The sequence below is a fragment of the Stegostoma tigrinum genome, chromosome 12 (genome assembly GCF_030684315.1).
Source record: "Stegostoma tigrinum isolate sSteTig4 chromosome 12, sSteTig4.hap1, whole genome shotgun sequence".
In the NCBI taxonomy this organism is placed as follows: Eukaryota; Metazoa; Chordata; class Chondrichthyes; order Orectolobiformes; family Stegostomatidae; genus Stegostoma; species Stegostoma tigrinum.
The window spans coordinates 7686280-7974637 of NC_081365.1; the positions used below are offsets into that span (position 1 = coordinate 7686280).

The 288358-nt window shown below is 44.6% G+C and overlaps 4 protein-coding genes across 12 annotated transcripts in view; 1 reads left to right on the forward strand and 3 right to left on the reverse strand.

Annotated features, from left to right (window-relative positions):
- The window catches only part of LOC125457284 (lysozyme C, milk isozyme-like), a 9801-nt gene extending 1986 nt beyond the window's left edge, over positions 1–7815 (forward strand). Inside the window, exons 2-4 of the mRNA XM_048541282.2 lie at positions 1316–1492; positions 5702–5783; positions 7596–7815. Of these exons, the coding sequence (XP_048397239.1) occupies positions 1316–1492; positions 5702–5783; positions 7596–7662 (326 nt within the window). The 3' untranslated portion in view covers positions 7663–7815. The remainder of the gene's footprint in view (positions 1–1315; positions 1493–5701; positions 5784–7595) is intronic.
- Positions 7816–14719: 6904 nt separating this feature from the next.
- On the reverse strand, positions 14720–30040 carry hspa13 (heat shock protein 70 family, member 13). Its single transcript, XM_048540786.2, has 5 exons — positions 29807–30040; positions 25513–25853; positions 24266–24479; positions 20960–21127; positions 14720–19266 (listed from the first exon to the last, which is right to left on the reverse strand). The coding sequence occupies exons 1-5, from the start codon at positions 29829–29831 to the stop codon at positions 18686–18688; spliced, it is 1329 nt and encodes a 442-aa protein (XP_048396743.1). The 5' UTR covers positions 29832–30040; the 3' UTR covers positions 14720–18685.
- Positions 30041–48875: 18835 nt separating this feature from the next.
- Positions 48876–210298, reverse strand: LOC125457358 (SAM domain-containing protein SAMSN-1-like). Of its 2 annotated transcripts, none has more exons than XM_048541515.2 (14): positions 210190–210298; positions 200029–200169; positions 189371–189420; positions 188760–188800; positions 186111–186172; positions 185069–185189; positions 153588–153952; positions 76453–76533; positions 74037–74195; positions 68542–68668; positions 60654–60805; positions 56926–57132; positions 54605–54749; positions 48876–51722 (listed from the first exon to the last, which is right to left on the reverse strand). In XM_048541515.2, the coding sequence occupies exons 1-14, from the start codon at positions 210211–210213 to the stop codon at positions 51523–51525; spliced, it is 1875 nt and encodes a 624-aa protein (XP_048397472.1). In that variant the 5' UTR covers positions 210214–210298; the 3' UTR covers positions 48876–51522. The 2 variants fall into 2 exon arrangements, with proteins under 2 accessions (XP_048397472.1, XP_048397471.1); XM_048541514.2 differs by having other exon boundaries at positions 60654–60808.
- Positions 210299–254617: 44319 nt separating this feature from the next.
- LOC125457153 (nuclear receptor-interacting protein 1-like) overlaps positions 254618–288358 on the reverse strand; it is a 117477-nt gene continuing 83736 nt past the window's right edge. For 7 of the 8 annotated variants that reach the window (XM_059650130.1, XM_048540982.2, XM_048540980.2 and 4 more), the window contains one exon: positions 254618–261771. In XM_059650130.1, the coding sequence (XP_059506113.1) occupies positions 257605–261342 (3738 nt within the window). In that variant the 5' untranslated portion in view covers positions 261343–261771 and the 3' untranslated portion in view covers positions 254618–257604. Of the gene's footprint in view, positions 261772–264497; positions 264566–288358 lie in introns of those variants that run through there. The other variant, XM_048540984.2, reaches the window with a different exon arrangement.

The window sequence follows — 288358 nt, forward strand, 5'->3', positions numbered from 1 at the left end:
CACACTCCAAAGATGTGCACGTTAGGGTGGATTGGCCATAGGAAATTGCCCATCGTGTTCAGGGATACGCAGGCTAAGTGGGTTATCCGTGGGAAATGCAAGGTTAAACGGATAGGGTGTGGGCGTTGGTTTGGTTTGCTCTTCAGAGGGTCAGGGTGTGGAGTCAATGAGACACGAATGGCCTGCTCCCACACTACCGGGATTTGATGGGAATAACATCGAATTTGAACATGTTTAAACGTGCAGTAGTTCTGGAGCACAAGTCCTCAGTATTATTGATGGAATGATATTTTATTCCTTCATGGGGTGTGGGCAGCGCTGGCTGGGCTATTATTCATTTCCCATTCCTAGCTGCTTTGAATATGTTCTGCAACTCCAGTCAAGATGTCCTGGAGCTGAGATGACTGACCTCCAACTACCACGACCACTTTCCTTTGTACTTGAGACTTGGGCATTGTCTATAAGGTATGATACTGATGATTATTTCAGATTGCTGGTGACTCATCTGTAAGTTAGGAGCATGGAATGCATTGCTGGAGAGGGTAGTGGAGTCGGCCTCATTAGGGGCATTTAAGCAGCTATCAGGTAGATAGTATAAGGTAGGGGTGGAGGTCAGATAAAAGTACAGCACAACATCATGGGCCGAAGGGCCTGTACTGTGCTGTACTGTTCTATGTTCTATACCTCTGCCAATTTTAACACACCTGGGACTTCATCAGGTCAGCAGGGCTGGGTTTGCCATTGCCTTTTCCAGACCCTACTCGGAAGCCAGGTTCATTCCTTTTCTTTGTATGATTGGATACAATTGAGCGTCTTGTTGCCTCTTCAGAGCACATTTAAGAATAAACAACATGTCTGTGATGCTGGAGTCACATGTAGGCCAGAGGAGGGAAGGATGGCAGATTTCCTTTCCTAAAGAGATATTAATGAACCAGAGATAATGGGAACTGCAGATGCTGGAGAATCCAAGATAACAAAGTGTGAAGCTGGATGAACACAGCAGGCCAAGCAGCATCTCAGGAGCACAATGGGTTTTTAATGTCAATGTACAATGGTTTCATGGCTGTTATTAGACTAGATTTTTAACTCTATGGTTATTAATTTAATTCAAATCTCACCATCTGTCATGGTAAAATCAAAAGCTATGGGGTGAAAGTGGGCAAAAGGGTCTGAGTTGGAAAATCAGCCGTGATTATATTGAATGGTGAAGCCAACTCAAAGGCCCATTCTTGCTCTTATTTGCCATCTTTCAACATGAGGCTTGCACCCATGTACCCAGAGTATTAGCTTCTTCTTTCATTTATTTTTATTCTAGGGGTGTGCATGGCCCACTACGAGAGTCGATACAACACACTTGCAAAATACTATGAGAGAGGAAGTAATGGAGAAATCCAGTCAGGAGACTATGGGATCTTTCAGATCAGCAGTAATTGGTGGTGCTCAGATGTAATGTTTCCAAATGGTCCCAATAGCTGTAACATGAACTGTAACAGTAAGTGAGCCGACAAACTGTTAATCTCAACTTTAATTTTTCATTCCTTTGCAAATAGAGAATATGCAGTTGGAAAGCTCTATTTTCCTCAGGCAACTGTCCCTCAAAACTGACTTTGAGACAATGAAGTGGGTGGAAAAAATTCAAAGGTGACAGCCAAACTGCAAAGCTACAATCATCATGAAAAGATAAATAGATTGGGTCCCTGTTCTCCCTTGAAAATGGCTAAGAGGCAGACTATCAACAATTTGTTGACTATCAACAAATTAACTGAGGATAAGATAACAAAGTGTGGGGCTGGATGAACGCAACAGGCCAAGCAGCATCTCAGGAGCACAAAAGCTGACGTTTCAGGCCTAGACCCTTCATCAGAAAAGGGGGATGGGGAGAGGGAACTGGAATAAATAGGGAGAGAAGGGGAGGCAGATCAAAGATAGATAGAGGAGAAAATAGGTGCAGAGGAGAGTATGGGTGGGGATAGGTCAGTCCGGGGAGGACGGACAGGTCAAGGGGGCGGGATGAGGTTAGTAGGGAGAAAATGGAGGTGCAGCTTGAGGTGGGAGGAGGGGATGGGTAAGACGAAGAACAGGTTAGGGAGGCGGGGATGAGCTGGGCTGGTTTTGGGATGCAGTGGGGGGAGGGGAGGTGTTGAAGCTGGTGAAATCCACATTGATGCCATTGGGCTGCAGGGTTCCCAAGCGGAATATGAGTTGCTGTTCCTGCAACCTACAGGTGGCATCATTATGGCACTGCAGGAGGCCCAGGATGGGCACGTCGTCCAAGGAATGGGAGGAGGAGTTAAAATGGTTCGTGACTGGGAGGTGTTTATTGTCAACCAAGTGGAGGTGTTCTGCAAAGCGGTCCCCAAGCGTCCGTTTGGTTTCCCCGATGTAGAGGAAGCCACAACATGTACAGCGGATGCAGTATGCCTCATTAGCGGATGTGCAGGTGAACATCTGCTTGATGTGGAAAGTCATCTTGGGGCCTGGGATGGGGGTGAGGGAGGAGGTATAGGGGCAAGTGTAGCACTTCCTGTGGTTGCAGGGGTAAGTGCCGGGTGTGGTGGGGTTGGAGGGGACTGTGGAGTGGGCAAGGGAGTTGCAGAGGGAGTGGTCTCTTCGGAAGGCAGACAAGGGTGGGGTGGGAAAAATATCTTTGGTGGTGGGGTCGGATTGTAGATGGCAGAAGTGTCAGAGGATGATGCGTTGTATCCAGAGGTTGGTGGGGTGGTATGTGAGGACTAGGAGGATTCTCTCTTGGCGATTATTGCAAGGGTGGTGTGTGAGGGATGATGTGCGAGAAATGCGGGAGACACGATCGAGGGCATTCTCGACCACTGTGGGGGGGACGTTGTGGCCCTTGAAGAACGAGGACATCTGGGATGTGCGGGAGTGAAATGCCTCATCCTGGGAGCAGATGTGGTGGAAGCGAAGGAATTGGGAATAGGGGATGGAATTTTTGCAAGAAGGTAGCTGGGAGGAGGTGTATTCCAGGTAGCTGTGGGAGTTGGTGGGCTTGAAATGGGCATCGGTTTGTAGGTGGTTGCCTGAGATGGAGACAGAAAGGTCCAAGAAGGTAAGGGATGTGTTGGAGATGGCCCAGGTGAACTTGAGGTTGAGGTGGAAGGCGTTGGTGAAATGGATGAACTGTTCAAGCTCCTCTTGAGAGCATGAGGTGGCGCCGATACAGTCATCAATGTACGGGAGGAATACCTACTAACCTCATCCTGCCCCCTTGACCTGTCCGTCCTCCCCAGACTGACCTATCTCCTCCCTACCTCCCCAACCATACTCTCCTCTGCACCTATCTTCTCCTCTATCTATCTTCGGTCTGCCTCCCCCTCTCTCCCTAGTTATTTCAGAATCCTCTCCCCATCCCCCTCTCTGATGAAGGGTCTAGGCCCGAAACGTCAGCTTTCCTGCTCCTGAGATGCTGCTTGGCCTGCTGTGTTCATCCAGCTCCACACTTTGTTATCTTGGATTCTCCAGCATCTGCAGTTCCCATTATCCCTGATCACAATTCTAACCTCACATTAACTGAGGCTCCTGTGTTGGTGTTTCCACTTATTGTGAAAAGTAACTCTAAAACCCACGATGTTCACCAAGCAATCAAATTTCCTTTGTGTTAATTTGTGGGAAAGGGCATCACCAGTCAGGCCAGTGTTTTTGCTAATGAGGAGGTGTTTGTCACATTACTCGCCTCTATTGGGAGTGGGCCACATTGCTGTGGCTCCGGAGTCACATGTAGACCAGACCATGTAAGGGCAACAGATTTCCTTCCCTGAAGGACATTGCTGAATCAGATGAGTTTTATGTCAATCCATTTGCACCATTATTGACACCAGTCCTTTTTTGTTCAGACTTCGTGGAAGTAATTCATTTTAAATGGCCCAGTAGCCAGGGTGCAATTTGAATCAAATCCTTTGATTACTAATCCCAGTTTCTGGATAACTAGATCACCATTTGACACTAAACTCAGGAATTCCATAATTAGCAGCTCACCTGGAGAATGATGAGAATGCTGAACACTCTCATCATAAGATGCCTGATGTTCAATTGTACAGGCAGGCGTATGTAACAGTCACAAGATCAGTGTAAGAGTGGGAAGACAGTTACACAGGGAGAGTTAGATGAAAGCAGCTGGGAGGAGTGGTGCATAAACCTCAGAATGACTTGTTGAGATGAATGGCCTGTCTCTGTGCAATTAATATAAATATTAATTAATTTATACAAATTCTGTGCAATTCCTTGTAATATTCCACTTTCTAATGGTGGACCCATTCTGGAAGGACATGATCTGCCTCACAGCACCAGGGACGCAGGTTCAATCCCACACTTGGGCAACTGTCTGTGTGGAGTTTGCACATTCTCCCAGTGTCTGCATGGATTTCCTCCCACAGTCCAATGATGTGCAGGTTAGGTGGATTGGTCATGCTAAATTGCCTGTAGTGTTCAGGGAAATAGCGGGTATATATTAAGTGGATCATAGGGGAATGGGCTTGGGTGGGATGCCCTGAAATTTAGTGTGGACTTGTTGGGCTAAAGGGCCTGTTTCCACACTGTAGGGATTCTATGATTCTATGACAGTCTCTCTCACCTTGTGATTGTGACAAACGGAAGTTTGACCCCATTGTTAATTTTCTCCAGATTGGAAGATAGAAGGCCCACTCCAGGACTTGAGGGAATGTCGCACTGTCAGAGAAACTGTCCTCAGAATGAGCTGGTTCAGGAGGATGGTACAGTGTCCATGTTACCATTTGGTACAGAGTGACATTTTCACCTCAGCTAATAGGAAAAGATTGGGTGATGGTCAAAAAGGAAGATTATTTGACCCCTTGTCCAATAAACTTTAACCATTGCTTTGAACAGGTAAAGGAATCTCTCACTCGGTGTAAGATGTGCTGCAGATTCAGAATGAACCGGAATGTGCCATTTGGGGCGGCACAGTGGTTAGCATGGCTGGCACGCAGTACCAGGGACCCAGATTCGATTCCACTCTCAGGCCAGCCCTTAAAGGTTGCTAGCATGTAGGTGATACATTTGCTATAGTTGCAGGCAACAATTCTCTTCCCTATTTTGAGGCAGCATGGTGGCTCAGTGGTCAGCACTGCTGCCTCACAGCACCAGGGACTCGGGTTCCAGTCCACCCTCAGGCAACTGTCTGTGCGGAGTTTGCACATTCTCCCCGTGTCCGCGTGGGTTTCCTCCCACAGTCCAAAGATGTGCAGACTAGGTGGATTGGCCATGCTAAATTGCCTGTAGTGTTCAGGGATGCATAGATTAGGTGGGTAATAGGGGGATGGGTCAGTATGGACTTCCTGGGCAGAAGGACCTGTTCCCACACTGTTGGGATTCTATGATCTATGACCTAATAAAAGTGAGAATGAGCCTGCCTTGGCGCCCTGGCCAGCTTTCTTTACCCCAAACCCCACACCCCCATCCTCCAACCCAATGAGAATAGGCAGGTTCACTGCCCATCCATCTCATTCGTGATTGTGGAACCTTGTTGAGGGGGAAAGGCCTGATATTTTCTACAGATGTTCATGTTATCTCCACTCACTGCTGAGCTGCTGAATGCAGACCCTCATTACACCACAGCATGGCATCTAGAACAGCAAACACCATCCATTCTCAGTATTTGCAACCCTGGCCTATACAACAGCTCGGAAATATATAGTTACTAATTTTCACATTTTTTTTATTGTTGTAGTTTTCCTCCACAATGATGCAAACATAGAAGCTGACATCAATTGTGCAGCAATAATAGCGAATCAACAAGGAATGGAGGCCTGGTATGTTAAAGTCTGAATCTTTTTTTTTCTCTCTTTTAAAGTGTTTAAACATTGAGGTCATAATTGAGTGATGAAACGCTACAGTTTCCTATAATCAGATTTTCAATATTGCAATGATGCTGTGGGTACACACAGACACCTCAACAATAAACAGAGATCAGTGAGAGTGTTATCAAACCCTTCTGAGTGGTTTAGTTGGCTATCTTTTGGGTGGTTAAAAATAAGCCACATTTCTGTGGGTCACATGTAAGCCATACTAGGTAAGGATGGCAAGTTTCTTTCCCTGAAGGATATTTATGACAACAGATAATAATTGACATACATGTCATTAGCGGGTCAGATAGGATCCACAGAGAGAGAGCAAGCTAACGTTTCAAGTTTAGGTGTCTCTTCATCAGCTTCCGCTCTGATGAAGAGTCATCGAGACCCAAAACGTTAGCTTTTTCTCTCCATGGAAGCTGTCTGACCCACTGTGATCTCCAGCTTTTGTTATTTTCAGTACAGATTCCAGTATCTGTAGTAATTTGTCCCTACATATCATTAAATTAGTTTTTAATTCCAGATTTTTATTAAAGTGAATTCAAATTTCATCATTTGCCACAGTGTGATTCAAACCCGATTCCCTAGAATATTAGTCTCGGTGCTTCTGAATTGCTATTCTAGAAGCATTACCTCCACATCCCTGTCAGAGTTATGGAGAGAGATGTGGTAAGCAACATCATAGAGGGTGTGACAGTGATCAGTATGTGTTACTGAAATTGTTAAGAGTGAGATGTGCGTTACAGATCGTGACACTGTCTGGGTGTGTTATAGTAAGGGGTGTGTTTTAGTAAGGCTGTATTAGAGATAGCAGTAGAGTGAGGGAGTGTTATGGAATTGTTCCAGCACGTAAATCAATTTTAGTCATATGCAATTCTGGAAGCCACATTACTGGAGGGGTGTGATAGCACTGGTGAGGATGCAGAGATTTACCAAGACATTGATTGGACTGCAGAGTTTCAGTGATGATGAGAGATTAGACAAACATATTTCGTTTCCTTGAAGCAGAGGAGAGGGGACATGATTGAGATGTATAAAATATTGACAGCTATAGATAGAGTAGACAGGAAGAAATATTTCCCCCTGATGGAGGGATCAATGACCAGGGGACATAAATTTAAGTTAAGGAGAAGGTCTAGAGGAGACATGAGGAAAATCTTTTTCACCCAGCGGGTGGTGGGAATCTGAAACTCACTGCCTGTAAGGGTGGGAGAGGCAGAAACCCTTATAACATTTGAAAAGTATTTAGATGTATATTTGCAATGTCAAGGTGCAGGAGGCTATGGGCCAAGTGCTAGGAAATGGGATTAGAACAGTTAGGTGGTTATTTCTGACCTGCACAGACTCAATGGGCTAAAGTGCATTTTCTGTGCTGTGCATAAATCTATTACTCTATTTGGCGATTAAAACACAAGCAAAGATTCTGTAAATTGGCTCCATCCAATATCACAGCAGAGCTCTTTGTGGCCTCCTTGTGCCCAATATTATTTGACAACTACTGTTGGTCCACTTGTTTTATAATGAGAATTTGGTGAAACACAACAAAGGAAATCTGTCAGTCATCGGCATTCTCACAAGGAGTGCTGCCGCTGTGTATTAAGTCTTAATTTTAGTGGGCACTAGAAACAATCATAATTTCATGAGAGATGATGAGAAAACTGTGAAGGAAAGAGCGGTGCTTCATAGTTGTCATCTCACATCAATAAACAGGTTCCAAGAGCTCTTGCAATTCTCTCCGGCTAATCTCTCATTTCTGATGTTTTGCTTTTGCAGGAAAGGGTGGGCTGCGAACTGCAAGGGGAAATGGATCGATTATTACACATATTTTTGCTTCTGGTAAAAGGAGGAAGAAATCCAGCCAAACAAAACCAGTCACTGCTGATATATCAAAGCATGGAGCACCTTCTGCCGTTAAATGTGCATTACTGAGATCACAAGAATAAGGGAAGGCCCAGTTCTCAGTCACAACTCATTAAAACGAAATGCAAACAAATATTGAATCTTTAGTGTTTCAATGCTGTTGTGCAATTGAGATGAAATTCGAAAAAATGTGGGGAGAAAAATTGAAACTAAAGAATAAAGCCATCCATTAAGAACATGGTCAGCAAAGGGAGCAGAAGACTAAAGGGAATGTGAAGAGTTCAGGGAAGAAGTAAATCAAAATAATTTTTTGTTTTATAAGCAGTTCCCATTGAATCTGTTCCACCTCATGTTCTAAATATTAGGCATGGCCTTTTTTGGCACAGCCGGAAAGTGGCAGATGGAGTAAGGGCAGAATTTATGTGATTAAAAGCAGGGCTTTGGTTAATATTGTAGAACGGAGGGATACCTAGGGGTCCAGGTATGTAATTCGTTTAAATTTGCATCGCATATAGATAGGGTGGCTAAGAAGGCATTTTGCACACTTGCCTTCATTGCTCAGAATTTTTGAGTATGAGAGTTGGGCAGTCATATTGAGTTTGGACAGGAGGTTGGTAAGGTCTCTTCTGGAGCAGTGTATCCAGCTCTGGTGTCCCAGTTACAGGAAGGGTATTTTCAAGCTAGAGCGTGAGGATGTTGCTCAAAATGGAGGGTTTGAGTTATAAGGTGAGGCTGGATAGGCTGGGACTTTTTTCCCCGCTGGAACATAGACGGTTGTGAGGTGACCTCATGTAGGGGGCAATTTTTTTTGCCCTGGGAATGGTTTGTGCATGGAACGTGCTTCCAGAGGAAGTAGTGGAGGCAGGTATAGTTACAACATTTAAACTACAGTTAGATAAGTACATGACTAAGAAATATTTGGAGGGGTATGGGCCAAGAACAGGCAGGAGGAACTAGTTTAGTTTTGAGATTATGGTCAGCATGGACTGATTGGAACTCAGGGTCTGTTTCCGTGCTGTATGATTGTGTTCTCGCACATAACTGAGTTTTTTTTTTCTCATTACCAAATTACTCATGGTGTTGCTATTTTTGCTATCTTTTAACCATCACCAGTAAATCAGCCATGTTCTCTATTTGATTACTTTACATGCGAAGACCAAAAGGAGAGGGAGAAGTAGGGAAGTGAAAATTAACTGTTGAAACTAGATGAACGAGGCATGGCCTTTTAGGAATATTTAAATTCAACTCAAGTGGTTTGAAACTTAAACAAAGATTGTCAGTTAACTGTCGATCATCATTAATTGGTTCACTCTCCAAGGCAATTTCTCGACCAGGGACCATTTGCCAACCATTAACTCTCTACCTTTATGAAGTATGAATGTTCGTTCACCTCTTGAATTGGTATTACTCACAAATAGTTGCATGTAAGAAGTGTAATTCTTACGCAAAGTCTTTTACTTTCAAGCAATTCTAACATTTTTCACAGTACTTCTACAAAGTTACCTTATGTAAACCTTTCTGTTAACTGTTGAAAGAATTCAATGATATTGGTAAAGCAATGCTATCCCATTTGTCAACCAAACAGCTGACTGAGGATTTCTGTTCTCTTTTTGGTTGATTATCTTTCAAACAATCAATGTTAACCTAAAGGTCTCCAGTTCTCTGGAATTGATTCTTATATACAAGCAGAGAGATAAGAACATCAGCTGTCCACCTCTCCTACGGCATCTTTCCGTTTGCTAAACAATTCTTTAATCCACATGAAATTATGCCTGTAGTACCTCTGTTGTAAACTCATTCAATATGCATGGATGCTTTATCCTTTCTAACTTTGCTTAACATTAAATCCCCTCCTCTTTCCATCTTATATATTTTATATTATTTCTGATCACACTTCTATCATGTCCCAGGTTCCCCCTAGAACAATATGTCAGTGATCCAACCCGAGACTGGTCTATTTCAGATCTGGTGATATGCAATGATGCAGATTTAAAGAATGATATCAGAGTAAATGATCCTCATAGAAAACAGTGAGTGAAATAAGGTATTATTTGGCATTGAGTCTGAGACAGGAATCCGGGTCAGAAATATCTGTGCTAAACTTTAAGATAATTACAAAGGAATAAGAGCAGAGCTGGATAGAGTGGACTGGATTTGAAGATTATAAGCAAAGATGGAGGAACGATGGCAGATATTTAAGAAAATAGCTCATGGCTCACAGCAAAGATACATCCCAATGAGGAACAAGGTTTCCAGGAAGGGGATAAATCATTCACTGTTAACCAGGAAAATATAGAGAAAACTATACGATATGATAAAGATTAGTAGTGAGAGAAGATTGAAAATATTTTAAAAAAAGAAAAAAGAACAAAGAGGAAAAAGATAAACTTTGAAGGTAAATTTGCAATTAATACCAAGCTAGAAAAGAGCTTGGTCAAAGATATAAAAATAGAGCTGCCAAAGTGAACACAGGCTCCCAGCTCCACAATTTTTTTTACAACATAACTTTTCACTTTTCATTAGCTGTGGGCACGTGGAATGCGTTGCCAGCTGTGTTAGTAGAATCAAATACATCAGGGACATTTAAGCGACTCTTGGATCGGCACATGGATGATAGTAAAATGTAGGGTATGCAGGTTAGTTTGATCTAAGAGTAGGATAATAGGTCGGCACAACATCGTGGGCCAAAGGGCCTGTACTGTGCTGTACTGTTCTATGTTCTAATGATAAACTTTTATAGGGAATGTATTGCAGCCAACTTTGCAGATGACACAAAAATAGGTAAGAAAGCAAGTGCTGAGGATGTCACGAAGCATCTGCAGTGGGCTATTAGTAGATTAAGTGAGTGAGCAAAAACTTGACAGATGGAACACAATGTAGAGAAATGTGAGATAATGCACTTTTGCAGGAAGAAGAGGAGCTGAATATCACTAAATAATGACTGCTAATAATTCACACAAAGGGATGCAGGAGTCATTGTACATAAATCACAAGATGGTGCTGTACAATTTTAAACAGGCAATGTGGAAGGTAAATGGAATGTTGTCCTTTGTTTCAAAGGGAATGAGTCCAAAAGTAGGGAGACCTTGCTAAAACCCAAAAAACCCACGAAAATGCAACGCACCAGTCAGATCAGAGATGGAATACTGGCATGTGATCCCTTTTTGTAAGGAACAATACACTGGCATTGGAGGTAGTCCAGAAGATTTGAGGTAATGGGAACTGCATATGCTGGAGAATCCGAGATAACAAAGTGTGGGGCTGGACGAACACAGCAGGCCAAGCAGCATCACAGGAGGACAAAAGCTGACGTTTTGGGCCTAGCCCCTTCATCAGAGAGGGGGATTGGGAGAGGGTTCTGAAATAAATAGGGAGAAAGGGAGAGGCAGACCGAAGATGAATAGAGGAGAAGACAGGTGGAGAGAAGAGTATAGGTGGGGAGGGCAGTTAGGTCAAGGAGGCAGGAAGAGGTTAGTAGGTAGGGAAATGGAGATGCGGCTTGAGGTGGGAGGAGGGGATAGGTGAGAGGAAGAACAGGTTAGGGAGGCGGGGGCGAGCTGGGCTGGTTTGGGGATGCAGTGGGGGAAGGGGTGATTTTGAAGCTTGAGAAGATTTATTTGGTCGATCTCTGGGTATGGACGGGCAAGCTTTTGAGACAGTAGTTGTGGGAGTTTAGAAGAATGGAAGGTAATCATACAAAAACGTACAAGATTCTAATCCAGCCTCACATTTTATTATCTCGGATTCTCCAGCATCTGCAGTTCCCATTATCATTGATACAATTTTAACCTCACTGCGAAGCCTCTTCCAGGGATGCCTAACCTGAAAAAGTTACCCTCCTCCCTCCGGACCAACCTCAGGGAATCTCTCTCCCACTGCAACTCTCTTGTAATCTATTCAGCCTTGATACTGCTTGACCATGTCCCTGGACTGACCTATCCCCTCCCTACTTCCCCACCTATACTCTCCTCTCCACCTATCTTCTTTTCTCGCCATCTTCGGTCTGCCTCCCCCTCTCTCCCTATTTATTCTAGAACCCTCACTCCATCCCCCTCTCTGATGAAGGGTCTAGGCCCGAAACGTCAGCTTTCCAGCTCCTAAGATGCTGCTGGGCCTGCTGTGTTCATCCAGCTCCACACTTTGGTATCTTGGATTCTCCAGCATCTGCAGTTCCCATTATCACTCAAGATTCTAATTGAGCTGGACAGGATACATGTGGAAAGATTATTACCTCTTGTGGGAGAGTCCAGGTCTACACAGTATAATCTCATAACGGGATTGTATATTTAAAACAAGGATGAGAAGGAGTTTCTTCTTTCAGAGGTTAGAGAATGTGGAATTCTTTACTGCCAAGGGCTTCAAAGGCTGGGTTGTTAAGTATGTCCAAGATGAGATTAAAATTCTGCCAATCAGTAAAAGGAACAAAGGGCTCTGGCGAAACAGCAGAAAAGTAGAGTTGAGGAATAATCAGATCAGCCATGCCCTCTTTGAATGGGAGAGCAGGCTCAAGGGGCTGAACAGCCCACTTCTGCTTCTATATTACATGGTTCACCACAATAAATTCCCTGATTAAATACTTCAGTATTTAGAGTTGTAGAGATATGCAGCACAGAAACAGACCTTTGATGCAACTCGTCTATGCTGACCAGGTATCCTAAATAAATCTAGTCCCATTTGCCAGCTTGTGTCCCATACCTGTTTAAAGCCTTCCTATTCATACACCCATCCAGATATCTTTTAAATGTTGTAATGGTACTAGCTTCCACTACTTCATCTGGCAGCTCATTCCATACATGCACCACTCTCTGGGTTAAAGTTTCCTCTCAGGTCCTTTTTAAATCTTTTCCCTCTCACCTTAAACCTATGCCCACTAGTTTTGCACTACCCTACCCCAGGGAAAAGGCCTTGTCTACTCACCTTATCCATATACCTCATGAATTTATAAACCTCATCATTCCTATAGCAGGGAGAGCAGAATTGGATGCGGTATTCCAACAGTGGCTGAACCAATGTCCTGTATATCCACAATATGACTTCCCAACTCCGATACTCAATGCACTGACCAATAAAGGCAAGTATACCAAACACCTTCTTCACTACCCTATCTACTTGGGACTCCACTTTCAAGGAACTATGAGCCTGCATTCCAAGGTCTTTTTTTTCAAGCAACACTCCCCAGGACCTTACCATTAAGTGTACAAGTCCTGCCCTGATTTGCCTTTCCAAAATACAGCACGTCACATTTATCTAAATTAAACTCCATCTGCCACTCCTCAGTCCATTGACCCATCTGATCAAGATCTTCTTGTAGTCTCAGGTAACCTTCGCTGTGCACTCTCTCTTCAATTTTGGTGCAATCTGCAAATGTACTAATCATACCTTCATTTGATTCGTTATTGCCTGTAAATATAAAGTACATAGCTGAGTAAATACATTAGCATACATATCTCTTCATGGCCCTACTCTGGAATGGGACAGTCACGTACTAGATTAGTAATTCAGAGATCCATGCGAATGCTGTGGGGGCAGGTTCAAATCACACTCAGACCAACGTGCTGAATTATTTAGTCCAATAACATGTGGAACTGAAAACTAGGCTCAGTAACAGCGACTTGGAAGCAACAATTTTTGTGAATATCCATCTGGTTCATAAGTGACCTTCGGAGAAGGAAATCTACAGTTCTTAGCTGATCTGGTCTGTGCAAATCCATGCCCTCAGCAATGTAATCAAGCCTGAAATGGTCAAGTAAGCCACCCAGTTCAAGCCCAATTCAGACTGGCAACAAACACTGACCCTTGTATGACAACATTTGTCTGTCCACACAAACAATACACCCAGGAAGAGAGAAAAACAATTTAATGTTGTGAATTGTTAACCCTTTACCATACAGATGAGGCCACAGATTTTAGTTTTGTAAGGGCACCAAGGGATATGCAGCATCAGCAGGTAAATGGAATTGAAATAACTAAATAACAAGTTCAAGGGGCTGAATGGCCTGCTCCTTCCTAATAGGATCAACTTTTGCTCATGCATATGGTCTCCAAGCTGACACTTCATTGCATATGCCATTAAAGCCTATTAGCAGCCCTGTCTTTTAGGTGTGCTAGTTCTTCGGTAGGGCATATACTCTCATCAGGGCTCTTCAGATCTCAGTTAGTGCTCAGCTTATGATCTTGACAAACTCCCATTCAAGCCCAGACAGAGAGAATAAAGGTAAAATTCGCCACGGTTCTCAGGGGCATAGGGCTACACTGTCATTAGAAGCAGACAAAGAGAGACAAGTGGTAGTTTAACCTGAGGGTCACCATGTCTCAGGTAAGGGCAGAGTCCTTCATGGTAACCTCAGACAGTGCAGGAATAGAAGCCACGCTGTTGGCATCACTGTATTACAAACCAGACTTCCAAGCTAACCAGGCCCGACAACAATAATGGAGTTCTTCACAAACCATGATAACACACACTTCCAATACATATAGAACAGGCTCAAGCATGAAGTGAGAAACCATGGGTTCAATGTCACCTGTTTCCCCACACCTCTAACCCCAGCATGTTCCCCTTATTACTATGTCACATTTCACGTTCTTTGGAGTCACCATTGGCACTCTATAGTCTTTGAAGAGCAAGGGCAGAGCTGGGTTGCCTTTTAACTGCATCTCCATTCACTACATCTAATTCCTGAGACTTCTTCTCTGACTGGACTTGATCATGGCCACAAGGGGCAGGAAATAAAACAAATAAAAGTAAAATTGGATAGGCACATGCGCATTGTTGGCCACATTTACATGGTGAGAAGAGGCAGGATGAAATTCATGTAGCACTGTCTTTGCACACCATCCAGGTAATGAGAAAGTTTAATTACTTTTTGCCTTTCAAGTCTGTTTAACTCTAGCACAAGTTGTTTGTCTTGCTCGGAGTGAAGTGTTTCAGAATGAGAGAGATCACTCTTCAGAAGAGACAATCACCTGGCCATAAGACGACGACAAAATTGCTGTAAAGTGAGACATGCACATCAGGAGTCAGTTCCAATAGAGGCACATTTTAATTTATTCTTCAGTCAAGGCTTCAGAAACGTACAAAGGCAATACTAGTAATCGTACAAAGTACAATAAATTAAACCTTACAGTATTTTCTCATACAGATACTGTATAACATGTTCCAGACAACTGGAGGAACCTCAGATCTTGATCAAATCAGCTTCTAGGTGCTTGGGTCTTTGTAACTAATTTCAACCCTGTAGATGCCTTGAAGTGGTGGTTGTGAAGGCAGGACAGCTACTACACTTTGGCAGAAGATCAGCAGAAATTCCATCAGTGGAGAACTGGGTGGGCTGGCATTTTTGACCATACCAAGTTAACGTAAATTCCCAATATGTGAGGCCAAATAGCATCACATGCCCACAGGATGGAGACACACCAACTGAGCCTTCAGTAGGATACAGGACACTTGAATGACAATCAGCTGGGGAGGGGGTGGGGTAGAATGACAACAGTGGTCTTAATTCTTCCCACAGGGCTAGACCACTCCAATGGACTGTATTCACTAAAGCGAAACAGAGGAAAAAAATTTATAAAACATACAAAAGACACTGCTTCCTTAGATGTAGGACAATGTTGACGTTACCCACCACAACTGCTGGTGAGGGGAATCTGGAAAGGCAAAGCAGGGAGTGGGAGGAGGAGGAAATCAAATGTCACTGAGATTTCACTGAATGATAAATTACACTTTCCAGAACTTACTTAAAGTGTGAACTAGGATTTCGAAATAGAATTGCTGGAATCATCCGTCTGGAAAGCATGGTGGAAGCAGATACAAGAGAAACTTTCGATAAAAGAAAGATTAGAAAAACACTAGAGGGCAAAACAAACATCTGCAGGGCTAGGAGGGAAGGAGTGCAACTAATTAAACAATTCTTTCAAAAAGAGTCGACATGGACTTGATGGGCTGAATGGCCTCATTCACTGCTGCACAATTCGATGTAAAATACTATTACTTCACAAGGTGGCTTTAATGGAGGCAGTACTTCATTCTCTTCAACAGCAATAAACACAAATGAGGGATTCAGGAGAAAACTTCTTTCAGCAGAATGGCAAGAATGTGGAATTTGTTACCACTTGAGGCTGATTGGCCAAGTGGCCACTTTCTGGGCCCAGTTATTGTGGAATTGTGATGATTACAGAATCAACACTTGGAGGCCTCGGGAGGGAACAGGTTCTCCTGTGAAGATTGGCACCGGAACAAAACTGAAATTTATTCTCATCCCTTTGCAGCTGTGGAACACCTTAAATGATCAAATTAAATTGTTTTAAGTGAAGCAACACTCCAAACCCTGAACAATAAGAGCCCCAAAACATTTCTCTCAGCCTTAGCGTTGTTAAAATTTTTGAAGAAATATTCATGAATGCAAACATATTACAAAAGGACACAGCTCCTACCTCCTGTTATTGCTATAATCACATTACGTTGTGTGGTATCAACTTGTACAACTAGATGTCATGTCAAACATCAAGATGTCATGGCCAGAGTGTAGACTGGAATTCAGCGAGCAGGAAGACCAGTTACAGCAATGGTACACATCTCTCAACGGGGCTTTGAGAGTTTCTCCCCCTCCTTCTTGGTCTGTCTCTCTCCCCTCCTGGTGCCTGCTGTTCCACGATTTTCCAAGTACTGAGGACCACGGACAGACAGTGAGGACAGACAGAGATTACAGCGAGGTGTGAAAGATAATTACACAGAGACGAGTGCGCAAGAGGTTTCCAAAACAAATGCCGTGTGGCAAGCAGTAACTGCATTTAGAGTTAGTCCTGTACCGTTTGCCTCAGAAGCAGACTAGAATATTGTGGGGTGTATATGCACAGGCATATGCTTTGAACCTAGTATCTCTATCACCTAGAAAGAGAAGGGCAGAAGATGCATAGGGAACAATCACATCATTCCAACTTGGAACTTCATTCACCATTACTTCACTGTACCAGTTCAAAATTCTTCAACTCCCCTCCTAACAGCACTTACAGCAGACAGACTGCAGCAGTCAAGAAAGCAGCTCACCTGCATCTTCTCAAGAGCAACTATAAACAGGGAATAAATGCTGGCCAAACAGACAAGCCCACATTCCACAAATGATTTTTTTTTAAAAAGTGATTTTTCATCATGTTATTTATACTTACTTAACCGACAAGAACATCATCTCTATTTTGTAAAATTTTACAAAGCATAACCCATTCTCAAGCCTTTTCCCCAGCCCTGCTCAACAGCAACTGTGGCTCCCAGCTGCAGACAGCGCTTCTGAATGTCAAAGTGTTGCTGTGACACAATAACCCCACAGATATCCCGGATCTGTGAAAACTACATTCCTACCAATGTGAACAAAGCAGATTAGGGAATATGATGGAATAATCTCCACTTGTCTGAAAGTGTGCAGTTGCATACTGAAGTAACTAGCTACCATCCAGGGCAAAGCAGTTTCATTGATTAACAGCCTATACACCACTCGAGATAACTGCTCCCTCCACCATCATCTACAAAGTGCATTTTACCAACTTGCTCGGGCAAATAGGAACACTACCACATGCAAATTATCTTCCCTAACAAACACATCAAGGGTTGGGACTATATCACCGTCTCTTCACTGGTAACAGGTCAAAATCCTTTGAAATTCTCACCCAAAGGGCAATGTGTATTTGCTTACTCACAAGAACTGCAATGGATCAAATAGCCAGCTTACCACCATGAGGGTAATTAGGGACGGACAATAAATACTGAGCTCCCAGTTATAGTCACATTCCAAGAATAAATTAAAACAAAATATCTAAGCATGACTGCCCTAGACTGACTATCCCAGAGCAGAACACAGGGGATAATTTATTAAATGTTTACCCATTGCAATGATTTTCTGAAGCAGATCTGCACCAAAGACAAAAATGGTCTTCAATTCAGGTTTGATTCATAAAGACAATTTGCTTTGTGTATAAAATTTTAAGAATATATATAAATATATATTTAATAAAATCAATTTACCTTCACATTTCTTGATTACGGCACTGTTTTTAACAAGTAAAACAACACAAGTATAAAAATTATTTTTAAATAAACAAACCTTCTTTCAGGTAGAATCACTGATCTTTTGTTCCCACTTCCCCTGTCTGTTGGGTGAATCCTTAGAAGATGATCCTTTTTGGCCCTCTCAAAACTTCCACTCAGTTCCTTCATTAGCCAACTCACTGTCAATCTATTTACTGAACCTTCTTTCTTAAATCCTCTATCTTTTACTACCAACATTCCTCCCTCTTGCAGACATCTCCAATCAAGAAGCAACTTCCTGCTTCCGTACCCTCTCTGAAGGTTGCTCATTCTTTGACAGCCAGTTTAATAAATCTGTTGGCAGGTCAAGGTCAGCGCTGCTCTTCACCATGCATCCAGTGTCCAGAGCAGGGGCACACACAGCCAATCTTTTCCTGTCACCAGGACCGGTGGCAGTCGAGCCCAATTCTACGAGGAAGCTGAGATTGGTTCAGAACAGGAACAGCATGGGTAGTGGCAGAAGTCCAGGAGGGTCTCTTGGCTAGATGCCAGGGAATAGAATGAGTCAGTGTGATACAGGGAGTCATTAGTGAGAACAAAAGGGGAAATAAAAATGGTGCAAATCGTTAAAGGCTGCAAGGATTTCAACAGGCAGCAAAACCTGGTGACTAACCTAATAGTATGTGAACGCTGTCCTCGCATAAATAAGATCCAGTTCGATCATGAAGTGCTTCTTTTTCTAAAAAAAAGGAATGCGGAATGCAGAACTCCAAAGAGCTGAAAAAGCAAAACTCTCAAAATTTACAGTAATCAGCTTTGCGGAATGATTTAACAGAAGCTTGGGAGGGTCTTCTGCAGAGATGGGTTATTGTTTTAAAAATAACTGCTCACTCATCCACCTCCAATCCAGAGAGGGAGACAGAATAAAAAGTTGCCTTCCAATCCATTAGGACTAACATTGAGGGGGGAAAAAAAAGGAATCCATTTAGTTGAAGTTCACTTTCTGTAAATGCCTGTTGGGTATCTCCAGCGCACTGACCTGCAGCGGCCAAGAGCCACCCATGATCCCTGCCTGTAAGGCAACACCAATCACCACCGCCAGGTCTGGGTCCACTGAAGTGTTTGGCTCCTTGCCAAAGAACTCACGGATGACCTGGCGTATCCGCGGGATACGGGTGGAGCCACCAACTAGGACAATCTCGTCCACCTCGTACCGGCCCAAGTGACCACGGGACAGCACGTCCTCCACTGGGTCCAGGATCTTCTTGAACAGGTCCTGGTTCAGTGCTTCAAACAGGTCCCTGGTCACCGTTTCTTCGAACAAAACTTTACTGCTGCCACCTCCAGGCTCACCTCCTGCCTCACGGGACCCTGGCAGTGACAGTGGTACCCGGATCAGCACTGAGTCGTACAGGGTCAGGTTTAGTTTAGCCGCTTCAACAGCCTGGCGCAGATGGTGCACATCTTGCTTGTCAGTTGGCACAGTACCATATCTCTGATGTATCTGGTTAAACAGGAACTGCAGCAACCTCTGATTGAAATCTTGGCCGCCCAACTGGTTATTACCTGCAAGAATATATGAAGGAAATCACAACTTTGGACAGATGAGAATCTTAATATCACTATGCAAGGGCAGCCAGCCCACTGTGCCTGTGCTATCTTCAATAGATGTTTTGATGGCCAGCTATCACGTTCCGCTCACAACTCTTTTTCCATAATCCTAAAATTTAACATAAAACAAAACTTTATCCTGTACTTAACCCCATGTTGTATTTGTCCTGTGAGTGTTTCAAGGAGACAGTATGAACAGAGCTTTTCTTTTGGCTTAAAAGAGTTCAAGAAACTTAACTCTGTATCTCACACTGTGCTGTCTCTGTCCTCGGCATGTTTGATAGGGACAATCCCATTATCACCAGTGCAGAGTTTGCTCTACTTTCAGTTTAAAACAGCAGAGGGAGCTTTAAGCTTACCTTCAAATGTTAAAAGAATGAATATTTACACTGTATTTAGCACAGCGCTGTACACATCCTAGTTTTTCTTCTTGAGGAAAGAGAAAGGCTATGGGTCATGTAACAGCTCTGTATCCCAGTTGTCTCTGAAACTGAACTGACTATTCATCTTCATATTCATTGATGTGACCTAGTTGCAGATGGCATTGGTGCTGATGATATTAGGAACAGAACTGGAAGCAGTCCATTCCACTATATGAGCATCCTTCATCCTAAGAAGAAGCAAATGCTTGGGCTGGTGTTTTGCCTATTATTACACAGGGACTGGAAAATAGAATAGAATCACTATTGTGTGGAAACAGGCCCTTTGGCCCAACAAGTCCACACTGATCCTTGGAGCATCCCACCCCTATAACCCACCTAATCTACACACCCCTGAACACTGCGGGTAATTTGGCATGGCCAATCCACATAACCTGCACATCTTTGGACTGTGGGAGGAAACCGGAGCTCCCGGAGGAAACCCACGCAGACACGGGGAGAATGTGCAAACTCCATGCAGACAGTCACCCAAGGGTGGAATGGAACCTGGGTCCCTGGTGATGTGAGGCAGCAGTGCTGGCCACTGAGCCACTGTGCTGGAGGAGATGATTCCTACCTCTAAGTTAATGGCTGATTTGTATCCTAAATCACCTACTTTTAATTTTTTTTAAGCAGTTATTAACCCTGCTTTCACACTTCCGTCCACATGCTGGAAGGACGGCAAGTTATTGATGAAGCAGCTTAAGAGATACTAGGACACCAGAGTGAGGAATTCCTGCAGAAATGTCCTGAGATGACTGATCATTAGCATCTTCCTTTGTCTTCTCCCGTTCTAAGGTTTTGTCTCCTTACTCTAGAATTCCTAACTCCTGCACGTTGTAGATGCCCAATCACTGAGCATGCTCAGAACAGAAATGATTGCTTACTTCCCTGATTGACCAAAAGACAATCAGGCGATCATGCAGGATGGTTCAGTTAAAAGCAGGATCAAAGGGCTGACTGGTCTTCCAATTCCTATTTTACGCACTGATTTTCCCAATAAGCACAAAAGGTTTGTCCCTATTTCCTCGATAAATTCAGATCAAACTCAACCCTTAACATTTCAGGTTTGACGAAATACAAATCCCATTCATTTAATTTCTCCTCAGAATCTTACCCCAGGACCTAGATCAAACTCTACTTCAAATCTATGCCGTATCCCTACCAAGGTCAGCATATCCCTCCTGAAATTAAAATGTGACAATGACCATATGGCATGGTTCCTTTACCTGCCATTGCTCTGGTGAGGAACATTCCACCCTGTTTGTTCAGCAGGGATACGTCCAAGGTGCCACCCCCCAAGTCCACCACCAGCACATTGAAAACATCCACCTTGTGAAGGCCATACGCCATGGCCGCTGCAGTCGGCTCATTTATCACCCGCAGAATATCCAGTCCTATCACACAAACAAAAAAAGTCTCACTCAACTGGTTAACAGCGCTCTGGGCGCTAAGTGTGATATCAACAATGTGCCACTTTCAGGGAGAAAATTAGAACACAAAGCATTTTCAAAAGGAAGCCCTGGTGGAATTTACCATCCCGATTCCAAACTCCCAACTTGCCCCCAGAAACCCGCAACCCACCAATGATCCCCCCCCCACCAGCTCAACCCAACCAAGAGAAATCAACATGTTGATTACAATCAAAGGAGATACAGTACAAATGGATGCTAAAGGGATAACTGGGTGAACTAATGACTAATGATTATGAGAAGGTGGCAGGCCAAAGAGATACGTGAAGGCGGCCTGACTGAGGAATACGAGGCAATGGCTAAAGCAGAGGCACAAACGGAGTTGACAAGATTGAGGTGTACGCAGAAGCATTGGGGTAAAGTGATAGGACAATGTGGTGGGATAGAAGGAAAGAGGTAGTGAAGGGATAAAACGCCACATGGAGGTAGCATGGCTGATGGAGTAAAGTGATAGGAGGAGCCTATGGAGTAATGAGATTGGAGGAGCTTGTGGGATAAAGAGGTATGAGCCAGTAAAGGGGATAGAGGGACACAGGTGGTTCCAGGATTGAAGGATATGCAAAAGCAGTAGGATAAAAGGGGTAGGAGGAGGTTGTGGGAAAGACTTCATTCAGGAGGCTGTGTACGAGGCAGAGAAGAAATAGAGATATATGAGGTGGTGGCAGGTGAGATAATGTGAGCAACAGATTGTTGGGAATGAGGAATAAGGAAAAATGATGATAGGAAGCACTTAAGAATGTGGCAAGAAGATAGGTAACTTGTGTTGATCTGTGGAAAAGGAAATTGAACTTTTTTCCTGTTCCAAACACACAATGCTCACCACAAATCCTTTCCTCAATTCACTTCTGTAGCAGGGACGGGTGCTGTTCACAGACAAATCCAGAAATTGTCACAGTGAAATCGCCTTGTGTATTATGGTCATAACCTCTCCTCCTTCATTACTACATAACGCATTACTCACCTCATGACAGTGAGCTGTCCAAGAGGAGGATTAATCTCTATATCTGCATTTACTGTACCCATCTAGACAGATGCACACATAAAAGCATCAAATGCATCCTCCTGAAAGCACTGAACCAGCGACATCGGAGGCTTCATCTCCCATGCAGGTCTGAGTACCGTTCAGGCAAAAAGATGAGTCATCACTGACTGCAAGGTTGACATATGATACGACTTCAGGTTGTCACGAACCCATTTCTGGGGGAATGGAACTTTGCGGAACAAAGCTGCCTGAAGTTTGACAGTAAATGCCACAGAGTCGATGATGTTTTTGCTGTATGAGGAGTATGGAATATACTGAATGGATGTAAGTAAAGACACAAATGAAAGGTTAGACAGTCTAACTCTACAGTTTAAGCAATTTCAGAGAGCAAGTCAGTCTATTTGCCCCTGGCAGTGTTTGATGTTGATTGATTCACATTTCCTACTTTGACAAACACAGTGATTATTGAAAGGAGTTGATGTCAGGACTGTTTGTCTGTAAATAATGAAGAGAACCTGAGAAATAGCTAACATTGCCTCACCATTGAATCCAAGTTCTGATCAAATCAATAAATCACAAAACCAATTTCAGCTTGGCTTACTGAGCATAACAAATCAGCATTTATGGTTTGAAGCACTGCTGAAGGACCTTTTTATTAAATTCAGTGGGTGTGGGTGCCCTTGGCTGGCCCAGCATTTATTGTCCAGCAAGTGGGCAATATTGTTCAGAAGGTTTGGGGGCTATCACTATGGAGGTGGTGCTGTGTAACTAAATGTGGATAAACCACACGGATCAGGTGGACTGCACCCCAGAGTTCCGAAGGAGATAGCGGAGGAGATTGTGGAGGCATTGGTGGTAATCTTTTAGGAATCACTGCAGTCAGGGAGGAAAAATTACTGATGTAACACTCCTGTTTCAGAAGGGAGGAAGGCAGAAGACAGAAAACCATAAATTGGTTAGCCTGGTATCGGTAATGAGGGAGATTTTAGAGTCAATAATTAAAAATGAGATTGCGGAGTATTTGGAAGTGTGTGCATAAATACGGCTGAATCAGCAAGACTTCACTGTCCAACAAATCTGTTAAAATTCTTTGAGGAGTTAACAAGCAATTTAGACAAAGGAGAACCAGTGGATGTCATCAATTTGGATTTCCAGAAGGCCTTCGATGTTACACATAAAGCTGCTAAATAAGAGGTCATGAGAGTGGACAGAGAAGTGGTAAATGGAATAATATATAGGAAAGTGTGAGGCTTTGCACTTTGGTTGGAAGACTAATGGTGCAAGCAGTTTTTTAAAAATGGTGAAAGGCTTTGGAAATCTAAAGCACAAAGGGACTTAGGAGTCCCCATACAGGATTGTCTTAAGTTTAGCATGCAGGTTCAGTTGGCAGTTAGAAAGACAAATATAATGTTACCTTTCATTTCAACAGGACTAGAATTCAAGAGCAGAGATGTACTGCTGAGGCTATAAAATGCTCTGGTCAAACCACATTTGGAATATGTGAGCAGTTTTAAGCCCTGTATCGAAGGAAGGATGTGCTGGCCTTGGAGGGGCTCCAGAGGAGGTTTACAGATATGATCCAAGGCTTTTCATACAAAGAGTGGTTGAGGACCCTGTGTCTGTACTTAATGCAGTTTAGAGGATAAGGGGAATCTTACAGAATGCAGAGAAGCCTGGACATACTGGGCATGGAGAAAATGTTTCCACTATTAGGAGGGATCAGGACCCAATTCTGCTCCTATAAATGAGTACAGGGCTGTCATTGTAGCGTTTGAGGTTGAAGTGAGGTTATTCCACTGCAGATTTAAGCATATCATTCAAAGTGACATTCCCAGTACAGCTCTGATTGATTGCTGCACGACAGGTGATGTGATTTTTCACTGAGAGTTTACGTAGTGGACCCATCTTTACTTTGTGGGGGGAAGACATTGGATCCTATAGTTTCGAATTCACAAAAGGGAATTTCCTACAGAGCCTTGAACATGAATTGGGTGAAGGTGTCTATCGTTGATGAAGGTTAGTAAGCAGGTTGCCACCATAAAGTCAGAAAGCGCTGCCCATCGCCTCCGCTCCCAGCTTACCCGCTAGCTGTGCAGCTTTCACCGTGTAGTTCCTCTGCCTCTCATCAAACTCTGCTGGTACTGAGATGACAGCTTTGCTCACTGGTACCCCCAGATAGCCCTCTGCCATCTTCTTCAGTTCAAACAGCAACCGAGAGCCGATGTACTCAGGTGTGATGCTCAGCGATTCGTTAGCAGTAATTGAGAACTCAGCATTCCCCTTATTGTAGAGGATCTGTAAAACAAAGGTATACAAGCCATGCAATACCCACAGACAGTAAGAATACCAAGATACTCCTTGCACGATATTCTTAATTCAACCGCTAAAAATTTCTATACTATTGCCACATGAAGTACATAAACCTCTAAGAGAAGGCATGGTAATGGTTGACTGCAAATTAATACCTCCACAAAATATAATACACTAGTGCCAGTATTCTGTCTTTGAGCAGCAGGACAAGCTGTAAGACGTGCGCATACAACAGTCTCTCAGTTTAACTATGTAGTCTCATGTTCCAAAAAAAAAATCAACCCACCACCAAGTTGCATTCATCGTTATTCAGCAGAAGCATACCTACCACACTCTACGAATTGATAAATGACAGGACGAGTAGTTTAGTTCAAGGCAGAAACAGACTTGTCCCAACCAGCACTGTACCACAATAATATAGTGACAGGCCTGCCCACACCAGTACCATAACCCAACGTTATATGACAATTGGCCGGCTTCCACTGGGTCTGTACTCCAGTGATACACAGCGACAGACCTGGCCCCACCAGTAATATTCTCTAGCCTTATAGTGACAGGCCTGTCTGCAATAGTGACAGATCTGTCCCTACCATTTCTGAACTCATGTTATATAGTGACAGGCCTGACCATCTCAAATAAAGCAACTGCTACTGCAAAAGTTTTTAATCCTTCACTCTATTAAAATATTTATCATTTTAAATATCACTGTCAAATTTAATTTGCCTGTCCTCGTTCTTTATTCCAAAATGATTCACTTCACATTTCTCGGTTGTGAGTTTAAACACAGATGTCTTACAAGTCTACATCCTCCTGAAGCTTCTTCTGAACTATTTCTGTTCCAATTTGAATAATCCCATTTTCTCTGCATTCCTAAATCCTGAGATTCTCCGATGCCCTTCTGGTAAATCTATTTGCATATCTTTCCAAGTCATTTTCCAATCCTACCTGCTCACCCTCCCAAAAGATATGCCTGTGTCCAAAAACTGAAATTAATGATTAACAAGAGCTGTGTTGTTACCTTAAACTGGTAGCGGCTGCTTTCGGCTCTGAGCTCCTCTGGCGTGAACTGCTTCCCTATGAAGCGTTTGGCATCGTACACAGTGTTCAGTGGGTTGGCATCTGCAAGTTCCTGCGCATCGTACCCGACCAGTACCTCTTGGTTGGTGAACAACACCATGCTAGGCAGGCTCTTCCGCCCAGCCTTGTCCGCAATCACCTCCACATTGCCAGTGCCCGGGTGGAACACACCAACTGAGCAGTAGGTGGTGCCAAGATCCACGCCGATCACCTTTGGTTTGGGTGGGGGAAGGTACTGCTGAGCCAAATACCCAGCCAGCAGGAGGGCCAGAATCGAGGAGCCTGTGGAAACACAACAACCCAAGTGAGAGATTGCTTCATACCACCATACAGGACAAAGCTTGAGGGAAGCACCTGTCTTTTCCATCAGTTATTTTCCTACTCGCTTAGCGGGAATGCCACAGAAACCGATCTGTCAATGTAAAAGCTACATGGATAATACTCTCCCTCTTAGGTCAGACGGTTCTACGTTTATGCCCTGCTCCACAGTCTTGTCCACAAAATCTAGATCAACACTCCAGTGCCATACTGTGTGGATGCTGCACTGACAGAGGCCATCTCGCTCCAAAGGGGCATGAAACTTAGATCCCTCCTGCCTTTTCAGCTGAATGCTAAAGTTTCCATGCTACATTTGCAATCAAAGTAGGAGAATCCTCCCAGCTACCCTGGTCAATATTTTTTAAAAAAAACTGGTCATCTCATTGTTAGTTGCAGCTAGAACCTTGCAAGTAAGGAACTGGTCCACCTGGTAAATGTACAAAGCATAACTGCAGGAACTAGTTTGGCTGTGATCCTTCGGAGTCAGCCACAGCAGTTCCATCTGTATCAGATACATGGGAACAACACCACCTTCAAGCTCCCCTCCAAGCAATTCACCATCCTGATTCAGAAAAATATCACTCTTCCTTCACCATTCCTGGGTCAAAATCCTGGAATTTCCTCCTTAATTGCATCATAGGTCTAGCTACAGCACATGAACTGCAGAAGTTCAAGAAGGAAGCTGACTATCACCTTCCTGTAAAAGCACATCTTTTTAGTCCTTTCACGATCTGCACAATTCTCACATTGATGAAAGAGGTCATCAACAATATTATTAAAGTGGCATTTACATAGTATTAATCAGCTCACTGACACTCAAGTTTGGTTGCTGACAGAGCCACTTGGTCCTTGACCCAATTAAAGGCTCGGTTCAAACATGGTCAAAGAGCTGGAATTACTGCCCCTAGTGTCAAGACAGCATTTGACCGAGTGCAACATCAAGAAGCCCTAATAAAATCAAAGCGCATAATAGTCAGGTGGAATGCCCTCCACCAGCTGGTGTCTTATTTTGTAGAAAGAAAGATGATTGTGGCGGAGGGACACAGATGACTGCCACAACTCTCCAAGTCTGCTTTGATACCACCTTGTGAAGCTGAATCACATCCACCTAGAAGGGCATTGGCAGAACTTCTTGCCAGTTAAGCTTTTCGCCAATTTAACTGCACCACAATCATTTCTAATGATACCAGGTTTTTGTTTGCAGGTTTGTTTTTTAAACTGAATCTAAATTTGAAGTACAGGAGGTTTGAAGCCTTGCCCCCCACACCCCCCTCCAAGGTAACAGTGGCACCACCTCTCTCTCTTCAATAGATACTGTTTGGCACAGTAAGCCATACTGATGTTCAATATCCTGTGCAGTGACACTGGTATGCAATTGAGTAACACACATTCTTGCAAGTTCAAGCTGAACCATCATTTTTTGTCTCTCACAAGCTTTTGTGCTTAATCAACAACCACCAGCCCTCCAGAAAACACCTCCGGTACCAAACACCTTGGATCTATCTTATCAATACAAAAACATATGTAATATTTGATTTGTTATCAGGAGCAAAGAATACAATTGCAAACACTCAGTGCAATTAAAAATACCATAACGTTCCGTGTCTGAATCACACAATGGTGCGTACTTAATGGCCTTTCAGTATGCATTATAACAACATCAACTCTTCTCTTGCTGAAGGTTCTAATAAACCAGTAGGCTTCATCCCTTTCCACAGCTAGCTGCCTTTCAGTCCTTCTCCCAAGTGGCTTCAATGTTTGTGTCAGCAGGTTATTTAACAGTGGGGGCATCACAGCTCAATCAGATGCACCACTCATCTAAGAATATATCTTCACAGATAAATAAATGGTATTTATTGAGTAGACAAGAGCAAACGATAGAAATAACAGACAAGGGAGCAAAATTAGGTCATTTAGTTTTATACATACATTTACATCTACATTGTACACTGAAATAAATATGACACATTTAAATAAACCCTAGCTGTATGATACAAATATCTCACTGAGATGCATTTATTGAAATCAGATATCGGCAAAGAATTACTGCTCCTGAAATACAAAGTTGCCAGCAGGATACTTAAGCGATAATGGGAACTGCAGATGCTGGAGAATCCAAGATAACAAAGCATGAAGCTGGATGAACACAGCAGGCCAAGCAGCATCTCAGGAGCACAAAAGCTGACGTTTCGGGCCTAGAGCCTTCATCAGAGGGATTAGCTCTGGTGAAGGGTCTAGGCCCGAAACATCAGCTTTTGCGCTCCTGCGATGCTGCTTGGCCTGCTGTGTTCATCCAGCTTCACATTTTGTTATCTTAGTAGGATACTTAAACCTGATGACAGACAAACAGACAGCATTATCTTGCTCTGTATATAGTGTCACTTTGGAAACATACGACAGACACTATATCATGCTCCATAAAAGTTGAAAGAGCTACACAGGTGACAGACATACAGAAACACACTTAAGAGATACAGTCAGACAAGCAGAATAGTCATCCACAGAAGGCCAGTTGGCTTACCATATTTATGCTGGTTATCCATAGCAGCAATTCAGCTAATCCTATACAATCCTACCATTGGCTTTCCTTTGCAGCCTCGTAACTTTTCCTATCCAGTTCCCTTTTTGAAAGGTACAATGGAATCTGCCTCCAGCAGCCTTCAACACAATTATTCCAGATCCTAACCACTTGTTGTTACTTAATGGTGTCTTTCTTTATGTCAGTTCCTGCTCTTTTAAGCCAATATCCTTTGGAATTTGATCCTTTTTCAAAAGGCAGCAGATTATCTCCACCTATTCCGTGCAAACCCCCTTCTGAACACCTCGATCCAATCCCCTCTCAACTGTCTCTTCTCCAAGGAAAACAGTCCCATGGTCTCCAAACTATCTTCATACTTCATTCCTGTAACATTCTACCACCAATGTCTTCATATTCTTCCTTAAATGTGGCTACCACAGATGATGGTGCGCACTGAAGAGTTGGGAGCCACGAAGCACATTGATAATATCCCATCTCTGAGTCAGAGGATCTGTCTTCAAGTCCTACCTCCAACAGAGGCGTGTCATGTTGTACCTGAAGAGGCTGATTTTCAAATTTTGTTTTAATTTTAAACCGAAGCTGTATTGTTTCGGAGGTGGTGTTACAATAGGGATACATGATGAAAATACCCGCAACATCAGCTTTTGTGCTCCTAAGATGTTGCTTGGCCTGCTGTGTTCATCCAGCTCTACACTTTGTTATTTCGGCTTCTCCAGCATCTGCAGTTCCTATTACCTCTCTTACACAATAGGGAATGTCATCGTTCGACAGGTAATGTTCCTGTACAGATAGATGACCAGTGTTCACAACAAGGGCTGTAGAGATCTATAAATCAGTGTTACAAAAGAATATATGATCACTGTAGACCACAGTGGCCGTTACATTCTCTAGACTAGTGTTACTACAGTGATACACAATTAATGCATATGATAGAGCTGTGTAGGTCTATACATCAGAGGCACCACAAGGATATATGATTAATATATATGATAGGGGATGTGAAGCTCTATAGGTTGGTGTCACCACTGGCATATGATTAATGTATATTATAAGGGCTATATAGCTTTGTAGATCAGTGTCACTATAAGTAACTATGATAGGGGGCCATACAGTTCTACAGATCAGAGGCACCATAAGGATATGTGATAGTGATAATAAGAACTGCGGATGCTGGAGAATCCAAGATAACAGAGTGTGAGGCTGGATGAACACAGCAGGCCAAGCAGCATCTCAGGAGTAGAAAAGCTGATGTTTTGGGCCTAGACCCTTCAGAGAGGGGGACGGGGAGAGGGTCTGTGCAGCTCGATAGATCGTGGTCACCATTAGACTATATGATTAATGTATACAATGCTCTATAGGATTCCATATGGACACTTACCCAGAATGGCCATCGCCCCAGCCATGGTCAGGGTTAGGCAGTTCGCTCCGGTCTCTGTTTGTCTCTCGCCGGTTTCTGAACCCGGAATCACTCTCTCTCCCCCGGTCCCACTGGCCTCACTCTCTTACCCCCGGTCTCTCCCTTCCCCCGGGTTTCTGATTCTCCTCCGATACCGCCGACACTCCACACTCCGCACCGCACGCCTCCGCTCCCACAAACGCTGACGATCCCTTAGTGACGCCCAACGGCCGCCGGGACTTGTAGTCTTCTTACCTTCCGGTTCCGCCTGTTCCCGAGACGTCGCCGGGGCTTTGTGGACTACAGATCCCGGCAGGCTCTGCGCCAAAGGGCGGCGCCAACAATTCGCAGAAGGCAAGAGCTGTCACCTCCCTGGCATAGAGGAATGAGAGCGCCACCATCAGATCGGAGGATGAAGATACGCGCCTGACCTAAATTCTCAACAAAGCTCTCACCATGTGATCACAGATAATAAAATGTGAGACTGGATGAACACAGCAGGCCCAGCAGCATCAAGCTTTTGTGCTCCTAAGATGCTGCTGGGCCTGCTGTGTTCATCCAGCCTCACATTTTATTATCTTGGATTCTCCAGCATCTGCAGTTCCCATTATCTCTGATACCATGTGATCACCTCAGGTTTTGACTGAGTCAGACATCTGTATATTTATCCACATTAATGTTGACTTAACTTATAAAGTTAAATGCAAAGTCACCCTAGGCTTTAATCACAAGGACATGAAACTTGTTAAAGGGGAGGCAGGGCTCAGAAAATAGCAAGTCAGAGTCAATACAGTGTGGAGTTGGAAGAACACAGGCAGCATCCAGGGAGCAGGAAAGTCAATGTTTTGGGTCCTGATATCCCCTTTTTGCCCTCCTGAATGCAATGTGAGAAAATGTGACGTGATGGGCTTTGCTAGGGAGATGCTAGGAAGACCCTCTGATGAAGGGTCTAGGCCCGAAACGTCAGCTTTTGTGCTCCTGAGATGCTGCTGGGCCTGCTGTGTTCATCCAGCCTCATGTTTCATTATCTAGAATAGAGATATAGGCTGTTTTCAAATTGGGGAAAGGCTTCTGGAATCTGAAGTACAAAGGGACGTGGCAGTTCAGTATTTTCTTAAGTTTCGGGGATCATCCGTGTGAATCTCTGCTGGACACGCTGCAGCACCAGTATGTCCTTCCTGAGGTGTGGGGCCCAAAATTGGACACAGTATTCTAAACGGGGCCTAACTAGAGCATTATAAAGTCTCAGAAGCACATCGCTGCTTTTATATTCCAACCCTCTTGAGATAAACGACAACATTACATTTGCTTTCTTAATCACGGACTCTACCTGCAAGTTAACCTTTAGAGAATCCTGGACCAACACTCCCAGATCCCTTTGTACTTCTGCTTTACGAATTTTCTCACCGTTTAGAAAATAGTCCATGCCTGTATTTTTTCCAAAGTGCAAAACCTCACATTTGCTCACATTGAATTTTATCAGCCGTTTCCTGGACCACTCTCCTAAACTGTCTAAATCTTTCTGCAGCTTCCCCACCTCCTCAGTACTACCTGCCTATCCACCTATCTTCGTATCATCGGCAAACTTCGCCAGAATGCCCCCAGTCCCTTCATCCAGATCGTTAATATATAAAGTGAACAGCTGCGGCCCCAACAGTGAACCCTGCGGGACACCACTCGTCACTGGTTGCCATTTTGAAAAAGAGCCTTTTATCCCAACTCTCAATCCTCAATCCAAGCCAGTAGCTCACCTCGAACGCCATGGGCCCTCACCTTACTCAGCAGCCTCCCGTGAGGCACCTTATCAAAGGCCTTTTGGAAGTCTAGATAGATAATATCCACTGGGTTTCCCTGGTCTAACCTACTTGTTATGTCTTCAAAGAATTCTAACAGGTTTGTCAGGCATGACCTCCCCTTATTAAGTCCATGCTGACTTGTTCTAACCCGACCCTGCACTTCCAAGTGTCAGGTTCATTTTCGGAGACCCTCACAGACTTGATGCAATAACAAGACACTGACCTGTTTAGAAAAACACAAATCCTTTTATTACCAAGCAAGTACAAACTGTGGAGAATCACTACTTAACCCGGCACAGAGTGCAGAGCCTCGCAAGTAATTCTCCCCGAGCAGCGGAGAGTCCCCATTTTTTATACTTTACCAAGTACATAATACATAAAACAATTTCATATCTCACAATGACATGATACATGAAACAATTATTACAACAGACAAAGACAGGATACCAAACAATTATTACATCAAGAACATAAAAGACCAGGATATGGTATCGATTGCTAGTGAAGTGGCTGCTAATGGCAGGGGGCGATTTCAAGTTGTTATCGGGACAGATTGTGATTTCAAGTTGTCGGTGTGTCTGGCTGGAACAAAGTCAGCGACAGAAGTTACATGCTTTAGAAGTCTCACATCTTTACAAATGTTCCCCACCGAACCCTATTTGAGACAGTTTAATTCTAACTTTATTCAGTCAGGAAGCTTAAGACAGTGTCTGCATACCGATGTGTGGGAAGACAAGGAGTTACAAAAGTTTTACACTGAATTCCTAGCTGGGCAGGAAGCTCCAGGGCAGTGCCTGCATACCTCCGTGCGGGTAGATAAAAGACTTTAATTTACAGAAGTATAGGAATCAAATGCAGATAAAAGACTTTATTCCATAGAAGTAAAGAAATCAATGGGATGTTATCACATTAACATCTCACAAGAATTTAGAAATCTCGTCCTTAACAATGGATTCTAGAATTTTACCAACTACTGCGGTTAGGCTAATCGGCCTATAATTTTCCATCTTTTGTCTTGATCCTTTCTTAAACAAGGGGGTTACAACAGTAATTTTTCAATCATCTGGGACTTTCCCTGACTCCAGTGACTTTTGAAAGATCACAACCAAAGCTTCCACTATTTCCTCAGCCACCTCCCTCAGAACTCTAGGATGTAGCCCATTGAGGCCAGGAGATTGATCAATTTTTAGACCTTTTAGCTTTTCTAGCCCTTTCTCTTTTGTAATGCCTACCGTACTCAACTCTGTCCCCGACTCTCCTTAATTGTTGGGATACTACTCATGTCTTCCACTGTGAAGACTGATGCAAAGTACTTATTAAGTTCTTCAGCTATTTCCTTATCTCCCATCACTCGCTTTCCAGCATCCGTTTGGAGTGGCCGATGTGTACTTTTGCCTCTCGTTTCTTTCTTATGTATTGAAAGAAGCTTTTACTATCATTTCTAATATTACTAGCTAGCCTACCTTCATATTTGATCCTCTCCTTCCTTATTGCTCTCTTTGTTATCCTCTGTTTGTTTTTGTAGCCTTCCCAATCTTCTGATTTCCCAGTGCTCTTGGCCACTTTATAGGCTCTCTCTTTTTCTTTGATATATTTCCTGACTTCCTTTGTCAGCCGTAGCTGTCTAATCCCACCCCGGATAATCTTTCTTTTCTTTGGCATGAACCTCTGTACTGTGTCCTCAATTACACCCAGAAACTCCTGCCATTGTTGGTCTACTATCTTCCCCACTAGGCTCTGCTTCCAGTCGATTTTCGTCAATTCCTCTCTCATGCCCCTGTAATTACCTTTATTTAACTGTAATACCATTACATCCGATTTTGCCTTCTCTCTTTCAAACTGCAGACTGAACTCTACCATATTATGATTGCTGCCTCCTAAGTGTTCCCTTACTTTAAGGTCTTTTATAAAGTCTGGCTCATTACATAGCACTAAGTCCAGAATAGCCTGCTCCCTTGTGGGCTCCATCACAAGCTGTTCCAAAAAGCCATCCTGCAAACATTCCATGAATTCCCTTTCTTTGGATCCACCGGCAACATTATTCACCCAATCCACCTGCATATTGAGGTCCCCCATGATCACCGTGACCTATGATAGAGCTGTGTAGGTCTATACATCAGTAATACCTCAAGGATGTACGATTAATATATATGATAGGGGACGTGTCGCTCTATAGATTGGTGTCACCGTTGGGATATGATTAATGTGTATGATAGGAGCTGTATGATCTGATTGATCACAAGGAGGAGCATGTGAGCTACCTTTGCAGATTGTGTACCCTGCTTCAGTGGGAAGTGTATCAGAGATAATGGGAATTGCAGATGCTGGAGAATCTGAGATAACAAAGTGTGGAGCTGGATGAACACAGCAGGCCAAGCAGCTTGTTAAGAGCATAAAAGCTGCTGTTTCGGGCCTAGGCCCTTCATCAGGTTTTTCTGATGAATGGTCTAGGCCCGAAACACCAGCTTTTGTGCTCCTAAGATGCTGCTTGGCCTGCTGTGTGATCTTTTTTGTCAATGCAAGGAGCTGTTGAAGTCTCAAAACCACTACCCAAGAGGAAAGCAGGCTCAACAGCAACTTTCAAAAGTGAAATGGATAAAATCTGGTAAAGGAAATAATAAGCCACTCAGTGATAGCAAGAACTGCAGATGCCGGAGCTAGAGAAAACACAGTGTGGAGCTGGAGGAACACAGTGGGCCAGGCAGCTTCAGAGAAGCAGGAAAGTCGAGGTTTTGAATTGGGGCTCTCCTGAAGAACTTACCTGCTCCTCTGATGCTGCCTGAGCTGCTGTGCTCCACACTGTGTTATCTCTAAAGGAAACAATAACATGGAGGATGTGAGGAAACAGCAGGACAACAGGACGAATGAGGTAGGTATTTTCAAAGCAATAGGAAAGGCAAAATGGCTGAATGTGTACTCGGAAGCTGTTTCACTATATGTTCATGTGAATCTTTTCGAAAGGTGAAAGCTCTTGTTCCATCTTGCAGTGCTGCCACATTGCGTGATCCTAGAAACAGCAGATGAGGTAAACAGCCTGGTGACATTAATCAAAAGCGAAACAGTGCAGATGGTGGAAATCCCCAGTTGAAAGACACAAAAGATCCTAGAAAACACCCAGCAGGCCTGGCAAGAGTTTTAGAGACAGAATCAGTCAATGCCGGAGTCTTAGAGATCTATAGCTCAGAAAACGGCCCTTTGGCCCATCGACTCTGCACCCAGGCAAAAACAGCCCCCTAACCATTCTAATCCCAATCTCCAGCACCTGGCCCGTAGCCTTGTCTGCTTTGACATTGCAAGTGCACATCGAAATACGTCTTCGATGTTGTGAGAGTTTCTTCCTCATCCAGCCCTACAGGGAGTGAAATCCAGATTCCCACTACCCTCTGGGTGAAAGTATGTTTTCTCACACTCCCTCTAAACCTCCTGCCCTTTACCATAAGTCCATGCACCCGAACATGGATCCCAACAAAAAGGGGGAAAAGATCCTTCCTCCTTACCCTACCTATGCACCTCATACTCTTACACATGTCAATCATGTCACCCCTGTCAGTCTCCTCTGCTCTAAGGAAAACTACCCCAGTCTGTCCAATCTCTCTTCATCACTGAAACTCTCCAGCCCAGATAATATCCAGTGACACTGAAGGAACGGTGATATATTTCCAAGTCAGGATGGTGAGTGGTTTGGGTGGGAACTTGCAGGGTATGGTGGTTCCCATGTAGCTGCTGCCCCAGATCATGCGTTTGAAATGTGCTGTCTTCAGAAGCTTTGCAGACCTTCTACACACATCTTGCAGAATCATACAATCCCTGCAATGTAGAAACAGGTCATTCAGCCCATTGAGTCCATACCGACCCTGCCAAATCATCCCACCAACCCTTCCTATCTCTGTGATCCTGCATTTACTATGGCTAATTCACCTAGCCTGCACACCCCTGAACACTATGGGCAATTTGGCATGGCCAATCCACCTAACTTGCACATCTTGGGGCTGTGGGAGGAAACCCACACAGACACAGAAGGAATGTACAAATTCCACACATACAGTCGCGAGAGGGTGAAACAGAACCTGGGTCCCTGGTGCTGTGAGGCAGCAGTGCTAGCCACTGAGCCACTGTGCCAGTAGCTAAGAGTAATAGAATGTGGATAATACATACTGCTACTACTGAGCATCAGTGGAGGGCTAAGTGAATGTATACAGTTGTGATGCCAATCAAACAGGCTGCGTAGTGCTGGATGGTGTCAAACTTCTTGGCTGTTGTTGGAGCTGCACTCATCCAGGCAAGTGGGGAATATTCCATGGCATCTCAGGAGCTTTTGTGCTCCTGAGATGCTGCTGGGCCTGCTGTGTTCACCCAGCCTCACATTTTATTATCTTGGATTCTCCAGCATCTGCAGTTCCCATTATCACTGATAATATTCCATGACATTCCTGCTTTGTGCCTCGTAGATAGTGGACAGGCTTTGGGGACTGGCGTCAGCCCCCTATCCTGTGCTGTCCACAAACAAGAGCTCATTCAAAACTCTGCGACAAATGCCCACCAATCATGTTCACCCGAGATCCCTGTTTTGGCTGATTTGCTTTGGCTCTGGGTTTTCTAAAGCTTCAACTTTACCAGTCTTATTGAATGGGCCCAATTCCCCCCATGATTTCACCCACCCAGCCCCTCCACCCTCAACCGGTTCTGTAACCTCTTTCATGTCTAAAATCCACTGTGAGATGCACACCCTTTCAGTTTCACCCACGATGAGCTTGCCTTCATTTTCGTCAGCCCTGAACTCTGTAACTACCTCCCAAAACCTCTCCCTCCCTTTTTCAAACCTACCTCTCTCTAACGTTTTCACTTGTCTCTGCTCTGATAGCCTCAGCTGGCTTGGTGTCAAAGTCGAATTGATCATTTTGGGATGATTTACTAAACGAAAGGCGCAAAGTACATGCAGATTGCAGTTGTGGCTGCAAGAGATAAAATCTCTTTAAAGGGGATGAGCAGAGTAAAACAGAGCCCAGTGAGAGCTGTGCCTCGACAGGAAGGAGTTTTAAACACTGAAATACCAAATATTGCAGATACTGGAAATGTATTTTTGTTCATTTGCTGCATATGGTTAGAGCAACATTTGTTGCCCATTGCTAATTGCCCTTGAGAGCACTACAGTCCTTTGTTAGTTACACCTGATTCATTGTTTTAGATTAGATTAGATTCCCTACAGTGTGGAAACAGGCCCTGTTGGTTTAGTTACTGTTGGTTGAAAGAGGGTCTGCCCCCTATTTGGACATCTTGTACGCCTGAGCGGCCCTCAATTAACCCTCTTCCACAGCACCGCCGCCCCCCCCCCCCCCCCCCCCCCAACCAACCATTCACCCATCCGGCATATCTACTCCCTATATTTCCTATTGATCACACTCAATCCTTCCATGCTGCACACTCCCCCGCCATTCCTCTTGCCTCCCACCCCCCAATAGCCACAGTGAGATACCAGGCTTATTTTCATCCAGTATCAATGGCTCCTCTACTTCAGGGAGCTCCTTCCACTCCCACCAGTGGCTACCACTGCCACTGACTCATCGAAACTGACAGCGCAAAGATGCCTATTCAACCCACTGTCTGCACTAGTCAATGAATCTTGCAATGAATGAAAGGGCAGCTGCTTTAGGGGATACACTGAGGTTGTGAAAAGCAAGGTGTGTCTTTTCTGAAAAAGGGTCCTGACCCAAAATGTCAACTTTCCTGATCCTCTGATGCTGCCTGGCCTGCTGTCGTCCTCCAGCTCCCACTGTGTTATCTCAGATTCCAGCATCGGCAGTTCTTACAATCTCAGAGTGTGCAGGAATATGGGGAAATGGTAACAGATTGGAACTAGGGAATATAACTAACTCCAGCCCTGCCATGATGGGCTAATGTGCTCCTTCTGCGCTATAACAATACTGTAGCTCTGGAAACGTAATGTCTTAGACCCAACCTTTGACCTTCAACCTCCCCAGTCTCATTTCGTTAACATATACATTCTCATTCTATTGCCCACCTCAGCTCTGGAATTCAGCTCCATCACCCATATCTGGGCCAAGGTGCAATGAGGGCAGGAGCTGACTGACCCTGGAGGAATTGGCAGTGAGCATGTTATTGTTATTGTGTGTCTCTCGATAAATGTTGACAACAGCTTCTATCACTGTTGATCAAGAGCAGACTGATGGTGCGATTATCTGCTGGATTGAATTCTTCTGATGTGTACCACACCTACCTTGGCAATTTTCCACCTTGATGATCAGATAGAGGAATATAGAAGCAGGAGTAGGCCATTCATCCTCTCGCGTCTGTTCTATCATTCAATCAGGTCAAGGCCATACATCTGTCTTTGGCCCATATTCCTTAACGCCTTCACTTAACAAAAAAATTACCGACTTAAACTTAACAAATGATCTACTATCCGTTGCTTTCTTGTGGAAGAGAGTTGTAAACATCCACCACCCTTTGTGTGTACAAGTGCTTCCTAGTATCTCTCGTGAATGTTCTGGCCCTCATTCTCCGAATATGTCCCTAGTTCGAGAATTTCCAACGGTGGAAGTAGTTTATCTGTCCTGTCTTTTCCTGATAATATCTTGAAGACTTTGATCTGATCACCCCTTTACCTTATAAATTCTAGAAAAAACAGGCCTAATTTGTGTAATCTCGCCTCATGACTTAACCCCTGAAGTCCAAGTATCGTTTTTGTCATCCTTTGTTGTGCTCCCTCCAAGTCCAGTCTGACCTTCCCAAGGCATGGTGCCCAGACCTGCTCACAGTGCTCCAATTAGGATCTAATCCATAGTCTTACCAGACTGTGTGTTTCATTTGAGAGAGCAAAACAACTGTTGGTTGTTTAGTTAAAGGGCCATCACTCCTCGGGTGAGGGAAGAGGTTGCGAAGCACAGCCCGTCATGGTATTATCACCCAGTGTAGGATTTGAGCCCATACTGTTGGCGTCACTCTGCATTGCAAACCAACCAGCCAGCTGCTGAAGATTGGGTACTTTTTTATCGGGTAGACTTGGGTAAAATTGGAATTTATTATTGTAAATGTTTTGTTTTGACTTGAATGGAAGCTATCATCCTCTGACTTTACACAGCAGTGCGATAGGAAGAGGAAGCCTCTAACACCTCGCAAAGTACAGTGTTTACCCAGTCATACCACAAAAAATGTTCTTTTCTGAAAATAAAACCTTGTAAAAATGTTCTTAAGTTTTCAAAAGAACCAAGTTTAAAGATTGCAATGGAACCAGAACTAGGATGGCCCAGTGGGTCAGTGCTCAGCAGAGCTGCCTCACACTGACAGGGACCCAGGGTGAATTCCACCCTTGGGCAGACTGTCTGAATGGAGTTTGCATATTCTCCCTGCGTGGGGCTTCCTCATGCTGTCTGGAGATATGCAGATTAGGTGGGGTTAGGCATGCTAAATGGCCTATAGTGTCCAGAGATGGGCTGGTTAGGTGGCTTAGCCATGGGAAATGCAGGATTACACGACAGGGTAGGGGAGTGCTATGATCTTCAGAGAGTCGATGAATCTCAATGGGCTGAATGGCCTGTTTCCATACTGTACAGACTCTGTGATTCAGAAGGGAAATAATGTGTTGTCGGTTTTCTGACCGGTGAGGAGGATGATGAGAGACTTCAAGAAGACTTGGACAGGCTGGCGTTGTGGACAACTGAGGACTGGCAGATGAAATTTTATGTAGAGAAATATGCAGGTTGGATGAATACAGAATAACATAAAGAATACAGTTCTTAGAGGAGATGATGGACCAAAAGGAATTGTTGCAGCAAACCTGATGGGCTGAACGGTCTACTTCAGTTGCCATTGGTCTATGATCTTTGTGTGCATTCATTGAGCAATGGCAGACAGATAAAGATCCTCTGCTGCATTCGCTATGATGCCCATCGCAATGTATGCACTGTGCAACTTACCTGAGATGAATGAACTAAAACTGATTTTTTAAAAAATCTCAGTGCAGTTTGAGGGAGAGTGATTTGGGGAACTCCTCTCCAACCTATCCGGGAGTTAGAAACTGAACCAAGAGATCCCTCTAATTCTGTCATTCCTGAAGTGCTCGGTTTTTATCCGAGTGGGTGTCTGTCTCATTGGCAAAGGTGTTTTATTTTATCATTTGCTCATGAGATGTGGGCATAACTGGTTGGGCCTGCACTTATTGCCCGTCACGAATTGCCCCTTGATTAGAGAAGCTGCTGGCTCATTTCGGACCATCTTTAGCAATCAGCTGTGCCGCTGTGTGCCTGGTGTCACACATAGGTAGAGCAAGTAAAATCAGGATTTTCCCTTCCCTGAAAGTTCAGATGGGGTTTGATGACAATCAACCCAGGTTACTTGGTAACCATCAGACTGGCTCTTAACTCCAGATATTTTTTCTTTAATTGTTTGAAGACAGGTTTCACCAGCTGCTGTGGGAAGATTTAAACCCCATGTCCCCAGAACATTAGCCTGGAGCTCCAATGTGCTGGATCAGTGACGTTACCACGACATCACCACCTCTCCAGTTCAGAGGTGGTTCGCTGGATTGATTCTACAGATGAGGGGCTTGTCTTATGAGGAGAGGTTGAGCGGTTTAGGCCCGTATTCTCTGGAGTTTAGAAGAATGAGAGGAAATCTAATTGAGGTATATCAGATGCCAAAGGGGATTGACAAAGTAGATGTAGAGAGGATATTTCTCCTTGCGGGCCTATCAAGAACGAGAGGCCTTGTTTCGGGCTAAAGAGTGGAATTCACTAACCCAGAGTGCAGTGGAGGCCAGGACACTGAGTAAATGTAAGGAGGAACTGGTCATATTGAACAGAAGAATAGGCTTGAGAAGGCTGAATGGCCTACTCCTGCTCCTATTGTTCCTACATTCTCCACTCACACAACTTAAATTATGAACCCAATGTTTCATTAACTGTTTAATTGGAATAAATTGTCTACAGAGTGCGTTATGTTCCAAAGAACAAAGAACAAAAGAACAAAGAAAATTACAGCACAGGATCAGGCCCTTCGGCCCTCCAAGCCTGCACCGATCCAGATCCTCTGTCTAACCTGTCACCTATTTTCTAACGGTCTGTGTCCATTTGCTCCCTGCCCATCCATGTACCTGTCCAAATATATCTTAAAAGACGCTAACGTGTCTGCGTCTACCACCTCTGCTGGCGACGCGTTCCAGGCACCCACCACCCTCCGTGTAAAGACCTTTCCATGCATATCTCCCTTAAACTTTCCTCCTCTCACTTTGAACTCATGACCCCCTAGTAATTGAGCCCCCCACTCTGGGAAAAAGCTCTTTGCTATCCACCCTGTCTATACCCCTCATGATTTTGTAGACCTCGATCAAGTCCCCCCTCAATCTCCATCTTTCTAATGAAAATAATCCTCATCTATTCAACCTCTCTTCATAGCTAGCTCCCTCCATACCAGGCAACATCCTGGTGACCCTCCTCTGCACCCTGTCCAAAGCATCCACATCCTTTTGGTAATGTGGCGACCAGAACTGCACACAGTACTCCAAATGTGGCCGAACCAAAGTCCTATACAACTGCAACATGACCTGCCAACTCTTGTACTCAATACCCCGCCAATGAAGGAAAGCATGCCATATGCCTTCTTGACCACCCTATTGACCTGCGTTGTCACCTTCAGGGAACAATGGACCTGAACACCCAGATCTCTCTGTTCATCAATTTTCCCTAGGACTTTTCCATTTAATGTATAGTTCGCCCTTGAATTTGATCTTCCAAAATGCATCACCTCGCATTTGCCCAGATTGAACTCCATCTGCCATTTATCTGCCCAATTCTCCAGTCTATCTATATTCTGCTGTAATCTCTGACAGTCCCCTTCACTATCTGCTACTCCACCAATCTTAGTGTCATCTGAAAACTTGCTGATCAGACCACCTACACCTTCCTCCAAATCATTTACATATATCACAAACAACAGTGTCCCAGCACAGATCCCTGTGGAACACCACTGGTCACAGGTCTCCAATTTGAGAAACTCCCTTCTACTAGTACTCTCTGTCTCCTGTTGCCTAGCCAGTTTTTTATCCATCTAGCTAGCACACCCTGGACTCCATGTGACTTCACTTTCTCCATCTGCCTGCCATGGGGAACCTTATCAAACGCCTTCCTGAAGTCCATGTACATGACACCTACAGCTTTTCCCTCATCAATCAACTTTGTCACGTCCTCAAAGAATTCTATTAAGCTGGTAAGACATGACCTTCCCTGCACAAAACCATGTTGCCTATCACTGATAAGCCCATTTTCTTCCAAATGGGAATAGATCCTATCCCTCAGTATCTTCTTCAGTAGCTTCCCTACCACTGACGTCAGGCTCACTGGTCGATAATTACCTGGATTATCCTTGCCGCCCTTCTTAAACAAGGGGACAACATTAGCAAGTCTCCAGTCCTCTGGGACCTCACCCGTGTCTAAGGATGCTGCAAAGATATCTGTTAAGGCCCTCGCTATTTCCTCTCTCGCTTCCCTCAGTACCCTGGGATAGATCCCATCCGGACCTGGGGACTTGTCCACCTTAATGTCTTTTAGGATACCCAACACTTCCTCCTTCCTTATGTCAACTTGACCTAGACTAAGCAAACATCTATCCCTAACCTCAACATCCATCATGTCCCTCTCCTTGGTGAATACCGATGCAAAGTACTCGTTAAGAATGTCACCCATTTTCTCTGAATCAGCGCATAACTTTCTTCTTTGTCCTTAAGTGGGCCAATCCTTTCTCTAGTTACCCTCTTGCTCTTTATATATGAATAAAAGGCTTTGGGATTTTCCTTAACCATGTTTAGCAGTAATATCTCATGTCCTCTCTTAGCCCTCTTAATCCCTCATTTATTCCCTTTGTTTTACATGTCTCAATCAGATCCTTCATTGAGTGTACAATATCGTCTTGCCAGTAGGAGTACCTTTTCCTACCACAGTGCCTTGTGAAGGCTTCATTGAGCAGCCAATCAGAATTAAATATTAGAACTTAAACCAGGCTCCTATCTCCCAAGTCGGGATCCAGATCCAAACTGGGATGGCACGGTGGCTCAGTGGTTAGCACTGCAGCCTCACAGTGCCAGGGACCCAGGTTCAATTCCCGCCTTGGGCGACCGTCTGTGTGGAGTTTGCACGTTCTCCCCATGTCTGCGTGGGTTTCCTCCGGATGCTCCGGTTCCCTCCCACAGTCCACAGATGTGCAGGCTAGGTGCATTGGCCATGCTGAATTGCCTGTAGTGTTCAGGGGTGTGTGGGTTATAGGGAGATGGGTCTGCTTGGGACGCTGCAAGGAGCGGTGTGGACTTGTTGAGCCAAAACGCCTGTTTCCGCACTTTAGGGAATCTAATCTAATCTAATCAAACTTCAGATGGAAGAAGGAGTTGAATTCCAGAGGTGAGGTGGGCAATAGAATGGTTGGTTAGGATCTGTATGATGTGGGAGCTGGCTGATCTCATTGTGAATGGTAGTGACCACATCTGCAGCAAGTGTTGGTTGCTGGAAGAACTCTGGCTCAGAGTTGATGATCTGGAATCTGAGCTTCAAACACTGCGGTGCATTGGGAGGCAGGAGAGTTACCTGGACGCTTTGTTTCAGGAGGCAGTCACACCCAGTGGATTATGTAATTCAGATTCAGTTAGTGATCAGGGACAACAGGGTGTGACTGTAAGTGAGACAGGTAGAGGGATCCTGAGTTTAGGAATGGAGGAGCCTCAGCTTTTGACTTTATCCAACAGGCACGAGATACCTGCTCCCTGTGTGGATGAGGAAAAGGGCTGCGGGGAAGATTAGCCAGCTCACCACTGCACCGTGGTGCAGAAAGCCATTCAAGAGGGGGGAACAAAACGACTGGTGGTAGTTATAGGGGATTCTGTTATTAGGGGGATAGATAGTATCCTATGCAAGCCGGATCGGGAGTCCTGCATGGTGTGTTGCCTGCCCAGTGCCAGGGTGCAGGACATCGCTGACCAGCTTGAAAGGATATTGGAGCGGGAGGGGGAGGATCCAGTTGTTGTGGCCCATGTTGGGACTAACAGCATAGGCAAGGCTAGGGTGGGGGACCTGTTTGGGGATTGTCAAGCACTAGGAACGAAATTAAGTAACAGCTCCTCGAGGGTCATAATCTCTGGATTACTGCCCGAGCCACGTGCAAATTGGTGTAGGGATAGGAAAATTAGGGAAGTAAACATGTGGCTAAGGGAGTGGTGTGGGAAAGAGGGGCTTCATTTCATGGGACATTGGCATCAGTTTTGGAACCGGGGGGATCTGTACCAATGGGATGGTCTCCACCTGCTCCGATCTGGATAAATAGGATGGTCACTAGGGCTTTAAGCTAGTGAGTCGGGGGGGAAGGGAAAGGGAAAACGACAGGAAGTATGATGTTAAATAAAAAGCTAAGCAGCAGGTTAGCATGTGTGTAGGAGGGTTTAAATTCAAGCCATGCTATGAAAGAAGCAAAAAGGAAGGATGATTCAGGAGATATTATTAGAGATGCTGGAATTTGTAAGGGTAAGAAAGCTAGCATAAAGGCACTTCACCTGAATTCTCGTAGCATTAGTAACAAGGTTGATGAGTTAACGGCACAAATCATTGTGAATGAATATGATTTGGTAGCCATTACGGAGACATGATTACCGGATGGTCACGACTGGAAGTTAAATATCCAGGGGTGCCAGACTATTCCGAAGGGCAGACAGGAAGGTCAGGGAGGTGGTATAGCTCTGATATTCAAGGACGACATCAGGGTGGTGCTGGGAGATGATATAGGGTTCTACGGAGAATGAGGTTGAAACCATTTGGGTGGAAATTAGAAAGTTTACGTGGAAAAAGTCACTGATTGGCATCGTCTATAGGCCACCAAATAATAACATCATAGGCAAGGCTAGGATGGGGGACCTGTTTGAGGATTGTCAAGCACTAGGAACGAAATTAAGTAACAGGTCCTCGAGGGTCACAATCTCTGGATTACTGCCCGAGCCACGTGCAAATTGGTGTAGGGATAGGAAAATTAGGGAAGTAAACATGTGGCTAAGGGAGTGGTGTGGGAAAGAGGGGCTTCATTTCATGGGACATTGGCATCAGTTTTGGAACCGGGGGGGATCTGTACCAATGGGATGGTCTCCACCTGCTCCGATCTGGATAAATAGGATGGTCTCTAGGACTTTAAGCTAGTGAGTCGGGGGGAAGGGGCGGACATTAAACAAACAAATAACTCATGCCACAAAAAATAGCACAGCAATTATCATAGGGATTTTAATCTACATGTAGATTGGTTAAACCGGATTGGTTAGGGTAGCCTTGAGGAAGAGTCGTTGAGTGTAACCGTGAGTTTTCTTGAACAATAGGTAATGGAACTGACAAGGGAGCAAGCTATCCTAGATCTGGTCCTGTGTAATGAGATAGGAATAATTAATGATCTCATAGTTAGGGATCTTCTTGGAAGGAGTGATCACAGTGTGATTGAATTTAGAAAATAGATGGAGAGTGTGCAGATAAAATCCAATACCAGGGGGACTACAATGGAGTGAGGGAGGACTTGGTTAAAGTAGAGTGGAAACAAAGATTTTATGGTGGGACAGTTGACGAGTAGTGAAGGACTTTCAAAGTAATTTTTCAGTGTTCAGCAAAAGTATATTCCAGTGAAAAGGAAGGACTGTAAGAAAAGGAGTAATCTGCCATGGGTGTCTCAGGAAATAAGGGAGTCTATCAAATTGAAGGAGAAGACACAGCATGAAACTAGAAGGCTGGGAAAACTTTAAAGGTCAACAGAAAGCCATGAAAAAGAGCTATAAAGAAAAGCAAGATAGAACATGAGAAAAAAAACTAGCACAGAATATAAAGACAGATAGCAAAAGTTTCTATAAAGATATAAAACGAAAAAGAGTGGCTAAAGTAAACATTGGTCCTTTAGAGGATGAGAAGGGGAATTTAGTTGTGGGATATGATGAAATGGCCGAGGTATTTTGTATCGGTCTTCACAGTGGAGGACACAATAACATGCCAGTAATTGACACAGAGATGAAGGTAGGTGAGGACCTGGAAACAATCATTATTACGGAAGAGGTAGTGTTGGGCAAGCTAATGGAGCTAGGGATTGATAAGTCTCCTGGCCCTAATGGAATGCATCCCAGGGTATTAAAAGAGATGGCGGGAGAAAGAACAGGTACACTGGTGGTAATTTTCTAAAATTCGCTAGAATCTGGGGCAGTTCCAGCAGATTAGAAAACAGCAAATGTGACGCCACTGTTTATAAAGGGGGGCAGACAAAAGATAGGGAACTATAGACCGGTTAGCTTAACCTGTGCAGTGGGAAGGATGCTTGAGTCTATTATCAAGGAAGAAATAGCAAGGCATCTAGATAGAAATTGTCCCATTGGGCAGACGCAGCATGGGCTCATGAAGGGCAGATCATGCTTGACAAATCCTTTGAAATTCTATGCAGACATTATGAGCAATGTGGACAATGGGGACCCAGTGGATGCGGTGTACCTAGATTTCCAAATGGCCTTCGACAAGGAGCCACACAAGAGGCTGCTGCATAAGATAAGGATGCATGGTGTTAGAGGTAAAGTATTAGCATGGATAGAGGATTGGTTGACTAACAGGAAGCAAAGAGTGGGCATAAATGAGGGCTATTCTGGCTGGCAATCAGTGACTAGTGGTGTGCCTCAGGGATCTGTGTTGGGACCACAGTTATTCACAATTTATGCAGATGATTTGGAGTTGGGGATCACGTGTAAGGTGTCAAAGTTTGCAGATGACATAAGATGAGTGGCAGAGCAAAGTGTGCAGAGGACTGTGAAACTTTGCAGAGGAACATAGATACATTGAAGGAGTAGGCAAAGGTCTGGCAGATGGAATACAGTGTAAATAAATGTGAAGTCCTACATTTTGGTAGGAGTAATAGTAAAAAGGATTATTACTTGAATGGTAAAAAGTTGCAGCATGCTGCTATGCAGAGGGACCTGGGCGTCCTTGTGCATGAATCACAGAGGTTGGTCTGCTGGTACGACAATTAGGAAGGCAAATGGAATTTTGTCCTTCAATGCTAAAGGATTGAGTTTAAAAGAGGTTATGTTGCAGCTGTACAAGGTGCTGGTGAGGCCACATCTGGAGTACTGTGTGCAGTTTTGGCCTCCTTACTTGAGGAAGGAGGTACTGGCACTGGAGGGGGTGCAGAGGAGGTTCACTAGGTTGATTCCGGAGTTGAGGGCGTTTGCTTGTGAGGAGAGACTGAGTAGATTGGGATTATATTCATTGGAATTCCGAAGATTGAGAGGGGATCTTAGAGAAACATATAAAATTATGAAGGGAATAGATAAGATAAAGGTAGAGAGGATGTTCCCACTGGCGGGTGAAGCTAGGACAAGAGGGCATAGCCTCAAGATTAGAGGGAGCAGATTTAGGACTGAATTGAGAAGGAACTTCTTCACCTAGAGGGTTGTTAATCTATGGAACTCCTTGCCCAGTGAAGTAGTTGACGCTACATCAGTAAACATTTTTAAAGCTAAGGTAGATATGTATCAAACAATAAAGGAATTAAGGGATATGGTGAGAGCATGGGTAACTGGATCTGAGTCCATGAAAAGATCAGCCACGATCTTATTGAATGGCAGAGCAGGATCGAAGGGCTGAGCGGCCTACTCCTGCTCCTAGTTCTTATGTTCTTGTCCCAATACAAGACTCCACCCACATATTCCATCACAGATCCTACCCAACCCCTAAGTCCCACTTCCTGTTATCCCAAGCTGGGATCACATTGTTTTAACCGGCAGTTTCCATGAGGTTTTTGTTCCTTCTCCTCACATTTCCAGATGTAAAGTTTACACCAAGTTGGCAATGAGGACTGTTTAGTTCATTTCCACGATGTTGGCATTAGTCACAAAGCTAGTATAAATATTGCCAAGTTGTTATCACAATGTGTTGGCTCGTTGGTCACTCGGAAGTAGTCCAATTAATCATGCCAGTGGCTATGCCTTAAGCTACCTTAGACCTCCGCTCTGGAAACATATACAGAAGTAACGGTATTGTGTTTCAGTTATGCAGGGTACCAGAGAGATGGCATCTGGAATACTGTGTACAGTATTGGCCACTTTATTGAAGGAAGGATTGAAATGGATTGGAAACAGGCCAGAGAAAATTTACTGGACTAATACCTGGAATTAGTGGGTTGCCTTACGGGGAAAGGTTGGACGGGCTTGACTTTTATCATTGGGTTAGTGAGATGGCTTGATTGAAATGTAAGATCCTAAAGAATCTTTACAGGTTGGAAAGGGAGAGGATGTTTCCTTACTGGGAGGATCTAGAAGTGGGAGGCCTCTTAAAAATATATTAAGACAGATATAAGGCAATTTTTTTTCTCACTCAAAGGATGTGGAGTTTTTGAGATTTTCTTCTTGAGAAGATGGTGGAAGCAGAGGCTTTGAACATTTTAAAGGCAGAGGTAGATAGATCATCGTGGGTATGCAGGAAGTAGAACTGAGGTTAAATATCAGCCAGGATGTAACTGAGCAGTAAAACAGACTTGCAGGGCTGAATAAGGAGCAGGAAAGCTGGCGTTTCGGGTCTGGAACTTTCATCATTTTCTGAAGAAGAGTACAGACCTGAATCGTCAGCTTTCCTGCTCTTCTGATGTTGCTTAGCCTGCAGTGTTCATCCAGCTCTACACCTTGTTATCTCAGATTCTCCAGCATTGGCAGTTTCTACTATCTCTGCAGGGCTGAATGGCCTCCTTTTGTTTCATGTTGATATATTCATACATGTGTTTCTGTGCACATCAGGAAAGGAGCGATTAACTGGATGTCCTTCTCTCGAAATAGAGATTGGATGACCTAATTTGAATCTTTCAAATTATGGAAGATCTTGTTCGAGAGAAAGAGAGAGAGTGGCCTCTGATTTTCACAGAAATGAAAGGGCTGCATGCCTCAGTCAGAACCAAGGCAAGGAAAGGGAGATGAGGTACACCATTAGACATGATTCAATCAAATGTTGAAATAATCTCAAGGGGCCCAATGACCTCCTGTAATCGCTATGTTCCTGTGAGGTAAACCATCCATCTCCTTCTCAAACAAGGATAAATGTTAGTGTGAACATTCCTCCAACAGGAATCAATTTAACACAGTCAAAAAGACACATTGGTTTCTAAACGCAAGATGGTTGTTTTTATGATAGTTTATTAGTCAAATATGCAAATATAACATTCTAAAAAGGTTTTAAACATTTGTATAACTTATTCACTGAGCCACATTTAAAGAGCGTGAAATGTCTGCCAGTAAATGAAGTACAAAACACAACAGTACAAGGGAACAATTAATGCAGAAATGTCATAAAGAAAGGAATTTCAGAAACAATCATGTCAAAGCTAACTGGGTAAAATTCAAAAATCTAATAAATAGTGGCGAATAAAATAAGCCTAAAACATGGTGTGATGCAAAACATGCAATCGTCATGGAAACTGTGCAACGGAGGGAGGGAGCAAAAGGGGATTTTTCTGACACAGTTAAAAGCCACATATTTGACCAAGCTAGCTACACCAAAATGCTTCTATTTGCATTCATCATTAAAACACCTTTTTTTAATTAAAAAAGACAGCAGTGGTCACATGCATTTATGTTGGTGTTATGTAGTTAAACGACCATGTCTGCATTACAATGCCAATATGTACATATTTGTTTGTTTACATGTGTGTTCATGTATTTTGAGGTCTCTATATGTATGTACATTAATGTGCATATGCCAAAAGTCCCTGCACCTCTGCAAATGTGCAAAAGAGATTTTAAAGGGACCACATACACCACTTTATGAACTGTGAAGTCTGAAAAATGAGAATGATATTTAACGTTACTTTAATGAACTCTGTATGATTGTGTGACTATATGTGATCAATAAGGAGAAAATTAAACCTGACAAACCTCTCCTTTTTCACACGGATCACTTACCTTCTTTCCTGAACCCTCACACAGTTCTTTTTCTCACCAGATACTTGCCTAATTTTCTCTTGAACACATTCACATTCCTTGCAAGGGAAATTTCTCTTGACTTTTCACCATTTTCTGCCAGTAACTTTGGTGAAATCTTCTAAGAATGCAACCAGTTTGAGTTGGTGATCTTATTTTCATCGCTAACAAACATAGTATCTGGGGTAACTCACTTCTTGCCCCATGGTGCTTCAATCAAATGGAACAGATTTATCAAAATAACTTCTCTTCAAAACCACAAGTGCCATTGGTGACATAGTCCCAGTGTTCAAAAGGGACATCCATTTCCACCATTTTAATTAATGGCCCTTGTTACATTCCCTTATTCCCAGAGAATCACAGAATGGCTATGGCGTAGTAGGCCCATCATGTCTGAAATAACACAATGTGAAGCTGGAGGAGCACAGCAGGCCAGGCAACATCAGAAGAAGGGTCCCGACCCAAAACATCAACCCTCCTGCTCCTCTGATGCTGCCTGGCCTGCTGTCCTCCAGCTTGACACTGTGTTATCTCTGACTCCAACATTGGCAGTTACTACTATCTCTGAGTGAATTATAACCCCGTCATGTCTGAACATGTCTTTCCCTGGCTTAGGGAAAAGAAGAAATCAGACATGACCCAGCAATTTGGGAAACTGGAGAAAATGGAGATGCTGAGATTTTCTACCCAATCTTTGGGGCATGGTGGAAAGAACCAAAATGGTGACAATATCTGGCTCCTCTTGGTTTTCATCCCTGTGGAGCTCAACCTGATTCAGGACATAGTCCAGCTTTTATCAGCTGGTCAACTGGTTTTCCCAATGTGTAGTTCATCGAACCAGCCATGAGTCCATTCTGGTTTCGGCACAGTCAATTTGTTCAGCTAATCTTTGCTGTGGATCATGGGCTCATCCATTGTAGTGGAGGAGTGATCTTACTCTGGGGGCCTCGAAGGAGATCACAGTACGAAAGAAATCCACTTGGCCAGTCTAGCCTGCACTAATTATTTGGCAGCACCAAACAACTAATCCCACTCTCTTCCTATGCCCCTGCAAATTGCACTTATTTATGTACTCATCTGAGTCCCTTTTGAAATACAAATAAAACAAAGAAACAAGGTCAAATGCAATGCTGTTTAAAAAGAACCACAGGGGGTTTACTGGGTTGATTTATCCTTGCCCTGTGGAATAAGCTAAAGTAGTCTGCAAGAGTCAGGAAATTTAGAGGTAATAATCTTGGGGACAGCTTCCCAACCTCTTCCCCTTCCTTGTGAGTTTTGCAGAGGAGGCTTCAGGGAAGTGACTCAGCAGTGGTGAAACACCAGAAGAAAATAATCGTTGAGCCGATCAGTTCCACTTTCACAAGGGATTGGAATTTCCTGGTGGTTGTATTGGTTCCCCACTCTGTCTAAGGTTCACGGAGGACAGTGGGAGGTCTGGGGCCTTTGACTGGACAGTCAGAGTATTGGCAGCAGTAACACGCTGAAAGTCCAAGTCATCAATCCTCGAAGCATTCCTCTTTCAAATCGATACAGTTCACCTGCAGATGGCTCCAATAGACAGTGCTGGCTGAGTAATTGAATACTGGACCCATCATCTGTATCATGCCTCCATCTTCTGCTTGGACATCAGACATGGAGGCAATCCATTAACTGACCGCTCCCACAAAATTCAGTCTCTGAATCGAGTGGAGTACTGGGGATACAGCTTCCTGGAGTTTCATTTCATTGAGTTGAAATAATTTGCCAATCAACATAGTTATTTTTGGGAGATCTAATGGTGAATCCTAATCAGTATCCCTTTCTTTCTCTTGTAAATTCAGATTAAATAAAGGGAACTCGGCTCAATATTAATGCAACAAGAATGAAAACACTCTCCAGTATCCATCGGCTCATACTGTCTGAATCAAAACTGTACAATGTGATTATTCCCTCCGCAATCAGTCAGCAAGGGAAGCACCTTCAACCATTTCCGGCAAATTCTCCAGATCCAAGTCTTCTTTCCCATTGTCTGAGATTTCAGAGGTAGCATAACATCCAGAATCTCGGGGACATTCCTTCAAGTGTGCTTGATCGAGCTTGAGGTCAGAGGGTTGGCTCTCAGTTATAACATCACTTTCCTCTTCCTGGTCACTCAAAGCTGTAAAACAGAAGGGCAAATGTAAAATTCCCTTTATCCTTTACAACCTGTTACCTATTAAATAAGAAAGGATAATTGAGAAGCCATGAGACAGCTGGTTGGGAGTTTCATATCCCGTGTGCTTGTTCTTTGTCAAATGCTAGACAGAATTCAACATGTGAAGCTGGTGTTAAAAGCACTTGTGGCTAATCACCCTCTCCCTGTATATCTGAGATTTAAATAAAACATTCTAACCAGTGTCAGTTAATATTCAGTGATGTTTCCCTTACTATCAACATCCTAGAGGTTACCATTAACCAAAAACTCAACTAGACTCACCATATTGAATACAATGGCTACAAGAGCAGGTCAGAGGCTAGGACTACTGCAGCATGTAACTCACTTCCTGACTCCCCAAATCCTGTCCACCATCTACAAGGCACAAGTCAGGAGTGTGATGGAATGCTCCCCACTTGCCTGGATGAGTGCAGCCCCAACAACACTCAAGAAGCTTGACACCATCCAGGACAAAGCAGCCGCTTGATTGGCACCACATCCACAAGGATCCACTCCCTCCACCACCGACGCTCAATAGCAGCAGTGTGTACTATCTACAAGACGGACTGCAGAAATTCACCAAAGATCCTCAGGCAGTGCTTTCCAAACCCATGACCACTTCCATCTAGAAGGACAAGGGCAGCAGAAACACCATCACCTCTCAGATCCCCTCCAAGCTATTCGCCATCCTGACTTGAAAATATACTTCTATTCCTTTACTGTCACTGGGTCAAAATCCTTGAATTCCCTCCCTAGTAGCATTGTGGGTCAACCAACAGCAGGTGGACTACAGCGGTTCAAGAAGGCAGCTCATCACCATCACTGATTGTGGATGATCAGCCATGATCATAATGAATGGTGCTGCTGGCTAGAAGGGCCGAATGGCCTACTCCTGAGTCTATTATCTATTCTCAAGGGGCAACTAAGGACAGGCAATAAATGCTGCCCAGCTCACGATGCCCATGCCTCACATCCCATGAATGTGTTTTAAAAAGGAGCTGATTTAGAAGCTGTTGCAGGGATGGAAATCCAATAGTATTCATTCAGATATGGAGTTCCAGTAAAGATATACAAGCACTAGGAGGCAACAAGTTTCCTGACTTTGGAGAGGAAACGGAGGAGGAAAACATTGAAACATAGAAGCTAGAAGCAGAAGTAGGCCATTCGGCCCTTTGAGCCCGCTCCATCATTCAATATGTTCATGGCTGATGATCCATCTCAGCATTCTTCTTCCCATATCCTATGATCACTTTAGGCCTAAAATCTATACCTAACTCCTTCTTTAAAGCATTAAATGTTTTCTGTGGCAGAGAATTCCACACCACTCTATGGGTGAAGAAAGCGGGAACAGGGAATGAGTTGGATGATCAACCATGATCATACTGAATGATATAGCAGGCTTAAAGGGCCAAATGACCTTCTCTTGCTCCTTTTTTTGTGCTTCTACAGCAGTTCATCCCACTTAGTATCAACTGCCCATTTTTGCTTAAGCCCTTTGATACTTTTAGCGCTAAGAACTATATCTAACTCCTGGTTGAAAACATTTTTCTTCCATGTTTCTATGGGCGGGGATGAAGCATTATAAAAAATATTGTCATATGGGCTAGTGTAAGTTAGAGAAATGCACAGGATGATCAGATGCCTTTGATCTTAGTCACATTGCGTCGATGAGTTTCTCATGTTCGTGGAGCCAAAGGAGAGATGCTCAAGGAGTTTTAAGGTTGTATAAGGTTTTAAGGTTGGTGAGGCCTCTTCTTGAGTACTGTGTCCAGTTCTGTTTGCCCTGTTTTAGGAAGGATATTATTAAATTGGAGAGGGTTCAGAAAAGATTTACCAGGACATTGTCAGGAATAAAGGGGTTGAGTTAAATGCGAGGCTGGATAGGCTGGGACCTTTTTCATTGGAGCACTGGAGGTTGAGAGGTGACCTCACAGAGGTTAATAATATCATAAAGGAAGTAGATAAGGTGTCTTTTCCCTAGGGTGAGGGATTTCATTGTAGCGTGGGAGGTTGAGAGGTGACTTTGTAGCAGTTTATAAAATCATGAAGGACATAGATAAGGTGAGTGGCAGGTGCCTGTTCCCCAGGGTGGGGTATTTCAAAATTAACAAGCCATAGTTTAAGGTGAGAGGAGAAAGTTTTATAAAAGACAAATTTTTTACACATGGAGTGGTTTGTGTGTGGAGTGAGCTCCCAGAGGAAGTGGTGGATGTGAGTATGATCACAACATTTAAAAGGCATTTGGATGAGTCCATGAATAGGAAAGGTTTGGAGGGATATAGGCCGAGCGCAAACGGGTGGGACTAGTTTAGTTTGCGATTATGGTCAGCCCAAAGGATCTGGTTCCATGCTGTATGACTCGATGACGCTATGAGATGGTTTGAAATGGAGAAAAGATGCTGGAGCTCATCTTTGCATTCCAGCATGTCTCCGGAAGACTGAGGAGATGACCGTTTCAAATGACAAATCGATCTCCAGGGACCAAACGGCCCACAACTTCTCCTATTTCTTACGTTTATCACATTAAGAACCACCCAGCTGCAAGTTAAAGCCTTAACCTCAAAAGCACCCACCCGTTCCACACCTTTCTCCACACTGTATCTTTACTCACTTTGAATATCCTTTTCATTCAGGAGAGACCAGAAGAGAAACTTCAAAATGCTAACGTTTTGAGACAAAGAAAATACACAAGGAATTAAACTGAAACAGTAGACCTGGAAAACAGCCTGGAATATTTCTGTGCAATAAAATATTTGCAATGGAGTGATGATAAATCTGCTGCTGGTGAATTAAGGACTTATTCACCTTCATTACAGCATGAAGGAAATGTGTCATATTATCCTCACCATTGTAATCCTGTTGAGCAGCAGTCAGGAGCAGTGCCCTCTGTTCTGCGTCTGTGATGTTAAGTTCAATCAGGTGACTCTCCTTGAGATCCTTGAGGTCTTCCAGACTCTGGTAGCCATTGAGAAGGAACGCAGAATAAAGATCCTACACAGGCCAAAGAACAAGCATACCAGAGACATTACATGTGGATAGGTACAAGGAAGAGAGCAGTGTCTTAAACGTGCAGCTTCTCTATACCTATTTCTTCCAGCCTAAACATTTTTTTCAGTGACCGTTGAGAGGGAGGCAATGGTTTAGCGATATTAAGACTAGATTATTAACCCAGCTACTTGTGTCGTGGTCTGGAAAACTGAATTCAAATCCTGCCATGAGTAACAGCATTTGAATTCAATGGAGGAAAAAAATAATTGGGGAAATAAGAGTCTAACGGTGATCATGAAACCATTTTTGATTGTTGGAACCCACCTGGTTCATTAATGTCCTTCAGGGAAGTAAGCTGCCATCCTTACCTGGATCTAGTCTACATGTGACTGTAGACCCACAGCAATGTAGTTGACTCTCAACTGCCCATCTGGGTTAATAAACGGCTTTGCCAGCAATGCCCACTTCTCAAAAAAGGGAAAGAGGAAAGTGAGTAATGGGGAGAATGAGCTGGCTGTGATGAAAATAACGTGTGTGAAGGCAACGCCTTGAATGTTGGGTTATGTATAGAACTTAAGAGAAGGTGGCTAGTCCCTAAAATTATTGAATTCGGTATTGCTTCCTGAGGCTGCAGGGTCCCAAAGCAGATGATAAGATGCTGTTCTTCCAGCTTGTGCTGAACATCGACCAGGGGCATAGGTTGAATGTAAGGGCAGAAGGTTTACGTGAGATGTGAGGAATTTTTTTTTCACCCGGGGGTGGTAGGGAATGTGGAAAACCCTGTCTGTAAGGGTGGGAGAGACAGAAGCCCTCATGACATTTAAGAAGTATTCAGATGAACACTTGTGATGCCAAAACACAGAAGACAATTGGCCAAGTGCTGAAAAATGGGATTAGAAAATTTTGGTTGTTGTTTTTGATTGGTGCAGTCTCAATGGGATGAAGGTCTTTATCTGTGTTTGAGGTCTCTATGACTCTTCCCTAAAGAACATTCATGATCAATGTTAGTAGTAAACTTGCGAGAATCCTCACACACACTCAATCATCCTGAGCTGTCTGATTTCCATGCTGTTTTGGATATACTGTATGCAAGAGTCTACAGAGGAACAGTTACAATTAGAGGGATCATTGTTAGTGATATAGTCAACAATGTCATGGTCACTTTTCTGAGATAATTTTCAGGATTTTTAAAGAAACAGTTGTTTGGCAGTACAGAACATAAACATTGCAAGAAAGACACAGAACTGAGATGGAAGAAATCCAAACCGTTAACAGGAAAGAACAATTTATATAGCATGGGAAAACAGAGCTGATTGTTTGGTGTCAGGTTGACATAGAGATAATACAGGAGGACTGTTAAGAGTCGGTTTTCTTGTCTTTCAGTCCTGGTGAGATAAAAGATGAAATCTTCAACTTCATCTTCAACTGTGGGTCTACAGTCCCTTTTTAGCAATATTTGTTTGAAAAATGTATATGTTTCACATCCTCAGACAACCCACTCGTTCTTTCTGGATTATTAGCATAAACCTTTGTACTACTCGAAGGATCTCCAACCTGGATAATAGCAAATCATTCCAGAAAATGCTTACATAGATCATCAAGGTCTACAGCACAAAAAAGCCCTTCTATTCTAATCATTGTGATCTTATCTGCTAACAATCAGCAGCTGTCCCTTCATTCACCGCCTTTCTCAGTGTGGTTCAAATGGTTTCTCAATAATAAGCATCAGGGTGGTAAAGTGGCTAAGTGGTTATCAGTGCCACCTCACAGTGCCAGGGACCTGGGTTCAATCCCACTCTCAGGCGACTATCTGTGTGGAGTTTGCACATTCTCCCCGTGTCTGCGTGGGTTTCCTCCGGGTGCTCCGGTTTCCTCCCACAGTCCACAGATTAGATGGATTGACCGTGCGAAATTACCCATGGTAACAGCGGATGTACAGTTTAACTTGGTTAGCCATGGGAAATTCAGGGTTATGGGGATAGTGTGAGGGTCTGGGCAGGATGCTGTTCAGAGGGTCAGTGCAAACGCAGTTGGCTCAATGGACTCTTTCTGCACTTTAGGGATTTGATTCTACGATCAAGGCCCATAATTGAAGAATGGGGAAGATGTCAAGGAGTCTTTGGGTCCTCAACCAAAAGCCAGCAGAATGAGGAGAAAGCATCGAAGGGAGCAAACAAACCTGCAGTTGGAATCTTTCCAGTAGCTCCTGTAAGGAATTGGGAACTGGCTGCCTGCTCCTCCTGTCTGTCTTTAGTTTCTTGGGCACATCTTCCTCATTGGGCAGGATATCCACGTAAATGAACTTGAAATTTCCCACCTTGCCATTTAGCATTCCCGTCCAAGTGCCCATGGTTGGCTTGTTAATGATGTTGATGATGTCGCCTTTCTGAAAGAAAACGTCAAGGTTGGCATTACTTAGCCTTTGCCCTTTGAACACAAATGACCCAATGAGATGGAGCCAAAGACGAGGAGAAGGGTTGACTTCATCTGAAGGGGGATAATAGGTACTGGATGGTTAACACTCAGTAAATAGTACTCCTACCCTCTCCTACTGTATGCTGTCTTCCTCTGACTTGGTTGAAATGTCTAAGATTATGAGGGGTATGGACATTGTGAGTAGGCAGCAGCTGTTCCCCTTGGTTGAGGGGTCAGTTACGAGAGGGCATAGTTTTAGGGTAAGGTGCAGGGGATTCAGAGACGGTTTCAGAAATAACTTTATTGCTCAGAGTGTAGTGAGAACCTGGAATGTACTGCCTGAGGAGGTAGGGAAGGACAGAAATCTGACGACAATTAAAAAATGTTTGGATGAACACTTGAAATATCATGACATCAAGGATTTGGGACAAGTGCCGGTAATTGGGAATACCAAGCCTCTAGTGGTAGTTACTGTCAATGCAGACCTGATGGATCGAATGGCCTTTGTCTCCACTCCCCTTCACCTCCACCTCCCTAATCCCACTTCTTCTCTCACACACCCTCCTCTTCCTACCCTTATCAGTCCTTACCCTTCCTCCTCTCCTCCTTAATCCAATCCCTCCCCAATCTTCTCTCTTCCCTTCCTCTCTCCCCTCTCTGCTCTCTCTCTCTTCTCATGCTTCACTCTCTTGTCTTCATGGCCCATCTCTCTTCTTTCATCACCATCCCCCTTCCATTGTCACCTCTCCTTTCCGCATCCATTTTCTCAGCCCTCTTTCCCTCTTGTCTCCTCTCCACCTCCATTTGGGCAATTAATACTTGAAACTAAATGTATCGGTTGTAGATGAGCTCCATTTTGAAGCACAGAGGATGCATTGGACTGGCATGTGTCACATCTTTGATTGTCTCTGTGTAGTTGGTTCCTTGCCCAGAGACTGTATGAGGGACATGCCATTTAGAGGGTGATGGGGGACACACTGAGAACGTGGGCTTGTAACAGACTTGGATTTCTGCATTGAACACTTCTACTCACCGCTCTCAAGTTATTGGAGTCTTGGAGAATGAAATTGCAGGTGGAGACTCCTGGGCCATACTGAGGGGATGAAGCTCTGCCAGATGGGCTGCTTTCTAGCAAAAGGAAAGCACTGTGTATACTGGAAATCTTACATAAAATCAGAAAATGCTGGAAATATTCATTAGTTCGGGCATAATTGGGAAGGAAGTTAATGTTTCAGGTCATTAGGATAAGGTCAATGATGTTTTTTTTAGTGATGTTCATCGATGAATAAATATTCTTCAGGACAGCAGGGAAAATTTCCCTTGTGCCTCACCAAAATAGTGCTTTGCGACTTTTTTACATCGATCTGGGAGGGCAAGCTGGGCCTTGGTTAAAGATCTCACCTTTAGTCAGACAACACTCTGCCAGTTCTACAGTGGAAGCTCTATCATAGAATCCCTACAATATAGAAACAGCCATTTCAGCCCAACGAGTCTGCACTGACCCTCCAAGGTACATCCCACCCAACCCCATCCCATCTCTATAACCCCACATGGGGTTTTTTCTATGATTAATCCACTTAAATTGCACACCCCCAGACACTATGGGCAATGGGTTTTTTTATTTATTCACAGGATGATGGCATTTTTGGGCCAGCATTTATTGCCCTACCCTAGTTGCCCAGAGGGCAATTTATGAGTCAACCACATTGCTGTGGGTCTGGAAGCATTGAAGGCCATGCCAGGTAAGGATTGAAAGTTCCTTCCCTAAAGGACATTAGTGAACCAGATGGGTTTTTCCAACAATTGACAATGGATTCATGGTCATCATTAGATTGTTAATTCCAGATGTTGTTTTTCTCATTTAATTCAAATTCCACCAAGGTGGGATTCAAACCCTGATTCCCAGGACATTACTTAGGTCTCTGGATTAATATTGTGCTAATAATGCCAGTGAGCCATCACATCCTCAATTTAGAATTGCTAATCCACCTAGTCTGTATATTTTTGGATTGTGGGACGAATCTGGAGCACCTGGAGAAAACCCACACAGACACGGGGAGAATGTGCAAACTCCACACAGACAGTCGCCCAAAGCTGGAATTAAACATATGACACTAAAACCGTATCCTGTATTTTCCTGTATTTTAGACTGTGGACTGAATTGGGAAAGGCCACTTTAAAAAACCTGAGATTGTGGAATAGACTGATGTAGTTTTTAAAAGTGAGTTACCTGATTGTCAGCGTAAGTGGTGTTTGCACTGCTGTTTTCTGAAGTAAGGAGGGAGATTACAGCAGAGGAGCTGGAGCCAGGGTTAGGGGATGCAGGGTCCAGAGGAGGTGGGGTTATGCACTGAGGGAGTTTTGGGCAGCAACAAGTAGCTGATTGGTCTATGGATTGGTGACCAGTTGTCAATGATAAAGACTTTCTGCCTACCAACAGCCATGTGATTGGCTCCCAGGTGGCTGAAGAGCTTATGGGTATGAAAGTCTGGTCAGAATCCATCAAACCTCCCAAAGGCAAGGAGTGGACCTTTTCTATGTAATAAAATTACTTCAAGCCTGAAGAAAGCCAATTTATCTCCCCTCATCAGCTGCTGCCAACTGTAACTCTTAATCAATAAATCAGAGATTTTATAATGTGTGAACCAGTCACCCTGTGTCTGCAGCAAACAACTGAAAGTACCTAGGGAGGGAAGATTGAGGAACAGCAAGTCCTGACAAACGAAAGGATCATCTCAGTGAGCCCTGTGAACTGGCACAGTTAAGTTGCCTCCCCCAGGTGTGTGTGTGTGTGTGTGTGTGTGTGTGTGTGTGTGTGTGTGTGTGTGTGTGTGTGTGTGTGTGTGTGTGTGTGTGTGTGTGTGTGTGTGTGTTGAGATGAGTTTTGTAAGGGAGTTTAGACTTTTAACTAGTACAGTTATATATCAATGGTTCATAACTGTTTACTTCATAGCTTGAGTAGCAATCCTTGTTAAGTACCAAAGCCCTGTCCATGATTTCTACCAGCCCAAAAAAAATTGGAGAATTTTGCTACTTTATAAAATTTTAAACTTTTGAGATAACCCCAGCAATAGTCGGGCTTGATTTCCAGTACGCTCCTCCAGTGAGGAGTAACAATGCCTAAATGGAAAAATTAGGGGAAAAGGTAGACCATTTAGCTCCTTGGGCCTGTTCTGTCATTCAGGAAGAATAGCTGAACACAATCGTGGATAATCTGTTTATGATTCACATTCTACAATCCCGTCTATCCTAAATAACTTTTGATTCCCCTATCTGTCAAGAATCTGTCAATCTATGCCTTAAAAAATATTCAATGCCTTCTGAAGCAGAGTTCCAAAATCACGCTACCATCTGGGAGAAAAGAAATCCTCATTGCTTCTTAATTATCACATAATATCCTGGATTGTGTTCCTGAATGGGACTTGAATCTAAAATCTTTTGACTCGGGCAGGTCTCAGATGCCCTAGCCCAAATAAATCAGCATGTTCTTACCTTTAGCTTGAGGGAGTCGGTATCATAGGGGCTTGGGGTGAAGTCAGTGTGAACCCTTGCCCTTCCACAGAATGGGCCGCTGTAAGGAGCCTCCTCATCCAGCCTGAGACTGTCCCGGTTACTTGCTGCGTCTGAGCCACTTGCAATGCCGCCTGCTTAGGAGAAAAGGAAGCATCAGGATTGCTAAAGCCAGCTCAGTCAACAAGTCTTCCCAAACCATACCTCCCTCCCTCTTCACAAGAGCATTCTCAAAACTCTGCAGTGCCTTTGTCTTTCAGCCTCCCGTCATCTACCTTTTTCTTACTTCCCTTTCAATCACAGAATCAGAGTCATACAGCACAGAAAAGACCCCTCAGCCCTTTAGTGTTACCTTCTCTCAAACACATCCTTCTTCGTGAGCTAACTGCTACTTACATCAACAGTTGTTTAGCAACTTTGGAGGCCAATCACAACCTCCCACTGTCAATATGTAGAACTGTACAGCTCAGAAATGGGCTTTTCGGCCCTCACTTTTGTGCTGAATGTCACGCTAGATGAAACTAATCCCACCTGTCTGCCACTGGTCCATATCCTTCCATTCCTTGCATGTTCATATGCTTATCCAAAAGTCCCTTCAAATGCCCCTAAAATGTCTGCCTCCACCACCATCTCTGGCAGTTCATTCCATGCTCCTAACTCCAGGTAAAAAGCTTGTCCCTCGCATCACCTTTCAACTTCCCACCTCTCACCGTAAATGTATGGCCCTTCGTATTAAACATTCCAACTCTACCCTGTTGATGCATCTCATAATTTTACTGATTTCTGTCAAGTCTCAGCCTTCGTCGCTCCTTAGAAAACAACCTGAGTTTTTTCTAGCTTCTCCTTATAGCTCGTGACCTCTAACCCAGGCAGCATCCTGGTAAGAGATAGTAGGAACTGCAGATGCTGGAGAATCTGAAGATAATAAGGTGTGAAGCTGAATGAACACAGCAGGCCAAGCAGCATCAGAGGAGCAGGAAAGCTGGCATTTTTGGTCTAGACCCTTCTTCAGAAATTCAGATCCTTCTGGACATTAATTTTATTCAGAGTCCTGCCATTAACTGCATACTTTTACTTAACATTTGATTGCCCAAAGTGCAGCACCTCACTCTTACCCAGATTAAACTCCATCTGTCATTTCTCCACCCATATAGCTGTATCCTTTGACAACCTTCCACAGTATACACAAATGCCATTTCTGAAGAACGGTCTAGACCCGAAACATCAGCCTTCCTGCTCCTCTGATGCTGCTTGGCCTGCTGTGTTCATCCAGCTATACACTGTGTTATCTCAGCAGCCTGGTAAACCTCTTCTTCACCCTCTCCAAAGCCTCCACATCCTTCCAGTAATATAGTGACCAGAACTGAATGCAATACTCTAAGTGTGGCCTAAAGAAAGCTTACAAAGCTGCAACATGACATCCTGACTCTTGTACTCAATTCCCCAACCAATAAAGGCAAGCATGCCATATGCCTTCTTTACCACCCTATCTACTTGTATGGCTACTTCAAGGGAGCTATGGACTTGAACTCCAAGATCCTTCTGTACATTAATTTTACTCAGAATCCTGCCATTAATTGTATACTTTTCCTTAACATTTGATCGTCCAAAGTGCAGCACCTCATTCTTACCCAGATTAAACTCCATCTGACATTTCTCCACCCATATCAGCAACTGATTTATATCTGCTGTATCCTTTGACAACATTCCACACTATCCACAAATCTACCAATATTTTTATTGTCTGTGAACTTGCTAACCCACCCGTCTACATTTTCATCCAAGTCATTTATACACATCACAAAGAGCAGAGGCCCCAGTACGGATCCCTGCAGAACACCACTAGCCATGGACCTTCAACCAGAAAAACACCGTTCCACCGATACCTTTTATCTTCTATGGGCAAGCCAATTCTGAACACCAATTTGGTGCAGAATTTAAATAAATTACGTTAGAGAAAGAATTGCATTTATGTAGAGCCCTTTAACAACCCCAGGACTTTAAAGCTAGTAAAACTCTTTTGAAATATGGCCTTAAAACAAAAGAGCCTCTTGAGGCTGCTGTCCCAGTCAACAAGATCACTGCTGATGTGACCGTAGCTACACTTTTCTCCTTACCACTGACCTTCCTCACCAAAAAACCTTTCATTCCCCTTTCAAACAGAAATCAAACTCAGCCATGAATATATCCAATAGTCAGCTCCAACAGCTCCCTGGAGCAAGACTAACAAACACAATAACCCTCTCAGAGGAGAAATTGCTTCTCAACTACATCTTAAATGGAATATTACAAAATCAGAAATTGATGGAGAAACTCAACAGGTCTGCTGCCAGAACAACTGAATCTCTCCAGCAATATCTGTTTTTCTTTCAGATCTCCAGTGTCTGCAATTTTTTTGTTTCATTTATATGAAACATTTATATTTATAAATTATGCTTCCTAAATCTAGATTTCCCAGGAGGATACATAACACTTTAGCATCTACCCTGTCAGAATCTCATCTTTACAGCAGTGGTTCAAGAATGCAGTTCATCACCACCTTCTCAAGGCCAGTAGGAACAGGCAATAATTCTACTCATGAGTGAATGAAAAGAAAAATGTGTCAATAAATAACTTCTCAGTGCTTGATTGGCAATACATCCACAAACATCCATTCCCTCCATCACTGATGCAGCAGTGTGTGCTCTCTATAAGATGCACTGCAGAAATTCACCAAAGTTCCTCAGACAACACCTTCCAAACCCACGATCACTTTCATCTGTGTGGAGAAAGCAGCAGATATATGGGAACACCACTGCCTTCAAGTTCCCTTCCAAAACTCACCATCCTGACTTGGAAATATATCGCCATTCCTTCATTTTGGCAGGGTCAAAATCCTGGAATTCCCTCCCTAATAGCATTCTGGGTCTATCCACATCAGGTGGATTGCAGACAATCAGGAAGGCAGCTCACCACCACATTCTCAAGGGGCAACTAGGGACAGGCAATAAATGCTGGGCCCAGCCAGCGATGGCCACATTCCCACAAATGTGAATACATTTTTGAAAATTTCTACTAATGTCAATTAAAAGAACCAACCTGGTCAACCTTCCCTCATGAAACATTTCCCAAGAATCTGTCAAGTGTATCTTCTCTAAACTACTTCCAAAGCAAGTTTGAAAATCCTTACCAGTAAGCTGACTGAAACTACATGCAGCCCTCTAGGTGTGGGTTCACCAATCTCCAGGACAGTTGTAACAAGAGCTTCTTACTGTTATATTCCATGTCCATCACTAAAGACCATTGTTGTGGTTGATGTTGTTGCTTTCCTCGCGAACTGGCTTGTTATTGTTCTGATGTTTCAATGCAACATCATCGGCGAGGTCTCGGATGAAGCGATGTTGTTCTATTCTGTGCGGAATTCATCCTGTCTCATCCGTTATGGTGAGCAGTGTCATTTCCTGTTTTGCCCTGTATGGGTCTGTATGCGGGGTCTAATTCTATATGTTTGTCGATTGCATTAAGGGTTGAGACCACGCCTCTAGAAATGTCTATGTTCGGCTTGATCTACTATGGTTACCTTGTCCCAGTTAAATGGATGGTCTTGTGTCCAAATGTACTGATGTTGAGGAAAGTTTGTTCTGTCCTTTGGCTGCTAGCTGATGTTTGTGTTTTCTGAACTGCACATTCATTTGGCCCAGCAAATAACTCATTTCATGGGTAATTAGAGTCTATTTCCATGCTGTTTGTAAGATCTGGCAAGCAGGGGTCAGAATTTAAAAATCAAGTCATTTCTGGACTGGGACCTATGCTGAGTGAATGGAGAAAGCAGATATTGAATAATTTATTCCTTGGGGCACGGTCAGGGCAGCATTTGCATCCCATCCATAATTACCCCTGAAATTAGTGACTTGCTGGGCCACCTTAATGCGCAGTTCAGAGTCAAACATATTGCTGTGGGCCTGGAGTGTCATGTCAGTCAGACCAGTTAAGAATGGCAGGTTTCATTCGCTAAAGGACAGAGGTGAAACTGATGGGTTTTGACAATGATTAGCAATGGCTTTACTTAAAAACAGAAAGTGCCAGAGAAACTGTGCAAGTCTTGCAGCATCTGTGGAGAGACAACTAAACAGACTAAATCCAAGTTGACCCTTGTTCAGAACTGTGATAATAATTTCATGGCCTCATTTTTAGTCCTGATTTTACTAATTAAATTGAAATGCCACCAAGAGCTGTAGTGGGACTTGCATCCATTCTGTTAGAGCATTGTCCTGGGCTTTGGGCTATTAGCTCACCAACATTATCACAATTTCACTCTCCCTACAATTTCTCAATGTTCTTACTGCTATACATTTTAAAGCTAGATGTACCCATTGTCTTATGCAACATCTCACTGTCATATTGGCTGTTCTAGACTAATACTTTGCAATTCCTGACTACAACAGATTGTATCAATTGCATTATTTCCATTCAATATGATCATGGCTGATTATCCAACACAGTAGTCTGTACTTACCTGTTCCCCCATGCCAAAGAGTCATACAGCATGGTAACAGACCCTTCAGTCCAACCAGTCCATGCCAAACATAATCTCAATCCAAACTAGTCCCACCTGTCTATGCTTGGCCCATTCCCTTAAAACATTTCTCATTCATGTGTTTATCTAAATGTCTTTGAAAGGTTGTAATTGTACCCACATCCACCACTTCCTCTGGAAGTTCATCACACACATCAACCACGTACACTTTCGGTGTAAAAATATTGCCCCTCATACCTCTTTAAATCTTTCTCCACTCACCTTACAAAGTGCCCCCTAGTCTTGAAATCTCCCACCCTAGGGAAAAGACGCCTGTTATTCACCTTATCTAAACTGCTCATTATTTTGTTTTCCTCTACACAGTCACCTCTCAACCCCCTACATTCCAGTGAAAAACTTCCCAGCGTATGCAGCCTCTCCTTATAACTCCAACCCTCCATTCCCAGCAACATCCTTGTAAATCTCTTCTGAACCCTCTCCAGCTAAATCATATCCTTAATAATGCCCTCTAATCCCTTTAGCCCCAAGTGCTATATCTAACTTCTTCTTGAACTTATACAACACTTTGGCCTTGACTGCTCTCCGTTAAAAATAATTCCACAGGCTCATCCCTCTCTGGGTGAAGAAATTTCTGCTCAGTCGTAAATGATTTACCCATATCCTTCAGCTGTGACACCTGGCTCTGGGCTCCCTGTCAATGGGAACTTTCTTCTTACATCTACCCCTGTCTAGTCCTGTCACAATTTTCTAGGTTTCTATTCTTCTGAACTTCAGCAGATACAATCCTAACTGTTTCAGTATCTCTTCAAACATCAGTCCCGCTTTCCCTGGAATCAGCCTGGTAAACCTTCGCTGCACTCACTCAATAGCAAGAGCATTCTTCCTCAGACAAGGAGACAGTACGCCAGGCGTGCTCTCACCAAAGCCCCGTACAATTGCAACAAGACATCACAGCTCCTCTCGCTATGAAGGCCAGCGTACTATTTGCCTTCTTAACCACCTGCAGCACCTACATGCTTAGTTTCAGTGAATGCTGCACAAAAACACTCAGGTCTCATTCACTTTTGCCTCAGTTTTATTGTCACTAAAATAATAATCCAACTTCCTGTTTTTGCTATCGAAATGGACAGCCTCATACTCATCATCAGCATTCTGCACCTGCCATTTATTTGCCCACTCCTTCAGACCCCCCAAAGGGGCGGTGATGAACTAGGGGTATTATTGCTGGACTGCTGATCCAGAGACCCAGGTTAAGTTCTGGGGACCAGGGTTTGAATCCCACCACGGCAAATGGTAGAATTTGAATTCAATAAAATATCTGGAATTAAGAATCTAATGGTGACCATGATTCCATTGCCGATTGTTGGAAAAATGTCCTTTAGGGAGAGAAATTGCTGTCCTTAACTGGTCTGGTCTACATGTGACTCCAGACCCACAACAATGCAATTGACTCTTAACTGCCCTCTGGGCAATTGGGGGTGGGCAATAAATGCTTCATTGACAGTGATGCCCTCATCCCGTGAATGAATTTTTAAAAATCACACCGAAGCATTTTTGTATCCTCACCGCTCACCCTCCCACCCAGCAAATGTGGAGATATTACATTTAGTTCCCTCGTCTAAATCAATAACATAAATTGTGAATAGCTGGGGTCCTAGCACGACCTGCTATCTCTTGATTTCCTGAGTCCTTGATTATAATTTAAGTTTGAATCTGTTATGATGCCTTGGCTGTTGTACTTTTCAAATGTGGTGCAGTGTAACATATGATGTAAAAGCTGATAAAAAGGACATTTTTTTTTACCCTGGCCACAGCTAGTGAGTATGCTGGGCTTAACCCACCTCAGCTGATTCAGGTGATAAACACCTCAAACAAAGTCTGTTAGAACTCACAATGTGGTTACCTGTCTGTCATAAAAACAACAGCCCACGCTTTCTTATCAGCGATTCGATGTTTTAGGTGCTGATGAATTATTAATTTATTCCGTTTCCCCTTCATTTGAAAGGGCACAGTTCAGATCATCTGAGCTGTTATAATTTTGCATTGCGGAGGCAAGCTCACTCTGTGTAGATATTATCCCTCGACTAACGTTGATAATGGATCCCGCAGTTATTTCTTTCCTCAAGGCTTTTGGTTCCCGTATTTCCTATGTTGCAACAGTGATCATACTTTCATTGTCCTTCATTTGACTGTAAACTGCTTTGATATAAACGCTAAAACAATGCAAGTCTTTAAAGGAGGCTTCACATGGGCCAACACACAGGCTGTTCCCTGAAGGTGTATTGGATGTAGCAGCCTGATCTTTACCCCCATTTGGCAGAGGACGATGTGGATGGTGGTAAGGACTAGATTTGATCCTAGCCTCTCACTTCCGTGTACATTTTTGCCGGAAATCACCAATTCTGTTTGGCCATATTCCTGGAGATTTCAATGCATGGATTCCTGCCTGCAACCACGTTACGCAAATCAAACAGCCCTTACTCCCCAGCCACCCCCCTTTTCAATATCATACTAATTAATAGACATCTAAAAAGTACATAGGCATATTGAACATGTGAAGGCTATTCAGCCCCTCAAACCTGGTTCACAATTCAGTGAGATCATGGCTGATCGATGACCATATCCTCTCCTTTTTCCCATATTGCTTAATAGCTGTGCTGAAGAAAAATCTGTCTCGGATTTAACATGACCAACCAATCGCGTATTCATTGCCATTTGTGGAAAAAGAGTTACGAACCTCTCCCCCTCTCTGTGTGTAGAACTGTTTCCTAACATCTCTCCTGAACGGTCTGGCCCTCATGGTCAGACTATGTCCCCAAGTTCTAAATCCCCAACTGGTGGAAATGATTTATTTTTCTCTACCCTGTCATTTCCTGCTAATATCTTGAAAACTTGAATCAGACCACTCTTTAACATTCTAAATTCAAGAGAAAACAGGCCTAATTTGTATAATCTCTCTTCATAACTGAACGCCTGAAGTCTTAGGCATCGTTCTTGTAAGCCTATGTTGCATTCTCTTCAAAGGCAATGTATCTTTCTCAAGGTGTACTACCCAGGTCTGCTCAGTACTCCAAGCGCGTTGTAACTAGGGTTTTGTATAACTGCAGCATAACTTCTGTGTCCTTATTCTCCAGTCACCTAAATATGAAGACTTGCATTCCAGTAACTTTCTTGATTATTTTCTACACTTATTTGTAGTAACAGAAATTTCCATGCACCTGAATCCCCAGGTCTCTCTGGACAGTCATTATAATTAATTTCACACTATCTAGAAAGTAGGCTGATTTATCCTCTATCACTGTGGTCATGCAGTTTCTGACCTTTCACCTTGGCCAGCCTACTCAGCTAACTTACTGGATGAGCTCTGCCCACTGTTCAGACTATAGAGACTCTCCATTGACTCGCAAGCTCTCAGAGTACCATCCTCTGCATCGTGCTCTCCTGTGGTTTCGTTTGCCACTTCTTCTGCATTGGCCTCGGGCTGGAAGACACAAGTTTTCTCTTAAAAACCTTGAACAATTGCAGCCATTACTGATTCTCTCTCAGAAACGTAGATAATGTAGAACTATTGAAGTAAGAATTGGTTGTGTAGTCACTTAAGCATGTTCTGCCATTCAATGGCTGATCTGTAACACAACTCAACACTTACCACCTATCCTCACATTTAGCAAAAATGTATTAATTGCAGTTTTAACATTATCCAACATCAATTATTATTAGTGGAAGAAATCCTCAAACTTTGACCAACTTTGCATCTAGAAGTTTGAGTTATAAGGAGAGGCTGGATAGGCTGGGACTTTTTTCCCTGGAGCGTAGGAGACTGAGGAGTGACCTTATAAAGGTTTATAAAATCATGAGAGGCATAGATAAGGTAAAATAGCCATCAACTGTTCCCCATGGTAGGGGAGTCTTAAAACTAGAGGGCATAGGTTTAAGGTGAGGTACAGAAGGATCTGGTGGTCAATTTTTTTTCACATGTGGGTGGTGAGTGTCTGAAATGGGCTGCCAGAGATAGTGGTGAAAGTGAGTACAATTTTATCATTTAAGAAACATTTGGACAGGTAATTGGATGGGATAGGTACAGAGGAATATGGACCAAATGCCGGCAAACAGGACTAATTTAATTGTGAAAACTGGGCTGTATGGGTAAGTTTTCATGCGGTAGACCTCTGTGACTCTATGACTCTAAGTGTTTCCCAGTTATAATCCTGAACATTCTGGGTCTCATGCTTTTAGGTTAACTACCCCAATTATAGATAGAGCCATACCACACAGAAAAAGACCTTTCGGTCCAAATCGTTCATTCTGACCAGATATCCTAAACTGACCTGGTCCCATTTGCCAGCATTTGGCCCATATTCCTCTTAACCCTTCCTATCCAAGCACCTGTCCAAAAGTCTTTTAATGCTTTAATTGTACTTCTTCCACTTCCTCTGATAGCTCATTCTATACATACACCACACTCTGTGAGAAAAATTGTCCCTGAGGTCACTTTTAAATCTTTGCCCTCTCATCTATTACAAACCTCTGGATCAGGTGGGACATGAACCTGGGCCTCGTGGCTCAGTGTTAGGTGCACTGTCACTGCACTACAACACCCCTGCAGTTCCCTTGTTGTAGACTTTCCAACTTATTTCTCTGCATCCACCCTATCTTTGGGCCTTAACATTGTGAAAGCTTTGACCTAACAATCCATGGAATTTAGGCTCTCAAGTGTTCCTCAGATTGTTGTACCATTTCGGACTAAGTAAAAGGTTGCCTGTATTGGACCTGATTGCCAGAGCAGTAACTCAGAGTGATAAAACTGAAACATTGCACTAATAATTGGAGGCTCACTCAATATTGGCCAACGTGGGAGGCTCCTCATCTGGCTTGGCACAACATCACCTTGTATAGCATCCACTGAGAAACCAAAGTGGTACCACACAAATATTTAAATGAATACTGCCTATTTAAATTCACATCCCTTGGGATTTGGCCTGCTGTTGAAATGGCTTGTATTAACCTAGCATTGTGACTTCCTTCCAACAAGAATGCTTCTGCGGTGTTGTGACCTCTAACAAAGTTGTCTTTAGCGAAATATTAGCTGGTCAGTGTTCGATGTAAACTGTACGCTGCGCTTGGAGAGGCTAAGTGAACAGTTGCAAGGTATTTGTAACACAGCAGCAAGCCATTTGACTCAGCCAATTCAATGTGCTAATTCCCCTGTACACCAGCATCTCTCACATTTCTTCATCAAACGCTGTTCTTTTCCTTCATGCCTTTATCAAGCTTCCACTCAAAACGCACCTTTACCATTCACCTCAAACATTCTCTATGGGAGCAGGTTTCATATTCTCACCCCCTTTTGCATACAGATGTCTATCCTGATCTTGATATAATGACAACAGTCGTTTTTTTTAAGGCCTCATTCATAAGCTATGAGACAGAGGTACTTTGTTGGACTGGGGTGGACAAGATCAAATATCACACAGCACCAGTTTATAATCCAACAGGTTTATTTGAAGATACAAGCTTTCAGAGTCTCACTCCTTCTTCAGGTGTTAGTGAGAGAGGTGGTATCAGACACAGAATTTATAATCAAAAGACCAAAGGATCAGAGAACTGGTGTGAATGTGTTGAACAAACCCAAGACTGCTGTTAAATCTTTAATCAGTTAGAAAGGATTAATATGCAAATTCCTGAATTTGCTCATAAACAGAAGCATCTACTCTGTATTGATCCCATCAAATTTCTCAACAGTTTCAAACACCGCGATCAAGTCAACAGGCTAAAAATTGGCTTCTCGTCTCTTAACAGTTTTTTATGATAAGGATCATGATATTGTATCATTCCTGTAAATCTATCTTTTGGCATCTTCAGCGCTGTGCCTGTATAATTTTAGTAATATGGTGACTAGCACTGTCTACAGCACTCCAGTAGGTCTAACTGATGTTTGATACAAGTTAATTTTAATACAGAAATAGAGTTAGAGGGGTTCAGTATTTAAACTGTAATGGAACATCAACACTGTGGTGTTTAGTTACATTTGTTCTTGTATGTGGAGTACTGAAACTTTAAAACAAATCAAGCGAATCAGCCTGATTATTTCTTTCTAATAAACAGAGTGCTGGAAGTGTTACACCCAGCAATTTTCAAACTGATCTTGATGTGAATAAAGCACACTTGTTATGTTCAACAAACGTAAGCATAGGAGCAGAAGTGGACCATTTGGCCCATTGAATCCGTTCCACCATTCAATGAGGTCATGGCTGAGATGATGATTTTCAACTCCACTCCCCTGCCTTTTCCCCATAACCTTGACTCCCTTACTAATTGAAAATTGTCTCTCAGACTTGAAAGTGCTCTGCAGCAAAGAATTAGACAGATTCACTACCCTCTGAGAGAAGAAATTCCTGCACGTCTCTCCCTTAAGTGGACGATCCCATATTCTGAGATGATGTCGTTCAGTAGTAGACTCTCTCACAAAGCGGAAACAACCTTTCCCCACCTACCCTGTGAAGTCTCCTAAGAATCTTATATGTTTCACTAAAGTTGCCTGTCATTCTTCTACATTCTAATAATTACAAGCTACTCAGCCTCACTTTATAAAACATTCTCTCTATACCAGGGATCAAACCAAGTGAACCTTCTCTGGGCTGCCTCCGAGCTAATATATCTTTCCTAGAGAAAAGGCTTAAAACTGTTTCAGCTCAGGTCTGACATGTGCCTTGTATAATTTAAGCAAAATCTCTTTATTTATTGAAATAAAAGCCACTGTTCTGTTTGCTTTCTTCATTATCTCTTGACCTTGGCTGCTAGCTTTTTGTGGTTTATTCTCAAGGACTCGCAAGTACCTCTGTTCTGGAGTGTACTGCAGTCTTTCTTCATTTAAATAATATTCAGCTCCTCTAAATTTCCTGCCAAAGTGCATAGCTCACGTTTTCCCACTTTTCATCTGCCAAGTTTCTACCCATTCTCTTGTCATCGTCCCTTGTAGACTTTTTGTTTAATCCTCACCATTTGCCTTTCCATCTATTTGTGTATCTTCCACATAGTTGGCCAGAGTACATTCACTTTCCTCATCAATGTGATTAGTGTACATTGTAAATAATTGTGGCCAAGCACCGATCCCTGTGGCACTCTGTTCATTTTAGATTGCCGCCCTGAAAGTGCCCCCCTTATCCCAAATCTCTGTCTTCTATTTGTTAGCCAATCCTCCATCCATATTAATCGACTCTATCCAACACAATGGGCTCTAATTGTTTTAAGTAGCTTAATGTTTCATACCTTATAATAATGTCTTCTGAAAATCCAATTCTATCACAGCCTCTACCTTCCCATTATCTATCCTGCTTAATACCTGTTCAAAGAGCTCTAATAAATTTGTCAGCCATTATTCTGTCTTCATGAAGTCATGCCAAATCTGTTTGACCATTTTATCCATTTCTAAATGCTCTGCACCTTTATAACATTTGCTAACATGTCCTAATTGCCCACATTAAGCTAACTAGCCTACAGTTATTTTTTTTTGGTCCCTTCTCTCTTGAAATAAAGGTGTTACATTAGCAATTTTCCAATACTCTGGGATGTTTCGAGAATCTTGGAAGATTGCTACCAGTGCATGCATTATCTTTGTTAAAGCTACTTCTTTTAATATCCTCAGATGCATCCTGTGAGGCTCAGGAGATTTATCAGCTTTTAGCCCCATTAGATTTCCTAACACTTTTTGTCCAGTCATAGTTATTGTACTCGTTATCTCTCTTCCTCTTGCCTTTTGATTATTTAGTCATTTTGGAATTCTGTTGTGTCTTCTACTGCAAAGGTTGGCATTGAGTATTGACTCAACCCCTCTGCCATTTCCTGGCTCTCCATTGTTATTCCCTCAGCCTCATTCTCTAAAGGCTCTGTGTTAACTTTGGCCACTGTCTTCCTTTTAAATATTTAAAGAAGCTCTTGCTGTCTGTCTTTCCATTACTTGTTTATTCCTGAGTTCAAGTCCAAGATGGTGACAAAGTAGGATGCTCCGGTCAGGGATCTTCTGCTCATCAGGGCCTTTACCCCTTTTCCATCATTTTATTTCTCTCCTTTTCCCTTTCTCAACACCCCGACCCCCAACCCGGAGTGGGGAGTTATGGATGACCGGGGCGAGTGGGCTGAGACCCAATGAGGGCCAGTGCGAGCACAGGCCGAGGCCCACTGAGGGCCAGAGAGTGCATAGGCCGAGGCCCACGGAGAACCGGAGGGAGAAGCGTGGGCTTGCGCTCGGGGGCCTGCAGGCATGCCCCATGAGCCCCTGTGCTCCTGTGAGCCCGGAGCAGCATATGTGAAGCAGCTCCCAGAGCAGTGCACAGGTCACAAGTTCTGGGCAGAGACCAGTGTGAGGGGACAATCCTTACTTTGGAACACTGTAATGTCAACGCCGTAATATACCCCTAAGTACTCCTACTTTAAACTTACTTTCAACTCTGTAACTAAGCAACTACTTTTATCCCTCTGCTGTATCCAAGAGTTGTACTTTGGTACTTGTATCTGAGAGGTCGCCATAAGAAGGCAGACCTTGTAAAAGTTTTTTCACTGTACTCATACAATGGGGCGCATTGACAATAAAAGTATATTATATTGTACTGTAACTTCAAAGCTTTTCTTCTCTCTCATATTTACTTTTTTGGTCATCTTTTGTTGGTTTTTGGAACTTTCTCAGTCTTCTGGCTTACCATTACTTTTTGGCACACATATTTTTCCTGATAGAGGCACGTATACACATACTGGGGCTGAACTGCTGTATTTGTAATATTGTCACCTGGATTAGAGAACAGTTCTGTTGTAAACAGGTCAGGACTAGCAATGGATACAATGCTGCAACTCACCATCCCTTCTGACAGTGCATTGGCATATCTGCGTGCCATCTTTTTCCTCATGGTTTTGGAAATGGCACGCATGGTTTTCCCCAACCCGCTCTCATTCTGTCCAGACTTTGGCGGATTCTGCTCCCCGGCAGCTTCTGATCCATGTTCTGCTTCGCCAGCCTAGCAGATCAAAAGAAATCCCTTGTTACCCAGCTTGCAAAGCATCCAGCGTTTCGTCTTCACAATAACATGGTTAAAAACAATAAGTTCGAACAGTTCAAGCAGGACTTAGAAACTCATCACAACTAATTAGCCAGAGACTATTTCCCAAGGCAGAAATGGCTAACACGAGGGGTCATAGTTTTAAGCTGGTTGGTGGAAAGTATAGAGGGGATGTCAGAGGCGGGTTCTTTACACAGAGAGTTGTGAGAGCATGGAATGCGTTGCCAGCAGCAGTTGTGGAAGCAAGGTCATTGGGGTCATTTAAGAGACTGCTGGACATGCATACGGTCACAGAAATTTGAGGGTGCATGCATGAGGATCAATGGTCGGCACAACATCGTGGGCTGAAGGGCCTGTTCTGTGCTGTACTGTTCTATGTTCTATGTTCTAATAGGATGTTGTCGATATTTGACACTTCCTGCTTTGTCCAATGTGTACACAACAGTCACTGGGTGGTTTGATACCAAAAGTGGCCTATACCTCCAGATGATACCTCATTGAGGGCCATCAGGAAAAAGAGGGGAAACAAACGTAGAGTTTACAACCCTCCAGCGTTGTAAAGGAGTTTGCAGGGATTAAAGTTAATGGAAAAAATAACTCTACTCTAAGCTGACCGCTCCTCCTTCAGGAACATCCTTAAAACCTCACTGTGTGCAAATTAGCTTCCCTGCTTAGATGGATTCCCTACAGTGTGGGAACAGGCCCTTCAGCTCAACAAGTCCACACTGACCATTGGAGCATCCCACCCAAACCCATCCCCTATAACCCACACACCCCTGAACACTACGGGCAATTTCAGCATGGCCAATCCACCTAGCCTGCACATCTTTGGACTGTGGGAGGAAACCCGAGCACCCGGAGGAAACCCATGCAGACACGGGGAGAATGTGCAAACTCCACACAGACAGTCACCCGAGGCTGGAATTGAACCTGGGTCCCTGGTGCTGTGAGGCTGCAGTGCTAACCACTGAGCCACCGTGCTGCCCACCCCACCCCCATATGCTTCCCATATGACAACTGAGACTGTATCTCAAATGCACTTCACTGGCTGTGATGGGCTTTGGAAACATCACAAGGTGCTATATAAATGAAAATGCCTATGAAAGTTCTTATGATAAAATTCTTTCCCGGAAGCAAACAGTGGTCCAAGTGTCATGTGTTTGTAGATTGGAGAAATTTTCCTTGGAGAAGAGAAGGTTCAGCAATGGTTTGAAAGTGGTGGTCAAACCACCACTGAGGGTCTGATCAGAGCAGGTAGTGAGAAACTGCTTTCACTGCTGGAAGGGACAAGAAAGAGAGCACACCGTCTTAAGGCGAAACAAGCAATAGCGATATGGGGAGGAACCTTTTCACACATACACACATGGCCACTCACATTAACAACTAAAGGCACACACAGGTGGACACACACATGTGGTCATGCTCACAAATATATGCACGCATTCAAAAACATGGGCACAGGTGCATGCATGCACACAAACACGCATGCACGGTCATTCACACAAACAACACATACATAGGCAAATACAACTAGTAACACATGCAAACAGACACATGGACACATTCATATGTGTTTGCACATGCACACAACAGATACACACGCACCTCACACATGCACACAGATTCACACAAAGACAGAGGCACACATAGATAGACATGGAGAGACAAGTACACACCATAGAGAAAGTGAGATAAACGTGGAAGAAGATGAAGTGTGTGTGTAGAGAGGTATCTGTATTCAGACAGTTGCAGGGATGAAAAGGATGTAGTAGTGGAGCATTTAAAAATGCACAATTTAGTTAACAGAAGCAAGGATGACCTTGGACACGGCCTCCATGTAGTGCAGGATGATTGAGCAGGACAGACGACATCTGCAAAACCAAAGGCCCACAAAAAGGCTACAACTAAACTCCCACCCACTCGCTGCCTCTGGCAAAATACCAGAGACGTGAAAGGAGGCCCTGAGGTACCCATTAATTTAACACGAAAAGGCCTGACTTGGCCCTAGAATGGGGTGGCTGCTCATTCCAGGATGTTGCTGGTAACATCCTCAGGTTTTCCAGGAGTTCTCAGTGTTCGCCATTGAGAGAACAATACACACACGGGCACTTTACAATTTGAAGAATAGGTCAGTGGTTAAATGTGATCCAGTTTGCACAGAGGGCTAATCCCATTCACACTCTTCAAACTTGACCCTAAAAGCAAGAACACTTACACTGTCGTCAGCCTTCTCCTCTGGTTTGGGTGTATGTGGATGATGTCTGAATCTATCAAAGTTCCCGAAGCTGCTGGTGCGCTGTAACACAGTGAGAAGAAACAGTACTTATGAGTCATAACCATCCACTATGTGGTACACATGACTGACAACTTTGAGCTTGCACCCAAACCTTACTCTTTTCTGATATTTCTCTGTAACAATTTGCTCCCCCTTCAGATCAGCAGGCGATGCCTCAGCCTGGGGAATAGCTCCACGTATACTGGTCACTCTCTGGTCAGCTCACCTCACTTTCCGTATCTCCAGTTTACATCAAAACAGTAGTTAAGGTCAGGATAGGAACACAGGAGCAGGAATAGGCCATTCAGCCCCTTGAACCTGCCCTGTCATTCTACGCTACAGCTGATCCATCCACCTTAATGCTATTTTACAGTGTTATCCCCATATCCCTTGATGTATCGAGAAACCTTTCGATCTCCTCATTAAACATACTCAATGACTGAGATTCTATATCTTTCTGAGGTAGAGAATTCCAAAAATTCACAAGCCTCTGAATGAAGAGACTCCTCCTCATCTTGGTCCTGGATGGAGACCAGTGTTAGGGTACAATCCTTACCTTTGAACTTACCTTAGAACAGTACAATGTTAACCCCTTAATATTTTCCTATTATTAACGTATTATCAAGTCTGTAATTAAACAACTGCTTCAAAAGTAGATAGGGGAAGCTATTCCCACCGTAGAAAAGAACAAGAGGGACATAAATTTAAACTGATTTGCACACAAAGCAAGGGTGACATTGGGAAAACAAAATTCACCTAGCAAGTAGTTAGGGTCTAGAATGTGAGAGATAATGGGAACTGCAGATGCTGGAGAATCTGAGATTAAAAAAGTGTAGTGCTGGGTGAACACAGCAGGCCAAGCAGCATCTTAGGTGCTGCTTGGCCTGCTGTGTTCATCCAACTCTACACTTTGTTATCTCAGAGTCTGGAATGTAGTGTCTAGAAATGAGGCAGGTTCATTTGAAGCATTCAGAAGGAGCATTGGATGATTATTTGGATAGAAATGCCATGCAAGGAAATGGAAAAAGAGCAGGGGATTAGTGCTGAGGATTAGAACCGGTTTTGATACAAGGGAGTGAATGGCCTCCTTCTATACTGTGATAATTCTGTGATACCACTATCCTGAGAATCAGTCTGGTGGCTGTCTTGTGCATTTCTTCTATGGCAAGTATATACTTCCTTACAGTAGGCAACTAAATCAGCATGCAGGTTTCCAAATGTGCTTTCAGCAAGGATTGGTACTGTTGGAACCATATCTCTCTCTCCGTGCTCAGATCCTCTCGTGGTAAAGGCCAACATACCATTTGTTTCATGGTGCACAAACATTTGAGCTTTTACTGACTCATGAACAAAGATGGCCAGATCCCTTTGGACATTAGCACTCCCCACAACCTCTAACAAAATAAGTTATTCCCTGTGGCCCAGTTTTACGCGCATGCTGTAATGGTCACAACTGAGGCAAAATGCCAAAATTACAAGTCCTGTCCCTGAACCTTTCATTGATGGGTGGGGCATGAAATTGAAGGCAGGTGGCCATTAACTGGCCCACTGTCTCCCCTGTAATGGGATTTTGGAGTCCACAGTGTTTAGAACCCAATGCATGGAAAACAGACTGGTAAGAGCAGAACTATTCTCTTTTTGACAGCCAGGGTACCATGCAGAAACCTGGGATATTCTTGTAAATATGGCTATAAGACCATAAGAGGTAGGAGCAGAAATTAGGCCATTTGGCTCATCAAGTCTGCTCTGCCATTCAATCATGGCTGATAAGTTCCTCAAGCCCATTCCCCCATTTTCTCCCAGTAACCCTTGATCCCCTTGATAATCAAGAACCTATCTATCTCTGTCTTAAATGTACTCAATGACCTGGCCTCCGCAGCCTTCTGTGGCACTGAATTCCATAGATTCACCACTCTCTGCCTGAAGAAGTTTCTCCTTATTTCCATTCTAAAAGGTCTTCCCTTTACTCTAAGGCTGCGGCCTTGGGTCCTCGTCTCTCCTCCCAACGGGAACATCTTACCAACTTCCACTCTATCCGCCCATTCAGTATTCTGTAAGTTTCAATTAGATGCCCCCCATCCTTCTAAACTCCAATGAGTATAGTCCCAAAGTCCTCAAACGTTCTTCATATATTAAGCTTTTCATTCCTGGGACCATCCTTGTGAACCTCCTCTGAACCGGCTCCAGGGCTAGTAGATCCTTCTTGAGATATGGGGCCCAAAACTGCACACAATACTCCAAATGTGGCCTGACCAGAGCCTTATAAAGCCTCAGTAGTACATCCCTGCTTTTATATTCTAGTCCTCTCAAAATAAATGCCAACATTGCATTTGCCTTCCTGACTACTGACTCAACCTGCAAGCTTACCTTGAGAGAATCCTGGACCAGATCTCCCAAGTCTCTTTGCATTTCAGGTTCCAGGACACCTTGGGGTTGCGGGGTTCAGGAATCCTTTGGTTGGGGGCAATGGAGTCAGTCACCATTTTGTGCAGTTAGCTGCGTTAATGATTGTGCACAAATGTAGCATAAGCCCCTTGAGATTGCCCAACTTGTCCAGTACTGTCAACACATGTCAATAAGTTTTGGACTTGTCAAGAATTGTTTGGAAGTATAAAAATGTGGACATTAAAATTGATCAGAAACTGAATGGGACTCACTATATAAATACATACAAGAGCAGGTCAGAGACTAAGAATCCTATAATGAGTAACTCCCCAAAACCTGTGCAACACCTACAGGACAGGAGTGTGATGGAATACTCATCTATTTCCTGGATGGGTGCAGTTCCAACAACACTCAAAAAACTCAACACATTCCAGGACAAAGTAGCCTTAGCAGAAGTCGACTGAAAATCCAAATATGAGTCATTCTGCAACTCCCCTTATTAATTTTGTTAATAATATTCTCAAAAACGCTCCAAGGCTGTCAAACACAATTTCCAATCACAAATCCATAAGACCATAAGACATAGGAGTGGAAGTAAGGCCATTCGGCCCATCGAGCCCACTCCGCCATTTAAATCATGGCTGATGGGCATTTCAACACCACTTCCCTGCACTCTCCCCATAGCCCTTGATTCCTTGTGAGATCAAGAATTTATCGATCTCCGCCTTGAAGATATTTAACGTCCCGGCCTCCATTGCGCTCCGTGGCAATGAATTCCACAAGCCCACCACTCTCTGGCTGAAGAAATATCTCCTCATTTCCGTTTTTAAATTTACCCCCTCTAATTCTAAGGTTGTGCCCACAGGCCCTAGTCTCCCCACCTAACGGAAACAACTTCCCAGCGTCCACCCTTCCTAACCATACATTACCTTGTAAGTTACTATTAGATCTCCCCTCAATCTTCTAAACTGTAATGAATACAATCCCAGGATCCTCAGCCGTTCATCGTATGTTAAACCTACCATTCCAGGGATCATCCGTGTGAATCTCCGCTGGACACGCTCCAGGGCTAATATGTCCTTCCTGAGGTGTGGGGCCCAAAATTGGACACAGTATTCTAAATGGGGCCTAACTAGAGCTTTATAAAGCCTCAGAAGCACATCACTGCTTTTATATTCCAACCCTCTTGAGATAAACGACAACATTACATTCGCTTTCTTAATCACGGACTCTACCTGCAAGTTAACCTTTAGGGAATCCTGGACCAACACTCCCTTTGTACTTCTGCTTTACGGATTTTCTCACTATTTAGAAAATCCGTGCTGACTATGCTCTATCAGAGTTTTTTTATCCAAATATCTATTTTATTAAGTCCCTTCTGACAGATTCTAGCATTTTCCTTCCCCTGATGTAAGCCTGATAGGTGTGTAGCTCCTCGTGCTTTTTCTTTTGATCAATTCTTAAATAATAGGGTGACATCTACAACATTCCAATCTACAGGAATCATTCTGGAATCTGTAGAAACTTGGAAGATAATCGTCAATGCATTGATTATTTCCATAGTCACCTCCTTCAAAACTTTGGGATATGGACTAACAGGTCCTAGGGATTTATCAACTTTCAGCTGCATTAATTTCTCAAGACAGCTTTCTTACTGATACAAATTTCCTTCACCATTTCACTCTCCCATTACCAGGTCCTCAGGATTTGTCAATTTCAATCCAATTACTTTATTCGGTACTAATTTTTCACCAAGGTCCTATTCTTTCAGCTTCTCATTTTTACTAATGCCTTGGGTCTCTCGTATTTCTCAGAAATTTCTTGCGTCTTCCACCAGGACCAAAAATTACTTATTTAGTTTCTCTGCGATTTCCCTATTTTCCATTATAAACTCTCTTGTCAGTGCCTGGAATGGAGCCACATGGGTCTTCATTGTTTCATTTGCTGCAAAGCACTTGAGACTTCCTGAAGGCAGCTTTATAAATGAGTTTATACTTTCTTTACATCATAAGGCTTTTCCATTACAATAGACATCACAAGTAACCTAGACTTGGATCATAGAATCCATACAGATTGTAAACAGGCCATTCGGCACAACAATTCCACACCGAATCTCCGAAGAGCAAACCCACCCAGACTTGCCCCTGTCCAATCTCTATAGCCCTGCACTTCCCATTGCCAATCCACCTAACCTACACATCCCTAGATACTATGGGCAATTTAGCTTAGCCAATAAACCTAACCTGTGCATTTTTGGACTGTGGGAGGAATCCAGAGCACCCGGCTGAAAGGCACATAGACACAGGGAGAATGTGCAAACTCCACACAGACAGTCACCTGAGGCTGGAATCGAACCTGGGCCCCAGTGCTCTGAGGCAGCAGTGTTAACCACTGAGCCACCCTATTGCATAAGATGTGAGATTCAGTCTGACCCGTCAAGTGTAAATCTATATTAACAGTGGAAGATGGTCTGGGGTGCTCTATCCATTCTTGGTTTCTCCAGTATCACTCAAAGTTGTGACAAAAGTTTGATCAATATATGTGTGTGAGTAACATTTTTGGAATTTAGGTTTGAACAAAGTGGCATATAGGTTTGGTTACTTTTCCAAAAAATAATCAAGTTCAGACAGTCTTCCCAGAACAGCACCAAATCCAGAAGTTGCTGGAAAAGCTCTAGCAACATCAGTGAAGAAAAAGATCAGAGCTAACGTTTCAGGCCCGGTGACCAGCCCCCAGAACCGTTCTGGTTTTTTTTCCTTCACAGGTGCTGCCAGAGCTGCTGAGGTTTTCCAGCAGCTTCTGTTTTTGTTCCTGATTTACAGCATCCGCAGTTCTTTTGGTTTTTACCGAATCCAGCATGTGTCAAAGAGCAGGAAGCCCCCGGGAGCGCAAATGAAAATTTGTTTTTACTGAGGCAGGTTATAGCAGGTGGAGAGAACAGTTAAGCTTGTTTTTGGTTCAGGGTAATCAAAGATTGATTTTTACCTAAAATCCCAGAAATTCTAGGTTTTTAGGGCAGTTTGGATGAGATCTGCTGGGTTCAGAAACAAATATTCATTAAAAGGAAGGCAGTACACCTCAGGGAAAGTGTAGTGACTTCAGTGCATGTGCTTTTCTTCAAAGAAATTTTCTAACCAGTGTTTGGCTGGAAATCAGCAAGATATTAAAAGCTGAGAAGGTCTCCATTTTGTGAGTATTTTTGCAGGAAAAGTTCATAGTTCTGGAACAGATCAGTTAAGTCAAACTTAGATATTTTATACAGAGGGGTAATTTCACTGGGTTTTAATCTCTGTAATGGATAATGTCAGGAAATGGGATGAGACTTTGTTTTTCTATAAGTTTCAGGGTCTTTCGATCTGCGCTCTAAATTTAGAGTTTGATTTGTTTTTTTTTATCGAAGTAAACTTCTTTTCTGTTGTTAAAAAAACTCTGCATCTGTGTGTGACTCCGTAACAGTGAATAACCATTCATGTTAACCAAAGCAAAAAGAAATGATCAAACCACGTTTCATTATGACATTTGACTTGTCCAGTAGTAACATCAGTTGGAATTGTAACAATATCAATAAACAGACAATTGGTTCATTGTCACATGGTGTAGGCGGGATCTTGCTGTGTATAATTGCGAATGAATTTTCTACATTGCAACAGATATAGAATTGAATCACCTTCTTTCAAATGAGCTTTGACTTACTTCTTACCCATCCCAATTCAAGAATCATTTCATTCATCTTATGGTTTAAACATTGGTTATGTTTATTCTCCTATACAACCACCGTTAGCAATTAATCAGATGGAATTATTGAGGCTAGGCAATGAGATAGCGTTCATGCCCCAGGGCTAGAATCCAGGGCCCCAGGCTAATATTCTGGCAATGTGTCCAAATCTCACTGGGACACATGGAGAAATTTGAATTCAATGCAAAATAAATCTGGAATTTTTAAATCTGCTAGTCACTTACAAACGTAATCATGACTGGTGTTGCAAGAACTCATCATCCTGACCCGTCCAGACTACATGTGACTCCAGACCCACAGTGATGGGGTTGACTCTTAACAGTTCTCTGGTAGACAGGAATAGGTAGTAAGAGCACACCTAGCCAGTGACACTCACATTCTAAGGAGGAATATACAATATCTACTTACTCACTAACAATACAATGCTCAACCTGAGCCATGAAATGAACAACATCAGCATGAAATGCTCCCAGGACATGGACAGCACAGGGTTAGATGCAGAGTAAATCTTCCTCTACACTGTCCCCATCAATCTATCTCGGTTACGGCTTTATGCTATTTAAATTAGGAAGATTAAAAACTATAAGAGACGTAGGTGATATAGCATCCTTTCACCGTGACCTACAAAACATAGACAAGGTGTCATCTGTCTGTTGATTTGATCCCCAGAGGATGAGGTTTGGTGTTTATATCTGTGTTCATATCTGTGTTTGATATGAACAGATGAAGAGATATAGTGTCTCCTAGCCTGCTTGCAATAAAGAGACAGTTTGGTTTCTCAGATCCTCAGCAGACACCACACAAGATCTGGTAGGAGCAGGAACACTGTTCTGCCTGAAACTGGGTTATGGCGGTGGCGTCACGGGGATCTTTCAGAAGACTTTGCAAATGGACAACCATCCGCATATGCTGAGTTCAGAGGATCGGATTGGCTGGCATCGAATTTAAAGAGCTGACTAGTTGGCTAATTAATGGCCAAGAGGGTCCACTGGCCATAGACAGGCTGAGCTGATGTTTCCCATTGCTGGTAAATTACCATCAGGGTAGGGAGATAACAGGCACTGTCCCAGGCCAGCCAGCCCTCTCCTAAGAAGGCTGTACAATTGTACCATTGACTCCAATCTCCCCTCCAAGATTCAACATCACTCTTTGATCTTCTCTTCGTAAGTCCAAAGATGTGCAAGCTAGGTGGATTGGCCATGCTAAATTGCCTGTAGTGTTCAGTGATATATAGATTAGGTGGGTAATAGGAGGAATGGGTCTGGGGGAGACGTGTTAAGGGCCGAAGGGTCTGTTTCCACACTGTAGGGATTCTATGATCTATGAACATTACTTCTTTGATTCCCACAGTGATGCTGTGGCTCCATGAGTCACACTCTGAGCTCTGTGCCTGGAGGTCCAACCCCAGCTACACCAGACCTAATCCAGGCCAACGCTCTCAATAAAAACCGAAAGAACTGCAGAGGCTGTAAATCAGGAAAAAAAAGTTGCTGGGAAAGTTCAGCAGTTCTGAGGAAGGGTCACTGAACCCAAATCGTTACCTCTGATTTTTTTCTTCACAGATGCTTTGCCAGCATAACACAATGTGGAGCTAGAGGAACACAGCAGGCCAGGCAGCGTCAAAGGAGCAGGATAGCTGACATTTTGGCCTGAAACGTCAGCTTTCCTGCTCCCCTGATGCTGCCTGGCCTGCTGTGCTCCTCCAGTGCCACACTGTATTATCTCAGACTCCAGCATTGGCAGTTCCTACTGTCTCTGAGCTTTTCCAGCATTTATTTCAACTCTGTCAGTGCAGCGTTGAGGGAGGGAGTGCTGTTATGTCGGGGTTCACTCAGTTCACGTCAGATGTTACATTAAGATCCAAGCTTCATCACAGAATCCCTACAGTGTGGAAGTAGGCCATTCAGCCCATCGAGTCCATAGTGATCTCTGAAAAGCAGCCCACCCAGACCCATCCCCCTACCCTATCCCTGTAATCTGACATTTCCCATTGGCCGATCCACCTAACTGCACATCTTTGGACGGTGGGAGGAAACCCCTACAGACACAGGAAGAACGTCGACCAAGGGTGGAATTGAACCTGGGTCCCTGGTGCTGTGAGGCAGCAGCTTTAACCACTGAGCCACCGTGCCACTCTTTGCCACTCCTAAGGGCGGCATGGTGGCTCAGTGGTCAGCACTGCAGCCTCACAGCACCAGGGACCCAGGTTCGATTCCAGCCTCAGGTGACTGTCTGTGTGGAGTTTGCACATTCTCCCCGTGTCTGCGTGGGGTTCCTCCGGGAGATCCAGTTTCCTCCCACAGTCCAAAGATGTGCAGGCTAGGTGGATCGGCCATGCTGAAATTGCCTGTGGTAGCGAGTTTTGAGAAGATTTGTAGCTCAGGTTGAGGTTCTGGATGTGAGTTTGCTCGCTGAGCTGGAAGGTTAGTTTTCAGACGTTTCGTCACCATTCTAGGTAACATCATCAGTGAGCCTCCGACGAAGCGCTGGTGTTATGTCCTGCTTTCTATTTATCTGGTTAGGTTTCCTTGGGTTGGTGATGTCATTTCCTGACATCATTTCCACAAATGACATCACCAACGCAAGGAAACCTAAACAGATAACTAGAAAGCGGGACATAACACCAGCGCTTCGTCGGAGGCTCACTGATGATGTTACCTAGGATGGTGACGAAACGTCTGAAAACTAACCTTCCAGCTCAGTGAGCAAACTCACATCCATTGCCTGTGGTGTTCAGGGGTATGTGGGTTTTGGGGGATGGATCTGGGTGGGATGCTTCGAAGGGCGGTGTGGACTTGTTGGGCCAAAGGGCCTGTTTCCGCACTCTAGGGAATCTAATCTAAAAAATATCCTGAGGTCATGAGAGGTGCTATAGCTATGCATGTCTTGCATTCCTTATTAGAAGCATTTGTGATGTTCTCTGAACCTTTATTGCATTTTCAATATCTATTGAATGACTCAAATATCTTTTCAATTCTTTCCACGCCGCTACCTCATGGAGAAAAGTATCGCTTCTAATTTGGGAAACTGTTGTTGAAGCAAATTATTTGAAAAATTATTTTAACATGTTTCATGTTTCACTTCCAGTTTTTAAAAAAACTATGGTATTTTTGAGGTTCCTCCTCAATTTTCCAGGAATAAATCAGTTTCATCTAAAACTTCTACTCTTTAGCTTGCAATTTTTGCATTCACAAAGTCACTCCCCTCCAGATAATTTGTTTGTTGAACATGTTAAGGTTGAAAGTTAGGAAGACTCTAGATTCATTTTGCAACTTTCTGGGTTCAAAATTGAGTTCAACATCTTCAGACAGTGAATCCATTCCTTCCTTTTCTTTTAGCTTTACTTGTTGCATTCTTTGTCACCATGCCATCTCTCCCACCCCTAACCGATCCCCACTCCGCTGGTCATGTCTGTTCTTTCCACTCACATTCTGACATTCCAATCATTTAATCTGTCCTATCAGTCCCCTTTCTCCCCAGCACTCCACCTCTCAAAAACAATCACAGCACAAATGCTGCCCTCTCTACGCTTCACTGATGAAGAGCAATTGAGACTCGAAATTTAGCTTGCTGTCTCTACATGCATGTTGCCTGTCCCACGGTGATCTCCAGCAATTTTGTTTTCTCTCAGCTCTAGATTTACTTGGCTATGTTTGCTGTGTTTACTGAGGTCAGGGACACTGTGATTGATACTGAGTGGAGTGGATGGGGTGCTAGAATGAGGTCAAATTTTGGAAGGGGTAAGATACGGGAGCGCCAAATCCTGATTCCTACCCAGAGTTTGTGTTCCAGCGAGAATGGGTTTGCCTTTCCCTGTAATGGCTTCACAGTCGAATAGCTGCTGCAGTAGAGTGTCTGAGTTCATATGTGAAAATTGGCCACCTGAAGGCTGTATTGGAGGTCTGTCTCATTCATTGAGGTTTACATAATGACAGAAAAGAACAGCAAATCTGACAAGCAGCTAAAAAGGCACATTGACCTAAATTGCAAGATGCCTTTGCGTTCAGGTCCATTGTTCCCTGAAGGTGGCAATGCAGGTCAATAGGGTGGTCAAGATGGAATGAGGCTTGCTTTCCTTCATTGGACCGGGTATTGAGTACAAGATTTGGCAGGTCATGTTGCAGTTGTATAGGACTTTGGTTCGGCCACATTTGGAGTACTGTGTACATTTCTGGTCGCCACATTACCAAAAGGATGTGGATGCTTTGGAGAGGGTGCAGAGGAGGTTCACCAGGATGTTGCCTGGTGTGGAGGGTGCTAGCCATGAAGAAAGGTTGAGTAGATTAGGATTATTTTCATTAGAAAGACGGAGATTGAGGGGGGACCTGCTTGAGGTCCACAAAATCATGAGGGGTATAGTCAGGGTGGACAGCAAAAAGCTTTTCCCCAGAGTGGAGGACTCAATTACTAGGGGTCATGAGTTCAAAGTGAGAGGAGGAAAGTTTAAGGGAGATATGCGTGGAAAGTTCTTTACACAGAGGGTGGTGGGTGCCTGGAACGCGTTGCCAGCGGAGGTGGTAAACACAGACACAATAGTGTCTTTTAAGATGTATCTGGACAGGTACATGGAAGGACAGGGAGCAAAGGGTTACAGACCCTTAGGAAATAGATGACAGGTTTAGACAGAGGATCTTGATCGGCGCAGGCTTGGAGGGCCAAAGGCCCTGTTCCTGGCCTGTAACTTTCTTTGTTCTTTGTTCTTTGTACAGGAGCATGGAAGTCTTGCCACGGTAGTACCAGGCCTTGGTGAGACCACATCTGGGGCACAACGTGCAGTTTTGGTCTCCTTAGCAAAGAAAATATAGACATGTCACAGAGGGAATACAGTGAAGTTTCAGCATACTGACTCCTTGGATGGCTGACATGTCCCAGGAGGAAAATGTGGGTCGACTGGACCTGTATTCAGTGGAATTTAGAAATCTAAGAGGGCATCTGATGGAAATATTAAAAATTCTGGCAGGTTTAGGCAGACTGGAAGCAAGAACCATATTTACTCTGGCTGGGAGCTCCACAATCAGGGGTCACAGTCTCAGAATGTGCCATAGACCATTGTAGACTGAAAGCAAGAGAAATTCCTTCACTCAGGGGATAACGAGCCTGTGGAATTGGCTACCGCAGAGTACCACAGAGGAAAAGTCACAGAATAATTTAAGAAATAAATCCATAGATTTCTACATGTTAAAACTAAGAAGGGGTAAGGGAAGAGAATGGGACTATGGTACTGAGGTGGGTGAATTGGTATGATCATATTGAATGGCAGAAGCAGTCACAATGGGCTGAATGGCCTACTCCTGTTCCTATTTTTCGATGTTTCTCTGTTTTCCTTCTGGAAGAAAGTTACTATTTGCTTCTGTGACCTGTCACAGCTCTCCACACTGTCCTCAGTTCAAGGGGAATGAACAATCCAACGTCCAACATCGACACAGCAACAGTACTGAGGACAGTCCATATCACAGTACTGGCCCAGCGGAGAGAGGGAGGGGCAGCTCACCCTTCAGCACTGGCCCCAGCAGAGACAGTGAGCTCCTCACTTTTGTTGTTGAAGAATCAGAAATTATCCACATCCCCCAGTTTTACTGGACAGGCCATGCTTTGATACAGCAATGGTAGATCTAGGTAGGTCTCACTAGGTAGGATGATCGATCAGTTAACCATTGAGCCCCATATGTGTTCTTTAACATTACAGAATCATTTGATTGGCTAGATATGGAGGAGATATTAGACAGTCACTAATAAATCCATCAAGGAATGCAGGAGGAACTTGTTTACTGAAAAAGGTAGTGTCAACGTGGAGCTCCAAATTTCAGAATTATATCAGGAATGATGGATAGAACGTCTTTAATACCATGAGGCAGATGTTCCAAAGAAATGAATTAGCCTCTAAACATCCTGCCTTAGTATTTCTCCTCTCTACTGCCACTGAACTACCCCCAAGAGGTGGCAAACCCATTTCGATCCTCTTCCTGCTACCCAGAATGTAAACATAGTGAGCAGGGCTTCCTGTGAAGGAGGACAATCTCTCTGATTTGGTTCAGAAAAGATTTACAAGGATGTTGCCAGGGTTGGACGCCTTGAGCTTTAAGGAAAAGCTGAATAGGGCTATTTTCTCTGGAGCTGTGAAGGCTGAGGGGTGGCCTTATAGAGGTTTATATGATCATGAGGGACATGGATAGGATGAATAGCCAAGGTCTATTCCCCAGAGTAGGGGAATCCAAAACTAGAGGGTATGGATTTGAGGTGAGAGGGGAAAGAATTAAAGTGGACCTAAGGAGCAACATTTTCGTGCAGAAGGTGGTGTGTGTATGGAATGAGCTGCCAGAAGAGGTGGTGGAGGCTGGTACAATTACAACATTTAAAAGGCATTTGGATTGATGCATAAACAGGAAGGGTTAAGAGGGATATGGGCCAAATGTTGGCAAATGGGACTAGATTAATATAGGATATGTGGTCAGCATGGACGGGATAGACTGTAGCACCTGTGTCCATGTTGGACAGCTCGATGATTCAATGGCTCTAAATAGCCCAACACCACCTTCCCAAAATGCCAATGAAAATCCATGCCTAAATGTTTAACTGAGATCAAGGGCAATAGACATGGACAAAGGGCACAAGAGACAAGTTCATTGCCAGCTGCAGAACTTTGCGGCAAAGTGGAGGATCAAGGGTTGGATGACTGGCCCCTGCCCAAGTTATCAGCCATCTCAGAGCCTGTCAAGCCAAGTTACCCTTGCTTTAGAGGGACTGCCCAGAAAGTTAAAGAAATTGGTGATTGGGGAAATGCTGTGTGACTGGTGGGAAGACTTTTCTGACTTCGTTAGTTCTAACCAGTAATTAACGCAGCAAAGTTGTCAGTGTCAAAATAATCCAGTTACTTTCCAGAGACAAGTCCAACACTGGACATTAGCATCCTTCAAATGGGGTTGGGAACCAGAGAAATGGAAACAGCAGAACAAATAACACTTTGGAAAAAAAGACTCAATCACTCATCAGCGTTAACTTTTACGGCCCACTTTGCAGACAGTAAATGTTGCAATCAGACTTCATTATACGGCCAAGATAATAAAATGTGAGGCTGGATGAACACAGCAGGCCAAGCAGCATCTCAGGAGCACAAAAGCTGACGTTTCGGGCCTAGACCCTTCATCAGAGAGGGGGATGGGGGGAGGGAACTGGAATAAATAGGGAGAGAGGGGGAGGCGGACCGAAGATGGAGAGTAAAGAAGATAGGTGGAGAGGGTGTAGGTGGGGAGGTAGGGAGGGGATAGGTCAGTCCAGGGAAGACGGACAGGTCAAGGAGGTGGGATGAGGTTAGTAGGTAGCTGGGGGTGCGGCTTGGGGTGGGAGGAAGGGATGGGTGAGAGGAAGAACCGGTTAGGGAGGCAGAGACAGGTTGGACTGGTTTTGGGATGCAGTGGGTGGGGGGGAAGAGCTGGGCTGGTTGTGTGGTGCAGTGGGGGGAGGGGATGAACTGGGCTGGTTGAGGGATGCAGTGGGGGAAGGGGAGATTTTGAAACTGGTGAAGTCCACATTGATACCATATGGCTGCAGGGTTCCCAGGCGGAATATGAGTTGCTGTTCCTGCAACCTTCGGGTGGCATCATTGTGGCAGTGCAGGAGGCCCATGATGGACATGTCATCAAGAGAATGGGAGGGGGAGTGGAAATGGTTTGCGACTGGGAGGTGCAGTTGTTTGTTGCGAACTGAGCGGAGGTGTTCTGCAAAGCGGTCCCCAAGCCTCCGCTTGGTTTCCCCAATGTAGAGAAAGCCGCACCGGGTACAGTGGATGCAGTATACCACATTGGCAGATGTGCAGGTGAACCTCTGCTTAATGTGGAATGTCATCTTGGGGCCTGGGATGGGGGTGAGGGAGGAGGTGTGGGGACAAGTGTAGCATTTCCTGCGGTTGCAGGGGAAGGTGCCGGGTGTGGTGGGGTTGGAGGGCAGTGTGGAGCGAACAAGGGAGTCACGGAGAGAGTGGTCTCTCCGGAAAGCAGACAGGGGTGGGAATGGAAAAATGTCTTGGGTGGTGGGGTCGGATTGTAAATGGCGGAAGTGTCGGAGGATAATGCGTTGTATCCGGAGGTTGGTAGGGTGGTGTGTGAGAACGAGGGGGATCCTCTTGGGGCGGTTGTGGCGGGGGCGGGGTGTGAGGGATGTGTCGCGGGAAATGCGGGAGACGCGGTCAAGGGCGTTCTCAATCACCGTGGGGGGGAAGTTGCGGTCCTTAAAGAACTTGGACATCTGGGATGTGCGGGAGTGGAATGTCTTATCGTGGGAGCAGATGCGGCGGAGGCGGAGGAATTGGGAATAGGGGATGGAATTTTTGCAGGAGGGTGGGTGGGAGGAGGTGTATTCTAGGTAGCTGTGGGAGTCGGTGGGCTTGTAATGGACATCAGTTACAAGCTGGTTGCCTGAGATGGAGACTGAGAGGTCCAGGAAGGTGAGGGATGTGCTGGAGATGGCCCAGGTGAACTGAAGGTTGGGGTGGAAGGTGTTGGTGAAGTGGATGAACTGTTCGAGCTCCTCTGGGGAGCAAGAGGCGGCGCCGATACAGTCATCAATGTACCGGAGGAAGAGGTGGGGTTTGGGGCCTGTGTAGGTGCGGAAGATGGACTGTTCCACGTAACCTACAAAGAGGCAGGCATAGCTGGGGCCCATGCGGGTGCCCATGGCCACCCCCTTAGTCTGTAGGAAGTGGGAGGAGTCAAAAGAGAAGTTGTTGAGTGTGAGGACGAGTTCCGCTAGGCGGATGAGAGTGTCGGTGGAGGGGGCCTGGTCGGGCCTGCGGGACAGGAAGAAGCGGAGGGCCTTGAGGCCATCTCCATGCGGAATGCAGGTGTACAGGGACTGGACGTCCATGGTGAATATGAGGTGTTGGGGGCCAGGGAATTGGAAGTCCTGGAGGAGGTGGAGGGCGTGGGTGGTGTCACGGACATAGGTGGGGAGTTCCTGGACCAAAGGGGAGAAAATGGAGTCCAGATAGGTGGAGATGAGTTCGGTGGGGCAGGAGCAGGCTGAGACGATGGGTCGACCAGGGCAGGCAGGTTTGTGGATTTTGGGAAGGAGATAGAAACGGGCCGTGCGGGGTTTGGGAACAATGAGGTTGGAGGCTGTGGGTGGGAGGTCCCCTGAGGTGATGAGTTCACCTGGGCCATCTCCAGCACATCCCTCACCTTCCTGGACCTCTCAGTCTCCATCTCAGGCAACCAGCTTGTAACTGATGTCCATTACAAGCCCACCGACTCCCACAGCTACCTAGAATACACCTCCTCCCACCCACCCTCCTGCAAAAATTCCATCCCCTATTCCCAATTCCTCCGCCTCCGCCGCATCTGCTCCCACGATAAGACATTCCACTCCCGCACATCCCAGATGTCCAAGTTCTTTAAGGACCGCAACTTCCCCCCCACGGTGATTGAGAACGCCCTTGACCGCGTCTCCCGCATTTCCCGCGACACATCCCTCACACCCCGCCCCCGCCACAACCGCCCCAAGAGGATCCCCCTCGTTCTCACACACCACCCTACCAACCTCCGGATACAACGCATTATCCTCCGACACTTCCGCCATTTACAATCCGACCCCACCACCCAAGACATTTTTCCATTCCCACCCCTGTCTGCTTTCCGGAGAGACCACTCTCTCCGTGACTCCCTTGTTCGCTCCACACTGCCCTCCAACCCCACCACACCCGGCACCTTCCCCTGCAACCGCAGGAAATGCTACACTTGTCCCCACACCTCCTCCCTCACCCCCATCCCAGGCCCCAAGATGACATTCCACATTAAGCAGAGGTTCACCTGCACATCTGCCAATGTGGTATACTGCATCCACTGTACCCGGTGCGGCTTTCTCTACATTGGGGAAACCAAGCGGAGGCTTGGGGACCGCTTTGCAGAACACCTCCGCTCAGTTCGCAACAAACAACTGCACCTCCCAGTCGCAAACCATTTCCACTCCCCCTCCCATTCTCTTGATGACATGTCCATCATGGGCCTCCTGCACTGCCACAATGATGCCACCCGAAGGTTGCAGGAACAGCAACTCATATTCCGCCTGGGAACCCTGCAGCCATATGGTATCAATGTGGACTTCACCAGTTTCAAAATCTCCCCTTCCCCCACTGCATCCCTCAACCAGCCCAGTTCATCCCCTCCCCCCACTGCACCACACAACCAGCCCAGCTCTTCCCCCCCACCCACTGCATCCCAAAACCAGTCCAACCTGTCTCTGCCTCCCTAACCGGTTCTTCCTCTCACCCATCCCTTCCTCCCACCCCAAGCCGCACCCCCAGCTACCTACTAACCTCATCCCACCTCCTTGACCTGTCCGTCTTCCCTGGACTGACCTATCCCCTCCCTACCTCCCCACCTACACCCTCTCCACCTATCTTCTTTACTCTCCATCTTCGGTCCGCCTCCCCCTCTCTCCCTATTTATTCCAGTTCCCTCCCCCCATCCCCCTCTCTGATGAAGGGTCTAGGCCCGAAACGTCAGCTTTTGTGCTCCTGAGATGCTGCTTGGCCTGCTGTGTTCATCCAGCCTCACATTTTATTATCTTGGAATCTCCAGCATCTGCAGTTCCCATTATCTCTGATACTACTTCATTATACGGCCAACTGGCTCAGATGAGGTAATCCCTGGTAGAGAACAGGATTGTCTCAGTAAGGAGTCAGTCTCTCCAACACTTCAATTCTCTTTTTTTAATCTTTCCTTTTGTTGTAGGAACAAAGGCCTTTGGCTGCTGTGTGTGTCACTGGGTGTGTCAGCCTAAATGACAAGTTAATATCTCTAGCTAGAGTGAGATAACCAAGTGCAGAGCTGGAAGAACACAGCAGCCCAAGCAGCATCAGAGGAGCAGGAAGGCTGACATTTCAGGTCTGGACCCTTCTTCAGAAATGGGGGAGGAGAAGGGGGCTTTGAAATAAATAGAGAGGGGGGAGGCGATGATAGAGGGTAGATAGAGGAGCAGATAGGTGGAGAGAAGACAGGCAGGTCAAGGAGGCAGGGATGGAGCCAGTGAAGGTGAGTGCAGGTAGAGAGTTGGTATGGGGGTTGGTCAGTGAGGAGGGAGGGGCAGGTAGGTGGGAGGGAAGACGGACAGGTCAAGGAGGCAGGGCTAAGGCTAGTAGGTACAAAATGGAGGTGGGGGTTGGTCAATGAGGTGGGAGGAGCGGTTAGGTGGGAGAGAAGACAGACAGGTCAAGGAGGTGGAGACGAGCTAGAGTGAGACATAAGTTCTGTCACAAGAACAAGAGTGGGTGACCCAGGAAAATGCATAAAACACCTGAACATTTTCGAAAAACTGGAGGCACATGTAGAACTTGGCAGGGCAAATGTTGGAGATTCTCAGATTTCTTGCTTACTTTGACAATTGCAATGTCCATTTATTTTTTGAGCCAATGTATACGATTTATTTAAATAGTCACTGGTCACCCTGCTATACTAAGGATGCTATTAAGTCGGAAAGGGTTCAGAAAAGATTTACAAAGATGTTAGTGTAACTGGAGGGTTTCAGCTACAGGTACAGGTTGGAGAGCTGAGATTTTCTTTTCCTGGAGCATCAGAGACTGAGGGGTGGCCTTATAGAGGTTTATAAAATTATGAGGGGCATGGATAAGATGAATAGCTAAGGCCTTTTTCCCAGGGTAGAATGTCCAAAACTCGATAGGTTTAAGGTGAGAGGGAAAGATCCAAAAGGGACCTGAGGGGCAACATTTTCACACAGAGGGTGGTGCGTGTATGGAATGAGCTGCCAGAGGAAGCAGTAGAGACAGGTGCAATTACAACATTTGAAAGGCATCTGAAAAATATATGGACAGGAAAGGTTTAAAGGTAACAGAAACAGAAGTTGCTGGAACAGCTCAGCAGGTCTGGCAGCATCTGTGAAGAGAAATCAGAGTTAACATTTCAGGTCCTTTTTCTGATGAAGGGTCTAGGTCCGAAACGTCAGCTTTTGTGCCCCTAAGATGCTGCTTGGCCTGCTGTGATCATCCAGCTCCACACTTTGTTATATTGGTTACAGGAGTTAGTTTAATTATTAAAATTGCCTTTTCTCCTCCTCAACCCCCACAAAAACAGGAACAATCTGGCAATGTCCAGATTAACCTGATGGTTCATGCGAAACTATTCCTGTCAAATCACGAGCCTAGCCAGCTGGCATACCTTGTGCCATCATTTTCAATTGTGTCCTGTTCGGACTTCATGGTGGTTCAGAAAGATTGTTCACCCCACAGCTGTTAAATCTTAAATCGGGACACCCAGACCCGTTAGTATCTACTACCTGAGAAAAATAGAGAAATAACATACATTTCTCATCCCTGGTGCATTCCAAAGTGATTTGCTTCTGACAAAACACGACTGAAATGGAGTTACTGTTGCAACGCAGGACATGCAGTAGCCAATCTGCACACAGCGAGCTCCAAAAATAGCCAGCAAAGCTAGCTACGGTTTTCTTCTGCACTTCAAGTTTCTATGGGTTTGGGCAGTTCCTATCTCCATAGTAACTGCAACAACTTGCATTTGTATACTGCCTGTCATGTTGGGAAGCATCCCAAGGACATCCTGCAGCAATGTAATCAGAAATAATGATTTCTGCTGAAAATGCTGCATTTTTTTAAAAAAACCATTCACCTGTTCAGGGTGTTCCTGGCGAGGCCAGTGTGTATTTCCCCTCCCCCGTTCCCCAGGAGAAGGGATGATGAGCCACCATTTTAAATCTTGGGGTGGAGGGAGCCCACAATTTTGCAAATAATCATACTGCGCTTGAAATGTTAACTCGGTTTCCCTGTCTACTCATGCTGCCAGACCTGCTGAATTTTTCTAGCACTTTTTTTTCAATGTCGGGAACTTACTGGGCTGTGATACCTGCCAAAGTTGAACAATGTTACCATCTAAACTCATAAACTTTGAGACTGCCAGGGACTGTCCTGAGCAGCACACTAGTACACAGTGTTCGGCACTTTGTACATCAGCATTGATTCAGCAATGACTGCTTCAGGACTGGAGATCTTTTTTTAAATTAAGTCATCTCAGCCCAATCTAAAATGTTCTCAGAAACACTCCCTAAACAGATACCAGTGATGGGCAGTAAGAGCTGACTCATCCCTGACCATCATTTAACCACTATTTCAGTTTCCTTATGTCACCATCGTACTCTTGCGATTGCATGACATTCAACTATTGTGTTTCCAGAAATTAGCGACACGTTAAAGGAGCAAAAACAGAAGTTGTTGGAATAATTCAGCAGGCCAGGCGGCATCTGTGAAGAAAAACTGGAGCTAATATTTTGGATGTCGTGACCTTTACTCAGATGCTGCCAGACCTACTGAGTTTTTCCAGCAACTTCTGTTTTTGTTCCTGATTTACAGCATCTGCCCTTCTCTCCGTTTCTATTAACAAATTAAGGAGGTCCAGTTCCACAGACCCCCTCTAAGACCCTGTTACACAAATGCAGAAGTCACACACACCAGCTTATCGCCCAATAGGTTTATTTGAAATCACAAGCTTTTGGAGTATAGCCCCGTCATCAGGTGAAGTGAGAGAGCAGCATGCTGACAGAGAATTTGTAGGCAGGGAGATCAAAACATCATTCAAATGGTGCGAGTGGAGTTTCGAATATTAACTCTCTGCAGGTGATCAAAAGTGAGTAAAGTGTCAACAGCTGAATAACAAGTGAAGGGATGACCTGTATTCTGATTAAATGAGGCAGAGAGATAATTACAAAAATTTAAAACTAACATAGTGCTCTAGACAAATCAAACGACTGGGATAACATGCTCGGAAGTATAACGGTTGCATGCCAAGGGTTTAACCAAAGTAACAAGTAATTCAAATGTACAAACTAATTAAGCTTCATAGCCACGAAGACGGCCTCAACTATGATCTTAAGTTCATGTCGTGCTACATGTGACGCCACCGCACTGTTCTGTATCTATAAAATCTTCCTTACTTGTTTTGACAGCATCACCTGGATAAATTGTTACAATCTCTCTACCTTAATTAGTTTGTACATTTTTGGAATACTTATTACTTTGGTTAGATCCTTGGCATGTGACTCTTATACCCCCCATGTTATTCCAGCCGTTTGCTTTGTCTCCAGCACTACATTAGTTTCAATTTGTTGTAATTATGTCTCTGCCTCATTTAATCGGATTATTGATCATCCCTTCGCTTGTTATTCAGCTGCTGACATTTTACTCACTGTCTAACACTCCTGGTCACCTGCAGAGACTTACTATCTGACACTCCACTTACACCACTTATATGATCTCTCAGCCCTTGATCTCTCTGCCAATAAATTTGGTGCCTGTGTGCTTTTTTCTCACTTTATCTGACAACGGGGCTGCGCTCTGAAAGCTCGTGATTTCAAATAAACCTGTTGGCCTACAACCTGGTGTCATGTGATTTCTGACTTTGCCGACCCCAGGCACGTCCTAATATACAAAACACACACACTCAGGGACCCCTGAAATACAGACACCAATCCCAAAGATCCCTGTAACTACAGGCTGGCATTCACAGACTCCTGTAAATACGAACACACACCCCAGAGAGCCTTTCATCTACAGCCTCACCTCAAGAGACCCTGTACATAGGGATATAATCTCAAAGATCCCTGTAAATACCGGAACACACTCCCGCAGGCTCCTATAAATATAGGCACAATCCCAAAGACCCCTGTAAATGCAGACATATTCCCAGCGACTTTGCAGAGAAAAGTATATCACCAGAGACCTTGTAAACACAAACACACTCCACTTATCCTTGTAAATACAGACACCCTCCATGGAGTCCTGTAAGTACAAACACATTCCATTAATCCCTGTAAATACAGACACACGCCATAGATTCCTGTAACACAGACACACTCCATAGATTCCTGTAAATACAGACACACTCCACAGATCTCTATAAATACAGATACACTCTGCATTTGGATTTATAATCAAATGAGTACACACATCCTTCCTTGTCTGCATAGTCATGCGATCTCTCCCATGAGGCACGCACGCTACAGGCAGCCTTCTTGGTGGTTGATATCTGGTAGAAGACTACTTTGACTAGAAAGGTGACTTGCGCACACAGAATGTGATGCCAGAAGTGAGCCTGAAATTGAGTAATGAGAAGCCATTGAGAAGAAGCAGCAGCTGACAGAGTAACAGCATGTGACTTTTCCAATGGGGAGTTTGCAGATATTTCAATGCTGGGATAGAACATCAGAGTTTGCGATCACATCGAAAACCATGCATAACTTTCAGGAAGATCACTAGACAAAGCAGCAACTTATCATATCGATCACCTACGGAAGGATGGATGTAAACATGAAATGATCCTTGCAAGTCAACAAAAAATTAACAGATCTTAAATATAAACCTGTAGCACAATCAATAGAACATCGAAGGGCACAAAGACATGTTGGCGGTGTGCCCTCTTGCATGCACCAAGGATATGGTTTTACAAGATATGTGGCAGGAAAGGCTGTTGGCAGAGAAGGTTCTCTACAACAAAGGCAGTTGTAGCAACAAGGGGAAGAATGCCAAACCAAACAGATTGTGCATGAGGTGTGTCTTCAAGTTATAACAGAGACCACTTGCCATTCTACCAATGATGTATACGTGACAAGTGCAAACAAACCAGAATCTAATGATATACACTATGAGACAAAAAGTGATCAACAAACATTTCATACCAGCAGCCTTGTGGAAATGATCAACATCATCAGACTATTTAAAGTTTTTGAAAATCTTCAAAACAACTGTCCTCAGAAAACTGGTGACACAGGTCCTAGTATACTACCACCATGAATTCCATAAGGCATACATCACAGCTAGGGAAAGCCATAGCAAAACACAGTCATATCAAATATTTGGTGTATACTGGGCCACTTGTTGCATGTGCGTGATCAATAGGTTCAATTATGAGTAGGATCAGTCTGCCTGGACTTCATTGATGTTCTACATCATAGACACACCCAGTTGCGGGTATACAACCTTGCACCAGTCACAGCCCGTGAAATCAGTTCAATATCAGAGACACCACAGAAACTGTAACCGATTATTCAAGCAGTACTGAATACAAATTGAGAACAGACGATTTCATCATCTTCCAAATTCACCAAACTAAAGTCTCAATGCTCTTCTCTAGAGAAAATTGGAAGCTCAAGAGGAAAAGGCTGAACTATTATCTCAGGATCAATCCAAAATTGAGAATACCATCTCTGAGATGATGAAGTCTCTGAGCCACATCTCTGCTCAGCTCACAACGATGAGTGGACAGCTGAAAGAGAATAAGAAAATTAAGCAGGATGAACTACAAGTTCTTGGTCACTGACACAATGAAAAGAGTGCTGGTCCTGAGGAAGAACTTGAGAAACCTGCACATATTCGAAATCATGCGGATCCTGGACAGAGTAGGTATGGACAAATCGGGGGGCACAGTTTTACGCTATTTGGTGAAAGAACCAAAAACGACATGAAAAAACCACTTCATGCAATGAATGGTTGAGAACTGGAATGCAAGCATCTGAGAGAATGGTTGAGGTTTTGAAATGGTATTAGCCTGTTATCTGAAAATGAGGAATGCTCAGGGATACAGGCAAGTGGCATGAAGTGAATCATTCACACAGAGAGCCAGTGCAGACATGGATTGGGACACTCTGCTTCTTAGTGACCACCTGGATAAATATTGACAAAAGCATCTGCCCTTCCTTGAAATTGTGCCATTAGAATTGTTACATTTCTGACTGACAGGACAGATGGGCTTTTTATTTATTGTCTTATCTAAAGTACGGAATCTTGACAGAATCTGTAGTGCTGCACTGGGATCATTGGTCTGGATTGTACTTCCAAATCTCGGGGAGTGATAGTCATATCTGTACTGTTCAGGTTTCAAGGTAAGAGCTCCTGTTGACACCAGCATCCAACGAAATTAAAGAACCTTCCAGCACCTTTCATTGCAGAGATAAGACTCTCAATTTTCTATGAAGTGAACTGTCAAAGTTTCATTTTCTTTCTCCCACAACCACTTCAGAAATTACTGTACTGATCCTGGAGTGTGCCCATCAACAGATCTTTGGCTAGCATCATGACAATTTTCCAATGGGAGGCAGGCAGTAGGATCAGTCATGGTCACAATGCCACACCAGCTATGGGCTTCTACCCTTTTAAACCTGGTTGGATAGTCCATGATGAAGTGAATTAAAGCCAGGCATGGAAGCCGCAGAAACTTTAACCAGTGCAGGAACTGAACCCATAAACGTGGCAGTATTAGCACCACACTCCAACCATCTGAGCTAACTGGCCTCTATTGGAGCAATTCATCAGGATAATTACAGGCCAACCAGTTTAATGTTTACAATAACAACAGCAACATGCATTCGGATTGCACATTTAATGTGTAAAATGTCTCTAGGTGCTCAACAGGAAAGTAATCATGCCAGAATTGGCACCAAGAAAATTTTCAGAATGATAACCAAATCTTTGGGGAAATTGGCACAGCTTAAGGAAAAGATGGCAACATGCAAACATACGAAATAGAACAGATGTCGGCCATTCAGCCCCTCAAGCCACTTCTGCCATTCAATAAGATCGTGATTGATCTGTTTGTGTTTCAAACTTCACATTCCCACCTACCATTGATTATCCTTAGTTCCACTTCCTAACAAGACTCTATTCATCTCCACTTTGAAAATATTGGAATACTCTACCTCTAATTGTGTCTGAGGCAGAGAGTTCCACAATTGCACAACATTCTGAGAGAAAAACAATCTCCTCATCTCTGCCCTGAAAGGCCAAAACAGTGGCTCCTAGTTCTGGAGTGATCCCAAAGAGGAAACATTATTCTCACGTCCATTCCCTTAATCCCATTCAGGATCTTATACATTTCAATCAACTCACCCTTCAGTCTTCTAAACTCCAGTGGAAACAAGCCCAATCTGTCCAACATTTCTTCATAAGACAACCCACTCATTCCAGATAACAGTGGGGTAAATCTTCTCTGGACTACCTCTTACTATATTTACATCCTTTCTTAAATAAGGAGATCAGAAATACACAGTCTCTTTGCAATGTGGTCTCACCCATGTATAATATAAATGAACCTTAACATTCTTAAAAATGAGTTGCTGCATTTTGGAAAGGCAAATCAGGGCAGGACTTATACACTTAATGGTAAGGTCCTGCGGACTGTTGCTGAACAAAGAAGCTTCAGGGTACATGTTCATAATTCCTGGAGAGTGCAGTCACAGGTAGATAGACTGGTGAAGTAGACATTTGGGTATGCTTGCCTTTGTTGGTCAGTGCATTGAGTATAGGAGTTGGGAGGCCACATTACAGCTGTACAGGACATTGCTTAGGCCACTTTTGGAAAACTATGTGCAATTCCAGTCTCCCTGCTGAAGGAAGGATGTTGTGAAACTTGAAAGGGTTCAGGAAAGATTTACAAGGATGTTGCCAGGGTTGGACGGTTTGAGCTATAGTGAGAGGCTGAATAGACTGGAGTTATTTTCCCTGGAGTATTGGAGGTTGAGGGATGACCTTGCAGAGGCTTATAAAATCATGAGGGGCATGGATACAGTAAATAGACAAGGTCTTTTTCCTGGGTTGGGGGGTGCAAAACTAGACCGCATAGGCTCAATGTGAGGGAGAAAGGTTTAAAAGGGACCCATGGGGCAAGATTTTTACACAGTGGGTGGAGTGAGTATGAATGAACTGTTAGAGGAAGTGGTAGAGGTGGGTACAATTACAAGATTTAAAAGATATCTGGATGTGTATATGAATAGGATCAGTTTAGAGGAATATGAGCTAAATGTCAGCAAATAGGACTAGATTTATTCGGAATATCTGGTCAGCATGGACAAGTTGGACCAAACAGTCTGTTTAAGGATAGCATCACATCAGCCATTCTGGTTACATAAACAGCTACAAACTAAATATTTGTGATGCATGCAATTGGCTCAGTGCTTAGCGCAGCTGCCTCACAGCACCAGGGACCCGGGTTCAATTCTGGCCTTGGGTGTCTGTCTGTGTGGACTTTGCAGATTCTCACCATGTCTGCATGGGTTTCCTCCGGGTGCGCCGGTTACCTCCCACAGTCCAAAGATGTGCAGGTTAGGTGATTTGGCCATGCTAAATTGCCCACAGTGTCCAGGGATGTGTAACTTAGGTCAGTTATTGGGGGATTGGGTCTGGGTGGGATGCACTGAGGTTCAGTGTGGACTTGTTGGGTCGATGGGCCTGTTTCCACACTGTAGGGATTCTAAAATAAACACCATGCTCCGTTTGCAATTCAGAATTCCAGAGTCATTCTCCACTTAAGTAATACTCTGCTTTCTCATTCTTCCTACCAACTAGACATTTTCCCACAGTATATTCCATCTTCCAGATTTTGTCCACTTGGTCAACCTATCAATATCTGTCTACCAGTTCCTTTAGTCTTCTTCACAACATACTTTCTACCTATTTTGGTGTCACCTGTGAACTTAGCTCCCATGCCTCAGCTCCCCTAATGTAACCTGTTGATAGAAATTGTATAAAGCTGAGGCCCCAGCACAGACCCCTGCGGGATCCCACTTAACACGTCCTGCCAGTCAGATGAAGCATTTGTTCACATTCTCTGTTATCTGCTAGCCTACCAAGCTTCTATGCATGTTTGTATCCTATCCACTCAACCATAGGCTTTTGTTTTTCACTGCAATCTTTGATTGACTTCTGGAAATTCAAATACAGTGCCTTTACAGACCCATCTATACCCACAATGCATCGTATTCCTTCAAAGAACTCCAAAAAATTGGTTAAGCATACTTTCCCTTGGGTGAAGACATGCTGACCACTCCTGAAACCTTGAGTTTTTGAAGGTGTACAGCAATGATCTCTTTAATGGTCAGTTCTAACACCTTCCCTACCACAGACATCAAGGAAACTAGTCCATAGCTTCCTGTTCTCTGCCTCCCTCCCTTCCTGAACACAGAGGTTATGTTTCCTACTTTACAGTTCAATGGAACCTTTCCTGAACGTAGGGGATTTTAAACAATTAGCCTCACTGTGTATATGACCTTATTAAATGTCTATTTTAAGAACCTAGGATGAATCGATCGGCAATAGGCTTGTCGTCTCACAGATCCATCTGTTTGTCTAGTACCACTTCCCTTGTGATTGTAATGCTGCTCAGTTCCTTACTCCCATCCAACTCCTGGTTTACAGTTATCATCAGAATGTATTTTGTATCCTCTGCGGGTCTAGGCCCTTCCTGAAACGTCAAAATTTGTGCTCCTAAGATGCTGCTTGCCCTGCTGTATTCATCCAGCTCCACACTTTGTTATCTAGAAGCCAAACATTTGTTCATTTCATCCATCATTTTCTTGTTATCTCCTATTAACTCTCTATTCCCACTCTTGAGAAGAGCAAGACTCATTTTTACTTCCTCTTTTCCTTTTTAAATACCCAAACTAACTCCTGCTAATTGTTATCACATTCCCAGTTAGCTTTGTCTATTTTTCTTCCTCCTGATTAACCTTCCATTCATTTTAGGCCTGGAACAATTCTTATGAGGAGAGGTTAGACAGGCTGCATCCTATGGAGTTTAAAAGAATCAAAGATGATTTAATTGAAACATGTAACATCCTGAGGGGGCTTGACCGGACAGATGTCGAAAGGATGCTTCCTCTTGTGGATGAATCTAGAACTGGGGCCATAGTTTAAAAATAAGGCGCACCCATTTAAAACAGAGATGAGGAAGTATAAAAGAAAAAATTCTCCAATTGGTTTTCAGTCTTTGGAATTCCCTTCCTCAAAAGGTAGTTGATGCAGAATCTTTAACTACGCAAAAGTCAATTGATTCTTGATTCCCAAGAGGATGTACGTTTATCAGGGGTATGCAGGAGTTGAGTTTAAAGTTAGATCAGCCATGATTTTATTGAATGGAGAAGCAGGCTCGAAGGGCCGAGTGGCCTCCTCTTGTTCTTTGTATGTCATTCTCTGCTGTTCTATATGATCTGACCAATCATCTGGCCTAACATTCATGTTTGGAAAGTTATACACTTTCTTCTTCAGCTTCATGCTTTCCCTAGCTTCTTTTGTTTGCTGTAGATTGGAGGAGCTCCCTTCAGAAAGATTCTTTATAGCAGAAAGTAACTGTTCTGAATATTCTGAAACAGCCCCATGAATATCTCCCACTGTGTTTCTGTCAATCCATATCCAAAAGCTAAAGTTCACCTCAGCTTTCTCAACTTATATGCCCAAGCATTGCCCTTTAGCAAGTTTAAAATAATAGGTTTGGACCCAACCTTCTACCTTTCAAACTGGATGCAGGATTCAATCATAAGGTGGTCAGTGCTATCTAGGGATGCCTTAACGTTGAGAGCACAAAGTAACCGCGTCACATTTCACATTATACAAGACCATGTCTATTATAAGATGAAAGAGAATGACTTAGGGAGGGAATTCCATCAGAGAATGGAGCAGAGAGTTGAAGGGGGAACTGATAGAGGTGCATAGGATAATGAGGGGAATGGACAGGATGGATGGAGGGCAACTGTTCCCCTCAGTCAACCAGTTAAAAACAAGGGTGGCATCATTTTAAAATGAAAAGCAGGAGGCTTAGGTAGGATTTAGGGAAATATCTTTCCACCCAGAGGATGGCAGGAACCTGGAATGCACTGCCTAGGAGGGTAGTTGAGGCAGAAAACCTCACATGCGATAAAAAGTGCTTGGAAGTGCACTTGAAATATCATAACATTCAAGTCTATGGGTCTAGTTCAATAAGTGGGAATAGTGTAGGTGGTATATATGTTTGGCAGCATTGACTCAACGTGCTGCAGGAACTCTGCTGTACTGAATGATTCTATGATTCTAATGAATCAAGGACCCAGAGAGCTGACACCACGCTGCCAATGGCTACAGTGATCATGGATGTGATAGGGAGGAACACAAAGATCTTGAAGGGTTAAGTGGGGCCTAGAGAAACTTACAGAGATTGATTTGGGGGCATTATCACAAGACCATGAGGGAACTTAGACACAAGGGTGATAGTTTTGAATAAAAGTATTGCTGGACTATGAGCCAGTATAGATAAGGTTGAGTTACTGGAATAAAGTTTATGATGGTTATAACTTGAATGTGAAATGCAGGAACCTATTGAAGAATGCATTGAAATAGCTGAGTCTGGAGGAAGCTACCCCATGGGATAGGGTGACAAACTGTGGAGCTGGAGGAACACAGGCAGCATCAGAGGAGCAGGAAAGTTGGCGTTTTGGGTCTGGGCTCTTCTTCAGAAATGGGGGAGGGGAAGGGTGCTCTGAAATAAATAAAGAGAGGGGGAGGCAATGATAGAAGGAGGATGGTGGAGCCAAATTGGGAATGGCCTGAATGTAGAGTCCAGTAGGGATGATCCAGTTCCACAGGCAGGTACCGAGAAAGGCAATGTGGCTGTAGTACCTGGTTTGCTTCAGTATGTGGCCGAGCAGTTTCAGGGCTGAAAAGATTACCAGAGGGTTGCAGTGGGAGAGAGATTCACTGAGGTCTTTCCAGAGGGAGGACGGTAGGGTGAGATAGGAATTGTGACAACTGGTGAGATGAGTTATCAGAGGAAATATCTGATGTTAAGAGGGTGGAAAAGACACAGCGTTAGAGCTCTTTAAACATTTAGCTGCATGAAGAGGGAAAAACAGGCTTTGCTGACAAGGAATTCTTTCAATAGCCTCACAATCCACAAAGAAATCTTGAGGAGGTACGAGATATGTTGGTGAAGGAAAACATAATATGTACAGACTTCAGGAAATCTCTTACGAATTGACATTCATAGAAATGATCATGGAATTGGGGGAGGATAGAAAACAGGGTTAGAAATTGGTTAGAAGGGAGAGAGAACAGAGCGTAGGAATTAAATATTACACTCGTGCTCCCCAGAGTTTAGTCCTGTGGCCAATGCAGAGTCAATTTGGCAGATGAACAATTTAAACAGCACATAATGTAAGAAATTTGCTGATAAGATCAAAGTGGGAAGTTGTGTTATTTCTGCAGAAAACCAAAGGAAGAGGTTGATAATTCTGAAAAATTGTGGGTGTGTTCAAAATTGACAAGATGTAAGTATGGTGTAACAAGAAACACTAAAAACAGTAATGGCTCTGTGAATTGAAGTGGGTTCATTGCTGTGGATAGGCAGAGGCATTTAGGAATTTAAGATCACTTAACATTTAAGCAGCTTGACAAAGATGTAAAAGATTCCTCCCACTTCCTACAGACTAAGGGGGTGGCCATGGGCACCCGCATGGGCCCCAGCTATCCCTGCCTCTTTGTAGCTTACGTGGAACAGTCCCTCTTCTGCACCTACACAGGCCCCAAACCCCACCTCTTCCTCCGTTACATTGATGACTGTATGGGCGCCGCCTCTTGCTCCCCAGAGGAGCTCGAACAGTTCATCCACTTCACCAACACCTTCCACCCCAACCTTCAGTTCACCTGGGCCATCTCCAGCACATCCCTCACCTTCCTGGACCTCTCAGTCTCCATCTCAGGCAACCAGCTTGTAACTGATGTCCATTTCAAGCCCACCGACTCCCACAGCTACCTAGAATACACCTCCTCCCACCCACCCTCCTGCAAAAATTCCATCCCCTATTCCCAATTCCTCCGCCTCCGCCGCATCTACTCCCACGATGAGGCATTCCACTCCTGCACATCCCAGATGTCCAAGTTCGTCAAGGACCGCAACTTTCCCCCCACAGTGGTCGAGAACGCCCTTGACCGCGTCTCCCGTATTTCTCGCAACACATCCCTCACACCCCGCCCCCGCCACAACCGCCCAAAGAGGATCCCCCTCATTCTCACACACCACCCCACCAACCTCCGGATACAATGCATCATCCTCCGACACTTCCGCCATCTACAATCCGACCCCACCACCCAAGACATTTTTCCATCCCCACCCCTGTCTGCTTTCCGGAGCGACCACTCTCTCCGTGACTCGCTTGTTCGTTCCACACTGCCCTCCAACCCCACCACACCCGGCACCTTCCCCTGCAACCACAGGAAGTGCTACACTTGCCCCCACACCTCCTCCCTCACCCCCATCCCAGGCCCCAAGATGACTTTCCACATTAAGCAGAGGTTCACTTGCACATCTGCCAATGTGGTATACTGCATCTACTGTACCCAGTGTGGCTTCCTCTACATTGGGGAAACCAAGCGGAGGCTTGGGGACCGCTTTGCAGAACACCTCCGCTCGGTTCGCAATAAACAACTGCACCTCCCAGTCGCAAACCATTTCCACTCCCCCTCCCATTCTTTAGATGACACGTCCATCATGGGCCTCCTGCACTGCCACAATGATGCCACCCGGAGGTTGCAGGAACAGCAACTCATATTCCAGTTGGGAATCCTGCAGCCCAATGGTATCAATGTGGACTTCACCAGCTTCAAAATCTCCCCTTCCCCCACCGCATCCCTAAACCAGCCCAGTTCGTCCCCTCCCCCCACTGCACCACACAACCAGCCCAGCTCTTCCCCTCCACCCACTGCATCTCAAAACCAGTCCAACCTGTCTCTGCCTCCCTAACCTGTTCTTCCTCTCACCCATCGCTTCCTCCCTCCCACCTCAAGCTGCACCTCCATCTCCTACCTACTAACCTCATCCCACCTCCTTGACCTGCCCATCTTCCCTGGACTGACCTATCCCCTCCCTACCTCCCCACCTCTACTCTCCTCTCCACCTATCTTCTTTACTCTCCATCTTCAGTCCGCCTCCCCCTCTCTCCCTATTTATTCCAGTTCCCTCTCCCCATCCCCCTCTCTGATGAAGGGTCTAGGCCCGAAACGTCAGCTTTTGTGCTCCTGACATGCTGCTTGGCCTGCTGTGTTCATCCAGCCTCACATTTTATTATCTTAAAGTAATTTTCTTGTTCCCTTTCTCTTGACTTGATACTGCCAAAGTGCAACAACTTTGTTTCAGAGATAGTAGGAACTGCAGATGCTGGAGAATCTGAGATAACAAGGTGTAGAGCTGGATGAACACAGCAAGCCAAGCAGCATCAGAGGAACAGGAAGGCTGATGTTTTGGGCCTTCTTCAGAAAAAAACCAAAACGTCAGCTTTCCTGCTCCTCTGATGCTGCTTGGCTGCTGTGTTCATCCAGCTCCACACCTTGTTATCACAATGGCTATGGTGAAGTTTTAAGTCGGACTTTGGAATCAAGAGCAATGTAGTGTACTGTCTACTGTCTAGTAACTGTTGGCCTTCATTGAGGTAGCTCACAGGAAATCAAACATTGCTATTACTGGAGTCATCACAAAAATTTAAGGTTTTAAAATAAGTCCACAAAATTCCCTAATTTATCTGATTTTCAGACACAGGCTTTTTTTTTCTCTTTATCCATTCACAGGATGAGGGTATTGCTGGCCAAGTGGCATTTATTGCCCATCCCTAATTGCCCACAGGGCAGTTAAGAGTCAAGCACACTGCTCTGGGTCTGGAGCCACATGCAGACCAGAACAGGTAATGATACCGTCAGAGATAATGGGAACTGCAGATGCTGGAGAATCCGAGATAACAAAGTATGGAGCTGGATGAACACAGGAGGCCAAGCAGCAACTTAGCTGAAGGGTCTAGGCCCAAAACATCAGCTTTTGTGCTCCTCTGACGCTGCTTGGCCTGCTGTGTTCATCAGCTCCACACTTTGTTATCTCGGGTAATGATAGTGGTTTTCTAAGGGACATTACTGAACCAGATGGGATTCATAGTCATCATTAGACTCTTAACTCCAGATATTTATTGAATTCAAGTTCCACCACCTGGAATGATGGGATTCAAACCTGGGTCCCCAGACCATTATCTGGATCTCTGAATTAACAGTCCAGCAATAATATCGTTAGGCCAACGCCTCTCCTTTAGAACACGTAGGTGATGTTTCTGGACTGAACAAGAATCATAATTTATTAAAGTAATCAGAGTCTAGCTACAAATAAACAATTATAAACTACCAGCATATAACACCACCAACTAAAACTCTAATCCTCAAATAAACTTCCCTTTACACATACAAACATCAAAAAATAGGTTATAAGTGAATGAAAGCTGGAAAACAGTTCAGGAGTTCATATTCATATGTTGCTGAGATTATGATTCTTATGGTGGCCAGAAAGCTGCCTTTCAGTAAACTTTCTACAGAAACAGAACAAGAAATTGCTTCAGAAACTCAGCAGATCTGGCAGCATCAGTGGCGAGAGAAAGCAGAGTTTACATTTCGGGTCCAGTGACCCTTCTTTCTTTGGCTCTTTCTCTTAAGCTTCTAACCGTTTGCAAAAGCCACAAGGGTGGCTAGTTTACTTCTGAGAGGCCTCTGACTTATCAATTAAATGTTTCGGCTTGCAGCAAGCGCTGAGTTATTTTTATTCATTCACCACATGCGAGCATTGTTGACTAGACTAGCATTTATTGCCTAGAGGACCATTCAGAGTTAACCACATTGCTGTGAGTCTGGAGTCACATGTAAGCCAGACCAGATAAGGATAGCCGTTTCCTTCTCTAAAAAGATGTCAGTGCACTGGATGGGTGTTTTCCTGATAATAGGCAATGGTCATCATTAGACTCTCATTTCCAGATTATTATGAAGGTCAAATTACACCAGCTACCAAGGCAGGACTTGAACCCATGTCCCTAGAACATTATTTGGGTCTCTGGAAAAACAATCCAGCGATAATGCTACCAGGCCCTTGCTTCCCATCGCCTTTGCTGAAGGAAAGATAAACTGGTTTTCTTCAGGTTGAAAATGGGTTTTGACTGCAGAGAACAGGAAAACCACTGCTGAGCAGATGGAGATCAAAACAACACTGTATTTTGTTACAAGCCTGAAGCTATTCATTTATTAGAGAACCAATCACATAGTTGCTGACAGCCAAAAAGGCTTTAGTCGTTGATAATTGGTCACTAGTCCAGAGACCAATCAACAACATATGGCCACCCAGCTGCATCTGTACATAGATCTCAACTCCATTCATCAGTAGAAGTTGCTGGAAAAGCTCAGCAGGTCTGGCTGCATCTGTGAAGAGAAAATCAGTGTTAACATTTGGGTCTGCTGACCCTTCCTCAGTTCTGACCAGAAACATGAACGCTGATATTTTCTTCGTAGATGCTGCCAGACCTGCTGAGCTTTTCCAGCAACTTCTGTTTTTGTTCCTGATTTACAGCATCCACAGTTCTTTTGCTTTTCATTCATTAGCAGCCCAATATTCAAGTACTGCTTTTTAAACATTGTTTACATGATGCTCACCATGATTGTCAGGTTATTTGCTTTATAAAACATGCAGCTATCCCTTAAAACATATATTTTAAGACGCTTTTCCCACACTCTGTTATGAAGGGGGGTATTCATTAATTGGGATGTTCTTCCCATTACCCTCTCTAATATTTATCTCTCAATCAACATTATCTTAATGATCATTAGTGGGATCTTGCTGTGCACAATTTAGTTGCCAGGTTCCTATATGAGAACAGAGACTACAAAGCAGCTCAATAGGTGAAAAGCATTTTAGAGTGTCTTTTGGGGCCAGAAAGCACACAATCTAGTTTTCATTAAACCAGAAATGTTTGCATTGGCCAGAAAGTTTGCATTAGCATGCTCCTCTGGGCATCCAGCAGTGAGAAGTGTTTCTTCATTTGTCCTGACTGGATGTGGGTCACAGAGAGCTGGGTTGTAAGGCTTAGAGGTAAGTTGCAGATATTTGATTTCAGGGACCATCCCCTTGACAATTGTTACCCCAAAATTGCTTTCTCAGTTAGGAAACCGTTTGCCTTTGTAACCAACTAGGAAGCCGGTAATTGGAAAGCAGTGGGTTTAGGCCCACATGTGGCCATTAACTGAGGGCATCGATTTATGGTGAAAGGGGAAAGATTAAAAAGGGGCCTAACTTTTTCAGAAGTGGCAGAATCATACAGTCACTGTAGTGTGGAAGGAGGACATTAACCCATAGTCAAGTCCGTAGCAATGTTCCAAAGTGCACCTTACCCAGGCCCACCTCCTAAACTATCCTGATAAACCCACATTTCCCATAGCTAATCCGCCTAGCCTACACATCCCGGAACAATGCAAGGAAACTGGAGCACCCAGAGGAGACCCATGCAGACACGAGGAGAATGTGCAAACTCCACACAGACAGTCGCCTAAGGCTGGAATCAAACCCTGGTCCCTGGCACTGTGAGGCAGCAGTGCTAACCACTGAGCCACTGAGCAACCGTGTACAGGTATGTCCAGTTCCAATATTTAAAAGATATTTGAACAGGTATATGAATAGCAAGTGTTTGGAGGGATACATGCTAAACACAAGCAAATGGGACAAGTTCACTTCAGGAAACCTGGTCAGCACGGATGAGTTGGCCCAAAGGGTATGTTTCTGGGCTGTACAGCTCTATTGTTTCCATTCTCAGTCGGGTTAAAAATTAGCAACATGAAACTAGTTAGCTGGACGAGGGCTGATGAGTTGAAGGGAGATGGGAAGTGTACTTGTAAACAAGAGAGAGTCAACTAATTGTGGTCAATAGGGTGGTCAAGAAGGCATATGGCATGCTTTCCTTCATTGGGCGGGGTATTGAGTACAAGAGTTGGCAGGTCATGTTGCAGTTGTATAGAACTTTGGTTCGGCCACATTTGGAGTACTGTGTGCAGTTCTGGTCGCCACATTACCAAAAGGATGTGGATGCTTTGGAAACGGTGCAGAGGAGGTTCACCAGGATGTTGCCTGGTATGGAGGGCGCTAGCTATGAAGAGAGGTTGAATAGATTAGGATTATTTTCATTAGAAAGACGGAGATTGAGGGGGGACTTGATCGAGGTCTACAAAATCATGAGGGGTATAGACAGGGTGAATAGCAAAAAGCTTTTTCCCAGAGTGGGGTCTCAATTACTAGGGGGTCATGAGTTCAAAGTGAGAGGAGGAAAGTTTAAGGGAGATATGTGTGGAAAGTTCTTTACACAGAGGGTGGTGGGTGCCTGGAACACGTTGCCAGCGGAGGTGGTAGACGCAGACACGTTAGCGTCTTTTAAGATATATTCGGACAGGTACATGGATGGGCAGGGAGCAAATGGACACAGGCCGTTAGAAAATAGATGACAGGTTAGACAGAGGATCTTGATCGGCGCAGGCTTGGAGGGTCGAAGGGCCTGTTCCTGTGCTGTAGGTTTCTTTGTTTCTTTGTTTCTTTTTTATAAACGCTCATACCAGTGTAATGGTCTGAATGTGTTGTTTTTGCGGTGTAACATCATCAAGGAGCTGGCTGCCCATTGTCTGATATCTTGCTGATGTGACAACTCCCTGGCTGTCTGTAGCTGACCCCTTTTGGAGAGATTCGTTTTGTACGAGCTCGTGTGACAGTTTTTATTTGCATAACATGCGAAGACACTTTGATGAATCAAGGATCGCAATCGCAAGCCCTGGCAGATGTGTGAATCCCTTCCAACAGCTCACTCGCTGGACAAAGATAGCTGATATTTTGACCAAAGTGAGTTGCTAATTTTGTGAACCAATGCACCTTCACACTCACACTTCCTCTTGGTGCATTTCCCTGTGTACGTGCAAGTCTATTGTCATAATTGTGACTGCCCAATTACAGAAAAAAATGCAGCTAGGGTCAGACACTAAACACGTTAAGTCCGATGTGTGTGAATGAGAGTAAATGATTACAGACCAAATGATAAAGCACTCCATATAGTGTTCAGAGCTGTTGGAATTTTACTCCCGAACACACTTACTTGTTTCCAGCTGTGACTCACATCTGGAATGTTTCGGATCCACCCCATAGATCTAAGGTCAGGTTCTCGGTGGTTAAATGGAGATACTCTATGTCTTGGCTGAGATATTAAGCTCAGGCCCTGTGTGTTCTGTGAAGGTACTAGAAAACATCCCATCTCACTATTTGTAGAAGGAATTGTGGTCCAGCAGGTCCATTGATGGTTTGAGACTGAGGTCGACACATTTCTGTTTGTAGGTGTATCGAAGGATGTGAGCAAATAAGGAAATATGTAGTTGAGATTCAGATCTGATAGGATCTAATTGATCATTAGAGCGTGCCAAGGGGCTGAATGGCCCCCTCTATTTCTTAGATGTTGTCCCTTAGGAAAGCTGAAAAAAGTCTGTACATTTCCTCCATCTCCTTCCACACCATCACTGAAGACTATACAACCACCTTACCCTCACCCTCTTAGAGTTCTCTGTCTTAAGCCCCTTTGTCCTAATTGTTCTCATTGCGAGCTGTTTGAAGGGAATGTTTAAGTTTCTCTCCTTGTTGCTGTCCTGAAGAGTGCCTATTCCATAGAAACATAGGAAATTTATCCTAGGTTGCTCTGGGAAGCGAGAAAGGAGATTGCTAAGACGCTGGCGAAGATCTTTGCTTCCTCACTCTCCACGGGAGTCCTACCGGAAGATTGGAGGGAGGCAAATGTTGTTCCTCTTTTCAAGAAAGGGAATAGGGAAATCCCTGGAAATTACAGACCAGTCAGTCTTACATCTGTGGTCAGCAAGGTTTTGGAAAGAATTCTGAGGGATAGGATTTATGACTATTTGGAAAAGCATAGTGTGATTAAAGGGAGTCAGCATGGCTTTGTGAGGGGCAGGTCATGCCTCACAAATCTCATTGAGTTCTTTGCGGAGGTCACGAGACAGTTTGACAAGGGTAGAGCAGTGGATGTGGTGTACATGGACTTCAGCAAGGCATTTGATAAGGTTCCCCACGGCAGGCTCATTTATAAAGTCAGGAGGTATGGGATACAGGGTGATTTGGCTGTCTGGATTCAGAATTGGTTGGCTGACAGGAGGCAGAGAGTGGTTGTAGATGGTAAGTATTCTCCCTGGCGGTCAGTGCTGAGTGGTGTCCCGCAGGGCTCCATTCTTGGACCTCTGCTCTTTGTAGTTTCTATAAATGACTTGAATGAGGAGGTTGAGGGGTGGGTTAGTATGTTTGCTGATGACACAAAGGTTGGAGGTGCCGTTGATAGTATCGAGGGCTATTGCAGGCTTCAGTGAGACATTGACAGAATGCAGAGCTGGTCTGAGAAATGGCAGATGGAGTTCAATCTGGATAAATGTGAAGTGATGCATTTTTGGAAGGTCAAACTTAAATGCTGAATATAGGATTAAAGGCAGGATTCGCAGCAGTGTGGAGGAACAGCGGGATCTTGGTGTTCAAGTGCATAGCTCCCTCAAAGTTGCCACCCAGGTGGATAAGGTTGTTAAGAAAGCATATGGTGTTTTGGCTTTCATTAACAGGGGGATTGAGTTTAAGAGCCGTGAGGTTATGCTGCAGCTCTACAAAACCCTGGTGAGACCACACTTGGAATATTATGTCCAGTTCTGGTCACCCTATTATAGGAAAGATATGGAGGCTTTGGAGAGGGTGCAAAGGAGGTTTACCAGGATGCTGCCTGGACTGGAGGGCTTGTCTTACGAGGAGAGGGTGACTGAGCTCGGACTTTTCTCTCTGGAGAGAAGGAGGAAGAGAGGTGACCTGATCGAGGTGTACAAGGTAATGAGAGGCATGGATAGAGTCAAAAGCCAGAAACTTTTCCCTGGGCAGGATTGATTGCCACGAGGGGTCATAGTTTTAAGGTGTTAGGAGGAAGGTATAGAGGAGTCGTCAGAGGGAGGTTCTTCACCCAGAGAGTTGTGAGCGCGTGGAATAGTTTACCCGTGGTAGTCGTGGAAGCGGAGTCATTACTGACATTTAAGCGACTGCTGGACATGTACATGGACAGCAGTGAATTGAGGGGAATGTAGGTTAGGTTATTTTATTTTTGGATTAGGATTATTCCACGGCACAACATCGTGGGCCGAAGGGCCTGTACTGTGCTGTACTTTTCTATGTTCTATGTTCTATGAAATAGGAGCAGGTGTAGGCCATTCATACCTGCTCTGCAATTCGATACTATCATGGCTGATCATCCAACTCAGAGTCCTGTTCCGTCTTTCTCTCTATTCCCTTCAATCAGTTTTTCCCTAAGAACTATATCTAACTTGTTTGTTGAAAACATTCAAAGATATTCTTTCAACTCTGGTAAACAATTCTACGGGTTCACCACTCTCTGGATGGAGAAATTTCTCTTCCTCTCAGTCTTAAATGGCCTACCACACACCATTGTACTGTGAGCCCTGGTTGTGAACTCACTGGTCATTTGGAACATTCTTGCTATGATTACCCTGTCTAGTCTTGTTAGGACTTCAGAGATAGTAGGAGCTGCAGATGCTGGAGAATCTGAGATAACAAGGTGTAGAGCTGGGTGAACACAGCAGGCCAAGCAGCATCAGAGGAGCAGGAAGGCTGACGTTTCAGGCCTGGACCCTTCTTCAGAAATGGGGTAGTGGAAGGGGGTTCTGAAATAAATAGGGAGAGAGGGGAGGTGGATAGAAGATGGAAAGAGGACAAGATAAGTGGACAGGAGGCAGACAGGTCAAAGAGGTGGGGATGAAGCCAGTAAAGGTGAGTGTAGGTGGGAAGGTAGGGAGGAGGTAGGTCAGTCCAGGGAGGATGGACAGGTCAAGGGGGAGGGATGAGGTTACTAGGTAGGAAATGGGGTGGGGCTTGAGGTGGGAGGGAGGGATAGTGGGAGGAAGGACAAGTTAGGGAGGCGGGGATAAGCTGGGCTGGTTTTGTGATGCGGTCAGGGGAGGGGAGATTTTGAAGCTTGTGAAGTCCACATTGATACCATTGGCTGCAGGGTTCCCAAGTGGAATATGAGTTTTTGTTTCTGCAACCTTCGAGTGGCATCGTTGTGGCACTGCACGAGGCCCAGGATGGACATGTCGTCTGAGGAGTGGGAGGGGGAGTTGAAATGGTTCGCGACTTGGGAGGTGCAGTTGTTTATTGCGAACCGCGCTTAGGTGTTCTGCAAAGCGGTCCCCAAGCCTCTGCTTGGTTCCCCGATGTAGAGGATGCCACAACGGGAACAGGGATGTCCCCCCTCACCTCCATCCTAGGCCCCAACAAGACTTCCCACATCAAGCAGATGTTCACTTGTACATCTACTAATGTGGTAAAGTGCAACCGCTGATTCCTCTACAAAGGGGAAAACCCCATGTGGTTTATAAATGTCCTTTAAGGAAGGAAATTTTCCATCCTTACCTGGTCTGGCCTACATGTGACTCCAGACCTATAGCAATGTGGTTGATTCTTAATTGCCCTCTGCGCAATTCGGGATGGGCAATAAATGCTGGCCTATCCAGTGATATCCACAACTAGTGAATTAAAATAAAAATATTCCTGACTTTAACAAGAGACAATGATTGCGCTTATATCCATTGAAGTTAAGTCCTAGCAAGAGCCCCACTGATGATAATCCCACTGCTGCTGTTACAGGCCAAATCAGCCTCCCATCTGCAATCTGACTTGATTGTTTTTTTTGTTTGTTTTTAACTGAAACCACATCAATGCAACGTTACAGATTTGGTTTTGACACTCAAGTAGAAGTTTATCATACAAAAGAAGAAAGGAAAATAAAGAGAAAAGCAAATTAAGTACATATTGTGGAAGTTTAAAAATGTTGTAACATATCATAAAATAAACTCCCATTAATCCCAACAGCACTCCTTTAGCATACTCTCAGCAGAGAGAATTTCCTCCTCTATAACATCTATAGATCTCAGTTTAATTTGGGATTCAAAACCTGTCTGAAGAATCTGATAGCATGTTCCTCGAATTTTCGCACAACAGGCTTTCGCAGATTCAACCTCTCAGGATTTTAACCAAACACTTCTGGTCTGAAATGTTTAAACTAAACTCTTTACACTGCAGTAAATTATTTTTTAACAGTTCTAACCTACCTCCTTTCTTTAGCAGCCACTGTCTTACACTTCAGGCTTCAGTTAAAGTGCCTAAAAACATGAGGCAAAAGGCCTTCTTAAAGCTATGGGTCTCTCCTAAAAGTCAGGAATTATCCCAGAATTTTCTAATTTAGGCTTAATGCACATCACTGTTTGTTCTATTCACATAGAGAACTCTTCCAATGCAAACAAAATGCCATGACTGTCCAGAAAGTCTCTTTCTCTCTCTATCTCTCTCACTCACTCATTCACTCACTCACTCACACACTCACGCACTCACACACTCACGCACTCACTCACTCACGCACACACACACACACACACACACACACACACACACACACACACACACACACACACACACACACAAATCTAATATAAAATTGAATAGAACACTGCCAATGTCAAAGGGTAAATGCGTCAAACTCTTCAGAGGGTCCTTCTTGAAGTGGATAATGATTTGAGAAAAGGGGTTAATGCAACTGGTGGATTTTGATGGGCAGTGCAACCGACTGCAGCCAGGGATATATGGGCACCCACTGTATGGACTCAGCCCTGTGCTGATAGTGAGGACTGGCGGCAGGAACCAGTAACACCAGGAATGAGAAGCTCATGGCACAATCCTGACTTAGAGCTATACCGCTGTTCCTTCACTGTCGCTCAGTCAAAATTGAAGAACACACTCCTTTACTGCATTTTGGGTCTACATACAGTAAATGGACTGTAGCAGTTGAAAAGGTAGCTCACTAACACCTTCTCATGGGCCACCAGGCATGGGTATTAAATGCTGGCCAGCCAGTGATGCCAATATCTCAAGACTTATAAATTTAAGTCAAAGAAAAAAAGTTCTGGGGGCGGAGAGATGAGTAACTCTGAGCCTAAATTTCTACAACGGTAGTTTGACAGTAACATAAGTGCATAATGGAAACAGATTAAGTGCCTCATGGCAGCGTGAGTCAGATTGTAGAGATGGCATTGATCCGAGAGCACAGTAGCTGCTATTGTAGGATCTTATCTGAAACATCCTCCCACCCTCTGAGATCTTTATCTTTCCCCAATTCCATTCTCCGTCTTCTTCCATTGACCTCTATGTTCCAGTAAAACTTGGCCAAGCTTTCAACCAGCTTTTCCGATTCCCACGTCAGCAGTCAGCGTCAAATTCAATTCAACGTTGCTCCTGTGAAGCACCTTGGAATAGTTCATGGCTTCAATGGTGCTACATAAATGCAACTTGTTGTTCTTGCACTTGCATAATTGGGCACGCAATCATTTTCCCACCACAAGATTAGTGGCTATTATACATTTCAGTCAGTATCTCTACCACATGCACAAATAACACAGGAAATGGGAGCAGCGGGAGGCCATTTAGTCCTTTCAGCTGGTTTCATCATTCACACTATTCAGTGCAATCATGGCTGACCTTCTACCTTAGCACCGTTTTCCTGCACCATCCCCATATCCAGTCATATATTTACTATCTAGGAATCTATCAGAAGCAGCCTTGAATATACCCAATGATTGAGCTTCTCCAGTCCTCTGCAGTAGAAAATTCCAAAGATTCTCCCACCTCTGAATAAAGACGTTCCTCCTCATCTCAGTCCTAATCAGTTTGCTATCTATTTGGAGACTGTATCTCATGGTTCTCCCCACAGTACCAAAGCGGACCTGGAAGAACTTTGTACATAAGTGGAATTAAGCTGTAAAAACGCGTCAGAGTCATAGTGCTTTTATAGAATAGAGAGTCTCTTCAGCCCATTATGTCCATGCTGGTCATCAACCATCCATCTATTCTAATCCCATTTCCTAGCACTTGGCCACTATCCCTGCGTGTTGTGGCATTCCAAATGCTCATCTAAATAGTTATTAAATATCTCAATTATTCATGCTCTTACCACCCTTTTCTAAATTTTAAGGACATCAAGGGAATGGGAAGAAAGCAGGAATATGGCACTAGCCGTGATCATATTGGATGGTGATGTGGGCTTGAGGCCCAAATGGCCCACCCTGTTCCGAGCTCTATTTGTTTAGGTAGTGAATTCCTGTCTACTGTATACTAGCTTTCATTTTAAAAAATTTATTCATGGGCTGTGGGCATTGATGCCTGGCCCAGCATTTCTTGCCCATTCCCAGTTACCCTTGAGAAGATGGTGGTGAGCTGCCTTCTTGAACCGCTGCAGCCTGGTTTAGGTACATCTGCCACACTGTTAGGGAGGGACCTCCCAGACGTTGATCCTGTGACATTAAAACTGAATTGGGAGCAACCACCTAGAAAATGACCTCCCACCATAACTTCAAAGGGAGGACTCTCAGGAAGATGGTTCCAAATCATTATGCACTGAAGATCAGAAGAAGACTAAATCATTTCAGGCCCATCAAATCCAAAATAAAAACTGCCTTGAATATTCCACACACTTTGACTTTCCAAAACTGTTTGGTAAGGTTTATTTATTATTGCTATAGTCCTAGAGGACCATAGGGCTGCCCTCTCATTAGAGAGAGAGAGACAGCTGGTGGCAGTTTGACCTGAGGGTCTCCATGCCTCCGGCCGGGGGTGAGATTGAGAAAGACAGTCCTTCATGGAAGCCTCAGCTTGTGTGAGAATTTTTCAAATGGGGATGCCAAACTGAATGCAAGCATAAAGGCGCATTACAGAATTCATAGAGTGTGATGCATAAAAGTGATGGGTGCCTTAAGCAGTTCGGCTGGGTGACCATCCTTGGTGCTTGGAAGTTCAATATTTTCTACAAATCCAAATTGGGTTCAGTATGTTTCGAGGATGACTTACTCAAACCTAACTCCATGGAGGGAAGGCAATGGCCGAGTGGTATTATCACAGCACTGGTAATCCAGAGGCCCAATTCTGGGGACAGAATGGTGGAATGGCAGATGGTGGAATTTGAATTTGGAATTAAGAGTCTAATGATGACCACAAATCCATTGAGAATTGTCAGAAAAAAAATCCCATCTGGTTCACTAATGCCCTTTAGGGAAGGAAACTGCAATCCTCACCTGGCCTGGCCTACATGTGACTCCAGACCCACAGCAATGTGATGAACTCATAACTGCCCTCTGGGAGATTAAGGGTGGGCAATAAATGCTGCCTGGCCAGCAGCACCCTCTTCCTGTGAATGAATAAAGAAAAGAAAACCCCAAATGCCAATGACATGAATGATAGCCAGTTCTGAAAATCTCCTGACCAATCCCTATCAATGTGATCCACTCAGAGGATGGTGAATCATTGAAATTCATTGTCCAGTGACATGTGGGTACTTAATCACTGAGCAGATTCAAGACAGGGACAATAGATTTTGGCAATATTAACAACGTAAAGAATAATGTGAATAGTGGGGAAAATGACAGATATGGCAGACAGTTAGCTGATCACTATGATCTGTTTGAATATCGGAGCAGGCTCCTAAGCTCACTGGTCCTATTTACCTCTATCCCTATACAATATTTGGACCCTTTAGTTAGGACACGACCCCAAAAAGGTGATGATGTTTTTCGCGATTAGACATACTCCAACAATAAGGAGTTTACCATGAATGCGAAGCATTAGCACCTATCGCAAACAGTTCTAGACACCCAATTATAGGAAGGATATTAGTCATGGAAAGATAGCAATAAAGATTCTCTCGATTAGCACCAGAAGGTGAGAAAGAAACCATATCACCACAGGTCTGAGGTAAATGGCAAAGTGCTTCACATGAGGAATTATTGTAATTCACAGTCTTGGGATATAAGGGAAGGGAAAGAAAGTGTGCTTATATAACACCTTTCCCATCATTAGGAGGTAGAACACAGAACATGGAACTGTACAACACAGGAATAGAACATTCGGCCCATGATGTTGTGCCGAACGTGACGCCAAATTAAACTAATTCCTTCTGCCTGCCATTGGTCAATTTCCCTCAGTTCCTTGCTTATTCATGCCATTATTTAAAGGCTCCCTTAAACATCCCTATCGTATCTACCTCCACCACCACCCCCAGCAGTGCATTCCACTCTCCTACCACCCTCTGTGTAAAAAGCCTGCCCCTCGCATTTCCTTTGAACGTTCCCCCTCTCACCTTAAATGCGTGTCCTCTATTATTAGACATTTCTACTCTGGGAAAAAGATTCTGACAGTCAACCCTATCTATGCATCTCATAATTTTATAGATTCCTGTCAGGTCTCCCCTCAGCTTCTGCCACTGCAAGGAATAAAATCTGAGTTTTTCTAGCCTCTCCTTATAGCCCATACCCTCTAATCCAGGCAGCACCCCTGTAACGTCTTCTGCACCCTCTCCTCATCCTTCCTGTAATATGGTGACCAGAACTGAATGCAACTCTAAGAGTGGGATAGCCAAAGTCTTGTAAAGCTATCACTTGACAAACTGACTCTCGTACTCTAATGTACCAACTAATAAAGCCAAGCATGCCATATGCCTTCTTTACCACCCAATCGGCCTGTATAGACACTCTTAGGAAGATATGCACTAGGTCTCCAAGATTCCTCTGCACATCAATGCTATTCAGGGTCCTGCCATTGACTGTATACTTTTCATTAACATTTGCAGCACCTCATACATACCCGGATTAAATTCCATCTGCTATTTCTCCACCCATATCTGCAACTGATCTGTTACCTGTTGTATCCCTTGCCAACCTCCTTCACTATCCACATATTGTGTTGTCTGCAAACGTATTAAGCCACCCATCCAAGTTTTCATCCAAATCATTTAGATATACCACGAACGGTAGTGGTCCCTGTATGGATCCCTGTGGAACATCATTATTCACAAACCTCCAGCCTGAAAAACACCCTTCCACAACTATTCTCTGTCTTCTATGTGCAAACCAATTCTGAAGCCATGCAGCCAAGTCACTATGGATCCCATGCATCTTAATCTTCTGATGAGCTGACCGTAAGGGACCTTGTTGAAAGCCTTACTAAAATCCATATGCACAACATCCACTGCTCTCCCCTCTTTCATCACCCTCGCCAACTCCTTGAAAAATTTAGACAAGTTAGTAAGACATGACATGCCATGCACAAAGCCATGCTGACTAACCCTAATGGCCATGCTTTCTGAAATGCGAATAAGTCCTATCCCTAAGAAACTTCTCCAGTAGCTTCCCAACCACTGATGCGATATTCAACGGTCTGTAGTTTTCTGTTTTATGCCTATTTCCCCTCTTGAACAGAGGAGAAACATTAGCTAAGGACCAGACCTCAAGGACCTCTTCATTGGCTAGAGAAGATATATTTCTCACAGCACTTCATAAGCAATGAACTACTTTTGAAATATATTCCCTCTTCTGATGGAACGTATTCATCAGCACACAATCCGCACCAGGGAAATCACACAAAAAGCAAAGATGTCAATTTACTTTATTCTTTTGGTGAACATAAATCTCCCAACCTTTGAATCATAACATAACATCAATTGGAGTTATCTGATCTAGTTGGTCAGGTCTTTATTTAACATATAAAAAGGCAGTACTTCTGGCAGTGTAACACTCCTATGCACTCACTACACTGAACATGGCTTGGGCACAAACCCAAATCCAGGTGGGGTCATCACCATGGACCAGGTGGGCTGAATGGCTACCTTCCGTGCTGTTAATTCTCTGCAGTTCTATGTAATTGACCAGCAGCTCTGAGTGTGTAGCAGACAGAGCTCAAATAGGATAACAACGTATAGAGCTGGATGAACACATCAGGCCAACCAGCATCATAGAGCTCAGTATGGAGATTGTTTACATTTGATTTCCATGTCAATAAGACACAGAAGGCCAGAGCTCATGGAGAAGAAGAGAGAATATGTGGCAGAGGAGAGGAGCATTGGTCAGCTAAGAGTCTGTGTGAAAGCAGAGTGTTGTTTCAAAATTCTTTCACAAGATTTGGCTTTTCTTGGCTAGACCATAATTTGTTGCCTATCCCTGAATACCCTTGAAAAGGATAGCAAGGATACGAAGACAGTAAAACAAGTGAAAGAGATTATTAAATCCCTCCGGCTAATAACTGTTCTGGTTTGACCTCCTGTATAGTAAATGTGTTTAGTTAGCTCTGGGATCACTCAGCATGAAAGATATATTAGTCCTGACCCATACTAAAAGGAGTCAGTAAATGGATTGGATAGGTTAGGCTTTATTTATTATTCATTCATGGGATGTGGGTATCATTGGTTAAGCCAGCATTATTCCCCATCTCTAGTTGCTCCTTGAGAAGTTGGTGGTGTGCTGTCTTCTTGAACCGCTGCTGTCAATGTGATGTGGGTTGACCCACTATGCCCTTAGGGAGGGAATTCCAGGATTCTTACCCAGCAACACTGAAGGAATGGCAAGGTATTTCTAAGTCAGGATGGTGAGTGGCTTCACGGTGGGGGGAGTTTACAATTGGTGGTGTTCCCATGTATCTGCTGTCCTTTCCCTTCTAACTGGAAATGGTTCTGGGCTTGAAAGGTGCTGTCTCAGGATATTTGATGAAGTTTTACAGTTCATCTTGTAGATGGCACACATTGTTGCTACTGGGGGTCAGTGGTGGAGGGTGTAGATTTAGAATGATAGAATCCCTTCAGTGCAAATAGAAGTCATTCGGCCCATTAAGTCTGCACTGACCATCGAAAGAGAATCCTGTCCAGTCCCACTCCAACCCCATAACCCTACGTTCACTATGGCTAATCCACCTAGCCTCCACATCCCTGTACCCTACAGGGCAATTTAGCATGGCCAATCCACTTAACCTACACATCTTTGGATGCTTGTGGATGTCATGCTAATCAAGCGGCTGCTTTATCCTGGATGATGTCAAGCTTCTTGAGTGTTGTTGGGGCTGCACTCATCCAGGCAAGTGGGGAGTGTTTCATCACACTCCTGACTTGTGCCTTGTAGATGTTGGGCAAGCTTTGGGGAGTCAGGAGGTGGGTTTTGTGCTGTGACAATCAATTGTTGTGTGTGACATTATTGAAGGTTTCGATTGGGTAGACAGAGGGGGCTTATTTCCTCCAGTGTGGTGCGTGTGAAGCCTGGTCGGGGGGCAGCGGTGTTGGTGGATGGATCTGGATTGAAATTAGAGACAGTTCACTCAAGGGTGGCCAAGGACCACCTGTTCTCACAAAGACGGAGTGGAAAATGGAACTTTCTCCCCAAAAAGGAGCTGGGAGCATATTGAAGGCTTCAGAGTAGAAAGGGATACATATTTCTTGGGTCATGATTTTAAGAGTTATAGAATGAAAGCAGGTAAATTGTACTAAAACACCATTCAGTCATAACCGACTGCAATTGACTGTAGAGGAATCTTTCATTAGAGTATGAAGTAACCCATTCTTGCTCCTCTGCTATTGCATTTGTAATACTATGGACTCTACAAATTCTAACTTGTGCAAAACCTGAATTGCTCATAGTCTTGTCACTTCCACCCTGGGTTTCTTTTGCTTCAAATCTATATCCTCCTGTTCCTGACTGTCCTGCTACCTGAAACAGTTTCTCCCTGTTTACTCCAAGGCGCCTCTATTAAATCTCCTCTGAGCTTTCCTCTGTGTTCTGAGAAGGCCACTTGCTGTCTCTCCAGTCTGTCTGTGGGATAGTTCACTTTGATAGCCAAGGTATGGAGTTTAAGAGCAGGGTGGTTATGCTTGAACTGTATGAAACATTGGTTAGGCCACGGCTAGATTATTCCAGCAATTCTGGAATCAACATTCTAGGAGGGATGCGATAGCACTGGACGGGCTACAGCGGAGATTTACCAGGATGTTGCCCTGGGCTGGTGAGTTTCACTGACAAAGAGAGATTGGACAGGCTGGGTTTGTTTTTCTTGGAGCAAAGGAGACTAATGGGAAACATGATGTGAGATTATACAATTATGAGGGGCATTGAGAGAGTAGATGGGAAGAAACATTTTTCCTTGATCATTGACTAAGCGACATAGATTTAAGATAAAGGACAGATGTTTAGAGGGGATGTGAGGAAAAATCTTCTTTTATCCAAAGGCTGGCGGAAATCTGGGACTCACTCTCTGAAGAAGAAACCATCCTAACATTGAAGAACCATTTATAAGTTCACTTGCATTTACAAGACATTACAAGTCTTTGGGCCAGGTGTTGGAAGATGGGATTAGAGGAGTTAGGTAATTGTTTTGGACCAGAATTTGGACTTGATAGACTGAAGGACCTTTCCCTGTGCTGTAAATCTCTATGACTTTGTGATTGTTTCCACTTCACTGGTACCATGCTAAACAGTTTTCGCATTATAATAACAGTGGCTATCGCTCACATAATGGCCTATAGGTGGCCATAAGGCAACAAATGACATTGCTTTTTTCAGTTTCAGTAAATGTGCTTACAAGAAAGCAAATAAATATGGGTTAGATTGAAAGGAGGTGATGGGAAGTCTCACCTACTGGTCAGAAAGCTGACAGGAGCCCAGCAGGACCCTTTATTAGGGAAAAACCTGTCACCCAGTACCACTCAGGCTCTTGTATGGAGCAGGATTTGGTCTTTCTTGGGATCAGGGACCCTGATATTGGAGGCTCCGTCCATGAGAGCCAAAGACCAATCAGGAAGCTGAGGGCATCTGTCTGTGTCATTTGCCAGAAGGCTTGGAAATTGTAAAACTTACAGCTTCGTTCAAAACCAGGCTGTAAAGATTAGGCCAGCAAAACCAGGCCAGTCAGTTTAACATCAATGATGAGGAATCTTTCAGAAACAGGGAGTTGGTCACATAAATGTCAGCACACTAACACTCCAGAACACCAGGTTAGTGATCTAGGGGTCATGAGTTCGAATCCCACCGTGAAACATGGTGAAGTTTGAATTCAATAAAAATGTAGCTTAAAAAAATCTATCCCAATGGAAGCCACATAAATTATTATAAAAACCTATTTGGTTCACTAATGCCCTTTAGGGAAGGAAATCAGCCAACTTTACCTGGTCTGGCCAAATGTGACGGCAAACGCACAACAATGTGGTTGACTGTTAACGTCCCTTACAGTAATTAGGGATGGCAATAAATGTTATTCTGACACAGTGATAACAACATCCCATGAACAAATAAATAAAAACCGAATTTGTAGTGACATGGAGAAAGACGGGTTGATGAGAAAGTATCAGCATGGATTTCTGAAGGGGAAATTGTGTGTGACTAACTTGCTGGGGTGTTTGAAGACTGCGTAACAAAAAGGGTCGGTGAGGGTAGCTTAGTGTACATGGACTTCCAGATAGAATTCAACGCTCATTAGACTGGTGGGCAAACCTACAACTCTAAAGGGGACAGTAGCCACAAGGATGCACATTTGGCTGATTGCTAGGAAACAGAGAGCAATGAGAGAGATTTAATAAACAGAGTCATTGGGTATTTTTCACTGTGGAGGAAGATGGATAGTGAAATTCCTCCTGGGATCACAAATGGGATCCTTTCTTTCCCTGCTATACATTTAATGGTCAAGAATGTTGGTCCGCACGGGACAATGTCAAAGTTTGTGGATGGTTTGAAACTTGTAATCTGTGAGGTGGCGTGTGCAGAGCTTCAAAGGACAAAAACAAGTTGGTGGAGTGGGTGGTTAGGTGGTAAATGTAGCTCAATGAAGAGAAGTGTGAGGTGATGCATATTGGGAGGAAATACATTGACAGGCAATATAAAATAAGACACAATTCTACAGGGGTTGCAAGAGCAGAGGGACTGGGTGTATATGTGACAGATCACAAAAAGTGGCAGGGCAGTTGGAGAAAGCAGTAAGGAAAGTATATGGTGTTATTGACTTTGTACTAGCAGGAGCATTGAGTACAAGAGCAAGGAGGTGAGGCTGAATTTGTGCAAGAGCTCAGATGGAGTGTAGTACACAGTTCTGGTGTCAGAAAAGGTGTAAATGTTTGGAGAGAGTGCAGAAGAGGTTTTTCAACAAGATACCATCGCCCTTGTAATAAATGACAGTATTCCATTTGCATTTCTATTCACTTGCTGTATTTGCATACCAACATGTGACTCATGGCTAATTAAACCAATGCAGTTTGACAGCCAGTTTTGTAACACTGATAACTGTGATATGATTCCTACCCTCTCGCTCATTGTTGTAAAAAAGCTTCAGCTCACACATTCTCGACAGGACACAGGTTTGTAGTAAAGTTACAGTGAGTGTTGGACATTTCAAATGTTTCAGATTGACCCTATGCAGTATTTGCAGTTACAAGCACATGAGTGCTCACATAGACACTCTCAAATTCACAAACATGCACACACTCACACAGACACACCTGCTCACACTCACTCTACACTCTGAGCATGTACATACACACTCACATGTACACACACACACACACACACACACACACACAGACACAGACACACAGACACACACACACACACACACACACAGACACACACACACACACACACCTCAATAATCACACAAACATGAAATTGTACAGACTGGTAGGTGTACCGACATTAATGTGATACATATACACCTTCATACACACACAGGAATATATATGTATAAAGATGAGCACACACAAACACATACCTACACACAAGCACATACAAAGATGCAGATATCCACATTTTAAAGATATAAATCCTGCATATGCACAGAAATTCATTTAGAGAAGACCACATAAATATCCCCATGGAGACACACTCTGGAATATACATATCTCTTTATACACACCATGTATGAACACAAGTACAAATGTATACTTAAAAATCCTCACATAGCTCAAGCCTACATTGTTTAGATACTACAATTAATCCTTGTTCCCACATTCTACTTATTTGTTTCTTCATGTATCTCACAGGATTGGTACAGTGCAGAAGGAAACCATTCAGCCCATCACTCCTGCCTGTTTCTGTTACCTGGTGCCAATTTCCTGCTTTTTCCCCATCTCCCTGCACATCACTTCCATCCAAGTAGCCATCCAATGCCCCTCATGAATGTCTCAGTCAAATCTGTTTCCGTCACAGTTCCAGGCAGTACATTCCAGAACCTAACTACTCGCCTTGTGAAAACATTTATTCTCACATCATCCTTGCTTCTTTCGTAATCACTTTTAAATTTATGCCCATCTTGTTCTTTGTTTCTTTATGAGCAGGAACAGTTTCTCACTCTCCACGCTATCCAGCCCACTTGAGATTTTCAAAATCTAATCATTTGCACTGTAGTTCTGCCTGGCATTTTAAAATCCATGCCTGCTTCAAAACCCTTCACACATCACAGGTTGCATTAGCACCAAGCAGCAGCAAGAGGTATCATTGCAAAGAGATCGCTTAGAAACCTTGACCTAATCCATTGACTTCCACAGATGGCTGACATCTATTAAAAAATTGAGGTAGTTGCTTCATCAGAACCTTTTGAGTCACAAAAAGGAAATTTCACAAGACAGTTCCAAGTGGTCATTTTATTTCTTGACTTCTGTTAGTTGCAATCACTTATTCTGGGTGCTGTACGATTATTTTAGGAGGTCATCCTGCAAACACACTTAATGGTTCTTGTTTTTTAGTTCTGTAGAATTGGCTATTCAGATTGTTAGCTATATTGAACATGGAGACTGGTGGAGAACTATCTGTGGGGGGAGATAGAGAGAGAGAGACAGAGTTAACTTTTCAAGTTCAGTATAACAGCTCTTCAGGACTTCTTCAAGTCAGACCACATTCATTATGTTAGCTCTGTCTCCCCGTATCTCTTTCTCTCTCCACAAATGCTGCAAGATCTGTTGAAATTCTCTAGTATTCTCCACGTTTGTTTCAGATTTCCAGCATCCTCAGTATTTTGCCTTTGTTTGACTTGCTGCAACTGTTTCCAGGAATTACATAAACCAAGATGCTGGGAGTCTGAAACGAAAGCAGAAATTGCTGGAGAAACTCAGCAAGCCTGGCACCATCTTGGGGGGACAGAAAGCAGAGTTAATGCTTCATTTTCTTCAGTCCTGCTGAGTTTCTCCAGCAATGTCTGTTTTTGTTCTAGGAAATATGTTCACTCACATTTTCCCTTACCCCCCCCCAACCCCCACCCCCAATCACTCTCTTTACATCTTTCACCCCTACTTTCTAACTCTGTCTTGTCCCCTGTCTAAAGGTGTTAAATCACACTAAATTCAGATCTTAATGTGATCAAAATCCAATGGTTCCTCAGCAAAGTGGTCATTCCTGAAGATGGAGCCTAGAAAACAACATGTGTTATGTTACAACAACTTATGTGGAGAGCCCTCTAATATGGAGAGACATCCAAAGCCACTTCACAGAACAGTAAGCAAACAAGATTTAGCAGTGATGCACATTAGGACAGAAATAGAGACAAGTAACTGATAGCTTACTTGAGGAGGCATAAGGTGCTCCTTAAAGAATGAGTGGCAGGTAAGAAGTGGAGAGCTTTCCAATGGGCAGCCCAGAGGTTAGAGACTGTTAGAATGGTGGCACGGTGGCTCAGTGGTTAGCACTGCTGGCTCATAGTGCCAGGGACCCGGGTTCAATTCCAACCTCAGCTGACTGTCTGTGCGGAGTTTGCACATTCTCCCCGTGTCTGTGTTTTCTCCGGGATCTCCGGTTTCCTCCCACAGTCCAAAGCTGTGCATTGAAGTGGATTGACTATGCTAAGTAGCCCATAGTGTCCGGGGATATGCAGGCTAGGTGGGTTAACCATGGGAAATGTAGAGTTAAAGAGATGGGGTGGGTCTGGGCGGGATGCTTGTTCGAGGGTTGGTGCTGACTCGATGGGCCGAGTGGCTTCTTTCAGCACTGTAGGGATCTGATGATTTGGCAGCTGACAGTTAACAATAAGAAGTTATTTGACTACATGAGCCATTCACTGGATCTTGATTTCACTCTGCATCTGTTTCTGTGTATTTTCGACACGGGGTCAGTGAAGAATGTTCAGGAGTGAGAATTGCTTACTGTTCTGTGAAGTGGCTTTGGATGTCTCTCCATATTAGAGGGCTCTCCACATAAGTTGTTGTAACATAACACATGTTGTTTTCAAGGCTCCATCTTCAGGAATGACCACTTTGCTGAGGAACCATTGGGTTTTGATCACATTTAGATCTGAATTTTAAGTGCCTTAAATCCAATAACATGACTGGCACACCAGGTCTCTATGCCTTAGAACAATTCCCCACAGTAGTTTCACCCATCGAGTCAATGGAGAGCTCTGCAGGTAAAATTCTGCATAAACCCCCTCCATTTTCACTCTCATTATACAGAATGCAAATAGCCATCATACTTACTCCTGTTCTACAAGAATTCCAATGCCTCCCATTGAAGTGAGTCCAAAGTGATTGAATTCCTTCCCATTTAGTCTATTACACTGTGCCATAGACAGCCTCTCTCATTAGAGAGAGAGAGAGATAGAGAAATGTACAACCTCAGGTGAGGGGAGAAGTTGAGAAGGAGAGTTCACAGCTGATGCAGGAATTGAACCCACACTGTTGGCATCGCTGTACATTACAAACCAGCCATCCAGCCAACCACGCACACCAGTGGAGACATACAACCCCATTTATTCCTGCAGAATGCCAAACTATCAAATGAGATCTTTTTCCTCACACCCTGCCATTACACAGAACCTAAATATAAAACTTCCCTAGTTATCCAAGTTTAAATGTTTATTAAATACCATAATCCCAGAGAGATGGTTTAACCAGAGGGTGGCCACATCTCAGGTGAGGGCAAGCGGTTGAGAAGGAGAGACTTTCATGGTAACTTCAGGTGGTGTTGGGATTAAACCCACACTGTTGGTGCTACCCAGCATTGCCAAGCAGTTAGCCAGTCACTCGGTCAACTGACCACAGTCTATTAAGACACATTAATGTTGTCATGTTTATTACACCAAAAACCCAATAAACTAATTCATGAGTTGAAGTGGTTCCAACACTCAAAACACTGTAAACTCACGATTACTGACTGGCAAATTCCACAATTCAGACATGACATTATGCTCTCCCAACAGAGTAAGGGCATTTCACAATTCCTCAAAGCTCAACATACCTTCGGTTTTAAGCATTTTTTGTCTTTATCCGAAGCATTCGAAGCTTTTCGGCGTATCATTTTTCCAAACTTTGATTAAACGCCTGATGCGAAGGGAACAGAAAAGATGCTCTGGTTAAACGACAGCTGAAGAAGCAACTGTGGTGAAACCACAAAGTTTCAGAAGATTTGAGCTTAACTTCCTCACAGAAGCCGGAAGCATTATCAGCAGAGATCAGACACAGGAACATTTCTGAAAACCTCTGAACCAGAACTAGAGTACAAAAGTGACACAGTGTCAGCAAAAAGATGCCCTGATTGCTTGCACGAATCTGTCTCCCATCAAATATTAGCAGTGTCTATGTGACAAATCATTAGATTTTCTCTACTTTCTGTCTTCGCGATTACCTTGTGTCACTGAGTTAATCACCTTTTTTTTGCAGGTTACAGGTTACTCACAGCCAAAGATATTGAGCTGCCGTGATCATTTTCCGATTGGATTGCAGTATTCAGAGCTGAGTTGCGTCATCTCCACAGGATACCTGGAAACTCTAATGGTCCGATAGACACGTAATTCTTCTGTCTCAACTCTAGCCTTCAACCTCTCTTTCTTCACTGTGGATTTTCCCATCTCCCTGCTCCATTTCAAAAGACATCAGGAGCAGAGTTCAAAGATCAATGCTATCTGCGACCTGGGAATGTTTGATGGGAACAATGCAGAGGAGCTTTCCTTTCAGTTAAAGAGTATAGGTTGCTTTACTCTATCTAGTCCATGCTGCACATGTCTAGTTATTTGTTGATGGGAACAGTCACTTTTTATTTTATAGAGTAGAGAGCACTTTACTCCGCACCTGTAGTAGAAGCATTTGATGGGGACAGTGTAGAGAAAGCTTTACTCTGTATCTAACCCCATGCCTTCTCTGCCCTGGGAACGTTTGATGAGGCCAGTGTGGAAGAAGCTTTACTCTGTATCTAACCCTGTGTTCACTGTTCTGGGAGTGTTTGATAGGTACAGTGTAGAGGAAGCTTTACTCTGTATCTAACCCTGTGCTGTATCTGACCTGGGAGTGTTAGAAGTGAACAGCGCAGATGAAGTTTTATTCTGCATCTAACCCCGTGCTGTCTCTGCCTTCGGAGTATTCAGTAAAACAGTGTAAAGGGAGCTTTACTTCATATCTAACCCCATTCTGTCCCTACTTTGAGGCCATTTCAGGGTCCTGAATAATCCTCCTTAAGCATTGTTTCATCATTTAATTTGACATTATGCTCTAAAGTACTCAGGAAAGCCACATAGGTCATTGAGAAAAAAAACTGATTCTTTTTTCCCATTTGAACATATTTATTGATGAATGATTTAAATGATTGGAAATGGAGCTATTTGCTACTTGAAAGAGCTGGAGCACGCGATGATGAAATTGACGAATACATAGAAAAGCTTAGAATTAGCAAGAACTGCCAATGTTGGAGTCAGAGATGCCACACAATGTGGAGCTGGATGAACACTGTAGGCCAGGCAGCATCAGGGGAGCAGGAAAGTTGACATTTCAGGTCAGGACCCTTCTTCAGAAAATCAGAGAAGTTTGTTCTGCATTTGACCACAATCTGTTCTTGTTCCTATCTTGCTCTGTTCAGTGCCTGAATGCTGTATCAGTTTTCAATTTGTGTTTATCTGTTGTTATCTCAGTCACTCGCCCCCACTCCTGTCCCTCCATTCCAATCAAAATCCATGAATGATCCGTGACAAACTTTAAAAGGTTATTTTGTCTTTTTTTAAAGAGAGGCTGTAAGGCACAAGTACCGAATTGAATATTGCGAATGACTTAAGTAAGCAACATTTTTTTTTAAAGTTGGAACGATGGAAATAGCCTCAGTGTGGCCAGCCCTCAGAGACGCAGCATTTTAGTTTTTGCTTTAGCTTTAAGCAGCAGAAGCTGTTTGGGGTCTCAAAAGAGTTGGAAGTTTCAGTGAATGACTCATGGCTGCTACACTCTCTGAATTTTCTCTTGATGTTTTTTTCCTCCTGGATTGGAGAACTGCATGTGAGAATCTGCTTCTGAATTTGCCATTTTGCGTAGGGGTGTGTTTATGGGATGTTATATATTAGAATGGTTAATTAGTAATAGGTACTGCATGTATTACATGGTTAAGTTTTCCAGTAGATAAGTTATTCTAAGTTTGTCTTTCTTTTGTTTGTATTTTAACTATAGTGTTTAAATAAATTGTGTTTTGCTTAACGTTGAATAGTTTGACTGGTTGCTTGGCACTTCACATTTACCTTTAAATTAAAAAAAAGTTTAGTGTCTCTTAAAATATATTGAGGGGGTCTGGTCTGGTCCATAACAAATCAAACTGATGCATTCACTTACCTCTACATCCTGTAGCTGTAAAAATTAGTTAACAAAATAAATCAGCAGCAGTTTTATAAGTCGAGGCATTGTTTACGAAACTAAGGATTACATTAAACATTAAATATATGCCTTAGTCCCAGCTAGAACATTTGCCCAATGACTGACTTTATTTTGTGCCTCAACAGTAGGGGGAGCAATTCCTGCACATGATCAGTGTGAATATCAATGCGTCAGCTGCTGCGTTACAATGAATAAGTTGGCTGGACACAGACTAACAATACTGTGCAATTGCAACATCCCATATCCATCACAAATATCATTTACAAATTTAATATTATATAAAATACTCTTCTAATGATTCAGCAAATAATGAAGAGAATCAATCATGCGGCTTCAGTAAAAGGAATTTCCAATGAACCCAGAGACAGTGAAGAATGAATTTTAATATTTTTCATTAAAATCACTTTGAATTAAACATTTAAGCAGATAGTCATTATCAGATGTATAGTTCTGAGCAATGATCTTTGAATTAAGAGTCTAATTATCTAACCAAGACACCTAGTCCATGAGATATTCTCTACTCAAAGGCTTAAAAGTTGTAGTAATAATACCATTTGAATCAACGTATTTACTTTGTTAATTTTCATGGCAAGTTAAGCAGTATTCCATATAGTACAGGCAGCGTTGTTTGCGCTTTCGAAGATGCTATAATTTTTCAATCTTAACATCATTGCAGAGTTTTAACAATGCAGCCAATGTTTCTACAGTTATATAAATACACCATCACACTGTAGTGATTGGAACAAAGGCCAGGTAGATCTCATGAACAATGAGATCTTTGATTGCCATTGTTAATCTAGGCCAATCAGGAATCCTTGGCTGACAGATGTAAATAGGAAATTCAGAGAGTGTCCTCAGTCTAGAGACTGGCTCTGAGCTGGCTGGTCAGAGCTCATGTACTGTGCACATGTCTATAAAGGATGACTTGCTGTCAGGATACCATCCACTGTGCAGTTATCTCATTTACAAAAATGAATACCATAGAGTAAGGTGTTTATGGAAAATTCCTCTCCTATGCCTGGCATCAGGAACTGTCCCTCAGTGGTGACACTTATGGCTGGTGCTTCCTTCACTCACCTCCTATCCAATTTTTTCTTCTTCATAATGTGATGCTTAAGAGATGGATAACGAGAGTTTGTGAGAAAGCCAGAGTGTGAAAGAGAGTGAGCCAGAGCATCAGATTGATTGAAAGAGAGAGACTGTTTGTAAGGGAGGGAAAGAAAGATGGATCATAAGAATGAGCGAGAGAAATTGAGTGAGAGAGAAAGGTGGTGAGGTGAAGATAGAGGGAACCCTGAAACAGAGATGGAGGCTATTCATATGGATGCACGTTCTTGCCCCCTTCTCCTCCTCCTCCCTCCTCTGACATACCCTGACTCTGGGCCAGATGAGGAAGAATAATCAGTCTCAAAGGCAACCTGCTTCCAACCGCTACCCTCATAACAAATTCCACAAAGGTCAGTTTAGAATATTCAGCACTGGAGGTGAAAACGAGTGAAACCCACTCCTTCTCATGGTTCCAGTTACCTCCGATTCCTTGGTGATCAATATTTGAGACTCAGTGTGTCTTTATCCAGCTGTGTTTCTTAAACAAAAAAGCCGAAGTAAGTATTAATTAGGCCATTCAGCCGATTGCGTCTGCTTAGCCAGTTGATCAGATAATCCTCAACTCCACTTTTCTGCCTGTTCTTTATAATCCTCGATTCCCTTCCTGAGCAAAAAATCTGCCTGTTTCAGCCTTGAATATACTTTGTGGCCCAGTCTATTTTTATTGATTAACTCTTCAGTATAGACATGATGGGCTGAAGGCCCTGTTCCTGATCTGTGTTCTATAAGTCTAGATTCTGCTAAACATTGCTGGTAGCCATTTTTATGAATTAGTCGTTTCGAAAATGGTCAATTTGTTCATTACTTTGACTGATTTTTTAAAATTTGTGTTATGGGCTATGTATGGTCTCTCCACATCTTTAATTTTGTTTCAAAATCGATGCTCAACATTTTGCCAGGGTTTCTTGCTGAACGGGAATGACAGACGCAAAATGAGTCTGATTGCTTTTTGGACAGGCAAGAAAGATTTGAAAGCGTTGGTAATACTCAGCAAATCTTGGAGCTTCTGTACAGGTAGAGTCAGAGGTCAGTGACTGTTTGCCAGAACAAGTGCAGATTACGGGGCTTGAAGAATTAACAGTTTCTCTCCCAACAGTGCTGCCCCACCTGCTGAGTATTTCCAAGATTTTCTGTTTCTATTTCAGATTTCTGCCATCTGCGGTGCCTTGCTGTGTTATGAAATGTTCAATTCTGGGCTTTTGAATGATCAGTTCATTTCAGTTCAAAACGAGAAAATATTTATCACTCAAACCAAAGTATATTTTTTCTGTGAAAAAAGCCAAAGTGATTTGGATATTGCTGCCTGAATATTGCATAGGGTTAGATTTAAAGAAGTGAAGATCTTTGCATGATGTAAATGAATAGGTTGTGTGTAATTGTCTGACAAAGCAATGGTTATAAGGTTTATCATGCAAAAATTTTGATTGACTTTGAAAATAAAGGCGCAGGGCAGAAAAGCCAAAATATTTTGCTAAATGTAGATGAAACATGTGAATTTGTTGTGTCTACAGTTACTAATACTGGTCACCCGAAGGAAGTGAGGGGGATGGTTAATGTGGAATACTCAGGCGAATAAGAGCCTCAGAAACAGGGAAAGCACCAGGGCCCACGCTTTCTCTCCCTAACATGTGACGAAGTTGAGAAAAACGTGCATCAGAGGGAAGACCAGGCATGAGTGGAGGGGCCAGGATTTGAAAGGATGGGGAATCTCACAGCAACAGATAGATTAAGGGGATAGAAGGGGCAAGGAGAAATGTATGCATGCAGGATAGAAGGGAAATATAAGTTGGAGATATGCTTGTTTTAGGAGAAGGAAGGACAGATATTTTGAGGGCATGTTTGCAGATACCTTTTTGTAGATACGTGTGCAATGTGCATTATTGCACATGTTGTTTCGAGTTTGTTCACCGGAAGCCAATGTTTATTGCCCATCTTTAATTGCCATTCAGAAGGCGGTGGTGAGCCATGATCTTGAACCTCTGCAGTCCTTGGGGTACAGAGACATTCGCAATGCTGCAAGTGAGATCATTTCACTTAAGCAACAACGAGATATTTTCATGGCAGGACAGTGAGTGGCTTGGAGGGGAACTTGCAGGGGGTGGTGTTCCCATGTATCCGTTGCCCTTGTCTTTCTGGATATGGGAAGGTGCAGTTTGGAGGAGCTGTCCATATCTTTATATGTTTCTATATGTTTCAGTATGTATTTCAGTAATCTTTATTTGTACATATGTATGTGATCATGTGTATCTTCATTCGAGATTGTATTTGTGAGAAATTGTGTGTGTGTTTGTGTGAGTGTGAGATTGTGTGAACATGTGTGTAATATTGCATGTGTACTTGTGTTTGTGTGTATATGAAGTTTGAATGTATGCACGTGTCAGATTGTGTTTTCAACGTGTTCATAAGCAATTCTGTCTGAGATTGTGTGTGAGACCATGTGTGTGAGACTGTGTGTGTGAGACCATGTGTGTGAGACTGTGTGTGTGCGAGTGATTGTGTGTGTGTGAGACTGTGTGTGTATGAGATTATGTGAATATGTGCTCATGTATGTGAATGAGACTGCATGTGGTATACAGCAGAAGAGCTGCTTTTAATGATTTCAGTAATATCACACTTCCTCAGCATCACCACATTTCCATTCATTTCCTTACTCCAAAAATGAATCAACATCCCAATAGAGAAATGATGACTGTGTAGACACCAACTACATTAACTTGGTGGCGAAATACCTTCAAATGTACACACAATCTCATGCGCACACACACAGACACACAGACACTCACACACACACACACACACACACACACACAGACACACACACACACACACACACACACCATGCAGTATTGGACCCTGCACCTGAGAAAATCTCAAGGATGTAACAGAGACGGCTTGGCCACTTAGTTTAAAGTAATGTGGATATCAAGAATGACTGACAAAACAATCTAGTACGAATATGGACATTTGGCCAGCCATTAAAATGAGCTACCCAGATAATCCGACTCCCTTTGCCATTTTCCCACAGCCCTTCATAGTTTCACCTTTAATTAATTCAATTAACCTGTGATTGCTCTGATTGACAGAGATAATGGGAACTGCAGATGCTGGAGAATTCCAAGATAATAAAATGTGAGGCTGGATGAACACAGCAGGCCAAGCAGCATCTCAGGAGCACAAAAGCTGACGTTTCGGGCCTAGACCCTCTCTGATGAAGGGTCTAGGCCCGAAACGTCAGCTTTTGTGCTCCTGAGATGCTGCTTGGCCTGCTGTGTTCATCCAGCCTCACATTTTATTATCTTGGAATTGCTCTGATTATATCTGCTTTCCCCATATTTGCAGACAGCATATTCCAGATCACAACTCACTGCAAAAAATGCTCTCCTCTTGTCTCTGCTTCCTTTGTCAAATGCCTTAAGGCTGAATCTAAAGGTTACTGGTCTTTCTGTCATAAGAAATCATTTTTTTCTTGATTACTCTATCAGAGCCCTTCCCTCCTCGCAACTATTCTGGTACATCTCCTCTGTAAGGCTTCCATTCTAAAGCAACAAAAACAAAGTTGCTGGAAAAGCACAGCAGGCCTGGCAGCACCTGTGAAGGAGAAAACAAAGGTAATGTTTCGGGTCCAGTGACCCTTCCTCGGGAGCTGAGCTTTTCCAGTGACTTTGTTTTTGTTCCAGATCTACAGCATCCGCAGTTCTTTCGGTTTTTATTTTCTAAAGCCTTTGCATTCAGTCTAAAAAGCAATCCCTAGCTTTGTTCGCTGTGCTCCAGCTGAGGCCATACCTACAAATTAATGTTTGACGTTTCAGCTATCAGGATAGACAGATCCTTCTATACCGCATTGCTTTGCAGTCTGTCTCTTTTTGAAGTGGGGGATAACAAAGTCTAGAGCTGGATGAACACAGCAGGCCAAGCAGCATCTTAGGAGCAGAAAAGCTGACGTTTCAAGACTAGACCCTTCATCAGAAATCTGAAATGTCAGCTTTTCTGCTCCTAAGATGCTGCTTGGCCTGCTGTGTTCATCCAGCTCCACACCTTGTTATTTCAGATTCTCCAGCATCTGCAGTTCCTATTAGTGATAATGGGAACTGCAGATGCTGGAGAATCCAAGATAACAAAGTGTGGGGCTGGATGAACACAGCAGGCCAAGCAGCATCTCAGGAGCACAAAAGCAGACGTTTCAGGCCTAAACGTCAGCTTTTGTGCTCCTGAGATGCTGCTTGGCCTGCTGTGTTCATCCAGCTCCACACTTTGTTATCTGCAGTTCCTATTATCTCTCTTTTGGAAATGGCTTCGTTATTCTTCTTGCCAATGTGGACACATTCACTTTTTGTCACATTACACTCTGCCAAAGTTTGGTGCACTCACTTCATCTACATATGTAACTTCCTATTGTTATGATGCCAATTGGTCGTATTACTGGGCAAATCAGATCCACAAATAAATCCTGGCCTTTGTTTTTAGCTTAGTTAGTTAACATGGTGGTTAGTCACTGAAACATAATACATGAGGCTGCAGATTTTCTTTAACAACAGAACAGAAGTTTGTTACATAAAAGAAGAAATTTAAAAAAAAAAACAAGGCAGATTATTTCAAAATAATGTAAAATTACCACAGTATTACTCGTCCATAGGGCTGTTCTCTCATTAGAGAGAGACAACTGTTAGTGGTTTAACAGTATGCCTCAGGCTAGGGGAGAGGTTGAGAAGGACAGTGCTTTGTGGTAATGTCAGCAGCTGTAGGAATTGAATCCATAGAAGTGGAATCATGTTGCATTGCAAACTAGCTGTCCAGTCAACTGAACAAACCAACATAGAAAGCAGCTAGCAGGATCTAAATCACAGAGCAAACTCCCACCCCATTTCCCAACTCTCTCTATGACAGACACTCAAGGCCAGAGAGATTAATCTTTCGCTTTCTACTTAACTGGCTCTTAGCAATTTCCTCGCTGTGCCCACTAAGACAATTCAATGAGTCTAGTCCAACTCTGCTAAAATAAACTTTCTCACAAATCTGAGAGGTGGAACATTTTTGGTACTAATAATGTGCATACTTTGATCCAAGCTCCATTAGTTTGGAATTTTCACCAACCAAACCATCCTACTGAGGTGGCTTGTGCCCTGAACAATTGTCAGCTCCTTTTAGGAGATAAAATAAACTGCATCTAAACTCACCTCTGAGGTCTTAGTCTTTATGATCTTTTACATGGTTTCTTTAAATTTGATACTATCTTTAGCTTCCATAGTTAGCCACAAATGTACCTCCTGCCCATAGAGACTTTAATTATTAGTAATATATCTGAATATCATGAGATCTATGCAATGGTTGCTTAAAAATCTACAATGATCCTCAACTGTCCTACCTTTTAAGATAACAAAGTGTGAAGCTGGATGAACACAGCAGGCCAAGCAGCATCTCGGGAGCACAAAAGCTGACGTTTCGGGCCTAGATGCTTTTCCCAGCTCACACAAGCAATCTCCATCTTTACATCCTGGTAATTGCCTTCAGTTAAGTTTAATACACTTATCTTCAACCTACACTTCTCACCTGCAAACTGTCTGTGACATCCTATTGTGCTATAACTGTTGCTTATAGCCTCTTGGCTATGAATTTACTAATTACTTCTGTTTCATTATGTGTTATCAGGTCTAATACAGCCAGTTTTCTTATTTGATCTGAAATGCACTACTCAAAAAGAATGTCCTGAATTAACACTATGACCTTAATTTTAAGGATAGCTATACCAATGTTTCATTCAATCCACATGAATACCAGAATCATGCATGATTTTTGCAGTATCATTCTTGCAATCATTAAAATATTCTTGGGATTTAGGTCCTAGCTTTAGTCATTTTGCAACAGCATTCCTGCAATGGCTATTTCCATTTGTGTTATTAGCTTATCAGCTTTGTAATGAAAGCTGTGCACATTTCTCCCAAGTCAACTTTTGACCAACACGATCAAGTCTCTAATGTTACTTGGCCTACAACAATTCTCTCATGGCTTCCAGAGATTATTACATTCGTGGTTCTACTTATTAATTTAACATTTAGCAGCTCTAATCTCAAAACAGAACTCCTTTCCCTGAATTGTGTATGCCGTTGGTATGTGTATATACTACGACATATCAATCCTCCCATTCCCATTGTGCGCTCCTCTCTAAGCAGATGCCCCAAACCCTGGCACTGAGCAAGCAAGTAACCTTCTGAATTCACATTCCTGCTTGCACAGAAATGTACCAATCTCCTTGACGATGCTGTCCCCTATTGTATTTCTATCTATCCCCTTCTTGAATGGCTTCTTGTGTCACGGTGCTATGGTCCATTCCCGCAATCAATTTACAACCATCCCTTCAAACTATGTACGATGCAAAATCCTTGGATATGTTGCAGAATTCCAAGATGTGTGCCCCTCAATTCTAGAATTTTTGTTTCTTACATTTATGTTGATAGCTTTTTATTTTTCTTCGTATTTATGATGTCTGGATGAATAAGACTTTTTTTAATTAAATTCATTCCCAACACCTCTCCACGGCATCTTCCTGTGCAACCACAGAAGGTATAGCACCTGCCTATTTACTTCCTCCCTCCTCATGACCCAAGGCTCTGGACACACCTTTGCTCAATCTAGTCTACTATATTTGCTGCTTATGGTGCGGCCTTCTCTACAGTGGGGAATCGAAGCACACATTGGGTGACCACTTCGTAGAACATTATGTTTTGTCATCAAAAATGGTCCTGAGCTTCCAGTTCCCGGCCACTTCAACACACCATCTTTGGGGGAAATATAGGAGCAATAAGTTCAGGGATCCCTGGATGTCCAGGACCATTCAGGACTAGATGAGGAGGAAAAGAAAGGTTTTTAGCAAGAGCAAAGGAAGCAATTCAGCTTGACCATAGAGAAAGATAAGAAGTGCAAGAGGGAACTGAATATTAGAAGACCAAATAGGGACATGGAAAAGGACTCACAAACAGGATTAGGGAGAACCCTAAAATCATAGAATCATAGAATTCCTAAATTATGAAAGCAGGCCATTCAACTCATCAACTCCACACCAATCTTCTGAAGAGAATCCCACCCACAGCCACCCAGTACTGCTATTGGAAGAGTCTGTAATGGTTTTAAATTATCTGGAGACACTTCCAATCACCGCTGAAAATATCAGACGCAGAAAGATCCGATCCTGACAAAACTGAAACTAAAGGACCAAAGGACCAGCACAATGAGAATTGAAACCTTTTTGGACTCGGAAAGACGACATCACAGAAGGGGATGGCGTATTGTTATGGGGAGTAACTGTCCCGGTCAAAAGTCGTTGCCAGATGCTGGCTGAACTCCACCAGGGTCACCCAGGGATGTCCAAAATGAAGATGTTAATGAGAAATTATATCTGCTGGCCAGATTGGATGCAGACATAACTGCATTGGTGGGGCAGTGTCCAAAGTGCCAACAAGGACAAACATTACCTCCAGCAGCTCCCCCACATTCATGGGAATGGCTGGCTAAACCTTGGACCCGGTTACACATCAACAATGCAGGCCCTTTCATGGTTTCAATATCTTTAGTCATTATGGACGCCCACTTAAAGTGGCTGGACGTCCATAGAGTTTGTTCATCAAAAACGGGGCGCTGATAGAAAAACTGCGGGCATCTTTTGCAATGTACTGACTCCTGGACGTGTTGGTCACAGATAAGGGGAGATCATTTACCAGCAAGGAATTTGAGTATTTCCTAAAGTCAAATGGCATTCATCATCAGGGGAGGTGATGGCCTAGTGGTATTATTGCTGAACTGTTACTCCAGAGACCCAGATAATGTTCTCAGGTCTGGGGTTTGAATGCAGCCACAGCAAATGGTGGAATTTGTATTCAATTAATATAAAAAACGCAGAAGAGTACAGGGCCTTCGGCCCATGATGTTGGGCTGATCTATTATTCTACTCTAAGATTAAAACTACCCTACATTTTACCATCATCCATATGAGTTGCTTAAATGTCCCTAAAGTATCTGACTCCATTACCACTGTTGGCAGCACATTCCACACACCCACCACTCTCTCTGTGTAAAGAACCTACCTCTAACATCTTCCCTATACCTTCCATCAATCACCCTAAAATTATGCCCCCTCATAATAATCATTTCCACCCTGGAAAAATGCCTCTGACTATCCACTCTACCGGTGCCACTCATCATCTTGGATACCTCTATCAAGTCACCCCTCATCCTTCTTCACTCCAAGAAAAACCCTAGCTCCTTCAACCTTTCCTCATAAGACCTACCCTCCAGTCCAGGCAGCATCCTGGTAAATCTTCTCTGCACCCTCTCCAAAGCGTCCACATTCTTCTTACAATGTGGTGACCAGAACTGAATGCAATATTCCAAGTGTGATCTAACCAGAGTTTTATAGAGCTGCAGCGTAACCTCGTGGCTCTTAAACTCAATTCCCCTGCCAATGAAAGCCAACACACCATACGCCTTCTTAACAATCCTATCAACTACGGACATGGATCTCAAGAGCCCGCAGTTCCTCCACACTGCTGAGAATCCTGCCATTAAGTCTGTATTCTGCATTGAAATTTGACCTTCCAAAATTAATCAGTGCAAACATTTCTGGGTTGAATTTCATCTGCCACTTCTTTGCCCAGATCTGCATCCTGTCAATGTCCCGTTGCAACCTACAACAGCCCTCCACACTAACCACAACTCCACCAACCTTCGTGCTATCGGCAAACTTTCTCACCCATCTTTCCACTTCCTCATCCAAGTCATTTATAAACTTCACAAAAGCAGAGGCCCCAGAACTGATCCCTATGGAACACCACTGGTCACTGAGCTCCGGGCTGAATACTTTCCGTCTACTACCACACTCTGTCTTCTATTTGACAGCCATTTCAGTATCCAGGCAACCATATTTTCCTGAGTCCCATGCCTCCTTACTTTCTGAATGGGCTTACCATGGGGAACCTTATCAAATGCCTTGCAAAAACCATATCCACTGCCCTGCCTTCATTAATGTGTTTTGTCACATCCTCAAAGAATTCAATAAGGCTTGTGAGGCATGATTTACCCCTCACAAAGCCATGCTGACTGTTTCTAATCAAACTGTGCTTTTCCAAATAATCATAAATGCTATCTTTCAGAATTCTCTCCAATAATTTATCCACCACAGAAGTAAGACTGACTAGTTTATAATTCCCAGGATTATCCCTATTGCCTTTTTTGTACAAGGGAATAACATTTACCACCTCTAATCACCTGGTACTACTCCTGTGGACAGTAAGGATGTAAAGATCACTGCCAAATGCGCAGTAATCTCCTCCCTCACTTCCCATCGTGACCTTGGGTAGATAACGTCTGGCCCAGGGGACTTATCTATCCTCATGTTTTTCAAAATTTCTAGCACATCCTCTTTCCTAACATCAACCTGTTCGAGCATATCTGCCTGTTTCATGCTGTCCTCAAAAACTGCAAGGTCCCTCTCACTGGTGAATACTGAAGCAACATATTCATTAAGGACCTCCCCTACCTCCTCTGACTCCAGGCACAATTTCCCTCCACTATCCTTGATTGACCCTACCCTCACTCTGCCCATCCTTTTGTTCCTCACATAAAATGCTTTGGGGTTTTCCTTAATCCTACCCGCCATGGCCTTTTCATGCCCCCTTCTAGCTCTCCTAAGCCCATTCTTCAGTCCCTTCCTGGCTACCTCTTAACCCTCTACAGCTCCATCCAATCCTTGTTTCCTTATCCTTAAGTAAGCTTCCTTCTTCCTCTTGACTAGGTGTTCCGCACGTCTTGTCGTCCAAGGTTCCTTCACCTTACCAACCCTTCCTTGCGTCAGTGGGACAAACCTATCTAGTATCTATGGCAAGTGCTCCCTAAACAACCTCCACATTTCTATCTTACATTTCCCTGAAAACATCTGTTCCCAATTTATGCTCCATAGTTCCTGACCAATAGCGTTGTAATTCCCCCTCCCCCAGATAAATACTTTCTCATACCGTCTGCTCCCATCCCTCTCCATAACAACAACAAATGTCCGGAATTAAGAATCTAATGATAACCATGAATCTATTGTTGATTGTCGGAAAAACCCATCCGGTTTACTGATGTCCTTTACGGAAGGAAACTGCCGTCCTTACCAGTTCTGGACTACGTGACTCCAGACCCAGAGCAATGTGGTTGACTCTTAACTCCCCTCTGGATAATTAGGGATGGGCAATAAGTACTGCTTGACCAGCAACACCCTCATCCCATGAATGAACAAAGGATATAATGACAGCTCTATACCATCCATCATCCAATGGTCTGGTGGAAAGAGCAGCCCAAAGTTTGAAGGCAGGTTTAAAGAAACAGCCTACAGCTTCACTAGATACCAAACTGTCCCAGTTCCTATTTGATTATATGATCACACCTCATGCAACCAAAGGGATAGCTCCAGCAGAGTTGCCAATGGGGTGGATAAACCTGATCTTCCTAAACCTTGGGGGAAGGGGTGAAATGGCATCAGGAATTCCAAAGCTAGACACAAGACTTCCCTAAGTGAGTGAGACAGTTATGTCAGGGGGTGAAGTTTGGTGCAGGAGCCACGGGAATGGTCCTGAATGGGTAAGAGGCATGGTCAACACGAGACCAGTTCCAGCGACGGACAAAGTTCAGGTAGTGCAATGATCCTGAACAACTACACAGACCATATGAAAGCTGAAAATTCGCAAATGTTGCAGGAGAAAAATGCCCCAGGTTCTCAACTGCTTTTCCAACTGTTGCAGAATACATGGGTTCTCCCTCTCCATCAAGCATTGAAGATACCTCAGAATCCGAGATAGGCATGGTGGATGTCGCTGCTTCATTGCCTTTGCTGCCTGAAGAGGAGACTATATCTCTACGGAGACACTCCAGATGCAAGAGACAAGCTTCCATGTTCCATGCCACCCATATCAGAGGCAGAATTAGAGGAACCTGACCCAGATGTAAAATGCCACGGGGGGAGCAGCAAAAAAAGGCCAGCCATTGTTCTTAGACTCAGAGAGGGAGAGATATAATGATTATAATATGGTCAGCTGTGTGGGCCACATAGAATATGAGCTCCCTGATTGGGGCTGTTAATCTGGTACAATCAGGGAGCCTTGGCTGACAGATATAAACAGAGATAATAAAATGTGAGGCTGGATGAACACAGCAGGCCAAGCAGCATCTCAGGAGCACAAAAGCTGACGTTTCGGGCCTAGACCCTTCATCAGAGAGGGGGATGGGGGGAGGGAACTGGAATAAATAGGGAGAGAGGGGGAGGCGGACCGAAGATGGAGAGTAAAGAAGATAGGTGGAGAAGGTGTGGGTGGGGAGGTAGGGAGGGGATAGGTCAGTCCAGGGAAGACGGACAGGTCAAGGAGGTGGGATGAGGTTAGTAGGTAGCTGGGGGTGCGGCTTGGGGTGGGAGGAAGGGATGGGTGAGAGGAAGAACCGGTTAGGGAGGCAGAGACAGGTTGGACTGGTTTTGGGATGCAGTGGGTGGGGGGGAAGAGCTGGGCTGGTTGTGTGGTGCAGTGGGGGGAGGGGATGAACTGGGCTGGTTTAGGGATGCAGTGGGGGAAGGGGAGATTTTGAAACTGGTGAAGTCCACATTGATACCATATGGCTGCAGGGTTCCCAGGCGGAATATGAGTTGCTGTTCCTGCAACCTTCGGGTGGCATCATTGTGGCAGTGCAGGAGGCCCATGATGGACATGTCATCAAGAGAATGGGAGGGGGAGTGGAAATGGTTTGCGACTGGGAGGTGCAGTTGTTTGTTGCGAACTGAGCGGAGGTGTTCTGCAAAGCGGTCCCCAAGCCTCCGCTTGGTTTCCCCAATGTAGAGGAAGCCGCACCGGGTACAGTGGATGCAGTATACCACATTGGCAGATGTGCAGGTGAACCTCTGCTTAATGTGGAATGTCATCTTGGGGCCTGGGATGGGGGTGAGGGAGGAGGTGTGGGGACAAGTGTAGCATTTCCTGCGGTTGCAGGGGAAGGTGCCGGGTGTGGTGGGGTTGGAGGGCAGTGTGGAGCGAACAAGGGAGTCACGGAGAGAGTGGTCTCTCCGGAAAGCAGACAGGGGTGGGGATGGAAAAATGTCTTGGGTGGTGGGGTCGGATTGTAAATGGCAGAAGTGTCGGAGGATAATGCGTTGTATCCGGAGGTTGGTAGGGTGGTGTGTGAGAACGAGGGGGATCCTCTTGGGGCGGTTGTGGCGGGGGCGGGGTGTGAGGGATGTGTCGCGGGAAATGCGGGAGACGCGGTCAAGGGCGTTCTCAATCACCGTGGGGGGGAAGTTGCGGTCCTTAAAGAACTTGGACATCTGGGATGTGCGGGAGTGGAATGTCTTATCGTGGGAGCAGATGCGGCGGAGGCGGAGGAATTGGGAATAGGGGATGGAATTTTTGCAGGAGGGTGGGTGGGAGGAGGTGTATTCTAGGTAGCTGTGGGAGTCGGTGGGCTTGAAATGGACATCAGTTACAAGCTGGTTGCCTGAGATGGAAATGCTACACTTGTCCCCACACCTCCTCCCTCACCCCCATCCCAGGGGAAATGCTACACTTGTCCCCACACCTCCTCCCTCACCCCCATCCCAGGCCCCAAGATGACATTCCACATTAAGCAGAGGTTCACCTGCACATCTGCCAATGTGGTATACTGCATCCACTGTACCCGGTGCGGCTTCCTCTACATTGGGGAAACCAAGCGGAGGCTTGGGGACCGCTTTGCAGAACACCTCCGCTCAGTTCGCAACAAACAACTGCACCTCCCAGTCGCAAACCATTTCCACTCCCCCTCCCATTCTCTTGATGACATGTCCATCATGGGCCTCCTGCACTGCCACAATGATGCCACCCGAAGGTTGCAGGAACAGCAACTCATATTCCGCCTGGGAACCCTGCAGCCATATGGTATCAATGTGGACTTCACCAGTTTCAAAATCTCCCCTTCCCCCACTGCATCCCTAAACCAGCCCAGTTCATCCCCTCCCCCCACTGCACCACACAACCAGCCCAGCTCTTCCCCCCCACCCACTGCATCCCAAAACCAGTCCAACCTGTCTCTGCCTCCCTAACCGGTTCTTCCTCTCACCCATCCCTTCCTCCCACCCCAAGCCGCACCCCCAGCTACCTACTAACCTCATCCCACCTCCTTGACCTGTCCGTCTTCCCTGGACTGACCTATCCCCTCCCTACCTCCCCACCCACACCTTCTCCACCTATCTTCTTTACTCTCCATCTTCGGTCCGCCTCCCCCTCTCTCCCTATTTATTCCAGTTCCCTCCCCCCATCCCCCTCTCTGATGAAGGGTCTAGGCCCGAAACGTCAGCTTTTGTGCTCCTGAGATGCTGCTTGGCCTGCTGTGTTCATCCAGCCTCACATTTTATTATCTTGGAATCTCCAGCATCTGCAGTTCCCATTATCTCAGATATAAACAGAGGTTTTGTTCACTCTGAGAGCTGGCTCCGAGGGAGCTGGATCAGTGTCGAGGACTCTCCAAATGTAAATAAAATTTGACTTGGTGACAGGATACCAGCCTCTGAGGAGTTATTTATTTTTTATTTATGCATGGGATGAGGGCTTCGTTGACCAGGCAGCATTTATTGCCTGTCCCTAATTGCCCAGAGGGCAGTTCAGAGTCAACCACATTGCTGTGGGTCTGGAGTTACATGTAGGCCAGACCAGGTAAGGATGGCAGTTTCCTTCCCTCAAGGACATTAGTGAGCCAAATAGGTTTTTCCAACAATCATCATTAGACTCTCAATTCCAGAAACTTTATTGAATTCAATTCCACTATCTGCCAATGCAGGATTTGAACCTGGGTCCCCAGAATATCACCTGGGTCTCTGGATTAACAGTCCAGTGATAATACCAGTTGGCCATTGCCTCCCAGATGGTAACGATTGAGTTGGGGAATATGCTGGGCCATGAGATTATAGCTTGTTCTGGAGCACCATTCTGCTGTTGTTGAAGGCTGACAGCACATACTTGCATGCACAGTTCTGAGTTTCTAGATCTGTCTGATTTAGCACTGTGATAGTGCCACAGGACATGATGTAAGGTGTCATTAATGTGAAGATGGGGCTTTGTAATACGTCCTGTGACTTATCTCCTGTACATCAATCTCACTTAACGCCAGCCTGCTGTCTACCGTCAGGAGGCAGAAATGAATTCAGTTAGGAGCAAGCCAAGTGGCAATAATGATAAGATCCAGGCACTGCTGTGTTCACTCTTTCACCATTTCCTTCTCCCCGTCAGTTGGCTAATCATTATCATGTCAACAGTGAGAGAGATTGCACAAACTTGCAGCATGGACAGCGCCAGTGAAGTTAAGTAGACACATGTCCCCATCTGTACAGACGTAGTGTAGCTGTGACTTCAAGGAGGTTCTAAACGTTCCTATTACCAAAAATTTCTGTTACGTTGATTCCTTTTCAAGCCGTCGTCAGTGCCAGCTTATTTTCAGTTTCCGAAATTACAGTGTGTAATTTACAGTTGTGGTGACGCATCCCAACGTGCCTCATGATAGAAATTTGGCAAATAAGTTTTGATACTGAGCCATGTCAGAAAATAAGACAAAGAAGTGGCAGAATTAAAAGAGCAATTTTTTTTAAAACAAGATGCAACGAGGTTTTGGGTAAAGTGGACTTTCAATATTCTTTCGAGAGACAACAACAAGACCAACATCTATTTTTCACCCCTAGTTGTCCTCAAGTCACTATTCAAGCCATTTTGGGGTCAACCACATTGGGTCTGGAGATGCATGTCCGCCAGACCAAGTAAGGATGGTAGCCTCCTTCCCTAATGGGGAAGAAGGGTCTCGACCCAAAACGTCAGCCTTCCTGCTCCTCTGATGCTGCCTGGCCTGCTGTGTTCATCCAGCTCTACACCCTGTTATCTCATGAGTAAACCAGTTAGGTTTTACATCAATTGATGATAGTTTCATGGTCACCATCACTGAGACTAATTTTATTTTCCAGATATGTGAACTGAATTTAAATTCTACAAGCTTCCTTAATAGGATTTCAACTTATACCCTGAAAGCATTCATTTTAGTATGGGCTTCTGGATTTTTATCGATTGTGCCATTATGCCACCTCCTCCATATTCTAGGAACCTTGGGTCAAGACATCAGAAAGTGTAACTGCAGATAATGGTGTAAGTAATATTAGGGATAAATAAAAGACAACAATTCAACAAATCTAAAGCCCTGCAATGCACTCCATGCTAGGGGAGATTACAGTGACAAGGAATGTAAGGTCATGGAGGGAATAAGTGACAAACGTATGAACTTTAACACTGGGCTGTGAGCTTCATGTACATGGCTATGCTTAGTTTATCCAGTGATGTGGATTCAGCAGCAACATTTGGAGGACATAGGGGTGGTGGAATGTGTTGAAAGAAATGCATTTGGACAAAGATTAATGCTGCTGTCACTTGACATACTTTTGTTGTCAGTGACTTCAACTTTAGTTTATGATAACCATCAAACATGTGACTTGTAACATGAAGTTAGAGGTGCCCTGCTACAATTGAGCAAATTTTCACACAGCAAGCTTCCATCTTTAAAAAAGTGCCAAGGAACAAAGGAGAGAAAAATCTATCACTTTGATGTGTTGTTAGATAGGTCAGAGGGAATGTCAATTTTCCACTCTCTGCACCTGTGAAAATGAAAGGAGAACTCAGATAGAATTTGAACTGTGTTCCACTTGCAGTGATCAAACAATGAAATAGCTATAGAATGAATTAATAAACCCCGAACAAATGAATATGGCTACGTGACAGTCTCTGCTAGGATAGAAGGAATGTAAGCTACAATGCTGTCTAAGCCTCACAAGACAAATTTTGCAGGCTGGTATACCTTATGTGATAACCAATAATAACTTATATGCTAGCTTTCTCTAATCAATGCATGAGGTCTTCCAAATATATTTATGATGCAGCTTTCTGCAGGCTTTCCCCAATGAAATAATAATCAGCTCTTCTTTCCTTCCTGCCAAAGTGCAAAACTTCATATTTTCCCACATGATGTTCTATTGTTCAGGTCTTTGCCCAAGGCCTTATCCTGTCTATATCACTCAAGATATTCTCTCACAGTCTTCCACAGCCACTTCAAAGCAGCCTCATCAAACTGCTTTCATCTGGTCCAAAGTGCCTGCAAAGAATGTTACTTTGTATAAACATCATCTGGCGATGAAATGCAAACAAGGGAAATAGATGCACATTGCAGACATGCTGTCAAGAGCAGCACTCCCTATGAATTAAGTAGATGATATTGAAGCAGACTATGAAATCTTCCAGATTCAATCAGAGTCAATGCCAAAGCCCTTCTCTACAAGTCATCAACGCAGCAGACACTTTCTGACTGAAAAACGAGTATTTTGCTCAAATCAACTACATATCATAATGCAACTGCAGGAAGGACGGCTGCAATGATGGCCTACGAAGGGAGTATATGGAACAAACAGATGCTCATAGCCTAAGATGGCATCTTTGTACAAAGGTGTTGTGTCAATACATCCTCGCAGATGAGAAAAGAGATGATCCACGCAAGCCATCAAGGAGTTGTGTCGAGTCTGAGGAGGGCAACCAAAGTGCACTAGTAGGGAGACATGAGCAGTGAAATTATGGGCCACATCAGGCAGTGCGGTGCTTATATTTTCTCAGCTTGATATTTGTTAAAAGATTTACTTATGATGCAAGAAGTCCCAGAGAGACCACAGACGAAGCTTAGAACGGACCTCTTACCTCCCAAAGGAACTTACTATCTTGTCACTAACAGCTGTGGTTCTGACTACCAAGAGTTAGATATTCAGAACTACTAAAGAGATTGTACAAAGTGTGAAATAATGCTTTGGTTGTTGACAGCATTCTGCAGCTGTACATCCCGTTTACAAGATGCACTTCACCAACTTATCAAGGCATCTTAGCCCGTGCTTTCCAAACCCACAATTACATCCATTAGAAGGATAAGGGCAGCAGATACATGGGAACACCACCCTCTGCAAGTTCCCCTCTAAGCCACGCACCATGCTGACTTGGAAATATTTCACTGTTCCTTCACTGTCACTGGGTCAGAATCCTAGAATTACCCTCCTAAGGGCATTGTGGTTAACCTACAGCACATGGACTGCAGTGGTTCAAGAAGGCTGCTCACCAGGGCAACTGGGGCCGGGGACTAACAGCAAAGCCAACATCCCTCAAAACAAAACAAAACCTTGACATTGAGACAAGTGATAATGGATCTCAATTTACAAGCAGGGAATTGAGGTGCTACATGAGTGAATAGGATATTCAGGTCCATACATCATCTCCAACTATCCCCAGGGTAAAAGGGAAAGCTGAGGCAGACATGGGAATTATCAAAGAGATCATAAAGAAATTGAACAATTTCTGCCCAGGCTTGTACAAGGTCATCCTTCCGTGGTGAAACATTCTCACTGAATTCATGGAAACAGGTCCAGTGCAGAGATCAAAGTCACACTGCAACCAAACTGTTCTCCCATTCCCTGAAGAAAGCTGACTGAAGCTAAAAGTATCAGAAGGCATGAACAACAGAGTGAAGGTGGAATGACAGAAAACCACATTTCACTTTGATAAAAGTGCCAAGTCATTGCCAGAACTAAGCAATGGGAGTAAAGTAAATTCTAACCATTCTTGGTTAGACCTGGTTAGTGCAGTTCTTATCTCAAACATAGGCATTAAATATGAAAGACCAGACATATCATTGTGATGGCAGACATAGCCAGCTAACTAGATAAGTTGCTCCTTCTAGAGGTACAACATTCTGCAAAAACAGCAACGGCTCAGTAACAACAGCAACCACCATGGGAATTATGCCCTCTGGAAAAGGAATACCACCCTTGGAATGAGCCGATATCTGACAAACAGCTAATAGCTGCATTCATACATACTCTTAAAACACTTGCATATGGATGATATACAAAATACATGTGCAGAAACTGGCGAATGTGGGACTGACAAGAATTGACATGCAGTTTCGTATATGAGAGGTAATTTACCATAGCAATTAGAAGAGGGAGGAGGCAATTCAGCCCTTCAAGACTGTTGTACCATTTAACACAATCATAGCTGACCCAATCTCAGTCTGAACTCTACTTTCCTGCCAGATCACTGTAGTCTTTTATCCTGCTTTCATCGGAAACAGATTGATTTCTTTCTTGAATCTGTTGATTAATTCTGCCTTCATTACATGCTGGGGCAGCAAGTTCCACAGATTCACAACCCTCTAAGAGAAGTAGTTTCACCCCATCTCAGTTTTGAACCTACCTCCTCTCACTCTACCTCTACGACCTCTTGTCCCACAAGGGGGAGCATCTGTTCTATGTTCACAATGCCATTTAGCATTGTTTCTTTCCTCCACCAGATCCCCCTTCATTCTTCTGAACTCCAGAGAGTACAATGCCAAATTATCCAATCGCTCCTGTACAACAGCCCTTTCATCCCTGGAATCAAACTGGCAAACCTCCTCTGAACTGCCTCCAGTGCCACCACATCCTTCCTCAAGTCAGGATACCAAAACTGGACACAATGTTCCAGCTGTGGTCTCACCATTGCCTTATATAATTGTAACAAACTTCGTTATTTTTATAACTGCCCTTTTACAATAAATACCCGGATTCCATTTGTTTTACTTATACTGCAACTACTTACCCACTTTCTGTGATTCTTACACAAGGATGCCCAGATCCCTCTGCACTGACACACTTTCCATCTACTCCCATTTAAATAATAACTTTCCCCATCATTTTTTCTGCCAAAATGGAAACCTTGTACATATCCACATTAAACTCCATCTGCCAGATTGTTTCCCTATCTCCGAGCCTATCAATCTCCATCTGTAAATTATTTATATCCTTATCAGTGCCTGCATTCCCACTGACTTTAGTATCATCCACGAACTTTGCTATGTTACACTCTGTCTGTGTTTGTAGATCATTTATATCAATTGTAAATAGTTGAGGTCCAAGCACTGAATCCTGCAGCACCCCATTCATTGCAGTTTGCCCTCCAGAGAAGGAACCATTTATCACAATTTCTGCTTTCTGTCAGTCCGCCAATCCTCTATCCAAGCCAGTACTCTACCCCTAATCCCCTGGGATCTAACCTTCTGGGTCAACATTTAATGCAGTATCTTGTCAAATATCACATGGAAGTCTAGATATACCACATCCAGTGGATCGCCTTTATCTACCCTGCTGGTCACGTCCTCAAAGAACTCCAACAAATCTGTCAAGCAAGATTTGCCCTTCATGAAGCTGTGCTGTGGCACTGGTGAATTGAGCTTTGTTTTTCCAAGCGTTCAGCTATCTCCTCCTTTGTGAGTGACTCCAGTAACCTCCCCACTACAGAGGTCAAACTAAATGTCTACTGTTTCCCACTTCTTCCCAGCTCCTTTTTCGAATATGGGTGTTACATGAGCAAGTTTCTAATCCACTGATATCTTTCCAGATACAAGGCATTTTGGAAAATCATAATTGATGCTTCTGCTATCTTTGCCATCACCTTCTTTGAGTCCCTAGGATTCAGGCTTTAATGCCCCAGGGATTTATCTGCCTTTATTCCCATCAGTTTACTGAATACCTACTGCCCGTCACGTGGTGTACATTCTGTTTGCACCTCAATGACAGCTTTACGGTCAGTGTGGAAACACATTCCCCAAACGTGAAACTTTGACCTACCAATCCATCCGACAGATGCATCCCTGTTACGCGGCTCGGAAACATTTGGCAGTGACAGGTCTGCGTACAGGAGAAGGGAGACCAATTGCGATCCATTGTCAGACTTATGTCGAACCGGATATCTTCAGCATCCTGAAACTTCCTACCACAGGAATGGTGTGCCTGATCCCATGGGGAGGTGAACTCTGGCATGCTGTACCACTCGGGGCTATGGATTCTCTCTAGTGACTGGGAGAAAAGTTCCCACTCAGGGTCTGGCTCATGTTCTTCCTTTGATGACTCAGTACTGCATTTCTCCGGATGGTTTGACTGTGAATGTAAGGTCCTCTCCAGAGACATGAGATCTTCAGATTCCTGACAAGATGCTAGACAACCAAAAACAACATAAATACACGCACACTCTCACACACACACACACACACACACACACACACACACACACACACACACACACACAAGCACACACATGAACGCGCACACATGCACACACACCTCAACAAATAGACAGATACACATACATACACACCAAAGACAGACACACACACACGAGCACACAGAAACATACATCCATAGAAACACATACACAAAGAAACACACACACTGACAAACACAGAAACATGCATCCATAGAAATATGCACACCAACAAAAACACACATATACACGCACACTAATAGACATATTCATGCTCACAGACAAACACATAAATGCACCCACACAAACACAGTCTCACATACTTACTCATATATGAACACACCCGCACGCACTCCCATGCACATACACACAAACACAGACACACATGCACATGTGCAAAAACACCAACACACGTGGGCGCAAACATTCACAATCACAGACAGTACAAACACATACATAGATGTGCACATACACACAAATGCACATGTTCATACACACGCACAGACGCAGTTCAATTGCATGAAAGAGAAAATCCTGCAGAATTTTTTTTAACTTGCAAATGATTGTCAAAATAAGTGTATCATATTATATTTTGGTAGGAAAAATAATGAGGTCATCTACTTCTTAGAACAATAAATGTCATCAAGAAGAGAGGAACAGAGAGTCAAAGATGTGGCAGGGCATTGCAATTCACTGAAATACATCCAGTTGCTGTGGCAATGTGGAATTTACATGTTTGGGGTGGACTGGACTGATGGATGATGTTGCTGAAAGCCTCAGCATTTTCCTATCTCCTTGTTCTGGGGGAGAGGTTGAGTAGACTGGACCTGTGCTCGTTGAACTATAAGTGAATAAGGCAATTCTGGAAACACGCAAGGTTCTTGGGGGACTTGACAGTGTAGATATGAAGGGCCATTCCTTTTGTGGGAGAGTCTCGGAGCAAAGGACATAATCTCAAAATAAGGGGCTGCTCATTTAAGCTGAGGAGGAATTCCTTCTCTCAGAAGGTAGTGAATCTGTGGAATTCTTTACTACAGAGGGCTGGGTCATTAAGTACATCCAAGGCTGAGATAGACAGAATTTTAATCACTAATGGAATTAATAGCAATGAGGTCAAGGCAGGAATGTGCTTTGATATTTCAGGTCACCCATGATCTCAGTGAAATGTGAAGTAGATTAAATGGGCTGAATGTCCCAGATCTGCTCCTATGTCTTATGGTGTTCTTTTGAACATCACTGTCTTTTGCAATCATATCCTGGGGTGGGGCTCAATTCGTAACTTCTAACTCAGAGGTAGAGACTTTTCAGCATAGTTGGTAAAAATCACTAAAAATAAATGGCACAGGTTTATGAGATCATTAAGATCATTAAGAAATACAGACCTGGCAACTGGGTTGAATTCCAGCAGTATAGAATACAAACACAGTGAAGTTCTTTTTTTAAAAGAATCCCTACAGTGTGGAAACAGGCCCTTCAGCCCAACAAGCTCACACTGACCCTCGGAGCACCCACCCGAGCCATCACCCTATAACCCACCTAATCCACACATCCCTGAACATAGCCAATCCACCAAGCCTGCACATCTCTGGACTGTGGGAGGAAACCCATGTAGACATGGGGAGAATGCACAAACTCCACACAGACAGATACACTGAGGCGGAAATTGAACCCAGGTCCCTGGCGCTGTGAGGCAGCAGGGCTAACCTCTGAGCCACCACGCTAGCCCACGTGTGGAGTATTGCAAGCATTCATGGAGAAGGTGTTAAAGGAGACTTATTGGATCTGGGAGGATGGGCTAAATCTTGTATTTATTTGTCTCAGCAGGAGTTATTTGATGCCTTTGGAGGACTTTTCACCAGAAAGGCTTGTGAGATTATTTACGTATGTTATCAAAGTCTCCTCATTAACTACCTACCTGTCTCTGGAGTGTTGTATGTGCCTGATTCCATACCTACCTTACCACACTCTCAGCAGATATCCAGTAGAAGACCTTCCCAATGAAGCCATCCTACACTCAGACAAGCATTGGCAATGCAGATTGCCACTCACCAGCTGAGGGATGGCACAGCAACTATAATGTGCCCACAGTACATAGTTGGCACGGCTGATGCTCACTGGCATGTATATCGCCATTCTCTCACCCTAGTCACTGTACAAGCACCAGGCCACACAGTTTACCATGCCGCCTATGTCCTGGAGCCCTCTCGGGTACCTGGTGTGCTTGAGGGTCCAGGGCCTTAAAAGGCCAGTTACTGGGGGACAAGGCCTACCCACTGTGACCATGGCTGTTGACACCAGTACACAATTCCCAGGCTGATCAGGAACATGGACACAAATCTTCCCAGAATTCGCCCGGGGCCATAGTGAAGCAGAGGATGAAGCTGCTGAAGATGTGGTCCCAATGCGGCCTGAGCGGAGGTCGACCTGAGTAGCCTGGACAGAATGTGCTACATTGTCCTGGAGCAGTCCTGCACAGTTAGAGCAGACCACAAGGTGATGTGCTGGATGCTGGTGTGGTACCTGGGGAATAGGACATGAGCACAGTGGAGGAGAACTTTGCAATTGACCATGGCAGAGCTCAGCTGCTATAAGCCAGTCAGGACCTGACTGACACACCTCAACAGGATTGAGATCTGACACTCACCCAGTCTCTGACGTTTTCATTAGTGGTTGATGTGTTTGCCATACAGGCATATGGCACATGCTGAATTTGTGCCATACAGCAAGGCAGTGCCCTTCCCCCTATCTGATCCCTCACCCCTGGACAAACATGCAGGTTGTCTGTGTGCTACTGCAAAAGACCATATCGAATGGCAGTACAGAATGCGTTTGGCTTGTGCTGAAGGGCCAACATACTGATCGGCACGGCATTGTCTCGCACTGCGTGGCAAGGCAAGGCAGGGATACTGAGTGCATGGAGATACATGCTAACTGAGCCAGCGGGCAGCGCTGAGATGTAGACTGGAATAATCCATGAGCTGGGTGCTTGTCCCAACACAAAGTGTCTCCTCGTCCTACTTTGTCAGCTTCCTCTGTGCCATGGAACTCAGCCCTGAGAGATGTCCCTGTGAACCAGAGACAGACTGTGAAGGACTAGCCAATTTTGGATATCAGTGTCAGTGGGTAAGGGATGTGAGCAGTCTGTGGATCATGTCTGAAAATATTGTTTGATGCTGAGCTGGAGGTGAGCAGAAGTCACCAGGTTTCCACCCAGGTGTCCAAGACTGCTCTGTCGGGTGCATTTGGAAAAGCAGGATGCTGAAAGTTAATGAGGTGACTTGAGCCATCAATAAGGCACTTCACACCACTATCACCACCCTTCACTGGTAACTGGCCACTGCCTAATAAGATCCCTCTGTAATTTTTGATAACATTCTTCGCTTGCAAATTAAAATCTCCAACCAATATTACTCTATTATTCCTACAGGTACCTGCAATCGCTCTACACATCTGCTCCTCTAGTACCCGCTGGCTATTTGAGGGTCTATAATACAGTCCCAACCGACTTACAAACTTACTAGTCATGCCGTGTACATTCACATTCAGATCATTTATACCAATACTACACAATAAAGGTGCCAACACCGACCCCTGCGACACACACCACAAGTCACAGGGTTCCAGTCCGAGAAACAACCTTCAACCTCACCCTCTGCTTCCTACCATTGAGCCAATTTTGAATCCAATTAGCTAGCTGTCCCTGGATCCCATGCGACCTAACTTTCATGACTAGCCTGCCATGGGGGACCTTGTCAAAGACTTTACTAAATCCCTCTTCTCTGGTAATGCGCATGCTGTCCAAAACAACCCCACTTATTTCCCTGATTTCTTTAGCATCCGTGATTCACTTCTCAGTAAACACTGAGGAGAAACATTCATTAAAAATCACGCAATCTTCCCATGGCTCCACACTTAGATGGCCATACTGATCTCTAAGGGGACCTATTCTCTCCCGAGCCTCCCTTTGACTCTAAATATAGCTATACAACCTTTTGGGATTATCTTTAACCTTATCTGCCAGATCTATCTCATACCCTCTTTTTTGATCTTCTGAGTTCCCTCTAAGTGTACTCCCATGCTTGAGCCCAATAGCTTCAAGCTTCTTTTTCCTGACCAGAGCCTCAATATCTCTCATCAGCAAGGGATCTCTAAACCTGCCAGCTCCAGCACCTTACCTGTGGACCCTACCTATCTTTTTCCATAACTATGTTAAAACTAACAGAGTTATTGTAACTGGGCCCAAAATGCTCTCCAACTGACACATTGGTCACTTGCTTGATCTCGTTTCCTAAGAGGAGGTCCAGCGTTGCAACCTCTCGAGTAGGGCACTCTACGTATTGTTTCAGGAAGCTTTCTTGGACATATTTGACAAATTCCACTCCTTGTGGGCCTTTTACACTCTGGGTGGCCCAGTCAATATAGGGGAAATTAAAATCTCCAACCAATATTACACTATTATTCCTACAGGTATCTGCAATCTCTCTACACATCTGCTCCTCTAGTACCCGCTGGCTATTTGAGGGTCTATAATACAGTCCCAGCCGAGTAGCCATCCCCCTATTGTTTCTAAGTTCTAAACATATGTCCTCATGTGATGCCCCTTAAGAATATCCCCCCTAAGCACTGTTGTTATGTCCCCTCTTATTAGATATTTTGAACAATAGACAATAGGTGCTGGAGTAGGCCATTCCGCCCTTCGAGCCAGCACCACCATTCATTATGATCATGGCTGATCATCCACAATCAGTATCCTGTTCCTGCCTTATCCCCATAACCCTTGATTCCACTATCTTTAAGAGCTCTATCTATCTCTTTCTTGAAAGCATACAGAGAGTTGTCCTCCACTGCCTTCTGGGGCAGAGCATTCCATATATCCACCACTCTCTGGGTGAAGAAGTTTTTCCTCAACTCTGTTCTAAATGGCCTACTCCTTATTTTTAAACTGTGTCCTCTGGTCCTGGACTCACCCATCAGCGGAAACATGTTTCCTGCCTCCACAGTATCCAATCCCTTAATAATCTTATATATCTCAGTCAAATCCCCTCTCATCCTTCCAAACTCGAGTATACAAGCCCAGTCGCTCCAATCTTTCAACATATGATAGACCCGCCATTCCAGTCATTGACCTTGTGAACCTACGCTGCACTCCCTCAATAGCAAGAATGTCCTTCCTCAAATTTGGAGACCAAAACTGCACACAATAATCCAGGTGCGGTCTCGCCAGGGCCCTGTACAGCTGCAGAAGGATCTCTTTGCTCCTATAGTCAATTCCTCTTGTGATGAAGGCCAGCATGCTATTAGCTTTCTTCACTACCTGCTGTACCTGCATGCTTGCTTTCATTGACTGATGTACAAGAACACCTAGATCTCGTTGTGCTTCCCCTTTACCTAACTTGATTCCACTGAGATAGTAATCTGCCTTTCTGTTCTTGCCACCAAAGTGGATAACCACACATTTATCCACATTAAACTGCATCTGCCATGCATCCGTCCACTCACCTAGCCTGTCCAAGTCACCCTGTATTCTAATAACATCCTCCTCACATTTCACACTGCCACCCAGCTTTGTGTCATCAGAAAATTTGCTAATATTACTTTTAATGCCTTCGTCTATATCATTAATATATATCGTAAACAGCTGCGGTCCCAGCACCGAACCTTGTGGAACCCCCACTGGTCACTGCCTGCCATTCCGAAAGGGACCCATTTATCACTACTCTTTGCTTCCTGTCAGCCAGCCAATTTTCAATCCAACTCAGTATTTTGCCCCCAATACCATGTGCCCTAATTTTGTTCACCAATCTCCTATGCGGGACTTTATCAAAGGCTTTCTGAAAGTCCAGGTACACTACATCCACTGGCTCTCCGTTATCCATCTTCATAGATACATCCTCAAAAAATTCCAGAAGATTAGTCAAGCACGATTTCCCCTTCGTAAATCTATGCTGACTCTGACCTATTCTGTTACTGCTATCCAAATGAGTCGTAATTTCATCTTTTATAATTGACTCCAGCATCTTTCCCACCACTGACGTCAGGCTAACTGGTCTGTAATTTCCTGTTTTCTCTCTCCCTCCTTTCTTGAAAAGTGGGACAACATTTGCCACCCTCCAATCTGCAGGAACTGATCCTGAATCTATAGAACCTTGGAAAATAATTACCAATGCGTCCACAATTTCTAGAGCCACCTCCTTTAGTACCCTGGGATGCAGACCATCAGGTCCCAGGGACTTATCAGCCTTCAGGCCTAACAGTCTATCCAACACCATTTCCTGCCTAATATAAATTCCCTTCAGTTCGTCCATTACCCTCGGTCCTTCAGCCACTACTGCATCTGGGAGATTGCTTGTGTCTTCCCCAGTGAAGACAGATCCAAAGTACCTATTCAAGTCATCTGCCATTTCCTTGTTCCCCACAATAAATTCACCCGTTTCTGACTTCAAGGGCCCAATTTTAGTCGTGACCATTTTTTTTCTTTTCACATACCTAAAAAAGCTTTTACTATCCTCCTTTATATTTTTGGCCAGTTTTCCTTCGTAGCTCATTTTTTCTCTGTGTATTGCCTTTTTAGTTATCCGCTGTTGCTCTTTAAAAGCTTCCCAGTCCTCCGGCTTCCCGCTCATCTTTGCTATATTATACTTCTCTTTTATTTTTATACAGTCCTTAGCTTCCCTCGTCAGCCACGGCTGCCCCTGCCTCCCCTTAGGATCTTTCTTCCTCTTTGGAATGAACTAATCCTGCACCTTCTGCATTATATCCAGAAATACCTGCCATTGTTGTTCCACTGCCATCCCTGTGAGGGTATTGAACCATTGAACTTTGGCCAGCTCCTCCCTCATAGCTCCATAGTTCCCTGTATTCAACTGCAGTACTGACACTTCCGATTCTTCCTTCTCCCTCTCAAACTGCAGATTAAAACTTATCATATTATGGTCACTAACTCCTAATGGCTCCTTTACTTTGAGGTCCCTGATCAAATCCGGTTCATTGCATAACACCAGATCCAGAATTGCCTCCTCCCTGGTAGGCTGCAGTACAAGCTGTTCTAAGAATCCATCTCGGAGGCACTCTACAAACTCCCTTTCTTGGGGTCCAGTACCATCCTGATTCTCCCAGCCTACCCGCATGTTGAAATCTCCCATAGCAACTGTAGTGATACCTTTGTGACAGGCCAATTTCAACATGCACCCTACCTCCTGACTACACTTTTAAGCGACTCTTGGATAGGGACATGGTGGACAGTAAAATGTAGGGTATGTCAGGTAGTTTGTTCTTCGTAGGATAATAGGTTGGCACAACATTGTGGGCTGAAGGGCCTGTACTGTGCTGTACTGTTTTGTGTCCTATGTTCTAAAAGGGCATCTCCCTGTCCTTGCTTACTTGTATATCTGTCGTGCCTTTCGCTTCCCTATCCTAGAACATTGAGCTGTCAATCCTGCCCTTCTCTCAGCCCTGTTTCTGTTATGGCTATAGTATCCCTGTACCCAGAGCCAATCCTTGATTTGAGTTCATCTGCCTTACCAATCAGGCCTCATGCATTGAAATCAACGCACTTTAAACCGGAAGTCTTTTCCTTCCCTTTACTGTGCCTCTGTGCTCCTGAATAGTAAACTTGCTCTCAGTAGCAAATGTAGTTGCCCTGACTTCTCAATGGCCCCTCTCCAGAATAGTTTTAACCCTCCATGGTAACACTAGCCAAAGGCTGGGGCTATTTTCCCTGGAGGGTTGGAGACTGAGGGGGTAGCCTTATAGAGGCATATAAAATCCTAAGGGGCATGGATAAGGTGAATAGCCAAAATCTTCTCCCATGGCAGGGGAGTCCAAAACCAGACAGCATGGGTTTAAGGTGAGAGGGGAAAGATTTAATAGGCGCCTTCAGGGAAAGTTTTCAAGCAGAGGGTGGTGCATGTATGGAATGCTGGAGGAAGTGTTGGAGGCTGGTACAATTATAAGAGTTAAAAGGCATCTGGATGGGTATATGAATAGGAAAGACTTAGAGGGATATGGGCCAAATGGGACTAGATTAATTTGGTCAGCATGGACAATTTGGATAGAAGGGTCTGTTTCCGTGCTGTACATCTCTATGACTCTATGCTTCAGTGACAAATTAACTACAGGTGTAAATTCAGTGGCTAGCCGGCATAAAATCTGCACAGACATAATGGGATGTATCATCTGAAGGTGTCACCTCCAGTAAGCGATTCCCACAGTTATGTTCCACACTGTAGGCTCATTTTATGCTTTACCTTTAGAAGAATAAAGAAGAACTGGAGTTAAAAACCCAGTTTCAACTCAGCTGGAGTGTGCAAATAAACAGAGCCTACTCATGTGCACTGGCCTGTGTTTGAGCGTTAACATGTTGGCTAGAGCCATAACTGACTTCTAGGAAGATGGTTGTGGTTGTTGGATGTCAGTCATCTCAGCTCCAGGACATCTCTGCAGGAATTCCACAGGGTAGTGTCCTAGGCCCCACCCTCTTCAGCTGCTTCATCAATGGCATTCCCTCCACCATAAGGTCAGAACTGGGGATGTTCACCAACGATTGCAAATGCTCAGCACTATTTGTAACTCCTCACACACTGATGCAGCCCATGTCCAAATCAAACAAGATCTGGACAATATCCAGGCTTGGGCTAACAAGTGGATTGTAATATTCACACCACACAAATGCCAGCCAATGTTCATCTCCAATGAAAGACAATCTAAGCATCACCCTTTCACATTTAATTGTATTACCATCACTGAATCTCCCACTATCAACATCCTGGAGCTTAGTGTTGATCAGAAGCGTACCTGGACTCACCATATAAACACTATGGCTGTAATAGCATGTCAGAGGCTAGGACTACTGCAGCCAGTAACTCACCTCCTGACTCCCCAGAGCCTGACTATCATCTGCAAGGTACAAGCCAGGAGTGTGATGGAATACTCCCCACTTGCCTGGATGAGTGCAGCCCCAACAACACTCAAGAAGCTTGACACCATCCAGGACAAAGCAGCAGCTTGACTGGCACCACATCCACAAACATCCACTCCCTCTACCACCGATGCTCAGTTGCACTAGTGTGTCCTATCTACAAGATGCACTGCAGAAATTCATCAGAGATCCTTAAAAGCACCTTCTAAACCATAATCACCTCTATCTGGAAGGACAAGGGCAGCAGATATTTGGAAACACCACCAACTGAGAGTTCAGCTCCAAGGCACTCACCATACTGTTATGGAAATATTTCACCATTCTTTCAGTGTCGCTGGAATTAAATCATGGAATTCCCACCCTAAGGGTGTTGTGCATCAAACTACAATGCATGGACTGGAGTGTTTGAAGAAGGCAGCTCATTACTGCCTTCTCAAGGGCATCTTGGGAAGGGGAATAAAGGCTGGCCAGCCAGGGATGCCATCATCTCTCAAGTGGAATAAAACGAACACTGAAATAATTATCTCCTAGTCAGCCCTGCTTTGCAGGTAAAGACTTTCTTCCACTCCGAGTTCTGGAAGACCACAAGTTTGCAGCCAGAGAAGAGGGAAAAAAGAACAGCGAAAGGACTCTCACCCATTCTGAATGTTGAAATTCAATCATGATCAAAAGGAATCAGAATTATAAAACCTCAAAGTATCCTGCAAAACTAAGAATTGTTCAACTGCGAACAATCAATACAACCAGAAACCTCTGCTACAACAGCAGCAACATTCAACAATTTGCTTTTATTAACAACAGCCCAGGCACTGACTTCAATGTCTGTTTTCTTAAATTTTTATCTTTTATCTTATTGAACATTGCTTATTTTTAATTTATGTGTGTCATGCTGAATACTGATCCTTCCCACGCTTAATAATTCATAAACTTTTGCTGTTAGTTTAAGAAAATTTGTTTAAACTGAAATAATAAGGAAACAATTACTGAATAAACTGAGTGGATCTGGCAGCATCTGTGGAAACAGAAACAGAGTTAATGCTTCTCTACTGGTATGAACTTAAGCTTAAACTCACAGACCAACAGGTTCAAGAACAGCTTCTTCCTTGCTGCTGAATGGACCTCTCTTATTTCAAGCCTAACGTTGATCTTGCTTCCTCTTGTCCGCCATAACATTGTGTGTCTCTCTCTGTCTGTACAACTGATGATCTACACATCCTTGTTCGCTGTTATCTGACTGTGATGCTTGCGGAACAAAACTTTTCACTGTAATTAGTTCAAAGTAACTACAATAAATCAAATTAAGACTCTTCTTTGGTTAAATTGGGATGTAGGGGAAAGAAATCCAAGGGAAGGGATCCTTTCTGAAATTAGCCTTGATGGGACCACCTGAAGAGGTAGGTGAGTAAAGGAGAAAGATGACCTCTCGTCACCCGGGAACATAACAATTTAGGGAACTTCTCTCATGCTCTGATCGTACCTTGCTGAGTAACATCTATCTTTGTTACAACCTAAGTTGTGAGGAGAGATTATACAAATTAAGCCTGTTTCTCCATAATTTGGAAGGTTAAAGGGTGATCAGATCAAAACCTTCGAGACATGAAAGGAAAAGACAAAGTAGGTGAAGATAAGACGATTGGGGATTTTAGAACTAGGGGTGTATAGTCTGAGAAATAGGGCCATACTGTTCAGGAGAGATGCTTGGAAGAACTTCTATACACAAAGGGTGGTGCAGGCATGGGACTCTCTTCCACAAATGACAGTTGATGCCAGACTAGTTGTTAATTTTAAATCTGAGATTGATGATTTTTTTTTATTAAGTAAATGTATTAAGGGATATAGGCTAAATGCAGGTATATGGAATTAGACCACAGATCAGCCATGATCTCACCGAGTAATGGAGCAGACTCAGGGGGCTGAATGGCCTACGCCTGTTCCTATGTTCCCTGTAACCCTCAATCCAATGTACCCACCTTTTACATACCCTTCAATCTGAAGCTCCCTTTGTTTCTTGTGATTTTAGACAGATGGGGTCATAGAGTCCGACAGCACAGAGACAGGCCCTCTGGTCCATAATGGTCCATGCTGACCAAAATAGCCATCCGTGCTAACCCCATTTCCACGCACTCGGCCCATATCTTTCTAAACCTTCCCGATTCATATGTTTGTCCAAGTACCTTTTAAATGTTAATGTACCCACCTCGATCACTTCTACTGGAAGCTCCTTCCACATGCGTACCATGCTCTGTGTTAAAAAGTTATTCCTTAGGTCCCCATGCATTCTTTCCCCTCTAACCTTAACCTGATGCCCTCCAGTTCTTGATTCCCCAACCCTGGGAAAAAGACTGAGTGCATTCACCCTATCCAAACCTGTCATGATCTTATACACTTCTGTAAGATCCCACCCTAAGTCTTCTACGCTCTAAAGAAAAAAGTCCTAGCCTGTCCAACCTTTCCCTATAACTCAGTCCCTTGAGTCCTGGCAACATCCTTGTAAATTGCTTCTGCATTCTTTCTAGTTTAATAACATCCTTCCTATAGAAAGGTGACCAAAACTGAACCTAATACTCTAAATAAAGCCTCACCAATGTCCTATACAACTGTATCATAACTTCACAACTTCTATACTCAATGCCCTGACTGATGAAGGCCAGTGTGCCAGAAACCTTCTTCACTGCCCAGCCTACCTGTGACTCCACTTTCAGAGAATCATGCACCTGAACTCCTCGTCCCCTCACTTCCACTAACTCCCTAAGACCCTACCATTCACCATGAAACTCCTACCTGGATTTGACTTTCCAAAATGCAACACCTCACACTTATCTATATTAAACACCATTTGCCATTTCTCGGCCTAATTCCCTAGCTGATCAAGATCCTGCTGCAATTTCTGATCACCTTCCTCACTGTCCATGATACCGCCGATTTTAGTGTCATCTGCAAACTTACTAGTCATACCTTGTACATTGCCATCCAATCATCAATATAGATAACTAACAGCAATGGGCCCAGCACCGACGCCTGAGGCACACCACTAGTCACAGGCCTCCAAACCAACAAGCATCTTCCCAGTATTACCCTCTACTTCCTACCATCAAGCCAATTGCATATCTAATTTGCCAGCTCTCCCTGGTTTCCATGCGATCTAACCTTCCAGAGCAGCCTACCATGTGGAACCTTTTCAAAGGCCTTACTGAAATCCATATAGACCACGTCTACCTCCCTGCCCTCATCAACCTTCCTGGTCACTTCTTCAAACAACTCCAGCAGATTTGTGAGGCATGATCTCCCACGCACAAAGCCATGCTGACTACTCCTGACTACTCCTGACATTATTGATCCTCCCAGTACTGGAAACATTTTCTACTCTCAAATTAGCAAAAACCTAAACAGTTTTTGATCTTGCTAGCAACAACAACAATTTGCATTTAGCGGCATCAGCTGACAGTTGCTGTTGGCAAAGTACAACTTACTCCTTCAAACAAAGCCTTGGGGTTTTTGTATTCACCTACACAAGGAAATCACCCTAACATCACCTCAGCTCCTGAAGTGGTGCACTAATCTCAGCACTGAACTCTCCAAGGCCTCTCCTTCTCTCTTAAAGGCAATAGAGTATCCAAATGAGACATGCTGGGTTTAGTAAATGATTCGCATTCAGATAGTAAGGCCTGAGCCTGGGCAGGGCCAAAATTCTGTGGCAAGATCCCCTGTTCATTTATTGAGGAATAATACCAACATTTCCAAGTGGTATCAAATTCAGGGGAAGGCAAAGTTTTGGATAGAATCCTGATGGTGATAGAAAGTTTCACAAAATCATAGATTCATACATTACAGGAGAAGTCTGCAGAGGACGGAATGTGCTTGGAATGAGCTGCCAGAGGAGAGGATGGAGGCCGGTACAATTACTTTAAAAAAGGCACCTGGATGTATATAGGGTCTAGGCCCGAAACGTCAGCTTTTGTGCTCCTGCGATGCTGCTGGGCCTGCTGTGCTCATCCAGCTCCACACTTTGTTATCTTGGATGTGTATATGAATAGGAAGGCTTTAGAGGGAGAGAGAGGGTAAATATGGCAAATGAGACTGGATTAATTTAGGATATCTGGTTCACATGGATGAGTCAGACTGAAGGATCTGTTTCCATGCTGTACATCTGTATGACTCTTTGACTCTGAATCCGTCAGCCCATCGAGTCTGTGAGGTATCTCACCTCAACTACCCTCCCAGGCAATGAACTCTGGAATTAGTTTCACAGAATTCGCTGATAATGATAGAGGGGCTTGCAGAATTCACAAACAGGTAGCAAAGGCCAGAAGGCAGTGGAGGCCAAGTCTCTGGACACTTTCAAGAAAGAGATGGATAGAGGTGGCAAGAACAGGAAGGCAGATTACTATCTCAATGGAGTCAAGTTAGGTAAAGGGGAAGCACAATGACATCTAGGTGTTCTTGTACATCAGTCAATGAAAGCAAGCAGGCAGGTACAGCAGGCAGTGAAGAAAGCTAATAGCATGCTGGCCTTCATAACAGGAGGAATTGAGTTTAGGAGCAAAGAGGTCCTTCTGCAGCTGTACAGGGCCCTGGTGAGACTGCACCTGGAGTATTGTGTGCAGTTTTGGTCTCCATATTTGAAGAAGGACATTCTTGCTATTGAGGGAGTGCAGCGTAGGTTCACAATGTCAATTCCTGGAATGGCGGATCTATCATATGTTGAAAGATTGGAGCGACTGGGCTTGTATACTCTTGAGTTTAGAAGGATGAGAGGGGATCTGACTGAGACGTATAAGATTATTAAAGGATTGGACACTGTGGAGGCAGGAAGCATGTTTCCGCTGATGGGTGAGTCCAGGACCAGAGGACACAGTTTAAAAATAAGAAGTAGGCCATTTAGAACAGAGTTGAGGAAAAACTTCTTCACCCAGAGAGTGGTGGATATATGGAATACTCTGCCCCAGAAGGCAGTGGAGGCCAACTCTCTGGATGCTTTCAAGAAAGAGATAGATAGAGCTCTTAAAGATAGTGGAATCAAGGGCTATGGGGATAAGGCAGGAACAGGATACTGATTGTGGATGATCAGCCATGATCATAATGAATGGTGGTGCTGGCTCAAAGGGCCGAATGGCCTACTCCAGCACCTATTGTCTATTGTCTATTGTCTATTGAAATCTGCCATCTACATGTGAAACAATAGAGTGTCCTCCCATCCGCCCTCTGAAATGACTAAGCAAGCTTTTCAATTAAAAGACAATTGTGAAGAGGCCACCAATGTTAGGCTTGCTTACGACACCCACACCCCATAAGCAAAGAAAATGAAAACAACACAGAGGTTTAAATGGGACACCAAATGGAGTTTGCACAAAATTCTGAACCGTTTCCATTACTGTATCGGTAATAAGAGCAGAGGAATGCAATGGAAACAAGACCAGAGATGGGGAACAATGCCAGTAAACTATAGAATTGGAACTTTGCTGCATAAGCAGCTACTGAGACAGTGACTATAGTGTTTGTTTGAAGGGGCTTAGATATATGGAACAGTATAAAAGTATTGAAGGAAAGAGCAAACTCATGAAATTGGAATGAATAGCTGCAATCAATGGATTAACATTGACCTAGCCAGCATTCACCAACTGGCCTATGATGTGGCCTTATGATTCTATACCACTGGCTACCAAGTATGTCATTGGGTCATAGAATCATACAGGATGGAAGTAGACCCTCCTGTCCAACTAGTCCATGCCAACCATTGTCTCAAACTAAACTAGTCCCACCTGCCTGCAAGAGAAGATAGTAAGGACTGCATATGTTGAAGTCAGAGTCAATAAAATATGGAGTGGGAGGAGCACAGCAGATTAGACAGCATCAAAGGAGCAGGAAAGTCAACGTTTCAGGTCTGGATCCTTCATCAGGGCTGGGGTTACTTCTGATGAAGGGTTCAGATCTGAAACGTCGACTTTCCTGCTCCCCTGATACTGTCTGACCTGCTGTGCTTCTCCAGCTCCATATTTTATCCAGCTGCCTGCATTGTCTGATCCTCTCTGATTTTCTCCTCTTGGTCCCCTATCCCTGACCCTATGTTGCCCCATGCCAACTACAACCACCATCTGTGTAAAGCAGAAACAGGATTTAAAGGTTAGGCTACGTCGTGTGGAAACTATATCTCCTGGTGAAAGAAAACCTTCAAATTTGGACCACCTGACATTGATGCTAGGGACAGCCTCCTCACAGAGAGGCTGGTGCAAATCTGGAACCTCACATCTCACAAAGACCCACTGTGGATTGGGATCGACTGAGACGTTTTATTACATTGGTGGGTTTTTGTCAGGCAAAGAGTATTAAGGAATATGGAATCAAGATGGATAAATGGAGTTGAGGTACATATTTACCTTAGATGGAACATGTTTGATGGAACATGTTTGAACAGCTGAATTCCTTGCCAGGTGTTCCTATATATTGCATTTCATGACCTCAAAAACTGTTCTACAAATAGTTAATAGTTTTCAAAATCCAGTTGTATTTTTGAGAACAAAGAAGCCAATTTGCTCACATTAAGGTCAAAGCAAATTTAGCTCATGACCAGATAATCTGCTTGAAATGCTGCTGTTTGATGAATAAATACTGGTCAGCTGACAAGGCACAATTCCCTTGCTCTTCTTCAAAACCGGACTTTTTACATCAACAAAGGGGGAAGGCCTTCAATTTCATGTCTCATCTAAAAGACAGCACATCTGTCAGTGCAGCACTCTATGTACTTGGCTCCAGAAATGCTGGCCATGATTTTTGTGCCAATTCAGAAATCACGTGACACCAGGTTATGGCCTAACAGGTCTATTTAAAATGACAAGCTTTCGGACTATAACCTGGTGTCATGTGACTTTTGACTTTGTCTATCCCAGTCCAACACCGGCATCTCCACATCGTGACTTTTGTGCTTAGGAGTGGGAATTAAAGCCCTAGTATCTGACTCAGAGGCAAAGTGGAGTCACGAGATATGAAGAAGGTGTTGGGTATGCTGGCCTTTGTAGGTCAGCGCATTGAGTCCTGGAGTTGGGAGGTCATGTTGCAGCTGTACAGGACAATGGTTAGGCCACTCTTGGAATACTATGTTCAGTTCTGGTCTCCCTGCTGCAGGAAAGATGTTGTTAAGTTTGAAAGGGTGAGGAAAGAATTTACAAGAATGTTGCCAGGGTTGGAGACTTTGAGCTATAGGTAGGGGTTGAACAGGCTGGGGCTATTTTCCCTGGAGTGTCAGAGATTGAAGGGTGACCCTACAGAGGTCAATAAAATCATGAGGGGCATGAATAGGATAAATATCCAAGGTCTTTTTTCCAGGGTACGAGAGTTCAAAACTGGACGGCATCAGCTTAACTTGAGAGGGGATAGTTTTAAGAGGGACCTAAAGGACAACTTGTTCATGCAGAGAGTGGTGCGTGTATGGAATGAGCTGCCAGAGGAAGCGATGGAGGTTGGTGTAATTACAACATTTAAAAGGCATCTGGATGGATATATGAAAAGGAAGAGTTTTGAGGGATATGGGCCAAACAAGGGAACTGGTACAGGTTTAGTTTTGGAAATCTGGTCAGCTTGGATGAGTTGGGCTGAAGGGTTGTTTCTGTGCTATACAAATCTACGACTCTAAGTATTCCCTTCTGAGCTAGGGCAGAAGAATTTTGGTGTGTCTGGCAGTACATCATTGCCCATGGCAAATCAGAGTTAGCATTTTTAAAGTAGTTTTGCTCTGATTAGCCTGGGACCTAGGAGATTGTAGCATTGTGATTATGTTGCTAGGCAGGCAATGCAGAGTTCTGAGCTAATGCCGTGGAGAATGGGTTGTAGTGCTGAGCATTTAAATTCAATTCAGTTCATAAACTGAAACCTGGAACTGATGACACCGAAGTTATAACTGACATCCACAAAAGGAGAATACATTGGATTGGAAGAGACATGTAAAGACCTTAGACATGACAGTAGAGAGCTGTATGCAGTCGCCCACAATGTGCAGATGGTGACATACGTACAAAAAGCAGGAGTTTGCGTTTCAAACCGTTGACACTGCTCCACCAGCGAATAGGTTTGTGGCCGATCTGATTGAAACCTTAAATCTGCAACCACCTCCTCCTCTTCTGCCCCACCCCAATGCATGATAACTTTCCAACTCCTTCCTTAATGACAGTCTATCTACCTCGGCCCAAAACAGAATTCAATGACTTTCCTGCCTGCACCTTTTCAGTAAGAGAGTGCCAAAGATTCACACCTCTCCAAAAGAAAACAAAATAGCAAAATTGCCTCCACGCTGTTTTAATTGGGTGAGCCCTTCTTGTTAAGGACATCAAGAGCATCTCAGTGCATACAGACTGGAAGAGCTTTGTTTAAAGATAAGGAGCCAACAGCCTCAGAGATAGAGCATGTGAAAACATTCATAGCCCAGGGACATGAAGCAATATCTACATGTGTAGGTAGCAGTATTAACTTAAATCGCAAAGACAAAGCAACCTTTTCCAAGTAAATTAAGCGATAAATGATGGTCTTACCAGCAATGTCACTTCCATAGAGGTATTAAGAATGAAATGGGAAACAAATGTGCTCACTCATTACCTTGAGTGCGATCTCTTGTTCAATTCGATCAGGACTGACCTGCACTTCAACTGATTTGCACATTCCTTGATACCCTTTCCAAACATGAGACCCAGACACCTGGCAATGCAGCTCTGCCTAGGTACCTTGACTGGCCAGTCTGGATAGTGGGACTTGAGCTCTCCAAGGTGCCGTTGCACCAATGGCTTCTGAGCTGGACAGGTGGCATTCCCACTGAGCCAGAAAGTGCCCTTAGTTTCCCAAGAGCCAATACCTTACCACAGAACAGATTTGGGTGCTGTCACCCGCACTTCCTATCTTGAGCAGGGCTTCTCTGCAAGGCTACCCTTGGCTGAAATTGAAAGGACAGATGGTAAGGATGTGGGAGGAATAAAGACACACAAAATGGAAGGAGTGAGTGTGAAGATGCCATTGCTTTGGCTATGTTATATTGATCACTGGGAAGTATGTGACCTCCTCACAAGGTCACTTTGACCCTGCTGAACAATGGTTGCGGGATATTGGTTCTGCATCAAAAACTTTGAGGTTGACTAGAACAAAGCACTTGAGTACTAAATCAAATAGAAACGCTCTAACTCAAAATCTCACATTGAAGCAAGACTCCATCAACTGCAAACTCACAGAAGTAAGAGTTCTGGAATCTTAAAGGGACATGCACCTCAGGTAAAGTTGTTCAAATCTCGAGTTTGCCTGGTGTGATACTGACAGTACAACAACAACTTGAATTCATACCACAGGAACAATTTACTGTAGATGCTGAAATCTGAACTGAACACAACAAATACTAGAGATTGCAGTGGGTCAGACAGCATCCGTGGAGAGAGAGGAAACTAACATTTTGAGTCTAGATGACTGTCTGTACCTCTGGGCTAGAAGTACTCAGTTTGAATCCCATGTACTCCAGAGGTATACAGTAGCACAGCTGACCAGGTTGATTAGGAAAGAGAATCTGCAGGCGACATAGAGCAACCTGTTGAATAAATTGAATTATGTAACAAAGCAGTTGTGGATGATTCACAAATACCAAAGTCATAAGGAGGCTTGAGTCAGAGTCATGCGTGGGAGAATTTTGCATTGTTAATGATTTTCACCTTTTGTTCCAGTTACGTTATTTACCTTTTGATATTAACTGAGAGATTTGGCTGAGGGGCACAGGCTCACAGGTCACAGTAATGTGGAGAACATTAGGAGATGACAAAGAAAATGAAAAGACAAGGCTTGACACCAAACTTGCATTTCCCAGATGTAAAGACAAAGGGAAAAATGTATTAAGGGGTAGAATTCTACTAAGTTTAGCTCTTGAGAGAGTATATGTTAGAACAAGTGATGGCACAGTAAGTCTTTATTTCAATATATAGTAAAGGCATAGAGTCATAGAGGTCTACAGAATAGAAGAAGATCCTTTAGCCCATCAAGCCTACGCTGATGAAAAGCAACTGCCTAATTATTCTAATCCCATTTTCCAGCACTTGGCCCATAGACTTGTTTGCACATCTAAATACTTCCTAAATGTGCTGAGAATTTCTGTCTCTCCCACCCTTACAGGCAGTGAGTTCCAGATTTTCACTCAGAGAGTTGTGGTAAAGTTTTTCCTCACATCTTCCCTAAACCTTCTACCCCTTAACTTAAATCTATGTCCCCCAGTCATTAATCCCTCTATCAAGGGGAAAGTTTCTTTCTGTCTACCCTATCTATGTCCCTCTGGGCTCCTGAGATGCTGCTGGGCCTGCTGTGTTCATCCAGCCTCACATTTTATTATCTTGGTTTCTTAACCACTTTATCTACATTTTCTGCTACCTTAAGGGATCACTGTACATGTCTCTCTGATCCTCAGTTCTTACTGTTTATGGCATGTTCCCTTGCCTTGCTTGTGCTGCCCAAGTCTCACCATTGACAGGAAATGTGTTTTTGGAAATACCACTAATGATCTTCCTGGACAGCAAAATATGGTCTACTGGGCCTGGTTAACCCTGGACAATTGAGGAGTTGCAGTAGGCAAATAGTACCACAGTGAGTAACAATATGTGGATTCTCTGCCACAAATTAACTGGAAACAGTGAGCTGATAACATAAAAAGCCATTTCTGAAGAAGGGTCCCGACCCGAAACATCAGCTTTCCTGCTCCTCTGATGCTGCTTGGCCTGCTCTGTTCATCCAGATTCACACTGTGTTATCTCAGACCCTCCAGCATCGGCAGTTCCTACCGTCTCTAACAAAAACTCTGAGGATGGGTTACCGGACCTGAAACGTTAACTCTGTTTCTTTCCTTCACAGCTGCTGCCAGGCCTTTCCAGCAACTTTGTTTCTGTGAGCTGGTAACAAGCCTCACTGTCTCACAAACCTTCACAAAATGAGCAAAATTCCGATTCAACCACCAATGTGATCAATTCCCTGACTGGCTTCTATTAGGATAAAAGTAAATCGCAACAGATTTTGTCATTAACAGAAAACAATTCTATTTACTGAAACACACTTAACTGTAATAATTAGGAGAGAAATGAAAGTCTAACTAATCTATCCCTATGTGACTTAAAACTAACCCCCTTAAATCCTTAAGTAGGCACATCTTAGGGAGGGATAGTTGTGCAATGGCAGTGTTACTGGACAAGCAATCCAGAACACCTGACCAATGTTCTGGGGATACAGATTCAAATCACACCATGGCAGATGATGAAGTTTGAATTCAATAAAATTATGGGGAAGTAAACATCATAAAAATCCATCAGGTTCACAAGTGTCCTTTAGGGGAGGGAAATCTACTGTCCTTACCCTGGTCTGTCCCACATTCTGACTGTGATCAGCTGAGCTTATCCAGCAATTTTTATTTTTGTCTCTGGTGTAGCTACCGCTGCATTAACAGCTTTGTAGCGAGCTATCGGTCGAACAGAGGGCTATCACTATGCAGAATTTCCTGAACTTAAAAACTTTTGTGCTCTTTGTCACAACGTATACTCCTCACTGCTTTGAAAGTCCAAAGTTCAAAAAGGACAAAGATATGGTCCCTCATGGCACCATGAGCAGAGTCTGCTGATCTCCTGATGCACAGATGAGGAAGGAAGTGTCCGGTGGTGTTCGTGGAAGAACAAGTGAGAAAATTTTCAAGGTACACATAGCATTAACAAACAGAACTGTGAGGAAGGTCAAAAGTCACATGACACCCAGGTTATAGTCCAACAGGTTCATTTGCTATCAGAAGCTACCCTTCATTTGCTGACTTTACCTGATGAAGGCGCAGTGCTATGAAAGCTTGTGATTTCAAACAAACCTATTGGATTATAACCTGGTCTTGTGTGACTTTTGACCTTGTTCACCCTACTCCAAATCCTGCACATCTACATCATGTAATGAAAGGACAGCTAAAGCTAACAGAGTCACAAAATTTTGAGCAAGGAGAATAGGTTATGAATACTGGTTCTTCACTCGTAAAGTATTGGTACAGTCATAGAACTACATATCACCAAGAGACACCATTAAACCCATCATGCCGATGCTGACCCCCTTGGTAAAATAGTTTAATTAAACCCACTCCTCTGATCTTTCCCCACTTCCCTGTAATCTTTTCTTCTTGAGCCTTTATCCAAATCCCATTTCTAACTCTAATTCTAATTCTCTGCAATCTTTTTCTTCGAAATCTTTCTCCAATTCTCCTTTTGAAAGTTGCCATTGAATTTGCTCTTTCGGGCAACACATTCTAGCTCACAACAGTTCACAGTGTGGAAAACAAAATTCTCATCACCCTTTTGCTTCGGTTCGTCAATTATCTCAAACCTTGCACTTTCCAGATAGCGAACCCTCTGCCAATAAACATGTTAGCTCCTATGTTCCTCTCTCAAAATCCCTCACAATTTTGAGTGCTTTCTTTAAAGTCTCACTTAGCCTTAGCCACACTAAACAAAATGATCACAGTTTCCCCTGCTCACCACTCTCAAATCTGTTTTCTGCTTTACAAGCTTTCTCCTAATGTATAATCAAACAGAAATAATTGTACCATGGCCTCACGTCACCATCTTAAAGGATGAAAGTGTCATGTGGGGGGTAAGCGATGTTTCAAAGAGCCAACATCCTCAAATAACCCCATCAGATCATGTGGGAGGAGAGAGTTAGGAGAAACATATAACTTTAGCCATAGTAATATCATGAACATGTAATGAGCTTTCATATGATTTACACTACAAATATTTTGAAAGAAAATGTATTTCACCTCTTGTAGTTCTTTCCCTCTTCTTACTGCACTTAGTCTCTTTGGGGTGTGCAATGATAGGCCACTGAAGGGTACAAGTGCCTGTGGATATGACAGATTAATACATATCAGGCAGGAAGACTGGAAAAAGAGGAGTCCATTCAGACTCTTGCATCTGTTCCAACATTCTGTTAGATCTAAACTTTACGTCGGTATTCACTGAGGAGAGGGACATGACAGATGTTGAGGTTAGGGATAGATGTTTGGTTACTGTGGGTCAAGTCAGCATAAGGGCAGGCGGGAGGTGTTGGGTATTCTAAGAGGCATTAGGGTAGACAAGTCCCCAGGTCCGGATGGGGCATATCCCAGGTTGCTGAGGGAAGTGAGAGAGGAAATAGCTGGGGCTTTAACTGATATCTTTGCAGCATCCTTGAGCACGGGTGAGGTCCTGGAGGACTGGAGAATTGTTAATGTTGTCCCCTTGTTTAAGAAGGGTAGCAAGGATAATCCAAGTAATTATCGACCGGTGAGCCTGACGTCAGTGGTAGGGAAGCTACTGGAAAAGATGCTGAGGGATAGGATCTATTCCCATTTGGAAGAAAATGGGCTTATCAGTGATAGGCAGCATTGTTTTGTGCTGAGAAGGTCATGTCTTACCAACTTGATAGAATTCTTTGAGGACTTGACAAAGTTGATTGATGAGGGAAAAGCTATAGATGTCATATACATGGACTTCAGTAATGCTATTGATAAGGTTCCCCATGGCAGGCTGATGGAGAAAGTGAAGTCACATGGGGTCCAGGGTGTGCTAGCTAGATGGATAAAAAACTGGCTGGGCAACAGGAGACAGACAGTAGTAGTAGAAGGGAGTTTCTCAAATTGGAACCCTGTGACCAGTGGTGTTCCACAGGGATCTGTGCTGGGACCACTGTTGTTTGTGATATATGTAAATGATCTGGAGGAAGGTGTAAGTGGTCTGATCAGCAAGTTTGCTGATGACATTAAGATTGGCGGAGTAGCAGATAGCGAAGGGGACTGTCGGAGGTTGCAGTAGAATTTCGATAGATTGGAGAGTTGGGCAGAGAAATGGCAAATGGAGCTCAATCCAGACAATTGCGAGGTGATGCATTCTGGAAGATCCAATTCAAGAGCGATATATTCAGTAAATGGAAAAGCCCTGGGGAAAACTGACGTGTAGGTAGATCTGGGTGTTCAGGGCCATTATACCCTGAAGGTGACAACGCAGGTCAATGGAGTGGTCAAGAAGGCATACGGCATGCTTTCCTTCATCGGACGGGATATTGAGTACAGGAGTTGGCAGGTCATGTTACAGTTGTATAGGACTTTGGTTCGGCCACATTTAGAGTACTGTGTACATTTCTGGTCACCACACTACCAAAAGGATGTAGATACTTTGGAAAGGGTGCAGAGGAGGTTCACCAGGATGTTGCCTGGTATGGAGGGTGCTAGCTATGAAGAAAGGTTGAGTAGATTAGGATTATTTTCATTAGACAGATGGAGATTGAGGGAGGACCTGATTGAGGTCTACAAAATCATGAGGGGTACAGACAGGGTGGATAGCAAGAAGCTTTTTACACCGGGGGGGGGGGGGGGCGGCCTCAATTACTAGGGGTCATGATTTCAAGGTGAGAGGGGAAAAGTTTATGGGAGATGTGTGGAAAGTTCTTTCTGCAGAGGGTGGTGGGTGCCTGGAATGCATTGCTAGCGAAGGTGGTAGAGGGGGGCACGATAGCATAATTTAAGATATATCTAGACAGATACATGAATGGGCAGGGGGCAGATGGATACAGGACCTTGGAAAATAGGTGACAAGTTTAGACAGAGGAGCTGGATCGGCACAGGCTTGGAGGGCCGAAGTGCCTGTTCCCGTGCTTAATTTTCTTTGTTCTAAATTGTTCAATCCCTGATGGACACAATCTGACCCCTCACCAACCTCTAACTGGTACATCAAGCTGGTGACCAAACACAGGCAAGTCAATGTTTCTGCCAAGAGCTGATTATCCAATTACAGTCTAATGCTCTCCAAATTTGCTGCTGTTAGTTTCAGTCAGCCTTTTGTTGTGTCAGATCTCTCCTATCCAAGGTTAGCCCTGTGATGCCACAGATCTGCACATCACTAAGCATAGATAGCACAGTGTGGGTGGAGTTAGCACACGCAAGGAGGAACACTCATGAAGGCACACTAGAGTGAGACTCTCTGGAAGAAACACAAAGAGCACATGGACATGAAAACAATAGAATAGTCCTTTCCCAAGGCAACCAGAAGTAGTTGATGATTATCTTTTAAATTAGTATGTAATATGAAAGGATATAAACAGCGTTAATGAAAAATCTGAGCCTGATGACAGTTCATTTCTTTGGCTTTTCACCAAACTGGTTGTATCAAATCCAAATTCATAGCTATCATTATACCACTCCATAAAATACAATACCAACAGTGTGATCCACCATCTAGAAGTTATGGGGCCATGGTAAATATCTTCTATACAATGGGCTGCCATTTTGATATACAATTTTCCACCAACAGATCCTTTGGAAATCCTTCAGCCATCTTGGAAAAGCGATAGCTTCTTTCACCTCAATGAAGACTCCATATTGATAAAGGAAACCAATCATGAAAGCATTCTAAATAGCAGAAATGTCCAACAGCTTTCAATTTTACTACTACCATCTTTAAAGTTTCATCACAACCTCTGATCAAATGAAAATGCAAAAAGACACAATTATGAGTGCAGTGCAAAAGGAATATTAACAATATTCTTCCCAATCAAGAAAGTACTCCAACAAAACAATGCAACAAAATTCACTGGCTGTAATTTTTCCACCAGAAAAAGAATTTTTTGAAAGATCAACAATAGACAAATGTGGAAAGCACAATTCCAGAGATTTTGAACTGCTTTGGACACCAAATCAAATCAAGAACAAATTCACACCCTTTCGACTACGTGAGCAGAGCACCAGATCATGCGTTGCACAAACTTCAAATCAATAAGGAGAAAACTGTACTTCATAATCACCTGACAGCTTTTGATCAATATTTCATTTCCAGGACAAATAGGACACTGGCAAGATCACGCTTCATTAATAGTTATCAACTGTCAGGGGAGCTTATGGGTCATTTCGTTAATGACCTACATGTGATCCTTGCAGCTTAGGAACCCGACAACAGGAGGCCATTTGTGTGAGGAGTTGCTTCTTAGAGAAACTAGTTACTGAGCTTGAACAAAAACAGAATATAACTTTAGAATAAGCAGTCCAAATAGTGTTGGCTGCAGCATCTCAAAAATTGTTCAAGAAGCATTATTTAGCAGAAGTTCCATTTAATGCAGAATATTCCACAGACTGTAGACTGACCAGAAGAGACAAATCTCTCACATAAGTAATATGCCACAGGTGAAAACATCAACACAAAATCTGAAGCAATCCAGTGTTTCAATATGTTGTGGTACCAAAACCTAATGTCAGTGAAAACAAGCTCTTCAGTCATCAACCAACAATGTAATCAATGTAACAGGAGAAGTCAATAATCAGTGATGCGCAACAGTGTAAAGACCATACCAATAAATCAGTTTGTTCTCGATCCAACATATATATTATTGACTTGGGAAAAATAGCTTGAAGAACTGGTCAATATGGAATGGGAACACTTTTCTTTGTTTGAAGCACAACCACATGCAAGAAGACATGCTTGAACAGCCTAATGTCATAGTCTGAGGAGCACAAAGGCTGACGCTTTGGGCCGAGACCCTTCATCAGAGCTCTGAAGCATCAGCTTTTGTGCTCCTAAGATGCTGCTTGGCCTGCTGTGTTCATCCAGCTCCACACTTTGTTAGCTTGGATTCTCCACCATCTGCAGTTCCCATTATCTCTAATGTCATACTCTCCTGTTTTGGAGTAGCCCCAACTGTCTGTCACCAAAGGTATTAGTTTCTCTCTAACTTCCCCATCAAATCCTCCAAGCACCTTCAAAATTTCAACACTCCTTCCTTCATCCCCGTCTGCACTTGTGTCAGTACATAGCTAGTCATGCGGAAGTGTTTCCTAACATCTTTCCTGAAGGCTTGGCCCTAATTCTCAGATTGTGCACCCACGTCACATACTCCTCCCATACCCCCACTCCCAGTTCCCTGTCTTTTCCTGGTAATACATCGAAGACTTTGATCAAATCACCCCTCAATTCCCAAAATATTAGAGAAAACATTTGTAACTTGTATAAACCTCTCCTCAGAATCTAACAGCTGTGTTCCAAACATAAAATGGGCAGCACGGTGCCTCAGTGGTTCGCACTGCTGCCTCGCAACACCAGGGACCCAGGCTTGATTCCACCCTCAGGCAACTGTCTGCGTGGAGTTTACACATTCTCCCTGTGCCTGTGAGGTGTTTCCTCCGGGAGCTGTGGCTTCCTCCCGCAGCCCAAAGATGTGCAAGTTAGGTGGATTGGTTGTGGTAAATTGCCCATAGTATTCAGGGATGTGTAGATTAGGGGGATGGGTCTGGGTGGGGTGCTGTGAGGGTCTGTGTGGACTTGTTTGTCTGAAGGTGCTGTTTCCACACTGTCGGGATTCTGCTCTAACACTTCAAGTCCAAGAGTCATTCTTGTAGTCCACCTAAGCCCAGTATATCCTTCCTAAGGTGTGGTGCCTCGGTCTGCTCACAGTGTTCCAAATGGGCTTTAACTTGGGTTTTGTATAATTAGCAACACAGCACCAAAACAGACGTTTTGGTCCAACTCATCCATGCCAACTAGGTTTCCCAAACTAAACTAGACTCATCCCATTTGCCTGCGTTTGGCCCATATCCCTCTAAACATTTCCTATTCAAGTGCCTGTTCAAATATCTTTTAAGTGTAACTGTACCAGCCTCTACCACTTCCTCTGACAGTTCATTCCAATTACACACTCCACCCTCTATGTGAAAAATGTGGTCCTCGAGCCCATTTTAAACCTTTCCCCTCTCGCCTGAAATCCATGCCCTCTCGTTTTGAACTCCTCCCCGCAAGGGAAATCGCAGTAGAACTTCAGCATCTTGTACTCAACTCTTCTCGATATCAAGGCCACGTCTCATTAGCTTGATTATTTCCTGCCCCTGTTTGTGACATTTTAAAGGGCTGTGCACCTGAAACTCTTTGGGTATCTGAATCTCTTTGGATATCCATTGTATTTACACCATCTAGAAAGTCCCTGATTTGTCAGTTTTCAATCCAGAATGGATAACCTCACAGTTTCTTGCATTGAACTCTATTGCCACAGTATTTCCCATTCACTTAGTTATCAATTTCCCTTTATAATTTTATGCTGTCACCTGCACTGTCAACAATGCTACCTTGCTGAACTTCACTAACTCTCTGCCTCTCTATCTGTCCATCCCTGTTAAATAATTCTTAAAAACGTAACAGATCACCCTATGGTCTGTATGCCCTTGCTTACTATGATCTGTCTGTACTGCTCGCAGACAAAACTTTTCACTGTACTTCGATACACGTGACAATAAATCACATTAAATCAAATCGACCTCCTTTGCCAAGCTGTTGTATTGATCATCTGCCCTGATGTTTCCTCATACAGTTTGTGTTATATTGTAACCTGATGCCTGGGTACCACCTTCTGGTGGTTTGTGGTTGAGAGAGCATGCTGCCAACACTCGCCCCTCCTAACCTACTCCAAGGGGCTGTTCCTTTGTCTATGGTGGAGGATGGATCACGAATAAGTCTTAGAAAAATAGGTATGCAGTCATAGAGTCATAGATAATGGACGATTTGTCCCTTTACTAGTTGTCGCCCTCAGTACTGTGGATCCTCCTGTGAAGTGCTGTTGTCTTGTGCCAGTTTGAATATATACAGAGATAATGGGAACTGCAGATGCTGGAGAATCCAATGTAACAAAGTGTGGGGCTGGATGAACACAGCATGCCTAAGTTGCTGCTTGACCTCCTGTTATCTTGAATTTATATGATCTGGTTTTTACTGCTTCCTGTGGGTGCCGTCTCCAGCCGTGCATTGTAATGGTCAGCATATCGGGTCTTATTCAATGTTTTTGTTGATGGAGTCTGCAGATGAATGTCAAGCCTCCAAGAATTTCCTGGTTGCCCTCTGTTTGACTTGTCCAATGATAGTAGTATTGTCCCAGTTGAAAGTGAAATTATTCAACAAGTACAGTTCAAGTTTCACTTTCAACTGGGACAACTCTACTATCATTGGACAAGCCAAACAGACGACAGCGAGGGAATTCTTGGAGGCGTGGCATTCATCTGCAGACTCCATCAACAAACTCTTTGAAATTAGACCCGATATACTGGCCATTACAATGCACGGCCTGGAGACGGCACCCACAGGAAGCAGCAAAAACCAGATCATATAAATTTAAATTGGCACAAGACAACAGCACTTCACAGGAGGTTCCACAGAACTGAGGGTGTCATCTAGTAAGGGGATGAAATGTCTGCTATCAGACCTCCCAGCGAACACACCAACTTCTACAACCAGCACCCGAACTACAAATCTTCACTCAAACCCTGAAGTCATAGAGTCATACAGCACAGAAACAGAGCCTTCAGCACAAGCAGTCCATACTGAACATAATCCCAAACTAAATTAGTCCCACCTGCCTGCTGCTGGCCCATATCCCTCTAAACCTTTCCTATTCATGTACTTACCTAAGTGTCTTTTAAACATTGTAACTGTGCCCACAATCACCACTTCCTCATTTCACATGCAAACCACTCTCTGTGTAAAAAATTTCTCCTCATTTCTTTTTAACTCTTTCTCCTCTCACCTTGAAAATATGCCCCCTTATTTTGAAATCCCCTATCCTGGAGAAAAGACTACCATTAACACTATCTATAAACCCCTTGCCCCCATTATTTTATAGACTTCTATAAAGTCACCTCTCAACATCCTATGCTCCAGTGAAAACAATCCCAGCCTATCTAGCCTTTCTTTATAACTCGAACCTTCCATACCCAGCAACGTCCAGGCAAATCTCTTCTGAACCCTCTCCAACTTAATTTTATCTTAGCTAGCATGGTGTGGTTAATTACATCTTAGTAACTGCATGTAGGCTAACTTAAAGGAATTAACACAGCAACTAACTGCAAGTAGGTAAGACACTTCTGCCTCAGAAGGACTCTCAGAAATACAAACAGAAAGGCTCAGTACCTGAGTCCACACAGGACATGGTATTCATAAAGGGGTGGTGAACTTGACAGCACAGACAGGAATAACTGAGTACAATATGTCTGCTAATATAGAGATATAGGGTAGAATCTTCCCAGGCCCATGGGTATTGATGAAAAAAAACTGAAAAATCACTTGAGGAGCTTCTTGATGTCAGAAGCAAAAAGCTCCTTTCTCCCACTGTTGAACAGCGAAGTGACATTCTCGCCAGTGAGAAGTTTATTTGTGTTGATTAGTTAATATGCACCCTGGGTCCACGGACCTTGACATCCAACTTATACCGTCTTCACTGCACTCTCTGACTCACTAAGAACAGTCCTATACTTCAATGCTACACTTTGGGTTGCACTGTCACCTTTCATTGCAATGTTGTGGCCAGGACAGTTTGCACTCAGCAAGAGGCTCCCACCTCATGGATTAGACCAGTATGCAACTCCAGGCTGTCTTTGTACTTACTCACTTTGTGCCTAACTGGATGCTCATAGCATCTCTGCCTCGCTTTTTTGAGCTTTGCCCTCTCAATCAGATCTTAAAGCTGCATTATCTGTCTGTGTTTCGTGCCTTAGTGTGCAGAGACAAAGGCAGGAACAGTTAGAGTGACGTGGTGGCTCAATGGTTAGCACTGCAGCCTCACAGCGCCAAGGACCCAGGTGCAATTCCAACCTCAAGCGACTGTCGGTGTGGAGTTTGCACATTCTCCCCATGACTGCGTTGGTTTCCTCCGGGAGATCCAGTTTCCTCCCACAGTCCAAAGATGTGCAGGATAGGTGGATCGGCCATGCTAAATTGCCTGCAGTGTTCAGGGATGTGTTGATTAGGTGGGCTTTTGGGGGAATGGGCCCAGATGGGATGCTCTGGGGGTCAGTGTGGACTTGTTGGGCTGAAGGGCCTGATTCCACACTGTAGGGTTTCTATGAATCTAAGGCAGTACGTGAAAGTAACACCATGATTCAGGGAATGAGGGAAATAGAAAACAAAAAAAATCAGGCAATTAGCCTAACATCTGTCATTAGGAAAATGCTGGAATCCATTCTCAAGAAGGTAGTAGCTGAACATTTGGAAAATCCTTATGCTCCAGGCAAGGTCAACATGGCTTTGTAAAATGGAAATTATGTCTGATAAATGTATTCGATTTCTTTGACAATGTAACAAATCTTTGGAGCTGTAACAAGCAGGGTGGATAAATAGGGAGCCAGTAGACGTAATGTATTTAGATTTGCATTTAATAATTAACAAGGTGCAACCAAAATGTTTACTGCATAAGGTGAGAACTCATGATATTGGGGATGATATGTTATCATGGACAGAGAATTGTCTAACCAATGGGAACAAACAGATAGGATAGATGGATCATTTTTGAGTTTGAAAACTGGAGCAAAATCACAAAGATAGGATTAGGGTCAGGGGCATCAACTATTTGCAATCTGTATTAACGACAGAGATGAAAGGACTAACCATTTTGTAGGCTTAGGGTTACGGTTGTGAGGAGATTACAAAAAAACGGCAAAGCAATATAACTGTGTTAATTAGCAAGTGACACACTATGTGAGGAAATATGAGGTTGTCCACTTTGGCAGAAAGAATAGAAAGTAGAGTATAATTTAAATGGAAAGACAGCCTCTAGAATGTGGTGGTGCTGTTGCACCTGGGTATGTTCACGTGTGAATCACAAAATGCTAGACTGCAGGTAAAGCTGCAAATGCAAATGGAATGTTGACAAATAGAAGGTTTCTAAGTGTTGGTGGAGGGTAAAAATGGGGAAGTCCTGATTCAACTGTGCAGAGCAGTGGTGAGTCTGCACTCAGAGTGCAACCTAGAGGCTGTACTTGTCTGAACAGTTCCCAGAATCTAAACCCTAAGCATCCAAGATATGGGGCTCTCAGCCATAACTTGCAGACTCAGGTAGCCTTCCTCCCAGCCCTGTGTGTGCCAGATACCAGGCAGATAACTGAACCAAGTAAAGTTTCTGTGTTCAGTTGAATACTTTGCCAATTGGTTTAAGGTTGGATTAATAGTGTAGACACCCATTAGTGGTCATTGGTTCCTAAATCTGCTGTAAAGTCCAACTCCAGGGTAAACACCCCATTGCCACCTGCTTGGATACTGGCAAATGCCAACAGCATACAGAGTGAGTGGTGTTGAGTCAGTCAAAGGAAAGTAGAGAAAAACAGAGAAGAATGCAGTCAGTGATGCTTACTGTGATGAAGTGGGCCTTGTTTCCCATCACCAGAACCGTGATTCCTCCTATGCCAGACCAGCTTCCGAAGCCGCTTTAACGTCCCAATCCCTTCTGCGTCTTCACTGCCCGGCTCTACACTCTGAATAGAAAAGGAAGTATCAACATTGGGGAGACCAAGCGGAGGCTTGGGGACCGCTTTGCAGAACACCTCCACTTGGTTCGCAACAAACAACTGCACCTCCCAGTCGCGAACCATTTCCACTCCCCCTCCCATTCTTTAGACGACATGTCCATCATGGGCCTCCTGCAGTGCCACAATGATGCCACCCGAAGGTTGCAAGAACAGCAACTCTTATTCCACTTAGGAACCCTGCAGCCCAATGGTGTCAATGTGGACTTCACAAGCTTCAAAATCTCCCCTTCCCCCACCGCAACCCAAAACCAGCCCAGTTCGTACCCTCCCCCCACCGCATCCCTAAACCAGCCCAGTTTGTCCCCTCCCCCCACTGCATCCCAAAATGAGCCCAGCCTGTCTCCGCTTCCCCAACCTGTTCTTCCTCTCACCCATCCCTTCCTCCCACCTCAAGCTGCACCTCCAGTTCCTACCTACCACCTCATCCCACCTCCTTGACCTGTCCTTCTTCCCTGCCCCTCCCTACCTCCCCACCTATAGTCTCCACTCCACCTATCTTCTTTTCTCTCCATCTTCGGTCCGCCTCCCCCTCTCTCCCTATTTATTCCAGAACCCTCTCCCCAACCCCCTCTCTGATGAAGGGTCTAGGCCCGAAATGTCAGCTTTTGTGCTCCTGAGATGCTGCTGGGCCTGCTGTGTTCATCCAGCTCCACGTTTTGTTATCTTGGATTCTCCAACATCTGCAGTTCCCATTATCGCGAATTCTATATTGCCTGCTTTGGGTGGGCCTGTACTTAGTTACCGAATGAAGTTCATTCCTTTGGTTTGCGACAAACCATTCACCCCTGGAATCTGCCCAACGTTAAAACCACTGTGCACTGCATAGGCAGAGTAGGCCTGACAAAGCCTGGCTTCCTTATCCCTTACCTTCACCAGGTAATTGCCTTCATCATTCTTGACAGGTTCCTTGAGGAGGGAGTCGTCATTTTCTGGAATACGTAATAGGAAAAGGAGAGTCAGAGCTGAACAAGAACCCATGCGATAGCTGTTTATGTGTGTGTTCATATGAATGTGCCTGTGTGTCTGTGTTTCTTTGTGTGTCTACGTTTGTTTGTGTGTCTGTTTCTGTGAGTCTGTTTTTGCTTCTGTGTGTGTTTTTGCCTCTGTGTGTAATTTTGTGTCTGTTTCTGTGAGTTTGCTTGTGTTTCTGTTTGTATGTGTGCCTGCACACCCGTGTTTGTGTTTGTTGAAGTGTGTGTGTGTGTGTTTCTGCTTGTGTGATTCTGTACACATATATTTTGTGGCTGGGTGTGTGTTTGTGTGCATCTTTCTATCTCTGTGCCTGTGTGTGTGTGTACGCGTGTGAAAGAGTTTGTAAACGTCTGTGTACGTGTGTCATCTGTATATGATATGTTGCATCCTGGGCCTGGCTGCCTGCTTTTATATAGTTGGTAGTTGGTACAGATGAGCATGAAGCTTTTTGAAAGTCCAAACTGGGACAGATTGAAAAGCCATGGGAAGGTGGTGATCTACAATATGCGACACATTGAAGCAGGCAATGACAGGAGTCTGGGGGGAGAGGGACAGTTGAAGGTGAAAGCACCATGTGATGACATCTCCCAGAAAAAGTCTGGATAGAGGGGCAGCCCCATTCCTTCAAATGTTTAAATGGCATCATCAGCAACCAAACTGTTAGTGCCAAAGAGGTAGTGTTAACTTTCTTGAAGGTGCCGAAAGAACACTGGAAAGTCTGTTGCACAGAATGCCATGTGATGTGTTGGTTGCTTAGAAAGAGAAAGGGAACTGCACACAGATTTTCTCCCCACACTAAATTTATAGTGGACCGAAAAAAGACAACAAGCAGGAATATAATAAAATGTGAGGCTGGATGAACACAGCAGGCCAAGCAGCATCTCAGGAGCACAAAAGCTGACGTTTCGGGCCTAGACCCTTCAAGCAGGAATAGTTGGGTCAATTGAAATATTTTTAGAGAATCATCGGATACAGAGATTGTTAATGAGAAAGCAGGAGTGTCCTGGCCAAATTGGGACTACTCCCAGCAAAAATGAGAACATCTGGCCACCCTGTTGCTGTGTGTATTGTCTCCTATGTGAATGTGAACATTTGCATATGTGAGCCTGAGCATGTGTGTGATTCAAGTGTGCATGGGTTACACCTGCCCCCAAAGGAAGGAATTCTACGGGAATGAAAGGGTAGGAAAACGTAAAATCCATTCTCCTGGTCTTGCCCCATAAATTCAAAGAGGAATGCTACCCTTCAACAACACACCAAACAGGTCTCACTGGATTGAGGGATCTTACTTTGAATTCTACATTTCCAAACTTCATTTTCAAACTACAGCTGACCCCGCCACATTATACACTCTCTCACACAGTCCTTCTCTCATACCCCCACTCTCACACATTCATTCAGACCCTTTCCCTCCCTTACACACACATGCACACACACAGATACACACAGTCCTCTCTCTCTCCCACACACTCACACACTCACACACTCACACAGTCCTTCTCTCATACCCACACTCTCACACATTCACTCAGACTCTCTTCCTTCCTTACCCACACACAGGTACACACAGTCCTCTATCTCTCACACACACACACACACACACACACACACAAATCTATGGATGAATTTGCATTTGCAGATATATAATTGCAGATGCATTCTATTTTGTTCAAAAAGCGCACAATTTGCAGTCAGTCAATGTGGCAATTTATAAATTCCTACTTGGGAAATAAAACCAGTCTGACTTCATGTTAAAACGCAGACAGATTCTAAGCAAGGCCTCACACCTAAAATGCATTGTCAGACCTAAGCTGTTACCCCAGGCATACTGATAAAACTGTTAGTTATCTCAGGGAAGTGACTTGAAAGAAATTCTGGGATTTGCATATTAATCAATCCAAACTTGCATCTCCCTTCTAACTGATTGAAGATTTAACAGCCATCTTAGGCTTGTTCAATCCAATTACTCAGTTTTATGACACTTTGACCTTTTACTTAAAAATTCTGTGTCTGATGCCACCTGTCTCACAGACACCTGAAGAAAGAGCAAGGCTCGGAAAGCTTGTGTCTTCAACTAAAAATGTTGGACCATAACCTGGTGCTGCGTGACATTTGACCTTGCCCAGTCCACTTCCATATCATGGCTCCAATCCTGGAAATCACAGCAGGTCAGGCAGAATCTGTGGAGTGAAAGCAAGCTAATGTTTTGAATCCAGATAACTCTTTATTGAAGTTCTGACCCTCTGTGATTTCCAGCATTTTTTGTTTCCAGTACAGATTCCAGCATCTGCAGTAAATTTTCTCCAACTCCAATCTGATCAGTTGCATCTTCCGTTCCCTCCACCCTTGCATACTTATTGGTCATCACCTTGAATGCATCTATGCTGTTTTCTTCAACCACAAGTACCTAATTCTTGCAACTCTCTGAGTTAAATTGGAATGGCAAAAGCTTGTGTTTGCTAAAATAGCATTATTTATTTCTGCAACAATTGGGTTGATGCAAAAAGACACGAGAATATGTTCAACAAAAGCGTAGCTACAAACCAAAGGATGAACCATCGGACACCGGCCTCTGAGTAAAGTGTCTTTCCAAAAAAAAGAGAATTAAGACAGAAAATTAATATGCAACAATTAAACAAGGGGGGGCAAACATTTAGCTTAACGAGCAATGTAAATATAAGATGGAAGCACAAGTCTCTGTACTTGTACGCTTCCAAATGTTTCTATTGACAGCATCATGTGAGGCAATGAGTCAAAACAGAGATGCCATAAAGGACAGGACTGCAAGAAATGTTGTCTAATTTTGCAACAAATAAATTTGATCTACTCAGAGAAAGAGTGTATTTGACAAGCACATTATAACAAGCAGCAGACAGGCTCTATTTGAATGGTGCTCTGCAGCAAACAGTCGACTGAGAGCAATTTCAGCTTCTCCAGGTACGTAACTTTAAACCTCACATCCCTTAATTTAGTCAAATCCCAGATTCCTGAATTCCCTGTATTCAGTGGGATGTTGACACTTGGAGCTCACAGTTAGCACAGTCCCAGTGATGTAAGAGTTCAGTTTGACACGTCAGCCAAAACATTACTACTTCTGAAGTAGGAAAACTTTCATCTAAAAACAATTGATATCCAAAACCATTTGTTCAACTTACATCGCCTTTTTCAATCGTTTTTTCTCTCGCTTGCTTGCTTCAGAGAACTCCTAGGAATACATAGAGAATGAAATGTTATATTTTTCAAAAAGAACTGAACTTTCTTGGTATGCACCAATACAAGGGAGACTGGGGATATCACATCACTTTACTGAATGGAGTGTAAAAGTAGGAAGGTTTTCCTAAAAGTATACATGGCACTGTTCAGGCTGCAGCTGGAATACCATGAGCAGTTTTGGGCCCTTTATCCTAGGAAAGATATTCTAACTTTGGAGGCAGACCACAGAGGATTCATTCAATTGTCTGATGAAGAGAGGTTGAGTAAATTGGGACCGTAAGAACAATAAGAGGTTACCTGATCCAAACGTACAAAATTCTTAGGAGACTTGGCAGGGCAGATGAGGGGAGCTTGTTTTCCTTTGTGGGAGAGTCCAGGGTGTGGGGCCTCATCTCTGAATAAAAGATCGCATGTTTAACGCAGAGATAAGGAGGAATTTCTTCTCTGAGAGCGTAGTAAATTATGGAATTCTTTACCTCAGAGAGCTGTTGAGACTAGATCATTGAGTATATTCAGGGCTGAGAGAGACAGACTTTAAATTAGTAACAGAATTTGGGGTTATGAGGAAAAGGCAGGTAAGTGGGCTTGAGGATGATCAGCTAAATCTTGATTCCATTGAATGGTGGGGCAGACTCAATGGGCTGAATGGCCTACATCTACATCTTATGTTCTATTTGTATTACAGCCTGTGTACAAAATGTATCATTCTACAGCACGGAGAGACCTCTGAGTAACATATTCAATCCCTGTATTTCAGTAAAATGGTGTGATTGTTTCAGACTTCTGCAAACTATAAGTACATAAAGAAAAGTCACTGATCAAAAAGTTGTGATGGTACTTAATATAAGTTAATCAATAAGTCATAGGGTTACTGAAGTAATCTGATCTCATCTAATTTGAACATTTTATTGCTTTCCTTCGCAGCATCCTCAATACATATTTTCTCACTAGGATACAAACCCTAGAATCATTCAGCAATGAAGGACACTATTCAGACCAAAATACCTGTGCTGGCTCTTTTGAAGATTTACTTAAACTACCGGCCAAAGACCTGCAATTGCCTTCCCTTCTTGTAGATTTAAATACTACAGGTTAGGGAGGCAGGAACAAGCTGGCCTGGTTTGGCAATGTGGTCAGGAGAGGGGAGAATTTGAAGCCTGTGATAGCATTGGGCTGCATGAGTTCCCAAGCGAAATATGAAGTGCTGTTCCTGCAACCTTCAGGTGGCATCATTGTGGCATTGGAGGAGGCCCAGGATGGAGTCCAAATATACTTGCATTCCCCATACAGACGGCCTAAAGGCCCTCCGTTCCTTCTTGTCCCTCAGGCCCAACCAGTCCTCCTCCACTGTCACCCTCATCCGCTTACCTAAACTCGTCCTCAGCCTCAACAACTTCTCTTTCAATTCCTCCCACTTCCTACTGACAAAGGGGGTGGCCATGGATACCCACATGGGCCCAAGCTATGCCTGCCTCTTTGTATGTTATGTGGAACAGTCCCTCTTCCGAAGTTACACTGGCCCTAAACCCCACCTCTTCCTCCGTTACATTGACGACTGTATCAGCGCCTGCTCCCACAAAGATATCAAACAGTTCATCCACTTCATTAACACCTTCCACCCCAACCTTAAATTCACCTGGACCATCTCTGACACCTCTCTCTCCTTCCTGGACCTCTCTGTCTCCATCTCAGGCAACCACCGACAAACCGATATCCATTTCAAGCCCACCTACTCCCATAGCTACCTCGAATACACCTCCTCTTACCCACCTTCCTGCAAAAATGCCATCCCCTATTCCCAAATCCTTTGCCTCCATCGCATCTGCTCCCGAGAAGAAGCATTCCACTCCTGGATATCCCAGATGTCCTCATTTTTCAAAGACTGCAACATCACCACCCCACCCCTCAGTGGTCAAGAACACCCTTGACCGTGTCTCCCGCAATTCCCGCAACACATCCCTCACACCCTGTTTCAGCAATAGCAACCAAAAAAGAATCCCCTTCATCCTCACACACCACCCCACCAACCTCCGGATACAACGCATCATCCTCCGACACTTCCGCCATCTACAATCCGACCCCACCACCCAAGACAATCTTCCCTCCCCACCCTTATCTGCTTTCTGGAGAGACCACTCTCTCTGTGACTCCCTTGTCCGCTCCACACTCCCCTCCAACCCCACCACACCCGGCACTTTCCCCTGCAACCGCAGGAAGTGCTATACTTGCCCCCACACCTCCTCCCTCACCCCTATGCCAGGCCCCAAGGAGACCTTCCACATCAAGCAGATATTCACCTGCACATCTGTTAATGCGGTTTTCTGTATCCGCTGTTCCCGTTGTGGCCTTCTCTACATCAGGGAAAACAAGCGGAGGCTTGGGGGTGGCTTTGGGGAACACCTCCGCTCGGTTCGCAATAAACAACTGCACCTCCCAGTCGCGAACCATTTTAACTCCTCCTCCCATTCCTTAGACGACATGTCCATCATGGGCCTCCTGCAGTGCCACAATGATGCTACCCAAAGGTTGCAGGAAGAGCTACTCATATTCCACTTGGGAACCCTGCAGCCCAATGGTATCAATGTGAATTTCACAAGCTTCAAAATCTCCCCTCCCCCTACCGCATCCCAAAACCAGCCCAGCTCATCTCCACCTCCGTAACCTGTCCTTCCTCTCACCCATCTCCTCCTCCCACCTCAAGCTGCACCTCCATCTCTTACCTACCAGCCTCATCCCGCCTCTTGACCTGTCCATCCTCCCTGGACTGACCTATCCCTTCCCGACTCCCGACCTACACTCATCTTTACTGGCTCCACCCCCTCCTCTTTGACCTGTCCGTCTCCTCTCCACTTATCTTCTCCTCTATGCATCTTCTGTCCGCCTCCTCCTCGCTCCCTATTTATTTCAAAACCCCCTTCTCCTTCCCCATTTCTGAAGAACAGTCTAGGCCACTAAACATCAACTTTCCTGCTCCTCTACTGCTACCTGGCCTGCTGTGTTCATCCAGCACCCCACCTTCCTATCCCTTGTTCATGTACTAGATGCCTTTTAAAAGTTGTAATTGCAGCAGCTTTCACCAACTCCTCTGGCAGCTCATTCCATACGTGCACCACCCTCTGTGTGAAAAAGTTGCCATTATGCCTCTCTTAAATATTCCCCTCTCACCTGAAATCTGTGGCCTCTAGTTTTGGACTCCCCTACCCAGGGAAAAAGACCTTGGCTATTCACCGAATCCATGCTCCTCGGGGTTTTATAAGCCTCTATAAGGTCACCCCTCAGCCTCCAACACCCCAGGGAAAATAGCCCCAGCCTATTCAGCCTCTCTGTAAGGCTCAAACCCTCCAAACCTGACAACATCCTTGTAGATCTTTTCTGAACCCTTTCAAGCTTCACACCATCTTTCCTACTGCAGGGAGATCAGAATTGAAAGCCATATTCTTAAAGTGGCCCTAACCAATGCCCTGTACAGCTGCAACATGACCTCCCAACTCCTGTACTCAATGCACTGACCGAAGGAAAGTGTACCAAATGCCTTCTTCACTATCCAGTCTACTTGGGACTCCACTTTCAAGGAACTATGAACCTACACTCCAAAGCTTGTTTGTTCAACAACACTCCCTATGAGTTTCTATTCGATGCATATCAGAAAAGAGAAAAAGAAATTCTGCATTTTCATGATAACAAGCTGTAGAGCTGGATGAACATAGCAGGCCAAGCAGCAGGAAAACTTTCCTGCTCCTAAGATTCTGCATGGCCTGCTGTGTTCATCCAGCTCTACACCTTGTTATCTTGGATTCTCCAGCATCTGCTGTTCCTATTATCTCTGCATTTTCATAGTGACTTTTATAACATCATGAAGTCACAAGGTGTTTCACAGCCAGTAAATCTCTGAAATTCAGCAACCATTGTAATGTCAGAAATGTAGTGGAGAATTTATGCATCACAAACAGCCCAGAGAAAATAACCCAGTAAATCTATTATTTTCTCTTCATGTGATTGGAGGGATAAGCGCTGGCTCCAGCTACAGGGTCAATGCTTCTGCAAATGATCTTTTAAATCCACTTGAGAAAGCAGGCAGGGCCTTGGGTTAACATTTCTTCCAAATCATTGCAACTCAGAGACTCCTGACCCAGTAGTGAGAGGGCTCGCCAAACAGCTACAGCTGGCAAAATTTCTTACATTTGCTGCGACACAAACGATTCCACAAAGCCAGGGAAAAGCCTGGAATCATTTGAAATGTGAACGCAAGAAATAGGGACATTAGTTTGTCACTCAGCCCCTTGTGCCTCTTGATTGATCTAACGTAACCTTATTTCCACCTCCTGTCTGCCTCATGGATGTTTGACTCCCTTTATCAATCAGCAACCTCTCTAATTCACTCAGAGATAGTAAGAACTGCCAATGCTAGGGTCTAGACCCAAAACGTCAGCTTTCCTGTTCCTCTGATGCTGCCTGGCCTGCTGTGTTCCTCCAGCTCTACACTGTGTTATCTCAACCTGTCTAACTCAGCCTCAAGTACATTACAGACAGCTTCCACTGCAGGAGGTATGTCCAAAGACATGCAGAAATCTTTGCCCTTTCCATCTTAAATGGCAGACCTCCTAATATGTTTAAACATGCCTTGTGGTCCTAGTCTTGCCAACGGCTGCCCCCCCAACCCCCAACTCCGACTTGAACCATCAGGAAAATTGCAGAACTGAAGTTTTGAGGAAGGGCCACCTGACCCAAAAGGTGAACTCCGATTTCTGTCCACAGATGCTGCCAGAGCGGCTGAGATGTTCCAGCAGTTTCTGTTTGTGTTTCTGATCTCCAGCATCTGCAGTGCTTTTGGTTTTTTAATGAATTGAATCATCCAATCAGCATCCATCCAGTTACAAGCTCTTGCAATTACACATTTTAATAAGATCACCTCTTACTTTTCCAAACTCTACCGAGTTAAGGTCCATCCTGTTCAAACTTCATTTCCTGAGATTTTATGAAAAGGGACAGATAAAACACAACACCAATATTGCAGAAACATTGGTCAGAGCTGGAATTATTCCTGGGGTTTAAGGAGTTGAATATGAGACCAGGTTACATCAACTCAATACTCTCTTCACTGTAGGAGATTAGGAGGTTATCTGATCAAGCTGATTAAAAGCATGAAAGGATTTGATGGTGTAAATATCAAATCTACTTCAAGTGCTGAGTGCTATTTTTGAGACACCATTTCCTCTGGTGAGACACTCAAGACTGACACAGACTTGAAATAAAATGAAAAAGGAAGAAAGGCTTCCATTTATCTAGCATTTTTCACAGCCCCTGGCTGCCTCAATCTATATTGGTTTCAAAGAGGCAATTATTGAAGCAAGGCTGCTATTTTAATTCAAAATGCTCAGAGTTGGGCTGTTCAGTGTCAATGTCATGAATGATGGCTTGACCAAAACGGTTCGAAACCCCAAACTTTCTCACTGACCCTCCATTCACAAAAAAAAAGGTGCAGGGATTGTCATTTATGGAAATAGCTCTGAAACTGTTCATGTTGGAGACTGCAATAGGCTCCACCCAATCTGAGCATGTCAGATACACTTGGTGAAGAATGGGAGAGGAGTCCAGGTGGAAAACCAGCAGGGGCGTGACATGTCATTTCTGGCTCCCGATAGCCTTAGTAATTATATCTAACTTATAATAATAACTGTTGCATCTTTTAAACAGCAGTGTGGTGCCACAGTGGTTAGCACTGCTCTCTCACAGTGCCAGGGACCAGGATTCACTTCCATCCTTGGGTGCCTGTATGGATTTTGCATGTTCTCCCCATGGGTTTCCTCCCAGTGCTCTGGCTTTCTCCCACAGTCCAAAGATGTGCATGTTTTGAAGGTTGGTCATGCTTAATTGCCCGACTGTGTACAGGCTAGGTGTGTTAGCCATGGTAGATGTGGATTAACAAGGATGAAGTAGTGAACTGGATCTGGGTGGATGCTCTTCAGAGGGCCAGTCCAGGATCAATGGGCTGAATGGTCTCTTTACACACTGTAGCATTCTATGTTTCTATCCACTGCTGTCATGCAATAAGATGCTTCTTGTTGCCAAGACAGCTGCACTTTCGACAAGACTTGCATAAGTTTGTCCCTGACCTCTGTTGACTAAACAATCCCTTGGACCCAATCTAGAAAAGAGCATTAACAGCAGTACCTGCTTCTGCAAAATATACAACGTGACGATCAATTGTGGGATTGATTCTGAAATAATTCAAGGTACCAAAGCTGAAAACAAAAATCCAGGGAGAAAATATTTTCAAAAGACAAGTACGTTTATCACTTGAAGAACATGATAACTTTGAGAATATTCAGGCTGACAGTTAGCAGCAACAACTTCTTGAACAGACATGCGCTCATCAGAACATGTGGGAAATACGCTTTTAAGTTAAAACCTTCACCTGCCAAGAGGCGCAAAGCGATAATGTTCGAGTTAGGTTAGAGAGAAAAAGCAAACGCAAGTCACACTTGGCAATTACAAAGCTCTTCAGGATGAAGGACTAATTATACTCGTCCTGATGTGAAATAACAAGGCGTAGAGCTGGATGAACACAGCAGGCCAAGCAGCATCAGAGGAGCATGAAAGCAGATGTTTCGGGTTGAGGCTTTCTGAAGAAGGGTCTAGGCCCGAAATAACAAAGCGTGGAGCTGGATGAACACAGCAGGCCAAGTAGCATCTTACTATCTCTCGGCCCAAAATGTCAGCCTTCCTGCTCCTCTGATGCTGCCTGGCCTGCTGTGTTCATCCAGCTCCACACCTTGTTATCTCGGATTCTCCAGCATCGGCAGTTACTACTACCTCATCCTGTTGTGAGTTTGGTTTGTGTAAAAGCATTTTGAAGCTCCATAAATTAAGTTTAAAAAGTCCTGTGAGCAGGAGATGGTGCTTTGGGCCAGCCTGGGCCTAAGGAACACTTAGCCATGAGCTTCCTGTCATTGCGATGGGTACCGCAAAGCAAGGCAAGTAAAATTAAGGGATAGTAAATGAATTAATATCAAGAGCAGAGCTTTGGAAATGCCATGGAGCAGATTTAATGTGACAAAAGAACACGTTATAAAGGTTTAGAAGATAGAATCTGACACGAGTGGATACTCAGAAGAGTTTTAAGGCTGATATATAAAGTCAGGAAATATGTAATTTAAATCACAAATTAGGCAGCTGGATTTATTATGCCAGCAACCACAGAGATTTATTTGAAAAGCTAGGGAAAGGGATGTGTAACGTGCGTTAAGCCATTGAATGTAAGCAAATGTCCGTTTTGCCTACAAAAGAAAAGAGATTCCTACACTTTGGGTACAGAATGATGGACTACCTCCCTTCACCCTCAGTGGGGAGGAAACATCCATTTTGATCTCAAAAGACTTGCAGAATGCTCACAGAGAGTAACTCAGATTGACAGTTTGTTACTTCACAGAATGCACAGGAGGAAAACACGACAAGTTTGCCATAATACAGGATTAAAAGCGTTATTAGAATAAAGAATACAACATTACTATAATACAGAGTTTAAGAGATTGTAAACAACCACAAGAAAACAGCTTTGCTATCATGCAGATATATCCAACCTTGATTTAATGCAAGGTTAAAGCTTAAAAGCCTACAGATTCCACCACCATTGAAATGCTGCAGATTTAAAGCAGCTTTAAAGAATAAATAATCCTAGTAAGAAGGAAATGGTACGAGTAATAATACTGCCACAAATGTCATGTTTGATGTTACAAACGGGCCCATCTAAACACGGGATTGGACATTTAGAGGAAACAATTCTCAAGATATGGAACTGTTTCAAAATTAAGCACTGAATCTCAAGCTGAAATGTATATAAACTGTTGAATTCAAAAGATCCTCTGCTGATGATGTTATAAATTGCTAAAATACAAAAGGAGGCACAGATGCTTTCAAAGAAGTTCTTCAAACTTTTGATTCTTTTAACTTGAGAACAACCAAAATTCTCGATAGGCCAAGATTTCACAGCAGAGTTAAACATTGAGAACAATCTGTAGATAATTTCATCAATGAACCCTGCAGTTTAGAGGAATGTGAGTATGGAGCTTTGAAATCAGAATTCGTACGTGGCAAAATTGTTGTTGAAATAATTGATACAGTCCAAAGAACATTTGTCACGGCTGAAAGTTATTCAAATTATGAGAAGCAGGAACCAGGGAGACTCACAGAAAGGCCCTGAGATAAAACGGGCCATCTTTGTCTTATGTGTATTTAAGGCAGAGATAGATAGATTCTTTATCAATAGGAGAATCAAGGGTTTATAGGGAAAATGCAGGAAAATGGAAATGAGGAATCTTGAATTAGCCATGATCCTATTGAAGGGTGGAAGAGGCTCGAAGCACCAAACAGCCTACTCCTGGTCCGATTTCTTACGGTCAGAGGCTAACAATAGACACAATTAGCAAGCCAGCAACAAAGATTCAGCAAACTGCAGATAAAAGCAGTCAGTGTCAATTCCGCGCAGCAAAAAAATGCCTCTCAGGTGCAAGCAGTGCCCAGATAAAAGCAAAGAATAATAGACCTGGAAAACTAAGGTTGCTTCTGGAAGTAGAACAGAGTAAGATGCAGTTTCTGAGCAGCAACAAATCAAATGCTTTATACAAAGATATTACTGTGATTGAACCACCCCTACTGGAAAGGATACCGGAGACATTCTCTGGTAAATTTAGTGATTCAACCTATTTGATTATGTCAATGGAATCTCATTAATTTTAAGCTTGATACATGAGTGAGTTAATTTTCTTGCCAGATCAATGGCAGTAGAAACAGAAGCTATACTGTACAGATGTAAAGCCCTATTTTGAGTCTCAACAATATATCACATCTCATCTTTCCTTCACTCACAACCTATTTTTCCCTGTGTGTGTGTGTGTGTGTGTGTGTGTGTGTGTGTGTGTGTGTGTGTGTGTGTGTGTGTGTGTGTGTGTGTGTGTGTGTGTGTGTGTGTGTGTTTGTGTGCCTGTCTGTAACGGGGAGTTTATACGGGGATCAGAGTTTTAACTTGTTGCGTTATGTGTCGACAGTTTATAAATGCTTACCTGTAACTCAAAACTATCTATCTTGTGATAAATAGTAATTCGTGTACAGTTCAGAAGTCTGATCAGTGCTTTCTATTGACCTGGTCTGTTATTTAGGAAAATTGGGGAATTTTATGATGACTCTGGAAATAGTAGGGCTTGATTTCAAGTATATTACCCCAGTGCGGCGAAGCAAGAGACTTGGTAATTACCTTTGATCAGCTGAAATACCCTGGTGCCTGTTGCAATCATGCAATAAATTACATTTTAGTGTCTGTTTCTGTTAAGCCTCACCAGTGGTTCATTCTCTGACACTGTCAACCAAACAGGCCCTTAGACTCAGTGTAAAAAGGAGGATTGGTGCCAGCGCAGCACTCCATGCCATCCACTGAAGCAGTTGTACTGTATATAGTTACAAAAGGAATAACTGAAGCTTTCACAGTTAAGGCCAATGGGCTTTATGGATGCTAAAGGTATTGAGATACAATAAACTTGTAAGCTCAGCTCTAGTATAGTGCACAGTTCTAGGCACCACATTCCAGCCAAGATGTGATTGCATTGGAGAGATGGCAGAAGCGACTTACAAGAATGGTTCCCGGAACGAGAAACTTCAGCGATGATGGATTAAAGAAGTCGCGACTATTGAGATGATCTTCTTTTCGGTGAGAAGAAGGTGGAGAGGAGATCTGAGGGAGGTTTTAAAAATCATGAGTGAGCTGGGTAGAGGAGATAGGGACAAACTGCTCCACTCCTGAAAGAAAAATGAGCAAGGGGGAATGGAGTTAAAACAGTGTGTACACGAAGCCAGGGTGAGTTGAGGAAAAAAGAGACTTTTGTTACAAAGCAAGTAGTTAGGGCGTGGAATGCACTGCCCGGAAATGTGATAGAGGCAGATTCAATTGAGACATTCAAGTGGAGATTGGATAGTTATTTAGATAGAAATGGTGTGTGAGATATGGAACAAGGCAGAAACTAGGGAGTAGAACCAATGCAAACATGATGGGCTGAATGGCTTCATTCGGCACTGTAACAATTCTGTGATTCTGTGACTCTCTCGTTCCTAATGTGTCAGTATTCAGAGCAAACTTCAGAATTTTTAGCCAAAAATAGCGAACAGCACTTGACGTCTCAGCTTTCTTTTCTGTAGCTCTGTACTTTTGCTTTATTTTTGACAGCTTTTTGAGAGATTTACTTTTAGTCTCCTTTGTGAGAAAGGGGTTGGAAGGGGGAAGGAGAATAAAGAACTTTTAAAAAAAGAAAAAAGAGGTTGGCCTGAAATTGCAGTTTCCAGATGCACCACACGGGAAGCTGTTGAGTTCCAGGGCCCAGCATAATGCTCACTTTGTGTTCCTCTCAGCCAGAAGAGTTAGACAGGCCAGGGATTGGGTTCAGACCACCAGATAAAAGCAAAATATGGTGGATACTGGAAATCCAAAACAAAGAGAGTGCTGGAAAAGCTCAGCAGCTCATTTCAAGTGGAGTTTGCCCTGTGCGAAGCTCAGAGAATTTCATAACATCGTTCAAGAGTTTCCAGGATCGCACACTGCAATGTTTTCACTTACCCAGGATTCTGATTTTCGTGCCAGCTTCCGGGTTGGAGTAGGGTCCAACACAGATGGATCAATAACATCAGCTCCACTGGTCAAGCCTTGGTTATTCGGATGAGCTTTAACAGGTTCATAGAGACTATCCATGGAACCTTCCTGTGTACAATGAGATCAAACCATGTTGTTAAAGCAAAGTCATGATGGGGATAACCCAGTGTGGAGCTGGAGGAACACAGCGGGCCAGGCAGCAGCAGATGAGCAAGAAAGCTAACATTTTGGGTCGGGGAAGAACGGTCTGCTGTGTTCCTCCAGCTCCACACTGTGTTATCTCTGACTCCTGCATCGGCAGTTCTTACTGTCTCTGACATGAAGGGGATGGTGTCAGTTCTCAGACAGGGCAAGTTACCATTTTCAACCAGTGAGAATTTAACCACATCCTCTTCTTCTGCGATGGCACTACCATTGTCAGAATTACACCTCCTAGTGATTATTAGCGACCAGAATCTGAAATGGATCAGACTTGTAAATACTGTAGCTACCATGGCAGGTCAGAGTCTGGGAATCCTGAAGTGAATAATTTACCTCTTAAATCCCCAAAGTCTGTCCTCCATCTGCAAGGCCCAAGCCAGGATTATACATAGAAAGTAGGAGTAGGCCGTTCGGCCCTTTGATGTGACCATGGCTGGTCATAAGTGTGACGTTATACTCCCCATTTTCCTGGATGGATGCCACTCCAACATTTAAGAAGCTCAACCATCCAAGACAAAGCAGCCCACTTGATTGTCAGCCCATTCAACATCTGAAACATTTACTCTGTCCATCACCAACATATCATGGTCACAGTGTGAGCCATCTACAAGATACACTGCAGAAAATTACCCAGGCTCCTTCAACAGCAACATCCAAATCTGGAGCCTCTCCCAGCCAGAAGATCAAGGGCAGCAAGACACATTGGGGCACCACCATATGAGGGCACCCACCAAGACACACACTTTCTTCATTCAGAATTATTTGCCAATTGTCACTGAATCAGAATCCTGGGATTTCATCCCTAACACCTCAGTGGAGGTACCTACAACAGATATCTTAAGAATGAGGAGTGGTGAGGTAGTGGTGCAGAGGTGATGCCATGGGACAATTACTCTAGAATCCCAGACTTATATGCTAGTGAAGTGACTGAATCGTGCCTTAGTGTATTATTGAAATCCAAATTGATAATTGACCTGTTAACCATTGTCATCAAAACCCATTTGGTTCACTAATTCCCTTTAAGGAAAGAACTCTGTTGTCCATACCAGGTGCGGTCTGCGTGAGACTCATAAGACCCGGGAGCAGAATTAGGTCATCTGGCCCATCGATTCTGCTTTGCCATTTGATCATGGCTGATTTGTTCCTCAACCCTATTCTTCTGCATCCATCCCATAACCTTACTAATCAAGAACCTATATAAACTAACTCCACAGAGACCGGTATCCCATCACCAAGTCAGCCTTTATTTCCACATGGAGAGTTCTTGATGCTGATCCAGCTCCCTCAGAGCCAGCTCTCAGAGCGCGCAGCGCCTCTGACACTCCTGTTTATATCTGTCAGCCAGGGCTCCCCAATTGGGCCAGATTAACAGCCCAAATCAAGGAAATCATATTCCATTATGTTCGTCTTGTTTAAATTCAATGACTTGGCCTCCCAGCCCTCTGCAGCAATGAGTTCCACAGATTCATTGCCCTTCTGACAGAAGAAATTCCTTTTTGTCTCAGTTTTAAAGGGTTGTCTCTTCATTCTGAGCCTGTGCCTCTGATTCTAGTCCTTCCTACAGGTGGAAAGAGCTTTTCTATGTCCACTCTACCCAGGCCTCTCAGTATCCTGTAAGTTTTAATGAGATCTCCCATCATCCTTCTAAATTCCATCAAATACAAACACAGAATCCTCAACTGCTCCTCATACGACAAGCCCTTCATCCCCTGGATAATTTTTGCAAACATCCTCTGGACCTCCTCCAAAGAGTGCACATCCTTCCTCACATAAAGGGCCCTAAACTTTTCTCAATATTCCAAATGCAGTCTGACCAGAGCCTTTAAACAGCCTCAGCAGTACTACTCCACCCTTGCGTTCTTACCATCTTGAAATGAATGCTAACATTTCATTTGCCTTCCTAACTGCCAACTGAATGTGCATGTTAATCTTAAGACAATTTTAAACTGGGACTCCCAAGTCCCGTTGTACTTCAGATTTCTGTAGCCATATCCCATTGGGAAAACAGACTATGTCTCTATTCTTCCTGCCAAAGTGAATAACTTCACGCTTTCCCAGGTTGTACTCTATTTAATACTTCTTTGCCCAGTCTCCTAGCTTGTCCAAGGTCTTCTGCAGCATTCCTGTTTCCTCAACACTTACCTGCTCTTCCACTTATCTTCGTGCCATCTGAAAACTCAGCAACAATGCCCTCATCCAGAACGTTCCTATAAAATGTGAATAGCTATTGTCCACTGACCCCTGCGTAACTCCTATAGTCACTGGCTGCCATCCTGACAAAGATCCCTTTATCCCCATTCTCTGCCTTCTGCCAGTCAGCCAACACTCTATCCATGCCAGTACCCTGCTCCTAACACCATAGTCTCTTGTCTCATTTAGCAGCCTCTGGAAATCCAAATAGCTCACAACTACTGGCTCTATTTTGTCTAACTTGGTCATTACTTCCCCAAAGAATTCCAACAGATTTTGCAGGCATGATGTCCCTTTGATGAAGCCATGCTGACTCAGTGCTATTTCACCATGCACTTCCAAGTACATCCTTAATAATGGACTCTAAAATCAACCAAGATCAGGATAACATCCTATGGATTCCTGTCTTCTGCCTCCCTTCTTTCTTAAACAAAGGTGTTGCATTGGCCATTTTCCAATTCTATGAAACCCTGCCCCTACAATCTCCTCAGCTATCTCCTTCAGAACTCTGGGGTATGGTCCATCTGGTCCGGGTGATTTATCCACCTTCAGCCCTTTCAGCTTCCCCAACACTTTCTCCTTAGTGATGGCCAATATACCCATCCCTGACTCCTGACTCTTGAAGCTCTGCTATGCTACTAGTGTCTTCCACTGTGAAAAGTGATGCAGAGTACGTATTCAGTTCTTCTGCTATTTCTTTATATCCCGTTACTACTTATCCAGCCTCATTTTCCTGCAGTCCAATATTCAATCATACCTCTCTCTTACCTTTTGATTGATTGATTGACTGATTGATTTGATTTATTGCCATATGTGTTGAAGTACAGTGAAAAGCTTTGTTTGTGAGCAGTAGAGGAAGTAAGCAAGGACAAACAGATCATAGGGTGCTTGGACAGAGTGAGGCATACAGGTTACCCTGCACAGGAGATGCATGAAGCAAGATCAACATTAACAAGATTGATATTATTTGAAGTAAGAGACCCCATTCATCAGTCTAATAACAGCGGGGAAGAAGCTGTTCTTCAACCTGCTGGTGCGAGCGTTCAAGCTTCTGCATCTGCTGCCTGATGGAAGAGGTTGTAGGAGGGCATTACTGGGTTGGGAGGGGTCTTTGATGATGTTGGCAGCCTTTCTACGGCAACAAGAAACGTAAATGGAGTTGATGGATGGGAGGTTGGCTTCCATGATTTAATATATCTAAAAGATTTCTTGCAATCCTCTTTTACATTACCAGCTTCCTTACCCTCATGTTTCATTCTTCCGCCTCCTTTTTGCTCTTTTTAGTTATCCTCTGCTTGCTGTTTAAATGCTTCCCAATCTCTGGCTTCCCGCTAACCTTTACCACATGATGTACTTTTTCTTTTGCTTTTGTGCTGTACTTGACTTCCCTCATCAGTCATAGTTTCCTCATCCTCCTGACAGTTCTTTCCTTCTTCCTCTGGTCGCCCCATTACAGGAAGGATGTGGAAGCGTTGGAAAAGGTGCAGAGGATATTTACCAGGATGTTGTCTGGTCTGGAGCGCAGGCCCTATGAAGAAAGGCTGAGGGACTTGGGTCTGTTCTCATTGGAGAGAAGGAGGCTAAGAGGGGATTTAATAGAGACACACAAGATGATCAGAGGATTAGATAGGGTGGACAGTGAGAGTCTTTTTCTGAGGATGATGACTTCAGCTTGTACAAGGGGGCATAGCTACAATTGAGGGGTGATAGATGTCAGATGTCAGAGGCAGGTTCTTTACTCAAAGAGTGGTAAGGGCGTGGAACGCCCTGCCTGCCAATGTAGCCATATTAGGGGCATTTAAACAGTCCTTGGATAAGCATATAGATAACGATGGGACAGTGTAGGGGGAGGGGCTTCAATTAGTTCACAGGTCGGTGCAACATCGAGGGCTGAAGGGCCTGTTCTGCGCTGTGTTGTTCTATGTTCTATGTTCTATGGAATGAATTTCTGTTGTGCCTCCCGAACTACCCCCAGAAACTCCATCATTGCTGCTCCACTGATTTCCCCGCTAGGCTCCCATTCCAATCAACTCTGGCCAGCTCCTCCCTCCTGACTTTGTAGTTACCTTTCCTCAGTTATAATACCGTTACTTCTGATTCCAACTTCTCCCTTTCATCTGCAGGGTGATTTCTACCAGACTATGGTCACTGCCCCCTGGGGGTTCCTTTGCCTTAAGCTCCCTGATCAAGTCTGCCTCATTACACATCACCAAATGCAGAGTTGCCTGTTTCCGAGTGGGCTGTACCACAAGCTGTTCCAAAAAAGCCATCTCATAGACATTTCATAAATTCCTTTTCGTCAGATCCACTACCAACCTGATTTTCCCAGTCCACACGGTATTTTGAAACCCCCATGATTATTGCAATAGTGCCTTTCTTACATGCCTTTTGTGTCCCCTGACGCATTTTCTTCCCCACACTATTCCCATCAGTGTTCTTCTCCTTGTACGGTTCCTTAGCACTACCCACACAGGCTCCATGCCTTCCGACTCTATGTCACTTCTTGATATTGAATTATCTTCATTCCTTACTAACAAGGCAACCCCGACCTCACTGCCCATCTGCCTATCCTTTCGATAGGCCGTGTATCATTGGAGATTTAGCTCCCAGCCTTGGCCCCCCTGCAGCCATGTCTCTGTGATACCCACAAAAACATTCCCATCAATTTCAATCTGTGCTCATTTACCTTGTTTTGTACACTGCATGTATTTAAGTACAACACCCTCAGTCCTGTGAGCAGAGATAGAACATAGAATATAGAACATTACAGCACAGTACAGGCCCTTCGGCCCTCAATGTTGTGCCCATCTGTCATACCAATCTGAAGCCCATCTAACCTACGCTATTCCATGTACATCCATATGCTTGTCCAGATAATGGGAAGTGCAGATGCTGGAGAATCCAAGATAACAAAGTGTGAAGCTGGATGAACACAGCAGGCCAAGCAGCATCTTAGGAGCACAAAAGCTGACGTTTTGGGCCTAGGCCCTTCTTTAGAAGGGGATTGGATGGGTTCAATATTTAGTTTAAAGCCCTATCCTCAACCCCAAATATGTGATTCAAATATATGACTCTGGTCCCAACATGCTTCAGGTGGAGCCCTTCTCATCGGAACAGCTCCTTCCTTCCCAGTACTGGGGCCAATGTCCCATGAATTCAAACCTATTTCTCCCACACCAATTTCTGAACCACGTATTTGTTTATTTAATTTTCTTGACCCTACTTATGGCTCAGGTAGTAACCCAGAGATTATTACTTTTTTGGTTCTGCTTTCCAATTTAGCCCCTACCTGCTCCTATTCTCTCAGCAGAATCTCTTTCTACAAATATCATGGGTATCCATCATCCCCCTCTGACTCTAAGTTCCTCTGCTGCCCAGATGAGATATCCCTGAACCTGAGCACCAGGCTTTCAGGGCTCTCGATCCAAAGCATAGACTCGAATAGAGTCTATGCTCTGACTATACTAGACCTGATTACAAATACATTTCTCCTTTTGCCCCCCCCCCCACCTTGAATGGTTCCCTGTACCACAGTGCTATGCCCGAAACATCAGCCTTCCTGCTCCTCTGATGCTGTTTATTCTACTGTGGTTATCCATCTCTACACCTTGTTACCACAGTGCTATGGTCAGTTTTCTCATCCTCCAGCAGCCCCTACTCCCACCCCTACAGGGAGCAAGAATCTTAAACATGTTAGACAAGCCTTCAGTCCTACCTCCTGGGTCCCTCCATCTGCTTCCTCATAGTCATACCCTGTTCCTCCAACCACTGGCCGAATATGAAGTAGTTAATGAAAGGGGATGTGCCTGCCTCCTGCCTCCTGCCTCCTGCCGCCTGCCACAGAACATCCAGATAGCTCTGCTCCTCCTGTTGTGTCACAGCATTCAACTCTGAGCTGGAGTTCCTCAAGTAGCCAACACTCGCTATAGATGAGGCCACTACGAATCACAATGCAGGTACAGCACATCACACAGCCTGACATCTCTATTTTCATCACTTAATTCTTAAATTGATTTTTAAAAATTTTGCACTTATCTTTTAGCTGTAAATATTTCCCCCATTTATCTTCAACCAGAAAGTAGCCTGTAATAGATAGTCAAATTCTTTCTCCAACCAATGAACTTACAGATTACCTGTGATGTCACTTTCTTTTGCTGGGCGCTGATCCTGGGTCTTAATTTATCCTATCTTAACAAAACACCCTTCAAACTATGAGCCAAAAATAAGCAAGTAAAAAGTACTCTTCCCCTCTGCACCAAATTCCCACACTGCCTCTCAACTCCCCAAGCTATATACTCACTCAGGCTGTGTTTCACTCCTGCTGGGATCTCACCTTCCTGACCCTGCAAAGCTGACTCCAAGCCCACAGCAATGTGGTTGACTCCTTCCTGTCATCTGAAATGGTTTAGCAAGCCCCTCAGCTCAAGAGCAGTAAGGGATGGATGATAAATGCTAGTCTAGACAGCAACACACATGCTCCATGAATGGATCAAAAAGAAAAGCAACTCTCTAGCCCTTTCTCAAGGGCATCAAAGGGTGGGTGACAAATACTGGCCAGTATCATCCATATTTAAAGAGGTCTGTTTTTCAGAATGGAGATCAGTAACCAGTGGTGTTCCACAGGGATCAAACTTAGGTCCTCTGTTGTTTGTATTATAGATAAATGATCTGGAGGAAAATGTGGGTGAGCTGATTAGTTAGTTTGCAGATGACACGAAGGTTGGTGGAGTTGCTGATAGTGCCAATGATTGCGAAAGGATACAACAGGATATAGATAGATTGGCAACTTGGGTGCAGAAATGGCAGATGGAGTTTAATTCCAACAAATGTAAGGTGATGCATTTTGGAGGATCAAATTTCGGTATAAATTATACTATAAATGGCCGAGCCCTTAGGAAGATTAACGTACAGATGGATCTGGGCGCGCAGGTCCACTGTGCCGTAAAAGTGGCAACATCGGTGGCCAAGGTGTTGAAGGAAGCATATGGCGTGCTTGCCTTCATCACACGGGGCGTGGAGTACAATAGTTGGCAAAACATGTTGCAGCTATATAAAACCCTTGTTAGGCCACATTTGGCAAACTGTGCGCAGTTTCGGTCGCCACATCACCAGAAGGACATGGAAGCTTTGGAGGGGGTGCAGAGAACGTTCACCAGGATGTTGCCTGATCTCCAGGGAATTAATTATGAGCAAAGGTTAAGAAGATGAGATTGTTTTCACTGGAAAGATGGAGGCTGAGAGGAGACCTGACAGAGGTCTACAAAATTATGAGATGCATAGATGGGATGGATGGTCAGGGTCAGTTTCAATCACAGGGGGGCACAGGCTCAAGGTGAGAGGGCAAAAGTTTAAGGGAGATGTGCGAGGAAATTTTTTATAGCTGAGTGGTAGGAGGCTGGAACGCACGGGCAGAGGTGGTGGAAGCAGGCAGGTTGGCAACATTTAAGAGGCATCTGGATGGTTACATGAATAATCCGGTGATAAAACCATTAGGCTATCATCTTCTCTCCAGTGGGTTTTAAGGAGGGCCTGAAAAGAGAAGATTGACAAGAAGGATAAGGGGTTAATGAGGGAATTCTGGAGCTCCAGAATTATGTTGATGATTCTGTAAGGCTGAGGGGATACATTCTTGATCAGTTGAGAATTAAGAGTAATGGGGAAGGGACAGGAAAGTGGATGTGGGGAATGTTGGATTAGCCATGACTCTATTGAATGGCAGAGCAGGTTTAAAGGGCTGAATGGCCTATTCCTGTTCCCATTCTTTATGGTCTTATGCCATCATCTCAGCGCAGGTGTAACGAAAAGGAGTGACAGTACATACAACAATCCAGGATCTCAGGTCTCTAACTTTGTACCTTTCTCCTCCTCATTTAAGACAACCCATAAAACCCACCTTTATTTGTCCTCCTTGCCTAATATCTCCTTCTGTAGTTTAATGTCAAATTGATCACTCTCGTCTGAAGCACCTCGAGTTAACTGACTGTATTAAAGATGCTATATAAATGCAATTTGTTGCTGTGTCTCTGAATGGTGCTGGGTGTACATCCACTAGCCTCCAGAGGAATCAAGAATTTGCCAGTCCAGGGAAGGTCACACACCAGGGTCAACATAGGGGCTTTAAAACCATCCCCTTCTCTCGCCTATCAGCAGTGATATGCCTTAGATTGTTCCTTGTTGAAGTGTACAGCACATCTTCTTTGGAAAACCAGGATAACTGCTGGATTAGAGAATGCCGGTTTAGAGAGGTCTAACCTGGATTGGTTGTGGACATAGAAGGGAGAGCAAGAAGAGACTGGGACCAAGGCAGAGCTAGGGATGGGCCCCAGAGGTAATGATGCAGGGGAGCTGCAATGAGCATGGTAACAGGACAAGAGTATGACCAGGTGCAGATAAATGGGATGTGTAGTTTGGTCTTTGTCAGTTAGTATAAACACAGTGGGTTGATGGGCCGCTTTCTGGTTGTGACTCTATGTCTCTATGACAATGACGCGGCTGTTCATGTCAAAGGTTGCTTCGAGGTCGAACCGGAATATACTCCAGGCAGTCGTGACACAGTGCACACCATTTTTGACTTCAATCAGGATCACTTCGGTGCTGTGACAGAGATCGATACCAGGCTGCAGAAAGTCAAACAGACTGGCGACATAAAAATCATTAGATTCTTTACTCAGAGAGTAGTAAGGACATGGAATGCCCTGCCTGCAACAGTAGTAGACTCGCCAGTTTTAAGGGCATTTAAATGGTCATTGGATAAACATTTAGATGATAATGGAATAGTGTAAGTTAGATGGGCTTCAGATTGGTTTCACAGGTTGGCACAACATCGAGGGCCAAAGGGCCTGTACTGCGCTGTATTGTTCTATGTTCTAAAACAAACTCAAGTCCATCTAATTCTTAGATACATAGAAAATAGGAGAAGAATAGGCCATTCAGCCCTTCGAGCCTGCTCCACCATTCAACATGATCATGGCTGATCATCCAACTCAGTAACGTATTCCTGCTTTCTCCCCATTATCTTCCCCCATCCAATCTGTCACATGTTGATGCTCTCATTGGCTGACCATTGCTCTGCATTTCTCTCTATTACTCTCCAAATAGAACCAGGCATAGAATGAGGTAATCCACAGCGACCAGAGGCTGGAGACCCAGAGCTCCAAGCTGTCCTTGATTTCCCCCTGAACTTCCGCTACTGTCTGCCTGAACACAGGCCTGACGCACAGCACCAAAGCTTCCATCACAGTTAGACCCTGGGGTCAGATTGCTGTGGCAGTATTCCCTCTTCCATAGATTTTCTTTTACATTCCTGCAATAAAATCCTTGGTTCCTGTTCAATCACATCAAATCGTGTCCCCACAATTTAGGTAGAAACTTGTGAACAACAAAGAAAAGACCCAAACAATGAAGGAAAAGCTGACTTTCCTCCTCTTACATTGCAGCATTTATACCAATGATCATGAGAAGTGCTGCTGGTAATAACAGGACAGGAGGACAACAAAACATTCTCTATTCACCGGTCATTTCGAAGATTCATTCATTTATGTCAAGGGTTAGAAAAATGTCAGAGGGGTTTTCATTAGTAATTCCTCTACTTTTCTGCTCCCACGGGGAATTAAATATCAGGATACATACTCCCAGCAGGTGAGAGCTCAGTTTACAATTAAATAAGCAGCCATGAATAACACAGTGGCAGTCTGTCCACAACCTTCACAGAGGAAACTTAGCAGAGACAGAACTTACCAGTGAGAAACAGAAGAGGTTCATCCTTCGCGATGAAGAGAGGGCAAGGTGTGAGTTGTTGGGGGTGGGGAAGGATAAGTGAAAGAATATCGCTGGGAGAGACTGACTGTCTCTACACTGCTGCAGACAAGGCGAGAATCAGCAAGAGGCTCAACTATCAGTGCAGGGATTAGCACTGGATGAAGCCTCAGACTAATCTGGATTCAAGGCCATTAAAAGCTCAACTGAATCACATTGCAACCTGTTCCCTTTCCTCAATTGCAAAACACTGTATTCAAATCTTCGAACCCAACCAACATTAACTTACATACTCTAGACCTGAAACCTTGAATGGGACTGCAGACAGATCGGCTCACATGGAGCCCGAGATGTGGGGCCTCAGTTCTGATGAACAGTCACACCAGATTTTGAAACATTATCCTTGTTTCTCTCTCCACAGTAGCTACTAGACCTGCTGGGCTCCTTTAGCGCTCACTGGGTTTGTTTCAGAGTTCCAGCATCTGCAGCATTTTGCTTTTATTGCTCAGTTGTGTGAAGCATTTCTCCTTGGCATAGAATAGGTTGAGAGGAAATTTGATACACGGTGTTCAAAATCATGGAATAACTAGAATATAATGGAAGGTGTTGGAAGCAAATTCAACAGTAACTTTCAAAAGAGAACTGAATGGAACTTCTTATTTTGTTTATCCTTTCCTTCACTGGCAAGATCAGCAGTTGGTGCCCATCTGTAATTGTCCTGTGGCTGTGCTAGGTCATTTCAAAGGGCTTTTGAAACGCAGCCACATTTGCTGTCGGCCTGGAGTCTCATGTAGGCCAGACTGGGTAAGGATGGCAGACTTCCTTCCCCAAAGGGCATTCACGAAACAGATGGGTTTTACAACAATCAACAACGATTACAGAAATAAAATCTGAAAGAACTATGGATGCTGTAAATCAGGAACAAAAACAGAAGTTGCTGGAAAAGTTCAGCAGGTCTGGCAGCATCCATGAAGAAAAATCAGAGTCAACATTTCGGGTCTGGTGACCCTTACTCAGACGACATGGATGCCATGAGGCTAGCTTTTAACTCCAGACTTTTATAGCTTATATTTACTGATTTCACTTCTTAATTAAATTGTAACATTTGCACTTTACATATGCTAGGCAACAGTCATCTTCAATAAAAGACAATCTAACCCTTAACATTCAATGGTGTTACCACCACTGAATCCCCCACTATCAACATCCCAGGTGTTACCATTGACCAGAAACTCAGTTGGGCTCACCACATTAACATAAACACAGTGCCAACAAGAGCAGGCCAAAAGCTGGGAATACTGCAGCAAGTAACTCACCTCCTGACTCCTAAAATACTGCCCACTATCTACAAGACAAAGTCAGAAGTGTGATGGACTATCCCCCACTTGCCTGGATAAGAGCAGCTCCAACAACACGCAAAAAGCTTGGTACCATCCAGGACAAAGCAGCCCTCTTGAGTGGCACCACATCCACAAGCATTCACTCCCTCCACCACTGATGCTCAGCAGCAGCAGTGTGTACTATCTACAAAATCCACCAAATATCCTCACGCAGCACCTTCTAACCCACGTCTATTTGCATCCAGAAGGACTAGGAGAGCAGATAAATGGGAACACCACCCCTGCAAGTTCCCCTCCAAGCCACTCCCCATCCTGACTTGGAAATATGTGGCGTTCCTTCACTGTCACTGGGCTTAAATCCTGCAATTCCCTCCCTAAGGACACAGTGGGTTTACCCACACTCCGTGGACTGCAGTGGTTAAAGAAGGCAGCTCACCACTATCGTTTCAAAGGCAACTAGGGGACAGGCAAGAAATGTGGGCCCAGCCAGTAACGCCCACATCCCATAAGAGAACAAATGAAATCTGCCGGTACAGGATGTGCACCAAGCGCCCAGAATATTATCCTGCCTCTGCCTCTGCGTGCACTGGAAGGGGTGAAAGGTGCAGGTCCATTGGAAGGGAGTTCATTGAGCTTAGTTACTAGATTGGTAGATTCTTCCCTGGTGGCTGAATGTTCTGTTTAAATGCTGTTCTATTGAGGAAATTAAGGACGGTCTAGCGGTATTATTGCTGAACTATTAATCCAGACACCCAGATAATGTTCTGGGGACCTGGATTCGAATCCTGCCACGGCAGATGGTGGAAATTGAATTCAATAAACTGTCTGGAATTAGGAATCTAATGATGACCGTAGACCTGAATCCATCGACAAAACCCATCAGGCTCACTGATGTCCTTGAGGGAAGGAAACTGCCCTCCTTAACTGGTCTGGCCTACATGTGACTCCAGACCCCATAGCAACGTGGTTGACTCTCCACTGCCTTCTGGGAAATTAGGGATGGGCAATAAATACTGCCTGCCCAGCGATGCCCTCATCAAAGTTGCAGCCACCTTGCCTTTCTTCAAAACCAAGACCTTTGAAACAGATAACCTTAATACTCAGTGGGATAGAGATTAAAGTCACTGGAGTGGAGAGCTGGTCTCTCATTAGAGAGTGGAAACTGGTGGCAATTTTAATGTGAAGGTGCCACACCTCAGGCAAAGAACAAGGTAGGATTTCCAAAGTGACCTCCTGAGGGTGCAGGAACGGAACCCATTCTGCTGAGCACTTTGCATCACAAATAAGCAATCCAGCTAACTGAGCTACCTGAGCCTGGATGTCAATCAGGAATTATCACACATCCATATCTGTGCACAATGTGTCGAACCAAGCATGATAGCATTCCAATGTTGGCCTATACTTGAGAATTAAACTCTAGATTCTTGCTGAAAGTGAACCCAAGGAGAAAAAAAAATCTTAGCGAACATTAAAAACAGGTGATTTCTTCATATCTGCTTATTATTTCTATTAGATTAGGACATGGGGTGAGAGGACGGTGTTTGGCTGATCACCAAGAAACAATGAATCCAGTAACAAAGGTTCTATTTACTTTACTATTGGCTGTTGAGAAGTGGACCTCAGTGATGATGGACATATCTCTGTGGGGGTGGGGTATCATAGGTCGGGGTTGCGTGATGAAACCTTCAGGAACCTGTCAAACAAAAATTGGCAACTCTGTGTGCAAAAGATATCAATTTATTAATTGTCTCACAGCTAATTTTATTTTTGTTTTGGCCATTAAACAACTTAGAAATAGTCTGTGAATTAGTAACGCAACCTCTGTTGAGGAGTCACTTGCTGCATTGGTCACCAATTTCAATGGAAAGCAAATTAAAATTTATGTATCCGAAGGTGATGTTCTCTAAGTTCAATTTGTTCAATTGTCCTACTTTGTTATTGTGACCCAGTGCTGATATTCAAACAAATACATTGCAATCCACTTCCTTCTTAGTCATCTGGGGGAATTAAACTGTTCAGCCAGAACAGCATCTTTTGGCCTGATCAGAAATTGAGTTCATACTATAATCGCTCAGAAGATAACTTGATTATTTGCATCAAATTCAATGTAAGTGGAGCTTAACACCTCGATCTATAACCCAACAATTAAAGAAAAGATTTACATTTTTCTCTCTGGAGAGAAGGAGGAAGAGAGATGATCTGATTGAGGTGTAGAAGGTAATGAACATAGAACATAGAGCATAGAACATTACAGCACAATACTGGCCCTTTGGCCCTCGATGTTGTGCCGACCTGTCATACCAATCTCAAGCTCATCTAACCTACACTATTCCATGTACGTCCATATGCTTATCCAATGATGACTTAAATACCTAAAGTTGGCAAATCTACTACCGTTGCAGGCAAAGCGTTCCATTCCCTTGCTACTCTCTGAGTAAAGAAATTACCTCTGACATCTGTCCTATATCTTTCACCCCTCAATTTAAAGCTATGCCCCCTCGTGCTTGCCGTCACCATTCTAGGAAAAAGGCTCTCCCTATCCACCCTATCTAACTCTCTGATTATTTTATATGTTTCAATTAAGTCACCTTTCAACCTTCTTCTCTCTAACAAAAACAGCCTCAAGTCCCTCAGCCTTTCCTCGTATGATCTTCCCTCCATACCCGGCAACATCCTAGTAAATCTCCTCCGCACCCTTTCCAAAGCTTCTACGTCCTTCTTCTAATGCGGTGACCAGAACTGTATGCAATACTCACCAAGTGCGGCCACACCAGGGTTTTGTACAGCTGCAGCATAAATCCATGAGAGGCATGGATAGAGTCGATAGACAGAGACTTTTCCCCAGGGCAGGATTGACTGCCACGAGGGGTCATAGTTTTAAGGTGTTAGGAGGAAGGTATAGAGGAGATGTCAGAGGGAGGTTCTTCACCCAGAGAGTTGTGAGCACATGGAATAGTTTGCCAGTGGTAGTCGTGGAAGCAGAGTCATTAGTGACATTTAAGCGACTGCTGGACATGCACATGGACAGCAATGAATTGAGGGGAATGTAGGTTCGGTTATTTTATTTTTGGATTAGGATTATTCCACGGCACAACATCGTGGGCCGAAGGTCCTGTACTGTGCTATACTTGTCTATGTTCTACGTTCTATGTTCAACTCCTGTGGTGATTTCCAAGACCCCAGGTTGTCCCAAATGTTTCCGACTCACTGAAGCATTTCTCTGAGGGCTAGCCGCTGCTGTCATGTGGGCAGCCATTTTTAACGCACAGAAAGATCCCACAAACAGCAGGCAGTCATGGCCAGACCATCTTGCTATTTTATCAGTGAGTTTTGGGTGAGGGATTAACATTGACTGCAGGTTCAGGGCAAAGTCCCTGGTCTGAGACTTAAAAGACAGAGGGAAAGATAGGGCTAAGATGGAATCAAGATGGAAATGGTAGCTACTGTTCCCAAGTTAGTGTGCTCTTAATGACAGGTCAATGAGTTCTTAGGAACATTAGAAATAGGAGCAGGATTAGGCCATTCAGCCCATTGAGTCTGCTCTGCTATTCAGTGTAATGCGTGGTTGATCATCTGCCTCAAAGCCATTTTGTCACATCATCCCTTGAGATTTTTAATACCTAGAGTATGGTGTGAATGGGTAGGCAGAAGCAATTATACCTCTAAAACAGAAGGAGCTGTCCTTTACTATGTAGCTAAAAAAAACACCAAGTCAGAAAAAAGGTAGTTCATTCTCCCTCATCCAATTGCTGTAAACTATCACTTTTAACCAACAAGTCAAAGACTTTTTAAGTTAGGAATCAGTCACTCTGTGCCTCCTACAAACAAGTGCAAAATCAAGAGAATAGAGGAATCATTAATCAGCAAGCCCCAACAAGTCAAAAGGATTGTCTCATTTAACCCCGGTGGACAGGAACCATTGAGCTGCCTTTCCTGGTGTCTCCCTCTGCCTACAACACAATTGTTTACTTTTATGTCTGTCCCTAAGTGTGTGTGTGTAGGGACAGTCCAACAAGAGGGTGGGAGTTTTAGCTAACAGTGTTACATGTAGACAATTTACAATTGTCTACCTGTAGCTCGAAACTATTTATTTGCAATCGACAGTTATTCTAGTTGTGTACACAAGCCCAGTCTGTGCTTTCTGTCAACCTGGGTCTAAAAGACAGGGAAATTAGAAAATTTTGTATAGTTTTATAAAACTTTTTGAGAAGACTCTGGGAAAAGCAGGGCTTGATTTCCTCACTATGTTCCCAGTGAGTCACAATACGTTTACAGCCCTTCAGCCCACTGTGTCCATACTGGTCATCAAGGACCTAGTTACTCTAACCTCATTTTCTACCCCTTGGACAGTAGCCCCATTTCTATGAAATTTCAAGTGTTCATCTAAATATTTAAGTGTTGGGGTGGTTCCTGCCTCCCTTTCAGGCAACAAGTTCCAGATACCCCACCACCTTCTGGGTGAAAATATTTTTCCTTATATTCCCTTTAAAAGCCCCCGCCCTTTATCTGATATCTACACCTCCTGACTATTCTAGTTTCTTCTTTTATACCTTATGTATGTCCTCATAATTTTTTACGCCTCAACGAGATCTGTCCCTTAGCCTTCACTGTTCTAAGGAAATGAACTCCAGTCTATCTGAGATAACACGATGTGAATGTGGATGAACACAGCCGGCAAAGTAGCATCAGAGCAGCAGGAAAGCTGACGTTTCAGGTCGAGACCCTTCTTCAGAAAATTTTTCACTTGCTTGGACTGCTGTGCTCATCCAGCTTCACACTGTGTTATCTCAGATTCTCCAGCATCGGCAGTTCCTACTATCTCCAGTCTATCTGGCCTCTTTTCATAACTGAATCACTCCAACCCAGGCCATTCCCTATTGTATCCCCTCTACACCTTCTCTAGTACAATGACACCCTCCCTCCAGTGTAATGACCAAAACTGCACACAGTACTTCAGCTCTATTATAACTTCCCTACTCTTGTAATCAATGGCTTGACTAACAAAGGGAAATATCTCACGTATCTTTGTTACAGGCCAGACAAAAACCCCTCAAAATATATTAAGACGTTAGCCTAGATGCAAACTTTTTCTTATTCAAAGGTAAATGTAAGATGTTGCATTCAGATGCAATTTGCTTGGTTAAACTATCCGACATTAAGCAAAACACAATTTATTCATACACTAAGATACAACAAAAGAAAAAAGAAAAAATTGATTGAGCTAGAAAAATAACAGATGCTGTATCACTAATTAGCTGCTCCAATATAGTAAATTCCTTAAACACATCCATGGCAAAAGGCAAATTTAGAAAACAGATTGCTTCACATGCAACTCCAACAGCAGGAAGAGAGTGCTCAGCTTTTAGTTACAACTGTGAGAGGGAAAAAATAGCTTCAACATCTTTAAGACCTCAGCAATTACAGCCACTGAAAAGCTAAAAAACTAAAAATCCTGGTTCTTTGACAATTTGAGCACACCCATTCAGGCTGCTTCTATTGTTCCAATTTAAAAATGTCCCCAGGGCCTCAGAAGCTGTCAACTTTATTGGTTTTCCAAATGGACAGCTCTTCACCCTTAACTTAGAACCTTTCTTTAATACAAAACAGGATAAAATAACCTCTTAAATCCACTTTATCCACCTGTCTTGCTGTCTTCAAGAACCTATGGACAATGCACTAAGGTCCCTCTAATTCTCTGTACTTCCTGGGATCTTATCATTCATTGAGCACTCCCTTGCCTTGTCAGACATCCTGAAAGATTTGTGACACAGTGCCTACCAAACATTTTCACACTGTGACCCCATTGCAAAACTTGAAAATTGCGTCCTACGTCTGAGACTATGGGCTGTGTGGATATACCTATAAAAGCAGGGGCAGAGGGAGCAGAAAACATGAGAGAGCGAGGGGTCACAACAAACATGACAGCCACTGCTGCCTTTTAGTTTGTGACCCCAAAACTTCAGCCTGCTGCCCCCACTTGGAGTCCTGATCCCAACTTTGTCAAGCACTTTGGTAACATTTGGCAAAGTCATCCTGTCTGCACAGACTTGAGATCAAATTACAACCATGCAAGAGTTCTGTCTGTGATGGGGAAAAGATAGATCAACATTTGAGCATTGGCCCTGCCCGCCTTTCCTGCTTCCCGGAATGTATTTCCAGCTTCAGTTCAGACTGAGATCTCTGACTTCAGATGGTTACTGACCTACAGTGGAGAGCAGATCTTCTTCAATTCTTCAGATAGGCAGCTCAGCTCCTCGCATTTCCACTGAATGACCAAGTTAGAGTCACTGCTGTATGACCAGTTCTTTGTTTCATTCATTCACAACATGTGGGCATCACTGGCATTTTTTGCCCATCCTTAATTGTCCCCAGGGAACATTTAAGATTCAACCACATTGCCTGGTCAGGTAAGGTTGGAAGATCTCCTTCCTGTGTTGATTGGACCAAGATTGGCCAGGTAGATCTCAATATGTATGAACTCCCTGCTTGGGGCTGTTACCCCAGGCTAATCAGGGAGCCCTGGCTGACAGATATATGCAAGAGTGACTGTGATTCTCCTCACTCTAGGGACTAGCTCTGAGCTGGCCAGGGACAGTCCATGTCCTATGCATATATAAATAAAGGGTGACTTGGTGATGGGATACCAGCCTCTGCACAGTTATTTCACTTCTCTGAAGGACATTAATGAACCAGGTGGCTGTTTATGACAATTGGCAGAAATAATCACTAACAATTTCCATCAGGTTAGATTTATAAACCAATTTTTAAAAAAATCTGAATTCCACTTTCACCGAATGTTGCATTGAGATTCAAATGCACATTAGTAGAACATTAACCTAGGAATGTGGATTACAGTGACTGTAGCACCAGATAGCATCCCTCCCCAACCCCCCATTATAAGTTTATTTTAACTCATAGGATGTGGGTATCATTGGAAATCCCATCCCTTGTCACCCACTGAAAAAGGGATCAGTGAGTTACCTTATTGTTTGGAACTGTTTGGCTTGCTGGTCAGTTAAAGATTGCGCACACTGCTGTGAGAGTCTCAACACTGCTGTGTGACAGATAGAACAGAGCAGTCAATTTCAAAGAACGAAAGAACAACGAAAATTACAGCACAGAAACAGGCCCTTCGGCCCTCCAAGCCTGCGCCAATCGAGATCCTTCACTAAAGATTCTTTTGTTTTGATGTGGCAATCCAGTAGTTTCAAGGTACAGACTTTTTAATTCCTCATTTACTTAATTAATCACATTTAAATTTCCCAGCTGATGTGACAGGATTTGAACTCACTATTCCAGACAAGGGATGATGTACAGGCATTGGAGGCAGACCTGAGAAGTTGCCTCGGCTGATATCAAGCATTAGGAGCAGTTTTATGAAGGTAGTCTTATGGGGAGAGGTAGGGCCTAAGCATGATGAAATTAAGAAGAATGAGAGGCAAACTTATTGAAACGTATAGGATTCTTGGGGGACTTGACAGGGTAGATGTGGTAAAGTTGTTTTGCCTTGTGGAACAGCCTAGGACTGGAGGGAATAATTTCAGGATACTAGGTCACATACTTAAGGTAGAGATGAGAAGGAGTCTCTTCTGAGAAAGGGTGGTGAATCTGCATAATTCTTTACCACACAAGGCTGTCGGGGTTGGGTCAGTAAATATATTCAAAGCTGAGATAGACAAATTTTTAATCAGGAAGGGAATTGAGAGCTGTAGGGAAAAGGCAGGAAAGTGGGGTTGAGGATGATAAGATAAACAGTGATTTCATTGAATTGTAGAGCAGACTTGATGGGCTGAATGGCCTACATTTGCTCCTAGCTTAAGAACTTAGTCTTTCAGCTTCTGGACTATAAATTGTGCTACTAACCAGTGCAGTAGTAGTATTTCTTCCTCTGGTCTGGACAGCTGGGGTTCAAGCCCAACCTGTTCCAGAAGTGGATTGTAACATGCCTGGACAGCATTGATTAAAATTATCTACCCCATGTGAAGGATCCCTACAGTGTGCAAACAGGCCCTTCAGCCCAACAAGGCCACACTGACCCTCAGAGCATCCCACCCAGACCCATCCCCCTTTAAACTCACCTAACCTAGACATGCCTGAACACTATGGGCAATTTAGCATGACCAATCCACCCTAACCTGCACATCTTTGGACTGTGGAGGAAACTGGAGCAAACTCACACAGACACAGGGAGAATGTGTAAATTGCACACAGATGCCGGATGGTGGAATCAAACCCTGGCAGTGTGAGGCAGTGGTGCTAACCATCATGCCACCTTATTGCTTATGTCAATACTACTGTAGGTCTATTTAAAGTCATCTTCTTCTGTGATGAGAAGTTTGTTAATTTAAACAAACAAGTCACTTGTGTTTCTGTTTCTGTTCTGGTTGTGTTAAAAAGGTAAGCCTGCACAGTTCTAATTTCATCAAACAGCTTTGTTTTATTGGCGGCTCAACGTAATCCACTCAATGAGACCAAACTGACTGACTGAAATAAGTTATCCTGACCTGCTAGCTGAAATGGGGCCAATCCCAGGGCAGAATGTTAGTTATACTATTTCCATCCTCTGGAGATTTGGCAAGACAAACAACATTAACTCCAGACTGACTTCCGAAACATAGAACTCCAGCCCAACCCGGGCACATATTGGCCACTTCTGGATCACTGTCCTGGATCCCCCTGCCAGCTCTTCACAAAAGAGTTCGTTCACCACAGAAGCTGCATTGGTCCCAAAGTCAATGCACCAAACAGCCTCACTGTTGACTCAGATCAGTCATTGCAACAGTCAAAGCAGCCTGTGGCCTGCACTAGATGGCTCTCTGTCACAGCGGATTTCTTCAGCCAGAGGTTAGTGAATCTGTGGATCTCATTGTTGCAGACAGCTGTGGAGGCCCAATTACTGGGAGCAGCACGGTGGCTCAGTGTTTAGCACTGCAGCCTCACAGTGCCAGGAACCTGGGTTCAATTCCACCCTCGAGCGACTGTCTGTGTGGAGTTTGCACATTCTCCCCGTGTCTGCATGGGTTTCCTCCGGGTGCTCCGGTTTCCTCCCACAGTCCAAAAATGTGCAGACTCGGTGGATCAGCGATGCTAAATTGCCCATCGTGTTCTGGGGTGAGTGGGTTATAGGGGGATGCATCTGGTTGGGATGTTCTGAGGGTCAGTGTGGGCTTGTTGGGCCAAAGGGCCTGTTTCCACACTGTAGGGATTCTGTGATGGTTCTTGATTAGTAAAGGGACTAAGTGTTAAGGGGGAGAAGGAAGAAGAATGGCACTGAGCAACATATCAACCATGGTGGAGCAGGCTGAATGGCCTCATTCTGTTCCTATATATTTTGGTCTAATGGCCTATGAATGATGTGCTGGACTTTGAGAAAGTTTAGAGTCATAATACATAGTTCCTCAGATTTTACAATGAGTGCTTAGGACCTTATTCACTGGCATTAAGAAGGAAAGGAGAATCTCAAAGAGAAGCTACAAAATTCAAACAAGACTAGTCAGCAGAAAGAATGTTCCTAATGATCAGGGAGAAGCGCAGAACCAGGGGTCGCAGTTTAGTGACACAGGATAGGCCTTTTAGGACTGAGATGAGGAGAAGTCTCTTCACCCAGACTATAATGAGCCCACGGAATTTTCTTCCACAATAAGTGGTTCAGGCCAAAATATTAAATGTTTTCAAGAAGGAGTTAGATATAGTTCTTAGGGCTAAAGAGATCAGAGAGTTTGAGGAGAAACCAGGAAGAAGGGACTGAGTTGGATGATCAGTCATGATCATATTGAATGGTGGAGCAGGCTCAAAAGGCCAATGGTCTATTCTTGCTCCTATTTTCTATGTTACATACTGTAATCTGACCAGTCCATGCTGCTATTAAGTTTAGGTCTTATCCCAACTTTCCTTAAATGATCTTCAATAACAGAATGCCTCCAGGGCAAAAAGAGGCCATGTGGTCCAGCAAGTCAGTATTGACCCACCAACCAGCATCCCACCAAGATCTAGACCACCCCTATGCCGATAATCCCACACTTCCCATGGACGATCAACCTAGGCTGCACATCCCCAGACATAATGGGCAATTTAGTATGGCCAGCCCACTCTAGCCTGTACATCTTTGGACTGTGGGAAGAAACCGGAGAACCCAAAGGAAACCCACACAGAGTACCCCCTTCTCCTTCATGTGCTTATCAAGCCTTGTCTTACTCCTCAACCATTCCCTACGTTAGTGATTTCCACATTCCCTTCAGTACCGTGCTCCAGACCGGTGTCGACCTGGAGTCAGTTTGATATGGGTCTGTAATGTTGTAGAAGAGATAGCAGTAGTTCTCGCAGTAGAAACAACCAGTTTGATAGTCCAGCACAAGGAGAAGTGGGACTAATTGGGTTGGTGTTTGAAAGAGCCAGGATTGACTTGATAGATGAAATGGCCCCCTGCAATATTCTAGGATAGGATTGCTGGATGATGTATTGGATGCTGACTCTCTGGTTGACATCTGGTGGCCACTAAACTTGCCTGGGGTAAATACCATAGAAACACTAAGTGGTTTATCAGTTATTGTGTGACAAGTCAACATAATCTCCCAGCTTTAATTGCCAGAGGTGACTGGACAGAGTTTTCCAAATGATTTTCTGATTAATTCTCTGTTAATTACTTGCCTGTCCGAGTGGGTGATGATTACTGGGGTGTGGAGGAGGTGAGGAGTAAGTCACAAGCCGTGATGAGTGTTGGATAGATGTGATGGCTCAGCTGTTCTTTTCTTCTCTGTCCGTTTTCAAATATCTGACCGAAGCTTTGACACGAGGCGGAGGCGATGGCCTAGTGGTATTAGCGCTGGACTGTTAACCTAGATAATGTTCTGGGGTCCCACATCTGAATCCCACCAAGGCAGATGGTGGAATTTGAATTCAATAAATATCTGGAATCGAAGATTCTAATGATGACCATGAATCCATTGCTGATTATCAAAAAAACCCATCTGGTTCACTAGAAAGTTGGTACAGCATGTGAATAAGATAGTCAAGAAAGATCGTTTTTTTTAACAATTGTGGTACAGGTTATAAGAGCAAGGAGGTAATGTTGGGGTTGTACGGAGCATTGATTAGGGCACAACTATGTGCAGTGCTGATCATCTCACTACAGGAGGGATGTGATAGTACAGGAGGGGTAAAGAGGTGCACAAGATGATCAGAGGTATAGACGGAGTAGACAGCCAGAGACTTTCTCCTAGGGTGGTGGTAGCTTTTACGAGGGGACATAGTTTTAAAGTGAAAGGAGGTAGATATCGGGGAGACGTCAGAGGTAGGTTCTTTATTCAGAGAGTGGTCGGAGTGTGGAATGCATTGCTGGAGAGGGTCGTGGAGTTGGCCTCATTATAGGGCATTTAAGCGGCTATTAGATAGGCACATGGATGATAGTATAAAGTAACAGCGGAGGTTAGATAGACCCTAGCTTTCGGGTAAAAGTTCAGCTCAACATCGTTGGCCAAAGGGCCTGTACTGTGCTGTACTGTTCTATGTTCTATAATGTCCTTTAGATAAGGAAATCTTCCTTTCTTACCTGGTCTGGCCTACATGTGACTCCAGACCCACAGCAATGTGGTTGACTCCTCTGGGCAATTAGGGATGGGCAATAAATGCTGCTCTAACCAACAACACCCTCATCCCATGAAGAATAAAATAAATGACTCCAGACCCCCAGTATTGTGTCTGACTCTTAAATACCCTCTGAAATTGCCAAGAGTGCCAATCAATTCAAGGACAGTTAGGGATGAGCAACAAATGCAGGCTTTGCAAGAGATGCCCATGTCCCATAAAAGAGTAAAGAAAAAATAGCTCCCACATCCATCAAAACTTGGCTGGCATAGAAGAGTTGATTGATTGATTGTGTCATGTGTACTGAAATACAGTGCAAAGCTTTGTTTATGAGCAGTACAGGCAGATCATAATAAGCAAAGGATGCACAGATCAGAGGTTGTAAAAAGACTCAGAGAGAGGCATACATGTTACATTGCATAGGGCGTATGCTAGACGAGATCCATGTCAGCAAGAACAGCATTATTTGTGGCTAGAGAGTCTATACATCAGTCTGACAACGGCTGAGAGGAATCTGTTCCTGAACTTGCTGGTGCGTGTGTTCAGGCTTCTGTATCTTCTGCCTGATGGAAGAGGATGTAGGAGTATGGGGTGTGATGGGTCTTTGATCATATTGGCTGCCTTTCTGTGGCAGCGAGCCATGTCAATGGAATCCGTGGATGGAAGGTTAGCTTCCATGATGGCTTGGGCTGTACAAACATCCTTCTATAGTTTCTTACGGCCCTGGGCAGAGCAGTTGCTGTACCAGGCCGTTATGCACCCGGACAGTAGACTTTCTATGGTGCGCCTGTAGAAGTTGGTGAGGGACCTAATGGAGATGCCTAATTTCCTGAGCTGCCTGAGGAAGAAGAGACATTGTTGTGTCTTCTTGCCTGTTACATCTACATGGGAAGTCCAGGGCAGGTTGTCAGTTATCATCACTCTGAGGAATTTGACGCTCTCCACGCTCTTGACCTCAGTTCCATTGATGTAAATGGTGATGTGTTCTCCTCCTTTCTTTCTGAAGTCAATGATTAATTCTGTAGTTTTGCCAAAGTTGAGAGAGAAGTTGTTCTCATTGTCAGTGTCACCAAGCCCTCCATCTCCTTTCTGTATTTTGAAACTGCATTGTTAGATATCCGTCTTAGTACAGTGGTGTCATAAGTGAACTTGTCGGACCACAGGGTCTGTTCCCACGCTGTGTGACTCTACGACTCTATGACTCACCGTGCACTGTAACAGACACTGAAGCTGTTAAACATAATGTTCAGCCTGTGGAGTACAATCAGGAGTTTGTTGCTAGATAATGTTGCACTTTTGAAGAGCTGGTACGGGCACAATGGGCTGAATGGCCTGCATCTGTGGCAGAAGACAGGCGTGATTTTGTGGTGTCATTCGTTTTGCCTCTGATGGGGGTGATCTAGAATGAGGGGATGTATCTAAAATTCAAGCTGGGCCTTTGAGCAGTGAAGTCAGGAAGTAATTTTTCACATGAAAAGGTGGTGAAAATCTGCTACTTCTTTTAAGGGGCTTAACAAGGTCAACGCTGAGAGGATTCTTCCCCATCATGGGAGAGCCTTGAACCAAAGGGCATAGACTCAGAATAAAGGGACACCAATTTAAGACCGAGATGAGGAGGAATTTCTTCTTCGAGAGGACTGTGAGTCTTTGGAACTCCTTGTGACAGCGAGCTGTGGGGACAGAGTCCCTCTGTATATTTAAAGCTGAGATAGATAGATTCTTGATCAGTCAGGGAACCAGAGAAACGGCAGGAAAGCATATGTGAGGAATGCCAGATCAGCCATCATCCTATAGAATGGTAGAGCAGACTCAAGGGGCTGAATGGTCTAGTGATGATGGGATCTGCAGATGCTGGAGAATCCAAGATAACAAAGCGTGGGGCTGGATGAACACAGCAGGCCCAGCAGCATCTCAGGAACACAAAAGCTGACGTTTCGGGCCTAGAACCTTCATCAGAAAAGGGGGATGGGCAGAGGGTTTTGAAATAAATAGGGAGAGACGGGGAGGTGGACCGAAGATGGATAGAGGAGAAGATAGGTAGCCACTGAGGTTTGTCCGGAGGGAGGAGGGTAACTTCTTCAGGTGAGGCATCCCTGGAAGAGGCTTCGCAGTGAGGTTACAATTGTATCAGAGATAATGGGAACTGCTGATGCTGGACCAGACAAACCTCAGGCGCCACCTATCTTCTCCTCTATCCATCTTCGATCCGCATCCCACTCTCTCCCTATTTATTTCAGAACCCTCTCCCCATCCCCCTTCTCTGCTGAAGGGTCGAAGCCCAAAACGCCAGCCTTTGTGCTCCTAAGATGCTGCTTGGCCTGTTGTGTTCATCCAGCTCCACTCTTTTTTATCTCGGCTGAATGGTCTACTCTTGTTCCGATTTCATATGTTCTTACGGTCCTTCTCCTTCCCAAAGGTTCTGGAAACAGAGGGCTTATTGGAAGCTTCAAGGAGGAGATTGATAGGCTATTGTGAAGTAGAGATATTCGGGGATAACGAGCTGGGATGGCTAAACAGGAGTGAGGTGCAGCTCAGCTTTGATCTTCGTGGGAAGGCTGAATGGCCTCCTGCAGTTATTCACTCCTTAAAACGAAGGCCTGTTTTGCTGTTTGTCATCTTTTCCAGCAGGTGGCACTGGAGGCAGGCTCAATGGCTTCCCTCCCTCCCCTTTCTGATTGTACAATACACAATGTCAGATTGTGAACTGTGATCGAGTGCGCTCACAGAATGTAACCATTGCCATGGAAACAACACCCCACCACCAGACCCTTCCTACTCCCTCATCCCGGATACCTTATCTCAAACATGCCGACGTGACTCGAAGCTAATGCGACAGTTAGTTCCTGATTGTGGTTTTCCTTTGACAATTATCCTTCTCTCCTCCTCTCTCTCTCTCTCTCCCTCCTTTCTCAACTCACAGAAGAGGAGCGAAGGACTGTTTGTCCAATTTATTTTCCAAACTGCTAAAGTGTTTCCAACTGACTGGTCCCTTCAGCTTTTGTGTCCCACTAAATCTTTACAGCTTGTCACCTGGGCCCCAGAGGTGACTCCTGACATGAGTTAGAGGACACTACGACCCTAAGTCCATCCTCAAGAGTGGCACTTCCAATAGCAGAGCCAAGGGTGTCATAGATCTCGATTCCCAAATTAAATAGTAAAATGGGGCCATAATTTGCTTTTTTAATGGGAAGGTAAAGCTCCCAGAAAAGCTTCAAAGAAGAGGAGGGGTTTCTTGACAGACACCCAATCTATAGTTTGCCCTCAACCGACATAACTAAAAACAGATTGTCAAACTGTTATCACATCATCATCAACCTGATCTCACTGTCCGCTCTACGCTGTCCCCTACGAAAGGGAGAGCACAGGGTTAAAGAGTGCATAAAGCTTGCTTTACGTCTACTATCTCCATCAAATACACCCAGGACAGGTACAGCATAGGGCTCGAGTCAGCGTAAAGCTCCCTCCACACTGTCTCCATCAAACACTCCCAGGAAGGGGGCAGCACAGGGTTACATACAGAGTAAAGGTCCCTTCACACAGTCTCCAGTTCAGTGTGTGACAGCAGTGAGTGAATCTGGATACACCTCATGGTAACCTTGACATGAATTGAAATTGAGAGAGTGAGATTATTTGGATTGACACTGATTGTACATTCACTCTGGCAGGATTTAAGAAAGTTTCATGGAATCAAAGTTCAGATTGATGGGTCTTCTTTACTCTCTTGTAGAGAAAGTGGATAACTATTTGATGAGTCTCTGGTCAATGACCTTTACTTTTCTCAAGTGTCAATAGATGGATAGAGGAGAAGATAGGTGGAGAGGAGAGTATGGGTGGGGAGATAGGGAGGGGATAGGTCAGTCCAGGGAGGACGGACAGGTCAAGGGGGTGGGATGAGGTTAGCAGGTAGGAAATGGAAGTGCGGCTTGAGGTGGGAGGAGGGGATAGGTGAATTTCACCGGCTTCAAAATCTCCCCTCCCCCCCTCTCCCCTCCCCAGCATTGCATCCCAAAACCAGCCCAGCTCGTCCCCGCCTGCCTAACCTGTTCTTCCTCTCAACTATCTCCTCCTCCGACCTTAAGCCACACCTCCATTTCCCACCTACTAACCTCATCCCGTCCCCTTGACCTGTCCGCCCTCCCAGGACTGACCTATCCCCTCCTTACCTCCCCACCTCTCCTCTCCACCTATATTCTCCTCTATCCATCTTCAGTCCACCTCCCACTCTCTCCCTATTTATTTCAGAACCCTCTCCCCATCCCCCTCTCTGATGAAGAGTCTCGGCCCGAAACGTTAGCTTTTGTGCTCCTAAGATGCTGCTTGGCCTGCTGTGTTCATCCAGCTCCACACTTTGTCATCTTAGAAGAGAGGGAGGAACTTGACAACATTACAATGAGGAGGGAAATGATGAAACTGTGGATTAACAAGTTTTTGAGTTTGGATGGACATCTACCTAGGGCCTTAAAAGATTGATTTGATTTTTTTTTGCTTAACAAACTTCTGTTTCATTGGAGTCATAGAAATATACAGCACGGAAACTGAACCTTTTATCCAACTCATCTATGCCCATCAGATATTCTATATAAATCTCATTCCATTTGCCAGCATTTGACCCATTTCCCTCTAAATCCTTCCTATTTATATACCCATCCAGACGTCTTTTAAATGTTGTAATTGTACCAGCATCCACCTCTTCCTCTGACAGCTCACTCCATACGCGCATTACCCTCTGCTTGGAAAAAACGCCCCTTAGGTCCCTTTTATATTTTTCCCTTCTCAACTTAAGCATGTGCCCTATTGTTTTGGACACCCCAATCCCAGGGAAAAGACCTTGCCTGTTTATCCTGTTCATGCCATTCATGATTAGATAAACCTTTGTAAGGTCACCCCTCAACCTTCAAAGCTCCAGGGAGATTAGTCCCAACCTATTCAGCATCTCCCTCTAGCTCACACCCTCCAACCCTTGCAACGTCCTCATAAATCTTTTCTGAAACTTTTCTAGTTTCACAACATCCTTCCTATGGGAGGGAAACCGGAATTTCATGCGGTATTCCAAAAGTGGCCAGACAAATATCCTGTACAACCACAATATGACCTCCCAACACCTATACTCAATTCACTGACCAATAAAGGCAAGTCTACCAAATGCCTTCTTCACTATCCTGTCTTCCTGGGACTCCCCTTGCAAGGAACTATGAATGCAGATCTCTTTATTCAGCAACTCATATTAAAATAAAATTGGTAACATTGCACGCTTATGTTTCTGTGAGACACTATCTCATTGAACCCAAAGCAAAACAAGTTATAATCTATCAATGATAATGGGAACTGCAGATGCTGGAGAATCCAAGGTAATGAAATGTGAGGCTGGATGAACACAGCAGGCCCAGCAGCATCCCAGGAGCACAAAAGCTGACATTTCGGGCCTAGACCCTTCATCAGAGAGGGGGATGGGGTGGGGATACTGGAATAAGTAGGGAGAGAGGGGGAGGCGGACCGAAGATGGAGAGTAAAGAAGATAGGTGGAGAGGAGAGTATAGGTGGGGAGGGGATAGGTCAGTCCAGGGAAGACGGACAGGTCAAGGAGGTGGGATGAGGTTAGTAGGTAGGAGATGGAGGTGCGGCTTGGGGTGGGAGGAAGGGATAGGTGAGACGAAGAACAGGTTAGGGAGGCAGAGACAGGTTGGACTGGTTTTGGGATGCAGTGGGTGGAGGGGAAGAGCTGGGCTGGTTGTGTGGTGCAGTGGGGGGAGGGGACAAACTGGGCTGGTTTTGGCCCAGTTCGTCCCCTCGCCCCACTGCATCACACAACCAGCCCAGCTCTTCCCCTCCACCCACTGTATCCCAAAACCAGTCCAACCTGTCTCTGCCTCCCTAACCTGTTCTTCCTCTCACCCATCCCTTCCTCCCACCCCAAGCCACACCTCCATCTCCTACCTACTAACCTCATCCCACCTCCTTGACCTGTCCGTCTTCCCTGGACTGACCTATCCCCTCCCTACCTCCCCACCTATACTCTCCTCTCCACCTATCTTCTTTTCTCTCCATCTTCGGTCCACCTCCCCCTCTCTCCCTACTTATTCCAGAATCCCCACCCCATCCCCCTCTCTGATGAAGGGTCTAGGCCTGAAACGTCAGCTTTTGTGCTCCTGAGATGCTGCTGGGCCTGCTGTGTTCATCCAGCCTCACATTTCATTATCATATAATCTATCAAGGCAGGTTTTAGTCTGGAATCTGGCTTGTCCAACTGGGATCATAACATATACAGAAGTGAATCTTTGCCTGATTGCAGTTATGTATCCAGAGGAGTCCCACAGTGGCCCATGCTTGGACTTCAACTTTTTACAATTTGTATTAATGACTTAGATTAGGGAGTGAAAGTGTAATAACTAAATTAACAGGCAGCATGAAGATGGTAAAGTAAATATGTTAGGAAGAAGACACATGGGAGTTGTAGATAAATGTAGTGCGCTAAATGAGAGGAAGAAGTCTCACTTTACTCAGAGTAGTAAGGGAATGGAACGCTTTGCCTGCGACGGTAGTAGATTCGCCAACTTTGGGTACATTTAAGTCGTCATTAGATAAGCATATGGACGTACATGGAATAGTGTAGGTTAGATGGGCTTGAGATCGGTATGACAGGTCAGCACAACATTGAGGGCCGAAGGGCCTGTACTGTGCTGTAATGTTCTATGTTCTATGTTCAATTGGGTGCAATGTGCGAAAATGTGAAATTGTTCACTTTGGCCAAGAGATTACAAAAAGCAGCATATTACTTAAACAGAGAATGACTGCAGAATTCTGAGGTGCAAAGGGATTTAGATGTTTCTGTGCATGAGTCACAAAGCATTAGTATTCAGTTACAATCAAGAAGATTATCCTTTATTACAAGAGGAATTGATCGTAAAAGTAAGAAAGTAGCACTTCAGTTGCATAGGACATTGGTGAGAACACATCCTTAAGCTGAGCACAGTTTTGGTCTCCTTTGATGTGGGTGGTTGGCTCGCTGAGCTGGTTCATTAGTTTGCAGACGTTTCATTACCCTGCTGGGTAACATCAGCACAGCCTCCGATGAAGAACTCTTGTGTTTTCCTGCCTGGTATTTAAACTCTGGGGTCCATTGGAGTTGATTACCTCATTTCTGGACTTTTTTTCAGTGGAGCGTTGGTATATTGGAGAGAATTCTTAGGGATAGGATTTACACACATTTGGAAAAGCGTGGCTTAATTAGGGACAGTCAGCATGGCTTTGTGCAAGGCAGGTGTTGTCTTACTCATTCGATTGAATTTTTCGAGGAGATGACAAGGGTGATCAATGAAGGTAGAACAGTGCAAGTTATCCATATGGATTTTAGTAAGGCTTTCAGCAAGGTCCCTCATGGTAGGCTCATCCAAAAGGTTCAGCTGCATGGGGTCCACAGTGACTGGGCAACATGGATTCAGAATTGGAATGCCCATAGAAGGCAGAGGGTAGTGGTGGAAGGATGTTTTTCAGGCTGGACGTCTATGGCCAGTGGTGTTCCATAGGGATCTATACTAGAGCCTTTGCTGTTTGCAATATAGATAAATGACTTGGATGAAAATGTAGATGGGTGGGTTCGTGAGTTTGCAGACAACCCTAAGATCGGTGAAGTTGTGGATAGTGTGGAAGGTTGGCAAAGGATACAGCGGGAAATAGATCAGTTGCAGATATGGATGAAGAAATGGCAGATGGTGTTTAATCCAGTAAGTGTGAGGCGCTGCACTTTGGGAGACCAAATGTTAAGGAGAAGTATACAGTTAATGACCGGACTCTGAACAGCATTGAATTACAGAGAGATCTTGGGATTCAAGTCCATAGCCCCCTGAAAGTGGCCACAAGATAAGATGGTAAGGAAGGCATATGGAATGCTTTCCTTTATTTTGATCATAGAACTGAATAGAAGAATCAGGATGTCATGCTGCAGATTTGAAAGACTTTGGTTAAGCGACACTTAGAATATTGTGTTTAATTCTGGTCACCACATTATAAGAAGGACATGGAGACTTTGGAGAGGGTGCGGAAGAGGTTTAGCAGAACACTGCCTGGATTACAGCAAACGAACTATAAGGAGAGGCTAGAAAAACTTGGCTTGTTTTCACTGGGGCTGCAGATGCTGACGGGAGACTCGATAGAATCCTATAAAATGATAAGATGCATAGATAGTATTGATGCAAAATTCTTTCTCCCCAGAACTGAAATGTCTAAAACTAAGGCATATGCATTTAAGGTGAGAGGGGGAACGTTCAAAGGAGACATGAGGGGGCAGGTATTTTACACAGAGAGTGGTAGGAGCCTGGAATGAGTTGCCAGGGGTGGTGGTGGAGGCAGATACAATAGGTGTGTTCAGGGCATTTTTAGATAAGCATATGAATATGTCGGGAATGGAGGGATCAGGATCAATGGCAGGCAGAAGTGATTAGTTTAATTTGGCGTCATGTTCAACGCAACATTGTGGGAATAAAGCTGCTGTATATAGAAGAAACATTGGACTGGACGAGCAGCGAGTGTAATCCCCAGGGAGGTCCGGGAGCATTTGAAGAATGCTGCAGAATGACAGCATATTTTGCTATTTCCCTCTCTCCTGCTCTCCCTTTTTATGGGGCTAGGTCAAATGGACCGAATGCTTCTAATCCAAAATTGCAACTCCCTTGCTCACCTCCAGGATCTTGCTTGTAAAAACCAAGTGATACAAATCTGAACTCAATGGGTAATATTCTCTCTTGGGTGAAGAGGTTGGGTTTGAGTTCCCATTCATGTGCCTGAACACAAAATCCAGGCAGATGCTCCCCTCTGCTCCAACCCCAACCTCACCATCAAACCCGCAGACAAGGGTGGCATAGTGGTAGTATGGCGCACTGACCTCTACATCGCTGAGGCCAAACGCCAACTCTCCGACACCTCCTCCTACCGCCCCCTCGATCATGATCCCACCCCCGAGCACCAAACCATCATCTCCAACACCATTCATGACCTCATCACCTCAGGGGACCTCCCACCCACAGCTTCCAACCTCATTGTTCCCAAACCCCGCACGGCCCGTTTCTATCTCCTTCCCAAAATCCACAAACCTGCCTGCCCTGGTCGACCCATTGTCTCAGCCTGTTCCTGCCCCACCGAACTCATCTCCACCTATCTGGACTCCATTTTCTCCCCTTTGGTCCAGGAACTCCCTACCTACGTCCGTGACACCACCCACGCCCTCCACCTCCTTCAGAACTTCCAATTCCCTGGCCCCCAACACCTCATTTTCACCATGGACGTCCAGTCCCTATACACTTGTATTCCGCATGCAGATGGCCTCAAGGCCCTCCACTTCTTCCTGTCCCGCAGGCCCGACCAGTCCCCCTCCACCGACACCCTCATCCGCCTAGCCGAACTCGTCCTCAACCTCAACAACTTCTCTTTCGATTCCTCCCACTTCCTACAGACAAAGGGGGTGGCCATGGGCACCCGCATGGGCCCCAGCTATGCCTGCCTCTTTGTAGCTTACGTGGAACAGTCCCTCTTCCGCACCTACACAGGCCCCAAACCCCACCTCTTTCTCCGTTACATTGATGACTGTATCAGCGCCGCCTCTTGCTCCCCAGAGGAGCTCGAACAGTTCATCCACTTCACCAACACCTTCCACCCCAACCTTCAGTTCACCTGGGCCATCTCCAGCACATCCCTCACCTTCCTGGACATCTCAGTCTCCATCTCAGGCAACCAGCTTGTAACTGATGTCCATTTCAAGCCCACCGACTCCCACAGCTACCTAGAATACACCTCCTCCCACCCACCCTCCTGCAAAAATTCCATCCCCTATTTCCAATTCCTCCGCCTCTGCCGCATCTGCTCCCACGATGAGGCATTCCACTCCCGCACATCCCAGATGTCCAGGTTCTTCAAGGACCGCAACTTTCCCCCCACAGTGGTCAAGAATGCCCTTGACCGCGTCTCCCGCATTTCCTGCAACACATCCCTCACACCCCGCCCCTGCCACAACCGCCCAAAGAGGATCCCCCTCATTCTCACACACCACCCCACCAATCTCCGGATACAACGCATCATCCTCCGACAGTTCCGCCATCTACAATCCGACCCCACCACCCAAGACATTTTTCCATCTCCACCCTTGCCTGCTTTCCGGAGAGACCACTCTCTTCGTGACTCCCTTGTTCGCTCCACACTGCCCTCCAACCCCACCACATCCGGCACCTTCCCCTGCAACCGCAGGAAGTGCTATACTTGCCCCCACACTTCCTCCCTCACCCCCATCCCAGGCCCCAAGATGACTTTCCATATTAAGCAGAGGTTCACCTGCACATCTGCCAATGTGGTATACTGCATCCATTGTACCCGGTGTGGCTTCCTCTACATTGGGGAAACCAAGCGGAGGCTTGGGGACTGCTTTGCAGAACACCTCCGCTCGGTTCGCAATAAACAACTACACCTCCCAGTCACGAACCATTTCCACTCCCCCTCCCATTCTTTAGACGACATGTCTATCCTGGGCCTCCTGCAGTGCCACAATGATGCCACCCGAAAGTTGCAGGAACAGCAACTCATATTCCACTTGGGAACCCTGCAGCCCAATGGTATCAATGTGGACTTCACCAGCTTCAAAATCTCCCCTTCCGCCACCGCATCCTAAAACCAGCCCAGTTCGTCCCCTCCCCCTAATGCACCACACAACCAGCCCAGCTCTTCCCCTCCACCCACTGCATCTCAAAACCAGTCCAGCCTGTCTCTGCCTCCCTAACCTGTTCTTCCTCTCACCCATCGCTTCCTCCCACCTCAAGCTGCACCTCCATCTCCTGCCTACTAACGTCATCCCACCTCCTTGACCTGCCCATCTTCCCTGGACTGATCTATCCCCTCCCTACCTCCCCACCTATACTCTCCTCTCCACCTATCTTCTTTACTCTCCATCTTCAGTCCGCCTCCCCCTCTCTCCCTATTTATTCCAGTTCCCTCTCCCCATCCCCCTCTCTGATGAAGGGTCTAGGCCCGAAACGTCAGCTTTTGTGCTCCTGAGATGCTGCTGGGCCTGCTGTGTTCATCCAGCCTCACATTTTATTATCTTAGATGCTCCCCTTGTGATGCTGCTGCAGTGCTGCACTGTTAGAGACACTGCCTTTCCGAAAACATATTAAAACAAAGTCAACCTGTCCTCTCCCATGATTGTGAAGATCCTAGGCTCAGTCTTTCAAAGCAAGAAAACAAAAGATGAGGAGATGTACAGGGCTGACTGTTTAATCTGGAAGTTCAGGATTGTGGGTTCAAATCCCATGTTTGGAGCTGTACTTTGAAGTAATAAATGAAAAGCTAGCTTCAGTGACTGTGCAAGTATTATCAGTCGATTTTTTTTTAAATGTGGTTCACTCATTCAGGAAAGTAATTTACCACTCTTAACTGTCTGGTCTAAATGTGACTTCAGACACACAGCGATAGGGTTACTCTTGAATACCCTTTGAGCAAGCTATTCAGTTTAAAGGTGACAAATGAGCATCACATCTCACGATAAAATAAATTTCAAAGGAAGTTCTCCCTTTGCAATCAATATTGATCCTCCAAACAATATCTATAAAAACACAAATTATGTGATCATTATCCCACTGCTGTGATTCTTCACTGTGTTCAAAATGGCTATCATATTTCCTAAATTACAATGGTGTGAACAGCTCGAAGTAAGGATAGCTTGTGCTTTTAAAATTCTTTTGGGTGTCTTGAAATCATGAAAAGGCGTTGCAAAAATGTGAGCTCTTTCTTTGTTCTGCTTTTCAGCTTGGATTGCAGTGGCCTAAGGGAAGAGAATTAAAGAGAAATATAATCCCAAGATTATACACTGGAATGCCGTGAGTATATTACAGTGTTGTTACAAAGCCACAGAATGTTTGAGCTCTCATGTTATTCATTCTTGACTCAAGTTACTGCAGCAGTGTGTCTGGTTCGGCCTAGTTTTCATCAATAGCCTGACCTTCTGACTGCTGCTGGGTCTCGGAATAAAGAGCTGACATGGTTGAACAAAGCTATAACCTAGTTTTAATCAATGGCCTGACCTGTTGGGTGGTGGCTGATACTGGTTATAATGTACAACAGCATTTATTCTCTAATTACATCCCAGATTCCTGCTGAATGAAGCAGAGCCCAGTTCCACTCAGGGAACAAACCACCCGACCCCTGGGGCAACTGATTGACAAAAGAAACAGATTGTGACTTAGTTATCAGAGATAATGGGAACTGCAGATGCTGGAGATTCCAAGATAATAAAATGTGAGGCTGGATGAACACAGCAGGCCAAGCAGCATCTCAGGAGCACAAAAGCTGACGTTTCGGGCCTAGACCCTTCATCAGAGAGGGGGATGGGGGGAGGGAACTGGAATAAATAGGGAGAGAGGGGGAGGCGGACCGAAGATGGAGAGCAAAGAAGATAGGTGGAGAGGGTGTAGGTGGGGAGGTAGGGAGGGGATAGGTCAGTCCAGGGAAGACGGACAGGTCAAGGAGGTGGGATGAGGTTAGTAGGTAGCTGGGGGTGCGGCTGGGGGTGGGAGGAAGGGATGGGTGAGAGGAAGAACCGGTTAGGGAGGCAGAGACAGGTTGGACTGGTTTTGGGATGCAGTGGGTGGGGGGGAAGAGCTGGGCTGGTTGTGTGGTGCAGTGGGGGGAGGGGATGAACTGGGCTGGTTTAGGGATGCAGTGGGGGAAGGGGAGATTTTGAAACTGGTGAAGTCCACATTGATACCATATGGCTGCAGGGTTCCCAGGCGGAATATGAGTTGCTGTTCCTGCAACCTTCGGGTGGCATCATTGTGGCAGTGCAGGAGGCCCATGATGGACATGTCATCAAGAGAATGGGAGGGGGAGTGGAAATGGTTTGCGACTGGGAGGTGCAGTTGTTTGTTGCGAACTGAGCGGAGGTGTTCTGCAAAGCGGTCCCCAAGCCTCCGCTTGGTTTCCCCAATGTAGAGAAAGCCGCACCGGGTACAGTGGATGCAGTATACCACATTGGCAGATGTGCAGGTGAACCTCTGCTTAATGTGGAATGTCATCTTGGGGCCTGGGATGGGGGTGAGGGAGGAGGTGTGGGGACAAGTGTAGCATTTCCTGCGGTTGCAGGGGAAGGTGCCGGGTGTGGTGGGGTTGGAGGGCAGTGTGGAGCGAACAAGGGAGTCACGGAGAGAGTGGTCTCTCCGGAAAGCAGACAGGGGTGGGGATGGAAAAATGTCTTGGGTGGTGGGGTCGGATTGTAAATGGCGGAAGTGTCGGAGGATAATGCGTTGTATCCGGAGGTTGGTAGGGTGGTGTGTGAGAACGAGGGGGATCCTCTTGGGGCGGTTGTGGCGGGGGCGGGGTGTGAGGGATGTGTCGCGGTTCCAAGATAATAAAATGTGAGGCTGGATGAACACAGCAGGTTCCAAGATAATAAAATGTGAGGCTGGATGAACACAGCAGGTTCCAAGATAATAAAATGTGAGGCGACACATCCCTCACACCCCGCCCCCGCCACAACCGCCCCAAGAGGATCCCCCTCGTTCTCACACACCACCCTACCAACCTCCGGATACAACGCATTATCCTCCGACACTTCCGCCATTTACAATCCGACCCCACCACCCAAGACATTTTTCCATCCCCACCCCTGTCTGCTTTCCGGAGAGACCACTCTCTCCGTGACTCCCTTGTTCGCTCCACACTGCCCTCCAACCCCACCACACCCGGCACCTTCCCCTGCAACCGCAGGAAATGCTACACTTGTCCCCACACCTCCTCCCTCACCCCCATCCCAGGCCCCAAGATGACATTCCACATTAAGCAGAGGTTCACCTGCACATCTGCCAATGTGGTATACTGCATCCACTGTACCCGGTGCGGCTTTCTCTACATTGGGGAAACCAAGCGGAGGCTTGGGGACCGCTTTGCAGAACACCTCCGCTCAGTTCGCAACAAACAACTGCACCTCCCAGTCGCAAACCATTTCCACTCCCCCTCCCATTCTCTTGATGACATGTCCATCATGGGCCTCCTGCACTGCCACAATGATGCCACCCGAAGGTTGCAGGAACAGCAACTCATATTCCGCCTGGGAACCCTGCAGCCATATGGTATCAATGTGGACTTCACCAGTTTCAAAATCTCCCCTTCCCCCACTGCATCCCTAAACCAGCCCAGTTCATCCCCTCCCCCCACTGCACCACACAACCAGCCCAGCTCTTCCCCCCCACCCACTGCATCCCAAAACCAGTCCAACCTGTCTCTGCCTCCCTAACCGGTTCTTCCTCTCACCCATCCCTTCCTCCCACCCCCAGCCGCACCCCCAGCTACCTACTAACCTCATCCCACCTCCTTGACCTGTCCGTCTTCCCTGGACTGACCTATCCCCTCCCTACCTCCCCACCTACACCCTCTCCACCTATCTTCTTTGCTCTCCATCTTCGGTCCGCCTCCCCCTCTCTCCCTATTTATTCCAGTTCCCTCCCCCCATCCCCCTCTCTGATGAAGGGTCTAGGCCCGAAACGTCAGCTTTTGTGCTCCTGAGATGCTGCTTGGCCTGCTGTGTTCATCCAGCCTCACATTTTATTATCTGTGACTTAGTTATACCTGTATTGTGTCTGAGGCTGTAACCTTGCCGTGCTGTAATCAAAACTCCTCATTGAAACTCCGGTTATCCAGCACGATCTTTCCCAGGGTTTCTGAAAGGGTATGAGCTGGAACTTATACATACGCATTCACACACACACACACACACACACACACACACACACACGTAGATTCAGAGGCACGCACACAAGCGCATACCCAGATGCACATCCACACACACATGCATGCATACAGACAAGCCCAGACACACATACACGGGCACACACATACACACACACACACACGCACACACATGCTCACAGACACACACAGATACACAAACATGCATGAATACAGATACTCACCCACAGAAACATGCACACAGACACACATGCACACAGACACATGCAGTCACATACCGACACACACACAAACACACACACACACACACACACACACACACTCACACACAACAATGTAGATACATCAACCCACAGATATGTAAATACAGAGGCACAGAAAAATACATAGATGCACATGTACACACAAAGTCACACAAATACACATGCAGGTGTACGGATATATTTCCATAGATAAAAACATACGCAGACAAAGAGACAAAATTGTAATAACGCAAAGAGGCACACATATATGCGAATGACAGACACTAAGGCAGATAGACAAGAGACATATACATTCATGCAGAAACACAAACACACGCTCACAACAAAACAAGGAGTTGCACACAGCCATACCCACAAAAGAGCCACGCCTACCCCCTCACCCACAAAGAAACCACATGCACAGACTGATCCCACAAGCAAGCACATTAACAGACAGCCACGCAAGTCTCGAGCAGAGTCAGACTGACTCACAGAGACACAAGCATGCTGTATAGGGTGTAACAGTAAGAAATGGTTAATACTGAGTAGTACCTTAAACAGCACCCACCATAAGACCATAAAATTTAGGAGCAGAAGTGTCCCATTCAGCTTATCAAGTCTACTCTACCATTCAATGAGATCATGGCTGATCCACAGAGAAATGTAGATATTAGGAGCAGGAGAAGGCCATTCAGCCCTTTGAGCTTGCTCCACCATTCTTCATGATCAGGCTGATCGTCCACCTCAACTGCCTAACCCTGCTTCCTTCCTGTGCTAATGAATTCCACAGGCTCACCATTCTTTGGGTGAAGAAATTTCTCCTCATCTCCATCCTAAATGGTCTAACCTGAATCCTCATACTGTGGCCCCTGCTTCTGGATACACCCACCATCAGGAACATCCTCACTGCATCTACCTTGTCCAGTCTTGTTGGTGTGGTCTCACCAAGACAAGTCTCAACTTCACTTTCCTGCCTTTTCCCTATAGCCGTTGATTCCCTTACTGATTAAAGATCTCTCTATCTCAGTCTTGAATATATTTAAGGACCCAGCCTTGACAGCCTTCCTGGTGAAGAATTCCACAGAGTCACAATCATTTGAAAGAAGAAATTCCTCCTCATCTCTGCCTCATGTGTGCAAGCCGTTACTCTGAGATGATGTCCTCTGCTCCGATGCTCTCCCACAAGGTGAAACAGCCTCTCCCAGTCTACCCTGTCAAGTCCCAACAGAATCTTGTATATTTCAATTCACTTTCACTCTTCTAAACTCCACTGAGTACAGGCCCAACCTACTCAACATCTCCTCATAAGACAGCCCCTCCATACCCAGGATCATTTGAGTGAGCCTCCCCTGGATAGCCTGCAATGCCAGTATGTCTTCCCTCAGATAAGGAACCCAAAACTGTTCACAGTATTTCAACTACAATCTATCTAGTGCCTTGGTTTAGCAAAACCAGACTAATTTTAAACTCCACCAGAGGTAGTAAGAACTGCAGATGCTGCAGTCAGAGACAATGCAGCAGGCCAGGTTGCATTCAGAGGAGTCAGGTAAAATCCACTTTCAGGCCATTGGGCTGTAGGTGTTAGTAAAGTTGATGAACTGTTCAAGCTCCTTGTGGAAGCATGAGGCAGTGTCGATACAGTCATCAATGTAACCCCTATCTGCCTTCCGTAGGGACTGCTTTCTCCTCAACTCCCTTGTCCGCTCCACATTCCCCACTAGCCCCACCACACCCGACACCTTTCCCTGCAACTGCAGGAAGTGCTACACCTGCCCCCACACTTCCCCCTCATATCCATCCAAGGAACCAAAAAAACCTTCCACATCAGACAGAGGTTCTCCTGCACATCCGCTAATGTAGTCTACTGCATCCACTGCTCCCAATGTGGCCTCCCCTACATCAGTAGACCAAGCGGAGGCTCAGAGATTGTTTTACAGATCACCTGCTCTAGGCTCACGACAAACGACAACACCTTCCAGTCGCAAACCACTTCAACTGCACCTCCCACTCCCTGGGTGACATACCTACCTTGGGCCTCCTCCAGGGTCACAATGATGCCATCCGTAAACTGGAGGAGCAGCACCTCATATTCCGCCTCAAGACCCGAAAGCCCCTTGGACTAAACATGGATTTTACTAGTTTCAAACCCTCCCTCTCATGTCTGTCTCCTTGACCTGACACAACCTGTCCATCTCCTCTCTCACCTATCCACCCCTCCCACCTCACTAACCAATCCCCACCATTCCCTACCTGTGGTCACCTATCACCATCCCACCTACCTCCACCAGCCCCACCCCTCCTCTCTATTTATTTCCAAGCTCCCTTCCACCTCCCCTGTTTCTGATGAAGGGTCCTGACCTGAAACATCAGCTTGCCTGCTGTGTTCCTCCAACACCACACTGCGTTATCTTGAATTTTTAACTCCATTCCTTTTGAATTAAAGTTTAGACTGGAATGATTTCATATGGACTCGTGGTCAGAACAGTTTAGGATCTCGAAGGAGTGAGACCTAATGCCTAGTCGTGATCAAAGTTTCTGTAACAACACCCATTGTATCAAGGTAGCCCAGAAATAGTTGGTAACATGCAATACAAGAGCCTCCGAAGTTTGAGCCAGTATGTGGTGACCCTGTACTACCCTGGGCAAATCAGGTCCTAGAGATCCCCATGCAAAAGTAGTTTGTCTTACAGGAGCAAAACTGTGAAGAAACAGTTAAGTCAAACCTACAGATTTGATAGTGAAGGGGAATTTCTCTATGCAGATTGTTTGTCTTGTTTTAATTTACTTTTATTTATTTTGAGCAATAAACTTCTATTTTATAGCTAAAACCAAATCTGCAGCCTAGTGTGCTTATATTAGACAGCACTTTCCAAACTCACAGCCGCTTCCGTTGAGAAAGACAATGGCAGCATTGGAATAGCACACCCTGCAAGGTCCTTTCCAAGCCACCCACCATCCTGACTTGGCAATTTGGACAAGCTTTTGCTATCATTGCCTATAATTCTGTGCCTGGGTGCTTGTCTCCACTTCACCTGAATAAGGAGCAGCGCTCGGAAAGCTTGTGATTTCAAATAAACCTGTTGGACTACAACCTGGAATCATGAGACTTCTAGCCTTGGAAAAATGTTGCTGTTCCTTCACTGTCACTGGGCCAAAATCCTGGAATTCCCTCACTAAGGGCATTGTGGATGACCTATGGCACATGGGCTGCAGTGGTTCGAGAAGACAGCTCATCACCACTTCTCAAGGGCATCTAGAGACGCGTAGTAAATGCTAGTGATGCCCACATTCCACAAGTGAATTTTAAAAATATCAGTGAAAGAATGTCATACCAAAGCGAACAAAGATCACAAGAAGTTAAAGAGGAACTGGTGGCAGAGGTGGTAATACTGCTGGGCCAGTAGTCCAGAGCCTAGGGGAATGCGTTCAAGTCCCAGCATTTTATCCATCAATTTTACCAGAGCAAATGGTTAAAATCTGAAATCAATTCAAAATAAAAACTAGCCTAATGCCAACCATGTCACAAATGTCCTTTAGTGAAAGAAATTTGCTGTCCTTACCTGGTCTGACACACACCCAGCCACTGGAGGCTGTGAGTGGGTCCTGACTGGGCATGTTCCGAGGGCAGCAGCAGGCGATTGGAAGTGGCAGCTTCAATGGGGATGGCATTGCAGCCCAACGTGGAAAGATCGAGCAGTGACGGAAGTGCCCCCCAATACCTGCAGCGGCAACATGCAAGAACAGGCCGCCCAGGTCTCCCAGAGAACAAGCTAAGTGGAGGAGATTGGGGCCACAATATGAATGAGCATTCAAGAAAGACTGTCGAAAGCTTTTAACTTTATTTCTTTATTTTTCTACTTACACTCTGTATTCCTTAACTTTTCAACTCGGTTTCCCTCTTTCACTAGTTTGTACATAAGTATTTTGTGCCAAAGTACCTTTGTGGCACCTTGTGTGGCAACCTGAGACACTTTTCACTGAACTCTTGTACTTCTGAGACAACAAAATGTGAGGCTGGATGAACACAGCAGGCCAAGCAGCATCTCAGGAGCACAAAAACTGACGTTTCGGGCCTAGACCCTTCATCAGAGAGGGGGATGGGGTGAGGGTTCTGGAATAAATAGGGAGAGAGGGGGAGGCAGACCGAAGATGGAGAGAAAAGAAGATAGTTGGAGAGAGTATAGGTGGGGAGGTAGGGAGGGGATAGGTCAGTCCAGAGAAGACGGACAGGTCAAGGAGGTGGGATGAGGTTAGTAGGTAAATGGGGGTGCGGCTTGGGGTGGAAGGAAGGGATGGGTGAGAGGAAGAAAAGGTTACGGAGGCGGAGAACTGAGAGGCTTGGAGACCACTTTGCAGAACACCTCCGTTCAGTTTGCAACAAACTACTACACCTCCCAGTCGCAAACCATTTCCACACCCCCTCCCATTCTTTAGATGACATGTCCATCACGGGCCTCCTGCAGTGCCACAATGATGCCACCCGAAGGTTGCAGGAACAGCAACTCATATTCCGCCTGGGAACCCTGCAGCCTAATGGTACCAATGTGGACTTCACCAGTTTCAAAATCTCCCCTTCCCCAACTGCATCCCTAAATCAGCCCAGTTCGTCCCCTCCCCCCACTGCACCACACAACCAGCCCAGCTCCTCCACTCCATCCACTGCATCCCAAAACCAGTCCAACCTGTCTCCGCCTCCCTAACCTGTTCTTCCTCTCACCCATCCCTTCCTCCCACCCCAAGCCGCACCCCCATCTACCTACTAACCTCATCCCACCTCCTTGACCTGTCCGTCTTCCCTGGACTGACCTATCCCCTCCCTACCTCCCCACCTATACTCTCTCCACCTATCTTCTTTTCTCTCCATCTTCGGTCCGCCTCCCCCTCTCTCCCTATTTATTCCAGAACCCTCATCCCATCCCCCTCTCTGATGAAGGGTCTAGGCCCGAAACGTCAGCTTTTGTGCTCCTGAGATGCTGCTTGGCCTGCTGTGTTCATCCAGCCTCACATTTTGTTGTCTTGGATTCTCCAGCATCTGCAGTTTCCATTATCTCTTGTACTTCTGTACTTGAGTACACGTGACAATAAAATCTAATATCTAAATCTAAATCTAAACCTAAATCTAAATCTAAATCTAAATCGATGGCAGACGCAGTGCAAACTTGTTGATTCTCAGCTTTCCTCTCAAGATGGGCAGCAACTGTTGACTCAGCAAATGACACCCACGTACCATCAGCAAGTTGAAAAGAAACTGCACCAGATTTCATTCTGGGATCAAAATACTTGCATTGCTAAAAATGTGCACCATTTGATTCTTTTCAAATGACAAAAATTCTCCTCGTATTTTAGCTCTACAACAGTAAAACGTCAATTGCAGTTACTAACTCCTCAAAAAATGGGAAAACCGGTAGTCCCTTATAAGATACTAAAATAACACTCCATTTCATACACACTCACACACACATAGAGATACACAGAGAGAGAGATGCATACACTCACACAGATACAGAAAATACAACTCAGAAACACAGATACATGCACACTCTCACACACATAGATTCAGACAGATTCACAAGCACACAGACAAACATTCACTCACAAACAGGAACACACTCACAAGTATATGCACACACACACAGATGCACACACACAGGAACAGGAGGGCACACTCATACTTTCGAGCAAACATATACACATTCATAGAAGCACAGACACACACATATGTATAAACATCTTAGTTGTAATAGTTTAGATGGAGTAGATTTTGTCCAGTGTGTTCTGGAAGGATTCCTGGCACAGTATGTAGATAGACCAACACAAGGAGAGGCCATTGTGAATGTGGTGCTTGGCAACAAGTGTTAGACATGTGGGTGGGAGAGCATTTTGGCGGTAGCGATCATAACTCTGTTTCCTTCATGACAGCCATGGATAAGGACGGGTACACACAGCAGGGTAAAGTTTACAATTGGGGGAAGGGTAACTACAATTCAGTTAGGCAAGAACTGGGTAACATAAATTGGGAACAGATGCTGTCAGGGAAGAACACTATAGAAATGTGGAGATCGTTTAAGGAATGCAGATTGCATGTGCTCGATATGTTTGTCCCTAGCAGTCAGAGAAGATGCGGTCGAGTGAGGGAGCCATGGTTCACGAAAGAGGTCGAACAACTGGTTAAGAGGAAGAAGGAGGCTTATTCAAAAAGGGAACAGGGATAACCCCGGAAATTACAGGCCAGTTAGTCTTATGTAAGTGGTGGGCAAGTTATTGGAACAGGCTCTGAGAGATAGGATTTATGATCACTTAGAAAAGTGCAGGTTGATTCGTGATAGTCAGCATGGATTTGTGAGGGGTAGATCATGCCTCACAAACCTTACTGAATTCTTTGAAGAGGTGACCAAACATGTGCATGAAGGTAGAGCAGTGGATGTGTATACATGGATTTAAGTAAGGCGTTTGATAAGGTTCCCCATGGTAGGTTCATGCAGAAGGTAAGGAGATATGGGATAGGGTGAAATGTGGCTGATTGGATTCAGAATTGGCTGACCCTTAGAAGGCAAAGGGTGGTAGTGGACAGAAAGTATTCAGCATGGTGCTCAGTTACGAGTGGTGTACCACAAGGATCTGTTCTGGGTCCTCTTCTATTTGTGCTTTTTGTAAATGATTTGGATGAAGGAGTGGGAGGGCGGATTAGTAAGTTCATGGACGATACGAAGGTGGATCACATTGTGGACAGTGACGAGGGCTGTTCTCGGTTTCAAAGGGACATTGACAGGATGCGGAGCTAGTCTGAGAAATGGCAGATGGCGTTTAACCCTGAAAAGTGTGAGGTGATTCATTTTGGAAGGACAAATATGAAAGCAGAATACAGGGTTAACGAAAAGTTTCTTGGCAGCGTGGAGGAGCAGAGGGATCTTGGGGTTCATGTTCACAGTTCCTTAAAAGCTGCCATCCAGTTGGAGAGAGTTGTTAAGAAGGCGTATGGTGTGTTAGCTTTCATTAATAGAGGGATTGAGTTCAAGAGCCATGAAGTTATGCTCCAGCTGTACAAAAGCCTGGTTCAGCCACTTCTGGAGTATTGTGTCCGGTTCTGGTCACCTCATTACAGGAAAGATGTGGAGGCCTTGGAAAAGGTGCAGAGGAGATTTACCAGGATGTTGCCTGGAGTGGAGGGAAGACCTTATGAGAGCTCAGGCTTTTCTCTTCAGGACAACGAAGGATGAGAGGTGACTTGATAGAGGTGTACAAAATGGTCAGAGGTATAGATAGAGCAGACAGCCAGAGGCTTTTTCCTAGAGTGGAGGTAGCTTTTACGAGGAGACATAGTTTTAAAGCGAAAGGGGGTAGATATCGGGGAGACGTCAGAGGTAGGTTCTTTATTCAGAGAGTGGTTGGAGCATGGAATGCATTGCAGGGGAGGATAGAGGAGTTGGCCTCATTAGGGACATTTAAGCATCTATTAGGTAGGCATATGGATGATAGTATAAGGTAGAGGTGGAGGTTAAATTGACCCTAGGTTTACGGTCAAAGTTTGGCACATCATCGTGGGCCTCCAATTCCATTCCTACATTGAAATCCATTTCTTGCCATGTATTCAGGAGATCTCTCCCTGTCACACAGCCCCTCTCACCTGTTTGCAATACTCCCCCTTCAGCTGGGCAGGAGCTCTTTCTCCACTCCCTTCATCCATCTGCAACACTCCCCTCCACCCAAACCCCTCCCTCTGGCCTTTTCCCTGCTCTTGACCTCTTCATTAAGGATTGCTGACATGGCATCGAGCATCTCAATTTCTCTGTTCTCCTTACCAGGCCTGTTTTGCGCTAAACCTGCTGCATTTCTGCAGGAGTATAACTGGACTCAAAATGTTAACCCTGCTTCCTCTCTACAGATGCTGCCAGACCTGCTGCGTTTCTCCAGCAATTTGTACTTTTGTTTCAGATTTCCAGCATCTGCAGCCTCTTGATTTTATTACTCCATTATTGCTTCTGGTATCTTTCCATTTAAAAAAAAACAATGAAAACACCGCCAATATATAGAGCTGTACAGCACAGAAGCAGACCTTTTGGTCTAACTTGTCCTTGCAGACCAGATATCCTAAATTAATCTACCCCCGTTTGGCCCATATCCCTCTGAACCCTTCCTATTAATGTACTCATCCAGGTGCCATTTAAATGCTGTAATTGTACCAGCCTCTACCACTTCCATTGGCAGCCTCACGCACCACCCTCTGTGTGGAAATCTTGCTCTTTCCCCTCTCACTTTTAATCTCTGCCCATTAGTGCAAATCGTCCAGAAATGGCAGCATCCTTGTGAATCTTTTCTGAACCATTTCAAGTTTAGCAACATTTTTTCCTACAGCAGAGAGACCAGAAATGAACACAGTATTCCAAGAGTGGCCAAAACAACATCCTGTACAACCACAACACGACCTCCCAACTCCTGTACTCAATGCACTGACCTGTACAGCCTAAATGCCTCATTGGCCTGTGAAAAGCTATGGGATGTCATGATGCCCCAGAAAGCCAAACAGTAACCACTTTGGGGAATGAGAGATAATGGGAACTGCAGATGCTGGAGAATAATAAAGTGTGAAGCTGGATGAACACAGAAGGCCACACATCCCTCACCTTCCTGGACCTCCTGCAGAGGTTCACCTGCACATCTGCCAATGTGGTACTTCACCAGCTTCAAAATCTCCCCTTCCCCCACCGCATCCTAAAACCAGCCCAGGTCGTCCCCTCCCCCCACTGCACCACACAACCAGCCCAGCTCTTCCCCTCCCCCCCTCTCTCTATTTATTCCAGAACCCTCACCCCATCCCCCTCTCTGATGAAGGGTCTAGGCCCGAAACGTCTGCTTTTGTGCTCCTGAGATGCTGCTTGGCCTGCTGTGTTCATCCAGCTTCACACTTTACCACTTTGGGGAATGCCTGGTAGGTGGCAGACAACTCAATGCTTCTACAAAGGTTGCCTTGATCAAGTCCCTTTGTGATGCTTTGAAACAAGAGTAGGTGATGGCCTAATGATATTATTGCTCGAGACCCAGGCAGTGCTCTTGGGACCTGGGTTCACACCCTACCATGGAATTTGAATTCAATAACTATCTGGAATCTGGAGTGTCATCATGGCCATGACTTCATTGCTGATTTTCAGGGAAATAAAAAGTTGTGATTCAGCAATGTCCTTTAGGGAAGGAAACTGCCATCCTTACCTGGTCTGGCCTACATGGGACTCCAGACCCACAGCAATGTGGTTGACTCACCCCCTGATAGGCAATTAATGAGATGACAAGGTGTAGAGCTGGATGAACACAGCAGGCCAAGCAGCATCAGAGGAGCATGAAGGCTGACGTTTCAGGCCTGGGCCCAATAAACACTGGCCTAGCCAACAACGCCCACATCCCGTGAGCGAATAAAACAAAGTTCAAAGACACTGGAAATGTACTGCAGATGAGAAGCATGTGTAAAAAGTCTGATCAACACTTAGAGCTTTTTCGTAAAACTGAGGAAGGTTCTTGTGTCCAAAATTTACCCCCCATCCAAACTGCCACTCTCTTTCTACGAATTCTGGTAAACCTGGTGTTTATTTTCAGCCTTGTCATTGCAGATCTCTTTACCTTTCATAGAATCCCTACAGTGTGAAAGCAGGCCACTTGGCCCATCGAGTCTACACACTGCTCCTCCAAAGACCATTCCACCCAGAACCATTCCCCCAACCTTATCCCCACAACTCCACATTTCCCTTGGCTAATCCACCTGGCCCTTACATCCCTGAACACAATGAGCAATTCAGCATGGCCAATCCACCCTAACCTGCACACCTTTGGACTGTGGGAGGAAACTGGAGCACCCGGAGGAAACCCATGTAGACATGGGGAGGATGTACAAACTCCACACAGCCGCCTGAAATAGGCATCGAACCCGAGTCCCTGGCACCATAAGGCAGCAGTGCTAACCGTCATGCCACCCTAAAATTGACAAGTTTCACGGTCATCATTCAATACTTAACATTAGATTTTTAGAGTTCACTAATTCAAATTCCTCCATCTGCCACGGTGGGATTTGAACCCAGTGTCTACAATGTTACCAATGTCACTGAATTAATAGAGAGAACAAAGTGTGGAGCTGGATGAACACAGCAGGCCAAGCAGCATCTCAGGATTACAAACGCTGACGTTTCAGGCCTAGATCCTTCATCACTGAATTAATAGTCTCGTGACAACACCACTAGGCCTACCCCTCCCCAGTTTGCAGTTTGCTTTTTTTAATCTTATTGGTTATGCAACTCAGCAGCTCATAAACTCCTCGGACAACTAATATCAAAGCAACTTTTTGATTAATTCAGAGAAAAATAAACAATCTTCCCTTCCTTCAGGATCTGCTCGTCCTGTTGCATGTTCTTCAGCATCCCCTGTCCTGGCTTCAGCATCCTGAGATCTCTAGCATTTTGATTTTGTTCTTCTGAATAATTCTGCGGTGTGTTACCATCAAAAAGATACCAAGCCAAACCGAACTGGTTTGTGTTTATCAGACATTTCACAGCGCAAGACCTGCTGCGCCAAACATTTGTTAACCATTTTTACTTAAAACTGTCAAGCTCAGCAGATAACAGTCAGGCAAACAAACAGAAGAAGGGAGGATGGGGGGAAAAACACAGTGGAGAAAGTGAAGGCTGGAGGAGAGACAGAAGTCAGAATTTAAGAGACACAGAAGAGGTCTTCAAAATGATGAAGGGGCTGATAGAGCAGAAAGAGGGATATTGTTCCTGCTTGAAAAAGTAACATTAACAAGAGGGCATAGATTTATAATGATTTGCAAAAGAAGCAATGGTGGTGTGAGAAAATTTTTTTTCTCACTGTGAGCAGTCATGTCCTGGATGCACTGCCTGGAAATGTGTTGGAGGCAGTTTCAGTGTATGTATTCATACAGTCATAGAGCTAAACAGCATGGAAACAGACCCTTTGGTCCAAATCATCCTTGCCAACCAGATATCTTAAATTTATCTAGTCTCATTTGCCAGCATTTGGCACATATGCCTTTAAACCCTTCCTATTCACGTACCCATCCAGATTCCTTTTAAATGTTGTAATTGTATCCACCACTTCCTCTGGCAGCTCATTCCCCACATGCATCACCCTCTGCATGAAAAAGTTTCCCCTTAGGTCCCTTTTAAGTCTTTCCCCTCCCACCTTAAACCAAGTTTAGGACTCTCCCACCTCGGGGAAAAGACCTTGGCAAATGACTCTGACTATGCCCTTCATGATTTTATATACCTCGATACGGTCACCCGTCAGCCTCTGGCAGTCCAGGGAAAACAGTCCCAGCCTATTCAGCCTCTCCCTATCGCTCAAACCCTCCAACCCTGGCAACATCCTTGTAAATCTTCTCAAGACGACATTGGCTGATTGTACGTAAATAAATAATATAATGAGGCAGGAGATTAGCCCTGGCTAGTGATACATGTTTGATGAGCTAGTGCTAGCACAATGGTTTGAATGGTCTCTTTCTGCACTGCAACACTTCTGTGACAACAGTGAAAGTGGAACAGAAAGTTACAGCCTTAAAACCATTCAACAAATAGGCCCGTCGGCCCATCAAGTCTATACCACCAAAAATTATATTATTATCTATGCAAGTCCTACTTTCCCACACCAGGCCCATAGCCTTGAATGTTATGATACTTCATGTGCTCACCCAAGTACTTTTTAAAGTTTGTGATGTTTCCCATCACAGGTTTTGCTACAAGAGCTAAATAAAGGGAGGTGACAGAAGTTTGCTTAAAATGCAAGCACAGACATTAACTAGTTGGATCGAATCAATGTAAATCTCTGAAATAGATCAGACAGGAAATTAAAAATAGACAGAAGTTAGAGCCTGTTTGAAAGCGGTTACTCACACAATGAGGTCTCAAGGAACTGTGACACAGTCACAGCATTGTGAGATGTCCCTGTGTTGAAGAAGCAGGGAGAGCTGACTGTATGCGTGCAATGGGTGGTGAAGAAGGCTGAACACCTGGGGAAAGTGATATATAAAGATTGTTTTTCTCTCTCAGGGAGGGTCAGGAGGCCTTGGAACTCTTTTCCTCCAAAAATAATGGAAGCAAAGTCTTTGAACATGCTTAAGGCAGAGCTAGATGGATTTGTGATAAGCAAGGGATGGGGGCTGGTGGTGGGGAAAGGTTATCAGGGCATGGGGAGCAATGTGGAGTAGTGTCATCAGCTATGGTCTTATTGAACGGTGCAGTAGTCTCAAAGGCCAAATGGCTTACTCCATTCCTAACACATACATATGTATGTACTGAATTCTGGGCTATATGACTGGAAGATTAGAGTACAAAACCAAGGAGCTTACAATGGGACATTGATAAAATACTATGTTGACCTCAACTGGCATGTAAAATCCAATTCTGTGCACTTTGGGAAGGATTTGAATGGGTTGGAGTAGATGAAAATTTCTGACAATGTGTATAGGAAGGCATTATGAGGATTGACTGGAGAAGCTGGGCTTGTTCTTTGAGAAGATTGAGATGACAATTTAACAGAAGTTTCAAAATCATGAGAAGTCTGCATTGGTAAGACAGGGAGGAAATGCCCACATGTACAAAAAAGTTGAGAATTGAAGGACAAAGAGTTAAGTGATAATGGGAACTGCAGATGCTGGAGAATCCAAGATAATAAAATGTGAGGCTGGATCAACACAGCAGGCCAAGCAGCATCTCAGGAGCACAAAAGCTGACGTTTCGGGCCTAGACCCTTCATCAGAGGGCAAAGAGTTAAAGCAGGTTGGCAAAGGAAAGAAACTACCACAAGAAAAGACAAACTATTTTACGCAGATTTGGATGAGTCTTTGGAAGGTGCCACTGAAGGATCAATGTTGGCAAGTTGTTGCTGCGCATCATGTAAATGGTACAAACTGCTGCTGAGCATCAGTAGTAGAGGGAGTGCATGTTGGAGGATGCCAGGCGCATTTGCATTAATGTCAACACATGTATTTATAGGGGCGGTCAAGTTCAGTTTCTGGCCAATATTGTTGCCAGCCCTAAATGCCCTTGATGAGAAAGTGGTTAAGGCCAACATTGTGAATGATTCAAGAAGAAGTTGGGTTTAGCACTTGGTACTAAGTAGATAAGTGGAAAAACAGGAACAGGCTACTGAGTTGCCATGATCAAAATGAATAGAACAGGTTCAAAAAGCCAAATGCTCTACCCCTGCTCCAATTTTCCATGTATAATAAAATGAGGCTGCTTTTTCCTAAATGGTGTCAAGCTTCTTGAGTGTTATTGGAGCTGCATCCATCCAGGCAAGTGGGGTGAACTTCATCACACTCCTGACTTGTGTCTTGTGGATGGTGGACAGGCTTAGGGGAGTCAGGAGGTGAGTTACATGGTGCAGGGTTCCAAACCTCTGGTAACACAATTAATTATATGTTGGTCCAGTTCAGTTTCTAATATTGGTGTCAGTGCCAGCATTTATTGTCCATCCCTGAACACCTTTGATGAGGAAGTGGCAAGTGGTTTCAAAAGGGAGTTCAGGGCCAACCATGTTGCTGTGAGTGTTTGGAGACAGACCAGGTCAGGAGAGCAGATTTCCTTCCCTGTAGGACATTTAAGGAAAGCACAGTGGCTTATATCCCATAGGAATCATTTGCTGCTTAGCTAAAAACACAGCACCGAGGACTACCGGCTGATACTCCACTACTCACTCTACATCAGTAAGTTGTGTCTGACTGAGAGAAGGAGGAATTTCTTCACACAGAGGCTGAATCTGGAATTCTCGAAGCCAAACATCCAGCCACTGAGAATTTTGTTAAGGTTTTAGCAAAAATTTGTAGTTTGGTTTGTGGATGGAGTTGTTCAATAGCTCACTGAACCAGTTGCTCTGTGGTGTGGCAAATCTCATTATCCTCACTGGCAACATTATCAGCCCAACCTGAAATCGAAGCATTGGTGTTCTGCTTCCTTCTGAATTTATATGGTCCTCTGGTGTGATGAATCTTGTCACTTCCAGTTCTGTTTTTTTTAAGCAGCCGTCTGTATACGGGGTCTATTTCTATGAGTTTGTTAATGGAGTCCTGTGTTGAGAACCAGACTTCCAGAAATTCCCTTCTGTGTCTGTTGTTCGCTTGTCCCAGGATGGCCACTTTGGCCCAGCTGAAGTGATGGCTCTCATTGTCTGTGAGTATATCAAGACAAGTCAATATTGTTAGTGTCTTTTTATTGCCAGCTGGTGTTCGTGTATCCTGGTCATCAGTTTCTTCCCTGTTTTTCCAATGTCATGTTTACTGCACTCGTTGAAAGGCATTCTGTATATCACCCATCGCAGGTCTCATCACAGAAGCAATGACACAGAGACGGGAACACAGCGGCAGGAGTAGGTGAGCAGCCAGAGCTGGGTGGCTGCGGGTCACCTTCACTTTGCTCTGCTGTTTGGAAGGATGAAGATGAGGAGAATGAGGATGATGAAGAGGAGGACCCATCACACCAGAGGATCATATAAATTCGGAACACTTTGATTAGAGTTCGCACTGATGATGTTGCCTAGGAGGGTAACGAGATGTCTGCACACTAAAAAGCAACCAGTTCAGTGAGCTAATGAACAATTACAGCCATTGAGTATGATCAAGACACAGGCAGATTTCTGACATTCAGAATATCATGGGATATGGGGGCATTGCAGGAAACTGACATCAAAATAGAAGATTAGCCATGATGATATTGAACAGCAGAGTGAACTCGATGGGCTGAATGGCCTCTTCCTAGTACTTTTTTCTAATTCTGAGTCTCTTGGTGGGATGGTTGGAGCGAACTGTGTACCATCGCTAATGGGAGGGAAGGAGAGATGACCAAGCAATTGAAAAAGCAAAGAGATCACTGCTCTAATGGACAAAAATAGACACAGTTACGTATTAGACACAAAAAAACTGCAGATACTAGAATCCAGACAGGAGGGTGGAAGAACACAGCAGGCCAGGTAGCATCTGGAGGAAAGGAGAAGTGAACGTTTCAGGTATTAACCTACCTCAGGAGGATTCCAGTCCTGAAACAGTTATATATTAATCTCAGGCATATAGTAACTACACACCCACAGATAAAAAACTACTGTTGCAAAGTGTTTCAATCTTCCAGAGATTATGTTGAAATGCAAAAAAAATCTTACCCTCCAGGCTCCATTCTGTCCATTTCTGCTCAGCATTCTAGAAAATTCCACAGTCTTTGGAGAGGAAGCAGTGAATCAGATCATAGATCCCAGAGAATGGGAGGGATGAATCACAACTGGGAAAACTCAGGGCAGTGGGCATCAGGAGGAGAGTGAAAGCAGAGGTAAACCTCCCAAAATAATCCAAAGAAAATAAATTACTTGCAGCTTCCATACCCTCAAAGCACCCTCTGGCCAATGGAATAGTTTTTGGATATGAAGGCTCTGAGCAATGTCTGAAACACACATGCACAGCAAGCTCCCACAGGCAGCAATGTGGTAACGGTCTCTTAATTGGTTTATGTCAGTTGAGGAGTTAATACTGGCCAAAAATCTAGAGTGAAGGAAGAGACAGAGACAGAACAGAGAGAGCTCTCTTCCACTCCTTCAAAATGCAGAGGTGCCAGTACTGGACTGCATGGACAAGGTCAGGAATCACATGACACCAGGCTATAGTCCTACTGGATTTTTTGAAAACACAAGCTTTCCGAGCATAGCCCTTTCATCGGGGGAAGTGAAAAGAAAGCACAAAGACCACAGAACTTTGAAATAAGAGATCATCAGTTGTGTGACTCTTTGATCTTTTACTTATAACTTCTGTGTTCTGTGTGTTTCTTTCTCATTTCACCTGATGAAGGGGCTACGCTCCGAAAGCTTGTTTTTCAAACAAACCTGTTTGACAATAATCTACTGTCGCGTGACTTCTGGCCTCTCTTTCAAAATAGTGCCCTGCTTTCTCTTATGCCCACTTTAAGGGGACGCAAAGGCCTCGTGGCATTTTCACCGGAGTGTAATCCAGAGAGTAGGTGACCCAGGTTCAAATCCCACCAGAGCAGATGGTGGTATGTGAATTCAGTCAAAAAAAAATCTGGAATTATGTATGAAATGATAACCATGAATCCATTGCTGATTGTTGGCAAAACCCATCCGTCCCCTTTAGGGACGGAAACTGTCTTCCTTACCTGGTCAGGCCTACATGTGACTCCAGACCCACTACTAAGTGCCCCCTGAGCATTTAGGGATGGGCACTAAATGCCAGCCTAGCCAGCAACACCCTTATGCTATGAATAAATGAAAAGAAAAACTGGAGGGGCAGTAAAGGCCTCACCTTTACAACGCATCCAAAAAGATGGCTCCTCTGACAATGCATCCCTCAGGAGCAGGACACCATTCCCTAATTTACCGAATCCCCGTATTTGCAGCACTACCCATTGACACTTGGCAAGCGGCTTGGTCCCCATCACCAACTAGTCACCCCTCTCCATGGATGCCAAGGTGAAAACGGAACAACATGGGAAAAAGACAGACTATGTAAAGGCACCAAAATTAGGGATGCACACCTCTCATTCCAAAGTTTATTCATTTTTTTGCAGAGTACAAAAGAAACTGGTACAGTTCTCACGGTTTGTATTAGATCAGGCGTAACATTGTCTAAAAGACCAAATAAACACAAAATACTATTTGTACTGAAATATTATTTTTTAAAAATCTAATATTTCCCATCGTTTACAGTGCATTCGTTTTCAACAAAAAGAAACCAAATTCTTCGTATTTACACAAAACTGAATTCATTTCTGTCAAAAAACAAAACTGAGGAATGGCACTCGGCTCTCAGCTTTCACTTGGGCTGGCAACTGGAATCTTTCCTCAGAGGCCCGAAGGTAACTGTTATGTGGAAGAACTGTTACCCTTGGGAAAGTAATTGGAGCATTGCCATTTACTGTCCAAAAATACTCACCTTAAAAACAAAACAGGGTTTACACTGCATCATCCCGTGAAAGCTGGGACTGACGACAAATAATTAATCACCTAAGGAAGTCTCGTGTCTGCACAAAACCTTAGTTGGAGCAGGAAGACAATGAGAGTTTCGACAGTCTGTGACATCGCCTCATTGTTGAGATTGCTCAGTGGAAAAATCCTTGCGTAAAGCCCTCGTGGCTCCCAGACTTGGAAGCCGAGATGATGACTGTTTGCTGTTCTCACTTCCCCTGACCTCTGCTGGCTCCCTCTCCCAAAGCCTTGATTTCCATCAGCTCCCTCAAGCCGCAAACCCCGACTCTGTCTGGTCTGTGAGATGCATTACCTCTAATTCTGCTGCACCCCTGACTCCTCGTTTGTCTTTCTGACCCAGAATCCTGACCCTTGCTGGTTCAACCAGTTGGTCCCCAACACCTACTGCTCTCTGCTGCACCTAAAGGCCCGATTCCTGTTGGTCTTGTGAACTTTAAATCCCGGACACCGAAAGCTGTGTCAAAACGACAGTAGAGTATCATACTCAGTGGCAAGCTTCTTAGTCTTTTATCTGAGCTGTGCTAAGAAAGCTATAGGCTGTGGAATACCAACTCAATATCCTCATCCTGAATTCCAACTGAGATTTTGTGCAAAAAGTAAAAATAAAACATCAAACACGGACTCCCATGAAAACCGAGTGTTTGGTTAAACTGAAGAATCATGCGGTGGACAGCAAGGGAGCTTGGATCATCAAGATTTTCATGTTTGAATTAAAAGAGAAAAAAAAACATGGGTCTGTTTCTGTGCTGTAAATCTCTATGACTCTATAACATAAATAAATAGGCTCACCCATGTATGAGAGCAGTCTCCCATGGTGGGGGAGTAGCAGGGGAAAAGTGTGGGATTCCGGGAATGAACATTGCTCGAAACACTTAAAGGGAAAGGACATTTAACTTTCAGAATACACCCTGCTATCCACTTCTTCAGTGACAGGCCACACAGGTACAGACAATGTACACACAATGTACACAGACTGATCAAGTAAGTTAAAGTTCGATTATTAAGACATTAAATTCTCTTTTCATCTCTCCTTTTTTTAATAAACACATCACATTTTTTGTGCATAGGGATTCCACATGCTTTTCATTCCATGCGGTTCTTAGAGTTAGAGGGAATTAGTCTTCTATTTCTTTTAACAACCGAATTGGACAAAATATGCATATATAACTATACAATATTTTTAACATTTGCAAATGCAGCTACATGCAACACAATATAGGCATCTTCCCCCATCCAGCATACAGACACAGACTAGGTCTGTGTGTGTATACACACACGCTCGCATATACACACACACACACACACACACACACACACACACACACACACACACACACACACATACACACACACACTCACACACACACACACTTTTTACATACAATTTACATTACAGCAAGAACAGAGGAAGGTGGTAACATGATCCCTCGGTGAGAGAAGGCAAGTTAAAATTTCCAGTGGAGGGAATTACTTTTGAGAAGAATGACCCTGCTCAGAACAGACGATAAACCGGAGTTGCAGTATGAATAAAACAAAATAAAAGCTCATTTGAGTCGGCTGATTGTCCACCTGGCACCTTATGTCCCAACATGTTTCATTAAGATGCGTATTAACTCACAAAAAATATTAAAATTCATTCCAATGGCCAGTGCCATTGAGAGATTGCAACATGTCCATCCACCCTGCCAAACCAACGCTTACAGAACCAAAACAAACATTTTGTGCCACAGACTGACAACGTTGTCTCAGAAAAATCAAAGGGGGCACAAAAAAAGTTGAAAAAGGTGTTACGTGCAGAAGAAAAGAGGAGAAACAAAGGGAAAGAACAAATAAAAAGCAGTCAAAATGTACGAACGTGAGTCGCAAAGTGACATCCCTGGGATAGGGTTGGCGTTCTGTGGAGGGTATGGGGCCAGCTCGCAAGGAGCAAGCGGTGTCCGGTTGGGATCGTTGCCAGGGAGACCAGGTGCAAAAATAATTCACAAGGAACAGGCTTGGGTTGGGGGAGTAGGGTGGGGGGAATGGGGTGAGCAAGGGCCATTTAAGAGCCCACCAACTGGTGCCAGCATCTCAAGGAGGGATGGCAGGGCTCCCAATGGGGGTGCACGGTACTTGGAGCCTATGGCACCTTGAACATGATTATCAGTACAGGTCATGACAGGGAAAAACCAAAAACAAATGGCAACATCCTCATTATATTCATTTTATATATATGTACATATATATGTGTGTGTGCAGATACATATGTGTGTATATATAAAATTACCTTATAAAAACTGGTGGATCCCAATATCTTGGCATTCCTGGCAATAGATACAAGTTCCAATCATGCCAGCCAACAAGCTGCCTGTTAGCGCTGATATACATATATATCTATATTATATACACTTATACATATATATTATATATGCAGCATTTGTCCTTCTATCTAGCTGACCCAGATTGTATTGCACAAGACTTGGTCTAATGGACAAGATTGTCTTCTTGCTTTAATTCCTGCATGTTCTCTTGATTTCCTCTCCATCCCGATGTCCCACTCAGTCGGGCTCCCGCTTTATGGCTGCCACTTTCTCCAGGATGCCGCAGGCATTTTCATTCAGATCCGGTGGCCCACCAGGGGCCGGGCCCTGGAGGCCAGTCAGCGAGTCCTCACGGGGCTCTGCTTTGACCGTCCGGCGACCGGGTAACACCCCGACACCGCCACCAGGCTGCTCGGCCCTCTGCCGTGGCGGAGGCTTCCTTCTCCTGTCAGCCTCTGCAGGGCCTCCTTCCCCTGCTCTGGCCCAGGAAGGCACCAGGCCCAGGCCACCCCTCTGCAGCATGTAATACAGGATGGGGTTAGTCTTGGTCAGCCACGGTGGCTCAGTGGGCATTCCGATGGAAGACGCCTGGCGCTCCGGCTCGGATTGTGCTGGGATGGTGGCAGAGGCAGGGTTTTCCACCATGTAGTCTGCAGACGAGCCAGCAGCGGGTAAGACCCCGAGGTACCTGGCAGGCTCGAAGGCCGACACAATCTCATTCTGGTTGCCATTGAGCTGCTCGGATGGGCTGTAAAAGCGAGCGGGGCGGTCTCCTTCCAGCCTTCGGTCAGGCCGGGACCCTCTGTCACTGGCAGAGCTGCCATTGTGAAGAGTCCTGTGCCCAGGCTGCGCTTTGATGCCATTCTCGGAGAGGAGGAGCTGTTTCAGGACATTGAAGCCTTGGGGATCCTTCACATTACTTCGAGACTCAAACTCCAAACCGTTGCCAGGTTGGGAATCCAGCAGCCTGGTGGCACAGACCGGAGAGCCGCTCAGGCCATTGGCTGCCTCTTGGGATGGGAGGTCGTGGCTGTTCAGCCCCTCGCTCCGGTCAACCATCTTGTGTAGGTCATCCAGTTCGCTGGGCGGTGTGGGTGGAGGCTTCCTCTTCTTGGGAATGTTGCACGGGCTACTGGAGCCAGAGACTGGTGTCGGGGCCTCAGCAAGACTGCCAGTGGCCGAGTGCTGACTGAAGGCGTAGCTGCCCAGGGTGGCAGTGTTGTCCCACTGCAGAAGTTGGCTCAAGACGCCCCCTTTCTGACAGGGGTGGCACTGAGCTCGCAACAAGGGCACAGCAGGGCTAGCCACTTCTTGCTTCACCCTGCCCAACGTGAAAGATGGGTGCTTCTGCTCGGTCTTGCTTGGCATCAGAGGCTGGCAATTGGCACTTTGATCCATTGGTTCGGCAGTGGAGGGGAAGCCACCCTCTTCTTCAATGGGCTCAGTCTTTACCTTGACCATGCATATCGGCTCTGTTTCGGCAGCTTGCCCGTTGCACTGGGTGCCCGGTGGCTGGGGGCCTGCCAAAGTCTGGTGGTCTGCTGGTCTCCCATGCAGAGTGCCCACTGGGGCCTTGTCCTTCTTGGGGGTCCTCAGCAACAGCTGAAGGACACTGCGTCTTTCGAGAAGGTTTTCGAGATCAGAACTGGGCACTGGGCCAGGCCGGAGCGGTCGCCTATCTCTCCTAGCACTGGGTTCTGACTGCTGAAAACACGCGGGCTTGGCTGACCGACTGAACGTGAGGCTGCCAGCGCCCTCGCCCATCCTGGTCTCCACCGAGGATAGGACAACATTCTTGTCGTCCATGTCTGCTTGGGTGGTTTCTGGTGACGTGTGAAAGCCGGTGTGTGCCAGGTCCTGCAATAGCTTGCTTGCACTGAAGGAGAAATTGGAAAGCCGGCTCTCACTGGCTAGTGGCTGGCGTGGGGCATACTGGCTATTTGCTGCCAACTCTGTGGGGACGAAGTGTTTGGAAAACTGGTGAGCTTTGGCCAACTCGGAGGGGAGCAGTGGTTCCAGGGTGCGGTGCCCCTTGGCAGCTTCCAGCTGCTGTGGGAAGTGTTGGAGAGTCTTCGAGGGCTCGCTGCTGCTAGCCAGCTTCCCTCGTTGGGCCAGCAGATGGTGGGTGCCGTCACTGGCATGGCACAGGGGCGGAGGTCGGTGAGCAGCCGGAGTTGATGGGCTGCGGGTCATCTTCACTACGGCACTTTGCTCTGCCGTTTGGAAAGATGAAGACAACGAGGAGGATGAGGAAGATGAGGATGAAGAGGAGGAGGAGGCGGAGGCGGAGGAGGAAGGAGGGAAGTGTTCCGGGCCCCTGGGCCTCTGACTGAGAGCCATGCCAGCGACTGAAGCCTCAGGTGTTGTAGCAATGCTACTGGGACGTTCAGTCTTCAGCTCCGGGGCTTGTGGTTCGGGAGTGCAGTTCCCTCTCGCTCCGTTCTGGTGACCCAGAAGCAGTTGGAGGAGAGTGACCTTCTGGTGGCTCTTTGACTCGGGCCCATTGCGGTCCTCATTGGCTTCAGGGCTCCGGACCCTCGGGCCTTTGGGGTTCCAGCTGAAGAGAAGAGACTCGGTCATTTGCTCCAAGCTGCGCGAATGGAGGGAAATGGGCTCACACATCCTGGGCTTGGTGGACAGATCCATGGGCGTACAACTGGAGCGAGAGCTGTCGTCGCTGCTGTAAGTCTCCTCCAGGGAGCCGGCCTCCTGCTTCACTGACTTCTCCCAGGCCGGCAGACGGTAATCGAAAGCGGGGCCGCCCCTCCTCTCCGCTCCCAGCCAGCGGTGGCCATTGGTGGTCTCGGTACTAGCGTCGGCTGAAGACTTGGGGATGTTGTTGGTGTTGAGGAGGTGCATGAGCAGGCTGCTGCTGTTATTGGGGCCCAGGGGTGACCTGTCCCGCTCCCCGACACTCTTCTCCCGGGCAGCGGATGGGGTCCTGGTGCGACCCGCCAACCTCAGCGAGTGCTCAGGGACCCCCGGGTTGCCCCGAGATGCACTGCGGCGATGCCCATCCTTAGAGGGGTGATCCTGAGCTGGGTCGCGGGGTGATGAGGGCTCAGCCACTTTCTGGTTGGCGATGGCTGCCAGCCTCTGGCTGGCGGAGGGGTGAGGGGCACGGGCACCCAGCGAGTGCTCCCGGGTATACTGTTGCAGCTGGGTGTCGCTCGACAGCAGCAAGGCCAGCTGGCTGCACGCCACGCTGGGCTTGGGCGAACCATTAGACCGGGCACCGTTCTCCACCATGCTAGCCACCGCCCTCAGCCGGGCCGAGCAGGAGATGGGCTCAGCAGCAGCGTGACGATCCGCCGGGGAGCTGGGAAACCTTGGACGCTCGGCAGGGCTCTGGTAGAGTCCATCTGGCTCCTTGGGGAGGTGCTCGCTCTGGCTCGGCTCTCTGCTCTTCAGTAGGGCCCGCAGGTGGCTGGACACCAGGCCGTAGCTCCTCAGGTCATCCTCGGGTGGGCTGCCCAGGCTCGACGCCTGGCTCAGCCTGGGGGCACCTGCTTGCTGGGACAACGCTACGTTTTGCAAACGGGAGCTGAATGACTGCAGCAAGGAGGCCAGCAACGTGCTGTGCTGCTGCTGCTGGGCTTTTCCCAGCTCACCCTGTTTGGCAGTACCCTCCTGATCACTCGACTGGAGCCCGTGGCCACACACTCTTCTCCGCTTGGCACCGTCGCAGGCCTCAGCTTGTAGCAGCCTGGCCTTCCTCACGTTCAGCGTGGAAGCAGCTTTTGAAGCCCTCTGCTGGGACGGAGAGACAACAAAACCTTCAGCACCCCCTCCCCCCGTCCCACTGCAGTGACTGTCAGAGCTTTTGCAGGCAGCACCTTCCTTCTCAGAGGTGCCCTTTGTGGGTGGGGTGCCCATGCTGCCCACGGATGCTTGATGCATTAAGACACTCTCGAGGTACGTTAACACAACTGAATCCTGGTGCATCTCAGAGCAAAGCTCCTCTCCATGGGTCATGTTCAAACAAAACCAGGAAACACAAAAAAAAGGAAGATGCAAAACAAAAAGAATCTTGCTCCTGGATTATCAGTCCATTTATTCACATCCTGGATTAGACTGGGTATCCATTTCAGCTAATGATGCTTGAGAAGGTGTTGACGAGATTGGAATCTGGGAAGGCCATTCCTAGGATTGATGGTAGGGGAAGGTCCAGCCTCCAGCTCAGCAAAGAACAAGGTCTTTCAGTTTGACAATGAAAGAATTGGAGGTTGCAGTAGATCCCATTTCTCAAAGCCCCAGGTGTCCTGAACATAAACAAGCCGAGTGCCAACCGCAGGATAGGAACAGAATTCCCATTTGTAGCCCTTTCCGGAATATTCGGAAATCCCCAGTGGATCAAGCCTCTGACGCTTTCCTCGTTAACTCCATATAATGGAAAAACAACACCTGTAAACCAAAAAGAAACCAAAAGTGAGAAACTGCCAACATAAGACAATGAAATTAGATTCTGCCCATCAGCTTCAAAATTCCATTGAGACGACAAATGAAACATGCAATGCTTTTTAATTCCATTGGCAACATCAAACACTCCAAGGACAGGGTCAGCACAGGCTTAAGTACAGAGTAAAGCTCTCTCTACACTGTCCCCATCAAACATTCCCAGGACAGGGGCAGCACGGGGTTAGATAAAGAATGGAGCTCCCTCCACTCTTTTTAAAACGGTAAGTCCAAAGTAATGATGAAGCCCCTGTTGGGCACTGTATCAAATCAAAACACAAATTAACAGTTGAATTGGAACCTTATATCATGAAACAAAAACTTCATAAACTGGAATAACATTGTCTGGGGTGATTGATTGGTTGACTTATTGTTGTCAATCAGTGTGCCGAGATACAGTGTAAAGTAATAAAATGTGAGGCTGGATGAACACAGCAGGCCAAGCAGCATCTCAGGGGCACAAAAGCTGACGTTTCGGGCCTAGACCCTTCATCAGAGAGCAGTGTAAAGTGTTGTTTTGCGTGCTATAAAGGCAGATCACACCGTACAAAGTGCACCAGGGTATCTGATAGAGTAAAGCTGCCTCCGTACTGTCCCCATCAAATACTCCCAGGACAGGGACTACACGCAGTTAGATACAGATTAAAGCTCCCTCTACTCTTTTAAAGTGAAAGTAAAGCTCTGTTGACACTGCCCCCACCAAATACCTCTGGGGCAAATACAACATGGGATCAGGTACAGAACAAACTTCCTCTGCGCTCTCCCCATCCCAAGATTGGTGCAGACAGGGTGAGATACAGAGTAACGGTCCCTGTACCTGTTTTAAATAGACAGTAAAGCCACTTAACACTGTCTCCATCAAAAATTCCTGGGACAGCTACAGTACAGGGCTAGATGTACAGTAAAGTGCCCGCCACACTGTTCTTCTCAAGCATATTTAGAACTTAACAGAGTAATTGTTGCTTTTGCCTGCTTTAAATGTTAGCATTAAGCTTCAAGCTCTAAACGTTAATTTGTTAGGCCATAATTGTGATAATTCATACATCTGTTACACTCACACTCCTGCAGCATCCCTCAGTGCCAACGCAGTTGGATGGCTGTTATGTGTTGTACTATCGTCAGCATGTACAGTCTACAGAGGAAGAGGGCTTCTGCCATTAGTCTGGTGCGTATTATCCATACTCCAGGTGTGCCAGCTCAAAGACCAGTGGGCACAAGTTTAACGCAGTTTAGCGGAGACCTGAGGAAAAATCTTTTCACCCACAGGGTGGTAGAAATATGGAACCTGGTGGAGGCAGGTACTCTCGCTACATTTAAAAGCATCTGGGCAAGCACTTAAAATGCCAGGGCACAGCAGGCTCTGCACCAGATGCAGGTTAACGGGATTTGTTTAGTTTGCTAATTGTTGGTCAGCAGAGACATGGTGGGCCGAAGGGCCTATTTCTTTGTTGCATTACTCTGTATTTCACTGTGCACGTCACTACAAGGCTAAACGCAGCCTGGTAGGGAAAATTCTGGTAACTTTAATTGCCGGGGTCAAAAGACGTTATAGTCCAACAGGTTTATTTGAAATCACAAGCTTTCGAAGCACTGCCCCTTCGTCAGGTGCAGTGTCGGATGATTGGCCTGTTTATGGCTATCATGTAATGGTGAATAATCAGATCAACCACCAAGGAAATTACAGGCCAGGTTTATGGATGGTTTAAAATCCCAGACTACATAAAGCTTGGTACACACACTGAATCAACACTCTCAAAGCCCTGGGTATTATCACTGATTAGAAACTGAAATGTACCTGGTATACCGATAAGGATACTACAGGGGCAGGTCAGAGACTGAGATTTCTGAGGTGAGTAACTCACCTCCTATTACACTTGGAAAGCTCATGGTCTCTAACATGCAAAAAGGACAAGGCAACAGATACCCACAGGTAACACCACCTGCAAATTCCACTCCCCCTCCCGACTTGGAAATAAATCACCCCTCCTTCACTGTCCCTGGTTCAAAATCCTGGAGCTCCCTCCCTAAACATCATTGTATCCAAAAACTGCAGCAGTTCAAGACAGAAGCTCATCACCACTCTTTCAAGAGGCAATTAGGGATGGTGGATCAGCTGGACTAGTGAGAAATGCCTGCAATGAACACAGAGAAATATCCTGCATCTTTCCACTGATCCATCCCCAATTTTGATATTCCACCAGCGACAGCTCCTCAAGATTCCTGGTTGACACACCATATTTCTCAAACACAGCCTCAGGGATCCACAAGTGACTGAGGGTGTTCCCAACACACTTCCATGGATCTCACATTCATAGATTGTCCAACAGGCTCTTCCTCTTTCACTCACTCTCAACTGAAACTGGACCTGGCACCAATCAACAACAAATCGAAAGGTCAGCAGGGGGTCCCAGGCAAGATGATGGACAGTTTGTTTCCCAGCAGAAGCAAAGGGAACTGTGCTTATTCACTACAATTTGCAAGAGAAGTGGGGTCAAAAATCAACACAACAGCAATGCTAGCATTCACAAAGAGGAGATATCAGATAAGAGGCTGTGCTGTCATCCCTCATCATCCTCGAGCAGAAAGGCCAGAATGCAGCATTAAATTCCCAACAAGCCTGCCCCCGAACCCTTCTGAGACTCAACATGGAGAAACTGCTCTGGGTTTTGCCTCACATTATCGCAACCTGCCAGAGATCGAGATTCTCAATGCTCCTGTGCAGTGAGCTTTGTAAACCGAGACCCTTCTTGAAGGTTCCAAACTCACACTCTAAGCCTTGCCTCGATCCCGCCTGCCTAACCAAGCCGGTAAGCACAGGAAGGAAGTTCAAGTTAAAGCATAAACACATTCATCCTGACGACAGTGACTCACGGCCTGCTTATGGTTTGTAGCTCTGCCAGGCCAAAGGAGCTGCTGCTTCTGTCAAACGTGACCTCATTCAAGCCAGGGGCTTCCGCAATGTCTCATCTGCCCCAACCTCTGCTCCCTGCCAAAGGTCACTTCTCTGGCATTGAACCAATCGGCGTTGAGCACTTGAAGGGAACACCCTAATTGTCGTTTTTAAATCCTGAAACTAAATGTCCCCATGTTGTGCAGCCAGCTCCCACTGCCGACTCTCGTCTGGCTGTGTCTCACAGGGTTTCAGACATGACTCATTGTGGGGAGATGTCTCGTTTCTAAGTCAGGGAAGGTTATTGGGGGTCAGGATTCCACTCCAGGCAGCAGATTATAACATGCTCGGCTGACACAGCCAGCGGAGCCCTGAGGGAGTGTGACAAGTCCAGAGGCACTGCCTCTCAGGGGGGCTGTCAATTTGCCCTCTCACGTTTGGGAAAAACCATCTAGGAAATATCCTCAGCCATTGTTTACACCTCAACCAGCAACAGTGATAAAAGAATCCAGTCATTAACATTTGTTGCGCACACAAACACACACACACACGCGCGCATATACTCACACACACACACACCCAAGCGCACACACACACACATATACACAGACACGCGCGCGCGCACACACACACACACACGCGCGTGCACACACACACACACACACTCACTCACTCACTCACTCACTCACTCACTACAGCACAATAGTAACTCGTCTTTTATTCATGGGGAGAGGGCAACTCCAGCCAGGCAGCATTTATTGCCCATCTCTAATTGCCCAGAGGGCAGAGGAGAGTCAACCACGTTGCTGCAATTCTGGAGTCACATGCAGGGCAGACCACGTAAGGATGGCAGATCTCCTTCCCTAAAGAACAACAGTGAACCAGATGGGTCTCACAACAATTGACAATGGTGATTTTTAGGCTCTAAATTCCAATTTCTTTGATGGAATTCAAGTGCCACCCAGGATCCAATCCCAGGCACCCCCACCACCCACAATAACCCTCCCCACCCCAAGAACATTACCGGGGTCGCTGGATTAATAATTGAGTGATACTGCAACCACGCCATTGCTTCCCGCTTCAACGACTATTAACCGGCTGGGAAATTCTTCTGAAAGAGTGGGGCTACAGAAAACAAAGACATACAAGTATTGACAAAAAAAATTAATGGAGAGAGGAGGTAAATGTATTTGAATCAACGAGTTATGTTCTAGAACATGCTGCTTGAAAGGCTAGTGCCGGCACATTCAGTTGCAACATGAAAATCACAACTGGAAGAAAGTGATTGGAAAGGAAACAACAGCAGAGCTACGGGGGAAAGAGCGAGGACAGTAGGACTGATTGGATGACTCTTGTTAACCGGCGAGCAGCCACAATGGGCTGAATGGCCTCTTTCCCTGCTGAAACGGCCCGTGAAGATTTCAAAGGAAACGTGAAGGAAAGTCACTCATAAAACTCACCCAATCAATACAGAGAGAGGCAGAAACTGCCAGTGAAACTGACATACTTATTAATAGAGGATGGAAACTACTGGAGCTATTTTTGAGCCAACAATAGAAAGACGTTGAAGTCAGAGAAAGTTGTGCCTTTACTTACTGTGCAGGCATAATCTTATGAAGGGGCTGAAAACGCATTGGTGAACCGGGGAGATGTCTGGAAGCTGTGACTCGCACTGAAGAGAAGTCACTGCAGTTCTCACCCTTCTGGCACCAAATGTGCACCAGCACAAATAAACCACTTTGCAAATTGCAGCCAGCTCTCTGCTTCAGAGCTGCTGAAACACAGAAGGAAGAGATTGCCTTCTGGAGTATATATATAGGACTGAAACTAGGCAGCAACTCATAGAGTGATGAAGGAGACTCATTAATCTGCAATCACCAAATCTTTCTTTGATTCGTCCAATTATCTTCCCCAGACCAAAGTCAAGTAATAAATCAGCAGCAAGCTTTCCAGTAAGCTCCAATTTTTTTGGAGGCAAGCAAAAGGATTTTCTTTTCGAAGCACAGAATCCCTACAGTGCACAAAGAGGATAATCGGCCCATTGAGACTGCACTGACCCTCCAAACAGCATCCCGCCTACAGCCACAACCCTATCCCTGTAACCCTGCATCTCCCATGGCTAACCGAACTAGCCTGCATATCCCTGAACACTATGGGCAATTTAGCATGGCCAATCCACCCTAACCTGCACATCTTTGGACTGTGGGAGGAAACTGGAGCACCCGGAGGAAACCCATGCAGATACGGGGAGAATGTGCAAACTCCACACAGTTAAACATCTAAGGGTGGAATTGAACCCGGGTCCCTGGTGCTGTGAGGCCATTTTATTTTTGTATTTTATATTTTTTTTCCCCTGCAGTGCTGCGGGGAGGAAGAGCTGACTGGCATTTATGTGACACCTTCCAAAAGCCCAAGAGGTCACAGTGTACTTGACCATCAGGTCTCTGAAGTGCATTCACTCTTGTAATACAGGAAGACTCAGCAATGAATTAGCATATAGTCAGTCCCCACCCAAGAGGAAAGTGATATTGACAGGAGCTGAGATTTTGAAACAATGTTATATCTGAGACATAAATATTGCTGAGTACATTGTAGGATTGGCCTGGGGGTGTGGGGGGGGGGGGGTAGCGGGCAGGGGTGCGGTGACATGGCAAATTGTTGCCTGCTTTACCTCTGAATTATCAGATTTTATTTGGATCCAGCTGAAGATGCATCAGTTTCACATCCCCAGCTGTCTCTGCAGTGTTTCTCTGAGTTACACCAAAATTGTAAGACGTATGAGCAGAAGTCGGCCATTCAGCCCATCAGATCTGTTCCATCACCCACTGAGACCACGCCTGATCTGATAATCCTTAACTCCACTTTCCTGTCTGGTCCCCATCACCCTTGATGCTTCACCGGTTTAGTGTTCATTTCTATTCACTCAGGGGATGTGGGTTTTGCTGGCTGAGCCAGTATTTACTGTCCGCCCCTAACTGCCCTTCAGAAGGTCGTCATGAGCTATCTTCTTGAGCCATCGCAGTCAATGTGCTGTAGATAGACCCACAATGCCCTTAGGGAGCGAATTGCAGGATTTTGACCCAGCTACACTGAAGGTACGGTGATATTGTGGGGAACTTGGAGGTGATGGCATTCCCATATATCTGCTGCCCATGCCCTTCCAGATGGAAGTGGGTTGTGGCTTTAGAAGGTGCTGACTGAGGGTTGTTGGAGAATTTCTGCAGTGCATCTTGTCGATAGTGTACACTGCTGCTGTGGAGTGTCAGTGGTGGAGGGATTGGATGTTTGTTCGTGCAGTGCCAGTCAATTAAATATTCGGTCTACATCAGCCTTCAAACAACCCACCTACCCAGCCTGACATTTAGTACCAGCTGAGAGAAGAAATTTCCCCACATCTATCTTAAATGTGTCCCCCTGATTGTGAGATGTTGCCCTCTGATCCTAGGCTCTCCCACTAAGGAAAACAAACAACCTTCAAAATCTCCCCTTCCCCACTGCATCCCAAAACCAGCCCAGCTCGTCCCCTCCCCCCACTGCATCCCAAAACCAGCCCAGCTTGTCCCTGCCACCCCAACCTGTTCTTCCTCTCAACTATCCCCTCCTCCCACCTCTAGCCGTACCTCCATTTCTCACCTACTAACCTCATCCCGCCTTCTTGGCCTGTCCGTCCTCCCCGGACTGACCTATCCCCTCCCCACCTATACTCTCCTCTCCACCTATCTTCTCCTCTATCCGCCTCCCCATCTCTCCCTATTTATTTCAGAACCCTTTCCCCATCCCCCTCTCTAATGAAGGGTCTAGACCCGAAACGTCAGCTTTTCTTCTCCTGAGATGCTGCTTGGCCTGCTGTGTTCATCCAGCCTCACATTTTATTATCTTGGATTCTCCAGCATCTGTAGTTCCCATTATCTCTCCCATAACTGTTCTGAGAGGTTCCCTGAGAATTTTGTACATTTCAGTAAGATCATCTCGCAATCTTCTATATTCCAATGTGTACCGGCCCAAACTGTTCAACCACAGTCCCTCCATATCTCAGATCAACAACGTGAGCCTTCTCTGGGCTGCCGGTATATCTCCCTTAAGAAAAGGGGCCCGAAACTGTTGACAGTATTCCAGCTGTGGTCTGACTGCGTATAGTTTCAGCATTGGCTCCCTAATTTTATACTCCATTCTGTTAGAAATGAAGGCCAATATTCCATTTGCCTCCCAGGGCTTGAAATGTGAGCCAGAGTGTGTGTTCTAAAGCCAAGTGTGATGCCTATGGGCCTCAGCGAGGGTAAATGAGAGTCGGCAGGAGATGGAGGAGCGGGGAGGGGAGACATAATTCTAGGCAGAAATGCAGATTGGGGTAACATGTTAAAAATGGGCTAGATGGTGCAATGGAAGAAAAGGACAAAAAAGGTGCTGCGAAAGGATGCCAACTGCAGCCAAAAGCACAGAGAACAGCTTTGCTAACAAAATGACACCCACACAGTGTCAACCTCAAAAACACTGTGGTTTAAGAAGCTAAGAAATGAGGGCACTTTACTGAGGCGAGTGACCTCGATACAAAAGGGTTGGCCAGACATCGAGAATGTTATAGAACGGAAAGAGGCCATTCATTCCATCATGGATAGTAAGAACTGCAGATGCTGGAGTCGGAGACAACACAGTGTGGAGCTGGAGGAACACAGCAGGCCAGGCCGCATCAGAACAGCAGGAACATTGATGTTTCAGGTCAGGAAAAATTCTTATGAAGAATGGTCCCAACCCAAAACATCAGCTTTCCTGCTCCGCTGATGCTGCTTGGCCTGCTGTGTTGCTCCAAGACCACAGGGTATTCATTTCATCATGCCTCTCCTGGATCTTTCAAAAGAGTGAACCTATTTATTCCCATCCTCCCTGTGCTCTATCCCAGAGCTCTACAAATATATTCTCTCCCACATTTATCCAGAACTTCTTCCCACCGTCCCATCAAGCAGCACATGCCGTCCAGATCACAACGTCTCATTGTCTATGAAGTAGGTTCCTCCGTCTTGGTCTTTTGGCAATTATTTTAGACTTTGTACCTTCTGGATATTAAGACTCCTGCCACTGGGTATAATTTCTCATTACTTATTCCAGCAACATCATTGAGACAGTCTTGAACAGACAAAGGTTTAAGAAAGAAAACAGGCATATCAAAACCCATCAGGCACATTCGGGCAGATCACTTGCTGCCTCACAGCGCCAGGGACCCAGATATTTCAGATCTGCTGAGTTTCACCAGCAATTTCTGTTTTTGTTTCAAATCTGCAGTTCTCGGTTTTACTTTACTGTCTCTTGCAGTGCTTGCTTCAGCGAAACCCATGCCACTCAGCCCCCGTGTCCTCAAAGTTTGGATTGGCATTAATGGAGCAAGAAAACAAGCGATGCCCTTCTCTAGGTCTACTGGGGACAGGCAATAAATCTGGCTCAGCCAGCGACACCCACATCCCAAGCAAAGTGTAGATTTTTCTTCAAAAAATGATTAGAAGTAGTGGGAAGAAGATATCAGGGTTCACCAGGAAATAGCATGGTTTACACATTGAGATCAGATATTGCTGCCCCTGAGCCTACAGATTAAAAGCTCATTTCCAGGACACAATGGGCAGGAACCCAGTAAAATATATTTGTATAGCATTACAGCGATAACATGGCTTTTAACCGTCCGTCCCCATTGAAACATTGTCTAAGGAGTTGGGAAAGGAAAGGCCATTTCAAACAATCCGTGTAGTGAGGAAGCAGGCCATTCGGGCCATCAGGTCCACACTGACCCTCCGCATATTATCCAGCCAGAACCCTACCCTATCCCTGTAACCCTGCATTTCCCACGGCCAATCCACCTAACCTGCACATCTTTGCACTGTGGGAGGAAACTGGAGCACCCAAAGGAAACCCATGTAGGCAACAGGGAGAATGTGCAAACTCTGCACAGAAAGTTAGTCGCCTGAGGGTGGGCTCAAACCCAGGAAGCTGGTAGCAACAGTGCTAACCACTGAGCCACCACACCATTATGTAACTAAGCTAGTGCAGCAAGTGACTCATGGGTTGAAAGCTCCAGAAATCAGTCCAATGGGAAGTGGGAACCCAAATTGCCTTCCACAGCATCCGTCCATATGGCTAGGCAATGGGAACATTCATGATACCTGTCTCCCTGGGATAACCTCAGCTGCTGTTAATTATTCATAACTTCATGGCCATACATCACCCTGACTCATAAGTTGTACACCACCTTATCCCCAACATGAACTATAACTGGAAAGTCCATCAGAAAGGTTTACTTCTGTGCCTAAGGTCAATCCACACAGCAGTGCAGGAACAAACCGACACAGCACTGGCGGCCGCGTGCAGCACTTCACTGTGGAGGGGGTGCTGTATTATCAAAGGCACCCAATTTCAGGTGCAGTGTGAAACTGATTTCCTAGCTTCCCACGGCGGGTGGATGCAAAGTACTACGTGATACCATTTCAAAGGAGACAAGATTGTAATCCATTCTCCAGGCCATATTTAACTCTCACAACAAGTAAATTCTGCACTGCAACCAAATTATTGTTTGAGGGAGGTGACTATGTCCAGTGACACTGTGATTATCAGTGTGAATAAGCACTGACTCTGTACAGTTACACAGTGAGTGGCCCTCACCCGAAATAAGGCCTGATACTGTACATTTACACACTGAGTGACCTATATCCTGAATCAACACTGACTCTGTACAGTTACACAGTGAGTGGCCCTCACCCGAAATAAGGCCTGATACTGTACATTTACACACTGAGTGACCTATATCCTGAATCAACACTGACTCTGTACAGTTACACAGTGACCCTCACTCTCAATAAATACTGACTGTGTACAGTTACACAGTGAGTGACAATCACCCCGTTGAATAAACACTGTGTATAGTTACACTGTGAGCAACTTTCATCCATTTGAATAAACACTGACAATGTACAGTTATACACTGAGTGACGCTTGCACTGAATAAACCCTGATTCTTACCAGTTACACGGTGACTCCCAGTGTGAACAAACACTGGCTTTGCACAGTGACATAATAAGTGGCCCTCACCTTCAATAAACACTGACTCTGTACAGTTACACAGTGAGTGACCCTCACACTGAATAAACACTGACTGTATAGTTACACACTGAGGGACCCTCACACTGAATAAGCACTGACTGTACAGTTACACAGTGAGGGACCCTCACACTGAATAAGCACTGACTGTACAGTTACACAGTGAGGGACCCTCACACTGACTAAACACTGACTGTATAGTTACACAGTGAGGGACCCTCACACTGAATAAGCACTGACTGTACAGTTACACAGTGAGGGACCCTCACACTGAATAAGCACTGACTGTACAGTTACACAGTGAGGGACCCTCACACTGACTAAACACTGACTGTATAGTTACACAGTGAGGGACCCTCACACTGACTAAACACTGACTGTATAGTTACACACTGAGGGACCCTCACACTGAATAAGCACTGACTGTACAGTTACACAGTGAGGGACCCTCACACTGAATAAGCACTGACTGTACAGTTACACAGTGAGGGACCCTCACACTGACTAAACACTGACTGTATAGTTACACAGTGAGGGACCCTCACACTGACTAAACACTGACTGTATAGTTACACAGTGAGTGACCCTCACACTGACTAAACACTGACTGTATAGTTACACAGTGAGTGACCCTCACACTGACTAAACACTGACTGTATAGTTACACAGTGAGGGACCCTCACACTGAATAAGCACTGACTGTACAGTTACACAGTGACCCTCGCCCTGAATAAACACTGACTGTACAGTTACACAGTGAATGGTATTATTGTGGTCATTAATCCAGAGAGCCAGATAACGTTCCAGAGACCCAGGTTGAGACTCACCATGGCAGATGGTGGAATTTGAATTCAATAAATTTCTGGAATTAAGAGTCTAGTGACCATGAATGCATTGCCGGAAAACCCATCTGCTTCACCAATGTCCTTTAAGGTAGCAAACTGCCATCCTTACCTGGTCTGGTCTACATGTAACTCCAGACCCACAACAATGCGTTCACTCTTAACTGCCATCTGGGCAACTGGGGATGAACAATAAATGCTGCCTAGTCAGCAATGTCCTCATCCCGTTAATGAATAAAAAAAACTCTGCTGTAAAGACACTGACTCTGTACAGTTACACAGTGAATGACCCTTACCCTGCTGAATAAGCGCTGACTCTGCACAGTTACACAGTGAGCCTCACTGAATAAACACATTCTCTGTACAATTATATAGGCACCCTGACCCTGAATAAACAGTGACTCTGTACAGTTACACAGTGATTGGCCCTTACCCTGCTGAATAAGCGCTGACTCTGTACAGTTACACAGTGAATGACCCTTACCCTGCTGAATAAGCGCTGACTCTGTACAGTTACACAGTGAGCCTCACTGAATAAACACATTCTCTGTACAATTATATAGGCACCCTGACCCTGAATAAACAGTGACTCTGTACAGTTACACAGTGATTGGCCCTTACCCTGCTGAATAAGCGCTGACTCTGCACAGTTACACAGTGAGCCTCACTGAATAAACACATTCTCTGTACAATTATATAGGCACCCTGACCCTGAATAAACAGTGACTCTGTACAGTTACACAGTGATTGGCCCTCAGTCTGAATAAACATTGATCCTGCGCATTTTTATAGTGAGTGACAATCACTTGGAATAAACACTGACTCTGTACAGTTAAACTGTGACGCTCGCTCGAAATAAACACTGTCTGTGTACAGCTCCACAGTGAGTGACCATCACCCTGTTGAATAAACACTGACTGCGTACAGTTACACATTGAGAGACCCTCACCCTGAATAAACACTGACTGTACAGTTACACATTGAGAGACCCTCACCCTGAATAAACACTGACTGTACAGTTACACATTGAGAGACCCTCACCCTGAATAAACACTGACTGTACAGTTACACATTGAGAGACCCTCACACTGAATAAACACTGACTGTACAGTTACACAGTGAGAGACCCTCACCCTGAATAAACACTGACTGTACAGTTACACATTGAGAGACCCTCACACTGAATAAACACTGACTGTACAGTTACACATTGAGAGACCCTCGCCCTGAATAAACACTGACTGTACAGTTACACATTGAGAGACCCTCACCCTGAATAAACACTGACTGTACAGTTACACATTGAGAGACCCTCACCCTGAATAAACACTGACTGTACAGTTACACAGTGAGAGACCCTCACCCTGAATAAACACTGACTGTACAGTTACACATTGAGAGACCCTCACCCTGAATAAACACTGACTGTACAGTTACACATTGAGAGACCCTCACCCTGAATAAACACTGACTGTACAGTTACACATTGAGAGACCCTCACCCTGAATAAACACTGACTGTACAGTTACACATTGAGAGACCCTCACCCTGAATAAACACTGACTGTACAGTTATACATTGAGAGACCCTCACCCTGAATAAACACTGACTGTACAGTTACACATTGAGAGACCCTCACCCTGAATAAACACTGACTGTACAGTTACACATTGAGAGACCCTCACCCTGAATAAACACTGACTGTACAGTTACACATTGAGAGACCCTCACCCTGAATAAACACTGACTGTACAGTTACACATTGAGAGACCCTCACCCTGAATAAACACTGACTGTACAGTTACACATTGAGAGACCCTCACCCTGAATAAACACTGACTGTACAGTTACACAGTGAGAGACCCTCACCCTGAATAAACACTGACTGTACAGTTATACATTGAGAGACCCTCACCCTGAATAAACACTGACTGTACAGTTACACAGTGAGAGACCCTCACACTGAATAAACACTGACTGTACAGTTACACATTGAGAGACCCTCGCCCTGAATAAACACTGACTGTACAGTTATACATTGAGAGACCCTCACCCTGAATAAACACTGACTGTACAGTTACACATTGAGAGACCCTCACCCTGAATAAACACTGACTGCGTACAGTTACACATTGAGAGACCCTCACCCTGAATAAACACTGACTGTACAGTTACACATTGAGAGACCCTCACCCTGAATAAACACTGACTGTACAGTTACACATTGAGAGACCCTCACCCTGAATAAACACTGACTGTACAGTTACACATTGAGAGACCCTCGCCCTGAATAAACACTGACTGTACAGTTACACAGTGAGAGACCCTCACCCTGAATAAACACTGACTGTACAGTTACACATTGAGAGACCCTCACCCTGAATAAACACTGACTGTACAGTTACACATTGAGAGACCCTCGCCCTGAATAAACACTGACTGTACAGTTACACATTGAGAGACCCTCACCCTGAATAAACACTGACTGTACAGTTACACATTGAGAGACCCTCGCCCTGAATAAACACTGACTGTACAGTTACACATTGAGAGACCCTCACCCTGAATAAACACTGACTGTACAGTTACACATTGAGAGACCCTCACCCTGAATAAACACTGACTGTACAGTTACACATTGAGAGACCCTCACCCTGAATAAACACTGACTGTACAGTTACACAGTGAGAGACCCTCACCCTGAATAAACACTGACTGTACAGTTATACATTGAGAGACCCTCACCCTGAATAAACACTGACTGTACAGTTACACAGTGAGAGACCCTCACACTGAATAAACACTGACTGTACAGTTACACATTGAGAGACCCTCGCCCTGAATAAACACTGACTGTACAGTTATACATTGAGAGACCCTCACCCTGAATAAACACTGACTGTACAGTTACACAGTGAGAGACCCTCACCCTGAATAAACACTGACTGTACAGTTACACATTGAGAGACCCTCGCCCTGAATAAACACTGACTGTACAGTTATACATTGAGAGACCCTCACCCTGAATAAACACTGACTGTACAGTTACACAGTGAGAGACCCTCACCCTGAATAAACACTGACTGTACAGTTACACATTGAGAGACCCTCGCCCTGAATAAACACTGACTGTACAGTTATACATTGAGAGACCCTCGCCCTGAATAAACACTGACTGTACAGTTACACATTGAGAGACCCTCACCCTGAATAAACACTGACTGTACAGTTACACATTGAGACCCTCACACTGAATAAACACTGACTGTACAGTTACACATTGAGAGACCCTCACACTGAATAAACACTGACTGTACAGTTATACATTGAGAGACCCTCGCCCTGAATAAACACTGACTGTACAGTTATACATTGAGAGACCCTCGCCCTGAATAAACACTGACTGTACAGTTATACATTGAGAGACCCTCACCCTGAATAAACACTGACTGTACAGTTACACAGTGAGAGACCCTCGCCCTGAATAAACACTGACTGTACAGTTACACATTGAGAGACCCTCACCCTGAATAAACACTGACTGTACAGTTATACAGTGAGAGACCCTCACCCTGAATAAACACTGACTGTACAGTTATACATTGAGAGACCCTCGCCCTGAATAAACACTGACTGTACAGTTACACATTGAGAGACCCTCGCCCTGAATAAACACTGACTGTACAGTTACACATTGAGAGACCCTCACCCTGAATAAACACTGACTGTACAGTTATACAGTGAGAGACCCTCACCCTGAATAAACACTGACTGTACAGTTATACAGTGAGAGACCCTCACCCTGAATAAACACTGACTGTACAGTTATACATTGAGAGACCCTCACCCTGAATAAACACTGACTGTACAGTTACACATTGAGAGACCCTCACCCTGAATAAACACTGACTGTACAGTTACACATTGAGAGACCCTCACCCTGAATAAACACTGACTGTACAGTTACACATTGAGAGACCCTCGCCCTGAATAAACACTGACTGTACAGTTACACATTGAGAGACCCTCACCCTGAATAAACACTGACTGTACAGTTACACAGTGAGAGACCCTCACACTGAATAAACACTGACTGTACAGTTACACATTGAGAGACCCTCACCCTGAATAAACACTGACTGTACAGTTACACATTGAGAGACCCTCACCCTGAATAAACACTGACTGTACAGTTACACATTGAGAGACCCTCACCCTGAATAAACACTGACTGTACAGTTATACATTGAGAGACCCTCACCCTGAATAAACACTGACTGTACAGTTACACATTGAGAGACCCTCGCCCTGAATAAACACTGACTGTACAGTTACACATTGACAGACCCTCACACTGAATAAGCACTGACTGTACAGTTACACAGTGAGTGACCCTCACCCTGAATAAACACTGACTGTACAGTTACACATTGAGAGACCCTCGCCCTGAATAAACACTGACTGTACAGTTACACATTGAGAGACCCTCACACTGAATAAGCACTGACTGTACAGTTACACATTGAGAGACCCTCACCCTGAATAAACACTGACTCTGTACAGTTACACATTGAGACCCTCGCCCTGAATAAACACTGACTGTACAGTTACACATTGACAGACCCTCACACTGAATAAGCACTGACTGTACAGTTACACAGTGAGTGACCCTCACCCTGAATAAACACTGACTGTACAGTTACACATTGAGAGACCCTCGCCCTGAATAAACACTGACTGTACAGTTACACATTGAGAGACCCTCGCCCTGAATAAACACTGACTGTACAGTTACACATTGAGAGACCCTCACCCTGAATAAACACTGACTGTACAGTTACACATTGAGAGACCCTCACCCTGAATAAACACTGACTCTGTACAGTTACACATTGAGACCCTCGCCCTGAATAAACACTGACTGTACAGTTACACATTGAGAGACCCTCGCCCTGAATAAACACTGACTGTACAGTTACACATTGACAGACCCTCACACTGAATAAGCACTGACTGTACAGTTACACAGTGAGTGACCCTCACCCTGAATAAACACTGACTGTACAGTTACACATTGAGAGACCCTCGCCCTGAATAAACACTGACTGTACAGTTACACATTGAGAGACCCTCACACTGAATAAGCACTGACTGTACAGTTACACATTGAGAGACCCTCACCCTGAATAAACACTGACTCTGTACAGTTACACATTGAGACCCTCGCCCTGAATAAACACTGACTGTACAGTTACACATTGACAGACCCTCACACTGAATAAGCACTGACTGTACAGTTACACAGTGAGTGACCCTCACCCTGAATAAACACTGACTGTACAGTTACACATTGAGAGACCCTCGCCCTGAATAAACACTGACTGTACAGTTACACATTGAGAGACCCTCGCCCTGAATAAACACTGACTGTACAGTTACACATTGAGAGACCCTCGCCCTGAATAAACACTGACTGTACAGTTACACATTGACAGACCCTCACACTGAATAAGCACTGACTGTACAGTTACACAGTGAGTGACCCTCACACTGAATAAACACTGACTGTACAGTTACACATTGAGAGACCCTCGCCCTGAATAAACACTGACTGTACAGTTACACATTGAGAGACCCTCGCCCTGAATAAACACTGACTGTACAGTTACACATTGAGAGACCCTCACCCTGAATAAACACTGACTGTACAGTTACACATTGAGAGACCCTCACACTGAATAAGCACTGACTGTACAGCTCCACAGTGAGTGACCATCACCCTGTTGAATATACACTGACTGCGTACAGTTGTACATTGAGAGACCCTCACCCTGAATAAACACTGACTCTGTACAGTTACAAATTGAGACCCTCGCCCTGAATAAACACTGACTGTACAGTTACACATTGAGAGACCCTCGCCCTGAATAAACACTGACTGTACAGTTACACATTGAGAGACCCTCACACTGAATAAGCACTGACTGTACAGTTACACATTGAGAGACCCTCACCCTGAATAAACACTGACTGTACAGTTACACAGTGAGTGACCCTCACACTGAATAAACACTGACTGTACAGTTACACATTGAGAGACCCTCGCCCTGAATAAACACTGACTGTACAGTTACACATTGAGAGACCCTCACCCTGAATAAACACTGGCTGTACAGTTACACATTGAGAGACCCTCACCCTGAATAAACACTGACTGTACAGTTACACATTGAGAGACCCTCACACTGAATAAACACTGACTGTACAGTTACACAGTGAGAGACCCTCACCCTGAATAAACACTGACTGTACAGTTACACAGTGAGGGACCCTCACACTGAATAAACACTGACTGTACAGTTACACAGTGAGGGACCCTCACACTGAATAAACACTGACTGTACAGTTACACAGTGAGTGACCCTCACACTGAATAAACACTGACTCTGTACAGTTACACAGTGAGTGACCCTCACACTGAATAAACACTGACTGTACAGTTACACAGTGAGGGACCCTCACACTGAATAAACACTGACTGTACAGTTACACAGTGAGTGACCCTCACACTGAATAAACACTGACTCTGTACAGTTGCACAGTGAGTGGCCCTCACACTGAATAAACACTGACTGTACAGTTACACATTGAGAGACCCTCACCCTGAATAAACACTGACTGTACAGTTACACAGTGAGGGACCCTCACACTGAATAAACACTGACTGTACAGTTACACAGTGAGTGACCCTCACACTGAATAAACACTGACTGTACAGTTACACAGTGAGTGGCCCTCACACTGAATAAACACTGACTCTGTACAGTTACACATGAGTGACCCTCGCCCTGAATAAACACTGACTCTGTACAGTTACACAGTGAGTGGCCCTGACCCTGAATAAACACTGACACAGTACAGTCACACACTGAGTAACCCTTATCATTCTGAATAAACACAAATCCAGTACAGTGACACAGTGAGTGACCATCAGTCTGAATAAACATTGATTCTGTACAGTTTCTGAATGAGTAACTCTTACCCTGCTGAATAACCTTGACTGTACAGTTATGTAGTGAGTGACCCTCACCCTGAATAAACATTGACTCTGGACATATACACAGTGTGTGACCTTTTCCCCGAATAAACACTGACTCTGTACAGATACATTGTGAGTGACACTACCCTGAATAAACACTGACTCTGTACAGATACATTGTGAGTGACACTACCCCGAATTAACACTGATTCTGTACCGTTACACAATGAGTGACGCTCACTTTGAATAAAGCCCAACTCTGCCCAGTAATGCAGTGACCCTCACTCTGAATAAACACTGACTTGGGGTAAATGATGTAACATCAAAGTGTGGCAGGAAAGGGCACCCTTTAAAGCACAGATGCTTCAGGTAGGGTGAAGGCACATTGCCATGAAAGGAAAAGACAGGGCAATAAATGCAAAGATTTTTGGATTGAAAGAGTGATGGAGCATTGCATCCAACTGGAAAGGTGTGCTCTTGTCAGGTGGACAATATAATCAAGAATTTTGAAACAAAATAAAAGCTTCAGGTGAGAAGGCAAATAAGAGAAGCAAAGAGCTGGATGAGAAGAGACTGGCAGCTAAAGTAGAAAAGAATCTCAAATTGTTCCACAGGCGTATAAATTATAAAAGTGTTGGAATTGGAGGGTCATGATGGTGATATACACAGGGAGGCAGTGTGCGTAGTCCTTACCAAGGCCAGGTCATTACAAAAAACAGGATAGGACTTTCGGATATTTTAAAAGCTTTAAAATTGATTCAGCCAGAGAGTCATACAGCATGGAAACAGACCCTTTAGTCCAAAAATCCATGGCAAACATGTTCCCAAAGTCCCAACTGCCTACATTTGGGACATATCCCTCCAAACCCAACCTATACAGCCTCTCCTCATAACTCAAACCCTCCAATCCCAGCTACATCTCAGAAAATCTTTTCTGAATCCTCTCCTGTTTAATAATATCCATGAATAGATTCCCTGTTAGGCACCAGGACAAGAGGAGGTGCATCCAAGAGTATTGAGGAAGTGGCTTGGAAATTGCAGAGGCATGGTCCATAATATTTTTGGTCTGCCTTAGATGCAGGGATAGTGTGAAAGGAGTGAGCAATTTCAAACACGTGCCCTTGGCCAAAAGAAGTAGTATAAAGTTAAGCCTAGCAACTATAGTCCAGTCAGTTTGACTTCAATGGTGGCAAATCTTGAAATGCTCATAGATAACAAAGTTAGAAGTCACATGAACAAGTTTTGATTAATTAAGAAAGCCATGTTTAGCTAATTTGCTCAAGCTTTTTGATGGGTTAACAATGAGAACGGATGCAACTTACATAGACTTCCAAATGACATGTGATACAGTGCCATACAATTTCTTGTGAGGAATGTTACAACTCCTGGAATAAAAGGGACAGGCGTAAGCTGGTATACAATTGGCTGAGTGATAGGAAACAGTAGCTGCCAGTGGAAGTGGTTGAGGTGGGTATATTAACAACATTTAAAAGACATTTGGATGAATACATGGATAGGAAGGTGTAGTAGCGAGTTTTGAGAAGATTTGTAGCTCAGGTTGAGGTTCTGGATGTGAGTTTGCTCGCTGAGCTGGAAGGTTAGTTTTCAGACGTTTCGTCACCATTCTAGGTAACATCATCAGTGAGCCTCCGGCGAAGCATTGGACATTGGACAAACTGGCAGAAAGCTAGCCACCAGGATACATGAACATCAACTAGCCTCAAAACGACATGACCCACTATCACTCATATCCTTACATACAGATAAGGAAGGACACCATTTTGATTGGGAGAACACATCCATCCTAGGACAAGCCAAACAGAGGCACGCACGAGAATTCCTAGAAGCATGGCATTCCAACCGGAACTCCATCAACAAACACATTGATTTGGAGCCAATCTACCATCCCCTGAGAAAAAGAACAGGAAATGACATCACCAACCCAAGGAAACCTAACCAGATAAATAGAAAGCGGGACATAACACCAGCGCTTCGTCGGAGGCTCACTGATGACGTTACCTAGAATGGTGACAAAACGTCTGAAAACTAACCTTCCAGCTCAGCGAGCAAACTCACATCCAGAAGGTGTAGTAGGATATGGGCCAAGGGCAGGGAAATGGGTTTAGCACAGCTGGACATTTGGGTTGGTGTGGCCCAGTTCTGGCCAGAGGGCCTGTCTCTATGCTGTAGGTCTCTATGTCTCTAATAGTGGTTAATGGATTTTTCCTTGACTTGGAGAAAGTTTGACATGGAATTCCGCAGGGTTCAGTGTTGGGACCCTTGCTATTCCTGACATATGTTAATGACCTAATGTACAGGGTAGATTTTCAAAATTGGTGCATGATACAAAGCTTGAAAGAATTGTGAACTGAAATGGCCAGTTAGGACATCAAATTGACATAAACAATATGTAGAAATAAGTAACCAGTCAAGTTCAATGCAAAGAAATGAGAGGTGAAGCACGTTGCAGAGATGACATTGAGAGACGATATAAAGGATACAAGTGTGACAGCATCTTTAATTCTGGCTCAGGCAGAACATTGCATCCAGTTCAGGACATCACTCTTTTGAAAGGGTATAGAAGCATGAGAGAAGATACAGAAAAAGTTCACAAGAATGACCTAAGGAGAAGCACTGCTCCTGAGCTGCATAAAAAGATTGAAGAAATTGGAACAAAATCAGAGAAGTGATGGAGAAACTCAGTATCTGTTGAGATAACAAGGTGTAGAGCTGGATGAACACAGCAGGCCAAGCAGTGTCAGAGGAGCAGGAAAGCTGACGTTTTGGGCAAGGTGTAGAGCTAACACTTCCAGTCCAATATGATACTTCTTTAAGTGTAATAATATAGAAATTCTGTCTGACAGAGGAGCAGAACTTCTTCAAGAGACCTGGAAGAGAAGTTGCAGCGAAATTGGGCGGAACTGGGGACTGCTTTGCTTCAAAATTGTGACGGGTTTGGACAGAGTAGATAGGGACGAACTGTGCCCACTGGTTGGCATGTTGTGAAACAAAGCTCAGATTTAACACAGATAATAAAGTGTGAAGCTGGATGAACACAGAAAGTCAAGCAGCATCTCAGAAGCACAAAAGCTGACGTTTCGGGCCTAGGCCCTTCATCAGAGAGGAGGATGGGGAGAGGGTTCTGGAATAAATAGGGAGAGAGGGGGAGGCGGACCGAAGATGGTGAGAAAAGAAGATAGGTGGAGAGAGTATAGGTGGGGAGGTAGGGAGGGGATAGGTCAGTCCAGGGAAGACGGACAGGTCAAGGAGGTGGGATGAGGTTAGTAGGTCAGAAATGGAGGTGCGGTTTGGGGTGGGAGGAAGGGATGGGTGAGAGGAAGAACAGGTTAGGGAGGCGGGGACAGGCTGGGCTGGTTTTGGGATGCAGTGGGGGGGAGGGGAGATTTTGAAGCTCCTCTCCCCATCCTCCTTTTCTGATGAAGGGTCTAGGCCCGAAACGTCAGCTTTTGTGCTCCTGAGATGCTGCTGGGCCTGCTGTGTTCATCCAGCCTCACATTTTATTATCTTGGATTCTCCAGCATCTGCAGTTCCCATTATCTCAGATTTAACACAATCGGTAACAGAAGCGATAGTGAGAGGAGGGGAAACAGTGAATGGTTAGGATGTGTAATGCACTACCTGAGACAGACAGTGATGGAGGCATGAGACACTGAAAAGGAGATTCCAAGGAAGAATACACACGGTTACAGGAAGAAGGCAAGGAGACAGGCCAGATGTGAACTGTTCAATTAAACAGCAAGCAGGGAAACAATGGCTGAATAGACACCCTCTGGGATTCTGCAGGGATCAGAGGAAAGCATTTGGTTCATTTGCTAGCTCTTTGGGTCAAGGGCCCCGCAACTATGGAGCTGGAGGAACACAGCAGGCCAGGCAGCACCAGAGGAGCACGAAAGTTGACGTTTCGGGTCGGGACTTTCTTCAGAACATTTTTCTAAAGAAGGTCCCGACCCGAAACGTCAACTTTCCTGCTCCTCTGATGCTGCCTGACCTGCTATGTTTCTCCAGCTCCACACTGTGTTATCTCTGACTGCAGCATCAGCAGTTCTTACTATCACCACAACTGTGCTCTTCTGTCACAATAAAACTATTTATATTTAGAATTAGATTTTATTTCCTCCCCTCCAAGTTTTCATTGAATTTCCTTTTGAAGTTGCATTAAGTCTCCACTGCACTCTCATAGTAATAACTCACTGAGTTAAACCCTCTCATCTCCACTGTGGTTCTTTCACCAATGATATTAAATCAATGCCCTTTGGGAACCAACCCACCGGTCACAGGTAACAATCTCTCACTATTTATTCTCCATCAAAACTATCTATGTTTGGAGACTTCAATCAAAACCACTTAAAATAGATGACTTGGTCACTAATGACATTGCCATTTGTGGGACTTCACAAATCAACAGCCAAGTTGTTGACACCATCTAAACTTTAGAACAATTTCATTCATAAATTTGGGATCTCCTGAGTTTCTATGCAAATGCAGGTTTTTCTTTACAAATTAGTTCTTAATTCATTCTGCTCTGAGAAAAAACACTTCAACATAATGGAAGTTCCTCAGAGATTTGACCAATCTACTTATCTCCTCTGCACCCTCCTCATGGCATTGACACTGTCTCTCATTGAAGGACTAGAAGATGGAGATAATATTCCTCAGCCCATACTGATATCCAGTCAAATCCCACTCTCTAAGTATCTGGTTCCATGCGGCACGTGGTGTCCAGTTGTAGCCAGGAATTTCAACAGAAGTAGCTTCTGAATCATTAAAAGGCAATGGAAAAGTCACAAGGAAGCAGGTACATTTTTAATTTTCAGTGACAGAAATGTAACTGAGGGCAAGCCAGGTTGATGTCGTGCCGATTGCTGCAAGTCACCCACCTTCTCCCAGCCATGTCCACATACAGGTCAGGAGTGTGGCAGAATTTATCTGGATAGATGCACCTCCAACAAAAAAATACTTGACACGATCCAGGACAAAGCAGCCCACTTGATTGGCACCACATTCACAGGCATCCACTCCCTCCACCACTGACGCTAAACTATCTACAAGATCCACTGCCAAAATTCTCCAAAGATCCTTAGACTGTATTGTCCAAACCCATTACCACTTCCATCTAGAGGGACAATAGCAGAAGCTACATTGGAATACCACCCCCTGCAAGTTCCCCTCCAAGAAACTCAGCTTCCTGGCTTGGAAGTTTTTTTTTATTCATTCACAAGATGTGAGTATCAGTGGTCCGGTCAGCAGTTAGTACCCATCCACGATTGCCTTGAGGGCAGATAAGAATCAACCCCTTTGCTGTGGGTCTGGAATCACATTATTGCCAGACTAGCTAAGGATGGCAGTTTCTCTCCCTAAAGGATATTAGTGAACTGGATGTTCTTTCTGTGTTGCTGGATCATAATCCTGGCACTCCCTCCCTAACAGTGTCATGGTAACTGTACCAACACTACACTGCCATGGTTCACGAGTGCGCTTCACCAGGCTCTGCTCAAGGCCACTTAGGGAGACGGAGTAAATGATGACCTTGGCACACGTATCAGAAATGAATGAAAAAATTTTTGCAAAAGGGCACTGTAAACCTAACAGTGTTTCCCCCTCCCTGGGACTGCCTCCCTCTACACCGCTGAGCCTGGGCTAGAACATGTCAGCATTCAGATGAGATGCCAGTCTAAGGGACCTGCCTGGTCTAACAAATTTTCACAGCCTTGTCAGGGAAGCTTCATCCAGTATGGTGGTCAATATTTCCCCATTCACCAACAACACAGGTTACCCGGCCATTTATTTTGTTGCTGCTTTGTGAGCAAATTGGCTGCTATGTTGCAAAAATTATACAATATAGAAACTGGCCGTTCACCTGTCTGGGTCCGTGCTGATTTATATTCTGAATGAACATCCTCCTGCAAAACAACATCCTTACGTTATCAGTGAAATCTCCCATTTGTTCTGTTTGTTCACATGCATTCCACACATTCTTACTCCTCAGTGGGTAAAGAAATTTTGTTTCCTGAATTCCTGCCTCAAGTTATTGGTAATTATATTTATGACTCCCAATCTTCTGTAACCCTGTGGCTAACAGCTCTGTCTCCACAAAGCAGGATGGAAAGAGAAGCCAATCTCACATACACAGCTGTCTAGTGTGGGAATAAAAGGAAGTATTTCGAGACTGATGACTGATCAAATGTTTGGGGCTAAAGGATACTGGAACTTTGTGGTTGCAAAGGTAACAGTCTTGAGGACAGATAACGTAACAATGGAACAGATGTGTCCTGTTTATCAAACCCTTGGATGGATGATCTCAGGGTCATGGGCAGGGGAAGGTTATCGAATATTCAGAAAGATGGGGAAGGTGGAAAGAAAGATATAAAAGGTGGAAAATCAGGGGCATCAGTAGCGACAACCCAGGAACATCCATCGCAGAAGGAAGACCCAGAGTTCAGAAATCAGATAGGACATTGACCCATTGGAGGGAACCTGACCAGTCTGACTCACATGGATGATATCAAAGTCTAAGCTGTGAATCTTGTGATTTAGTGCAATGTGTGACCAGCTGCAGTAACGAGTCAGATGCAAAGTGATCAACATGAATTAAATGCCTGTACATTTGAAGAGATTTCGGTACTAATAAAGATTAAGTTGTACTAGATGTTAGTACAAGAGTCTGTATGTCAGTCATGACAGTCGACACGCGAGAGAGGCAACAGGGTCAATATTTCTCAATTGACAGCCATACAACATATTGGGAAACCCAGTGATCGAGTCAGATTCATACAGCATGGTCCGACTTATTCATACTGGCCAAGTTTCCTCAACTGAACTAGTCCCATTTGCCAGCATTTAGCCCATATCCCTCCAAAACTTTCCTTGTGCCTCATGTCCTTGTGCTCCAGTCGCTGAAGGTAAGCATGCAGGTGCAGCAAGCAGTAATGAAGGTGAATGGTATGTTGGCCTTCCTTCTGACAGGCTGCGAGCACAGGAGCACGGATGTGCTGTTGCAGTTGTACAGGGCCTTGGTGAGACCACACCTGGAATAGTGCATGCAGTTTTGGTCTCCTTTTCCAAGGAAGAATGCTCTTGCTCTCGAGGGAGTGCAGCGAAGGTTTACCAGGCCAATTCCAGGGATGGCGGGTCTGGGGTATGAGGATGGATTGACTGGATTAGGATTGTTTTCGCTAGAGTTCAGCTGAATCACGGGGGTCTTATGGAGACTCATAAAATTCTAACAGGACTGGGCAGGGTTGATGCAGGGAGGATGTTCCTGGTGGTGGGTGTGTCGAGAACCAGGGGTCACAGTCTGAGGATTCAGGGTATACGATTTAGGACGGAGATGAGGAGACATTTCTTCACCCACACAGTGGTGAGCCTGTGGAATTCATCACCACAGGAAGTAGCTGATGCCAAAACATTGAATATTTCAAGAGGTGGCTAGGTAAAGCAATTGGGGTGAAAGGGATCAAAAGTTATGGGGAAAAAGAAGGATTAGGCTACTGAGTTGGATGATCAGCCATGATTGTGAAGAATGGTGGAGCAGGCTCGAAGGGCCAAATGGCCTCCTCCTATCTTCTGTGTTGCTATGTTTCTATCCACGTGCCCATCCAGGTGCCCTTTAAATGTCGTAATTGTACCAGCCTCTACCACTTCCTCTGGCAGCTCGTCTCATACATGCATCACCCTCTGCATAAAAAAGTTGCCCCTCAGGACCCTTTTAAATCTTTCCCCTCTCACCTTAAACCTATGCCCCTCGTGTTTTAGAATCCCCGTGCCCTGGGAAAAAAAGACCTTGACTATTCTATCCTATTCTTATCTATGCTCCTCATGATTTTATAAAACCCCGTCAGGTCAACCCCTCAGCCTCCGACACTCCGGGGGGGAAAAAGTGCCAATTTATCTAGCTTCTTCCACAACTCAAACCCTCCAGTCTCGGTAACATCACTTATAAATCATTTTTGTACTCTTTCCAGTTTAATAACATCCTTCCTATAGCAGGCCAACCAGATTTGTATGCAATAATCCAAACGTGGCCTTCTACAGCCGTAACATGGCATCTCAACTCTTGCACCCATTCCTCTGACCCGATGAAAGTAAGCATGCCAAATGCCATCTTAATCACCCTGTCTACCTGTGATGCCACTTTTAAGGAACTCTGCACCTACATCCCTAGGTCTCTAGGTTGGACAACAACCCCCAAGGCCCTACCATTAACTGTGTAAGTCCTGCCCTAGGCGCTATACAAATGGAAATTCATCTTGCGCGTGCTCTAACTTCAGATACTGGCCCCAGCCAGTGTGTTGCAGTGGTCATTAAAGGGTGATGGGTTTCACTTCATTAAAGAACTGTAAAACACACCCAATTCACCATCAGTTCGAGGAACATCACCATCATGTTTCCAATTATAAACGTCTCTTCTTTTTTAATAAAATTCTCTCCTCTTGCTTCAAACTGACTTCAACACGAGCCACAGGCTGCTGACCTTCACGGATCTGATCTACCATAACCTTGCTTACAGCTCCTTAAAGTGAATCAATAACCAGGACCTTGAACAAAATGCAAGTGAAGGTTGGTTGGGGGGAGCGGTGATTGGAGGTTAACAGAAAACAACGCAATTTGCTTGCATCGCCCACAAGCGCGATATTTTGCTGATGACATCCCTCTGTGAAGTTAAACGAC

Excerpts from the sequence above, each read along its gene's own strand:
- hspa13 (XM_048540786.2), bottom strand. The coding sequence starts at position 29,831 with ATGGCTGGGGCGATGGCCATTCTGG. Across the intron at positions 25,854-29,806 it reads TGGGGCGATGGCCATTCTGG|GCTCCTCGATTCTGGCCCTC; the intron begins GTAAGTGTCCAT and ends GTGTTTCCACAG. Across the intron at positions 21,128-24,265 it reads GAAAGCTGCACAGCTAGCGG|GACTGGATATTCTGCGGGTG; the intron begins GTAAGCTGGGAG and ends TTTGTGTGATAG.
- LOC125457358 (XM_048541514.2), bottom strand. The coding sequence starts at position 210,213 with ATGAACCTCTTCTGTTTCTCACTG. Across the intron at positions 76,534-153,587 it reads TGCATCTGTCGGATGGATTG|CGCACCAGCAGCTTCGGGAA; the intron begins GTAGGTCAAAGT and ends ACTGTGTTACAG. Across the intron at positions 60,809-68,541 it reads CAGTGGGCAGAGCTCATCCA|CAGGCGGCATTGCAAGTGGC; the intron begins GTAAGTTAGCTG and ends TTTTCTCCTAAG.